The sequence below is a fragment of the Dipodomys merriami genome, unplaced genomic scaffold (genome assembly GCF_024711535.1).
Source record: "Dipodomys merriami isolate MVZ:Mamm:240054 unplaced genomic scaffold, mDipMer1.0.p SCAF_886, whole genome shotgun sequence".
Taxonomy (NCBI): domain Eukaryota; kingdom Metazoa; phylum Chordata; class Mammalia; order Rodentia; family Heteromyidae; genus Dipodomys; species Dipodomys merriami.
This window is the reverse complement of record NW_027206497.1, coordinates 92,015-369,393: the sequence shown is the minus strand read 5'-3', so window position 1 is coordinate 369,393 and position 277,379 is coordinate 92,015. Positions and strand designations below refer to the sequence as shown.

Here is a 277,379-nt window from a genome sequence, read left to right as displayed (position 1 = left end):
GTCCTTCGGATTGCCCCCACTGCCCATGCTGGCCCTTCGAGGGCCTTAAGGTAGAAAATGCACAGAGCTGAGTAAAAGTCCTTATCTCTGAGAACTATGAGCCCCAGAACACAGTTCTAGTCCTGCCGGGGCCTCAGGATGGACCTGGCCAGCTCTCCCGCCTATCGATGCCTCAGGACCCTCCCTCTGCAAAACACTAATCACCAATCCCATCTCAAGAGCCCAGCCGGGATCCTGCCCATTGGACCATGTGACGCCAGGCACATTTGGCCCAGTGCGAGTCCTCAGTACATGGAAGTGTTTATTGTTATTCTGGGAATTGGGGTCTGAGTACACAGGTCCCAGTGGCCTCCAGCAGGCAGGGCCACTTCCCGGGGGGACGGAAGGGCTGGCAGGAGATGACCCCAAGGTTTGACCAGAGGCTGCATGAACTCACCCAACAGCCAGGAACACCTGGCTGAGCCCAGGTGAGTAGAAAGGAGGACTCTCCAGGATATTCCTTGGGCCCAAAGGAGGGGGGGGGGGGAAGGGAGAGAGGGAGGGGAACAGCAGCTGGCACCACTCACATTTGTGAAGCAGCAGCTTCTCCAAGGACTCGCTCCACTTGAGGGCTTCCTCTGAGCTGGGCCTAAGGGGCGAGGACGAGAATATGGTGAGGCTGGGGGCGGGGGGGGGGGCAGGGTGTGGGGGAAGCCGGGCCAGGAGGCTTTTGTTAGTGACACTGGGCCCAGGCTGTCACTGACCGGGGATGGGGTGGGGGGGCGTGGCGGGGGAGATCTACCTCATTTCTTGGAGCTGGAACCACTCTCGGCCCCCCTGCCCCCTGCCTGGCCTTCCTCCCTGTGACTGCTGCTGATTGCTGGGTACCAGGCTCCCCGTCTCCCCCGAATACAACCAAGTGAATACAACCCCTTCTCCTAATCCCACTGTTGAGCCTCACTTCCCCCCGCCCCCCCAGATGCAGTGAGTGGCTAAAGAGTCCCAGGTGGGAGATGGGCAGGGAGGACTTACTTGAATGACTTTATCATCTTGTCTGTCTTGGCTGCTGGCAGGGCTCCGGGGGATTCATTCCGCCGCCTGAAGATCGCCAGCTTGTTCTTCATGTCCTTGGCTCTGGGGACAAAAAGCAGAGAAGGTTGGTCAGGCCTGATGCACACAAGCGACCCTTGCTAGTCTAGGGTGGTGGGAGGGCCAGGGCCAGGCCAGGGGGCACCTACTCCTTCATGGTGTGCCGCCTCTGTAGGTTCCCATTGCGTGTGAGGTACATGCCCCGGAGCATCTCGGAGAGCCCCCGGCTCCCCACCTGCAGGGAACACCCCTTCTGCTCCTGCCTTCCACCCTAGATCCTGGGCCGTGAGGAGCAATGGTGAAGTCCTTGCTTGCTGGAATTCTGGCCAGATGACTGGACTCCCAGGCACTAGCCTGGGCTGGGATTTCAGACAGGAGGAGCCAGGAAATGGGAGGGACCAGGAGGGGGAGGGAAGAGAAAAAAAAAACACCCCCCTCCTCCCGAGCTGTGAAAGGGGCATGTGTCGGCAAGGGACGGCCTCTGGGGCCCGCCCCCCGGCAGGAAGCCAGACCCAGTTATTTGTGACTAGCCTCCCCCGTTGCTATGGCAGCGAGAAGCCCGGTGGGGAGAATCCAAGTCAGCAAATTGCTAGGAGGGACAGAGGGAGGGGGGCCAGGCTCTGCCCACCAGGGTGGCACAGAACTGCTATTTTTAGCTAAAAACCATTTTTAGTCAGGCCACTCCTCCCAGAAGGCAGATTTTGGCAAGGGTGCTGGTGAGAAAGGGGTTAAAGGCCTCCTGCTCCAGTGTGTTTCCTTTGCCCCTGGTCCCCTGGCTGGACACCACCATGACAACAGCCCTGCCAGCCTCCCTCTCTGGGGGTCAGTCTGTCTGTCCATCCACAGAAATATACCAAGACCCCCCCTACCCCCACCCCTGACACACAAGTCTGGGTTGTTCTCAATCGGAATCATTTCAGAAGTGCAAATCTTATAAACAGGCAACACGAAATAAAATGTCCCCACCATCTGCAAGGTAAGTGTTCAATTGTTATGTGTATTTGCTTTAGTGATTTTTTTCAAATAATAAAAAATTTATTATTAATAATAAAAATGTTCAGTTTCAGTCTCTATAGTTCTGAAGATATAAAATGCTGAACTGAACCCCAAGAAGAAAATGCAAAACGTATCATCCAAATCACAAAACTAAATATGTGTAGAAGAAAGCAAAATGACTCAACTTCGGAGAGAGCTTGTAACATTTATACTTCTGGAGTTATTGAAGCTCCAAATGGCACTAGGACTTCTGGGTAAGTCCCCTGTGTGATTAAGGGAACTGTTGCTATACCAGGCCCAGGTGGAGAGCCCAGAACCCGGGTTGAGTCCAGCAGGACTGACCACAGTACCTACCTGAGACTGTTGCTGGTCACAAGGAAGACTTAGCACAAAAGTATACAGGCATGGGACTCTGAGGCCATGTGTGTTCTGGAAGTCTGGGACAGGGTCCCCAATCTAGCAGTTTCCAAGCCAAAGAAGTCCCCAGTTCAACAGCCCTGTAGATGAGGGTAGGGTTCCTCAAATTGCCCAGGGAACACAGAGCAAGAAAGCCACTTGCAAGCCAGGTGCCGGTGCTTCACACCTGTAATCCTGGCTACTCAAGAGCCTGAGATCTGAGGACCCCAGTTTGAAGCCAGTCTGGGCAGCAAAGTTCTTGAAGAAGCATGGCTTCCGTGGTGTGTCAACCTTGAGCCAAATAGCTAATAGACAGAGCTCTGAGTTCAAGACCCAGAACCTGTGCAAAAGAAAAACAGGGAAGCAAGAAAGAACAAAAAGAAGAGAAAGAAGAAGAGAAAAAGCTGCTTCCTGGGGCTTGGTGCTCTGTGCTGAATGACCTAGCCCCCTGGTGGCCGCATGAGACACACGCCCAGGCCTGACCTCCACCCAGGAGGCCACTGCGGTCCCCCTGGAACTCTGTGTTTCTCTGGGGCTGGAGGAGCCTGGGGCTAACTTACTGCCAGCCAAATTGTTCCTTCTAGACCCTCAGGTGTGAAGCTGCAGGCCAGCCCCAAGCCCCTCCTACTCCCTTGTCAAGTAACTAAGCTATTTGTATATTAGCTTCCTCACTTGTAAAATAAAGAGAAGATAATTTTTTAAAAGAGATGCAAACTAAAGATGAAATTAGACCATATGTAGTGCATATGGGGCAGTGCCTGGCATAATGCTTGTTGGCTATCATTATTATTATTAGCATATATTTTGCCAGTCTTGGGGCTTGAACTCTGGGCCTGGGTACTGTCTCTGAGCTTCTTTTGCCTAAGGCTAGCACTCTACTGCTTGAGCCACAGTGCCACTTACGGCTTTTTTGAGTAGTTTAGTGGAGATAAGAGTCTCACAAAGTTTCCTGCTGGGGCTGGCTTTGAACTGGGATCCTCAGATCTCAGCCTCCTGAGTAGCTAGGATTATAGGCTGAGCCACTAGCACCTGGCCTGTTGGTTATTATTTTGATGATTATCTCATGAGTCCATAACTAAGCTTTTAAGAGTGTGAAGCTCACACCTATGATCCTAGCAAGTCAAGAGGCTGAGACCCAGATGATCATGGTTCAAAGCTAGCCAAGGCGGAGAAGTATGCCAGATGCCATCTCTAAAATAACCAACAAAAAGCCAGAGAGCTGAGCAAGCATGCCAAATACTGAGTACTGAGTTCAAACCCCAGTAATAGCAAAGAAGAAAAGAAATGAAGAAAACGGGGGGGGGGGGGAGATGGGAGGGAGGGAAGGAGAGAGAGAGGGAAAGGAAGAAAGGAAGGAAGGAAGGGAGGGAGGGAGGGAAGGAGGGAGGGAGGCTTTAAGCATTTATTGCCCCTGAAAATGCTAGCCATGGTTCCAGACAAGTTGAACACCCTGGACGCCCACCCTCCACTGCCACCTACTCCCCACTGGGGGCGCCATCACAACAGCTCTGGCCCTGAACAGCCCCTCCCTCCTGAAATCAGGAGGTTAAAGGAGATGAGTAAAGAATTGTTGCTCATGCATTTCATCTTCTCTGGAAAGCGCAGCTTTGCTGGCTGCAGTAAGAGAAGCTCACAGCTGCTGCCCAAACCAGGAGAGGGCAGGGGGCTGGCAAAGAAAGGGTGTAATCGCATAAGGTCTAGGCCAGGGAAGAGGCACATAAGAAGCATCTGGAAAGAATTTTTGACCTCTTTCCCTGTGTCTAGTTAATGGGGAGTGCTACTGAGCCTGGAGAGAAGGTGGGCTCCCCCTGAGGTGATCCCTGGGCCCTTTTCCCTGCACCACCTCAGTCTCTATGGTCTTAAGCTTGAGAGTACCAAGAGATTACAAACAAAAACAAAAAACAAGCCAGGCACCGGTGGCTCACGCCTGTAATCCTAGCTACTAGGAGGCTGAGATCTAAGGATCGCAGTTCAAAGCCAGCCTGGGCAGGAAAGTCCGTGAGACTCTTATCTCCAATAAACCATTAGAAAACCAGAAGTGGCGCTGTGGCTGAAGTGGTAGAGCACTCGCCTTGAGCTGAAGAGCACAGGGACAGCGCCCAAGCCCAGAGTTCAAGCCCCACAACCTACCAAAAACAAAAAACAAAAAACTCTCTTACCACACTCCCATACCATCACCACCCCCCCACACACACACCTCTTTAATAAGCACCTCTAATAAACCTCCACAAGTACTGGGTACAGTGGCTCAAGCCTGTAATCCTAGCTACTTAGGAGGCAAAGGACAGGGGGACTGTGTTTTGAGGCCAGCCCTAGCATGCAAGTTCTAAGAACTCAATCTCAATGAATGCCTGGGCTTAGTGGCAGGTACCTGCTATCTCAACCAAGGGGAAGCACAGTGGCCAGGCATGGTGGCATGGGCCTGTCATCCCCAGCCCAGACCCACTCAGGTATAAAGTGAGATCCTGCCTTGAAAATAACCAATGCAAAACAGGGTTGGAGGTGTAGTTCTAGCAGTAGAGTTCCTGTTTAGCAAGTGTGAGGCCCTGAGTTCAAGCAAAACAACCCAGCCATACAAACAAACAAACAACAACAAATCCTCCACAAATATAAAGGGGCCTGAGCATGGCCAAAAAGCTTCAGGAAAGTGGGATAATGTAGTCAGGTCAGCAGCGCCCCCTCCTGGCAATTCCTGAGAACTGCCTCAACCCTTTCTCCCCTCACTCAAGGGCCCAGAAGGAACAAAGGACCAGTCCATGTCATTGCTTAGCCCTGAGTCTGAGCAGGTCCAGGCCACCCTGGTTAGCTGCCTCTGGCTCACCATGGCTGCCGGGTACTCATCATCATCTTGCTTTACTCTGAGGGAATGCTCGGGACCCTGGCGACCCACCCTGAGACCCCTGCAAAGTTACGAGACACCACTGTTCCTTGGTGTCTGTGAGTAGGGGTGGAGGTGGATGCAGGCCCATTCCCAGGCTATATCCCTAGAGGAAAGATGATCCCTCAGACAGAGGAGGAAGAGGGGTACAGGGAGGTTCCCCCCACCCCTACCACACAAGAATGAGTACCATGGATACTCCCAACGTACATATTTTTGCTCTTTCTCTTCCTGGAGGTTTCATCATCATCCCCGATGTCGGCCCCGCTCATCTGCAGAGAGAAGACAGATGTACTGCAGTTTACGTGCCCAGGGACTCCTGACCAAGCCCAGAGGACCAGAGGTTCAGCCTGCCCCAGCACCCCCCCCATCATTTCCACCCTCTGCAGATCAGGTGTGTGTAGGGGTGAGACCAGTGACTGGGAACAGCTGAGTGGAAAGGGGGAAGGGCTGGGAAGAGACCCAGCCTGCTGGGGCCAGGCCAGACAGACAGAAGCATCATGGTAAATCTGCAGGCAAGAGAACTAAGTTTCAGACACGCTTCTGCCATGTGACTTGGCCAAGCTCTGTTTGTTTCTGAGCCTCCATTCCCGTCCTTCGTTTCTCGAATCAAGATTACAGTCATTTAGTCAGGATTCTGAGGGTCAAAGGAGACCAGGCATTGTTGGGCGGGGTGTAATGTGAACCCTTACAGATCTGAGAGCACCTCTCTTGATTTAAAGCTTTCTGAGACTCCCTAGTGCCTTCTGGATAATAACCATTACTGGACAGGGTCTTTTCTTGGTGTGTGTGTGTGTGTGTGTGTGTGTGTGTGTGTGTGTGTGTGTGTGTGTGTGTGTGTGTGTGTGTGTGTGTGTGTGTGTGTGTGTGTGTGTGTGTGTGTGTGTGTGTGTGTGTGTGTGTGTGTGTGTGTGTGTGTGTGTGTGATGCAGAACAATTCTTGGTTGCTAAGATATAGAATCGATCCAGGAGGCTGTCAACAAATAAAAGATTTCTTTTATGTGCTGATCTTGAACTCAGCCCTGAGTGCCATCCCAGCTTTTCTGCCCAAGGCTAGCTCTCTACTGTTTGAGATACAGCTCTACTTCCGGCTCTTTTGGGGGTAGTTTATGGGAGATAAGGGCCTGGGTTGGCTTCAAACCATGATCCTCAGAAAGTTCAGCCTCCTAAGTATCTAGGACTTCAGGTATGAGCCACCAGCACCTGGTGATAAATACATTTTTAAAAGTATATATACACATACAAAGTGGAGTATGGTTCAACCATCAAGAAGAATTCAGTTGTATCATTTGTGGAAAATGGATGAAACTATGAAAATGAAACAGAGAATCTTTCATGTTTTCTCATATTTGGAGAGAGGGGGGAAGAGAGAGAGAGAGAGAGGAGTTGCAGACTCCCACACTCTAGGTGAGGGCCATCTAATCTCATCTCCCTAGACCTGCCTATGCTGTGCGTCCTCTTGGAGACTCCAGGCCCCTCCCATGGCTGCCTCACAGCAGGAATCTAGGCTTAGCTCCGAGGTAGAAGAAGCACTGTCATTGGACGGTATGAATCTGCGTCACAAGACAAGGCCGAGGGCTACTGTGTATGGATCCAAAACAAATTCCTCATGAGATTCAGTCTGGGCCTCAGTTTCAGTATGGGAAGTGGCTAACCTCAGTGGAGTGATGGATGGATGGATGGATGGATGGATGGATGGATGGATGGATGGATGGGTAGGTGGGTGGGTGGGTGGATGGACGGGTGGGAGGATGGATGGACTTTAATGCCTTCATTCATGATGCTCATAGTATCAAGCCATTAGTCACGTGATAAATCCAGCAGGACCTCAGTCACTTGTTCAGAGTCCCAGCATTTCACTGACAGCTGGAATCAGTCTGTCTACAGTCAAGGCCTGTGTTTGTCCAGCAGAGGACGCTCACACGCCAGGGTGGTGGCATTAGCGTTTTCCAGGGAAGACTCAGGGCAAGGCCTCCTTCCTGAGTCTGCAGCTCACTGGGAGAGTAAACACGAGTGTACGTGCACCCAGAGGCCCACACCCACATGGTGCGGAGCCCAGCACGTGTCCTGTTTCCTCTGGCTTGGAGGAAGTTTCCCAGAGACAGCAGAGGCCTGGTGAGGGCTTGCCGATGGGATGGGTGGGTGGCAGATTCACCAGGCTTGCCCTGGTACACACACAGGCTGGAAGCCTGGCCCCACAGTGCTCAGGGCCCCCACCCGTGGAAAAGGGCCCACAGCACCGGGCTTCCTCCCATTCTAACCTCAGCTTCCGCACTTTATCAGCCCCACACAATGGGCCTGGGGACCACTCCCGGCCAGCCACCAACCGGGGGCCTCTGCACGGCTGGGAAATGGGCTCTTCCTTCCACGGCTGGGAGAGATCATCTTCAATAGGGCCAAGCTTAATAGAGGACTGGGCGCTCTGAGCCTGAGAAGTCTGCCCCAGGTAGCCAGGAGAGCTGGGCATCAAGGTTGCCCGGCTGGCTGTGGCCTACAGCTTTAGAAGGAGCCCTGGGGTTCCCCAAGGTCCTCATGCAGCTGCATCATGTAAAGGGCCTCCCCACAGTGTGTCTCCATCTGCCTGTTCCTCACAGTCTCCTACGGGGCTATACCCGGAGAAAAGGCCGATGGAAGTGAGCCCAGACCCTACCCCACCCCCATCCGTGCACTTTGGCAGGAATCCCCAGGGGCTGCCCAGGGACCGGGGGCTCAACACTTCTTGGAATAACAACTGTGACTCTTGGGGTCAGGGTACTATAATTATAACTGTGATTAAGAGTGGAGATTGGAAACTGCTAGGATTTGAATCGTAGCTCAATCACGCATTAAGCTCATAGTCCTTAGTTGAGTTCTGTCCCTGCTTTGTGTCTCCCTTTCTTCATAAACTGGACACACCTCACAGGGCCATTGTAAACATTAAATAAGTTAGCTAGGCACTGGTGGTTCATGCGTGTAATCCTAGCTACTCAGGAGGCTGAGATATGAGGATCATGGTTCAAAGTCAGCCTAGGCAGGGAAACCCATGAGGCTCTTATCTCCAATTTACCACTAAAAAGCCAGAAGTGGAGCTGTGGCTCAAGTGGTAGACCACTAGCCTTGAGCAAAAAAGTGAAGGGACAATTCCCAGTCACTGAGTTCAAGTTCCAGTAGTGGTGTGCACAAATTCACACACACACCTACACACACACACACACACACACACACACACACACACACACACACACACACAATGTGTATATGAGAGAGTGCTCAGCACATGAGAACAAAGAGTTGGTTACCATTAGCTAGTTACCTTTTGCTACCATTTATTGGGCATTTGCAAGTGTTGACTATTGTGCTAAGTGCTTTGATAGTATCTAATTTAATCTTTCAACAATTCTAAGAGCTATTTGCTGATCTTTCTTCCAGTTTAGGAGGGAAGGGGTCTGGGGCCCAGAGCAGTTTGGTGACCCGCCTGGGATCTCTGAGCTGGCAGGAAGCAGAAAATTTGGAGTCTGGCTTCAGAAGCCAGAGGTGACTGAGCAGGGCCGGGCTGGTTTTCTCTCTTGGTCTCACTCTGGGGCCACTGGGCTATGTGTGGTAGCCCCAGATCAGGGCTCCATGGACCCACGGATCTGCCACTAAAGGTATTTGTTTAGATGTGAGGCTTCTTTACATTTTTGGAGAATAGGAACCTTGGACATGCAATCACACGCCGCGGCTGTGCATCTAGGGGTCCTCTTGTCTCACCTCTAACCTAGGCAGCAAGCTTAGTGCAGGGAGGCTGGTGCTGTCTGTTGACAGCTGCTACAGAGCCAGATGCCTGGGAAGGGAGGAAACAAGTGTGGCCAGGGAAGAGTCGCCACCAGTGGCCGTGATGCTGAGCCAAGCCAGACCAGGCTAGGATGCAACTCAGTGACAGCATCTGGGGGCCTAGACACAGAACTCACCCACTGGGGTTTCTCAGGAAGAGGATCCGCTCTGCTGGGCCACTAGGGCCTCATAGTAGGAGACGATCTGAACCAACTCAGCTCCACACAGAAGACCAGACCCCAGTGTGTGATCCTCCCTCTCTCCCTCTCTGGACCTCAGTCGGCCCACCTGTAAGGCCACTATGCCTTTGCTAGGCCATTGCTAAGATCTGTGGTTCTAACGCCCCTATGCGCAGTAGAAATCTCTCAGGGCACACAAGGGCAGGCTGATAGGGGTGGGCCGTGGACAACCCTGGGCCAGAGCACAGCCCATGGCAGGCAGCATGGTTCCAGCTAGACACACAGCAGCCCAGGGCCACACCGGCCCTGCCTGGCCTTCCTAGGCCTTACATCATCACAAGAGCACTGTCCTGTGCTCAGGGCTTTTGGTGGCCCCAGTGCAGCACTTTCCACAGCCCAGGTCAACCCTAGGAAGATTTAGTGTCCTCATGTCATAAAAGAACACTGGAGTTCAGAGGACAAAGCAGCTTGACCAGGCAGAGCTGAGACTTGAACCTGGAGCTACCTGGTTCCACAACTGAAGGCTTTGCCTTCTCCTCTTCACCTCTAGCCTTGGTGCTGAGTCTCAGTGACTTGTCCCTGGCCCTCCTACAACAGCCAGGCTTAAGTCAGGAAGACAGACATCATGGGAGAAAGCTGTTACCTCCCTTCCACCCTCCTACCCCCTCCCCCCATCCCTTATCCACATGAGACACAGAGAATCTGGGGTAGGTGGACAGGATGAGGCCACTGTCCATGACTCATTATGTGCCTGGACACACACGGGGGGGGGGAGGGAGGGGAGCAGCCCCCCTCCCCCCTCCCCCAGTGGAGGGAACACTAACTAGGCTTAGCCAGGCAGCAGCGTTTCCAGGTCATGGAAGAGACACAGCAGAACTCTGTGAATGAGGGCATAATTGTCAGCAGGCTTGCTCCTGCTGCCTTCACTTCCTCCTTCTCTGTTTCCTCTCTCCTCCTCCTCAACGACATGCTGGCCATTTATGGAGCACCGACCAGGTGCTTGGTGCCAAGTGACTGTATGGGATTCCTTCCCCTTCCCAGCCATCCTAGGCAGGAGGTACGATGACCAAACCCATTTCTCCAGGGCAGGGATCTGCCCCAGGGCCCACTCCCAGCGAAGCACAGCGAGGCCCACGCTTGTCCACTCCAGTCTCGTGCCCTCTTACCCAGGACAGCTTCACTGAAGCTAGTGGTCTGGAGAGAACAGGATGAGGATGGTGAGGCGTGAGGACTCACTGACTGACGGTCAGGTGAGTGGGAGCTGTGTGGGAGGCTGCTACAGGGCTGGGGGCAGCCACTGAAGCCCCACTGAAGCTCCCCCGAAGAAGGAAGCAACAAGGAGAAGTAATGGAGGAGAGTAGGGGAAGGAAGAATGTCAGTGGGAACCTTGGGCACCCAAAGGAGGAAGCTGAGGCAGGAGAGAGCTGAGTGGGCCTGCCGGACGCCCACATACAAGTCTCTGTCCCTAGGTAGGAAGTGGGGCCAACAGAGCTGGGGAAGCAGATGGCCGTGCATGCATATAAGGATTTGTATCACCCGTGGCTCACGCCTGTAACCCTAGCTACTCAGGAGGCTGAGATCTGAGGATCAGGGTTCAAAGCCAGCCTGGGCAGGAAAATCCGTGAAACTCTTATCTCCAATAAACCACTATAAAGCCAGAAGTGGTGCTGTGGCTCAAGTGGTAGAGCGCTCGCCTTGAGCCGAAGAGCTGAGGGACAGCGCCCAAGCTAAGTTCAAGCACCACAACCAACAACAACAACAAAAAAGATTTGTGTTGGAGCAAGGGTGGATATAGAGAACACACAGAGGCCAGGAGACTAGAAGTCATCTCCTCTGGTGATTCTAGAGCGCACACGCACGCGTGCGCACAAGCGCGCGCGCGCACACACACACACACACACACACACACACAAATGAGGAAATTGAGAGCTAGTCCCAATCCCTTTAGTAGTTAGTACCAATTTCTGGGCCAAAAGTTTATGTCCTTTCTAGAGGGGCTCAGCCTGATCCTCCAATCTGACTGTATACCAGGTTTTCCTTATTACTAGTAGAAAGCTGACAAGGCTTGGCAACCTTGTCTCAACGTGGTGAAGTGTGTTGGAATCCATTAGTAATGTCTGCCATGGGTTCAGAGGGAGGAATGGTAGTGTGGGTCCTTTAGAAATGCCCTGTTTAGCCAAACAATGTCTGAAACATCCCCTTTTTACTCTAATCCTGGCCTATCTTCCAGAGTAAGCCAGGGGGCATCTTTCTCCAGAAGCTTTCCTGAGGGCCCAGGCCCTGGGGTCTCTCCTTAGCTTCAGGAACTGTGAGAGTCAGTTGCACTTCCTGGGACCTGACCACTGGCCCCTACCTAGCCTCATACAGTTGTCATAGCAACACTTCAAGTTGTCATAGCTGCACTTCAAGAGGAGGAATGCAACCAGCACTCCCCAGGGCCTGAACCAAAGTGTCAATGTCACCCAAGTGGCCAGGCCCCCCAATCCATGGATAGAAGTCCTATTAACCTCTGCATTTTCTAGAAGGAAACCAAGGCTTGGAGGAGCTGGGCTGATGCATGCAGGTCCACACAATAAATCTGGGACAAAGTGTGGAGTCAAACTGGCAGGTGACCTTCAAGGCCACAAGCATAGACAGTTCCCCATGGGGCCATGTTCCTGGCCCACACAGTCAGCTCTTTTCTTAATCCCCAAGCTGTAGCACTGAGCATACATAGGGTCTGGGAGCACACCAGGAAGTTCATGAACATTTATCTATTTATAAATATTTGCACAAAGCAAAATATAGCATGGTTCTAAAGGGCTCTAATCTTGGAGCCAGATCCTAATTCTATTTCAGACACTTAGAAGCTGTGCCGCATAGGGCACATTAGATAACCTCTTGGTGCCTCAGTTTCTTCATCTATAAAATGGGGACAAAGCACTGTCTGCTTTGTGGGAATCAGTGAGTGCTAATGAGCATCCTAGTAAGAATCCTTAGCACAATGCTGGCCCAGAACAAATAGGCATTGGTTTTGTTTTTGCTGCTAGACCTGTAGTGTGGCTAGGCCTTGACCAGATCCAAATATTCACTTTTTATTTTTCCAGTTACTACTCCAGGTCCTTTAAATACACATGGAAAATGCTCTGGGCTAAGTCAAACCTGTTTTGCCTTCCGTGGGGACCAGAGGACCCTAGACCTGTAGGGAAAAAACCTCCAGAGTTCTAAAGATCTGGGTTTGTCCAGGCTCTGTGTTCTTGGTTTTTCCTTGGCCTTGGTTTTTGCCTTCTGTTTGATGGGCAGAAGGTTCATGGGGGGGGGGGGGGGGAGAGGAAGGGGAGGAACAGGGAGACTTACAGAAGGGCTGAGGTGGGACAGGGTCTCTCCCTTCCCACAGGCACTGGGCCACCCCCCCCCCATTTCCTGTATCAGCCCTTCTCCTCAGCCTCGGCCTCCTTACCTTCCTGTGTCCCGTGAAGAAGAGGGAGAGGTGGTGCATGGAGCCACCATTGCGGCCCAGTTCTTTCTTGAGGGTGCGGGGCGAAGGGATGGCCCAGGCGGACGAGGTGCCCTCGCCGTCGGAGCAGTGCAGGGTCGTGTCGGAGGAGAAGCAGGGCCCGCGGGCCTCCTGCAGCAGGCTGCCTTCGCTGTGCGTCCGGCGCCGCAGCGAGTTCTGCACGCGCAGCGAGAGGCCCTCCTCGGCCCCAGGCCCCGTCTCGATCATGCTGCTGCGCTTGGCCTCGCTGCGCTCCCCATAATTGTCATCACTGGTGTCCTCCTCCTCGTCTTCCTCTCCTTCTTCCCCCTCCTCTGCTTCTTCTGCATCCTCCTCCTCTCCAGAGCTGCCCCCCTCCGCCCCTTCCTGCTGGCTGAAGGCGCTATCCAGCCGGACCTCGGGGATCACGAAGCTGGGTCTGGAGGCCACTGCTGATGGCTCCCCGGAGCTTGGGGTCTCCTTGGCCGGGGCCTCCACTGACAGGGAGACCTGGGTGGGAGGCGGATCTTGATGGGGTGGAAGGTCCTGGGAAGGGGGCTCTGGGATGGCAGGGAGGTCTTTGTTGAGCAGAGGGTCCTGGCTAGGAGCAGGCTCTTGATCAGCAGGAGGGTCCTGGCAGGATAGAGGGGCTGGAGCTGGAGGAGAGGAGTCCTTGCTTGGAGGGGCCTCTTGGAGTGGGGGCTCCTGGCAGGTAGCTGAGTCTTCACTGGACAGTGATCCTGGGCCAGGAGCAGGTTCTGGCCCGGAAGCGGAGTCCTTGCTGGGTGGGGCATCATGTCCAGGAGAGGGTTCTTTGCTGGGTGCAGGATCCTCAGTACCTGGCCCCTTTCCCTCTTCCGAGGGCATCTCCCCCTTGTCATCTGCCTCTGTCTCAAGCATCTGGGAAACACAAAGACAACAAGGTAAGCTGGGGAGGAGAGGTGGGGAGGTGCCAGACACAGCGGCTGCGCACGAGGCAGCATCATAGGTGGCAGCTGGCAGCAGGTGAACCCTGCGCCCCAGAATGCAGCAAGGCCCAGTGCCAGACAGAAACTCAGAAATCCCTTGGCTCAGCTCTGTTAGATTCCACCCTGGACGCTTCTCTCCACTTGGAGGGAGAAGAGCCACATGTCTAGATCTTTCCGTGTGCTAGGTACGAGGCCTGCTGGATCTCCCTCTCGCCCATGCCCCGCCCCGCTGCTCTGTAAGGGGTGCGTCACTGTCCTCATTTACAGAAAAGGAAACAGGGGTGATGTTGCCTTTAAAGTGAGTAAAGGAGAAGCCAGGTGCTTCTGCCTCCATGGACCAAAGTCAAAAGATGTCCCTACGCCAGAGCCATCTCCAAGTGATAGAATATTGAACCTAGCTTTTAAAGGGTCTCTCTCCTGGAACCAAGTTTTAAAAAAAACAACCAAAAACCAACTCCAAGTGAGTCACTCAAACAAGAATCTGCTCTAAATGTTAAGTATCTTTTTGAAACCAGTAAACTGGAATGAAACCAGAACTGTAAAATACTGCCCACACCTGCGTTAACCAGATGTCACAGGCACATGGCGTCTCGCCGAGGGATCATCTACCCAGGGATTTTTAAACTGTTTGGAGGAAGCTCAGGGATTCAAAAATAAACCCATTTCCTGCCTTGCATACGACCCAAAGAACCCTTAGGGGTTTGCTGGGTTCCAACAGTAGATCTCATTTGCACAGGAAGAAGTGGCTCTTGGAGTGAGAGTCTGAAAAGCAGTGATGTCACAAGGAGGTTGGGCCCAGGAAATCAGGAGTGCTCCGGGCAGGGGGCCTCAGGCACACAGGGAGAAGAGCTAGCTGGGCTCGGCCTGCGCTGGGCCGCTTGCTGGTCATACTCATGGACTTGGAAGACAGGAACAAGAGCCATTGAAAGGCCACATTGTGTTCTTCAGCCAAGCCAAGTGTCAGCGACTCACATCTGTAATCCTAACTATACTCAGGAGGCTGAGATCTGAGGATTGCAGTTTGAAACCAGTCCAAGACGGAAAGTCCATGAGGCTCATCTCCAATTAACAACCAAAAGGCTGGAAATGGAACTGTGGCTCAAGGGGTAGAGAACTAGCCTTGAGCAAAAAGACCTCGGGGACAGGTCCTGAGTTCACACACACACACACACATGCACACACACACACACACACACACACACACACACACACACACACAAACACAACCACAGGAATGTGTGTGTGCATAAGGCAATGGCAAAAAAAAAACTTCAGCAACAACTGCCCCCAGAATGTGGACTCCAAGCTCTTCCTTGTAGAGCCCATAAATGACCGTTTGACAGGTAAGAAAACTGAGCCCAAGCATGGACTGCTACTTACTGTTATTGTACAGCTGCTCAAAGACCAAGAAGCCCCATGACTGACACAGAAGTCATTGAAACTGTGCTGGCAAAGCCCCATGCCCAGCTGGGAACAAGTGACCCAGCCGTGGCCCTGTCAGCCACAGGTGGTACACACACAGGCCAGGGGTCACCTGTACCTGGGAGCAGTGAGCAGAAGTGAAAGCACAGTACAGGGAAGTGGAGGGAAGAGCCACATGTCTGGGAGCATGAAAGTGAAAGCCCTCCCTCCCACTCCCCCTGTCCTCCTTCCCCCGGCAGGGAGGAAGGGGAGCCTGGGGATTCCAAGTCACTGACCTGGCCGGTGTCAGCCAGGGTGCCCCTGGACCAAAGAAAGGTGCCTCTGAATCCAGGTCCTTTTATCCTGGGAATCCTGCCTGCAGCTGAGAAATGGCCTGTCCCCATTGCCTACGCACAGAGATGGTGGGGAAGGGGGGAGGGCGGAAGGGTTCCTTCCTAGAATGACACCACTGTGGGATGGAGTAGAGCCTGTCATTGGCCTTCTGGGCCTTCAAGTGTCCACCTGTGAAATGCAATAACCACCGTGCCCACGCAACAAACCAGGAGAACATGCTCTAGAAAGCTCCTAAAGGAGATGATGGTGATGGTAGTCATGGTGACTTTAAAGATGGATCTAGAGGGAAATTCTCGATTCAAAGACCTCATACAGAAGCACATCTTTCCTACAAATCCCCTAGAAGTAAACTCTGCTGGCTGTTCAGAAGCAAAGTTGAGCCCTGCTCTAGAATTCCAGGAGACTTCAGGCCTGTGCTTCAGCCTCCTCATCCAATTACCTGGGGGTCGGGGTGGGGACTCTCCACTCAGACAGGGAGCCTCAGGGCCCAGCTTGGTCAGTGCAAAGACACCCTGAGTAATTCAGGGGCTAGGTGGGGACCAGAGCCTAGGCCTTCGGGCTCTGTTATTTCCAAGCCAGTTTCTGAGCAGTCCCTGTCCCCAGCCCATCACTCCACTCACCATGGAGAAACTCCATCAGGAAAAAACAAACCGTCCCATGGCCAGTTCCCACATCCACAATACCTTTCCTCACAGCCACCAGCCCCACCTGCCTCTCCAAGTCCTGGAGAAAGATGGGATGCAGCAGCAGCACGCGGTGACCTCAGGGCCTGGCACAGAATGGCACTAAGACAGGAGCAGGCTAAAATCTCCCCTTTCCTGGGGAGTGGGGCAGGGCACAGGCCCATCCCAGTGGGCCTGTCAGCAGAGCCCGCCCAGTCCCCTGGGGGAAAAGTGCAGCACCAGGCCCCAAACCAGAAATGCGAGTCAGCCTGCCTCTGCCAACCCAGCCCTAGACTGAGGCCAAACCAAACAAAGCCAAGAGGGGAAGTGCCACTCTGGCAGGGGGGCCTGTCCCCAGAGGGCCCTACCCGGATGGATTGGCCAAGAACCACCCAGGACTGAAGAGCTTGCAGAGTGCTCTGCGGATACGTGCTTTGAGTCTCCAATCAGACTCTGATTTTGATCCCAATGGGGCCACTTTCTGGCTGTGCAACTCTCGCCAAGCCTCTTGACCTCTCAGAGCCTCTGTCTCCTCATCTGGAACAGAGCCCAGGGATACCACATTGGACTCACAAACTATGGTTAATCTCCCAACAGTGCCTGGCCCAGGAAAAGCATGTGACACAAAGGTGGTTATTAGTATCTTGCTTTAATGAGCGGAGATGAAGAAACTGAGGCCCCAGGCAATAGGAGAATTCCGAAGACGGCAGAGTCTAGAAAGATGAAGACTCCAGCCTCCTGCCCCAGGTCTCTGACCAGCAAGGATTTGAAGTCCTTTCTCAAGGGGAGGAGGGACCCACAGAGAGGGGATTCAGGCCTTAAGCAAGCACTGCCCATGGTCTCTGGCCTGGGCTTGTCCCACACTGAGCAAAAGCTGCACAGACAAGGCCCAGCACTCTCTGTTCTTTGCTGAGCTCCCAGGCTGGCTGGTAGGTTTGCTCAAGCCGAGATCCTGGGAGAGCTGGGGTGAGAGTAGAATTGAGGGGGATGTTACTGGGGGGAGAGGGGGAGGGAGTAGGTGGGGGCGCAGCTATAGAAGACCTGATAACTTCAGGAGCTGCTGAGGTGACTGACAGGTGCAGGACAGAATTAAGGCAGGTGAGTTAAAGGTGTGGTTGAATAATAAATGGCAGGCATGAATTGTAGTCAGCAAGTTAATGACACACGAGGTGTCTGCATCAAACAGCTCTGGGCGTGTGTGTGTGTGTGTGTGTGTGTGTGTGTGTGCGTGTGCGTGCGTGCGTGTGTGTGTGTGTGTGTGTGTGTGTGTGTGTGTGTGTGTGTGTACTCATTTGTGCACTCATTCATTCTTCAGCCACAGGAGTGGATACAGGAGGGGCAGCAGGGAACAAGTCTGCTGGTGAAGCAGGTAGGAAGTGTAATGTGCTAAGGGAGTATGCATTTAGGAAATGCAACAGCTGGTGACACCCTGCTAGGCAGCTGTTCTAATAGGCCACAGTGACTAGAATCCAGTCAGAATCAGGAGTTGGTGTCTCAGGTCTGTAATCCTAGTTATTTAGGAAGCTGAGATCTGAGGATCAAGGTTTGAAGCCATCCTAGGCAAGAAAGTCTGTGAGACTCTTATCTCCTATTAAACACACACACACACACACACACACACACACACACACACACACACACACACACACACACACACACACACACACACACACACACACACACAAAAGCTGGAAGTAGACCAAGTTGTAGAGCACCAGCCTTGAGCAAAAATGCTAAGGAACAGCACCGAGGCACTAAGTTAAAGCCCCAGTATTTTCTCTCTCTCTCTGTTTCTCTGTCTCTGTCTCTCTGTCTCTCTGTCTCTCTGTCTCTCTCTCTCTCTCTCTCTCTCTCTCTCTCACACACACACACACACACACACACACACACACACACAGTATCCTAGAGAGACCAGTCTGCTTGCCGGACTTTATGTGCAGATTGCTGGCTTGTGCTGCCCTGCTCTCCTTCCCAAGGGGTCTGTATCTCTCCATCCTCCATCGATCACCTCTTCGACCTGACTGGACCATGGTTAATTCTACCCTGGTCCTGTCTGTTAGCACACAGGAAATGGACCAGGCCCTCTAAATGGAGCTACTGTTTAGGGTCTAATCAAATCCTCTTCCAAATGCAATCCAGAGCTCAGAACAGGCTGGGGAAGGGTGGCAGCTATGACGCCCTGATCATCATCGCTCCCGCCAGCTAGGACCACCGGATCCCAGACCCCATCAACTGCTGGGTTCTAGGGGTGGTGGTGGGCTGCTCAAGTGACTTGTCCAGTACCATACAGCCGCCGATGATGGAGCCAGGGTCCCAGAAGCAACCTGTGGCTCTCACAAAGATGATTCATCACATTCACTAGATGCCCCGGGCAACATCTGCCCTCCAAAACCACTTCCTGCTTTGGGAGGGGCAGGGTCTGGGAGGTTTGCCTCCAGGAAACTCTTATCTCCAATTAACTACCAAAAAAAAAAAAAAAAAAGAAGTAGAGCAGCCTGTGTAGTCAGGATTTACCGAAAGAGGATAAAGCCCAAAGACCTGAGCTGGAATCATCTCTCCACCTTCTGCTAGCCCTGAGATCCTAGGTTGACTTCTTTCTTTTTTGGCTTGAAACTGAGTATAGACAAATTTGCCCCTTTTGCTGAGAGCCAGAGAAAAGTCCAGGAAAGTGTTGGGGGGTGGGGGTGGGGTAGACAGAAACTCATCAGAGAAAGGGAGAGTCCTTTAGAACCTCTTCTTAGACTTGGACCTCCATGCATGCTCCAAGTTGTGTCTTCAAGTTTGGCAGACCCTGAACCTCTAGCTTCAGGGCCTCTGGCTCCGTGAACCTCGGCTACTCAGCAGACATGTGACTCCCTCCACCCACCTCAGTCTAGCACCTCCACATCTGGCTTGTTGATACTCCAGAACTTCATATCCCTCCAGAATGGGTGCCCTGTCCCCTTTGTCCCCCAACTTCACAGTTGTTCAGAAGGACAGCAGCAACATCTGGCGGGGGTACCTGCTCTTGTTTTACATTTCCTGGCTGAGGGGCCTTTGGGGCATGGTTTCTCTGTGCCTCAGTTTCTTTAACCATAACATGGGGTTAAGAGCAATTCCTCAAGGTGATTTTAGAGAAATAAGCAAGCTAACATGACTAGCTTGGTCACATGAGCACTCTTTATTCATGGACACAGCTCGGTTTTGACCTCTCCCTCAATGGATTTCCTCTGAGCCTCTCTGCACTCCATTGGGTGCCAGGGCACCATCAGGATCGCTTGGTGTCGCCCCCCCCCCCCTTACTTTCTCCTGTAACCATCTAGTCTCCTGGGGACAATCATGCTGTGAAGCGTCAGGTCAGATGCTGTCCAGGCCATAGGGCTGGTCCAGACCTCTCTCCTGAGGCTATGCAGCATAGGCAGCCTTGGCCAAGCCCCATGGGGGAGAACTCCGCAGCCAGACTTGGTTCTAGGTTCTGTGGATAAGACAGGGAAGCTGTGGTTCTGTCTGCTGGGTGATTACAGTCTAGAAAGGAAGGATGGAGACTAACCAAGGTACTACCCACATAAGCATGGGATACACTGCAACCCCTCATGTCAAGGAGAGGCACGGTGGGGAGGGGGGGGACACCTGTGTCGGAGGTCAGGAACTCATCTCAGTGGAACCACCTGAGACTGAAATCTGCCCTGGCAGCGAGTACCAGAGCGGTGGAGAGGGGACCTGGCATGGAGCCCTCCTTCTAGCTACCCCAGCAGTACTAACTCCCCATGCCCCAGACTTGCATTCACAATCCTCCCCTGAGTTCATTCCTCCCAATGGAGCCCCTATATATAATGTCACCACCTGTCATCCAAACTAGGACCTGAGTGTCATGCTCTCCTCCCTCTCCTTCTTCTCTACCTCTTAAGGACCCTCATGGCTCACAAACTTGTCAGGGGCTCAGGAGGGCAACACACCCCGAAGGGAGCATACCCATTCCACTGAAAGCAATGTGGGGGCCCAGAGCAGAAGCAGCTTGACTCGGGTCAGAAGTTCAGGACAAAGGAGGAAGAGGGAGGAGGATGGAGGCGGTGTTTCTGATCAAGATGTACTGCCTCCATAAATGGACATGTTCAAAGAAAACACTCTTGTATAAACTAATTGATGTTAATAGAAAATAAAGTAATGGAGATTCAGGACAAGGAGGGGGAGAATCTCTCAAGACCGAGAAGACAGGAGCCCCAAATCTCACAGAAACCTTCCCTAATCTTGGCATTGTCCCCTGATCAGCCAGCTAGAGAGTCACTCCCTAGCCCTGCCTCAAGGTGGTCCTGGGTTCGAGGACTGTGCTCTCCCATCACCACCCTATCAGATCTCTAGGAGTCATAGAACTCACCTCAGTGATAGGGACACCCATAATCTCTGCACCCCACCCCCCACCTCACAGTCCCATTTACATCTCCAGCTCTTACATTAGAAAAGTTTAGAGCAGGGCTGCCCAGCTGCTTCCTACAGTGATGAATGCTTAGCCAAAGGAGGGCTCCAGGCCCCGCCCATCCCTGGGCACTCCCCTTGGGGACTAGTTCATTATGGGCTCTACCATCACCCCCTTCCTCTATGGTTTAAAACATCTTCTCTGCTGGCTATGTGTACACACTGTCTTGTTTCTCCAGTATCTCTGCCCTTCCCTGAGAGCCTCAGTCATTCTCTTCCCCATGCCCTGGCTGGAGGGCTCAGGGCTCCCTATCAGTGCCTGGCCTGCCTGGCTCCTATGGCTCAGGGTAGGCCCTGCTTTGGCTCACCAGGATCATGGCCCTGGCTTCCCCCTGCTTCCCAGAATTACTCAGCAAATACCCACAGAGCCCAGATAAGTGCTAAGGCTTGTGCCACACACTGGAGCCAAATGGCAGCAAGGCCCATCTCTGCTGTGAAGGTGCCAGGTCTGTGGGAAAGAGACTGGAGCAGAGGGCTGGGTCAACGCTCACCATGTAGCCCTGCCTACCAGGGCTATGGAAGCACAGAAGCAGCTAGGAAAGGCTAGAATGGCTTAGGGAGGAGGGATGGGACAGGGGCTGCAGCTGGAAACAGGAGGGTCCACTGGGGGAAGTATGGTGGTTCCATGGGGCAGGAGCTGAGGAATTCGGACCCTCCCCTGAAAACAATATTATTATGCTGGGAAGGTGGCTCTGTGGTAGAGCGCTTGTCTTGCAAGCATGAGGCCCTGGGTTCGATTCCTCAGCACCACATAAGCAAAAAGAAAAAAAAACCAACTAAAAACAATATTATTATTCATAGGATTGTGTCTCGGCTTACTCACCCCTCTCCCATCAGTCTCTTCTGTTTATTTGCCTTTTGATCTTGTGCAAGTTACTTAACCTCTCTGAGTTCTAGTTTCCTTATTTGCAAATAGGGCCAATGATGGTAACCCCACAGGCTTGTTGGAAGTGAGTCTATGCAAAGGCCTGCATAGCAGATGCTCAATTAATGGTCCCCACTGCCCTGCCATCTAGCTTGTTGTGGTGTCCACTAGCTGTGGCTCCACCTTCCCTAGCTGTAAGGATGGTGCTGAGCAGATATGCCTTTCAAAGGGGTTGAGCAGATATGCTTTTCAAAGAATTCCTTAGCTTCTGTCTGGAATGCCCTGCCATACTTCCTCCTGTGGTCTGTGCTGTGTCTGGCTGCAGCCCCCATCCCACCTCCCCATTCTCTCCTCCCTGAGCTGTCTCGGTTGCTTCTGTGCCTCTGTAATCGGGACAGGGCTGAGGAGTGAGGGTTGACCTGGCTCCTACCCCAGTCTCTCCCACTGACCCGGCACCTTCAGGGCAGAGAATGGATCTTGTAAGTACTTGGCTCTAGTGCGTGACACAGGCCTTGGCACGTGTCTGGGCTCTATAGGTATTTGCTGAGTAATTCTGGGGAACAAGGAGAAGCCAGGGCCATGTTCCTGAGCATTGGCAGGGAGCCCAAAGCCCTCCAATCAGGGTATGGAAAGGGGCAGTACTGGGGCTGATGGGACAAGCAGAAACTAGACTTGATGAAGTAGAGATTTAAGGTGTGCAAATATGCATGTGCACATGCGCAAACACACATACACACACACACACACACACACACACACACACACACACACACACACACAAATAGGAGCCTGGTCTGCTTGTTCTGTCCTCCTATCCCATGATTGCCTTTCTTGTTCTCATCACTTCTTTTCCCCTCCCTTTCTTCCTCCTTTCCCCAGGACCAAGTACTTAGTCTGGAGACTAGGCTAGGTAGCAGTAAACAATGCCACATGCAGGCCCCTTGTCACTCCTGTGGCTGGAGATGGGAGAATAGAAGTCTGATTCTGCTGGTGAGGGAAGAGTCAGAATTCCACACACCTGACTTCTTTCCAAACAGAGCTTCCCTCTGTCCCCCCGGCAATGTTCTACTCAAAGGTGATGGTGGGAGGGGAGGAGGGGAGAGACTGTGCCATGCCTGGGAAGATCACAAAGCTAAAATTTGGAGCTAGGTCATCTGAGGTTGACTCCCACCTCGAACTATGCGGCCAAGTCTGTGTGATGCCTCCCTCAGCGGGCTTCTGTGGGGTGTGCAGAGGCAGAGCCTGGCACACTGAAGTGTTTAATACACAGCGCGGACCCTTCACTCGTGGATGGGCAGCAGAGGCCAGCCCTAAACTCAGGCGCCACCCTGAGCAGCAGCTCAGCACACCAGACCACTTTGGGAAGTAGAGGCAGAGGGAGGGAGACAGACCATGGTGGTGAAGAACTGGGGTAGGGCCTAGAGATTCACCATCTGGGGCTCAAATCCCGGCTCTACCACCTCCAATCTCAGTGCCTGTATGTAGCCAGCTTAACCTCTAAAGGCTGGACTTTTCGTTAAGATGGCGAGAGAGACATTAAGTGCTCCTCCCACAGCACTTCTGGCAACAATCCACATAAAGAGCAAGGGACACACACACACACACACACACACACACACACACACACACACACACACACACACACACACACACACACACACACACACACACACACACACACACACACACACACACACACACACACACACACACAGAGTAGGTGCTCAGTAAGCACCTGTAATCTTCACAACAATGACTTCTACCATCATTGGCACCCTTGACTCCCTTTCCTGCATTCAATTCTGGGACAGGGCACCTGGCACATTCTGACCTTCACAGCAGCCTACAACAGGAGTCTTATTGGTGCATGCTTTAGGGGAGAAGACTGGGGTCCAGGCCAAAGGCCTTGGAGGCTAGGAGATGGTCAGGCCTGTGCTAAGCTTTCCTAGGGGCTTAGCTTCCTGTGTGGCCTAGGCCTGTCTGCATGTGCATCAGTAGATCTGGGAATCCACAGAGTGTTCTGGAACCAATCCTCCACAGATTACCAAGTGACAATGGTATATTCATAACCTTGTCATAAGCAAAGAAACCAAACTCAGCGCTGCCCCCAGATCATCTCTGCAGCTCAGAGCCTCAGCCAGCCCAGAAGGGTCAGATCTGGGCCCAAAATATAGCCAGATCTTCCTGTCCCAGGGACACAGCAAGTATAGAAATTTCGGGGCAAGCGGCGAGCTCTCCTTTGCAGAGACCCCCTTCCTTGTCTTGTCTTACTCCTTCAAGGCCTGCCGTGCTGGGGGCTCCGTGAGCAGCGTTACAGAGGGAGGCTCTTCCACTCATGGACACAGCACTGGGCATCTGGACACTGGACTCATCCACGATGCTGTGGCTGAAGGTCACCCTCCAATGCCCCCAGGCACACTCCAGCCTTCCTGGCAGATGTGCCCTGTCTCTGCTGGGGAGTGAGGCTGGGGATGGGTTGGACTGAATCTGGTCCAAATTCACCATCCTGACAACCCCCTGTCATGAGACTTTCATGCCCCTCAGTTTCCCTCGGACCTGACTATATTCTGCTCAGTAGCCCTCATTAGCCCTCTAGGATAAAATCCCAGCCCTCACCATGGCTACTCGCCCCCATTTATCTTTTTTTGTTTGTGTGTGCCAGTACCTGGGCATTGCTCAAGGTTAGTAGCACTCTACCACTTGAGCCACTTCTAGCTTTTGGTTGGTTAATTGGAGATTAGGGTTTCATGGACATTCCTACCTGGACTGGCTTCAAAGCGCAATCCTCAGATCTCAGCCTTCGGATTAGCTAGGATGACAGGCACTTGGCTACCCCCCATGTGTCTTCTACTACCCTGTCTCTTTCTCCCCTCTGAACAACCAAATGGAATTGGACCTCAGGTGCCTCTACAGAAAGCCACAGTCATGCAAATACAGCTGCTCTCCCTGCTCCACATACTGGAGACCCTCTACTCATGCTTCAAAAATCCAGCCTACCTGTACATGTATTCTCACCATTTCTGAGAGGATAACAATGTCCCATGGTGAGAAAGGATGGCATTTTTAATAAATCGGATAGACACCCACAGAAAAGGAGTCTTGATTTCTATATCACTCTGTGCAGAAAAAAATATTTTAAATGATAAAACTTCTGGAAGACAAGAGAGTTAAGTTCACCTTCCACATCTGTGGGTTTAAATATCTGCAGATTCAGCTAACCACAGATCGAAAATCTGAAATGAACTTTCTGTAGTGAAAATGTACAGGCTTTGCTCTCTAGTCATTATCCTCTGAATAAGACAGTGTGTAAGGACTGTCCAGACACCTGAATCCGCCAGTGCCCATGTAGACAGGGCACTTGGCACATTCTGACTCTGATGACAGCCTAGAATACCCTGGCATTTGCATTGTATTGGGTATCATCAGTAATCTAGAGATGGTTTATTGTAGACAGGTGCAAGGAAGGATATGCAGTTATTACTACACACAAGGTATCCTGGAACCAACCCCCCACCCATAAAAGGGCAGATGGGATGCCCAAAACCTTTAATGTACAACAAAAACAGACTCAATAAGCACTCTCCATAAAAAAAAAAAAAATAGCAAAGTAGACTGATTAAAATCAAGAACTTCTTTTCTTCAAAGATTCCCAAACAAGAGAGAAGATAAACTCTAGTGTGGGCGAATGCATTTGTAATGTGTTTGTCCAACAAGGAACACATATTTAGAATATTTTTAAATCGCCCACAGATTAGATAAAATCAGACAAGCTGATAGGAAAATGCAGGAAAGACTGGAACAGGCACTTTGCCCTCAAGTGCCTTAATGGCCAACATATGTAAAGGTACACAATCTCATTAGTCATCGAGGAAATGTAAATTAAAACCACAATATGACAGTATCTAATACCTATAGTGTTGGTGAACACAGAAAGCAGTGGACCTATCATACAAGGCTTGATGAAGCGGCACACTTTGGAAAATTATACAATAGTATCTACCAAAGCTAATTACATACACCTCTATGAGTCAGCAACTGAGGTATTTACCCAACACACAGCAAGATAGCGCTTCCAAAGACACATCTGAGCCATCCATAGCAGCCCCAGTCATTACAGCCTGGGACTGGAAACAACTACAATGTTCATGGAAAGTGGAAACATTAGAGTCTATACACACAGTGAAGCCAGAACAGAACAAAATAAAGTACAGTAACATGGATGAATCTCACCATCGAAATGTTAATATAAGCCAGGCACCATCTGTAGTTCATGCCTGTAATTCTAGCTACTCAGGAGGCTGAGATCTAATGATCAGAGTTCAAGGCCATCCTGGGCAGAAAAATCCATGACTCTTATCTCCAATAAATTACCAAACAAACAAACAAACAAAAATCATACCAAAAAAAGTGGAGCTATGGTTCAAGGGATAGAGCACTAGCCTTGAGCAAAAGAAGCTCAGGTACAGAGGCCAGATCCTGAGTTCAAGCCTTAGGATGGACATACACACACACACACACACACACACACACACACACACACACACACACACACACACACACACACATATAATGCTAATGCAAAAAAAGTATCTATCATTGATCCCATTCATACAAAACCAGGCAATACTAATCAATGACAGAAATCAGGATTAGGAATGACCTGTAGTCCATAATGACTGAGGTAGCACACAGGAAGTTTCAGAGTTCTAGAATGTTCTATCTCTTGACCCAGATGGAGGCTACATGGATGTGTTCATTGGGTGAAAATGCATCAGCTACATACTGCTGATCTTTCTCTTACATTAGAATTTTAAAGACAACCCCCACCCACCCGTGTTTCCTCTGTTCTCTAACTGAGAGCTCTGGGTCCTTTGTACACACTCTACTAGCACATTCCAACCATTTCCCCTGCAAAAAGCTGCTGTCTTACTTCCCTGTTCTTTGAATGCCTTTGGAGTTATTGTCCCCCTCCCAACTATCTCACCCACAGGTGTAACACTTAGAGCAGCCACCCATGAGATAAGAGCTCAGCATTCCCAGTGCAAGATGACCCTGAGTCCAGGCGCATGACGAATCTCTATGAGCTGTACAAATTCATTGCATTTGACCAGTGATGCTGGGAGCTCCTCAGGCAGTGTCCCAGGCAGGAGAGGCCCCGGGAAAGTACTGTGAAGCTGAATCTATCCCTCAAGTCCCAAACCCACACAGTGGTCTTTAGGACACAGTAAAATACTACCTAAGATACTGGAAGGCAGCTTCAATACCTTGGCAGAAGCACATCTGCCGGGCAGAGGGGTGGAGTGGGACAGGGACCCATTCTTTCAATAGGCAAGTATCTACCCAGGCAGATTCAACCTCACTTCCTGCAGACTGGATTCTTTTCCAAGGTTCCCACAGGGAACCTAGCAAAGCCATGCTGCTTTTCTCCATTTCCTGCTCATCTTTGACACTAACGATTAAATCTTGCATGTCTACACCTCCTGGACTTGGCAAGTGACACAAAAGGCACTTAACATACATAGACGGGAGATAGAAGGCCAGGACAGGACAGAGCTACTATTTGGACCAGCCAGGAACTCCATTAACAGAGGTCTGAGCAGGGAAGGTTTCATGTCCTGGCTGGACACCACTGGCAACCCGACTCGAGGAGTGGCAGAGTAATGCCACCTTCTGTTTCACGTCCCTTCCCCTGGCTGCTTCCTGCCAGTCATTTGGCCCTCAGAGGCTCTGTCCAATCCTTTCTCTGCCCACTTCCTGTCACCTCACCCTCTGCCCCCTGCCCTGAGTGCCAAAGTTCTATCAACTCAAGGTTAACCCCAATGAGAGGTACCAGGACAGTTTAGGGAGCCTCAGCTCTGTGGTTTAAAAAAAATTAAAAAAAAAAAAAAAGCACCCACTCACTGGTGGCTCTCACCTATAATCCTCACTACTCAGGAGGCTAAGGATCACAGTTCGAAGCCAGCCTGAATAGAAAAGTCCCCGTAAGACTCTTCAATTAACCACTCAAAAGCCAAAAGTGGAGCTGTGGCTTAATATGGTAGAACCTAGAGCAAAAGAGCTCAGAGGCAGCACGTAGGCCCTGTGTTCAAGCCCTGTGACCAACGACAACAAACACGAAAAACAAAAAAGCACCCAATCTTACCACACGCAACTTACTGCATTCTCTGCCTTCCTAGGGTGAAGGCATAGGGAATTCTCTGGCAGCAGCCTGGGTCGTGGTGCCAGGTGCAAGCAAACTGACCCACAGAGGGCAGAGGAGGAGGGAAGCTCTGAGCTGTCCAGAGCAGGGGCACTTCTGGCAGCTCTCCATACATGGGCAGGGACAGACACTCTAGGCCACCATCAGAATGAACAGGCTAGCCTGAGACTTCTCCTTTCTCCTCAGTGCCTGGAAGTTCCCATCTCCCAAGTGGCTCAGGGCCCTGCACCCCTGTGTCCCCATCCCCACTCCTGGATGCCTGGGTGGAGCTTGTGTGCTGCTCCTGGGGCTGAGCCCAGCTGGCCTGCTGTGAGTGGCTCCAGCCTCCCCAGGCTGAGGAGGCTGAGCCATAAGCAGCCTTGTTTATCCCTAGGAGGAATGATGGTTTTCCCTGAGCAATGACATCTTGGAAACGGCCTGGCTCGACAAACAACAACAAACCTCCCAGCTGGGGCCTGGGTTGCAGCTTGCATGAGAAGGCTTCTACCCAGAGGCGCCTGAGGAAAAGGTCAGAGGCTGCTTCCCTGATGAGCCAGACCCTGGCCCTGACCCTGACTCCTGGAACCAGAGAATAGGAGAGAGTGTCCAGAGGATGGGATGACTATAAGGAGCCTAGCAATACCTGATCCAGCTCCTGGTTGGCCCAAGTGGGAAAGTGAATTGGAAAAGTTGGCGTATTCCCCTCAATTGTCTCTTGAACAAGACTTCCAGGAGCCTGGGTCTCCTGGGCTTTTTGTACCACATACGCTGCTTTTCCAAAAACCAGAAGGCTTCATCGGTCAACCCAAGGGTCTAACAAGGGGTGGGTCACTGGAGTGTGTCCAAGACAAAAGCCAGGTATCCTGAGACTGAGGGCTGAGCAATCGCATCCTGCGTTCTGCGTTGCATGTAACCTCAATAAAAAAAAAAACCCTTCCTTTGCAGCCTCAGTTCCCTCTTTGTCCGCCCAGGAGGGAAAACACACTCTGCCATCTCTAGGGTGTTCATTACAAGCCAAATGGGAAGGAGCTCTCAAGGTCCCTAGAGACCCAGCTGAGCAAGGCACTCCCTCCCCAGCACCCTGCTTACCCAGCCAGCCGAGCAGACCCCTGGCTCAGCACCATTCCCCCACAGGCAGCCAGGCTAGCACCATCCCACGGGGGTTCAGGGAGCTGACTGCAAGCACCCATAGTCTATGCAAAGGACCATGAGCTTTGCATTTGATCTAGCCAGAGATGTCAACCTCCCCTTCACCCCCCCGACAACTCTCCACCCCCACCCCTACTCTCCATAGCTCAGACTATGGTATAGACCCCTGAGTAGATTTTTCCTATTGTCTCGCCTTCCACCAAACCCCACAGAGACTTGGGACCCTTCCTATAGGAGCTCCTTGCCAGGCACCCTAATTAACAGTGCTCACTCCCCTGCTAGGCACAATGCTAGGACTGACATTCTGAGCTTCCTTTCCTACAGAAAATCCCACCCTAGCTAACTGGGGCAACTCAACTCTGCCATCCAGCCATGTCCCTTAGGTGACTAAGGTATGAATAGGCCCACAGCCTGTGATCAATGGGACACAGAGCACCTAGCAGGTCCACCAGTAGTGGGACTTCTTCACACCAGCCGTGGCAGTTTGGTCAGTTAAGACCTGGAAGGAAGAAAAGAGAGGAATTCGGGGGCAGATCAAACAGCATGCACAAAAGTTGGGAAAGAAAGACAAGGTAAGATTGGAAGTGTGATGCTCTCATTGATACCAAGTACTGATAATCAGAAGTCAAATTCCTTTGTCCTAGCTGGAAACCCTGAATATTTCCCAGCAGAGCATCTATCTTTCCCAACTGTCTGTTTCTCCATTTCTGGACTGGGCCTGAGTGAGGCTGACTGTGGAACTTGGCTTCCCGGAGGGCCCGCCCTGGACTAAGCCATGCCATGTGCGAGAGCTGGGGAGAAGGGGAGGTGCCCCTGGGCTGGGCACAGAAGACTCAAGGGGCCATGCTGGAAACTTTGACTCTCACTGCAGGGCCCTGGCTGAGATCCCATGGGCATCAGTGGGACAAGCCTCCACAGCTCCTGCCTTTCCGAGATGCACCCACTCCAGCATCCTGAGAAGGAAGCCAGGAGCCCCCACCATGAGTCTTGGGAGTGTGGAAAGTTTCTACAAGTTGATGGGGAGCCTAGTCAGCCTGCACCAAGCTGGCGTCTCAAGTAGAAGTGCCAGGTTCAAAGCCGAATTGCGTAGCATGGATATGGGTAAAGGCTTCCTCTATGTCAGATCCTCGCTGTTCCGGAGGCAGAGGCCCTCCATCCTGGTCCTGGCTCCAGCCAGACAAAGCCTCTCCCCATTCTGAGCCCAGACTCTCCCTCCCATCTCAGGCCCTGGGTTCAAGGGTTCTTCTTAGACACCTGAGACAAAAATAAGAGATGTGGACCTTCTGAGTTGAGAAAAGCATTGGCCTCTGTCTGCTGGCGTACAGTGGCTGGTTCTGTGGAGAGTGAGTGGGTCTCTAACCATCCCCCTTGCCTTCCTGGGTCTCAGTGGGAGGCAGGGCAGCAGGTGCAGGCCTTTCCCCAAGGGAGCGCTGAGCTCACCAGGTATGTATGGTGAGCCTGCTTGGGTTTCCAGGGGACATTTCTGCCAGAGCCAAGTTCCAGGATCAGAGATGAACCCCTGAAGACCAGCCCTGGACCCTACCTCTTTCCCTGCTAGTAGAACTCCACAAGAATTACCATCCCCACTGCCTGGTGTGCGGCCAGCATCCCTGACACAATAGCCCAGGCTGCGGACCTGAGCGTTCCCTCCCGGTGCAGTGTCCCAAACATTCCTTGTCTCTCCCAGAGAGAAAAGCTGGCTGGCTAGCCCAGAAGCGGGAAGCCTTGAACAGTGGACGCTTGTCCCCTGCCCTTAGTAGGGCATCCCCCCCCCCTCCAGAACACACACACACACACACACACACACACACACACACACACACACACACAGAGCTATCTCAGAATACAACAGAACACAACCCTTTTGGCAACAACGTGCCTATCAATGGCTGCCCTGGGGAAGAAACAATAGAAACCGGGGCATGGGTGGCTTGGACACGAGCCCCCCCACCCCACCCCAGCCCATCCTCACAGACCCCTGTCACCAAGGCACCTACCCAGCACACTCCAGCAGGAACCCAGGCGACTCCTGGCAGCACTCCTGCCTGCCCGCCCGCCCGCCTGCCCGGGTCTCCACCCGGCTCCTCCCGCGGGCGGGCGGCTGAGGCTGTAGCTGCTAGGGCGGGCAGCCGGCCGGCAGTGTCAGGGCTGCCTACCCCAGACAGAGCGCCTTTGTGTCAGCAGAGCTATTTATGGACTTACCCAAGTTCCCCAGGGGAGCGGTACCTGCTGGGAAAAGCAGAACCAAATGACCAGGTTCCACCTCCCACATCTAGGTAGCGTTTTCTTTTTTTCTTTTTTTTTTTTTTCTTCTCAAAACCCTTGCATCACCCCGTCCCTCCTCCCCCTCCTCCTCCTCCTCCCCTCCTCCTCCTCTGTCGCCCTCCCTCCTCCTCCTCCTCCTCCTCCAGCGAGTGCCTTCCCAAACACACACCCTGTCCAGCGAGCAGCCACCACTCTTGCAAAGAGGTTGGATTTCTGTCTTCGATCAAATAGAAAACTCTTGTGATTTTTTTTTTCCCAAACCACTTTCATCCAAGGAGGATTCAGGGATGTCTCATAGAAGAGAGTCCTCAGGCAGCCAGTCCTTCCGCAGAAGAGGCTGCGCTGGCTCCTGGCTTACACGCTCAACTCCACCATGCCGGGTCCCCTGCCACCCATCCCCAAGTCCCCAGCTGGCCCCCCAAAGTGCAGCTGTAGAGGGGGAAGCAGCCATCCTGCTCTGTGGCATGCTCCAGCTCTGGGATCCACCCCACATACCTCCCTGGGGCTCCCTGGCTGGAGCCCTGCAAAGCCCGGCTCCCTGGCAGGACCCAGCCAATCACTGAGGCTTCCCTGTCACACCCCCACCCCCATGCAGCAGCTCCGTCCCACTGGGAGGCTGCGATTGAACTCAGGGTCCTGCAGCCAACACAGCTGGCTGGAGAATGCACTGGCCCTCGGGGAGGCCAGGGAGTGGTGGCTTTAGTCACCTCCCAGTGTCCCGGCTGGATACATGGAGGCTTTTTTTTTTAATTTTTGTTTTTTGGGGGTTTTGTTGTGGTTTTGTTTTGTTTTTCTCCAGTACCAGGGTCTGAGCTCAGGGTCTCATGCTCTCACACGGCTTGCTCACTCATGGCTGATGCTCTACCACTAGAGCTGTGTCTCTAGTCTAGAATTCTGCAGGTTATTCAGAGATGGAGTATCCAGAATTTTCCTTTGAACCAAGGTCCTCCAGGTCTCAGTCTCCTGAGTAGCTAGGATTACAGGGGTGAGCCACTGGCACTGGACTAGATACATAGTTATTGGGAACCCTGTGTGCCAGTCTCTGGAGAATGCAAGCTGGACAAAGAACTTGCCCCTCCTCTGCCCAAAAGGGCAGATTGCCTCTGAAGAACGAAGGAGACATTGCTAACCATGGGAGTGTGCTAGGACAGAGGTAAGAGTACTGGACTGGGGAGGTGAGGACCCCGATTCTAGTTTAGCCCCAGCACTGGTTGGCTGGGTCCCACTGAGCAAGCCCCTGCCCTTCTCTGACCTTGCTTTCCTCATCTGTAAAATGGGTCTGATGCCCTTGACCTGCCCACATGTGGAATTAATAGGGAGTTCAGTGAGCTGGTACTTGTTCCTTCACTTAATCTTCACCAACACCTTTTAAAGGGGAGGGCAGGGGACTCTTACTACCCCCTGACAGGTGAAGAGTCTCAGGTACAGAAGAAATCCCAAGTTCAGAGCTGCCCACTGTCACTCAGCTCAGTGGCTGTGAGGACCACGATTAAAGACTACACCTAACTTCACCACTGCAAAAAGCTGCCAGCCAGAGCTGTTCTCTGATGTCATAGCTGTGAGGGGTAGGGGAGTGGGAGGGTGGGGGCTAGGGGTGGACTGGGGCCCAATCCACTGACTCTTCCCATCTTCATCCAAGGACCCTGGATGCCAGTGCATCCTCCCTGTACCCCACCTCAGTCATGCTAGACCAAAGTACTGCACCTCTCAGCCTCTCTCTCTCCTGTGGCAATCTCAGTGTCTCCAAATGTCCCTCTGTCTGTCCCTTGACACTTTCTCTTCTGTCTCTCTCTCCCGGGGCCTCGCACACTCCCGAGCCACACATGTATGCAGTTCTAAGAGAATATCCTTAACCTATCAATCCTACCTATCATTCATCACATCCCTGGGAGCAGAGCCATGGCTGTCCTTACTAGAGCCCTGGAACATTCCAGATTGGGAAATAGCCTACAGGCTCCCGAGAGAAAAAAATCACAAAATCAGGAAACTAAGTCCTAAGAGATGGCCAATTCTACTGGGACTGAGCTATTATTTCCTGATGGGGCTGGTGGGTCCCAGGATGGACTGTCTGGTGCTAGGGGGTAAGATGCTCAGGTGAGGAGCCTGAAGATGTAGGACAGTGTGGCACAAAGATGCCCTGCAGTTTTGTCTTCTTCCAGTCAACACATAACTCCAGCGCATGGACTACATACCAGTCCCTGAGTGAGGCCTGGGGGATGTGGCAGAGAACAGGTGGGCTGGCTCTCCATTCACAAAGCTGCCAGGCAGTGTGGGAGATGGAGGGCAGACACATCGTCTAATGAATGAGACCATAATTAGACATTGGCAGCTCTGCCAAACCAGGACGCTGGGCCCTGAACAGGTCCAGAATGCAATCATCAGGAGGAAGGGACTGAAGGAGCTCAGGATCTGGCCAGGCTAGGAAGCATCTAGTACCCCAGGGAGTCCGTCTCAGCCATAGTCCTCTACCTACCCGGGCCTCCAAATGCCCAGAGTAGAGCCAGCCATCTTCCCGGGCACAGCCTGTGGCAGGATCAGGGGGCTGCTGACAGCCACTAGGGAGGCCCTGGGGATCTTTCACTCTTCTCCACATTTTTAGCCAAGCCAGTGAAACAGAGGTACAGAGAGGGTGAGTGACTAGCCCACAAATACACAGCCATTGGGTAGCCAGGCTAGGAGCCTGGGTAACTAACTCCCCATCTAGTGCTCCATCCATGGCACCGAACCACAGAGTAAATGATGGTGCTGCTCAGCGTGGCTACAATGAGGGCCTGGCAAGTGGTAAGGTCCAGCTTTCTCACAGCCCACAGAGCTCAGCACCTACATATTCAGGGTTTCTCCCATTTGTTGATCCATATCTCCTCCTCCCTTCCCCCTCTCACCAGTCCTATGGCTTGAACTCTGGGCCTGGGCATTGTCCCTGAGTTTCTTTTGCTCAATACTAGCACTTTACCACTTGAGCCACAGCATCACTTCTGGCTCTTTCTTTCTTCCTTCCTTCCTTCCTTTCTTCCTTCCTTCCTTCCTTCCTTTTCATTTACTTTCCTGCCCAGGCTGTCCTCAAACTGTGATCCTCGGATCTCAGCCTCCTGAGTAACTAGGATTACAGGCATGAGCCACGAGTGCCCAGCATGATCCATATATTTTATTTAACAAACACTCATTTGGCATTCCCCGTCCTGCTGTTGTGCACCCTTCTCAGGGTGACAAGTAGCCTGGGTTCCTCAAGTCCTCAGAACTCTATCAGGTAGGATTGCCAAGATCCCCATTGCCAAGAAAGATTATGAAATCTGACAAGGTCACACGCCAGCCATTGCAAAGCTATAGATTGAACCCAGGTGACTTGTCAGTCCCGTGCTATACCTCAGTTGTTCCCCCAAACACTAGGGCCCGTGAGCCCAGTCACACAGGTTTGATGAGCTGGCATCAGTGCCCTCGGCTGGGGCCAGGGAGGCTCAGCAGGGACCCGGAGGGTAGCTAGCACTCTCAGGCAGGACTTCAGGCTTCAGAGAGGCCTTTAGGGAGATATAGCAGCAGCCCAAGGATGCTGACAGGTGCCAAGGACCTGCTCCCCTGTGGCCCACACTTAACCTGTCTCCACTGCCTTAAATTCAATGTTGCCTGATTTACATTCCCAAGACCCTACCCGGAGCCCTGCCCATCACCTTCCCCATGAACAGTGCACCCACCCCAGCCCACCCAGTCTCGCAATGTGCAATCCCACCTAGGGAACGCTGGGCTGTCACTCACGAGGGCTCACAAGCCCTGGTTTGAGGGTTCACAAACTCCATGTAGAAAGGCTTCTACCTCAGGGTCAGCCAAGAAAGTTCACATTTGCTATTTCAATAACAACTGTGTCCCTGATCTGTGCTGGAGCCTATGCCACAAAGGGACAGGTCAGCCTGCTACCAGTATGGCAGACCTGGGCACTGACTACAAGCAGGGACTGTCCGGCCATGTTTGGGCTCCTAGGGTGCTAGCACCTAGGCATGCATACACACTGCTGTTAAAATGCAGCCCTTTCTCTTCTGTGGGGGGCAGGTGACACAGGGAGGGAGTAGAGGAAGACTGAGCAGGTATCCACAGGTTCAAGGTCCCAGGGAGTTTTGGCTTGAAGTCTGAAGGCTCCAAAGTCCTTTGTGCTTCCTGGCCTGTATCCTCCATGTCTAAAATCCCAGCCCCACCTCTCGCCTGCACAGTTAATCCCGCAGCACTGTAGGCTTTCTCACTGAAGGAACTGACTCAGCAAGCGATCAGAGGAAACAGCACAAGTCATTTCAACATCCCTGAGCCTCAGCTGCCTTGTCTGTACAAATGGCGCTGGTTAGCATCTGCCTCCCAGGGGTACGAGTTGAGGTGATGCACGTGGAATGCTTGACACACTTCCTGCTCGCGGTGCTGTGATGTCACTGTGGCCATCAGGTGTAAATGGACAGATTTTTGCCTTGGGAAGGCTGATGTAACTGCTAAGTTCTATGTAGGCTGATGTAACTGCTAAGTTCTATGTAGACCTGTGCATTTGGGGGGGGAGGGGCAAAGGAGGGTCCAACAGGTGCCTGGAATAGACTAATCACCCATAGCCCCCAGCCCGTCACACGAAACAGGAAATGAAGATGCAGAAAGGTGACATGGCAAAGCAGATGCACAACAGTGTCACTCAACACCTGAACTCCTGACCCACCTACTCTGCCTCCAGTCTTGTGCTTCCTCTATGACCCCTCCCTTGCCAGCTGTCCCTTCCTCAGGGATCTCAGGCAGCAAAGGACAATCCCAACCGGTTCATGGAAATGGAGCTCCTAGCAACAGCCAGGAGAAGCCCACATGTAGTGAGCAGGAGGCCAAATGTCACCCTACCAAGCCAGCTCTGAGGATTGCCACCAGCCAGCTTTGGCCTCTGCAGTGTCAGCCTGACCTTGGGTGGCTGTAGCAGCTCAGGATGGCCAGGTGCCATGATCCTCTCCCATCCTGGCTCCCACCCAATGGGCCTCATGCTGCTCTGAGATTTCAAGCTTTGGGAGCAATCCTCGACTTGCTATGCTTGCGCCAACTCCAGGGCCTGGCTGTGTCCTGACAGCCAGAGTTCCTGGGAAGTGTTCAGCCACCAGCTCAGCTAGGGACAAGGCCAGCCCCATGCCCTTGACTGCTAGATACAATCTATCCATTCACTCCCTGGAGTCTAACCTACTGCTTGGACTTAAGCCCAGGTCATGAAAGCAGAAGGTCAGCAGAGAAAAGACTGGGCCAAAATACTTTGTGGCTGCCTTCTGCCAACTCTGGAGCAAAGATAACTCCTTCTCGGTGTCTTAGTTGCCCTGTCTTTAAAATGTGTACAGGGGTTGCAAGAGATCAGTCACTCAAAGGGTGGTCTCCACGTGGAAAATGATAAAGACTTATGATTCTAATTTATGATGGAATCTCATGGTCCTGTGATGTTGCCACATCTAAGTGTGTGACTAAAAAAAAGGGGTCCTACTGAAGAGGGTATAGCTGGCACAGGTGTTATAAAACCAGTAATGAATCACACACAGTCTATGCAAATGCCGGCCCTTTCCCCTGGGATGGTTTAACAGGTCATGATTTACTTTCTATGGCCATGTCCTGAATTCTCCCTGTGACTCTGACACACCGCCTTCATCCACAGTGGACTCATGGGTCCATTTCTTCTCCACCCTCCATTGCTCCCAGCTCAGAGTGTACCACCATTTTCCTGTGCGTCTGAGCCCAGGCTCTTGAGCACTGTCATCCCAAATTCCTTCCTCCCATTCATCACCAAATCTCAAAGCTCTCACCTCCCACATGGGTCTTTCCCCTCTCACAGAGCCTAGCCCCTCCAGCCTCGTCCAGGCCAACATTACCTCTCCTTGGCTGAGGGACAATGCTCCAAGCTGCTCCTGCCTCCACAGGCTGGCCAAGGTGAACTTTCTACACAAACCCAACTGAGCTGCTCCCACCGCCCTCAGAACAACATTCAAAGTCCTTGCCCAGCTTTCCAAGCCCATCATAGTTGGATGAAGTCTGTCTCTCCTCCAGCTGACCTTCCACCACACAGGACTGGGAGATGTGTAGGAGCAGGGACCATATTGGTTGATGAAGTAGAAGTCATATAAGAGTCTGCCTGATCGGCCTCCATTCACCCTTCTTTGGCATCTGAGGAACTATACTTCCTTTCCCCGTGGTCCAATCAGGTGATCGGGTGATTCATATGGACTTGGCCTAGCTCCCACTCCAGACATGAACATATGACAGGACCTTGGACAACTGACATATCTATCCCACTGTCTTCAGTGACCAAGATGGACACATGACCTAATAGGAGCCAATAGAACTCAGGCCCAAGACGACTGGTGAAATGATAGAGGGTGTCGAAATGACCGTGGTACTTCTGGCAGCTTTGCTGCCACTATGCAGGGAGGAAGCCAACACATAAGCAAGTAGAATAAAACTAAGAGGAAATGGAGAAGATGGTGATCTTGGTCAAGGCCTGAACTCAGCTATGCATGAAGTCTACCCTTCCAAAATCCAAGGAATTCCATTTGCTACCTGAAGCTCATGTGAGTTAGGTTGTTGTTGTTGTTTTACCACTTGCAACCTTAATATACCAGCAGCACATTAGGCACTCAAAGTCTAGCTTATTCAAAGTCTGGCTCAGGAAAGTCCTCCAGCACTGAGAAGGTAACTAGGTTTGTGCAATAGGAAGAGTTACGTAGCTGCTATCTAAAGGGAAAGCAGGAGGCAGAGGAACATCTACCCGGAAGCCATGCAAGAGTCCCAGGGACAGAAGAGGCCTGAAGAGGGTCATTCAAACCAAATGAACGGAAAGGAGAGGAAATATCCCAACTCTGATAACCCCTGCCCCTCTCTGAGTCTCATTATCCCAATCTGAGTTGATGCATCATTCCAGAACCTCCAAGTTTCCCCCACTGGTCATACAGGATCTTGCTGTCAACACTCAACATCACTAGTGGGTTGGCTCTGGGGAAGGGAGGGTCCCTGTTTGTTCCTTCATCTATAAGTCAGAGACAAGAACAATATTGTTCAAGCTACATATTATAGCAGAAGGAAAGGAAGTACACTCCATGAATGTTAGGCTCATTATCATTATTTGAGGTAAAACTTCCAGAAAGAAGGAAATAAACATAGAACATAAACAGTTGGGGAAAATAAACAGAAAAATGTCTTTGATTAAGTGAAGATAGACTGGGTGTTCAGACTGAAGGAGCTAACCAGGAAAAATAACCAACATTGTTTTAGTTAGAAACAGAAACAATCTGGTAACATTTATGAATTCTGAAGACTGGAATTGAGAAATCTTGCCTGTTTCCATAAAGAAATCTGAAGGGGACAGGTGAGGGGGAGGGGGTAAGGTAAAAAAAAAAAAAAAGAAATCTGAAGGGATGAAGGAAAGAGAGCCCTCTCTATTACACTAAAGGCAGGACAGCACTCTGCATGCTCTTAAGAGTTCTTGGGGAAAAGATTGTTCACATGGAGTTCTTTATTCATGCAGATTATGACTCAGGCATGAGGGCAAATATTTTCAGACTAAAAGGCTAAGAAAAGCACATTATCTGGAAAAATTACAGACTCTTTCTGGAAAAATTACTCAAGAAAGATCTCTAAACTAAAGTAAATCAAAGCCTAGAATTCAGAATGAGAAGCTGTGGTGTGAAGAAGAGGCAGGCAATGAAGGCAGAAATATAGACTTAACTACTGATGAAATAATGCCATTTTAAATCAATTATTTGAGTGTGCATGTGGACACGCACAATTTCTGGGCTTGAACTCAAGCCTTCAAATTCTTGCTTAGCTTTTTCATTCAAGGCTGATGCTGTATCACTTGAGCCACACCTCCACTTCTAATTTTTTTTGCTTGTTAGTTGGAGGTAAGAGTTTCACAGACTTTCTTGCCCAAGCTGGCTTCAAACCACTGGTTATTCAGATCTCAGCCTCCTGAGTAACTAGGGTTACAGGTAGCCATCCATTCTTGATACCCAATAGCACTAATGTTTTCAAACAAACAATCAGGACCTAAAATTCCAATTCCAGATGATTTTTAATAAGACTTAGAATTACAGAGGAATGCAGAGAAGATGGGCTGGCTGATTAGTATAGGTTATGAGAGTAAGGACAAATTCACCAATTCAGGGTAAGGCTTGATAGTGAAGTGTGTGGACACAAAAGGGAAGGGAAGAGACGGGCACCGATAGCTCACGCCTGTAATCCTAGCTACTCAGGAGGCAGAGATCTGAGCATCTCGGTTCAAAGCCAGCCCGGGCAGGAAAATCCGTGAAACTCTTATCTCCAATAAACCACCAGAAAACCAGAAGTGGTGCTGTAGCTCAAGCGGTAGAGCACTAGCCTTGAGCTGAAGAGCTGAGGGACAGCACTCAGGCCCAGAGTTCAAGCCCCATGACTGACAAAAAAAAAAAAAAGGGAAGGGAAGGGAAGGGAAGGGAGGAGCTACCTGCTAACCAGAGTCAGGTGGGTAACCTCAAGGTTGTGGGGGCTGGCCTTGGATGTGTGAAAGCCCAATGCCTCAACGAGATTCAGGAATAGACAGTTTAAGATGGGTCAAAAGAGTTCCAAACTAACCCACCTCTACGTGGAAACTAGGTCTAAGATAAAGATGAAGAAATGAGGAAAGCATGTACCCATCTCCCAAAAATGGGATTGGAAAAACTAGTCAACTGTTTGGAAGGGGGAAAACCTACATGAGTTTCTACAAATATGGGGTTTTAGTGTATAACTCAGAGATAGTGTTTATCCCAAGGCTCTGAAACCCATCTCCTTCATCAGAGAAAAAAATGTAGTGGGGGCTGGGAAGGTGGCTCAGTGGTAGAGCACTTGCCTTGCATGCTCGAGGCCCTGGGTTCGATTCCTCAGCACCACATAAGAAAAAAGCCGGAAGTGGTGCTGTGGCTCAAGTGGTAGAGCGCTAGCCTTGAGCTGAAGAGCCAAGGGACAGCGCCCAGGCCCAGAGTACAGGTCCCACGACCGGACCAAAAAAAAAAAAAATGTAAAAAGTAAAGCTGGGTGCTGGTGGATCACATCTATAACACTAGCTACTCAGGAGGCTTAGGTCTGAGAATTGTGGTTTGAAGCCAGCCAGGGCAGGAAAGTTTATGATACTTTTACCTCCAATTAGTCATACACACAAAAAAGAAAGCAAGAAGTGGAACTGAGTACCAGACTTCAGCAAAAAATCTCAGGGACAGTGTCCAGGCTCTTGAGTTCAAACCCCAGTACTGGCCAACAGGTGCATGCACATGCCCCTCCCCCACCCCACCCCCTTACACAAAGTAAAAGGTAAGTATCTAAATAAGATAGTTCTTATCATCTCAGGGCAGGAAAAAACCTGACAATGTATAGCTACCTAAAACAGACAAATACAAAAATATCTGATTATCAACAAAAGGATAATATTTGGATGATAAATGATTAGTATAAGTATAGTTATGGGCAAATTCCAATAAGCAAATGGTTAATATCCTAACCAATAAAGAGCTCTTACAAACAAGAAAACTGGACAATAATATAATTGACAAGCCAAAAAAGAAATATAGTTACACTAATAAACATAAAAGTCCAACCTTATTAATAATCAAAGAAATGCAAATTAGGAGAGAGAGTAATTTTCTCTTCTCATACCAACAAAGAATTAAGAGAGCAATATACCTTATGTTAGGCCAGGGAAGGGAAACACTTCTTACTCACTACTAGTAGAATGCGAATCACCTTTAACATCTCTGCTCCCTTGTTTTGTCATCTGTAATAATGGACTGACAATAGCGCCCAGTGGCTCATGTGTAAACAGAGGAAGGCATTTTTAGAATGCTAGCAGTGTGGGTCATACTTCCCAACAGAAAAGTGCAACAAGAAGTTACATGCAAACCAGGTGCTAGTGACTCATGCCTATAATCCTAGCTACTCAGAAGGCTGAGTTCTGGAGGATTATAGTTCAAAGCCAACAAAAAGTCTGTAAGACTCCATCCAGTTTACAGAAAAAAAAAAAAAAAAAAAAACCCTGAGCTATAGGCATGGTTCAAGTGAAAGAATGCCAGCCATAGTATGGGGCCTTGAGTTCAAAGCCTTGGAACAGGAAAGAAAGAGGGGGGGGGAGGGAGGGAGAGGGGGAGGAAGAGGGGGAGGGAGGGAGGAAGGAAGGAAGGAAAGAAGGAGACGGAAGGAGGAAGGGAAAGAAGAAAAGGAAGACGGAAGGAAAGAAGGAAGGAAGGGAGGAAGGAAGGAAAAAAGGAGAAGGAAGGAAGAAGGAAAGAAGGAAGGAAGGGAGGGAGGGAGAGAGGAAGGGAGGAGGGGGAAGGGAAGGAAGGCAAAGGGAGGGAAGGGGACATCCAATCCTGCAAATGACTGGGCAAAATAAAAACCTACACAGATTAAAATGTTAGAAGTTGAAGAATAAAACCCTAAAGTTCAAAGAAAAAAGTAATCCATTGTGTAATCCTGGGGTAAATACTATAACATTCAAGACAAAAATATGTTTTACATTTCATAGCTATGACATTAGTTATAACATGATACAAAATCACAAGGAGATACAGTTTCACAGTTACTAGGTTGGCTGTCATTTTAGAGCAGAAAAGTAATAATTGTCAGGAAGGCTATGGATAAATTAGAACCCTCATTCATCAATGGTAGCAAAGTAAAACTACAGCCAGCAGCCTGATCATTGCTCATCAAGATACCACTGACCCACCAATTCCATGCCTCGGGATTTACCCAAGAGAAGAGCACATGTCCACACAAAAGCTGACAAACAAGTATTTATAGCACCATTATTCATAACAGACCAAAGTACATAAACTCGTGAATGATTAAACAAAACGTGGTATAGCCATATGATGAAATATTATACCGCCATAAAAAGAAACTGGGTACTGATGCATGCTTGCATCTAAACACATTGTGCTAAGGAAACAAAGACAGTCACCAAAATCCAAATAAATGATTTGCTTTTTATGAAATATCCCCTATGGGCAAATTTACAGAGACAAAAACAGATTTTAGGTTTCGTGAGATGAGGTGAGGCTGGTAGGTGGTAGCCAAAGGGTACAATTTCTTTTTTGAGATAATAAAAATCACCTGTGGTGATGGTTACACACATCTGAATATGTGAAAAAAAAATCAATGAATTATACACTTTAGATGCACCCATGTATTTGTATTTGAATTATGTCACAATAATTCAGCGACCAAAGCAATTTATAGATGGCTGCCTATAATTAGAAACAGTTGTTAGTGTTAAAGCAGAAAATAAAAGGCTAGCTCACATATCCTTATTATATAAAAAGCTCCTTATGAATGAATAATTCATCTCTAAAGAGCCCAATAGAAAAACAGACAAAAGACTTGAACAAGCTACTTCCCAAGAGACAATAAATATAAATAAATGTTCAATGGCTCTAATAATCAAAGGAAACCTGTTAAAACACATAACGAGGCTGGAGATGTAGCTCAAGTGGTATAGCATTTGTCTCACTCACACTTTTGCCTGGTTGGCTTCAGACTGCTATTTTCCTGACTCTGCCTTTCAAGTAGCTGGGATTAGAGGCATGTACCACATCAGGTAGAAACAAGCATTCTCTATCACTAAGCATTCTCCTACCAAGACTTCTCTGTTTTACAGAAAGTAGAATTTGTTATGCTAAATAGAGATAATCCTGAGCTAGGATTTTAGATCAGTGGTAGAGTACTTGACAAGCTTGCACAAGATCCTAGTCTCAAATCCCTAGCCCCACAAAGGGATAACCAAAGAAATCAACACTAGAAAAACATAGACAAAGCAGATGAATGGCTCTACAGTAGGATTAGAAATCGGTGCATTTTGCTAGTTGTCGGTGGCTCACACCTGTAATCCTAACTACATAGGAGGCTGAGATCTGAGGATCACAATTTGAAGTCAGTCTAGGCTGACTCTTATCTACAATTAACTACCAAAAAGCCAGATGTGGAGGTATGGCTCAAGTGGTAGAACACTAGCCTTGAATGAAAAATTTAAGGGATTGTTCCCAAGCCTTGAGTTCAAGCCCCAGTACTAGAAAAAGAAAAGAGAAAAGAAAAAAAGAGAAGAAAGGAGGGAGGGAGGAAGGAGGGAAGAGAGAGAGAGGGAAGAAGCAAGCAAGGAAGGAAGCAAAGAAAACTGGTATCATTTAAAGAATGATTCAAAAACAGGATCAAGAGTCTATTTACATATATACACACCTCCACCCAGAAATTCCATGATCAGGAATTTATCCCAACAAAACATTCATTTGCTCAACAAACATTTGTTGAGAGTCAAACATGTACTAGGCACTGCACTGGGTGCTGGGACACGGAGATGTCTACAAGGACTTTTATTTCAGGGTTTTGTAACAAGGAAAAATTGGAGACAATCTAAACACTGGATTATTAGAGATAACTTAAAGTATGTTTCATCTACACAACGAAATACTCTATAGGCGCTAAAAATAAATGTTGTAGAATAATATTTATTTATTTGACAGGGAGACACAGATACATTATCCTGTTAAGAAAATAGAATACAAAAATTGCACGCGTAATCCAGATTTACAAATAAGAATTATCTATGTTTAAACAAGTGCCTGACAGAATATACCCCAATACCCCAATATGTTAACAGTGATTATCTCTGGGTGCTGGGATGAAGGGCAAACCTCATATCCTTCTCCAGATTCATCTGTATGGAATGTTTTCTTCATGATCAACATCGATTACAGCAGTTACTTTTCTAACACTCCCCCCCCCCCTTCAAAAAAAAAAGTCAAGAGCTTTAAAAAAAGAATAATAACGCTGTCATTTCCCCCATGGGAGAGATCTCAGGGGAGAGGATGGAGCGAGCCCTGTTTTGAGAAACCTGCTTTGTACAACCATCCAAGCTGTTCATCAAGAGAATGTGTGGGATAAATGATCTTGCTTTGTTTTACGGCAATCCCAGAGCTAGTAAGCGGTGAGGCTGATTGGATTCCTGGACTGCCCGCCACAGGCCCTTGGCTGTGCCCGCCTATTCCTGAGAAGAGCAGAGAAGGATGGTACACCTGGCAGCTCAGCTGTGTGTGTGCTGCTCCTTGACCTCCCTTCCCTGCAGTGGTGTGGGACTTGACAAGGGGGACAAGTCAGCAAGGGCCAGGCGTGATGCTGGCTGAGGTCAGCTGTAGAATGGGCCAGCCAGGGAACTCCCACCCTGCAGGGTGACTGTCAGGAAGCCACGAGCACATCCCGCCCCAGGGGTTCCCAGGCCCTGTGCCCCAGAAGCAGTGAAGTGAACCTCAAAAGGCCAGAGGAAAACAGCCTGGCTTCTGGGAGTGTGTCCCTAGGTTCTGGGACTACAGGCCAGTCCTCTCCCACCCTTTGGGTTGGCAATAAGGGGAGGGGTGAGGGACGGATGGCTCTAGGAGCCTCCTGGGTCTGCATTCTGGGCCTCTGTGGGACTTCCTTACCTAGGGCCTGGCAGGAAGAGGAAGGGGGCCAGGCGACCCCACCCAGCTCCCTAAGGAGCCCCCTCCTCTTCCCCTCACAGTGTTCCCACTGCTATTTTTAGGCCCGTCCGCAGGGAGTGTCTTCACAGCCCAGCCGCACTCTGAGCTCCAGGTAAAACACAGCAACCCATTCATTCCACTCCAGCAAGAACGCGCCAGGAATTTCTAGACAAGCCAGCCGACCAGACAACCTCTCCCCACGCCATTAGCCTGGCTGGTTCCTCGCTGTTTCCATTACAGCCCAGAGAGGCGACTAGTGTTTCCTAACACCACAGTGGGCCGCTGAGTGGAGGAGAAGAGCTATCAACGACCATCTGTGCCCCTAGGCACCCTCGACCTGTAAGAGTCACCAGCCACAGGCACTTGGCCAAGTTCTTACTCTCTTAATATTGGTTTTTACAAATCGTTTTGTTAGCTGATTACTCTCAGGAGTGATGGGAGGCTAAAGCACCACATTCAAAAAGTGTATGGTTTGGGATTGGAGGCATGGCATCAGATACTGAGTTTACTCCCAGTCTTGGAAAAAAACAAAAAAATAAAATCTCTATGGTAGGACTGGGAAGGTGGCTCAGTGGTAGAGTGCTTGCCTTGCATGCATGAGGCCCTGGGTTTGATTCCTCAGCACTGTATAACCAGAAAAAGCCAGATGTGGTGCTGTGGCTCAAGTGGTAGAGCACTAGCCTTGAGCTGAAGAGCTCAGGGACAGTGCCCAGGCCCAGAGTTCAAGCCCTGGGACTGACAAAAATAAAAACAAAAACAACTCTATGGTTTAAACAAAGTTTGAATCCCTCAACAGAAATATATCCCATGCTTTTAAGCAGGTGTTGAGTTGTGATCCCAAAGTATTGTGAGCATTGATTACAGGTTTCAGAACATATTTTCCATTGAAAACAGTGTCGTGTTTGGCGGTCAGCTTCCTAGGTTAGCCTACTTCACCCACAATGCTGTGCCACCAAGAAGTGGTAGAAAACTGAACTATAATAGTAACTCTATAAGCATACCTATGTGCTCATGGTGGGTACTGAGCAGGTACAACATTTTCATTTAACCACACTCCTGTTTCAATGGGAAGTATTTATCTACTCGCTTGGTTTTGCTTGTTCTAGAGCCCTGAGGTTCCACACCCTGCCCTTCCTCTCTTCTGAAACCCCACAAAGAACTGCTTCTGGGGGTGCTGGGTCAATGTCTGTAGCTGGTGCAATGACAATGATGAACCTGGACCAGTTCCTGCTCTAGATCAGAAATGAACAGTAATTTGCCCAAGGTCACACAGTAAATACCAGCTGAGTCAATATTCAAGCAAAAGCCTTCTGAATCTTACTCTGAGGCATTCCTCAGAGTAAGATTTGAGGAAGCCTCAAACCTGGGGAAGAGAACTACACAGTGGTTCTCCTTAGGTTTGTTTTCCCCTGGGGATGCCCATGTCAGCATGGGAATATGGTGTTATCATGACCTTGATGTGAACCTACAGACTGCTTAACACTGGGGAACCAGGCTCTGCTCTGCTATCTGCAGAGCTGTAGGGCAACAGAAAAGGCCTGAGCCAAAAGTCAGCTGATCTGAGGTCTACTTCTGACTCGGACACCAACTTACCCCTGACCCTAACCAGGTCACTTCCCCTTTCGGATCCTGCTTCCTCATCTAGCTTCTAGGATAGAAGGGGAGTTGAACTGTGCAACCCAATTCAATTCTGCTATGGTTACTGAGCACATGTGATGGGCCATTCTGCAAGAGCAGAATGAAAGACAAGTAAGGCCTGACCCCTGCACCCAAAGAGCTCAGGGGCTTGCAGGGAAGGGCTGCCTGCCTGCCATGGCAAACAAAGGATGAAAGAAATCCTCAAAGTAAGTCCAGGAGAAGCAGCAGCTTCAGGCGAACATCTAAGCAAGGTGTGTAAGAAGAGCTACAGATGCATTCGGCAGGGATGGCAGAGAAGGGCAGGAAACACCAGGCAGGGGCAACAACCCTGAATGGACACAACGACTTTGTGGGAAAGGGAACTAGCCTCTCATGGCCAGGCTTCAGGGGCAAAGAGCGATGACCATGTACCAGGAGAGCCACGTAGAAACCTGGACGGGGCCTTCTATGATGGCCTTTAGCAGGGAAGCAACTGCCCAGCTCCCTGGCTCCTCACTGGGAAATGGTCTGTGGTCCCAAGAAAACTCAACTGCAGAGTGGAATAAATGAAGGTAGATATTCTGGAACTGGGCTGCCAGACTCGCTGTGTGATCCTGGGCTAGTTTCTTAACTTCTCTAAGACAAAGCATCATCTTCATCGACAAACTGGGCATAACAGGAGTCAGTCTGTTACAGGATCACAAACCCAACAGGACATAGCATGGATTAAAAAAGACAATGTGCGTCAAAAGCTGGGCACTGGGCCTGGCTCACAGTATGAGCACTCTTCGGATTACCTAGTCTTTTCATTCTACCTTAAACTAAGGACCTGGGGAGGGTAAAAGGGTGGAGGGCAACCCTCTTCAGAGACAAGTTTGGGGAAATAGAAGGACAAGACAGGATCGAGGGTGAGGTTGTTCTGTTCCTTAAAAGCGAGAAAAAAGGATGAAGAGTAAAATGGCTGAGCCCCAAAAGGAAGGCAGTCTGCCCTCAGCCCAACCAGTAGCAAGGGAAGTTCCAGGAGAGCTGGAAGCCACCTGGAAAACAATTGAGTTTTTTTTGGAGAGAAGAGCTTGCTTGGGAGGGATGAGGTGGGGTGGGGGCACTGAAGTCCAATCCATCTGATTCCTGGACACTAAAAGCCAAGATCTTAAATCAGCCAATTAAGCAAAATCTGGGCACAAATCTTGGTAGAGGGAATCAGCAGGCACAGGCCCTCTTCTGCCCTTAGCTGGGCTCTGGGCAAAGGCGTGGGCCAGAAGCCTGGCCACATTCCAATGCTTCCTAGCCCCACAAGGTTGTGTCTGCTGACCCCCTTGCATGCTGGACTCAAAGTGGGGAGGGGCAGGACCTACCCATTCCAGTACACTCCCTCCTCCCCACCCCTCTTCCCGTCTGTCTTCTCATCAAGCTTTTATCAGCCTTGTGAAAAGAGATTGACCTATTAGGTTTGGGTCACCCTGCCGGGAAGCCTTACCCAGAAGAGAGTAAGCATCTCATTTTATTTGTTCTACATATACCCCTCCCCTGGACAGCTACGAGGGTCACAATTTGAGTCACATTGGTACCTGACTCCCACCTCTTTCTGGAGAACATAAGTCATTCAACTTCTTTTCCTTCCATCTCTCACGCCAACCTTTGCATCTAGAAAGAGCAATGGATTAGGCTGGAAGACCTGAGCTGGAGAGAAATCCATAACTTCTCTGAGCCTTGGTCTCTTTTCATCCAGAAAAAGCTGCTTCCAGTTGACTGTGAGGAGATCAAGGCTAGGGAGCCCCACTGCTTTCTATCTCCAAAGCCCAAGCTCATGGAGTTCTCACTTTAGGGACCCCCTCCCCACCTGGCAAAACTGCCTGCACTTCTTTGTAAGACCCTCTTGGGGCTTAGGGCCATGTGTGACTGACAAATGAGGTCTTTGATGGCAAAATTTAGAGGGAAGGGGAAACTAAAATACAGAATAAATGTCATTATTTGCAAAAAAAAAAAAAAAAAAAAAAAAAGTCCATATGGTCCCAACTCAGAAAGGGCCAAAAGATCCAGGCATAAAAATGTACAGAGGAGATGTGGGTCCCAAAGGCTTCAGAATCTGAGACGTAAGACAACGCGAACAGGGAGCAGAGGTTGTGTGGGGAACTAAAAGGGTCACTTTGTATTCAAATCACACAGATGGCCTTTCAACAATAAATAGTTGTGTGTCTATCCTCCCAGCTCCTAGGCCCGAGACACCACACCAAGACAATTGGCCTATCAGGAAAGAGGCCATTGTGTGCTTCTTAGCATGATTTATGTGTCAGGGAGGGGCGTTGGCCATGTTTCCCGTGATTATGACTCTCAGATGCAATTTCGATAGCTTGTTCATCATCTTGAACAGCTGGGGTGGACTGGGAGGCTGAAGAGCAGTGGTCACCAGGTCATATTTCATCTTCTTGAGCCCATGGAGCCAAATTAATTGTTGCATCGATTCATGAAGCAGAGCAGCAATGGCGCTGTGGCTCACCACAGTGGCTGAACAGGCCAGACCAGGGCCCAGCTGTTCAGGCCCACTTCCCTACCAGGTAGCGGGCCTGGAACGTTGATGGTAGTGTCTGTTCCGGCCAGCAGCTCGTCAGGGCAAACCAGGAGGCGACATCGCCAGGACTGAGTGCTACAGTCACATTCCCTATTGCCCTTGTAGACACAGCTCTTGTCTTCTGTGCCTATCTGCGGGACAGAGGAGAGACAAGCTTGCTGCTTTCCCAGACAAGTGATTTTCCTGCACGCTGCTCTTAATGTCATTGTGTAAGGGAATGAAATGAAATCAAAGTACAGCTTGCTGTCTGTACAGACCTGGCCACTCAGCCGCTTTGATTTGCCCTCCAGGCCGGCCCCTGGCAGGCAGGGAGGCTGGATATCATTTGGGCTTCTTGCCTAAGCCAGGCAGCATCTCCTTCCCTGGGGGGCCCTGGCCTGATCACCAGCAGATCCATTCCATCTCTGTTTGGTGCTAATCTGAGCTTTCTTCCACTTGGATGCATGTTAACTAAGAGACATACTCTCTTCTAGGCTATCATTCTGGGGTTCAGATGACCCCCCCAGCAACTAACAGCCTTTTCTAAAGACACTAAGGACTTACAAAATGACATAGTCTGTCCAAGGTTAGGGGGCTTCTCTGGCCTTGCCATCTCTCCTGCTTCTCCCTTCATTTTTCCTTCCTGGTCCTTCAGAGAGCCTTTTGGTCCGTGAGCCACGGTTCCAGGCCTGGCCTGTGCTTCTCCTCTTCTTCTGGGTCTTGGCAGTTAGAAGTTGGGTGTGGGAGCTTTTCAGTTCTAAGCAGGGGCTATGGAGGGTGGTGAGCGGACTGGCTTTTCACTGCTGTCCCTTGGTAGGGCTTCATGGGGCCTTGGGGCATGATAGGTGTCACGAGCAAACAAAGGCAGATTCCACAGCACTGGGTCCCAGCTTGCTCATCCTCAGCACAGGATGGGGATACAGAGCCCACACACCCCTCCAAAGACCTGAGGGCCAAGAATCTTCCCACCTTGGCTAGGCTGAACCTCTTGTGGCTCCTAGAATTCAACCAGAAGGGGGCTCTGTGAAGAAGGCCCCAAACCCTTTCTCATGTCATGAACAGAGCAAGACTCAGTGGAGGGTGGGGATGAAGGGAAGGGAGAATCATCTCTTCTCATCCCAGAGTCTGGTGGTCTACCCATCACTCCAGTCATTCACCAAGATAATCGCTATCACCCCCTCATCTGAGGGACTTAAGGCAGCCTCGAGCTGACCTTATACATTCCTGGGCTCCTCCCGATGGCAAAATGACCTTATGGACATGTATCTGAGACTCTGTGACTTCCTTCCTCAAAAGCCTTCCCTAGCTGCCACCGTATCTAGAATAAAATCAGTCAGTCAGTCATTCCCTAAGGTCCACACTTGGTCACTCCTTCTCACTGAGCTGAAGCCATGCTGGCCTCTCTCCACAAATCTAACAAACCACACTCCTTCCCAGCTCAAGAGGTCTTTGTGAATTGTTGTGTCTATCTGGACTGCTCTCTCCGGAGTCCTTAGCTAGCTAGCTGTCTTCCTGCCCACCTGCCTCAGTTTATGTCCTTCCCATAGCAATCTAGATATGCTCACTGAAGGCATTTGTGATGCCTTTTCCAGGGTGAGGTCTCCGGTGTGCTGCTGGTGATTTGTTATTTACTGCTCTCCCTCTGCTGGAATCCTCCTGAGGGCAGAAGCCTCGTCCATCTGGCTTTCCATAATGCCCCCAGCTCCTAGCCTGGGGCAAAGGTGACATCCCCAAAGTCCACAGCATACGCGAGGGGATGTGTCCAGATGAAATGAGATCTCTTCTGGCAGCGGCACGCCATGGCGTTGTTCACTATCCGAGTCACCTCTCCTGCTGCCCCTGGGGCAGGAGCCCCGATGCCACGCAGCCTCCCTCTCTGAGAGGAAATGCGCTTTTGAGTCTTCTCCATCGGGGACTGCCTCTCACATCACTGTTCCTCCCGCTGCTAGTCACACAACACCCTCAGCCCACTCCCTTTGGGCCACCCTAGGCCCACCATCTTGGTCCTCCATTTAGGGTCCAGTTGCGGTGAGGTTACTGTGTGGTAGGGGATGCCCCAGAAATGGTTAAGTTGTCAGAAGCAGAGTCCCGCCCTTGGGTTTGCTCAGCCAATCAGAGTCTGTCCTGATGAGGTAAAGCTTCTATCCTGGGTAGCATTGGTGGAGTTGACTGGCCCCATCTCCTGCTGGAGAGAGCTGTAAGGGTGGAGTTTCTGTGGAACCAGACAGAACTGGAATTAGCTCACTGCTCGGGCTGGACTGCCTGACTCCATCCATGATCTGCCTCTGTTCCTTTCTAAAGTACTCAGACAGTTCCTGGCATCTCAAAGGCCTGTCTATTTCTAGCTGTCCCAGAGGAAGTGACAAGGTGGCATACATTTGGCACACAGCATCCACATTTGGAAGTCATATAGCCAGAAAAGACCCCAGAAGGTCTCAGTTTCCCCTGCCTGGGCCCTGGAACCCAGCATGTAGCTACTAGGGAAGTGATAAGGAGTAGTCATCACTCGAACTCAGAACATCACATCAACGTCAGTAAAGGACGCCGGATGAGTCTTCCTCCCCAGACATCATTTACAGAGAGCAAGGACAATGGGCAGCAGGCAGGTCACAGTCTTCTTGTGTGTTCCTTTGCCAAGCACATGGTCAGGTTAGACCTCACAGGAGCCTGAGTGATCCATACCCACTCTGCTGACAAAACACTATCAGCCACAGTTAGGTGGCTTGCCTGAGATGATATTGCTACTGGGTTATTTTGAATTGTTGCTGTATTTGTCTCTGCCACTAGACTGTCATCTCCCAAGAAAAGAGTGTGATGGATTCCTCTGCACATTCCTGCCATAGAGCCCAGGGTGGGGCCCAAGGCCCACCTGAGGATGAGGCCAATCCCAAACATATGTCTCTTACTACTCACTCTTAGCCTTCTGAGGGCTAGAACAAGCCTACTCTGCTCAGAAGGTTCTATATCCCAGCCTGGCACCATGTACATGAGTTACCCAGTAGAAGACCCACTGTATGGACTACAGATAGGCAGCCAGGACCTCTGGGCCACTATCAGACCTTCAGGCTTGGCCTCTACTGCTCACCTCTAATTAGAAGGAGAAGTCCAGAAGGACAGGGATTATGTCCCATTCATCTCTGTGACCCTAAAAGACCTCTAGCAATGGTGAACGCATTCATTATGTGTGTTTGATTGAATAATCAAAATCAAGACGCCCGTCTCACCCCACCAGCTAAGAGCAGAGCTGGCCCCAGGAGGGACCAGGACTGAGCTGATCTAATGAGAAGCATCACAGCAGTGCTGGGAGTTTAGTGCCGAATGTGGGCTGTTATCCAGGCAGAAGAAAGGTGGATGTCCTCCAGGGACTGGTAATGAGGCAAGATGGGCAGAGTTCAGCAAAGGAAGGAGGGTGCTCAGGAGTGGAAAGCTAGGATGGGAGAGGAGGCGGGTCATGTATTGCTACAGTAGAAGAGAGCCTTCGGGCTCACCCAGAGTCCTCTTCAGCCTCCCCACCAATGGTGATCAGCAAACAGTGAGCAGGAGAAAGGCAACAGAGCAGAGATGCAAGCCGGGTCCATCCCCACCAAGTCTTCCCTGCCTCAGCTGGGACCAAGCCATAAACATCTCAGGCACAGCCCAGAAAGCCTGTGTCTGCTCCTTGTCACCCCTAGGAGGAGAGCAGCTCTGGCCAGGGCAGCAGATGCCAAAGGCAGCAAGTTATACAAAAACTTCAGGGCACTGTTCCCTGAGGGAGGCTGGATAGCCCCAAGGCCTCAGCTCTCAGGACCAACAGAAAACCTGAAGAGCCGGAAAGAATGCCTGACCAATGCGCAGGTGGGACCACTAAGGCCCGGGCAGTAAGTGGGTGTCACAGGCTCCACTTGGGGGTGACACACAGACCTCTGTGTTCGTATTTGGAGTCGGCCTTCCACTATCCCCTCCTCTATCCTTCCCAACAAGGCAGGCAGATTGCATTGATCAGTTTTTTTAACCATACTTGAGGACAGTTGAAGAATTGCTCCTATTACAAGGGATCAACAACACTGAGCAAAGGAGCAGGGGGACAGGGGTGTCCAAGGGAAGCATAGGAGTTTGGAGGTTGCCTTATGCAACCTTTTTCCCAGCAGAGCCCTTTGAATAGGGCAGGGGCTTAGGCAACCGTTTACATAGAGAACTCAGGAGGGGGAAGGGCATGCCGCTCAGGCAGAACTCAAGGCATTGGTTAAGCAGGACTTTCCAGCCTGAAATGCAAGAGTCAGTCTCTGAGCCCTGCTTGGCCTTGCCTTTCTCTCTCCTGGAGGACAGTGAGCTGTGGGCCAGCCCTTGAGAAGGAGGTTCATGATCTGAGTACAAGTGGATAACAAGGTGGGTGGGGGGCAGTCACAAAAAGTCCACGAAAGCTTTCCTGGAGAGAATTGTATTTAATGGAACTCTCTCAGGAAGCAATCTCTAAGTGACTAGAGGAAATCAGTGGCTAAGACTCTTTAAGTGGGTATGGAAGGGGTGGAGGTGGAGAGGGCAGAACGGTGAGGCTCCCCAGAGGCCTGCCTCACAAGGAGGGTAGATCCAAGCAGGTGCTCAGAGTCTGGACATGGCCTGGGTCTCAGGTCCATGAGGCAGCTCTAAGGCTGCCCCAGCTACCAGGCCATGCACACGGCCACTCCACTAACTTAGTGTGACAAGGGGTCCAACTGCAGCCCGCCCACATGGATGCCCATGCAGGACCCTTCCAGAGTCAGCCCCCCAAGCCTATCTCAGACATGGCTGCCTTCAGACGCTCACCACCTCAATCCCCACAATGGACAGTCTCTAAGGCAGTAAGGAGCTCTGGCTGACCTAAACCTGAGCCAGCAAATTCTCAAGTCCAAAACACAAAGAATTCCCTCTGCCAGAACAGAGGAAGTGAGCCCACAGAAAAGAAAAGTGAGGGGCCCATCCATATTCAGACATGTAGTGTCCCAGGAGCTGCCCCAGGGAAGGGTCAAGGCAGCTTATAACCACTGGCTGTGGGGACCAGGCAGTGCTGCTGGAGGGAAGAGTACATCCCCACAGCTTTGGTTAGGTGAGCACTTACAACTTACCAGGGACTATACTATCCACTATATATGTGAGCTCTCCTTGAATCCTTACAATAGCCCAGGAAGAATCTGAGGGGGGTCTCAAAGCACAAAGCAGCAGAGTGACCTGTCCAGGGTTACACTGCCAGCCATTAGTGGAGTTTGACTCAGGAATCCCACTGTCTTCTCTCATTCTTGCCCATGGCCAGTATAAAGATAACTTCTGAAGACTAGGGTGATGTAATTCTCAGATTTTCACTCTTTGCCAAGAGCTGGGGAGCTGTCAGCCACTTCTTTACCCCACTACCCCCACTGCCCACTGTCCATCGTATTAAGCCTAGGGCGTGAGGCATGGAGGCCTAAATGCCTGGAAAATCTACAAAACCAGCAGGTTTACCACAACAGCCCTCTCATTTACCTGTTCCTTCAGATCCACCACAACCACCACCTTGGCAACTTTTATAGCCAACCACACTGAATCCAAATGGCCAACACTTAGCAAGAAAAGGGACCATTTGTGAGCGACTCACACATCAGGATGTATGACCCTGCCCTGTGGCTCATATCAAAGGAGAAGGCTGTGGTCCAGCTCCCATCCCATTGCCCTCTGTCACAGACATGGGGCTGTGCCAGCTCAGATCAGTCCCCACTGGCCATCTCTGATCTTCCTGCTGTCCCAGATGGCCAGTTCCCAGTTCCCAGCAGTCCAAACTCAGTTCCATTTGACTCTGGACTGCATCGAACCATGATGGGCTCTGTTGCAAACATGCCCTCAATTATATCTGCCTTGAGCCACTGTTAAAACACCAGTGTGCTGCCCCAGGGCATGGTAGAGGGGCTACCTGCCAGACAGCAGCAGGGAGGCCAGGCCAAATTGAACCTTGCCATAGGCCAACTGGAACTGATGGGAACCGCAGGAAAACCCAGGGGAGCAGCCTTCGAGCACAGGTACCACGCCAAGCTCGCTGCCCAGAGCCAAGGTCTAAGCTCAGTTCACAGGCTTGCGGGCCAGGCTGGCAGAGGGGAAGGAAGCAAAGTAGCCAGAGCTGCAGCCGCTGGCAAAGCCCTTACCTTCCTCTCTGGGGGCGAGGCAGCCAGCTGTTGCTGTTTGGCGATGTTCTCCGACAGGCACCAGCACACTCTCTTCTTCTGCTCCTGCGAGTGTGCCTCCAAAGTGAATAAGCACTCTGCCTTCTGACGTCAGCAAAGACAAAGAGAAAGGGATGACCGCTCAGGACTGCTGCCTGGCTCTGGGGGCTCTCAGCCCCAGCCCATCTCTAGGCTCCGGAGGGCGAGGCTGAAGCAGGGAGGAGAGCAGCCTCTAGCAACTACAAATGAACACTAGTCCCCAGTGACGTGTGGGCAGTTGGAGGGACAGGGAAGCAGGTCCAGGGGCCAGCTGGAAAGCCCTGGGCCTATGGGTTGGGGGGGGGGATGGAGGCAGTGGCTCTCACAACAGTGGAGGTCTGTGGAAAGCTGCGGGACAAAGATGGTGAGGTCACCCACGGGCAGTCAGCACAAGGCCCAGCTGGGGAGCATGTGGGAGAACCCATAGGGCTAAGGCCTCGGGCTGATGCTCTGTGGAACAAGGACCTCCCATCACCCCCACTTAACTCCTAGCTCTACACTTTCTGATTGCAAGGCCAAGGTTAGAAGGATCAAATGGACACAGCTATTCAAATGCCTAGAAGGGCAGTCAGGTGCCATTCTGCAGCCCCCACCCCCTTCCCACTGGCTTGGGCTCATGATGACTGTCCATCCCCATTGAAGATGGCAATATTGGCACACTGTCATATAAACCCCATCAATTAGACTATAAACTTGTAGGGGACCCTGATCACCTGGACCTAGCACAGTGCAGGGCAAGTACTTGCTTAGTAAGCTCTGGCTGTCAAGAGGCGCTTCCAGGATGAGGTCAAACCCAGGCCAGCTATGGCACAGGCTTGGCCCCTGAAGCAAGTCGGGATACACAGGGGATGAGGCCAGGAGCCCAGAGTTCCACCCACCATCAGGCCCTGAGAAGGGGGAGGATGCAGAGGGTGAGCACCTTGATGGGCCTCTGCTGGAAGTTGATTCTAATCCCACAGGACTATGATTAGGTGTACTCAGCCTGGAAGTGAAGAGTATGAGCAGGGTGGGGTGGGACTTAAAACCGACAAAAAGACCATGTTTCTAAAGTCATGCTTTCTTGTTTTGCAACTGAACAGGCCTGGCTTAAATCCCAGCTTGGCCACTTCCTAGCTGTCAACCCTCAAGTCAGGAACTTCCTGGCAAAAGGGCCATCACCTACATCTCAGAGCCATGAAGAATCTCAGGCCTAAAGACACAGTAGCTACTGTTATTTTTCAGTAATTAATTGGACTTGTAAGTGTTTATTGGATGGGTAGACTAAGCCCTTGTCCTTGGGACGGGGGCAGAAACATAAACAAAGAAACAATGCAATTCCAAGTGGGAAAATACCACTGAGGTCTTAAGTGGGGAGGTTTTCTTGAGCTAGAGGTGGTCAGAGAAGGCCTCTAATAAGGGCTAACACTTGAGCTATGACCTGAACAATAAGAAACAGTCCACAAGGAAAGTGCTTGGGAGAAGTTCCTGTGGGCAGAAGGGACAACAGATGCAAAGGCACTGTGCTGGAGTTATCTAACAGCAAACCTGGAGACCTTCACCACCCTGCCTCCAATCTAACCCTCAGGGATGGCACTCTCCAGTGCAGGGCCACCTCCCACGCTGTCCCCAGGGTGCCAGCCATTCCTTTCCTGCAGAAAAGTACTCAGAAGCTATCTTCCTAAAAGCATGGGAGAGAGAGGGAGGAAAGCCTTGTCCTCAGGCCTCAGGGTGGAGAGCTGAGGTTTCTCCACTGCCTACTGCAGGGCACACCCAGCAAAAGGCCCCAAGATTTCCCAGGGGAGAGAAAGCCTAGTGGGGCAGGTGCTGGCTGAGCAGATGACTTCTGCTTCCTGTCTCAAGATGTCCCTTAAGGCCAGGGCTTGTGTCCCTTCCAGCTTGGAAAGGCCTGGCTTGTGCCTCCTAGCCCTGCTTTCACCCACCATGTGGGTTCTGGAAGTCCCTTCGTACACCCGCCCCACCCCCCCTACACCTCAGCATCCTCTTCTCTTTCTATTCAGAAGCAGGAGTTCCACCTCAATTACAATTTCTTCCATCTAATTAGCAATTTTCAGGAACACTTTTCCATCCATGATCTCATTTCGATCTTGGTGGTGCCGTGAGGAAGGTAGAATAGATCCTTTGGTTGTCGTTTGGGGAAATTTTAAAAAATTGTTCCGAGGATCAAACCCAGGGCCTGGTACATACCAGGCAAGTGCTCTACCACGGAGTCCTATCTCCCGTCCTTATTTTTTGAGAGAGGGTCTCACAACATAGTCTACACTTTCCTGGAACTCTCAGAACTTCTGCCTCCACCTCCTAGGTGCTGGTATTACAGGTGTGCACCACGATGCCCAGTTAGCATGGGATGTTGTTTCTACTTAATAGAAGGGAAGAAAGGCCTCAGAGAGGCTAAAGGCCTCTTTAAGTGTAATGGCCAATGAGCCACAAAGAGAAGCTCCAGCCAAGGAGAATCACTTAGTGAGATTTCTTCTCCAAAACTTAGAAGGTATTCTTACCCCTGTCAAAGCTACCATACCCCTGGGCTGGCAGGACCCCTCCCTTACAATCAAATGTAAGTAATCAGGGGGGTCTCCAAGCCTCTGGAGTTCATTGGCAACTTTTTTCTTCTTCTCTTTCCTTCTTCCCTCCCTTCCTTCCTTTCTCCCTTCCTCCCTCCATTCCTTCCTTCCTTCTCTTTTTTCTCTTCCTTCCTTCCTTCCTTCCTTCCTTCCCCCCACTCTCTCTTTCTCTTTCTTTTTTTTTTTTTTGGGTCCGGTCATGGGGCCTGAACTCTGGGCCTGGGCACTGTCCTTCAGCTCTTCAGCTCAAGGCTAGTGCTCTACCACTTGAGCCACAGTGCCACTTCCGGCTTTTTACTTTTTTTTTTTTTGCTTATGTGGTGCTGAGGAATCAAACCCAGGGCCTCATGCATGCAAGGCAAGCGCTCTACCACTGAGCCACCTTCCCAGCCCTCTTTCTCTCTCTTTCTTTCTTTCTCTCTTTCTTTCTCTCTCTCTCTCTCTCTCTTTCTTTTCTTTTGTCCCCCCCCTTTATTTCTTTCATTCTTTCGTTCTTTCGTGCCGGTCCTGGGGCTTGTACTCAGGTCCTAGGTACTGTCCCTGAGTTTGTTTGTTTTTTTTCCTCAAGTTTACCACTCTACCACTTGAGTTATAGTGCCACTTTTGGCTTTTCCTGAGTGTTTATTGGAGATAAGAGTCTCAGGAACTTTCCTGCCTGGGCTGCCTTCGAATCATGATCCTCAGAACCCAGCTTCCTGAGTAGCTAGACTTACAGGTGTGAGCCACCAGTGCCCTGCCACTGGCAGCTTTTTGAGCAACCATTTACTGCTATGTGCCAATATCCTCTCTTTACAGCAGTGCAAGAAAGCCTCCAGAGACTGGGAGGCCCTCTCAGGGTGATGCTAACGCATTAGTGCCCACAGTGGTGGGCACTTTACTACAGTGCCTTGATACTTTTTCCAACCTTGCAAAGGAGCTGCTGTAATCATTCTGACTTTCTGACACCCTCAGAGACTACCCCTTAGGCAAGCACTCTACCCCTTGAGGCCCACTCCCCAACCAAGCACCACCCTTTGAGAAAACCCAGTTGCCACTCCTGAGGTGGCAATCAGATTTTTTTTTTTTTGTCGGTCGTGGGGCTTGAACTCTGGGCTTGGGCGCTGTCCTTGTGCTCTTCAGCTCAAGGCGAGCGCTCTACTGCTTGAGCCACAGCACCACTTCCAGTTTTCTAGCAGTTTATTGGAGATAAGAGTCTCATGAACTTTCCTGCCTGGGCTGGCTTTGAACTGCGATCCTCAGATCTCAGCCTCCTGAGTAGCTAGGATTACAGGCGTGAGCCACCAGCGCCTGGCTGCAATCGGATTTTCTTTCTTTCTTTTTTTTTTTGCCATTTTAAATAGAGTTCAATAAGACTACAGCCTAAGGATTTATCCCAGCGCCTCCTCCGGAGTCTCTTTCAGAAATCCCAGAAGTAACTACATTGCCTGTCTCACTAGCACAGCAGAGGACTCAATTTTGGGTTCTTTGGGCTTATACTGAATACTAGAAGATCCAGAAAGCCTCATAGGCACCCTCTAAAACCAAGCTTAGATTGGGGGTTGGAGTCTTCAATAGGTAAAACATTTTTGGGAGCATGAGCTTTGGAGAATGGCCAGGAGAGCATTGCGCCAGCTTCCTCCAGAAAAACTGGACCCCCGGGTCCCTAAATCTGTCTAAATTGAGGACTCAGCTGCTCCCCCCAAATCCAGTGTATGTTTCAAAATCCAGTGTATGTATGACCAGCTTGGTTTTAATACCGACTCGTGTTATGTCCTAGGATCGACACTGTAAGGGTGTCCTGAACTCACTCACTCAGAAGCGATGCCTTCTGACCAGGTAGTGGTGGGCTCTGCAGAGGCCTCTCACTTCACAAGCCTGGATCCAGCACCAGCCCAGCAAGATCTCCACATTTAAATACAGCCATCTGCAAATCCAACCAGTCTCCCAGCTTCTCTGAGTCTTTTTAAGCCCCCATCTTGCCTCACCTCATTTGCTCCTTTTTCTAATCCAAACCTCTTTTTCATCTGTGACTGAAGCTTATTCATTGGCCAACACAAGCGTGTTCTCATTTACTTCAGTTTTCTTCAGACCCTATCAGGCAGGCAGGGAGGAAAGGCACAGCTGTGCCATTCTGCAGATGAGAAACCCAAGGCTCGAAGGGTTGAGGCCTGAGGAGACTGCTTCCTGCTGCTTTTCAGGACCTATGATCTGACAAATGTGTGGAACTGTATGCACATATTACAAGGATGTTTCCCCTAGCTTTCTTTAAAAAAAAAAATCAATCGTGTGGTATCTCTAACGGAGGGGAATGAATATGAAGAGCCCTTCCTCCTGTTATGAAACCAATAGTAGCTGCCACTTGCTGAGCACTCTGTGGGCCAGGCTCTGTGCTATATATGTTTCAGCTGAAGTGTCTCAGTTAATTGTTAGAATCCTGCAAGGTAGGCCTTACTGCCTGATGTCATCAAGATAACTTGCCCCCAAGATCACTCAGCAAATGGCAGAGCCAAGATTCAAATCCAGGTCCTCTTAATTCCAAAGTTCAGATTCTGAAATGAATAGAACCAGCCTCAGATTCCAGGTGAGAGAGAAAAAGTGATCCTAAACAAGCCCAGTGCCCCCAGTGCTCTGAAGCCAGTCACGGGCATCTGTACCATGGACACACAGGGCACTGAGGGATGCCTGCCCAGGGACCTAATGATAAGGATTATAGACAAGGGTTACTTAGGGCAGGCACCTCCAGGGAATGATCGGTGGTACAGCCCCAGACTATTAGGGCTTTCTCAACATAAAGTGGAAACCCCTCTCCGAACCCTGACTCTTCCCTTGGTTTCTTCTTGAGGTGCAACCTGGATGTGAGGCAAAGAAGAAAATCTAGCTGGTGAAAGTTCCAAGGAAGATGTTTGTTTGGGGTGCTCCCTGGGACCCAACGCCACCTGTGTCGATAAAGTCCCTGGCTGAGAGCAAGCAGGCAGCTTGTCTTGCCTGCATTACAGCCTTGCCTCTCATAAATAGCCCATTAAGAGAAGAGAAGAGCTTCTAACTGCCTGTGAGCTTCCATCTCCCAACCCCTCAGGGTCAGATCACCTGGCACTTTACTGAAATAAAAGGCCCCCAAATCAATATCCCCTCCCTTTAGAAGGCTAGGAGGCTTCAGATTCAATGGAGAAGTGCTTTTCTCTGGGAAAAACAAAACCCAGCCTGGGAGGAAACTCTCTTGGCACTAAGGCACCTGGGACCTCACTCCAGTGACTTCCGGAGAGAATGGGAGTCAGGAAGGATGGAATTGTGGAAAGGAGCCTGGCCCAGCTCATGGGGCCTCCCAGCTGTACTCAACTCACTTGGCTCTGTGGAGCCAGGCTGTCTCCAGTGCTGAAGAGATTCTACCAGCCACTCCCTGTGTTCCAGGGGGATGGGGCTAACCCAGCCTGGCAAGCGAGTTCCCAGCTCAGCTCTGCCCATGTCTACTGCTTCTCTCTGCTCCCCTTGAAGCCAACTTCTCAGCACCTGCCTTCCCCTAGGGGTAGGTCCAAGGACTCTCCCCTCCTCAAGGCTGACACCTCTTATCTTAGTGAGGATCTGGAGAAATTTCTTTCACAGACATGATTTCCTTCTCTTGGCCAGCCTTCCGGGATGGCCTGTGTAGACTCCCTAGGGGTGTTGATGCCCTCAAGACTTCTGGGAGAGGCCAGCTTCAGTGGAGACAGTGGGCAGGAAGGGACTTAATGAATCCTTGCTTGGGACAGACATCACCCTGTCTATACATGAGTAGGCCCAAGATTGGGAATAGAAAATTCATGGGAGAATTAAAAGAATTCATATGGCTTGGCAGCTCTCAAATTTTTCATCATCAACAGCTTCTTCAACTTAAAAAAAAACAACACATTGCATATTTTATCTACCGAATCATATGAAGCAATGAGCTGTTTGCTTGATTTTGCTCCCCAAAGCCTGTCTAAGCTTCCGGCCAGACTGAGATAACCAGGAATATCAATGGCATGAGTGCCATTCCAAATGCAGACATGGGCTGTTTGCTTTTAGCTTGTGTTGTCTGGCCCAGGTAAAGGTATATAATTATCTCCAGGGCCTTTGAAGCACTGACAAGACCTGTAGGAGGGGTGGTGGGTGGTACTTCCTGGAAAAAGAGGACACAAGAGGCCAGCAATTGAGTCAGGACAATCTCTAGAGGAAAGGATGTTAAATAAATAAACAGGGTGATGCACAGCTGTCAGGCCACGCCCTCATCATGATTCTCTTCTCTCTGCAGGTGCTAGGGCAGGGGAGTCCTGAGGAGGGGGAGGGGGATCTCAAGAGGCCCTGGCAGGGCTGTCTATTGCTCTTTCATGCAGAGTAAGATAGTGTGGGTAGGGACCAGTACACAGCCTACAGAGAAAGAAACTGCCCTCCTGGCTGAGCCCCGAGCCAAGGCAGGTTCTCTGGAGAGGTTGATGTCAGAATCCCCATCTAGAATCTGGCCCCACATCTTCCCTCAAGCACCAACCACAGATAACGCTCCTCCAGTTCAGAGACTGGACAGGGGACTCACCTCTGCCAGATACAGCACACAGAATTTCAAGTCTTCTGAAGAACCTTTGAGGGAACAAAGAGAAGAGTTAAGAGTTGGCTAAAGTGTCTCAGAGCTTTACTGGGTACTGAGATGGTCTCCTCCAGAAGGTTTTGTGTGGGCCTTCCTGAAACCACATGGCAGAAGTGGCAGGTGCAGGGGACAGGAATGTCAGTGGAACGGAGCTCACAAACACTAACCAGGAGAAGGCGCCATGGGTCTTTCTGACCTAAGGAATAGGGGAAACATGTGCCCAGGAGAGGCAGCCAGGAGCCTCCAATGGCCCCAAACCAGAGAGCTGCCCTGGTCCTGGGGGGCTTCCCTGTCTCCACATCCATATAATGAGAGCAGAGAGGCAGCTCACCTCCAAGGTGGAGTTCAACACTCCACCATTTTGAAACTCAGCAAGGAGCCATGTGGCAGCACAAGGATCTGAGAGATGACCAGGCTTTGGGGGCAACCTGGTGGAGACACACAACTCTGCTCAAGGGGCAAAGAGTGAAGAGAGCAGAGCAAAAGCCCACTTGTCTCCCCACCCCCACCCCTACTCCCCACCCCAAGGACTCTCATCCTGGCTATTCCTTTGGAACCCAGAAGTACCTCCACTTGTCTGACCAGGCCTGACCAGAGCACTTGTCTTACCCAGGTCTGGAGTGGCCACAAACTCCCAGCACTACAAGCAACCAACTTCACTAGGGAGGCTGACTCCCTGCTCTGCAACTGGGGACTGGATTCAGTGCTTGCAAGGCAAGCACTACCATTTGAGCCATGCCTCCAATTTTTTTGCTTTTTGAAAATTTGCCTTTGAGATGGACTCTCAAACTTTTATCTGTGCTGGGCTTTAACTGCAATCCTCCTGTCTCTACCTCCCAAGTAGCTGGAATTATAGGTGTGAAACATCATACCTGGCCTAGGTTATCTTTCTGTTTTCTTTTTTCTTCTGTGCAGTTACTGGGGCTTGAACTCAGGGACCGAATGGTGTCCCTTAGCTTTTTTTTTTCCTCTCAAAGCTAGTACTCTCTGTGGCTCTGCCACAGTTCCACTTCTAGCTTTTTTTGCTGGTTAATTGGAGATAAAAGTCTCATAACTTTCTTCCCTAGGCTGGCTTTGAACTACAACCCTCAGATCTCAGTCTCCTGAGCCATGGGCACTGGCTGAGGCTGGCATTTTTGAGGGAAGCAACTATCTAGCAGACACTTTTAAATACCACAGAACTTTGGAGTTCAGTTGACACTACACATATCAGCTTGAGGGCAGGAGTGTAGCTCAGTGGCAGAGCACCTACCACTCCTTATAACCTCTCCCAGCATCAGGGCTGTCCATGTACCACAGCTCATGCAAGATCTGAGGCTCAGCTGGAGGAAGCAATTTGCCCAGAGGATAGCCTAGATTTCAATCTGGCATCCTGGTTCCACAGCCTGTACTCCGACCCACTGCACAGCCTACTCTCAAATGCCAGGCCCCTTCAACACATGCTTAAAGCAAGGAAATTCTCAAACCCGTATTTGCCACAGCTAGGAGACAGAAAGTTAACCAGAAGCCATGAGTCAGGCCAGCTCCTTAGAAAAGGCCCTGGTACAAGTGAAGACCAAACCCCTAGAAGTAGCCAAACAGTTTCCAGTACCAACATTTCCCAAGCACCAGTGGCACTAAGCAGAGCCAGATGAAAATACCTCATGAGTAAGTGGGGTCCACTTCAGACTTACAGTAAATGCTTTCTGTGTATGAGCAGAAGTAGAAACAATAGAAGTTTTTACTTCTCCCACCTGGAGATGGGCTGTGGGGTTGAGCCCTGCCTCTAAAATGTCAGGTTGAATGAAACTGCAATCCCAGAGCCTCCTCTGCTGCTGAGGGTGAGACAAAAGGATCTGAGGATCCTGGTCAAAGCCAGCCTAGGCTGAAGAGTATGTGAGACTCTTATCCCAATAACCAGCAAAAAGCTGGGAGTAGAGGGTATGGCTCAAGTGGTAGATCACTAGCCTTGAGCCAAAAAACTGAGAGCATAAGGCCCAGAACTGACACAAAAAAGAAAAGGGAAAGGGAAAGGGGAAGGGGAAGGGATAGGGGAAGGGAAAGAGGAAGAAGAAGGAAGGAAGGAAGGAAGGAAGGAAGGAAGGAAGGAAGGAAGGAAGGAAGGAAGGAAGGAAGAAAGGAAGGAAGGAAGGAAGGAAGGGAAGGAAGGAAGGAAGGAAGGAAGGAAGGAAGGAAAGAAGGAAGGAAGAAAGGAAGAAAGGAAGAAAGGAAGGAAGGAAGGAAGGAAACAAACACACTGAGATGTTCTGTTGAGTTGGTAGATCCTAATGCCAAAGAGATGTATATAAGAAAATGACAGAAATGTCAGTTGTGGAAGCTTGTAAAGAGAACAGAGGAAGGTCTAGAAGGGAGGGGAAGGCCAGGGGATAAGAGGCTCACAGAAACAGGAGCTGATTTCCTCATCAGGGGACAACTGATGGATCACCTTGACAACTTCTCAGCATGGTGACGTGCCCCCCCCCCCCCCGCCCTATCTGCCCTGACCTCACTTCATGTGACTGCAAACTTCGGGTGGAATCTGCTCCACATCATAGCTTTGAGCTGGCAGCCCTGTGACAGGAGGCTGGAATGGGGGCCCGTGCTCAGCATGATTCAGAGGCTCACAAAAGAACAACAAGTCAAGGAAGGAGCCAAGAGTGCCAGCAAGGAGCTGCTGTGGCTGGGGAAAAAATAGGAGGCAAGAGGGCTCCTTTCTGGTTTTAGATCCCAATTCAACTATGCACCAAATCCTCTCCACTGGCTATGGCAGCGCAGAAGGGCTCTTGTTCTTCTTCTCCCCTTACAAAGACTGAAGCCAGGGAAGCAAAATAACTTGCTGGGCACTGGTGGCTCATGCCTGTAATCTTAGCTACTCAGAAGGCTGAAAACTGAGGATTGCAGTTCAAAGCATCCTGGGCAGGAAATTCCATGTGATTCTTATCTCCAGTTAGCCACCAAACAATAGTGCTGTGGTTCAAGTGGTAGAGTACTAGCCTTGACTGAACAAAACGAAAGGACAGCACCCAGGCCCTGAGTTCAAGCCCTAGTACCAGTATACACATGCGCATACACAAGCACTTGTATCAGGCATACAGTAAGTGGCAGAGCTAATGGCTTCCTCCAAAGGCTATGTTCCTAACCACTGTGTCACACTTTTGTCCTGATGCAGGTTCACTTTCCTCCAGATTACGAGCTCCAGAAGTAGAGAATTCTCTTCTTCAGTAACCACCCCAGTGGCTTCCATGGAGGAAGGCTCTGAAGATGCCTCAGAAAACATCCACCAAGTAAGACTTAAGCCCAAGCACTCCAGCCGCTTGGGACCAGGCAGCTGAGAAGGGAGCCTGGAAGAAGGGAAGCCCCAGAGTCAGCTAGATATTTCTAGGCCACGTCTGAGACCATGGCAAGCCAAAAAGACACACTGAGGGTGTGATGCTGGCCGCCCGGGAGACAGAAACACAAAGGTAGCAAAGCCAGCGGGCGGTAGAGGCAGGAAGAGACCACACTGAGCTCTGGCTCACCGGAGATGCCCTGAAGGTGACACCAGCCCTCCACCGGTCCTCATTACACGGTCATTCAGTCCTGCTGAAGCTCGGAGGAGGCTAGGCAGAGGAGGCAGGCCAAGCTGAAGTGGCTACGCCCGCTGAGCACAGGGCGGGGGGAGGGGACAGGGCACCCTAGCTCCCAAGATGATACAGTGTTTAGGCTCTCCTGTTCACTCACCCACTCATTAGCTCAATGAACATGCTCTAGGTGCCCACAATGTTCCACATCCCATGCTAAGTCCTGGGAGTATGGTTGGTTAGTGGAGCTGGGGTCCCTTGCACCAATCACAAAGCATGATAGAGTGGACTGTCCCCTGCCGGGGAGAAGCCTTGCCAGCCCCAGGCTTCTGGAAATGCTAGGTCCATTCCTTCTTTACCATCTTCTTTGCCTCCATATATGTTGATACAAAGGAGACAGAAACAAAAACAAAAACAAAAAAAAAAACACAGGAAAGGTGGAATGATGGTGGCTCACACCTATAATCCTAGCTCCTCAGGAGGCTGAGATCTGAGGATTCCAATTTGAAGTCAGCCTGGGTAGAAAAATCCACGAGACTCTAATCTCCAATTAGCCAGCAAGAAGCTAGAAACAAAAGCAGAGCTGTAGCTCAAGTGCCAGTCTTGACAAGAAAAAGCTAAGGGACAGCACCCAGGCCCTGAGCTCAAGCCTTAGTACCAGCACACATACAGAGGAATCTAAGAATTTTGCATCATAAACAATGGTCATCACACTGTCCTGCAATCAGAGGCTCCAGCTAAGGACCCAAATGCATCCTTTAAAATGCAGTCCACACTTGGGCTCCTGCAGCAGCAGCAAGTGTCCTGGGAGCTGAGGGGGGAAGGGCAGGAAACCTGGTGCCAGCCCCAGAAGAAGGGGTTCTGAGGCTCCAACACTTAACTGTGGCAGAAAGGAACAATCCAGGACTTTGGTGAACCTCAAGACTATCGCAGAGAAATGGGGGCAAAGGCTCCATTGGTGCCTGGCAAGACATCTAAACACAGGTCTGTGTGCCCTGAGTGCCGACTCAGGTGTCACCAAGCCATTTCCTTTGCTCATGGTAGTTTCAGGCACTCCCTCCCTAGAAGCCTGCCACTAAACCATCTTAGACCTATGGTCTATCCCAAACTGTCTTCCCAACAAATCCAGGGTAGGCACACACCCTCTCTCACAACAAAATCCATCAGGCTCTGAATCCATGCTCATCTCTCCTCCCAAGACCTTGGCCACCCTCAGCCTTGTCTAGCTGGACCAGCATTTGCAGGCAGATACACTCCAGTCCAAAGAAGCCAGGCATGTTCAAGGCTGGGGCTTATGTGCAGCCCCACATCTGGAGGCCCCCCCCACCCCGTAGCACATGTGGGATGGGATCATAACCACCCACTGTAACCCTCACTGCTCAGTAGAGGATGGCTCTCACCCTTCAAGTCTTGGGACTACAGGAGGGGAAAACCCAACCCACACCCAGTCTAGTGGTGCCCTCCCCTCCCACCTCTTCAAGGCTGGAAGAGAGGCAGTATGGGTACTATTCAGCTTCTCCCCACAGCCATAAAGCTTCTGTCTGGGGGCATATTAGTGATAAAGACTAGCCCAGGCCCCCAAACCTCCAGCTACTGCCCTGCCCTTACAGCTCTCACTTCTACCGCCTTCCCTCCTGACCCCAACCTCCACCCAAAGCCCAGGCAGCTGTAGACACTCTTTCTTTTCCCTCCCTCCATTTAACAGGAAGCTGAGGCCGAGAGAGTCCTGGATTTGAGGCCTGGACCTGCAATATGCACAGCAAAGCTAGTGCTTCATTCCAGTCATGGCAATTGTCCTGTCCTGCCCAGTGTTCCTCTGATGGGCTGGGTCCTAGAGCCCGCAGTGCTGTAAGGGTCCATGTGTGCACAGTGGCAGACAGGAAGCTGGGTATGCAGGTAGGGGAGGACAAAGCAACAGCATGGAGCCTAGGGCAGAGTCCAGGATGGCCCAGAGGACCCACCTGGCAGGCTGCTGCCTATAAAAGCGGCTCAGAGGACAGCTCCTCCCACTGCCCCTTGGTCAAAGGCTGAGCCACTTGCCTGGAGAGCAGGGCTGGCCCCCTAAGTGGCCATCCTGGTCAGTGGGCCGGACAGAGTCAGAGTGGGAGTCTAGTAAGTGACTTCCTGTGGGGAGTGGAGACTGGAGGTGCTCTCACGGCCGGGTTCCCAAGGAGGGAGAGCAGCCAGGGCATCAAGCACACAGGATGGCTTTGCAAGCAATCAGGAAGTGTTCCTGGAGCAAAACCCGCCAAAACAGAATTCTTTTGCCGTTCATATTTTCCTCCCTGCCCCTACTGCCTATGCTTACCCAGGTCTGTTGTTGTTTGCATAATCTGGGAGAGGAAACCGAGCCCCTTTCAGCGGAGACCTCAGGCGCCAAAGCAACTCTGTTGGACAGATACTCACAGCTGGCTTCCCGTCTCTGTTCCCCGGTGGGCCCAGTGTGCGATGGAAAGTTTTGGGCTAGGGATTCACTGAACCCTCCTGCATGATTTGCTCACAACCCACCCCCTCTCCGCCCCCCCACCAGCCACATGGCCTGGAAGCTTCCTGGGGCTCTAGCCAGGGCCAGGCTGCTGGCTGAGAAGGGCCACTGGTCTCTGTCTATGAATATGTATACGTGTGGTTTAGTGGGGTGGCAAAGAGCATTTACTGAGTTCCTCTTTGGGGCCCGATGCTTTGCATGAATGACCTAACTTCATCCAACAGCCTTCTGAAGTACTGTTAGTATTTTTATTTTTATTTTTTTTTTTTTTTTGGTGCCTCCTGCAGTTTGAACTCAGGGTCTGGGCCCTGTCCCTGAGCTTTTCTGCTCAAGGCTAGTGCTCCACCTCTAGAGCCACATTTCTACTTCCTTCTTTTTGGGTAGTTAATTGGAGATAAGAGTCTCACAGGCTTTCCTGCCCAGGTTGGCCTTGAACTGCAATCAACAGATCTCAACCTCCTGAAAAACTAGGATTACAGGTGTGAACTGCCACCACCCAACCCCGGGGGTACTGTAAATATTGCCTCTCTGTATTCACATGAGAAAACAGGCTCAGACAGGTTGAATAACTTGCCCAGGTTCACACTGGCAGTGAAGAGCAGAGGCAGGATTTGAACATAGGTCTAACTGAGTCCAAAGTTCTTTCCACCCAGTCCAGTAGCCTCTCTTGAAGATCTCTAGACTGGTAACATCCTAGGAAAGGTCATGGTATATCAGAAGGCTTGCCAGCCTAGAATAAAGTGCCAGCATCTGCAAGCCTGCCAGGGCTGGGGCAGAGTCCCGCAGTGGCTACCCAGATGCCTCAGCGAGGTTGGCTCAGGCTTGCAGAGGGTCTGCTTGGACTGGACGTCTGGGCACCTCTTACCTTCCTGCAGCTTCACGCTCTGGAGGTAGAGGGGGTTCCTCAGGACGTTGCAGCGGCCTGGCTCATCCTCCTTGGTGAAGAGCAGCAGATCCGAGTAGGCAAACAGTGTTACCTGTGCAGAGAGACAGCAAACAGGAACTTGCTGCTCTGCAGTCCTTTGGCCACAGGGAAAACAGAAGCTTGGGGGACGCATGCAGGTCAGACAGAATCAGGGATAACTCCCAAGTGTGGACCTGCCACTCACACAGAGACCCTCCCTGCAATCAGGACAGCCCTTGTTCCCCGTTGTCTATTTCCCCCCCCCTCCTCAAAACTGAAGATCTAAACAAGAAGAAATGCTGGTAGATGGCATTCTCCATAGCAGATGGCTCTACAGGCCTCCTTACAGCCTGGTAGCCCTGATGTGCCCTTGAGCCCTTAGTCCCCAGCCCTGGATGTTTGGGGAATGAAGTGAAGCCTCATGGGTATAAAGCAATATCACCAAATTCCTTGCAGATCACTGTTAACCACATTAATAAGAAATTGGTTCAGGGAAAAGCCGGTTTACTCACATACTAATACAGATTTGTGCATAACTTTTATCTCCTTTACGTACTAACTGCTCAAAAAAAAAAAGACAAAGGAAAAAAGCTATTTTTAGACGTGATAGGGAAACCATAGGCATGCTTAGCATATTTTTAAGTGAAGAAAAATCCTCTTGATCCTCTACTGCCACTGAAGTTTATACTGCTCTTTGTTTTGCAAATCCTGCAGTGGCCTTAAGAGCAATAAAATCCCATTTTAGATTCTCAGAAAAACCAAGTATTATTAATTATGGAAACTTCCCTTTTGAGGTGTCACACCTGACACCTCATCTCTTCTACAGCAAGAAAAATTAGCCGGAAGGGCTTACACATATTGTGGGGTACAGCAAGGGTGTGCTGTGTTGTTACCCAAGTGGACCACGTGCTGACACTAAGCTGGCAAACTGTTAAGGCGGCTCACACAACTCCGCTCCTAAGACTCTCTCCTACAGAAATACTTAACAAAGCTTTATTAATATGCACATATAAGGATGTCCTCAGGAGCACTTTTGTAGTTGTTTTTTTTTAAGCCAGGTGCAGTGGTGCATGACTGTAATCCTAGCACTCAGGTGGCAGAGATAGGAGGATCATGAATTAGAGGCAAGCCTGAACTACATCGTGAGACTTTGTCTCAATAATACGGGGCAGACCCTACAGTAATAACAATAACAACAACAATATAAATGTCCATCAAGAGAGGATATATACAACAAAGTATGCTATCTTCCTCTGGTAGCATGTTATGCAGCTATTAAAAAGAATCAAGTGGAGCTAGGTGCGAAGAAATAGAAATCTGTCTATCATAAGGCAAAACAGTGAGCATGCCATGCAAAAATACCCAGAGAATAATGATATTTTATGAAACAAACACCTCTATATGTGAGTGGGTGTATATATATATATATATATATATATATATATGCATAGATAGATAGATAGATATCTGGATAGATAAAGAGAGAATCTAACATACTCACTATTGTCCCCATTCTGGGCAATGGGATTTTACTTTGCACATTTCTCTTAAATTTGCACTATTTAGCAATAGTTCAAACATTGCACAAACATAAGATGGAGGGCATTGGGACAGAGGAATGATTTGGGGACATCTTAGAACAAAGCTATCAGGGCTCTGGCCTCTCACGGGACCCAAACATAGTGACTCCAGAATTCTGAGCAAAAGGGATCTTAATGGTAATCCCATGCAGCCCTTTCAGCAAGGCCCTGCTTCAACCTTACCCAACAGAAGTCCCCAGTTGCTGAGCTTTTACTTTCTGCCTCATGGCCCCTCATTTAAATAACATTATTGCCCTGACCAAAGAGGACCTTATAGCTCAAAGAGGTTAAGTGAACCAGCAATGTGTCTGCAGCTTTTCTGTCCCTGAAGGTGAAAACACCCAAACAGAAACCAATTAAGAAGAGCAAAAGAAATTAAGTAAATAAATAAAACCAAAGAAAATGATGGAGAAGTCCAGAAATATTCCATGAATTGGATGTCTAAGGAGGGAGCTGCAAAGTCTAAACAATGAATGAAGGTGGTAGGTACACTAGCTGAAAACACGAGGCAAACCTTCTTGTTCCTGCATCCACTCAAGGGAAATCTGGCCTTACCTCCAGACCCACAAGGAAGCTGGCACGGAAAAAGTTGGAGGAGACAATTCACCAGGAGCCTCAAAAGTTAAAAAAAAAAAAAGGCCAAGGCCCAGAGAGGGCTGGATGGAAGGCTAGTGGGAGGAGCCATGGGCAAGGTGAAAAAAGGCCTAAGCCACTGCCCTATCCTCAATTCCCAGAGCTGAGAATATGGTCTAGACAGGAAGTGATTAAGGCATGAGTGAAGAATTTCCCCCAAAGGTTAGGTCAGGGAAAGGACAGAGCTGGCACACAGCTGGAGTCAAGACAGAGGCCAAAGCAGGACAAGGACCAAGTGCCAAGGCAGGGCATGTGTATGAACCCCTTCCCAAGCCCTTGCTCCAATAGAATTCCCGGCAGCCCACAGAAGAATGATGCCAGGCCCATCACCCAGTTACCTGCTGCCTTCCACCCCTGGCCACAGGAGCCTCCCGGTGTCTTCCCCACACCTCCTCCCAGCTTACATCTGATGTTCCAGAGTCAAAGACTGAGTGAAGGTCTACGTAGAGGAGCTAGCCTTACAACATGGCGGGTACTTTCTCAAGTGGTCCTAACCTAGCTTCTCCTGGGAATCAGAGTTTGCAGACAAGACCTAAGTGCACCTTAGTTAATGGTAAACTGGTGAGTCAGTGTGTAAAGTGAGGGTGTGTCTGTCTTGTGCTTCACAGTATTCCAGGAACCTAGCGCAGGGCCTGGCTACAGTGCAAATGCTGAGGAACTATTGTTTGAATGTACAAATGGGCTGCTCCAAAATGCTGATTGGATCTCGGTACACATTGGGCAAGTGTGTGACTTTTAGGTGGGGAGGGGAGTGCGGTGAGAGCAGTTTATGAAGTGGCACTGGATCAGCTCGTAGGCATTAACAAATCTGAGCATGCCCAGAGAAGAGAGGAGCCCACAACACAAGCGGGAATACTCCAGAAATGCAGATTTCTGTCAATCACACAACAGCACTTGCTGCAAATGAAGGCTCTCAAGCCACAAATCCACTGCTCATAGGGGCTGCCCTTTCTGGTTCTGAAAAGCATTTGCTGGAAAGCCGCAGGGAAGCAACGAGAACAGATGATTCCTAAGAACCCACGATGCTAAGGTTCTCTAAAGTTACCTAACACCCTCTGGAATTGTTTTCTGCTTTTAGCTTGAGAGACCTGAAAATCTACCCAGAGCCTCCTATTGCTATTGTACTTCAAGAGAAAGGGCTATGTTTATTAGATAGGTCCTCACATTATACCCTTCAGTCTTCAAGAGGGAAATCTGTCCGTCCTAAGCCATGAAGCAAAGACATGGAGGATGAATTTGAACTACGGTGATGGCTTGGCTGGTGTGTGTTTGTTTTTTTAACAAATACCAGAGGCAACAGGGATCCTAGAAAGCAATGCTGAGCTAGAGAGCTGAGGATTCAATTTGGTTCCACTCCTTACCCACCCTGAAACCCCCAGGCCCCCGGTCACCTCAGGTGCAGCCTGAGTTTCCTCATCTAGAAAGTGGGGGGAAATAATTGATTGTCTCCTGGGAGAACTACAGAGCTTATCCACATCAAGTATGCAAACTGCATATGCAGGCTACACAGTACAGGCCTCCCTGTTTGCAGGATGAATGATGAATGAATGTCCACACAGGTGTGGGCTGCAGGGTGACTGCCATCCTCACTGCCTTCTTCTTGGTCTGTTGGCTATCTGGCCACACTTTACCTGCTGGGCCTGCACACTGGATTCCCCTTCACCACATATAGCACCAGCAGCATCACACTCCAGAAGCCCAAATCCCCTCACCCAGTGGGGTTTTACTGCCACTGAGGCGGGTCAGAGGACACGCTGAGATTCTGAAGGAAGTTCCTAAATGTGATGCAGATATGACCTCAGCATCCCACTGCAGTGGAACAAGCATGCTGTCTTCCCAGGGATCATTCTTGAAAAAAGACAATCATCATCTGGAGCATGCTCTCTTAAAAACTAAATAGAACAAAGCAAAAGCCAACCTGTGCTTCAGCCATGGTCACTGGCATACCGGAGCCCTTCGAGACCAGCCAGTCTCAGGCTCCACTCAGCTCCCTCATATACATACGCACATACCCACTGTGCAGATGGGGAAAGTGAAGCCAGAAACAGGATGGGAGATATCTGGAGGAGAGGCTTCCTGCCTCCAAGTTCCTGCCCCAACTTCCTACTGTGCCAAGCGACTATTTACCTGGGAAGAACTATGTTTGCATCAGGACTGACCTGCAGCGAACCTTCTGTTTATGCCTGTGAGCCAGGCCAGATTCCAAGGCTCCACCTTCTGCTCCCAAGGAGGGGGGGGGGAGAGAGACAGAGAGACAGAGAGAGACAGAGACAGAGACAGAGAGAAAGAGGGAGAGAGAGAGAGAGAGAGAGAGAGAGAGAGAGAGAGAGAGAGAGAGAGAGAGAGAGAGAGAGAGAGAAAGAGAGAGAGAGAGAGAGAGAGAGAGAGCCCGTACTGCTGTTTGAACTCAGAATCTCATGCTCTCACTTGGCTTTTTTGCTGAAGGCTGGTGCTTTACCACTTGAGCCATACCTTCACTTTTAGCTTTTGGTTAGTTAATGGGAGATAAAAGTCTTAGAGACCTTTCTTCCTGGGTTGCCTTGAAACCTTGATCCTCAGATCTCAGCCTCCTGAGTAGCTAGAACTACATGTGTGAGTCATCAGCATCTGGCTCCCAAGTAAATTTAAGCTCAAGGACAGGGCCTGGGCTAGGTCCTGGTGTGAGTAAGGTCTTTCCCATGAGAGATGAGGAGGCAGCTCCCAGAAACATTGGCATGGCCCCACCCCCTCAGCCCCCCTCCTCTTGGTGATAAAGCAAGAGCCCAGGAAAAGTCACAGGAGTGGTCTTTCTGAAGGGGCTAATACACTCAGGAGACTCAAGTAATAGATATTCCTCTAAAGCTTTTCTGCTAACAGCTTTAATCTCCCCACAAAGTCACTATCAAAGTCCAGATGTGTCATCTCTTCTCCAAAAAGGGAGTCAAGAAAACAATGGGATGTCTTAGGGGGCTGGGGGAAAGTTGGAACCATTGAAGATGGACTAAATGGCTTTGAGAGGCGGTGAGTTCCCCACCGCCAGGTAGCTATTTAAGAAGAGGAAATGAGACTAGGCTTTGGGTCTCCCCCCACATCCTTAAATTGTACAATTCTAAGACTAGAAAGAGAGGAGAAGGGTGAGAGGCCTGGAGGCTGGCCAGGGAAGCCTAGTGAGAGCCAGCCTGGCAGTGCCCACATCCTACCTGAGAAGCCTTGTTCCTCCCTTCGTACAGCAGCAGCTCCTCAGACAGCAGGAGGGTCCGGGCAGGGTTACAGAGATCTAGGGGCTGAAAAATAAAAAGCAAGGCTCTGAGTGGGCAGTTCAGAGAGGCCCCAGAGGGGAGCAGCTCGCCAAAGCCAGCCGCTGGGAACCCTCTCCCCTCCCCTGAGAACCCCCAAGCCCTTCACACACAAGATGGAACAGAAAGACACTGACTCCTGTCCTGTGCGGGGCTGCGGCCGCCACCTTCCCCAGCAGTCTTTACCCCCAGAGCTGTGCTCTCTGGCAGGAAATCCAACCACATGTTTGGGCCCTCTGCGGCCCTCCCCTCTCTGCTCGCCCCCACACTGAGCTCAGGGGCCCTCCAACCCCCCATCTGTCCTGCTCACCCCTCACAGGAAGGTCCCTGCTGTCAGGCCCTGCAGGCTTCCTGACATCCACATGTCCAGAGATTTGTCTATTCCAGTCCCTTTTTAGGACCAGGCCTTTCCTTGCTCCGTATTCAAAATGCACTTGAGCTGACTGACTCTTTCTTACTCATAAGTTCCCCAAGAACTAATTCTCCCTAAACTTCTCACCCAGTCATCCCATCCCATCCAGCCTGGAGAGAGTTCCTTAAATTCTAGGTCATTCGTCAGGACTTGTCCTTGTGAACGTATATTTAGAACATGGCTTCTATGTACCTGGCCTCCAGGGAACTACTGAAGAAAAATAATAAAACAAATTTCAGTTACATACAACAAGCTGATGGAGCTTGAAATAACAGGCGGCCAAAGAAGCAGGACTCTAATAAATATGTCCAGTAGGATTTCATTAAATATCATTCAAAAGGAGGCAAAAGGGAGCATGTTATTTAGGGAAACATACTCAGATGGTAAAATGAAAGAGAAGGACTGCTCATCACCAAGCTAGGTGTAGGGGGCTGGGTTCCTCTGGTCAGGGGCGGGTACCATGATCGGGAAGATACGTGGGGCTTCCATCCTGCCCACAGGGTCTATTCCTTCATCTCCAGTGAATTCTTAAAGGGAATTCACTTTCCAGTCACTTGTTAAATTGAACAGTTAAGTGTTATGCCATTTTTTAGTTTATGTATTTTACACTTTTTTTCAAGGAATTCTCATCATGCTTCAAAAACGTTTTAAAACAACAAAAATAAAAACAATAAGCAGCCACAATGTTATGTACCTATTATCTCAACGTTCAGGAGGATTATGAGAGGGAAGATTGTGAGTTCAAGGGTAGCCTGGGCTACATAGAAAGAGCCTATTTCAGTTAAAAACAAAACAAAACTAAAATAAGTAAACAAAAGAGAAAGACATTAGAGTCTCTGTCTCAAGGAAGAGACGAGATCCACAAAAAATGGCAGAGGGCAGACCTTGCCAGCACAGCTGTTAAGGAAGTGGGGCATTACCTGTCACAGACATGTTAAATCCTGGCCAAGTGGAGGTTCTAAAATCCACCGGACAGTGACAGGCACACTGGGAGGTCACGGTCAGAAGTAAAGGCCATGGGACCGTAACATCCCCATGCTGCTAAGGACAGCAGTTTGTTAGTACGTATAAAGTATCTTAAAGACATTCATGACCCATGGTCAAGTCATTTCACATCCAGGAAATTTTTCCCAAGAAAAATAACCAGCAACAATTCATGTACAAAGATGGGCATTGCAAAGTTATTTACAATAGCAGAAGAGTAAACATGCCGAGCTAGTTAAATAAACAAGGTATATCCATATGATAGAAGACTGGGAACCACTACAGAATCCAGCCTTGAAGGACATGGAATAAGGAGAGAAATGTGCATGCTACAATTTTTGTCTAAAAAAGGCAACAAACAGAGTGTGGTGGCATATGCCCGCAATCCCAACAAGGAGTCTGAAGCTGGAGGATCATGAGGATTATGTAGCCATCCTGGGCTGCATAGAAAAACTATCTCAGGAAAACAGTTACTGGGGAATCTAGCTCAGTGGAAGAGCACTTAAGTAGTATGTACAGACCATGGGTTTGATTCCCAGCACTGCAAAAAAAAACCTAAAAAGGCAGCAGAGTATAGAATGAGATCTATTTTTTAATATGCAGATAGATACATACATATATGCATACATATATACAGAAAAGTCACTTAAATGTTCATACAGGGTGATAAATGGAGATTAATTTTTTTTCAGTGGTGGGGTTTGAACTCAGGGCCTGAGTGCTGTCCCTGACCTTTTGGCTCAAGGTTAGCACCCTACCACTTTGAGCCACAGTGCCACTCCTGGTTTTCTGGGGTTAATTGGAGATAAGAGTTTCCTGGACTCCTGCCTGTGCTGGGCTTTGAACTATGATCCTCAGATCTCAGCCTCCTGAGTAGCTAGGAATACAGATGTGAGCCACTGGCACCTGGCTGAGATTGATTTTTAAAAAGAGAGGAAAAATGGGGACGAAGAGAGAAAAGTAGAGGCTGTAGGAGGAGGGAACTGTATATGAATCTTGGGCCACCAGTATTCATTGGTCCCTCAGTCCAAACAATAACTGCTGGACGAGGCAGGGAGGGGAGCCTTAGCAAGCCAGCCTTGTGATGTGACAAGCAGTTGGGGTCAACCTGTGCAGCATGGCTCCACACCTTCCTATGTGGAGCTTCTGTGCTTCTCCATATCACCCCCAGAACCCTGAGCATCTGGAACCATTTGTCCCCAGAGGGGTCCTGGAGGAGACACCGCCCTGAGACCTGGGATGGTGCTCCCTCCCTGGGAGCTAAGCTCACCTGAACAAAAACAGGGAACACCAGGACTTTGGGGGCCAGGGTGACGTAGGTGCCATAGCTCGAGTGCGGGACGTGCGGCCTGAGGACTGAGCAGTCTTGGTAGTTCCCGTGGCCCTTCATTGTCTGCACTGTCTTCATCAGCCGGGACTTCTTCCCCAGGCCCGTGTAGGACTTCCCTTTACTGGGGCTCCCTGCCTCTGTGGAACAGAAAGGGGGCAGTGAGGCATTTCTACTACCACTGACAAGGGCCTCCCTGGAAACACTGGGAGCACAGACCCAATTAGTCTACACCACCAACTACTAATTAGCTTGGGCTAGGCCCAAAGAGCATATGCAAAGAGCATAAGTACACAGGGAGCCTCCAGCCACGTTGTGGGCCTGTCTCCCATTCTTATGAGCAGTAAAGACATGTAAACAAGGAATGTTCAGGGTTCAGACAGAACTGGGAGCCAACAATGATGACACTCTTGATACAGTGTCCCAGATCCCAAATCAGACCTCTCCATTTATTGACCAACAAGTCGCTTATATCTAAAGTCCTGGCATAATGGCACATGCCTCCAATCTCAGCTACTTGGAAGGCAGAAGTCGGAGGATCACTTTCCAAGGCCAGTCTGGGTAAAATATTAGGTTCTATCTGAAATCAAACCACAGCCCAAAAGACTAGGAGTATGGCTCAAGTGGTAGAGCCTTTGCCTAGCAAGTATGAGGCCCTGACTTCAATCCCTAGTACCATTAAAAAAATAAATTAGAAATGAGAAGTTGCTCATATCTAAAAAATCAGCAGATCTGACCTCACTGAGCCTTGAGTCCCACATGGAACAATGAGTTGGATCAGAAGGAACTTCCTGTATGACAGTGTGTGTCTTCATCCCTCTGTTACCAGCCCAGCCCCACTAGCCCATCTGTCACACAGATAGCATCCTCTAGAGTGGGGACAGAGACAATGGCTTTGCAGGGTCTATGGGGGTCTGTCCTTCACATGACAAGGGAACAGGAGCCCCCTTCCTGTGCTCTTTCTAGACACAAGCATGAGGAGAGAGGGAAGGCAGAATGACTGTGCTCAGCACACACCTGATCCCTTCCAAGGGTTCTTGCAGCCAGAGAAAGCCAGCCATGTCCTCCCTGGATATCCAGTCTGGATCTGAGTGCCCAGGCTTCTCTCTGTCCCCAGCCCTGGCAGCCAGGGTAACCCAGCCCAAATACACTTCAGGGAAGCTCCCCACCAACGCAAGGCCATGGTTTAGAGGAAATGGCCCAGAAGGTTTCACACTTCCTTCTTCCTCCCACCCTTCTCTCTGAGAGGTGAGAAAAACAAGTCTGCCCCCACAAGTGACCACCAATAGTCAAATCTGGGGGCGGCACTCAAGCCACAATAACTAACCCACTTCCTGCCTTTCTTCTGAGTGCCTTAGGGGAACTGGGGAGCCCAAGACTGAGGGCAGGAGGTGCAGGTGCCTGGAAGAAGTCACATGCTCCTCATCCAGCATGGCCCCTGTGAATAGGGGAGCTGAGGGGTATCTGCCTGCCAGGCCCTGGCCCCTTGGCAGGAAGAGCCCATTCTGCCACTCAAAGTCTGTAATGGATTTCCTTGAACTAGAGCACCAACTTCTCAAATTGGAGACTAGCTGTACAACCCTGAATGAGTGTTTTCTCCCCCTGAGTCAGTTTCTTTCCCCGCTGAGTCAGTTTTCTCCCCCTGCAAAATGGAGATCTTACAGGTGGCTATATTATCTGTCTTATACAAATCTGCTATATTTGTATGAGCTCCTGCCTAGCCCAAACAGTTTTTCAGCCCACACAAAGCACCAGTACCAGTGTGGCTCAGATTCCCTCAAGCCCTAAACTGCTGAACAAGACACACATCAAGGCCATGGATGGGCAGATGTGGGCATTGGTCTCAAGCCACCTGAGATGGGAGGCAACTGGACTCATTTGGAACTGGACAGGACAGTTGGCATGGCCAAGCCTAAAGCAGAGAAGGTAAAATAAGATAGGACTAATTCAAGCCAATTAGACCAAAATTAAAGAATGGTACCATCTGCACATGGCAAAATATGGGCCACAGACCTAAGTCTCAGGTTTTGTGTATGTTTGTGTCAGTCTTGGGTCTTGAACTCAGGGCCTGGTCCCTATCCCTGAGCTTTTTTGGCTCAAGGCTAGTGCTCTGCCACTTCAGCCACAGCTCCGCTTTCAGCTTTTTACCCCCAGTTGTTAATTGGATAGGAGTCTCACAAACTTTCCTGCCCAGGTTGGCTTTGAACTGAGATCCTCAGATCTTAGCCTTCGGAGTAGGTAGGATTACAGGCATGACCACCAGGGTCCAACTTTTCTCAGATTCCAAAAAAAGCCATTTCTTCCTTCCTCTGGCTCAGGGCTTTCAAAGAATCTTCACCTTGGGTCTTGAGAGTCACATATCAAACACCTGGCCTATCATTCTGCCTTCAGGGAGGAGAGGCTTGCATCATACTATATTACAGACAAGAAACTAAGGTGCAGAGCGTTTGGGCAATTTTCCCAAGGTCATATGACTGGTAAATGCAACATAGGCAGTGGCCAGTCTCAGAAGCCCCATGGCCACATCCCTTGTGACATGGAGCAAGGGACTTGGCTGGAGGTAAGTGTCTTTTTTTTTTTTTTTAGGGCAGCTAAAACTGCAAGCTAGTCACTGAGTCTGTGAAGGCAAACCCATTGCTTCCCACCTGCTACTAACTCCAAAGGCCCCGGGGTCCATATTCTTGTCTCATCTCTTTACCTCTAACACCTGCTTCACTCTCCAAACACAGTAATTACAGAGCTTTGCTCTCAGCTTCTGACGGGAGCCCTGGCAGCCACCCGACCCTTGGCAATGGTGAATCTGAAGCGAGGCTGCCTTCACAGGGAAGGGGACAATGCCTAGGGTACAGCAGGCCCAGGCACATGCCAACTACCGCAAAAACAGGCACTCCAGGCTCTGGAAGGGCACCAGACTCTATTCAACTCAGGACAGCTCAGTCCAAACTCTGAAAGGCTACCTCCTGGCAGGCTAGCCAGAGGACCAGAAGTCGGCACCCTGGTGATAGCTTTAACCTCTGGACAACCCTTAGTATGTTAAAGGAAGCTTTGTGCTCTGAATTTTCACCCTTCCGCTGAGCCCCAGGACTAGGCACTAAAAAGATTTAATCCTTGGGAAAAGGCAAAGATGTCCTTGGATACCAAATGATTATTATTACGAAGAATAAATGAAGCAAAGCCAAGACCTTGATACAATGCATTCAAAAAGTTACCGTGGTTATTAACAACACCATCGTTTCCTTACTTGTCCCTTTCCCATGGCTTAGATGGCTGTGCCCTTCTGGGTATTATATTCTCAGAGAATGAAAAATACAGACATAGGTTAGGAGTAACCACAGGGGTGTCTCTCAGGCTGAGAAAGAATCCACCCTGGACTTCCCAGACCATGTCCAGGTGACCACAGCAGGTGGCACACCTCTTAGAACTTCCGTATTCTGTGATCAGGCTTCAAAACCACCACCAAGGCAATGGAGTCATTCTCCTTGGTCACTCACTCAACCAAAATTCTACTGAATTTCTACTGCCTGCAAGGCACTGATACTGGACCCAATGATATGCCCTGCTCAGCCCTGGCCTTACTGAAGTCACCATTTTGCAGCAACATCATCATTCCAATCTAATGAGCTGACTAAAAGCTTTTTAGACACTTGCTGTTGGATCCCATCAGACTCCTCCCCCAGAGAGAACTGGCCAGGCCCAGTTCTTTGAGGCCCAAGAGGGGAGAGAAAAAAAGATAGCTTCTGTCAGAGACCCTGAGCCTGTGGGAGCCCTTTTCCCCTCAAAAGACATAAGCATTCTTCCTAGTACCCACTATAAAAATTGTCTTTCTATCGCTGAAACAGCAAGGAGGCCTGGAAATAGCAACTCTCAGGACGAGGTCAAGGGCATTCTGCAGGTATCAGCTTAAGGGCTCATGTACATACTAGATGAGTATTGCAGGCTGCCGGGCAAAGCTGTCCCAACCATGCAGATACAGAGCTCTTGACAGGTGTATAAGGGCCTTAAGGAATGCTCAGCCAACTCTAGTATCAAGACTTACATACTACTGGCCATTGGTGGTTTATGCCTGTAATCCTAATTGCTCAGGAGGTTAAGATCCAAGGATCACAATTTAAAGCTATCTTGGGCAGGAAAGTCTGTGAGACTCTCGTCTCCAATTAGCCACCAAAGAGCCAGAAGTAGAGCTACAGCTCAAGAAGTAGAGTTCCAGCCATAAGCAGAAGAAAAAAAAAAGGAAGTGCTCCATCCTTGAATTTAAGCCTCAGTCCCAATACACACACACACACACACACACACACACACACACACACACACACACACACACACACACACACACACACACACACACACACACACACACACACACACACACACACACACACACACACACACAGAGGGGGAGAGAGAGAGACTGGTATCTTAGGCCTTCCTGGAGGAGTTGGCCAGATTCTATTCCTGGCCAAGATTTGAAGTCCAAAGAAGAATCCATCAAACAGTAAGAGACATTGATGCACTTCAGAGACCTCCACCTTCTGTCACATCAATCAACATCCAGGCTTACTGCTCACAACCAACTCTCTGAACAAGAATTACTACTGGCCTCATTTTATAGCTGTGCAGTGAAGAAAGGGAATTTGCTTAAAGCCATATAACTAGAGCTCCAAACTGAGACCTCCCAGCTCTACACTCCATGGCTGCCCCCACAAAGGCCCGACAGTGCTGTTCAGTAACACTGGATGATGCTCAGCTGAATGCTGGAGTCCTGAGTATTCTGTCCCTTTGATGGCTCAAGGAGAAACACACTCTTTCATTGGGGTGGGTGGTAGCGGGAGGGAAGAGACTATGAGAAGAAAGAAACTGCAAGAAGAAAGGGACCATGTGTTTACATGCTAAGCTATCTTGACTCCACTAGAAAGGCCTCTGAACTCAGAGCAGAAGGCTGGGCCAGGCCTCGGCTGCCCTCTGCCACCTCTCCAAGCCAAGAGGGCACAATAGTAGTGGACAACTCACCTTCAGGGATAGGGTCCTCCTGGTACACTGGCCGCAGTAGCTACAAGGGAAAAACAGGAGACCCAGCTCAGCCCCAGGAATAAATTTGAATAGCTCAGTAAACTACTGGACACTGAGCCTCAGAGATCAGAAGTAGAATATCTCAGGACACAAGGACCAAACAGCAGTTCTGAGAGATGAGGCTTGGAGGGAACCCAGGGTTGAAAGAGGCTTTGTGTGCCATAAAGCTGGACACCTTGGAGAGGTCTCAGCTTCTTTGTTAGTGCTAGTTCCAACCAAAGTGCTTTCCAAGGCTCACTGGAATGGTGGGACCCCAAAACTGCCATAAAGGGTGCTACCATCCAGGAAGTGTTGGAAAGGTCAGGTTATACAAGGTTAGATGGCCTGCTTCACTGCAGGATGACCTCTGAACTTCAAGCAGGCTAATGCCATTGGGGATCTTCCAAAAGGGAAGAGAGTACAGGACATTTTCCAAACTCATATGCCCTCAGAACACTATTTACCCAGAGTGTCTCATAGGACTGATGCTATGGGGGCCCCGGTCCACATCCCAACATATGACCATGGAGAATGCAGAATCTGGGGGATCACCACCTAGCAGGGCAGCCCATTCCCCTGGAGAGGCACCGGCTTCGGGCAAGCTAACACCCTCTAGCCTGCGTGTGTCTGGCCCTGGATATGTGTCCTGAGGCCAAAATACCCATCTCTACCCTCTACCCAGTCTTGCAGAGGCCAGAGCTGGCATAACCCTATCTCTTTGCCCAACACTCCCAGCACCACCACCCCCAAAGCGGGCTGCTCACAACCAAATTCTGAATCCCTGAGACCTTCCAGCCTCCCACAGGGACCCAGTGCCCTTTCCCTTCCCCATACCAGCTGTCTATACCTGGCTCCCAGGGTTCAGCGGGGCCAGGATGATATAGTTGGGGTCGGTGGGGGCACTGGCTCGAGACAGCGCAGGCAGCGTGTGCTGGCCCCCACGCTTGCCCACCTCGGTGTAGCGCTCCCAGCCGCCCAGCAGCAGCCCATCTGAGCTGTCACACACCAGGTGGCAGCTATGGCGTTGCTCAGGCCGGGCCTGAACCCCATGGGTACAGTTCTTCTCCCTCTTGTTGGGGGGTGCCTGGAAGTCATGTGCTGACTTGCAGGAGGCCCGCCGCAGGACCCCTCCATCTGGCCCCGGCTTGACCTGGGGAACCATGCGCCACACGAGCAGGATGATTTCGCTGGGGCAGCTCCTGGAAGTTAGGGAATCATAGAGAGGATTTGAGTCTGGGGAAGATCATAGTCAGCCTGGGTGAGGGCCTGCAGAGTGGAAAGAAAGAGGAAGCAATCACGGGGGAACCGATGCCCAGGTCAGAGCAGGAAAGGATGGAAGAGGCTATGGAACACAGAGACTGCTAGCAAAGAGGGTAGAGGTGTCTCTCAGCAGTGGCTGAGTAGGATCCAATAGGAGAGATCACCATATTCAACTTTGTGGGCAAGGTACAAGCAAGTTGGAGCATGCAAAATACCTAAATGCAACCTCCTCCAGACATTCTAATTTCTATGTTTGCTTTTGTTATGAAAGGTCTCACTGTGTAGCCCTAGCTGGCCTCGAACTCACAATCCTCCTGCCTCTCTCTTCTTGCCTCATGCTGGGATGACAGTCACACACCACCACACCTGGCTTCATCTAGTCACTTTAGATGCTATAAATGGAAACCTAAATGAAGCCATTAGAGTCTTACCCTAGGGGGTCAAATTTAAAGGGACTAAATATTTTAAAGAATAATTTTTTTAACGGTGTAATTAAGGATTTGCAATACCTATACCTTTAAACAAAGAGCTTAGCTGGTAGGTAGCAGAAATAATTAGCTAAAGTGGAAAGCGAGCCCCCGGAGCCACATCATGAACCACGGAGACTGTTTGAGAGCTTCTTCCCTGCTGTTTGCTGTGGGGATCCAAAATTGCTCTGATCCTGAACCTTCCATTTTCAGGCCAAGAAATGGATTCCCTGAGGAGCAACGTGAATTGCTCACAGCTGGGCAAAGGAAGCACTGGCAAGAGTAAGGTAGGGCAAAGCAGCATGCCCACAGCCGGGGGTGGGGAAGATGTGCCACCATCCTGGGGCCCCAGTCACCCGCTGCCCCTGTCACCGGATCTCGTGTGCCAGCTCCACACATTTCCAGTGCTCCACCGGCCTCTCGTTCAGTTGTAGCACTGTGTCCAGCTGCTGCAGCCCTGCCCGCTCTGCTGGGCCCCCTGCAGGGACAAAGAAAAGTCATACAGGGCTTCCTGCAAGCCCAAGACCCCCTCTAAGGGCCTGGAGTCCTTTGCTTCCACATTAGGACCTCAAGCAAAGACCACCCTTTTTCTGTTTCTCCATCTGGAAAATGAAGGTTTGAACTGGGTGGCTCTGGAGGGTGCACCCTCTGCCAGCACCTCCCCTCTGCCTATCACCTTGGTTCTGGCCAGCTATGCTTTCTACTCTCCACCCAGGGCCTCCTAGCCCACTGAGAGCCCATCTCTGTGCCAGCCTCACACACTTGATGCATTCCTCCTCCCCCGTTCATTGACCTCCAGCCCCTGCCCATCCCTGATGGGCACAGAGACCATCCTGATCACTGAGCCTGGCTTCTGCCTGAAAGATGCGCCTCTTCACTCATGAAAGGAACAAGGAATGGCTACTTCTAATTAGGCTTGCCCCTGGATAAAATATCCATTTCAAATGGAACTCACAAATAACTCATTTCTTTCCAGCAGTCATTACAGAAATTTGGGTTTCGTTTCTGTTCAACACCAACTGGGAATCAAAATGTAAGAGCCTATTTTCATTTTGATAAAAAACATAAAAAGGAGTGAGTATATCTTCATAAACCTCAGTTTCATCTGTGGTTATTTAAAAAAATAATATTATTCTTTGTCTTTTGAAAACCCAAGAGGACTCTTTGCTCCAGAGTGGGGCTCTCTTTCAGCTCTATCCTGTGCTATCAAGGCCAGGTGCTGGTGGGGGAGTGGGGCTGACACTTACCAGAATCCACAGCTTGTACTCGGACCGGAGAATCACAGCAGATAGTGAAGCCAAAGCCATCCTTGCCCCTCGGGATGGTGATCTAGGACACAGCCCTGCCCAGTCACTCCCAGGAGCCACAAGGCTGGGAAGCCCACAAGCCCCACCCAGAGCCACCCTCCTTTCCACAAGAACCAGAGCCAAGAGGAGCTGGCCAGCTCCTCCCTGTCCCTATCTGGAACGAAGCATCTTGACACCAGATTGTGGACCTAGCAGGGAGGCTGAGAGCTCAGGAGGTAATCCTGGCTGCCATAGGAGAGGCCCTGGGAAGGGTTATTTGCCCTGGAAGCTACAGCACTCTAAGGAGCTACAGCTCACCCTCCATTTCCCCCCACCATCCACTGCCTGCCTCACACTCCCTTCTTCCTTTCTCACATTGGTCTCAGGCCACTGGCCCAGGGTTGGCTCTATACTGAAGGCCCAAAGATAAAGCCATCTGCTGGCTGCCATCCTAGAACACTGGGGAGGCAAAACTTCGATGTACTCATTTAGCCTCAGGCCAAGGGTCAGAGGAGGAGTGCTAGGGTTCAAAGGCAGTGTTGGCCAAGGCCACAGGCAACTGGTGGAAAGCTCCCAGATGAGGAGACTGGGGAAGAGCACAGCCAAGTCTCCTGCTAAACCTGCACTAGCCAGACTTCACACTGCCCTCAAGGGCAGGGTGCATGGTGGGACCACAGCCCTGACTTTCAGAAGACTAATGAAAAGGACTTAACGTTTGGGATAGTCTTTTCAAACCATCACACAAGTATTGAGCTCCTACTGTATGCCAGGCTCTGCCAAGGTACCAAGTCCAGCCAGAGGACAAGACGGTGCACAAGTCTCTTCAAAGCAAAGCAGGGTTGATAACAGTAGAGCAAAACTGGAGGACTTTGCTGTGACAGCACAAACTGTCCTTTGTGCTCTGACTCTAGGTAACAGGCTAGTGTTTGCTAGAGACTCAGTGAAAAGAATCCTGAAGTGAGCTCGGGCAACAGTGTTCCTCCAGGAGGATGTGATGTAGAACATACTACATGAATAGAGCCGGGCTCAAGAGGCACAGGGAAGGTATCCTGGGCAGGTGGAAGAAGAAGCCAATTCAACAGGCCTGGAAAAGGTCAAGGACTTTGGCCTTGTCTTGGGACTACTGTCTCCTTCCTAAAGAGTTGTCTCATAGGGCTGGGCACCTAATTCACCTGTCACCTGTCCCGAGGGCAGACATGAGAAATAGGAGGGGGCAGAGAGCTAGGGAGACTCAGGGCCTTGGAAGCTGCTGGGGCCCCTGAGGCTCTGCTTCCCACAAGCCCTGGGCCCAGATTCAAAGCAAGTTTGTAAAACAGGAAATCTGACAGACAAGGGGAAGGGGGAGGGGGGGCAGGAAAATACCCTGTTCCCATAAGAATTCTGGGAAAACACACAGCTAAGACAGGAAGAAGAAAAAAAAATGGAAAGAAAGAAAAACAAACTGAGGAGTGAGTGTGGAAAACTAGAGGACAGGAGTGGCCACTTGATCGCCAGCCCGCCTGAGGCCTAGAGAAGATGCCGGGAACCTCAGCCACTCCGTGGGACCAGCAGGGACTTTTCGGGGGACCCCCAGGCCACACAGAAGTCTTCCTACCATTTTTTTTTAGTCCTACCTCGCAACAATGCCATGACCTCTCCTGCCTGGAGGTCGGGCCCCAACCCCCTCCCCCCCCAGGTTCTGGACATGGGTTTTAAGAGGTGGCGCCAGGTGTGAGCCTCAGAGTGAGCTTCGAGGACCTGGTCCAGGCAGGGCCAGGAAACCTCCCCACTCCCACCCAACTTCTAAGAAGCAGCCTAGAGAACAGCCTAAGCAGCAGGTGGACAGAGGGGTGGTAGGAGACAGGCATCATGAAGCAAGCAGATCTCCTGGCTCTGCAAGAGGGTTGGACTGTGACAAGGAAGCAGAGCAGAGCCCTAGTGGTCAGGCTCACAGACTGCACTGAGGGCAATATCCTAAGCACCTGTCCATCACTGCGCCTGAAGGGAAAGGCAGCTTTAGCACGCTCACTTTTCAGAGAAGGAAACCGAGGCCTGGGACTTCTGGCATTGCATATATGGGGGCAAGGAGGCAGCCCTGCCCTACTCTGGCTCCTTTACAAGGGGTAGTGCTTGCTCTTTCCAGTCCAGGAAAAGCAATGCTACTCCTCCCAGGCCTGCGCCATATCAACTCCTCTCTTCTGCCCTCCTGCCTGCTCTCCAACGCTCTGTCATGGCTACACTTCTGTTGCCAGATGCCACAACTTACTGGACACACCCTAGATGCAAACACTGGGCCCTATGCTTCATAGGCATCATCCTCATTTTAGTATACCTATTCTAGGAAGAGGAAGACTGAGGCTTCGATGGGTAAAGTGACATGTTCAGGGCCACAGCTCAGGAGTAGAGTTGGATTTAAACCCTGATCCCACTTAAAATTTGGCACTCTCGATCTGCATTAGTGTCTAACAGAAAAGCCATCTTGAACCTCTGAGTCTGAAATCCTAAGTCCAGTCCACCTTAGTGCCTGGCCCCACTCTGACCACACTCTGGCCTTCTGATCCCTGGGGAGCAAAGAGACCCTGGACCTGTCAACTTCTCACCCATGTCCTCCCTGCCTCGCCACTCTGGTGTCACCAGGGATTTTCTATCTAGCTGCAGGAGGACAGGGAGCAGAGTGGGGCTGTAGGACAGGACCTGAGAATTGAGGAGAACTGGAGGGGAAACACTTGGGTCCCCTAGCAGCAGACACTGGCTCAGGGAGCACCTCTGGATGTATCCCAGGAACCTATACGCTGCCTATAAGGGGAGTGAGAGCCTAGCTCCCAGTGTGATCATGGAAAGAAGCAGAGGGACCTCAATTTTTTTTTAAATCAGAACAATTTTTGTGCTCTTTTCCAGCTTGGACATTTCCAGAATCTGTACAAGAAATGTCTACATTCATCCTCCTTTGGCCCCTTGTAGGAGAAGGAAAGAAAGAGAGGGAGAGAGAAAGAGAGAGAGGGAGAAAGAGGGAAAAAGAGGGAGAAAGAGGGGGGGAGGGAGAGAGAAGAGAGAAGACTCCTTCTTGGGCTGGGATGTATCTCAATGGTAGAGTGCTTGCCTAGCACATTTGAGGCCCTGGGTTCAAGCTGAAGAAGAGAAGAGAAAAGAGAAAAGCCTCCACATTGTTCATGAAAAGAAAGGCCCAGGGATTCGCAGTACTGTTACTCTCCACCCTGCCCCAACTTCCAAGACTGGGTCTGAGAAGTCAGACCCTTTCAATGAAGTTCAACTCCAAAGCCACTGGAGTCCTGACCCATCTTGAGGTGACCAAGCTGGAGGAAGAAAACCACGCATGGGTGTACAGAACTACCTGCTCTCACTCCAAGCACATTGCAATACACACAGAGGGTGAGCAGGCACTGCTGTCCCATCAGAAGTTGGGAAAGTTGGCGGAAACACTCAGCTGCTTAGCCACCAAGCCATCTGCAGTCCCAGACCCGAGATGCCTTTTTACATGGACACTCCCTCCCCAGAGAAAAATAGCAGAAAATTAGCTGGATCATCAAAGAGGCAGCCTGAGCTGCCCTAACACAAGGTAGCAGGTAACAGTCTACACCTTGGGCCCAGCCCGTGCCTCTACAGAAATGTGCTTACAGACAGCTGGAGGAGGCATAAAGGGTCTTGTAGAGAGAAAGAGAGAGCGACCTTGCTGGGGCAAGCCCCCCCCATCCTCAACACCCCATAGGTCCCCCCCCAAGGGGGCCATACACCCACCTGGCGGTAGCGGCGCTCGGAGCACACCTTGCAGAGCCCATTGAAGCGGTTCATGGCTGCAGGTCTTGCCTGGGCTGCCGCCCCATGAAAACCCCAGCTCTCCCCCCCAGCAGCGGGAGCCCACACTGCGCCGTCAGCCTGGCATGACCGCCCTGGGAAGCCCGCCCCGCAGAAGAATGGCAGGAAATCACCTCTCACCTCCCCAAGCCCTGTCTGCACTGTGTGCCTCTGCAGATAAGCCCGAAGGCTTCCTGAAACCTCAGAATGACAAGGAAGAGGGAGAGTTTTATATTAAAATTCCTGTCAACTAGTTAGTATTCCCCAGGCCTGGCGGGGAGAGGGCGCCTTTGTTCTGGCTGCATTCTCCGCCATGGGCCACTTTGTGAGCCCAGTGTTCTCACAAACACCCCACACTGCCTGCTGGAGAGGAACCCAGGCAGAAAACACGCCCTGCTCCGCAATGGCACCGCCTCCCCTGCATGTCCCAGGGTCCCTAAGTACAAATCCGAGAAGGGGGGGGAGGGGAACACAGCCTGGAGATCCGGCTATGCCTACACACACCCCATCTTAAGCCAGGAACACAAAACACTTGGAGGCTGAGACCCCCGTGCCACTCACTTCCTTGCAAGGGGGCTGCAGGAAAGGTCTGATGGCTTGTGGACCATGAAGTCAATGTGGAAGGGGATCTAGCATCCTCATCTTGCCAATGAAACACCAAGGCCTACAGAGGTTAAGGTCAGATGCTAGGACATTCTCCAGGCCCTGTTTCCTGCCTTGCAGCCCTAGGATTGCATCCTTCAAATAGCACAGGGTGAGAGCCCAGACTCCTTGCCTACCTAGGAAGCCCTTGAAAATCCCAGCCACCCACTCATGTCCTTATGACAGAGGCTGTCCCCTGGTTTGGTTGCAGTGTGACTGTGGGCAAGTAACTCAGGGGGTTTGTTTGTTATGGCATTACTGATGGTGGTGTCCCTTAACTTTTTTTTGCTCGAGGGTAATGCTCTGCCACTTGAATCACAGCTCCACTTTTGGCTTTTTTTTTTTTAAGCCGGGGGGGGGGGGGTCAGTTGTGGAGCTTGAACTCAGGGCCTGGGCACTGTCCCTGAGCTCTTTTGCTTAAGGCTAGTGTTCTACCACTTTGAGCCACAGCTCCACTTTTGGTTTTCTGGGAAGAAGGTAAGAGTCTCACGGACTTTCCTTCCTGGGCTGGCTTCAAACTGTGATCCTCAGATCTCAGTCTCCTGAGTATCTAGGATTACAGGCATGAGCCACCAGAATCTGGCCACTTCTGGCTTTTTACTAGTTAATTGGAGATAAAAATCTCACAGACATTCCTGCCCATTCTCACTTCAGATCCCCAGATCTCAGCCTCTTGAGGAGCTAGGATTACAGGTATAAACCACCAGTGCCCAGCCTAATCCTGCCCTCTGGGAACTGGGGCTGTGTGCAGAACCATACATGAAGTAGGATGTTCCCAAGGCCACGAGAGCCCTGCCATGTCCATGTGACTCCCACACCTCACCATGAAACTCCCAGCTCACTGTCATTTCTGTGCTCAGCACACACAGAGAAAAGGAGGAAGAGCTTCTTTGTGCCTCTCTGAAGCTTTTCAACCTCCATTGAAGCAAGTTGCTCTAATACTATGTTGTCCAATACAATGGCAACTGACTAGACAGGTGAAAATTAAAATTAGTTACAATGAAATAAAAAGCTGACATTCAGTTCCTGGGTTCCTCGAGCCAGCTACAATGGAGTGTTCAATAGCTACAGGCAGCAAGCAGCTACTGCACTAGACAGAACAGCTCTGGACTGGACACTTCACATGAGCCAGACCTTGGACAGACTCACAACTCTGTCCAGTACCCAATGCCAGATGAGTCCACACAGGTGTGAATGCTTTGTGAATAACAGGGGAGCACTTAAATGGAGCCAATGAGATAAATACATTTTCTTTTCTTTTTCTTTTTCTTTTTCTTTTTTAGTCAGTCATGGGGCTTGAACTCTGGGTCTGGGTGCTGTCCCTGAGCTCTTCAGCTCAAGGCAAGTGCTCTACCATTTGCGCCACAGTGGCACTTCCGGTTTTCTGGTGGTTAATTGGAGATAAGAGTTTCACGGACTTTCCTGCCCAGGCTGGATTTGAACCACGATTCTCAGATCTCAGCTTCCTGAGTAGCTAGGATTACAAACATCAACCCCTGGCACCTGGTTGAATACATTTTCTTGACTGCAATACCCTTATAGGTAAGATGTCATGAAATACGGGGATATAGTATCTTCCCAGCCGGACCATACACAGGAGACAGCATGGCACAGTGTTCTCAGGAGATGGCTACATCTACCTCATTCCAGGCCACTACCTCTTATTGGCTCTGTGATTACAAACAGTGACCTAATGCCTCTGACCCCATGCATCCCCTCATCTGTAAAATGGAGCAGTGACAACCACCACTGGGGTAGCAGCCGGGATGAGGTCAAAATAGCACTTCAGAGGCTAATCAATAGCTAGGAGTTGATATTTCCTTCTCTAAATTGTTAGAGAAGATCATGGATCATCTGCTCTGCAATGAAATCTTCCCCCCATAGGAAGTTTCTGTCCAGATTTAAAGCCCTTGTGGAGGAGCATCGACCAGGCTCAGATTCAGCCTTTCCCTGACCTCAGCAGGCCTAACCTGAGAGGCTGACTCAGCCATGGCACCATGAGGAATAGTGGCCTTCAGACCTAAGGGAAGGAGAGGATGAAGCATCTAGAGGCCAAAAGTCAGTAAGATCTAGTTGCCTCCATTTTCTGGCTCTCTCCACACTCCATCTACAACCCAAGAAAAGCTTCTCTTTCACTATGAAATCTCTTAGCAAAGTCAAAAATGCTCCCGTCAGAATGCAGAAGTTCAAACACCAAGGGCAACACACAGATCAGAACCCTGGAGTGAGCCTCAGGTGCTACCTACCAGCCCCGGACAAGTTTATCCCCAACCTACCTGGAGTTTCTCCCCATTCTCTGTGTCTTCACTTCCTGGCATTTGTAGCAGTGCATCTACAAAGTGACAGAGCACAGTCAGAAAAATTTCTGTTAGCCAGGTATGGGTGGCTCACAACTGTAATCCTAGCTACTCAGGAGGCTGAGCCCTAAGGATCATAGTTCGAAGCCAGTCCAGGCAGGAAAGTCCATAAGATTCTTTTTTTTTTTTTTTTTTTTTCCGGTTGGTCGTGGGGCTTGAACTCTGGGCTTGGACGCTGTCCTTGTGCTCTTCAGCTCAAGGCGAGTGCTCTACTGCTTGAGCCACAGCGCCACTTCTGGTTTTCTAGTGGCTTACTGGAGATAAGAGTCTCACGGACTTTCCTGCCCAGGCTGGCTTTGAACCGCGATCTCAGATCTCAGCCTCCTCAGTAGCTAGGATTACAGGTGTGAGCCACCAGCGCCCGGCTATAAGATTCTTATCTCTAATTAACTTCCTAAAAAGCTGGGAGTAGAGCTGTAACTCAAGTGGTAGAGTGCTAGCCTTAAGCAAATAAAGCCCAGGGATAACACTCAGGTCCTGAGTTCAAACCCCAGGACTGGCAAAAGAAAGAAAGAGCCAGGTGTTAGGAACAGAAATTTGTTCAATTTAATGACCAATTTTCCATGTCTATGAATGCCTGATGAATAGTTATTTTGTTTGCTTTGATAACCCTGTTCTTACAACCCTCTAAGACTGAAAAAAAAAAGCCCCCTATAAGTAAGAATTTTATATAGATATAGTTAACCCATTAAAGAAGATCATACTTGGCTGGTCTGAGACAAAGCTTGTCTTTTCCAAATGACTTTACATGATCATCGACTTTTGGGTTAATTCACTAGATGTTGATATTAAATTCTAAGATACAAACTTATTTCCTTCACTACATCCTTAAAAATACTAAATTCTAAGCACACTTATCAGTAACCTATTTCTTTAAAATTCTTTGTAAAATTGTGGCATTGAAAAGAAATATTTAATAGGTAGTGATCAGAAAATTTTTTAGCTGTTTGAAAACAAATAATCATTAAAGATATTTCCAAGTAGATTAGAGATAAACATAAACAACAGCAAAAAAACATGTAACCTCATTTTGTCTCCATTATACAAGTCAACAATAAAATAAAAGTACTTATTGGAGCCTGGCACCAGTGGTTCATGCTGTAATCCTAGATAAATGGGAGGCTGAGATCTGAGGATCAGGTTCAAAGCCAGCCAGTAAAAAAGTCTATGAAACGCTTTACTTAGTCATCAAAATGACAGAAATAGAACTGTGGCTCAAACAGTAGAGCATCAACTTTCAAAGGAAAACAGAGACAGTACTTATATCCTAAGTATAAGTTCCAATACTGGCACAGACACACATGTGGCATGTGTACACATGCACACACACATACACGCAGTGCTCATTGTTTATTTTCAAATTTGAAGATAAAGTAGATCACTAAGATCTTACATGAGGATGGAAGTAGGAAAGTTACAGGGATCTATCTCACTTATAAACTCAAAAATGGGAACAACACTACAACAAATCAGTGGTCTCTCCTCTCCTTTTCCCATATCCTGCTCAAGAATCACATTCCTTAGAAAAATAACACAGCATGTTTGATTATTCAGAACCCTCTCCAAAGAGCCAGTACATTAACTGGATAAATGCATTCTTTGCTTCTCCACATTTCACAATATTTGATTTAGGTATAAACTAAGATTATACCTAAACTGAAGGCTTAAGAGGTTAAGAGTAATGTTTAAAGCAGAGAGTGACTGGGCACTGGTGGTCACATCTATAATCCTGGCTACTTAGGAGACTGAGATCTGAGGATTGAAGTTCAAAGCCAACCTGGGCAAGGACGTCCATGAGACTCTTATCTCCCACTAACCACCAGAAAACTGGAAGTGGAGTTGTAGCTTAAAGTTGTAGAGCGCTAGCCTTGAGTGAAAGAGCTCAGGGACAGTGTTCAAGTCCTACCACCAACAGAAAAAGGAAGGAAGGAAGGAAGGAAGGGAGGACAGAAGGAAGGAAGGAAGGGAGGACAGAAGGAAGGAAGGAAGGAAGGGAGGACAGAAGGAAGGAAGGAAGGAAGGGAGGACAGAAGGAAGGAAGGAAGGGAGGGAGGACAGAAGGAAGGAAGGAAGGAAGGGAGGACAGAAGGAAGGAAGGAAGGGAGGGAGGGAGGAAGGAAGGAAGGAAGGGAGGGAGGGAGGGAGGACAGAAGGAAGGAAGGGAGGGAGGACAGAAGGAAGGAAGGAAGGAAGGAAGGAAGGAAGAAAGGAAGGAAGGAAGGAAGGAAAACTAGTTTCTATTGTCATGTGAAAACCAAGTACAGCTAACCCATGGACAAGGCTTGGTGATGGGTCATATGGCTACCTGGGCCACTCCTAACCTCCAAGATACAGTGATGCCCAAGGCTTGGGCCAGGAAGGCAATTAGAAGCTAAAGCTGGACTATGTATAGGGAGGGTAGAACTGAAAGGGACTGAAGACAGGTCCCAGGGGTTCATGCCCATAATAGTAGTTATTCAGGAAGCTGAGATCTTAGGATTACAGTTCAAAGCCAGCATGGACAGGAAAGTCTATGAGACACTTATTTCTGGTTAACAAGAGAAAAGCCAGAAATGGAGGTATGGTTCAAATGACTGAGCATCAGCCTTGAGTAGAAAAAGAAGAGATAGCATCCAGGCCCTGAGTTCAAGACCCAATACCAGCACACACAGAAATAAATGGTACGGAGGGTAGGGGTGGGAATGAAATCCAAGTCCTGAGCTTTAGGGCTCTTGGAAGGGCTTAAACTCCCTGCCCGCAGAGGTGGACAGTCCAGTGTCCCCAAAGCAGTCCAGAAGGGCTCCCTGAGGGTGGTGGGCTATACATGCAGGGTCAGGTCCATGTCCTCTCCAAGGAAAAGTCAATCAGATAGAATGTCATGGCTAAGTGTAGCCTGCAGCTTGCATGCTAACAGGTACTTATGAACAGTCCCTAGGCCCAGTAGCCTCACAGGACCTGGGAGGCAAGCACTACAGAACAGGGACCAACACTACCACATAGGAAGGGGAGGGGGGCAGCGAAGGTGGGCTCTGAAAAGGTGCTCACACACCTCTTACTGGCCGGAGCCGCCGTCTGGCCACCTTCAGATGCTTGGTCCGGCCCAGGTCCTCCCCCAGCAAGTAGTACCAGCCATTGATCTCCTGTCATGAGAAGAATTGATGCATTCAGACAAAGGAGGCAGAGGAAAGGGCACAAGAAGGCATCCACCAACATCCCCCCCACACACACACACTCACACACTCACACACAAGTAGTAAGTAGTGCACCCAAAGACACAGAGCAGCCCTCCCTTGCCTCTCCAAGGCTGCTGTGACTGCCCCTTTAGACACCTTCTTGACCTCCAGGCAGAGGTCATTTCCGCCACCAAATCTCCACAGTCTCTCATCCAAGAGGCTCACTGAGACTTGCCTGCCTGCTCTTTCCCACAGCAGATTGTATACCAGCTCTTGGACATGCCTGACAATGAGCCTGGTACACACAGTAAGAGCTCAATAAATGTTTGTTTGTTTACAACAAAGGGGAAATGGGTGAAAGACCGATGGAAACTGGGCCCTGGTTGTTCATGCCTGAAATCCCAGCTACTCAGGAGGCTGACGTCTGGGGATCATGGTTTAAAGCCAGTCTGGGCAGAAAAGTTGAAGAGACTCCAGCAAGATGCTGGACTAGCAATGTGGCTCAAATGGTAGAGCATCAGCCATGAGCAAGCAAACAGAGCACAAGGCTCCTAGTTCAAGCCCTGGCACCAACACTAAAAGAAAAAAATTAATGATGGAAAGGCCAAAATGCAGGCATCCTGAGGCCCTTTTCCCAGGGGAATGAAGCAGAGGCCACAGTGAAGAGATCATGAGGACAGATACACAGCCATCCTTCCCCTCTTCCCGCACTTCACCATAGCAGAGCCATGCAAAAGGCTACCAGGGCATTTCTAAGGATGCTCAAATGGCATGCATAGCTCCCTTGCTCCCATCTTCCAGTTGGGGTACAAGACTGAATAGACGTAAAAAAGGGCTGGAGAGCATGTGGGAGGCTCTCCAGATTCTAAGTCCTCCCCTAGCCTGAGGACAATGCTGTTCCCTTGGCCTCCCATACCTGGACCTTCATCCAGGGGAGGTCAGGAGCTCTGTGCTCACATGTATGTGTGCGTGCACACGCATGTACACACACACACACACACACACACACACACACACACACACACGGACTTTTCAACATCCTTAACAACAGATATTACAACTCAGTACCTCCTGGGAGGCCTTGGGGCTGTCTGTTGAAGGCGACCTAAACCCTCAGCCAACAAATCTTGGTGGGAGACCAAGCTTTGGTGGGGTACCGTGTCACAGATAGGAATTCCATTCAAGGATTTTCAGGGGAGGCCTGCCAACAGCAGCCCAGGCCTGGGGGAAATGGCACTCCAGAAGATTCCCACGGACCCACCTTGTCTGGAGTCAGGAGAGACTTCACCCCAAAGCTCATACAGCCAATGAGTGCACGTTGCCTGGGGGAAGAATACAAAGTCAGTACCATGCCTGGCCAATCCAGTGATTCTGCCATAAAGTGTCCCACGTGGCTTAGAGCACTTCCACCACATCGGCTCACTTGTCCTCCCTTTTCAAGGCGGACACTGAGGAGTCCTCGCGCGTTTACAGAGGAAACAGTCTTAAAGCTAGATCCCTTCCAAGGTCACAAGACTAGCCAGTAGTCTGGTCTGGAGGAAACCTGAGCTTTCTAGGCCTTGGTACAGTACTCTCTCTACCACCACAAAAACTTAGAACTAGCCAGGCACTGGTAGCTTACATCTATAATCCTTGCTACTCAGGAGGATGAGATCTTAGGGTCTCAGTTCAAAGCTTTGAGACTCTGATCTCCAATTAACCACCTAAAAGGCTGGGAGTGGGAGTGTGGCTCAAGATGTAGAATACTAGTCTTGAGTGAAAAAGCCAAGTGAGAGTACAAGGCCCTGAGTTAAAGCCCCAGTACTGCCACAGACACACAGACACAGACACAGACACAGACACAAACACACACACACACACACACACACACACACACACACACATACACACACACACACACACACACAGAGAGAAACTCAAAACCACCTTATGGCATTTTTCACTGTCTCGGTGCTGGGAGAATGGGAGAGTTGGTCCTCACAGGGAATCTCAGCCCCTACCTGAGCTGAGGATGCTCAAGCAAGAGGGAAGGGAGAGGACCATGGTTCAAGAAGCTCTGTTTCTGGTCCAGAAAGGGCCCAGGCAGTTCTTAGATGGCTTATTGGCAAAGTTCCAAGCACACCCTGACACACAAAAGTCTCCATGACCCATCTGACCTGGCTGCAGGCAGGGGAGACAGGCGTGAACCAAGCTCAGACTCACAGAATGTCAGACTGTGGCAAGAAATAGAATTCGAGCTTGGCCTTTATTAACAGGAATCCAAAATTCCTGAAGAATCACCACCAATCCAGGACTGATTAACACCTGACAGCTTGTAATAATGATGACAGCGATTAATAGTAATAGCATGCAAAAAACTTGCCATGCTGAAGAAAGTTTATAAGACTGTAATTAATAAGGAAGAGTTTTACATGCACGCACACAGGGGGGATCATTAAGGGTTTTTCTTTCCTTTGATTTTACACTGTCTTTGCAGTTTTGAAAGAAATAAGCACAACTTTTTTAATAAAAAAAAAAAGCAATAGAAATGTTTCTTTAAGTACTTCTATTGCACCACACCCTGCTTTATCTTCACATTAGAATTCTTTGTGAGTTATTTTAGAATTTGCTTTTTTTTTTTATTTCCCCTGTTCTCTCTCTTACTGCTTCTCCCAGGTCACTCTCCTTGATACACAGGTTTAGTAACTACTAATGAAGAGACATCATAGATATTTAGTTGAATTTGACATCAGAAAAGCTCCCATAGGCAAGGGGTTTGCTCTGTCCTGTGAAACAAACATCAATGCCCACACTGGAATAATTGCCTAGTTAGGTAGTAAATGCCCTCAGGTGTGCTCCCCACCACTGCCCAGGGGGTCGCTTGTTCTATGGTTGCAGGGCCCCAAGCAGCTCTGGTCAGCCATCACTAAAGAGCCTGCCTGACATCTGGACTCCAAGGCTTGAACCTGGGGATCCCAACTCAGTTAGTCCAAGAAGGAGTCTGGAGAAAGTTCTCCAGAGATCCTGCAGGCCCCTCACCCACGCCTGCCCCAGGCAGCGACCAGGGATCTAGAAGGTCTCTATTGTTTGGATTTTCCAGAAAGGTTGGCAACTTACCACCTGACAATCCCAAGGAAGACATAACTAGCTTTCCCAGATGGCTGAGTCAGGGGCAGGGATGAAGGATGCTAAAGGGCTGGTCCTCAATAGAGAACCACCACCTCCCTATCAGTCCATGCTCTTAACCACGGCCATGAGGCAGAGGCCTCTGTATCCATCTGCTGTTTCTCACCAGCTGCCTTCCAGCTGTGCCTCCATCTGCTCCCCCTCTGCCTAGCCCCCTCCCATCACACAAGGCCATATTAACACCTACTGCACAAGAACCAATACAGTCACCTCAACAAAGCAGCATCTCCTCAGCCACCTTCCCTAGCCCCGTTGCCCTAAAGAAGCATTCTTCCCTCTTGGGAAAAGGAGAAAGCATCCCTAGTGGGTGGCAGCTGCGGCAGCAGCTGCAGCCAGCACACAAGCAACAGACACTCCTAGAAGGGCCACTGGGGCCAGGACTTCTGGAGAGTTTGCCAAGGTCCTCCTGCAATGTCCTGTTTGTCAGCACATTCAGGAGGCCTTTTGGATGGTGTCTAGATGCTATAGGCTCTGCTCTTGTGCTGGCTGTGGCAAGTTTTTATATCCTCAGGCTAGTGCATTAAGCTGTAATAAATGCTGCCTCTCCCCACTCTTCAGTAAGTGGAGTTTTTATTCCCTGGTGCTGTTGTTACAGAGTGCTAAATGGTTAATAGCATCCCTTGAGCTTTGCTTCCTGCTAAGGGGCCTCCAATGATTTCATGATCATTCAGGCAGAGTAAATTGTCACAATTAATGTCCACAAGCAGGACCCTCTCTCTGAGTGTTCTGCAATTAGCTCCTTCTGAAGGCTGCTTCTGAGGACCCTATGGAGGAAGAAGACCGCTTTTGCAAGCAGCCCGGACATAGAGCATATGGCAATCGACCCTCCAGTTTATCAACTGGAGGGGCCTGCGATTTCCCTAAGTGCTGAGTCTCTGAAACCACGCCTCAATCACTGCTGACTGCCAAGGCCTAAGCTTCAGGCTTGGTGTGCTTAGCGAAGGCTTGACAAATGAGGGAATTCATCAAGCCCATGGCTGGCAGCTTTGGGCAAGGAGCTTGCAGTGTTAAGGAAACAAGACAAACAGGCAGGAATTTAAATAGCGGTTCAAGTCATCAATACAGGACCTGCCACCAAAAAAGGGTGAGATTGACAGATGAACACAGGCAACAAATTCCAAAGGCTCAGGAGGCAAGAGGTCATTTAGGATAGAGATGCCTGCAGGAAGCCCCAGAAGCTGAGCCAGAAAGAATGAGAAGAAGATCATTTTGGACAAACACTGTGTGTGTCTAATCTCAATTAAATTTTAATTTGATGGCTTAATTTTGAGTATCTATTTTTCCATTTATTTTTTTCCCCTTAGACTCTGTATCTGTCATGAGCTTTCTGACACAAAGCCACTGTCCGTTCCTAACATGCCTACGGAACTCAGAACAGGACTCAGCACATAGCAGACCCTCTGTAAATGTAGATTATGTATTGTATAATAGATTGTACATTATATTATAGATTATGCATTATTTTATATATGTGCATATCTACATAATACACATTTTTAATTTGGTATATGTCACTATAATTCCTACAAGATTGTTTTCTGGCTACAAGTTCTCCCCTGCCCCACCGCCATAGTACTAGGGATTGAACTCAAAGCTTCATGCTTGCTAAACAAGTGCTCTCTACCATTTAAGCCATGCCTCCAGTCATTGCTTTGCTTTTTGGATAGGGTCTTGTGATTTCACCCAGGCTGGTAGACCATAAGTCTTCTACCTCTATCTCCTTAGTTAGCTGGGATTACAGGCATGAACTACCACATCTGGCCAGTCACAAATTCTAGCAGATGTTATAATTAGTACTAGAAACTTCAGTTTGCCTTTCAGCATATCATTGAACGGAACCTCCAGATAGCTTAGTTACATATTCAAAGCTATTAAGGGGTTTCTATTGCTTTCTGAGTGTGATGATACTGTTGTGGTTTCTTTAGAAGCCATTCATACATACATACATATATACTTTTATACACACACACACACATATGCAGAGAGAGAGAGGTGAGATATGAGATAAGGAGATGTCTGGGATTTGCTCTCAAATAATCTACTGATGGTGGGTGGGGACACAGGGAGATTGGCCATATATTGATAACTGATCGAACAAGGGCTCTGCATACATATAGTCTTCTATGATACTTTCTACGTCTACATACACTTTAAAATATATATAATTTTTAAAATTCATCATATGAAAATATCTATCATTTTAAAAGACCCACAGAACCTTGAAGCTGAAATAAACCTTACAGGGCACTGAATTTTGTAGACAGAGAAACCAAGGCCTGGAGCTGGGAAGAGTCTGGCCCCTGGCCCCAGAGCCATCAGAGTAAAGCTGGATCTATGGCTCCGAGTCTGGGTTCTCCTCCGCCCTGCGGCCATCGCCAGGTCACGCTGATATCATACCACCCTCCACCAGAACTTTCTGCACATCCTCTTATCTCTCTCCTGTGATTTTATGGCCATCACTGAAGGATCTGAGGATTCTCTCTTATCTCCTACCAGTTTCAAAATGTACACCACAAGTCAGGTATCAGTGGCTCATGCCTGTAATCCTAGCTACTCAGGAAGCTAAGATCTTAGGCTAGAAGACATCCAGGACAGAAAAATTCCATGAGACTCTTATCTCCAATAAACTACAAAAAAAAAAAAAGGCCAGAAATGGAGCTGTGGTTGAGCACTATCATTGAGCAAAAGAAGCTCAGGGTCAGTGCCTAAACCCTGCTGAGTTCAAGCCCCAGAACCAGCACACACTCACCATACATTTGACTAAAACTGCCCTATGTAAGCTCAAAAATGCAGCCTAGGACCTGGAAAGCAAGCTACTGACACAGAAAGAGCATAGCTTCCAAGTCATTTATAGCCTGTGTGCGGCCTGAGAACACACTGTGATGTGTTTGCAAGTACACAGCCTTGCTGCTAGACTGCCTGCATTTGCAGCTTGCTTTCTCTGCATCCCAGCTGTGCTACTTTGGGAAAATTACATAACCTTTCTGTGTCTGTTTCCTCACCTGTGAAAGAGCAACGGTGATACACCCTTCCAATGGTGTTGTGAGGATGAGCAAGTGCATAGTCTGTGCTTGGTGTCCACACATAGTAGTGCTTAGGTGCACACTTTTTATCACGCTGAGCCAGTCCTTTAGAGGAACAACAACAACTCACATCCCTCAGGGTAGTTCTGAGGATTAAATGAAGCAGGATATAGAAAGTGCTTGGCGCAGAGATGAGCTAGTGAATGCTTGCTTCCTTTCTTCTGCAATTGTCTTTCATGTTGCTAAGTTCAACGTCTGTCTTTCCGAGAACACAATTTGATTTGGGAGTGTTCAGCATTGCTCAAGTTCCCTGTGAGTCCTCTCTGTCCATCTCCATCTGACCTTCTTGCTCAAGTGAGTCCAAGAAGGAGAACCCACTGAGGAGCCTGGAGGGAGGCTGGGCCGCCCCTCATGCTGACAGCTCTGGCCCGTCTGAGCCTGCCCTGTCCCGCTGGAGTTCTGGGCTGGGACTGTGACCACGAGTCTGGCTATGTTTTATTTAATAAGGAATCTCACTTTCCCAAAATAGGCAACAAGTGGAGACACTGCCCTAGTCACGCCGCCTCCCTGGGGGCTGACTCATTTTCCCCAGGCCTCACTTTCCCTTCCAGAAACGTGACCTGCATGACAGATGCCTTCAGCAGCTCGAGCAGCTCACTCTGCTCCTGCACGGGGAAGGACTCCTGGGCAGCATGGTCTTCACCAGCAGCTTGCTGGGCATCCAGCCGACTCTGCAGAGACCTCCACTGCCCCATCAGGGTTCCCCCCCCCCGCCCCGCTTCATTTCCCAGCTCTTCCAAGCCAGGTCCTGACCCCTCTGTCTGCCACTCATGCTCTCCCATCTGACCAGAATCTCACCTGCTTCTTTGTGGTCATGGCTCCATATTGGTCTCACAAGCACAGAACAATCTCTTTCTCTCTCCCTCCCTCTCCTTTCCCCCCTTCCTTATCTCTTTTTTTTCTCTCTCCCTTACCCTCTCCCTCTCCTTGTCTCTTTCCCTTCCTCTCTCCTCTCTTCCTCTCTTCCTCTCCTTCTCTCCATCTCCCTCTCTGTCTTTCCCCACACACACTCTCACCTGGCATCTCTCCTGGTACCTGCATGTCACTATATCCAAAACCCACTAACCTTCCTCTCTACACTATGTCTGGCTTAGGTGTTACCACCAGCTACTCAAGACTATCTTTAACTTCTCAACTTGCTCTCATAGTAAATAACCAGTAAGTACTATTTGGGCAGTACTGAGATTTGAACTCAGGGCCTCCTCCTTCTCATACTTGCTTCACTTGCTTGCTAGCTCTGCTGGCACTGTACCACTTGAGCCATGCCACTAGCCTGATTTTTTGGTTTAAGGAGAGTCCTGTGGCTTAAACTGAAGGCCTGAGCTTGATCCATGAGCTTTTGTGCCCAAAGCTAGTGCTCTACCACTTGGTCCACAGCTCCATTTTCAGCTTTTTGCTGGTTAAGTGGAGATAAGAGTCTCTCAGACTTTTCTTGCCCAGACTGGCTTCAAACCTCAATCCTCAGATCTCAGCCTCTTGAGCAGCTAGGATAACAGGCATGAGCCACCTGTGCCCAGCTTCTAGCCTGCTTTATGCTGGTTATTTTACAGATGTAGTCTCATGGACTTTTCTGCCTAGGCTGGCTTTGAACTGTGATCCTTGAAGGACTTAACCTCCTGAGTAGCTAGGATTACAGGTGTGAGCCAGCAGTGCCTGACCAGTAAGTACTATTCAGCATTGAGAAGTATCTTCCAAATAGATCCTGGTTCCCTATTCCACTCTCCTCTATCCCAAAGCATCTCTCTCACCCAAAGACCTATCACAACCATAGACGTAGATTGTACATCATCATTGCCTTGCTCAATGCCCTCCAGTGCCTCCCAGTGGACAAATAACTTGTTTAAACGCAGGTTCCTGCACCCTGCCCACAAAGATTTGGAGTTCATTCATCTGATGCAGCACCTTGGAGCCTGCACTCCTCACAAGGGCCCTCATGAGATTTGAACACAGGACTGTGAACCACTGGCCCTGAGGAGGAAACCCTTCTCCAAAGATAACTACAGAGCCGCTTGATGTGCTTTTCACTTGACCTCCACAACCAACCAAAACCACTGCAAGTAACTCCTCACTCCTCCCCTCTATTCATACCCCCTCTGCTCTGATTGGGTTCTCTTCTGCCCTTTCACTGGTGCACAAGGCACAAGAGTAAAGGGCTGAATCCAACTGCCTGGACTTCCATTCGGGTTCCACTATTCACTGCCTGTGTGACTTGGAACAAGAGACTAAGCTTTTTTACTTTAAGTTTAATGTTCAGGAAACTTAGGACAAAACTGCATACATGAGCTGAGTATGGTGGTGCATGCCTATAATTCAGTAGGTTGAGAGTTTTAGGCCAGCCTGGGCTATAAAGAGAGGCTTTATCTCACAAACAAAAAACAAACAGGCACCTCATGCCTGTAATCCTAGTGACTCATGAGACTGAGATTTGAAGATCGAGGTTTGAAGCCAGCAGGACAAGAAAATCCGTGAGACTCTTATCTCTAATAAACTACTCCAAAAAAAGGCTTTAAGTGGAGCTGTGGCTCAAATGGTAGAGCGCTAGCTTTGAGGGAAAAAAAAAAAAAGCTCAGGGACAGCACCTAGGCCTGACACAAAAAAAAACAAAACCAAAACCTTATCTAAGTAATACATTGTTAAGCTCTGACTCAAGATCAGACCCACAAATGCTTGCTCTTTCTCAACCATATTCTCAAGTCTCTATCAGGAACCCTCCAAACAGGACCCACTGAGTCCTCAGCACCTAGAATGTTGGTGGTAGAAAATCACAGTTGAATGGATGGATAGATGGATGGATGAATGAATGGATGGATGGATGGATGGATGAATGTGTAGAGAGCTGCGAGAGGCCGCACCTGGAAGATGGCGCCGGCTTCCGCCCTCCGCCTTCCCGATGGCGAGTGCTCTCGTGGTAAACAACTCCTGATATGGCTAAGGCAAAGAATCTGGCTTGCTTCTGTGCACCTGAACCTATTGGCGGTTCCCACGTGGCGTATCAGGGTTGGCTACCCAGCGGGTATTTAAGGCTGTGGGGAATTCTCCCCGGGGTTGGGGTCAGAAGATTACTAAAAGGTCCTGAATAAACCGCGGAGAGAAGAGTCCGGTGTCGCGTCGTCATTACCGGCCGAGGCGGTAGCGACATGAATGGACAATGTCTACATTATTATGAATATCACTCTATCACACCTGAAAAGCAGGTGCTCAATCGAAATAAATATACTTTCTTCTGAAGGTTCAATGGGGCCGAACTTTTAAAAGTATACTAGCTAATAAAATTTAGGACTCTAAAAAGCATTCAGGGATTAGGGATATAGTTCATCAGGAGAGTGCTTCCCTAGCTTGCAAAAAGGTTCTAGCTCTAACACACACACACACACACACACAGGCATCCAACAGTTTCCAAGTCTACACTGATGAGTTGAACGCCTTTTATTCATATAAGCTCCTTTTCAGTCTCATTCAGCTCTGTAATTGCTTGACAAATTACTGCCCCCTCCCAATTCATCCAGCTTCCTTAGGCTATCTCTGCTCACTGCGCCCCTGCTGCTCACAGTGGGCCTCCCAGTTAATTGCTCCCACTCCTCTTTCTTTAGCAGCCAGTCCTCTCGCTCTCACTCGCCTCCCGATTACTCCTTCCCTGCTCTGTACTGTCATTACTGTCCTCATCTCTTCTCCTATATCCTACCCAGCCCACAGGATCAACCTGTTTGGATTCTTCTGTCCCCTAAAACCATCCCCTCATGGGTAGCATGGGCCTATCCTACATATTCCTACATATTCCTGCCTCCTTGACTTCTCCCATGCTGAACACCTCCTGATCTTCTCTTCTGGTCCCTCTGCCCAGGTTTAAAATCTCACTTTCCCCACAACGCCCTCCTGGCACAGCTCGGCCGGCAGCGTGCTCCCCTTCTCCCCTCTCCTCCCTGTCCTCCCTGCCCTTGTGACTCATTTCCTCCTTTTATTCCCATATGCAGTTCTGTTAAGACAGTGGTGACTAAAAGGGATACAGGCCTCCTAGTTTTCACAAGGTGCACAGTCCTGTGGAGCTGATTATGTGCATGTTGGTACTAGAATTTATCTCGGTACAGCACCTGAACAGTAAGGCCCCTTGAGAACAGAGCTCAGGTGTAGGCTGGGTGGCGCCCCTGCTGTACAACACAATGCCTTGCTGATGCCCACTGATGACAAGGTTGTAGTGATGAGGACTGGGGGGTGGGGGTGGGTGGGGGGGGGAAGGCAGTGAGCAGCCTCTGCAGTTTAGTGTGGTCTCAACCACTTATTTATCCAGAATGCACTAATTGAGCACCTTCGGTGTGCCAGCCACCTGACTGTCACAGCCCAGAGCTGGGTCTCAGTCCAGCTTAGGACATCTCCTCACCTGGTTGTACTGGCCTGGTTCCATACAGTAACTAGAAGACGCTTCTGATGGTCCTCCTCTGGGACAGGACTAGGAAGCAAATGAGATGATCAGCATGTTAGGAGGGCCAAACTCCAGGCCAGGCCAGACCCACGGGGCAGGTCATGATTGCAAAAATTTGGAAAGATCCTGAACAGCTGGTTTTTTTAAAAACAATATATACTACAAATTGTGTGGGGGATGAGTACTTACGTGCAGAATACAGTTTACATTACATTGTTAAAGGACAAAGAAGAGGTTACACGACACCATTATAAAACAATCCCATTCTGTAAACATGCCCAGAAATCCACACCCACACAAATGAAAGGAGCCCACGAGAAATGCATTTGCAGAGCTGAGTGGTGCAACTGACAGGTGTTTTCTTTGTTTTGATCATTTACATTTTCTAATTTTTTTTATAATATGTGAAGTTACCTTGTGAAGTGAAGAATAATCCAAAACATTATTATTAATTTTCACTAATAGGAAAAGGCCCAGTGACCACGACCTTCCCCTTGGCCCCAGGGTCCAGAAATGGGAGAAATAAATAATAACAGCATCTCCCACACTGCTAGGCATTTTCATATTTATAGCTCCCAGCTCCCGAGATAGGTCTATTATTAGCCTCACTTTATAAATGAGGAAGTTCAGGCTCAAAGAGATTACAGATTTAAATAAAAAGGAGGATAAGGAGGCTAAATGTCCTTCTGTCCACTTGGAAAACCCCCTCTGATGAAAGCGAAGGCCTGATCAGAGGCACAGTGGGAAATTGTGCACATTTTTTAGGGGCTGGCTGCCCCTGACTGGGCATGTCATTATGAGACCCAGCCAAGTGATATCTTCTCACTGTGGACCTTACCCTGGGCCCCCAGCCAGGGGATGAAGGACACAAGGAGGGAGAAAACAAAGACATCCTTTAGAAGTCACTATTTTTCTGCTTAGATCTAGACCTAGATCTGGCAACCCGTTTCCAGATAAACACTCCCTCCCTGTCCTCTCAAGGGCTGGCCCAGCTGCCCCAGACACTTACAAAAAGAAGTGCTCGTGGAAAGCAGGGTCTCTGCTGTCTGGAACAGTCTGCGTCTTCTGACATCGTCGTCCATTGTCATCAGGGATCAAAGAGATCTTCAATTGGAAAAAAAAAAAAAACATTAGTTAACCTCCTAGACATGTAATTACCTAAGCTGCAAACTTCCAGTGTCCTTCACACCAGCCTCTACAGAGAACAGAATGGAGTCCCGCCAGATACTAGAAAGAACCGTGGTACCCAGAACCAGTAGTGCTGGAGTTGTGGTACCACATCCAAGATGGCAGCCACAAGCCTAGTCAGAACTATTATCAGTCCTTCCCCCAAACCGGGAAGTTTCCACCCTTGATCTTAGCTAAAAGGCCACGATGAGCATTTTCTAGCCAGGTGTCGGTGGCTTATGCCTATAATCCTAGCTACTCAAGAGGCTGAGATCTGAGGATCATAGCTCAAAGCCATTCCAGGTAGAATTAGCAGTGAGACTTATATTTACACTTAACCACAAAAAGCCAAAAGTGGAGCTGTTGTTCAAGTGTGGTAGGGCTCTAGCCTTGAAATGAAAAAGCCAAGGGAAAGCGTAAAGACAAAGAAACACACACACACACACACACACACACACACACACACACACACACACACACACACACACACACACACACACACACACACACACACACACACACACACACACACACACACACACACACACACACAAAATAAGGATTTCTCCTAAAAATCAAAGGGATCCTCTCTTCTAAATCCCAGTAATCCCCAAGTACTTTCTAAGTTTAGGTCATGCTGCAAGTCACTAAACTTATATCCATCATCCCCTTCCCAGTGCTGTTCTCCCCCGACCCCCAATGTCCAGGCTACTCCTGTCCAAGCCCCTCTCCAGACTCTTGGCAGAGAAGGGCTTCAGAACAATGCAGAGGTGAGAGCCAGGATCTGCACCTGGCAACAGTGGACACCTTTTATGAGGCTCCTGGCCTTTAGCACCTGCTGGAAGCAGACCCTCCCTTCTGCCTGGTCTCTGACTTCATCACAAACACACCCTTATTTGTGCAGGGTCTCTTAATTTCGTGAGGGTTCAACCCTTGAGACACTCTCTCCATTCTGCTGTCCAAACCTGGCCATCCTGCCTCTAGTTTGGGGAGCAAAGGTAGAGACATTGCTTTTCACCAGAGAGCTTATATTTCAGCCATCCACATGTTCACAGTGCTACTTGTGTGGATGACCAAGATCACCCTGAGCAAGATCACCCTGATACTTCTTTGTCAGATACCTGTGGCTCACTCCTGTAATCTTAGCTACTTAGGAGACTGAGCTCTGCAGGATCATATGGTTCAAAGCTAGCCCAGGCAGAAAAAAACTTCCTATCTCCAATGAACTGGCATAAAGCCAGAACAGGAGGTGTGGCTTGAGTGGCAGAGCTCCAGCTATGAGAAAAACAAGGTGAGAGCACAAGGCCCTGAGTTCAAGCCCCAGAACTGCCAAAAATAAAAAGGAAAAGGATGGACGAAAGAAGAGGAGAAAAGGGGAAGAATGCAGTCAAGAATCCAATGTAGGGCTGGGATGCAGACCTAGCAAGTGCAACCTCCTGGGTTTGAGCCCCAGTACCAAAAAAGAAAAGACAAAAAAAAATGCAATGTAGTCTGTAATCCTAGCTACTCAGGAGGCTGAGATCTAAGGATTGCAGTTTGAAGCCAGCTTGGGCAGGAGAATCCGTGAGATTCCTCTTATCCCCAGTTAACCACCAGAAAACTGGAAGTGGTGCTGTGGCTCAAAGTGGTAGAGTGCTAGCCTTGAAAAAGCTCAGGACGGGCTGGGAAGGTGGCTCAGTGGTAGAGTGCTTGCCTTGCATGCATGAGGCCCTGGGTTCGATTCCTCAGCACCACATAAGCAGAAAAAGCCGGAAGTGGTGCTGTGGTTCAGATGGTAGAGCACTAGCCTTGAGCTGAAGAGCTGAGGGACAGCACCCAAGCCCAGTTCAGGCCCCACGACCAACAAAAAAAGAAAAAAAAGAAAAAAAAAAAGCTCAGGAACAGCATGAAGGCCCTTAGTTCAAGCCCCATGACTGCCCCCCCCCACTGCAAAAAAAAAAATCTGATGTATACCTTACAAAATTAACAAGAGTAAGGGTAGGGGAGGAGTGCATGAGAATATTGAAAGGGGCAGCATTGATCAAAATATATTGTATTCATAAACTGCTTTGTTAAATAGCAACTCCCTAGTACAACTACTTCAAGGTAATAAAAAAAAAATCTTCTTTTAAAAAGGCTTAGTGGCTCAAGTGATAGGGCACTAGCCTTGAGGTGAAGAGCTGAGGGATAGTGCCTAGGCTGAGTTCAGGCCCCACAACCAACAACAACAACAAAAAAAACTGAAACCTCTGTGCTAGGAAGGTGGCTCAGTGGTAGAGTGCGTGTCTTGCGTGCATGAGCCCCCGGGTTCAATTCCTCAGTACCACATAAGCAGGAAAAGCTGGAAGTGGTGCTGTAGCTCAAGTGGTAGAGCGCTAGTGTTGAGCTGAAGAGCTGAGGGACAACGCCCAGACCCAGACTTTAGACCCTACGACCGACAAAAAAAAAAAAAAAAAGGCCAATAAGTTGGAAATTTAAAAAACAATAAAAGTTTCAGCTCTTGCCCAAGGGTAAAAGGAAGGAATCTATCCTAGCACAGGGCCTAGAGTAAATCTGACACGATGAATGAGGTGGCAGGACCCAAATGCTCACGACGTCAAATCCACAGTTGTGCTGGGATTTTGGGGCTCTAATTCAGTGACATGCTTGTTGATACCCTCCCCTCCCACACACACACACACATACATGTCACACCTCCAGCCCCATCACATACCTTTACATAGGAATCACAGACGCCAGGCTCTCTGCTCATCAGGCCTTTGCCTTCTATGACTAAAAGAGAATTGGAAGTTGGAGTCAATGCATGGTGGGTGTGTGCATGTACACAGTAAAAGGTCTGAAAATTAATATACAATATGCCTGTAATAACGGTTATGGAATTACAGAATGCATTCCACTACCAGATTCTTACAGCTGGAAGAGAATTTTAAATGTATTGAGTCCGGCTCATCTTTGAACAGAAAAGGCAGCTACAAGTGGGCCCAAAGGACTAAGAAATGTCCCAAATCTCAGAACACTGGGAATGGCAGTTGGATTTAGAACCCATGTCTCCTGGCTCTTGGTACCATCCAAGAGTGCCTTCCAGAATGAGAGAGCCATGCTGGAGAACTCCCTTGCCCTGTGAGCTGTGCTGGATGATCGGGCAAAGTAGGTCACAAACTCAGGCTCTAGAGAGATCACCGTGAATCCCACCACTTACTAAGCGTGTGTTCAAGTGAACTTTCCTTGCCTCTATGAGGCTGGATTTGCCCATCTTCCCTAGATAGTAGTGATGCTAACATGAACTTCATAGGATTGTCCTGCCCAGTAAATGAGATCATGCATCTAGTGTTGGGTAGAATAGCTGACAAATGAAAGAAGAAATAAAGGGAGAGATGAGAGTGGGGTGGGGGCAGGTCTGGTCATGAAAGGCAAGGGCAACCTGTATGCCTGAGAACCATAGAAATCAGCCCATGGGCCTGGTAGAGCCTGGGCCTGTGTGTGCTTTTGTGTTTGGCTTAGATGAAACCCTGGAGTTTGGCTCACACGGAGCCCCCAGTAGTCTGAGGCCTGAGGCCTGGGATAGGCTGGACGGATGGAGGGCCTGCCACTGGGGACAAGCCAAAGCAAACTGTGAAGGACAAATGGAGCCGTGGCAGCCAAGATGCATTTTGCAAAAACTGTTTGCACAGCTGGAGTCGGACCTGCAAGCAAAGACACCCCCCTCCTTCCTGGTCCTTGGGAACTTCACCTCGGGAGGGCCCCTTCAGGCCAGGAGAAGAGGACCCCGGGCGCCTGTAGGTCTGTCCTGTATCCTAGTTACAGTTCCTGCCTATACCCACCCCCCTCGCAAGGGCAGGAGCCAGGCCTGGTGACCTCCTGGGTCTCCAAGCCAGCAGAGCAGGGAGGCCAACCTGGCCCCACCCTCGGGACCCTCCCATCCCAATGCAGAGGCCAGCCCCCAGGTGGCACTGTGCCGCCAGGCTGTAAGAACATAACAGAGGAAGCCACAAATAGCCCAGGCAGGTTGGGGGTGGGAGGGGGTGGTCCTAGAAGGAAAAAATAAGCAAAAGTGAGCCTTCCTTCCTGAGGCTTAATAATGTTGGAGGAAGCCATATTTCTGCAAAAGCAGAGGAAAGGAGTATTATTCCTCCTCCTCCTCCTCCTCCTCCTCCTCCTCCTCCTCCTCCTCCTCCTCCTCCTCCTCCTTCTCCTCCTCCCCCCCCTCCTCCTCCTCCCCCTCCTCCCCCTCCTCCTCCTCCTCCTCCTCCTCCTCCTCCTCTTCTTCTTCTTCTTTCGAGGAAGATTATTACAGGGATTGTTGTGGGATAGTATGATCCTTGAGCAAAGGCACAGAGGCACAGTCAAGTAGGATACATTTATGGAGGTATCAGTAACTGGCTAGAACAGGAAAGTAGAGGCAAGAGCTAAGGAAGTGGCAGAGACAGTCAGGGCCTCCTGAGCTAAGGACAAGGGTCCAGACAGAGGAGGCCACTGTAGAAATTTGGTAACTATTTATGTGCTGGTCAGAAGGAAGACAAAATGGATAAATGGACAGATTAAATATAAAATCCCCTCTGTGCTATGCCCCAGTCATGCTCTACAACTCTTCCAATACATCGTGACCTCTCAGACCCCGGGGCCTTCGCATTTGCTGCTCCACCTGAATGAATTCTCCCCCTGTCCTCAACTTCTTCCTCTGGCTTAAGCCTGTCCCACATTTAGAATGGAGTGTGGAGCCCACCAGCACCACCTAGACACAGGTAGGGGCTTTTCCTCCAAATCCCCAGCCCCTAGCACATAGCCAGCTCTAGTTTTGAAAGAGATAGTTTTTTTTTTTTTGGTCCATCGTGGGGCTTGAACTCTGGACCTGGGCGCTGTCCTTTGTGCTCTTCAGCTCAAGGTGAGCGCTCTACCGCTTGAGCCAAAGAGCCACTTCTGGTTTTCTAGTGGTTTATTGGAGATAGGAGTCTCACGGACTTTCCTGCTCGGGATTGTTTTGAACCGTGATCCTCAGATCTCAGCCTCCTGAGTAGCTAGGATTACAGGCGTGAGCCACCAGCACCCAGCTTGGTTTTCTGTTTTCTTTAACAGAGTTAACTATATCGTTTACTAGATGCTGAGCATTTTACCAATATGAATTCACATAATGCTTATAATAACCCTGTCTCATGCTTCCTGTTACCACCACCATTTGACAAAGGAGAAACCTGGGCTTATGCAAGGTCACTTAGCAAAGTATCAGAGCCAGGGCACATATCCTAGCGGGCTGGCTCTGAAGACTGCATCCTAACCACGACTCTGCTGCCCATTGATGCACAGAGAAATGAGATAGTGAGAAATGAGACAGAGGAAAGGAAGCAAGGCGGGGTTGGGGGTGGGGGAGGAGGGGAGGCAGGGAAGCCCTCTGTGGTGCTGCTGCCACCTGCTGAGGACAGAGGCGCCTGAGGTGGAACACACACACACACACACACACACACACACACACACACACACACACGCATGCACACCAGGGACAGGACAGGAGCTGGCCTATGGAGACAGCCCCGGCAGATGTCCATTGTCACGCCCCCCACCCCCAACTCCAGGTAGGAAGGAGCGGCCTTCCCCATTCCCACCTGTGCCCTACTCACTGTGGAGCAGCAGAACGCGGTCCTGGGCGTCGATACACAGCTTCAGCTGACCTAAGGAAACAACACAAACAAGCTCGCTTTGGCTCCTGGCGAGGGAAACGGAGTAATAAGGGGCAGGTGTGTCTTGTTCAGCTGAAGCCAGTGGAATATGCCGGTGGGCTGCTTGGAAGGTACCTCAGCAGCCCCCCGGCTCCTCCTCTCCTCCCTGCAGGGTCTCCAGCTCTGGGTCTCCAGCAAGATGGGTCTCTCTGGTGACAGGGTGTTCGCTTCTGCACAAGGCAGCCCAGGAAGCCAGAGCTCACTTGCCAGTGGCAGCAGTGTTGGCAGAGGTGGAGGACCACACGAGGGAAGGGGGATCTCTGGAGAGGGACGGATCTCTGGCAATATCAGCTGCAGTTGAAATGTGCACATCCTCCAGGCTAGCAACCTTCATCCCAGCTCCCTATTGGACATAAACTGCACACCACACATGCCTAGAAATCCAGAAACATGGCAAAGACTTGATAAATCTGTTTCTTGATATAAAAGAGCTACCAGACATAGTAGTGCACACCTGTAATTCCAGCACTTGGCAAGAAGCAGCAGGAGGATGAGCTTGAGGCCAGCCTGGGTTTCAAATTAAGACCTTGTCTCAGAAAAAAAAAAGTGATATAAACCAGTTATAGCTGTATTATGGAATGGAATGGGCTGGAAATGTTGTTTAGAAGCTTTTTAAGAGAGACACGTGGCAGAACAAAACATATGTTCTCTCTCACTCTCAATTTCTGTCTTTCTGTGTGTGCATGTGTGTATGTGTGTGTGTGAATGAATGAATGATGATGAATGAATGAATGGGAGAGGAAGAGATGAAAATTATGGACCAGGGCTAAAAGAGGTGAAACATGAGGAGCTAGGTGAGATTCTTTTTCTCTTGGCATATCTTGATTTTATTTAAATAAAAGGAAAACAAAACAACATGACAGCTGGGCACAGGTGGCTCATACCTGTAATGCTATAGTTATACAGGAGGCTGAGATATAAGGATTGTTCAAAGCTAACCCAGGTGGGAAAGGAAAGGGAAAAGGGAAGGGATGTACCAGCTCCATCTGTAGCAACCTGCCTAGCAGTCACCTCCCTTACCTCCAGCCCTGCGTGTAAAAAGAGCTCCCTCCCTGCAACCAGAGTCAAAAAATGGCCTCCTGTGATGGATGTATTCTGCCAGCTCTAAGTTCTTTTCCCTGGAGTCCAAAGTCTTTTCTTAGCATAGGGACCTCCCCTCAGTGTTCTCTGGAGACGCCTCCCAGCTGGTGGCTACAGCTTGCGCTCTGCTGCTGGTTGGAGGAAGGGCAGGCGAGGTTTGGAGAAGAAAAAGGAGGAAAGCTCTGTGTCTCATAACTCTGCATGAGTCACCCAGCCATGGTGACCTGGCAGTGCCTGGATCCTCATTCTGTGGGGATCAGCTAGTCAGATGCAATTCAGATGCCAGCAAACCCTGCTCCAGCCCTCCCACCCACCAGAGTCCCCACTGTGCTCCAGCCCAGTACACAGGGCTCAGAAGCCCAGAAGGCTCATTCCAGTTCCAGCCTGACTAGCCTCCCTGCTTCTCTCCATTTCCCAGGGTCCATGGCTGGGAGGTGGAACCTAATGACAGAGGAGCCTGCATCCTCAATCTGTGATGGGGTAATGCCATAGGGTGAGGTAGTCCTTGGATGACAGCCTCCATGAGAAACCAATGTATGATTATCTCAAGACTTGAGCAGTTACCACTTTGGGGTTCCACAGAGCTGAGAAACTTCCAGGAGAAGATGGAAGAGAGAGGTTTGGAAACAGACAAGGCCAGCAGGAATGATCAGAGTTCATCAACCCTATATCTACGATTAGAATGAAACATACTTTGCAAAGCCAGCTGGGGCCCAAACACGTTCGGATTTCCAAAGCCCTGGGAACCAAGGAATAGTGCACAACACCAATGACCTAATAATGGCCTTCTCCTAGAAATCAAGACGTCTCCCAGGCCAGGTGTGGTGACACATGACTGTAATGGAGGAGGGAAAGGTAGGAGGATCACAATCTGAGACCAGCCCCAGGCAAAAGTGAGATCTTACTTGAAAATAATAACAATCATCATCATCATCATCAAAACATAAAAGGGCCATGGAGATGGCTCAAGTGGTAGGGTACTTGCCTAGCAATCTTGAGACCCTGTGTTCAAACCTGGTATTTCCAAAGGAGAAGGAAAAAAAAGTCTTCCAACATAAATGGCCAGTAATCCTATTGGAAACACTTGCTGCCCCCTACATGTGGCCCTGAGTGAGAGAAGGCAGATCTGAAATGCTCAGAGGGCCCTTGGAGAACTCCCAGCCCAGTGGTTTGACAGGGATGTGAACGAGAGAGAGGCTAGAGTTGGAGGAGGAGGACAGGCCTGGGGTGAAGACAGAGTCAGAATGCAGAGGAGTCTGCGAACTCACAGAAGCTGCCTTTGTAGGCCCTGAGCAATAGGCTTTCCTGGGGAGGGACCGCAAGCTCCTCCCCGCTTTTATAATAGAAACCAAGCTGGCAGACCAGGCTCCAGGTTCCCTAGTCAGTTCTCAGGCCTGCAGATGAGGCTAGATAAAGAATGGGACCTTCTTATGGGCCACATCTGTCCCCTCTGTTCTCCTCCTACCATTCTCCTCCATCAAATGTCCAAGGCCTCTGAAGCCATCTAGCCCCAGATCCTCACGGGAGCTAGAACAGCCATACTGGAGGTGGAAGATACCTCGCTTTGAGTTCCATGTCCAGGGTAAGCCCAGAGCCTGTTCTGGAAGCCAGAACTCTGCCTGACTTCTTCCCAGGCCCCAGTCTTCTAGAATCCACAGGTCTCTAAAAGGCCCCTCCTCTAATGAGAGTGGCTACTCATGCAACCCTTCATGGCTTGCCTTACCAACAGGACGGCTCCCAAGAAATGACTCTAAGTCTAGAGAGAGGAACCACTGAGACATGAGGCTGGGTCCTGGAGTCTTCAGCTGAGCTAGACAATACCAACTCGGGATGTGGCCCTTGATCTCTCTGGCCTTTTCATCCATCCAATTTCTTCTCCACACTTGGAATGTGGCCCATGGGAGCCCCCAGAAGTGTTCAGGCTAAAGTGCCTAAAGCCATCCTCTGTGGGGGTGTGCAGAGACCCTAAAGAGGCCAGTTCCCTTGGGATTGTAGTTGGCCAACCCGGTCTACAAAGGGTCACAGCCATCAGTGCCAACACAAGCTGCAAGAGTATACCAGGGAACAGGGGTCCAAGGGAAAACCAAGTCAGAACAGACAGGGTCTCCTAGGGCTGAGAAAATGTCAGAAGAGGGTAAGTTTCAGAACGCATGAAAAAGCAACAAGCCCAGATTCTTCTGGGCCCAGGACTGAGAGCTGCACATTCACAAGGCACCATGCAAAGGATATGGGAGTTAGCAAAATAAATTAAATCCAGGGGGTGAGGGGTGACTGGTGGGATAAAAGCTATGCTGGGTCTACCACCTCCTTGATTGACACGGCCTCCTATGAAATACGATGTCAACATGACTTCCCAACCTAGTTTTCCTTCCAGAAACAGTGCTCTGGGCAACAGAAGTCTTCCAGTCCACTCAGCACAAACTAACCAATTAATATGCAGGTCACTCAATGAATTAGATTGCTCTGGAGTGTTCATAAGAAATTATAGGGCCTGGGGAAGCCAGTAAATTAAAATTTCTAAATCTAACACCGTCAGCATCTGACATTGGCTGAACCATAACACCAACCAAGTTCCTCTGGGGCTCAGCCTCAAACATGTCATATTCCCCAACCCTTACCCTCTTCCCTACCCTAGGTAGTGCCACAGTAAACCAGACCCCCCAGGCCAGAGCCCAGCTTCGGGGAAGGCAGGCCATATTTATCACTGTTTACTAAGGACTCAGAGCTCTACTGCATGCCTTTTGTTTTATTCCTTACAAGTTCATGAAATAATTGCTATTTCAATCCTCATTTGCAAGCAAGGAAACAAAGGCTAAGAGTAAAACTGGTAGCACGGTCTAGAAGAGCTGATATTTGAATGAATGTAAGTAGCCAGGCACAGGGCCTATATCAGCTGGTTGGTCCCTGTGGTAGATTTAAAATTTGCCCACAAGATCTTTGATGATCTTCAAGAAGTAGAGGCTAGTCCCTCCCTTCCAGCATGGACGTTAGCCATGTGCTTCCTGGTTGGGGGGGTAGGTAGTAGAGGAGAGACACATGTCAATAAGTGACTTCCAAGGACAGTATATAATAAGCTTTAAAAGTTCCTTTAAAAAAATCCTACTGGTTTAATTTCACCCATTTAAAGTATGTTATTTGTTTTCCTTACATATTCATGGGATTGTGCAGTCACTATTAATTTTAGAACATTTCCATCCTCTCTGGAAATCTCTTATTTGCATTATTCCCAATGCCTTTCTCTCCCCTACCCCCACAAGACCCTGTCAACCACCCATCTACTCATTTCTCCATGGATTTGCCTATTCGAGACATTTTGGGTAAATGGAATCATAAACATATGGGCTTTTGTGATTCATTTTATTTGGTGTAATATCACAAGATTTACTGTACTGCAGCATGCACTGATAACTTCATCCCTTCTTCTTGTGCTGTTGTTGTGGGGCTTGAACTCAGGGCCTGGGCACTGTCCCTGAGCCTCTTTGTACTCAAGGCTAGTGCTCTACCACTTGAGTTACCAGCTCTACTTCTGACTTTGCTTTTTGTTTTGTTTTGTTTGGGGGGGGGGGGGTTGGTAGTTAATTGGAGATCAGAGTCTCAGACTTTCTTGCTCAGGCTGGCTTACAGCTGCAATCCTCAGATCTTAACATCCTGAAGAGCTAGTATTACAGGTGTGAGCCAATAGCCTTTCCCCAATTTTTTTAACAGGTTTTTGGGGGCTGGGAGGAGGGGATTGGGAGAGATTTTTTTGTTTTTGTGCATTCATATTTGTATCACTTGTTCAGAGTGAAGCTAATACTCACCATGAGGCAACTTGAAGGGTCAGCTTGGAGCTCCACCTCTTTTTTTTTTTTTTTTTTTCCGGTCATGGGGCCTGACCTCTGGGCCTGGGCGCTGTCCCTCAGCTCTTCAGCTCAAGGCTAGCACTCTACCTCTTGAACCACAGTGACACTTCCGGCTTTTTATGCTTATGTGGTCCTGAGGAATTGAACCCAGGGCCTCATGCATGCAAAGCATGCCAGCTTCCCAGCACCGAAACGCCACCACTTGCCAAGCATCATGTGAATAAGCAAGCCATCTTACAAAGGACCCCCCCCCCCCAGTTCCAGAAACTCCTTCAGAGAACCAGGCCCTAGCTGACACCCTGGCTGTGACTCCAGAAGAATCCCTAAACAAAAAACCTCACTCTATGCTCCTCTCCAGCTCTGGACACAAAACAGTGCAATAATAAATGTTTGGTCTTTTAAGCCAATAAATACTGGGACAGATTGCCTCCATAATTAGGTCACTTAAATTGGATCTCAATTCTGAGGCAACTTTTCAACTTTAAAAGCTGAAACGACAAAATACAATTTGTTCTGTGGTTTTGTTTTGATTTTTGTGCACTTCTGGGCCTTGAACTCGGGACCTCTCACTCTTACTTGGCTTTTTCACTCAAGGCTGGCACTACCACTTGAGTCATACCTCCATTTCCAGCTTTTTTGCTGGTAATTTGGAGATAAAGAGTCTCAGCGACTTTTCAGCCTAACCTGGCTTCGAACAAGGATCTTCATTTCTCAACCTCTTGAACATCTAGGATTACAGGTATGAGCTACCATTGTCTAACAAAATAGTTTTAGGATACACCCGAATTAAGAAACTTCTGTTTTTGAAGTTTTTTATTAGCTTAATAGAGAATGTTAATAGATGTAAACCACACCATTGCCACTAAATTGCAATATGTAAAACTGAAACATGTTCACCAAAAGGTATCCCAGGACCTTCACACTACTTCATCTGAAGAACAAACATTTTTGTTTTTAATACATTTGTATACATTATATAAATTTTGTATATGTCTATTTGTATGCAATGCTACTATATGTAGAAAAGTTATATCATTCTGTTTTTTGTGATGTTCCCTTACATTTTACTATGTTTTAAAATCACAACTATAAGTCAATTTTTTTTTCTTGTCAGTTGTAGGACTTGAACTCTGGGCCTGGGGACTGTCCTCAGCTCTTCAGCTCAAGGCTAGCACTCTACCACTTGAGCTACAGTGCCACTTCCAGTTTTCTGGTGGTTTATTGGAGATAAGAGTTTCTGTCCAGGCTGGCTTTGAATCACAATCCTCAGATCTCAGCCTCCTGAGTAGCTAGGATTACAAGCGCCTGGCTATAAGTCAAATTTTAAGTCCAACATTGTTAGTTTTGTAAACTAGCATCCTCATCTACTTATTATTAAAGTTTGTTCTCCATAATTAATTAAATATGTGGCCTTTTATTATGACAAGCATCTGTTAGATACTTGCTTATAGCCATCAGCCATATAAGAGAATCCTTAATTGGGGCTGGGAAGTTGGCTCAGTGGTAGAGCGCTTGCCTTGCATGCCTGAGGCCCTGGGTTCGATTCCTCAGCACCACATAAGCAAAAAGAAAAAAGCCAGAAGTGGTGCTGTGGCTCAAGTGGTAGAGCACTGGCCTTGAGCTGAAGAGCTGAGGGACAGTGCTCAGGCCCAGAGTTCAGGCCCCACAACCGGACCAAAAAAAAAAAAAGAGAATCCTTAATTTATTTTCATTGTGTTTTTCATTTGTGTTATGTCTCAAACTACCAAATAAGATTTTCCACAATACAACACTGGAGAAGAACCTGAGGAAGATGGGAAAACTTTCCATGTTAATGGATCAGATAAATTAAGATTGCAGAAATATCTATACTCCAGAAAGCAATCCATAGATGCAATGCCATCCCCACCAAAATAGAAACAAATTTCAATCTTACAAATTCATATCGAAGCGTACGAAATTCAGAGGGACCAAAGCAATTCTGAACAAAAAAGAGCAATGCTGGGACTACTACAACATATTGACATCAAAACTACAGGCTGATAGTAACAAAACCAGCATGGTACTAGCACAAAAACCAATATGTAGATCAATACAATAGGCTGAGCAAATAACATGCTTTTCATATCAGGAAACATAGATTTTATCTCTACTAGAAATGAAGCAGAGAATTCATAACTACAAAAGATTTCATTTAAAAAAGTTTCTAGCTGGTGAGCTGGTGGCTCACGTCTATAATCCTATCTACTCAGGATGCTGAGATCTGAGGATCAACATTCAAAGCCAACCTGGGCAGGAAAGTCCATGATACCCTTATCTCCAATTAACCACAAGAAAAACTGGACATGGAGCTTTGGCTCAAATGGTAGAGCACTAGCCTTGAGCAAAAAGAGCTCAGAGACAGTGCCCAGGCCCCAAGTTCAAGCCCCACAACCAGAAGAAAAAAGAACATTTCTAGCTATGCACCTGTGGCTCACACCTGTAATCTAGCTATGAAAGAGACAAGATCTGAGGATCCTAGTTCAAAGGCAGCCCACTCAAGAAAGTGTGTGAGTCAGGTGCCGGTGGCTCATACCTGTAATTCTAGCTACTCAGGAGGCTGAGATCTGAGGATCGTGGTTCAAAAATAGCTTGAGCAGGAAAGTTCTTGAGATTCTTATCTCCAATAAGCCACCAGAAAACCAAAAGTGGCATTGTAGCTCAAGTGGTAGAGCACTACCCTTGAGCTGAAGAGCTCAGGGACAGTACCCAGGCCCAGAGTTCAAGCCCAAGGACCGACCCAAAAAAAAAAAAAAAAAGGAAGTCTGTGAGACTCTTATCTCCAATAAACTATATATGTAATTTATGTGCATATGAATTAATAATAATAAACAAATAACATTAAATGAATAAAAATAAAAATTTAAAGCTAGAGTAGATTTGTGGCTCAACTGGTAGTATGCTAGCCTTAAGCAAAAGAAGCTCAGGGATAGCACCCAGGCCCTGAGTTCAAACCACAGGACTAGTTAAAAAAAAAAAAGATGTTTCTATTCACCAGAAGAATGATAATTATAAATTTGTATGTCCTTAACATCGCTTCAAATTACATAAAAGGAAAACTGACAGTTACAACACCAAGTACAAGTATACAGTTACAGTAGAATTCTCTTCTACTTTTTGTCAGTATTAGAGATTGAATATAAAGCACATGTTACCCAAGAGCTCTACCACTTATGCCATACTTGAACCCTTTCATTTGTATTTTGTTTTTGAAATAGGACTTCACTAAATATCCCAAGCTGGCCTCAAACTGTTGATCCTCCTGCCTCTACCTCCCAAGTATCTTGGATTATAGCCATGTGTCACCATAGCAAGAATTTTTTTTTTTTGTCTGTCATGGGGCATGAACTCTGGGCACTGTCCCTCAGCTCTTCAGCTCAAGGCTAGCACTTTACCACATGAGCCACAATGCCACTTCCAGCTTTTTCTGCTTATGTGGTGCTGAGGAATCAAACCCAGGGCCTCACGCATGCAAGGTAAGCACTATACCACTGAGCCACCTTCCCAGCCCCTGTAGTAGGAATTTTAACACACCTATATCAGTAACTGATATAATTGTGTGGGAAAATCAGCAAAGAAACAGATTATTAGAACAACATAATTAGCAAGCTACTTTTTTTTTTCTACCTGCCATGAGGCTTGAACTCCAAGCCTGAGCACTGTCCCTGAACTTTTTCACTCACTGGCTAGTGCTCTACCACTTTGAGCCATAGCACCACTTCCAGTTTTCTGGTGATTAACTGGAGATAAGAATCTCATGGACTTTTCTTCCTGAGCTGGCTTCAAACCTTGATCCTCTGATCTCAGCCGCCTTCCTAGCTAGGATTATAAGCAGGAGCCACCAGTGTTCAGCAGCAAGCTACATTTGACACATCCTACCACTGTAAAATTCTTTGCAAATATGCAGGGATTTTATAAAAACTGGCTATCAAGCTGGGCACCAGCGGCTCATACCTGTAATCCTAACTACTCAGGAAGCTGAGATCTAAGGATTATCATTCAAAGCCAGCCTGACAGGAAAGTCTTTGAGGCTCATATTCAATTAACTAGCAAAAAAAGCCAGAACTGTAGTTGAATTTATTTGTTGAAGTTCTCATACATAATACCTTTAAGTCAGAGGGAAGAAGTTAGGAAGAAACAACTTTTGAGGAGGAATATATTTCCTGTTTACTGAATGTGTATGTGGGACAGAAACAGAGACAGACAGAGAGACAGAGACAGAGAGGGTCAGAAAAACAGAGAGAAGGGAGAGAAAGAGATAGAGGAATGGACAGAGGGAGAAAGGGAAGGAAAAAGAGAGGAGAGAGAGAAAAAGAGAGAGCAAGAGAGAGAGAGCATTTCCTGTTTATGTCCTTTATCTATTTTTTTCTGATGAGGTAGGTCTATTTTTTCCTTATCAGTCCCAACATACACCTATTAAACACTAGCTGTAAAATGTAATGGACCACTTCCTTGCTTTCGTGGTCATAAGCACACAGAAATACACTGACACACAGCTGTTCTCTGACTTTTGCTTTGCCCTATCATTTGGTAAATAGTGCTTAAACTGTTTGAATAAGGAACCCCTGATATTAAATTTTTTAAAAAGCCAGAACTAGAGTGGTAGATTGTCAACCTTTTGCAAAGAAGCTAAGGGACAGCACCCAGAACCTGAGCTCTGGGATTGGGGGAGGGAGGAGAAGACAAGGAATTATCAACAAGCCTGAAATGTTGAATTTCTGAAAACTCCCAAGCAGATGGACTCAGAATGACAGAAAAACCCAGAGAGGACTCTGACCAACAACTGATGAGTTCCTCAGAAATGGATGGGTGTTCCAAGCCAGGCCTGGCAAGCCTGCCAGGCTCAGAGCGGCAGGGCTGGAGACAAGGATTAATGGGCAGCTGGCAGAGACACGCTGCAGGCCATCACAGGGAACAGCTGGTGGGCATCTGTGCCCAAGCTTTATTCGTACTACAGAAAACAGATTGTTCATTTCTGTGGCTTCCAAAGAGAAGCAGAAAGGGAAGAAGGCCCCAGTAAACACTGTTGTGCCACAATAAACATGGAAAAAGGAAAACCTTGCTTAGCCAATCTGTGCCATTCACAGATACAATCCACCTTCACAGCTAAATCTCTTGGTGACACAGGAACTCCAGACACGCCTCTAGATGCTGTATTTAAGCTGTCTCCTATGGTTTCCATCCTGCTGGTTCACTGTGGGCACACATTTCTCAAGAGAAGTGGGTGTGCCATCCATGCCCATGGCTACCTGCAGCCTGTCCATCATCTCTTGGCCCACACACTCTGTTCTCTCCCCTGGCCCTTCCCTACTTCTGGTCTACTCCACCTCAGGTAGGTTCACAATTCGGTTCATAGACCCCCCCCCCAAGTAGGTTAATAACTTGGCTTATCAGGTAAGCCAATGAGTTTGAATCCTTTCAAGAAGATATTCTATAAATATTGATCCAACATTTTTGTGAACTATATAAAATATGCCTAAAATTTATAGGGAAAATTAAGGGATGCAGAAAAGCCAAAATAACTTTGACAAACAATAACAACATTGAAAGATTTATGCTTCCTGAATACAAAGCAACAGTAATCAAGACAGTGTGGTTCTGGCATAAGGACAAGCAAAACAAATCAATGGAATAGAATTGAGAGTCCAGAAATAAACCCATGAGTCTATTATCAATTACTTGTTAATAAAGGTACTAAGATCATCCAATGGGAACATAACAGTGTTTTCAATAAATGGTGCTGGAACAACTAGTATTTATAATTAGGGGAATGAAACTGGAGTACTGGAGATGTAGCCAAGTGGTACAGCATTTGCCTAGTTTTTGCAAGGCCCTGGGTTCAATGCCTAACACCACACACATACACACACACAGAGAGAGAGAGAGAGAGAGAGAGGAAAAAGAAAAAGAAAAAGAAAAATGAACTGAACTATTACACAAAAATTAACTCCAAATAGATCAAAGACTCAAATATTTAAGAGTAGGAATGTAAACTGGGCGCCGGTGGCTCATGCCTGTAATCCTAGCTACTCAGGAGGCTGAGATCTGAGGATCATGGTCCAAAGCCAGCCCAGGTAGGAAAGTCCATGAGACTCTTATCTCCAATAAACCACTAGAAAACTGGAAGTGTTGCTGTTGCTCAAGCAGTAGAGCACTCGCCTTGAGCTGAAGAACACAATGACAGTGCCCAAGCCCAGAGTTCAAGCAGTAGAGCACTCGCCTTGAGCTGAAGAACACAATGACAATGCCCAAGCCCAGAGTTCAAAAAAAAAAAAAAAAAAAAAAAAAAGAGTAGGAATGTTGCTGTGGCTATGGCTCAAAGTGGTAGAGTACTAGCTTTGAGCAAAAAACTCAGGGACAGTGCACATGCCCTGAAGTCAAGCCCCACAACAACAGCAATGTGTGTGTGTGTGTGTGTGTGTGTGTGTGTGTGTGTGTGTGTGTGTGTGTGTATACATCTATATTAGGGACTAAAATATTTTTGAAAAAAACAACAGTTCTATGATTTAGATCTGACATAGATTGACATTAAATGACATTAAATATACAAGCAACAAAAGAAAAAAAAGCCAGGTGCAGGTGGTTCATGCTTGTAATCCTAGCTGCTCAGGAGGCTGAAATGTGAGGATTCCACTGGCAATCTGTGTGGTTTAATGGACTAGTGTCCTCAGAAAGACTGGAGGGGAAACCATGTAAGAACAGGACAGTCCCCACTCCTGCCCACTCTTGCCTGCCTTTACATTTGCCCCATAGCTGCCCATTCAAGCAGCTAGAAAGAAAAAGGAGTGGGTTATAAACCTATATAGCATTTGATCTCAATTGTGTTAAGATGAGAGAATAACACATAATAATAATTATTATACATATATAGTAAAGGAATGAACATTACTGACATTATTTACTTTGGGGAGGGGGGAATATGACATTTGAACTCAGGGCCTTGTGCTTGCTAGGCAGACACTGTACACTTTGAGTTACACCCCAGCCTTACCTTATTTACTTTGTAATCAGGACACAGCTAAAGTAACAAGGCTTCACTGCTCACTGTTTCCTGATCATTCCCAGATTCTGGACAACTCCCTTGTCTCTCAGAGCCCCACATCTCACTGGGGTTAACAGAACTGCCCTGTAGGAGCAAGAGCACTAATCATGGCACCTGGTGAGAATGCCACAAATCAGTAGTTCATTGTTCTACTTATTCTCCTCCACCAGCCAGACCAGTGAATGCCAGGATGCCAGATCACGGCCCATCTCCAGGAGCTAACCCACTGCTTTTCCAACACTCCTTCTGCCCCTGCAGAAAACAGCAGGTTGTAAAAAGCCATGTGTGTTGAGCAGAAGTGAGCTGGAGAGGAGGGAGGCCAAGAACCCCAGCAATGGCCTCACTCCTTGGGTGCTCAGCCTTTGAAAGCTGGGCAAAGTCCAGTTGTGTTGCACTAACTGTCTGGAACTTCAGAAGGAAATTGCATGCAATTAAAACAAAACTCTGCTGGTCAGGTCATCTGGGAAGGCTGGAGCTAGGGTCCCAAGACTGCTACTAGCCCATGGGAGATCTTCCTCCCTACAGGGAGTTGCAGGACCCATGAGGAAATGGCGGGCTGTGCAGGGCTGCCCTCTGGAGAAGAGGTGTCACCTGTGGCTACTTGAAGCCAGCTTTGCTCAGGCCTTTGGGGGAGCCCACTATCTAGAGGCTTTTTACTATTCAGCTTTAGTGGGAAGACAGTCCTGAAACTCTCCTAAGGTCTATCTGTGTGGAGAGAATCCTCCCCACCCCCTAATCTGTTGGTCAGATGCCTGATGGAGAAGCAGGGTTACAGCCTCCAAGGTGAGCTATGAGGAGGTGAAGCCACCAGAACCAAAGGAAAGCGAGTGAACGTTATCTCTAGAGGCTGCAACTAGTGAGCCAGTGGGGAACTTGGTGGTCTCTGAACGATTAACTGGGGTGTGATTATTTCAGCCAAGTGAGGCAGAACCAAGTGCATCTGGCACCAGGGGCGGGCGACAGGTGGTGTCCGATGGCTGGCTCGCCGGGGGGGGGGGGGGGGGGGGGGAGGGCGGGGAGGGGGGGAGCAGGGCGTCCTTCCGGATCGCAGGAGGAAGGGTCCAGAGAAGTGTCCCAAGTAGAAAAGGCACCTGCTCCCTGCCTGCCGCCTGTCACTATGGGGGCTGGCCGATCTGGGCCCCGAGGGAGGCGGCCCCGCGCCCCCACCCCGGCAGCCGGCCCCCCAGACACTTACCAAAGGTGGAGAGGTAGAAGGACAGGTTGGGGTGGGCGCGCTGGCTGCCGAGGGAGACCCGGTGCAGGGAGCGCTGCATGCTTGACCACCTGTAACCCGAGATCTTGGCGGTGTTGCTGCCCGTCACCGGGGCAGCGGGCTCTCCTACCCCCAGCGCCAGCGTCCCGGCGGCGGCGGCGGGCGCAGCGGAGCGGGAGGCCCGCCCGGCCGGCCCGGGCGTTGGAAGGGCCCGGGCGCGCCTGCCGCTGATTGGCCCGCGCTGGTTTGAATGGGGAGATTTCCACCTGCTGGAGCCGGAGCCGGAGCCGGAGCCGGCGCGCTTAGACCGGCCGCTGGCCACCGGGCTCATCACTACACACGGGGACCCCCTGGCTCGGACATCTCACTTTAGGCTGGAAGTGCCAGCCCTACGGGGGCCTGGGCGGGCTTGGCCTGCTTGCCCTGCTCCCCTAGACCGCAATTAGCCTGTTTTGTAACCCAGCTTTGAACTCAGACCTGTAATCACCAGGCACCAAGCAAGGGCAAAGGAACAACCTCCTGGCCCAGGGCAGTAGAGTTTGGCAAAGAACAGGACATCCCCATACTCTGCAGCCCCCTTCTCTGCCAGCCTGGATTGCTCTCTGTGTCTCTGTCTCCTCTCCTGTCTCCTCTCTCCTCTCTCTCTCCTCTCTTCTCTCTCCGATTTCCCTCCCTCCTTCCCTCTCTCCCTCTCCTTCTCCCTCTCCCTCTTGTTCTCACTCTGTGTGTGTGTGTGTGTGTGTGTACCAGTACTGGGGCTTGACCTCTGGGACTGGGTGCTGCCCCTTAGCTTTTTTGGTCAAGGCCGGGGCTCTACACTTGAGCCATACCTCTACTTCCTGCTTTCTGCTGGTTAATTGGAAATAAGAGTCTCATGGACTTTTCTGCCCTGGCTGGCTTCAATCACAATCCTCAGATGGCGGCTGCTTGAATAGCTAGGATTACAGACATGAGCCACCAGCACATGGCCTGGATTGCTCTCTTGAGCCTCCTCTTAGACTAAGAGCAGCCTGGCACAGGTCCAGATGGGAGCAGCTTGCTCTAGCCAGCCTCACGCTTCCCTCTGCAGCCTGGTATCATCAGCCAGCAAGGCAGGACCCCTTCATCTAAGCAGGAGCAGTCTGAAATCTCCCCAGCCTGGTATAGGGAGGCAGAACTGAAGGGTAGGTCAGTCCATGGATTTGTCAGCAAACATTCATGAGACACCTCCAGGAAGTGGTTTCACACCAAGACATCTGCTCTGCAAATCTCTGACTGCTGTCACTGTGGGAGGGAAAGCTGCTGGTCCCATGTAAAATCTAAAAATGGGAAGTGTTGGAGTTTATCCCTCGTCCCTGACTCCATTGCCAAGTGTGTATTTGTGGCTCAGTGATCTATGCACTAAAGACAAGATTGGGGGATGCAAGAGAGAAGATAAACATGAGAGGAGAGGGTGGGGGGGCAGGGGGAGAGAGAATATGAACCATTTGCCAGGAGCTGAGCTGAGTAATCTAATGCCAGGAGCTGAGCTGAGCAATCTTCACATATCATCTCAGATTTAGCTTTCACAGTCAGACTAGGAAGTATTAGCTGTAATCAACCGGGGAGAAATCTGAACCTCAGCCAGGTACTCGTGGCTCCCTCCTGTAATCCCACTTAGAAGTCTGAGACCTGGAAGATTGCAGTTCAAAACCAGACTAGGCAGAGAAGTCTGAGAGACTCCCACCTCCAATTAACTAGCAAGATGCTGGACTGGAGACATGGCTCAAGTGGTAGAGTACCATCTGTGAGCAAGTAAATCAAGCAAGAGCTCAAGGCCCTAACTTCAAACCCCAGTACCAGCATAATGGAAAGGAAGGAAAAGGAGGATGGAAGGAAGGAGGAAAAGAAAGAAGGAAGGAGAAGGAAAGGAAAGAAAAGGAAGGTCCTTTGTTTCTCCTCAACCTCCATATATGCCCCATGGCCAACAGCAAATGGAAGTAGCAGAATTGCCTTCCTTTTTTTTTTTTTTTTTTTTTTTGTTAGTTATAGGGCTTGAACTCAGGGCCTAGGTGCGATCCCTGAACTTCTTTTGCTCAAGTCTTGAGCTCTACCACTTTTTGAGCCACAGAGCCACTTCTGGTTTTCTGGTGGTTAAGTGGAGATAAGAGTCTCAAGGACTTTCCTGCCTAGGCTGGCTTTGAACCACAATCCTCAGAGCTCAGCTTCTTGAGGGGCTAACATTACAGGGATGAGCCACCAGTGCCAGGCTCAGACCAATCTTCTTGAGTTAACTATGAAAACTAGATACCACAGGTTCCAAGGGCCACCAGCAGGGTACAGAAACTAGAGAAGGATACTTGTAGGTAATAGCAAACTAGGGGTCCGGCACAAATGAGTCATATATAAACTGTCAGATTATTTGAATCCTGGCACCTTGTACAACCCTGTCCTGCTCTCTCTCCCCTGAATCTTACACCAGAAGCTGCAGGAACAACAGCTCCTTCTCCAGGCCCCAACCTATTGACAGATGTACTTACCTGAACCCTGAACCTGGGAACGCCTGATTCTCTTCCTAACTGGAGGAATCTGAGTCCAGGCATCCTTTTTGTGCAGGGAAGTGGCTGGGGCCAGCTGCTCCATCTCATCGGGGACAGTTACAGTCTCAGGCACAAGTCACAGGAAGTGGGCAGCATCCTGTGTCCTAAGGTGCTATACACCTGCAGGAGTAAGATCAGAGCATGAGGTAGGCACCACCAGAAGAGCAAAAAATGTTTGCTCCCAGCCAGAACTAGAATGCATGGCCTTCCCCGCATGCCCAGGGAAGAGGAGGGTGATACATTCTCCTCATGGCTCCACAGGGATCACTGTGGACAGAGCCTAGGACCACAGGGGACTTCCTTGCCCTCAGAAGGTTGTGAACAACCTGCAAATGCAACACTCAAAAGGATGAGACCTGGGGCTGGGAATGTAGCTTTGTGGTAGGAGTGCTTGCCTAACATGCATGAAGCCCTGGGTTCGATTCCCCAGTAGCACATAAACACAAAAAGCCAGAAGTGGCACTGTGGCTCAAGTGGTAGAGTGCTAAGCTTCAGCAAAAGAAGTTCAGGGACAGTTCCCAAGTCCCTGAGTTCAAGCCCCAGGACTGGTCAAAAAGAAAAAAGAGGATGTGACCTGGCAGGAGAATGGTAGAGTTTTACTGTCTGCACATGGCCTGGAATACACTCTCCAAGACCCACACTGGGCACTTGGCCCCTACTCAGGACAAAGATTCACTGCCTTGAGCTTCCCTCTGGCCTTCTTCTGCAGCTGACCAGTGAATGCTGGGAAGGTCTCAAGGCTGCCTAATCCTCAGCAGACCCTTCTGGATGGTACCACCTTCACCACCTGCAATACTTTTACATCTACCAAAAAGCTGGGTTTTGTTTGTTTGTTATTTTGGTGTGGGTTTTTTTTTTTTTTTTGGTGTGTTTTGTTTTGTAGAGCCTGGAGCCTTCCTTTGCTTAAAAGCCCAGGTTGCCTATTTCTCAGCAGCTATAGGTCAGAAGTGTATGGGAGCCTGGACAGTGAACTTGGAAAGAGACTTGCCCTATGTACCTACATTGCCATACACAGTTGGCATCCAGAAAGTTTGGAGATCCTGGTTCTCTCTTCCTCAAAAAGGCAGGGGAGTTTGAAGTGCAAGCCTGGCTGTCTCTGACCTGCCCTGAACACTCCAGCACCCCCTAGGGGCCTCCGCAGGTATCTGTCACTTCACCCACACCCACACACTTTCCACATGTGTAGAAACATATCACACACCACTATACACACATATGCACTCCACACAGAGACACATCTCATGTACATATATATAGCACACATACACATCTGAATAAATACTCCAGATATACCTATTATATGTATTCAAGCTAATCCACACATTGTGTGTGTCACATACACAAGAATACAGGCATACACAAAATGTATTTAAATCCAGGCATTGGTGGCTTGTGTCTGTAATCCTAGCTACTCAGGAACATGAGGATCACTGTTCAAAGCCAGCCCAGGTAGGAAAGCCCACGAGACTCTTATCCCCCAATATACTACCTAAAAAGCCAGAATTAGAGCTGTGACTCAAGCAGTAGAGCACTAGCCTTGAGGAAAAGAAGTTCAGGGACAGCTCCCAGCCTTGAGTTCACACCCCAGGCCCTGAGTTCAAGCCCCAAAGGAAAAGGCACAAAGGAAAAGAAGCACTTAAATACATTACATACACATACATGTAATGTATAATGCCCTGTCTCTGCTACTGCGCTAGTTTGATGACTCTTCAACTGAAAAGTAAGGATACATGTAATGTATAATGTATGTAATGTATATCTATAATGTGTGCATAGACGTATGTATTTGTAATATATGTATAATATATACATGTGATATATAATGTATAAAAGATACTACATTCATATACACGGAATGGTTATAGATATTTTTTACAGACTAACTTTAGAAGAAATATTTGGATTTGAAAAGGAAGGATGGATTTTTGTTATTGACTACAAAACAACCTAGTGGTTTAAATCTAATAAAAAATAAAAATTTTTCTAAATAATAATAAATTAGACTACTAGATATTAAATATTATTTTAGTAGTATACTAGAAATAAAAGAAAAAATCAATGGAATAGAGTAGGAAGTCTGAGGTTAAAAAAAATTATTTAGGGACTGGGAATGTAGCTTAGTGGTAAAGTACTTGCCTAGCATACATGAAGCCCTGGGTTAATTCCTCAGCACCACATAAACAGAAAAAGGCAGAAGTGGCACTGTGGCTCAGGTGGTGGAGTGCTAGCCTTGAGCAAAAGAAGCTCAGGGATAGTCCCCAGGCCCTGAGTTCAAGTCCCCAGAACTGGGCGTGGGGAGGGGAAGAAAGAAAAATACGTTGATTTCAAAAAGTGAGAAGAACCAGGGGCCTATAGCTCACAGCTGTGATCCTAGCTACTTAAGAGGCCGAAATCTGAGGATCACAACTTGAAGCCAGCCTTGGCAAGAAAAGTCCATGAGACTTTTATCTCCAACAAAAAGCCAGAAATAGAGCTGTGGCTCAAGTGACAGTGATAGAGCGTTACACTTGAGTCAAATAGGTGAGGGACAGCACCCAGGCCCCGAGTTAAAGTCCCAGGACCAGCATACACACACACACAAATAATAAAAATAAAAAACTACAAAGGCATGGGGCTCACTGGGTGCTGGTGTCTCATGCCTGGAATCCTAGCTACTCAGGAGGTAGAGATCTGAGGATCATAATTTGAAGCCATGATTTGAAGGCAGGAAAGTCCATGAGCCTCTGACTCCCGTGATCCACCAAAAAGTAAGAAGTAGAACTGTAGCTCAAGTGGCAGAGCACCAGCCCTGTCCCTGCTACTACACCAGTTCGATGACTCTTCATCCGAAAAGTAAGGATAGAATGAGATCAGGACCAGGTGACTAGAAGGAAGATTGAATACATAGAATTCTGACTTTAGAAAGGAAACTGCAGAGGGTACCCCTTACAGAGACACAAGACCTGGGAAAGAAAGCGGGTCTGGGGGTAAAGTTCCACTGGTAGTTTGTTATGTGCCAGCTAAGTGCAGTTACGGTACATGAATAACAATATGCTGGACTGGAGTTCAGAAAAAAATTCTTATAGCAACTCCCAGGGAAGCCACAGGCATGGATGAGAGAGCCCAAGCAGGATATTTCACATGAGAAGAAGGCACAGGATAGAACCAAAATGAGTACCCGCTGCAATAACAGACAAAAGCCAGAAGAGAGAAGAAAAGCTGGGGAACACACTGAGGAGCAGATAATCGTCAACAAGGTCAAATACTGTCGGAGGTCAAGTGGGTTAATAGCTACGAAGTGTCTATTGAATTTAGCAACAAGGCAGCCATTGTTGACCTTCCATCCCAGAACAAAATGCTAGAAGGCAAGCGCTCCACATGAATGAAAATGTACCAAATTTACTCTAAAAGGAAAATAAAATACCCTGGGCTTGAAGCCAGAGAATATTCTTAGGTCAGGATTGTTTTTTATTGTTTTTTTTTCCTTGTCCTAAATTTGACCAGCTGGAATGCTTTGTTAAGTGGGACTTTATTCACCCTGGAAATGGAGGATTTGCCTTTTAAGAGTATGCTGCCTCTTCATCTTCAAGGCAAAACCAGTGTCCTTTGAGTTCTTGGCTCTCTACGGGAGCAGATGCTACAGAAATCATTGGCAAACTTTAACTCACCTCTGACCAAAATACACAAATGGTCTAAGTGGGAACCAAGTAAAAACTGAAGATTCCACTGTGAGCTGACTGACCTTGCTTCAAAGTGAAGGAGGCCAGGGCATCTTTGGCTCACGGATCAGGGATCAGGATACCAAAGAGGAGAGAGCCACACAAGAAGTTCCAGAGATTTATTTACACACACACACACACACACACACACTCCCTCCAATCTTCTGCAAAGTGTTGGGGAGCTCATGAGTATGAAGAAAGTACCCAGGTCTGGGAAAGAACTACCTAAAAGATCCCCTAGTGTAGGAGACAGTAAGTGGAATTTTCAGAAGACTCTTATCTCTAGTATTAGATTCAATACTGTTCTAATTCTACAAATAAAATGTTAAAAGCAGAAAAAACAACTTGGAAGACCCCAAAAGAATCAAACTGATCCTAGTAACTTGATTGCATTCTAGAACAAACTTGAGAATATTTATAGGAATACAAATATATCCAGCACCCAACAAAGTAAATTTCTTCATTTCTGGTATGTAATAAAAAGTTATTAGGCATTCAAAACAGGAAAATACAACCATAATGAGGAAAAAAATGTAATTGATAGAAATGAACCCAGAAATCAAAACAAATGATAGAATTAGTAGACAAGGTCATTCTGTAATTCTAGCTACTCAGGAGGGTGTGAGATCAGAGGCTTGGAGTTCCAAGCCAGGCAGGCAGGGAAGTCCAAGAGACTCTTATTTCTAATTAAGCACCAAAAAGAAAAAAAAAAATCCAGAAGTACAGCTATGGCTCAAGGGGTAGAGTGCTAGCCTTGAACTTTTACAAAAGCTCAGGGACAGCACTCAAGCACCAAGTTCAAGCCTTAGGACTGGAACACAAAAAAAGTTATTATAACTCTAGCCGGGAGCCTGTGGCTCATGCCTGCAATCCTAGCTTCTCAGGAGGCTAAAATCTGAGGATTGCAGTTCAAAGCCAGCCAGGGCAGGAACATCTGTGACTCTTTTCTCCAATTAACCACCAGAAAACCAGAAGTGGCTCTGTGGCTCAATTGGTAGAATGCTAGCCTTGAGCTAAAGAGCTCAGGGACAGTGCCCAGGCCAGAGTTCAAGCCCCACAACCGACAAAAAAAAGAAAGTTATTGTATATTGTATATGTTCAAGAAGTACTTTAAGAATGTTGTTATGGGGCTAGAAAATATCTTTCCAAAATGAAGGAAAATCAAGATTTTGATTGAATGTAACATCTACAAACATGTACTATGGCAAATGATCTTTCAAACCAGAAAAAATGATACCATCTTGTAGCATGGATCTACACAAGGAATAAAAAGAATGCTAGAAAAGGTAACTATGTGGGCACATATAAAGAGGCTTTTTATCTGGGCACCGGTGGCTCACACCCATAATCCTAACTACTCAGGAGAATCAGATCTGAGGATTACAGTGAGAAGTCAGTTTGGGCAGGAAAGCCTGTGAGACTCATCTCCAATTAACTACCAGAAAGCCAGAAGTGGAGCTGTGGCTCAAATGGTAGAGTGTTAGCCTTGAGCACTCGGGGACAGGGCCCAGGCCCTGCGTTCCAGCCCCCAAACTGGTACACACACAAAAAGAGAAGCTTTTAAAAATCATTTAAATTTCTTTAAAAAACCAATATAACTGGAGGGAATGGGTGACATTGTCCAAAAAGAAATGTACTTTTGTCAACCCAGGCAGGAAAGTCATAAGACACTTATCTCCAATTAAACAGCACAAAACCAGTAGTGGAGCTGTGGCTCAAAGTGACAGAGCACTAACCTTGCACAAAAGAGCTCAGAGACAGAGCCCAGGCCCTGAGTTCAAGCCCCACCACTGACAAGAAAAAAAAAAAATATATATATATATATATATATATATATATCTTTACCTGATTTATGTAACTGTAATCCCTCTGTTTATCACCTTTATAATAACAAATTTTTAAAGTTACCTAAAATAGGATAATATGCATGGGATGAGATAACATTGACTAAAAAACATCCAGAGCTCCCTACATCCTGGAATAAACTGTTGTATGCTGCCTTGTTTACATTCTGCTGTGGTCATTGCAAAAAGCAAGTTTCAGGGAAGCTCTTAGCAAGTTAGCATTGGTGGTCATGTGGGACTGTGGATTCTACTTATGGAAAGAAAAATAACAATAATGTGCAGATGTTTAGTATAAAATGCACCCACCACAGCTGTGGCTCAGTTGGACTGCATTCACAGAGACCATTCTCCAGGGAAAAATTCACTGACCACCAAGGAACACATGTAGGTTTCTTTAGTGGAGTGTAAAAGAGAAATGGTATGTAATCATTTCCTTTGTTTCAAAATTCTTTCCAATCTTGCCCCCACCACTCTGCAAACTAGTTCATTTAGTTAGCAGTCTATTGACTTGTGATAGTTTGGGGGCCTTAAAGGGTCTAGGTGCTGTCCCTTAGTGTTTCTTTGCTCAAGGCTGGCACTGTACCACTTCAACTACACCTCCACTTCCAACTTTTTGTTGGTTAATTGAAAATAAGAGTTTCATAGCAAGGCACTAGTGGCTCACACCTATAATTGTAGCTACTCAGGAGGCTAAGAGCTGAGGAGCACAGTTCAAAGCTAAGCCAGGCAGAAAAGTCTGTGAGACTCTTATCTCAAATTAAACCACCAGAAAACCAGAAGTGAAGTAATGATTCAAAGTGGTAGAGCAGGGGCTGGGAAGGTGGCTCAGTGGTAGAGCGCTTGCCTTGCATGCATGAGGCCCTAGGTTCGATTCCTCAGCACCACATAAGCAAAAAAGAAAAAAGCTGGAAGTAGTGCTGTGGCTCAAGTGGTAGAGCGCTAGCCTTGAGCTGAAGAGCTGAGGGACAGAGCCCAAGCCCAGAGTTCAGGACCCCTCAAAGTGGTAGAGCACTAGTCTTGAGCACTAAAGGTCAGGAACAGTGCCTAGGCCCCTGACTTCAAGCCATACCTGACCAAAAAAAAAAAAAAAGTCTCATAAAACTTTCTTGCTTGGGCTGGCTTCGAACTGTGATCCTCCTCAGATCTCAGCCTCCAGAGTAGCATGGATTACAGGCATGAGCCACCGGTTCCATTACCAGGGAATTATTCTTTTTTTTTTTTTTGGTGGTCATGGGGCTTAAACTCTGGGCCTGGGCGCTGTCCCTCAGCTCTTCAGCTCAAGGCTAGCACTCTACCACAGCGCCACTTCCCATTTTCTGGTGGTTTATTGGAGAAAAAGAGTCTCATGGTCTTTCCTGCCCGGGCTGGCTTGGAACTGCCATCCTCAGATCTTAGCCTCCTGAATAGCTAGGATTACAGGGGTGAGCCACCAGCACCTAGTTCAGGGAATTATTCTTAATTATAACAATCACCTGCCTATTCTTGGTGCTCATCCACCTTGCCTTAGTTTTCCTTGCACTTCCCTGACAATTCTTCTGCTTTATGGCTTTTCCTGCCTTCTAATGAATGTGTACACCATGCTGTCCCCTGAGCCCCTCCCTTGCTCAGTATTTTCTCCCTCTGAGGTCTCATGCATCCCTACTGCTACTCTCACTGGTTCTGAGTGATGACCCACAGATTGTCTTTTCTTTCTTTTTTTCTTTTTTCTTTGTTTGCTAGTCCTGGGGCTTGAACTCTGGGCCTGGGCGCTGTCCCTCAGCTCTTCAGCTCAAGGCTAGCACTCTACCACTTGAGCCACAACACCACTTCCTGCTTTTTCTGCTTATATGGTGCTGAGGAATTGAACCCAGAGCCTCATGCATGCAAGGCAAGCACTCTACCACTGAGCCACCTTCCCAGCCCCGTAGATCATTTTTGAAATGCTTGGTTTGTGCTGGTCACTGGTGGTTTGAAGCTATAATGCTAGCTATTTAGGAGTCTGAGAACTGAGGATTAGGTTCAAAGCCAGCCTTGGCAGAAAGGTTTGTGAGTCTGTTTTCTCCAATTAACCACCAAAAAGCTAAGGGACAGCACCCAGGCCCTGAGTACTGGCACACATGCACCCACAAAAATGCACTTGGTTTCATCCATAAAAAGGAGTGTAGGGATGGTAAGGGGAAACAAAGGAGGAGGCAACAATGCTTGATAAGAAATGTACTCACAGTGGCGCTGTGGCTCAAGTGGTAGAGCGCTAGCCTTGAGCTGAAGAGCTGAGGGACAGCGCCCAGGCCCAGAGTTCAGGCCCCACGACCGGACCCAAAAAAAAAAAAAAAAAAAGAAATGTACTCATTACCTTGCCCATGTAATTGTAACCCCTCTGTACAGTAGTTTCACAAAAAAAAGGGGGGGGAGTGTACCCAGGTACCAGTGGTTCATGCCTATAATCCCAGCTACTCAGGAGAATGAGATCTGAGGATCAAGGTTCAGAGCCAGCCTGGGCAGGAAAGTCCATGAGACTCTTATATCCAGAAAACCAGAAGTGGCACTGTGGCTGGATGTGGTAGAGCGCTCACCTTGAGCTGAAGAGCTCAGGGACAGCGCCCAGGCCCACAGTACAAGCCCTAGAACTGATTAAAAAAAAAAAAAAAAAAGTGGAGGGAGCCCTAAATTCCCCTTCCCCATCTTGCCCTCCCACAGGGAGGTTTTTCACTGAGTGGGGGAGCTGGAGCAGCCCCCCCCCCTTGACTGTGGGACATTATCTCTATCACTCTCTTCTACTTGTGTTTTCTTTAACCCCACACACTGGTAAAGTTTTCCTAAGTGCAATGTCTATGTGGCCATACCTCCACTGTGAACGTTTGGCTCTTTTTTTCTTTCCCTAAACTGGTTCTTTCCCTTGAGGTCCCCTTTCTGAGAGTAACAGCACCTCACTAAAGCAGGCTGGAAACTCCTTCCTCTCCCTCACCCTTTCTTTGTCAACTCTTCCTTCCTTGGCACAATGTCCTTTTGTCTCTATTTTTAACTGCTACCCGCCAATCCAGGCACTAGCCACTGCCTCCAGGCCTTACCCATCTTGCTGCTTTCTCTCCCATTCATGTCTCACATTGTCATTGCATCAATAGTACTTTTTTCTTCTCTTTAATTTTGCTGTTGCTTTGTTTTTGTTTCCTGTGCCCATGTAGTGGGGCTTGAACTCGGGATCTCAGTGCTGTCCCTTAGCTTTTTCACTCAAGGCTGGAGCTCTACCACTTGAGCCAGCATTCTGCTTTCAGATTTTGCTGGCTAATTGGAGATAAAGAGTCTCACAGACTTCCCTGCCCAGGCTGGGTTTGAATCCTGATCCTTAGGTCTCAGCCTCCTGAATAGCTAAGGATTACAGGCCTGAGCCACCAGCACCTGGTGGAACATTTTCTGAGCAGTAACGTAGTGCTATTGCTGCCTCCACTGAAGGGTCATCACTGGCCCCCACTGGCATAACCAGAGTCCAGGTCCTGCATCTAGTCCCAAGCTGTCTCCAGTCCCATCTTCTCCTAGACAGCCACACTTTATTCCCTTATTTATCTCCCAAATTTGCCTCACCCATGTCACTTCTTCCCACCTCCGTGCCCCCTCCCCAAATATGTATCTTGCCAAATAAACCCAGCCCCGCCTCAGTGGTCACACTCCGGTGACCCCTCCCTTTCTCCTCATCACTCTCCCTACCACTGACTTCAGGCGGCTAGATCAGAGTCCCTGAAGAAAGGAGACATGTTGCTGGGTGTTTCATTCATTCACCACTTCAGGATATATTATGCAGCATGGACACTGTGGCAGGCACTCAGCTAGGTGTGGAGCTCTGCGGTGCAGGCAGACAGCACGCTGGTACTCTCACAACTCACAGCCTGGCAGCAGCAGCTAGCAAAGGGTAAGCTGTGAAACCCTATAGAAACAATGAGAGGAAAAGTAAAAAGAGTTGTTCTCTGGCTGAGGTCTTGGCTCAAGTAGAGTACCAGCCCAGCAAGTGCAAGGCCCTAAGTTCAAACTAGAACCTCCAAAGAAAAGAAGAGAAAAGGGAAGGGAAGGGGAAGGGAAAGAGGAGGGAAAGAGGAGGGAAAGTGGAAGGAAGGGAAGGGAAGGGGAAGGGAGGAGAGGGGAAGGAAGAAAGAAAAGGGAAGGGAAGGGGAAGGGGAAGAAAAGGGAAAGTGAAGAGAAGGGGAGGGGAAGGGAGGGGAGGGGATGGAAGGGAAGGGTCTTCATCTTGACAGTGGTCAGAAATAAGTTTATTTCCAAATTAAGTGATATGCAAGCTGAGACCTAAAAAAAATGAGTGGAAAGTATCCAGGCAGAGAGAAGGAAAAAGGAATGTTCCATGGTGAAGGTAAGGCAGAAGACAAAATGGGGAGGAAGAGGAAAGGAGAGGAGGGAGAAAGGGAGGGAGAGAGGGAAGAGAAAAATGGTTCTCTTCTCGTTTTGCTCATTGGAAGAACTAAAAGAAAGAAGAGACACGCATTAGTGGCTCACTCCTCTAATCCTAGCTACTAAGGATCAGGGTTCAAAGCCAGCCCAGGCAGGAAAGTCCATGAGACTTTTATTTCCAATTAACCACCTAAAAAACTAGAAGTGGAGCTGTGGCTCCAAGTGGTAGAGTGCTAGCCCTGAGCAGAAAGCTTAAAGACAGCACCCAGGCTCTGCATTCAAGCCACATGACCAACACAAAAGAAAGAAGGAAATAAGGAAAGGAAGGAAGGAAGGAAGGAAGGAAGGAAGGAAGGAAGGAAGGAAGGAAGGAAGGAAGGAAGGAAGGAAGGAAGGAAGGAAGGAAGGAAGGAAGGAAATAGGTAGAGAGACAGAGACAGAGAGAGAGCACTAGACACCAGTAGTTCACACCTCTAATCCTAGCTGCTCAGAAGGCTGAGCACTGAGGACCTCATTTCTTAGCCAGCCCATGCAGGAAAGTCTCTGAAACTTATCTCCAAGTAAGTAACCAAAAAGCCTGAACTTGAGGCATGGCTCAAGTAGTAAAACACTAGCCATAAATGAATAAAAGTGAGCAAAAGTGCTAGGCCTGGAGTTCAAGGCCCAATACCACCTCCTTATACAGAAAGGAAGAAAGAAAGAAAAAGTGAGGCTTCTAAACAAGGGAAAGAGGTTGCATTGGGTCCTGAGGGTAAGGAAGAATTTCACCATGCGTTGCAAGTTGGAAAGATGGGACTGAATGTGGGTAGCTCAGATCAGGAGCTGCCATGGGAACCAGGTGTCAGAAGACAGAAAGAAGCAGGAGGGACAGTTAGTAAAGTGAATGAATTCAAATGCTACAACTAATATGCCTTAGTGACTAAATGGACCCTGAGACCATAAGAAGAAAAGACCAAAGGGCATCACACCGCCTCCACCAGTGCTGTGCACATAACAGCTGTTTAAAAGGTACTTGTGGCATAAATGAATTTACACCAAATATAAACAAATGAGTGGCCGAGAAATGACTTATAGAAACTCTTTGTAAAGCAGAGCAGCCTTATACATGTGAGTCAAGAAAATCAAAAATAAAATTTATTATTCATACCCTCCCTGAAATTTTTTGTCATTGTTACTGTTTTTGAGAAAGGATCTGGCTTTATATCCCTGGCTGGCCGCAATTCAAGATTCTCCTGACTCAGCCTCCAGATTACAGCTAGGAATACAAGTATGCACTACCACACCCACCCCTATGTTTATCTTAACCAGATTTCATCTGTTTAAAAACACAAGGAGGGCTGGGAAGGTGGCTCATTGGTAGATTTCTTGCCTTGCATGCATGAGGCCCTGGGTTCAAATCCTCAGCACTACATAAGTAGAGCTGTGGCCCAAGTGATAGAGCACTAGCCTTGAGCTGAAGAGCTGAGGGACAACGCCAAGGCCCCACGACAAACATACACACACACACACACACACACACACACACACACATGGAGACATGTGTATAAATATTACAATAAAATACCTTTGTGCTTATAAAAAATACACACAAAAATACAGGGAGGTAGTTGGGCTGGAGGTACATGTCTATAATTCCAGAATTCTAGAGTCTAAAGCAGGAAGCTGATGAGTTCTAAGCCAGTGTGGGCAACATCTATGCCTCAGATTGGTTTCAGTATATATATATATATATATTTTTAATTATTATTATTTTTTGCCAGACCTGGGGCTTAAACACATGGCCTGAATGCTATCCCTGAGCCTCACTACGCTCAAGACTAGTGCTCTACTACTTGAGCCACAGTCCCACGTCCTGCTTTTTCTGAGTAGTTTATTGGAGATAAGAGTCTCTCAAACTTTTCTGCCCCGACTAGCTTATAACCATGATCCTCAGATCTCAGCCCCCCGAGTAGAAGGATTATAGTGTGAGCAACTGGCACTTGGCTGCTTTCAGAATTTCTGCCTTCCCAAATGCTACCTCCTTGAGTCTTGGCCCAACTAATAATCTGTCAAGGTCGGCATTATCTCCCAACTTCCCCTAGTCCTAGGCCTCTGAATTCCAGGATTTACCACACTTTCTAAATGGTTCTTCAATGACAATCTACAATTGTTCAGAGATCAACTCATTCAGCAGTATTTATGGATCATACAACCTGAGGTTGTAACAATGGCAGTAGACACAGCTCTTCCTCCTTCAAGGGGTCACCCAACCCCTCCTGCTGAAATTGGACTACCTATGCAAATTATAGAATGTTTCATTTCCTCTTTACTCACAAACAAGTGGCTTGTGTAGATGCTGACATCAGAAATAACCAGATGCCTTCAATCTTTGAAGGATCCGAGATGGGCTACTTATTTTCATAGTACAATACCTCCATCTAGTGGTAGTAGACAGCAGTACCAACTGATCCACAAAAGCCCTGCAAACTCTATTTCTAGAAATGACTTTCCAACATTTTTCCAGAACTTTCTCTATCAAGATAACAGATACTTAATAAATACTTGTTAAATAAATGCATAAAATGATAAATTAATTTCATACTTTGGTACCTTTTTACAAGCGAAAGAGACCATTTAAAAATTCTGCTATGGGCTGGGAAGGTGGCTCAGTGGTAGAGCGCTTGCCTTGCATGCATGAGGCCCTGGGTTCCATTCCTCAGCCCCACATAAGCAAAAAGAAAAAAGCCGGAAGTGGCGCTGTGGCTCAAGTGGTAGAGCACTAGCCTTGAGCTGAAGAGCTGAGGGACAGTGCCCAGGCCCAGAATTCAGGCCCTACAACCAGATCCAAAAATTAAAAATAAATAAAAATTCTGCTAGATTTCACTGGTCTCCAGAGAACTTCTACTCATTTCCATTTAAAGGTGAGAAATATTTCTGTCCTTAATCTAGAGAGCAATTCCTTTAAATAAACTAATTTTTAAGGGTAACTTCACTATGGATGAAACCCAGTGACTGTCTTCCCAGCAAACTCAAGGAGCTTTCTACATTAAAAAAAAAAAAAAAAAGCATTGATTGCAAAGATCAATACCAAAACAAGAGGACAGTTAGATCTAGGACATCTGAAGCTTCCAGGTTAAATTGGGTCATGTGTCAGCAAGTAGTGTGTTCCAAAAAATCATGGCGATCCAAATCAAGTGTCCAGTTGTTAGCAAGGATCCTAAGAAAGTAGCAAAGAGCTTATGAAACTAAAGGTTATTTTGGGGAAAATATTAGCCTCTTAGAACAATATTTAAATAGACTGAACTTTAAGTACTCTTGTCAGATTACATTTATAAAGCAAATTTCCAAGCAGTTCTGGCTGAGTCTTACTTCTCCTGATTCCTAAGGCCTTGGATGGCAAATGGCAGTTAGTAACCGTTATCTTTCTCCTCCTCTCTCAGAACACTGAACACCGAACACCGGTGGGATGGGCAAAGGATCCCTGAGGGCTCCTCCCCCAAAGTCAGTGCTTTTCTACATGATGTCACACTTCCTCAGAAAGGAAGGATAAAGGGCAGGGCGTCTAGTCTAAGCTTACATTACAGAGAAGGAGTTAAAGGGGGATCTAGCTATACAGGACCAGAAGAAAAAGAGACTCTACTAAGCCCAATCCTCTTCCTTTTTTTGCTGGCCTTTGAACACTCCTCTCATATTCTCCTCTCTCTTCTCTCTCCTCTTCCCACCCTTCCCCTCTTTCTCCCTCTCTCTCCTGTCTCTCTTTTTACACTGGTCCTGGGGCCTGGGTGCTGTCCCTGAGTTTTTGTGCTTAAGGTTAGGTCTACCACTTAAGCAGCAACTCCACTTCCCCACTTCCAGCTTTTTTGGTGGTTAAGTGGAGAAAGAGTCTTAACAGACGTTCCTGCCTGGGCTGGCTTTGAACCATGACCCTCAGATCTCTGTTGCAGGGCTACTAATACACTGTAAAAGTTATAGACCAACTTGAGGGGTTACTGCTCATATTGAAATCATAGATTTGTAAATACATTAAGATAACTTTGTAGAGCTGAAGTGTGGCTCAAGTGGTAGAGTGGTTGTCTAGCATGGACCCAATGGGGAATAAATCCCCAGCACTGGGAGGAGGGAGAGGGAGGGAAGGAAGGAGGGAAGGAGGGATCCAAGTATTTTAAGGAAGAACTTTTTCCTTAAAAGCCTTCATTATCTAAAATGACCCTATATTCTAAGCCTAATCTGTAACATGGAGATGACCCATATCTATCTATAGAGCTAGCCAGTAAAACCACATACTATCTATCCAATGTAGGTTATAGTTCCCAAAGTGCTATTTGTGATTACCCAACTTTAAGGAACTGGTATGGGAAGAGCATCCAGCCTTCAAATGTCACTGCTCCTATCCTCAAAAATGGAAACAAAGGCTCAAGTTCACAGAGCAAACTGCCTTCTTATTTAAAATACTTCGATTCCATTATTCAAATGGTAACTCTGAACTCATCAGTAGGACTTAAAAGAACATTTTAGCTCCTGAAAGTTGCAACGTAAAATATAAAACAGGTAAGACTTCTTCTGTGCCTGAATCTTCAGGTAAAACTAGCAAATAAAAAATAAGCCCCTTCCTATTCTCATCCCCACTGCTCTCCACCAGAAATTGGGTTTGTGGTTATGGACAGGTCTGAGGTAGGCTAAGAAAAACTGAAAGACGTAAATTTTAAAATCAGTCATAGAAATCATTCTACAGTGTACACTTGAGAAATAATTATTTTCAGGAAAACAGCTCACATAACTTCTTTGATTCCTCTCACTCTGCAGATTCAGCTAAGTATAGATCCATTTAGTAACACAAAATGATGTCATATACTTTTGATTTGGCTTAGAAAAGATGAATGAGGAGGCAGCCGATTTGACTTTCTAATTTGGTCTGTTATAAAACAATGTTCAATCTGCTATGCCTATACAACCTGTACTTAGGGTGACCAAATAATAGATTAGGAAAAGTTTCTCTTGAGAGAAATATTTCAGGCCCAGGTCAGAGCTCTACTTGTGGCCTGACCATGTGAGCAGAGCTCCACAGTGCTCCTATTGAAAGGGTAAATTAGGATTTTAGGAGCCCTGGACAGCATTTGGGCCTGGTAAGCCAAAACCAGATGCAAAAGAGACAATGTCTTTGTCTTTCCTTTGCCCCTTCTGGTTTCAATAACTTTTCTATGATCCTGAGGACGTACAGAAGGAACCTGGTTAGGAATTAACGACCAATCAGAATGTTATGGGATCTGACTAATGAAAGTGTGGCCTTCCAAAATAATTATAGTAAAGGCAACTAATCAGAGCAAACTCAGGGCATAAAAAACCCAGACTCAGCTGGGAGTCAGTGGCTCATGCCTGTAATCCTATTTACTAAGGAGGCTAAGATCCAAGGATGATGGTTCAAAGCCAGCCCAGGCAGGAAAGTCTTATCTCCAATTAACCACCAGAAAACCAGAAATAGAACTGTGGCTCAAGTGATAGAGCACTAGCTTTGAGCTGAAGAGCTGAGGGACAGCGCCCAGGCCCAGAGTTCAAGCCCCACAACTGACACACGCACACATACACATACACACACACACATAACCAGACTCAGAGACACATGGACAGAGCAGAAGCCTTTCTCTTCTGAATAAAAATTTGTATACTGTTCCTCTATGGTCCTCAATTTCATTCCAATTCCTAAAACAAGAACGTAAAAGGCTATAGCAGTAGTGGCTGGCAGTAGGGCTGTAACATTAGTAGGCACTGCATGCAGCTAATCTGTAACACTAAACAGACATTGCCTGCTACAGGACTGCAGCCCTAGTAGTCTAGACCAACTACAGCGACACAAGAGCTATGACACCAGGAGGGCCATCTGGGCTCTGCCACTGCAGGCAACAGCAGGAAAAAAAATCCAAATCACTACTTCAATGTAGAGAGATTTTAAACTCTCCAGTGGAAATTCTCCAGTGAAACTGATGAAAATTACTTAAAACAATAAAATATTTAATGCCAGGCACCGGGTGGCTCATGTTTAATCCTAGCTACTTAGAAAGCTGAGATCTGAGGACCCAGCCCGGTAGGAAAGTCTGTGAGACTTATCTCCAATAAACTACTTAGAAAAAGCTGGAAGTGGGCTGGGAAGGTGGCTCAGTGGTAGAACGCTTGCCTTGCATGCATGAGGCCCTGGGTTCCATTCCTCAGCCCCACATAAGCAAAAAGAAAAAAGCCGGAAGTGGCGCTGTGGCTCAAGTGGTAGAGCGCTAGCCTTGAGCTGAAGAGCTGAAGGATAGCGCCCAGGCCCAGAGTTCAGGCCCCACGACCGGACTCAAAAAAAAAAAGAAAAGAAAAGAAAAGAAAAAGAAAAAGCTGGAAGTGGCAGGATGGCTCAAGTCTGTAGAGTGCTAGCCTTGAGCAAAAAGAAGCTCAGGGACAGTGCCTAGGCCCAGAATTCAAGACCCGGGACCAGCAAAGAAAGAATACAAAACCAGGCCTACTCACCATGTTAAAAGATTGCAAATCAAGCCGAGAAATTGTTAAAGAAAACATATTCTATCTTACCTTGACCAATATACTTTCATGACTCAGAAGGCCAGGTTCATTCGGAATTCATAGGTTCCTTGAGGTCTCCCTCCACCTGATGTACAGCAGAATGGGGAAGCAGCCACCATCCGTGATGCCTACCCTTACCATCCCAGTTTCCACTCTTACCAGGAAAGGTTGCATATGCAGATATCCCAGTCCCCATGCCCAAGCTCTGGACACATCTCCCTCTACATAGTACAAGGGCTGATGAGGCAGTCCACTCTTGGGTCTCAGGAAAGAGTCTTACACGGGCCATGGAAGCAGGTAGAAGGCCATTGGTCTGGAAACTCCAGGGTTCCAGGTGTCCGGTGGAAAAAAATGCAGGCTCTAGGGAGGCATACATGCTCTCATTCCTGCACATTTTTCTCCCCATGAAGAGAACAAAATCTCAGAAGAAAGTCAACACAGTTCTTTCAAAGGCAGGGGCCCCACTGGGTGCTGGTGGCTCATACCTATAATCCCAGCTACTCAGGATGCTAAGATCTGAGGAACACTGTTTGAAGCCAGCCACGGCAGAAAAGTCCATGAGATTCTTATTGTCAATTAACCACCAAAAATCCAGAAGAGGAGCTGTGGCTCAAGTGGTAGAGCAGCCTTGAGCAAAAAAAAAAAAAAGCTAAGGAACAGTGCATGCGCACAGACACACACAGACACACAGACACACAGACACACACACACACAGACACACACACACACACAGAGCACAGGACCCAAGTCAAAGAATTTTTTTTTTATTTTTTTTATTTATTTATTTTTGGGTTCAGTCGTGGGGCCTGAACTCTGGGCCTGGGCACTGTCCCTCAGCTCTTCAGCTCAAGGCTAGTGCTCTACCACTTGAGCCACAGCGCTACTTCCGGCTTTTTTCTTTTTGCTTATGTGGTGCTGAGGAATCGAACCCAGGGCCTCAGGCATGCAAGGCAAGCACTCTACCACTGAGCCACCTTCCCAGCCCCAAAGAATTTTTTAAATTAATTTATAAGTTCTAATGTTTCTCCTACTCTGTCTTATAGTATTTTCAAAGAATTTCTTGGCCCCAGGTATGAGGAACATGAATGTTCCATCATTCTTTATACTTTTATGCCACTTTGAAATTGTACTATATTAAAAGGCTTTTTGTGTGGTTTTTTCTTCCCATTGTTGTTAGGGTGATGTCTTGCTCTTGGTTGGCACATCTCTAGCTCAGCATTTTGCTAGTTCATTGGAGAGGGAGTTCTGTACTTTTCTGCCAAGGTTTGAACCATGGTGGTCTAGGTTTCAGCCCTTTGAGTAGCTAAGATGATAGATATGAGCAATTGGAGGCTGACATTACTTTAAAAGTGTTTAAGAATGAAAATATTTTTTAAATCCTGCCCCCCCCAAAAATAACAAGGGCTCCAGATGCTCTAGAATTCTGAGTCTATATAAGCATCGTTGAGACTTCCTGCAAACCCAGCTCCCTAGAAAATGGAGCATTAAGCGCTTCCAGGTTAACATGAGTCCAGTACCATATATGTGGAATGCAATGAATATTACTTAATGGTGATATGGACCCCATCTCAAAAGAAATCATTTCAGGAAACGAGATGGAAATCTAGAAATACAATAAGGGGGAGGCAGTATCCCCTATCAGCTTCAGAAAAAGAGCTAAAAAGTGACCCAGACAATAGATACTAAAAACAGAGAATGAATGAGTCTTTTGATTGTGCAGTAGTTGTGTTTAATGACTGAAATTATTATGACCCTAATAAAGAAATCTACGTTTACAAGGGGCTGGATACTTGCTTGCTTAGAAGCAAGTAGTACAAATAAATAATGCAGTATCTCTAAACTCAGACCCTAGAAAAAGCTCCAGAGAGTGGAAGTCCCTCTCAATCTTCCTGCCAGGACAAGGCTGCCCCCCACCCCCTGTGGGGCCTTTGCCTATGCTTCCAGAGACTCCTCACTCTGCAGCAAGAATTGGTTCTCCTCTTCCTCCTCAGCAGTAGCCTGAATTATCTTCAGTAGTTTGAGCTCAGGGTTCCAGAAATATTCAGAACGATTCTCTGGAAAGTTGGTAAAGACGGTCTCTTGGCTGGCAACTGGAATTTCCAATATATCCTGCTCCTTAGGACTAGCTTCTATGTAAGAGTAGTCTGACTCCTGCTTAGTGGGACTAGAGTCTTTCCGAAAGTGTTCTGTATCAGACACATCAATACCTGAAAGAAGAGCCATCCATTAAGTATACCGTTAGCCTGCTCCCAAATAACTGGCAAGTAGAATACAGTAAGGCCTTTACAGACTCTAGGATGTCTGTGAGGCTTAGAACTGTGTCTTCCAGGGAGGTAAGCCATCCAAGCCAACAGAGGCTCAGCTCTCCCTCCCCTCAGGCATTAATGAATTTTCCCCCATCCTAATGACTTACTTTCCAGACTGGGGAAGCAAGCCAAGTAGTTCTCAAAGTAATCCATCATTGAATTTGCCATAGAACCCTAAAAGTCATTGGAATATAATAAGGAAAGGTGAGTTGAGACCTTAGGACACTAAAAGGATTTTCCTAAAAGACTTGAAGAAATTAACATCTAAGACAGTAAAAACCCAGCCCCCAGTACTGAAGGCACATACACTTCACCTTCCCGGCTGTCCAGATCAAGCCAGAACCCACTTCTCCTGTTTCCTGTCAGTCACCTAAGGGTGGACCATCTCCAGAGAGACTGACAACAGTTACTCTGCTCCTCTCTTGAAGAGATGCAATTTCTATACTTGTGAATCTGGACTCGACTATGACTCCTTTGACCAACATAGGGTGGTAGAAGTGACACTGTTTTAGTTCCAGGCCTACCACTTAAGAAAGTGTCTCCTAGGCAATCACTAAGCTTAAACAAACCATATGGAAACATGTCATAGAAGAGAACCAAGGGCTCCACATTGCTATAGTGACTGAGTAACTTCAGGCAAGAGTAGAATGACGGTCCACTCAACCCACAAGTTCATTAGAAATAAAGAATCCCACAGAGCACCAGCAGCTCATGCCTGTAATCCCAGTGATTCAGGAGGCTGAGATCTGAGTGTCACAGCTTAAAGCCACCAGGTAGTAATGTCCACGAGACTCTAATCTCCAATAAACCACTAAAAAGCCAGAAGTGAAAGCGTGGCTCAAGTGGTAGAGTGCTAGCCTTGAGGGAAAAAATTGCCCAGGGACAGCATGCAGATCCTGAGTTCAAGCCAAGGACCAGCATGAAAGAAAGAAGAAAGAGACAAAGAGAGAAGGAAAGAGAGAAAGAGAGGGGGGAGGGAGAGATGGAGGGAGGGAGGGAGGGAGGGAAGGAAGGAAGAAAGGAAGGAAGGAAGGAAGGAAGGAAGGAAGGAAGGAAGGAAGGAAGGAAGGAAGGAAGAAGGAAAGAAGAGGGGGAGGGAGGGAGGGAGACAGAAGAAAAAAAAGAATGAATGGCATGGCTTGCACTGTGAGTGACTTGTTACTTAGTGGGAAGTAACTGAAAGTGGCCCCTGGCAGAAGTCCTCACACATGCTCACCAGTCTCATAGCTTCTGCTTTCTCCATTTGCTCCAGCTTCAGGGCACTTTCCTGACTTGGAGGAGTTGTATCACCTAATAATCACAAAAGAATTACCTTTTCATTGATGCTTCATATCCCATTATTAGACTTCTAATTGATCCCTAGTCACTTGTAGAGCTGGGGACTTGTGGCTCATACCTAAGAATCCTCACTACTCAGGAGGCTAAGACTGGAGGATCACAGTTTGAAGCCATCCTAGACAGAAAAGTCTTTATCTCCAATTAACCAGCAAAATACCAGACTGTAGGCATGGCTTAAGTAGAAGACTGCTAGCTGTGAGCAAGAAAGTTGAACAAAGCTGGAGGCCCTGGTATGGCACAAATAAACAAAAACAGACCAGAATTGCATGGCAGACGAAAAGGACTTAATCATTCTAAATTCCTTTTTTGTTTTATTGTTTCAATTTACACACACAAAAAATGTTATATCTATTTATGGGACGCCATGTGATATTTGAATATACATGCACACTATGTCAGGTCTTCTGAGTTCTATTTGTAATCATATTTACCAGGGCTATAATCACATCTGCTATCGAATTAGAGATGATGGCAACGTGTATGTTCATATACCCAGGAGTTCTCCATAGAGCATGTTGCAAGAGAAACTAGAACTCTGCTTCCATTCATGACTACTCTTGCCAGCTTGAATGGCCAGAAAATATCAGCTTCCTGTGCCATCTCTAATATACGCATATTAGCTTTCTGAAAAGAAGGCTCTAGTCTTACATTCCTTTTGCACCAGCTGTGTCCCTAACTGGTCCCTGAATGCACTCTTCATTTCCTTTCTCAAACTCCCTTTCTGTAAATAAACTTTTTCCAAGCTATCACCAGAGATATCATGCTAAAAGACAGTTGGACCCTAAGTACTGGTTCTCAGTTAGATGCATACTGAGAGGACTAGAAAGCTTTAAAAGAGAACTGAGCTGGGCACCAGGGGCTCACAGGTATAATCCTAAGCTTCTTAAAAAGGTGAAGTCTGAGGATCATGGTTTGAAGCCAGCCAAGGCAGGAAAGCCCATGAGACTCTTATCTCCAATTAATCACCAAAAATCCAGGGGGGTAGCCATGGCTCATGTGGTAGAGCATCATCAGCCTTGAACAAAAAAGCTAAGGGACATTGCACAGGCTCTGAATTCAAGTCCCAGTCCTGGCATGAATAGAACAGAATAAAAAAAGATAACTGAAGCTTGGTTCCCTGTACCAGGAATTTTTATCTAATTGCTCCGGGGTACAGCCTAGTTATTGAGTATTAACAGCTTCTCAAGGACAAAGTTCAAATGCATGTTCAATCTCTGACAAGTCTCTACCTACCTTGATTGGCCAGTGAAATACCCACAACAAGGGGCTGAGAAGGTGGCTCAGTGGTAGAGTGCTTGCCTTGCATGTATGAGGCCCTAGGTTCGATTCCTCAGCACCACATAAGCAGAAAAACCAGAAGAGGCATTGTGGCTCAAGTGGTAGAGTGCTAGCCTAGAGCTGAAGAGCTGAGGGACAGCACCCAGGCTCAGAGTTCAGTCCCCACAACCGACAAAAAAAAAAAAAAAAGAAAAGAAAAAAAAGAAAGAAAGAAAGAAAGAAGGAAATGCCCACAGTCAGGCTGAAATGATGCATGCTTACTGAGCAGCCATGCTCCTGCAAGATGACTTTGCACAGGCTATTCCCACTCCCAGGAATCCTTTTCCATGTCAGGAAAACTAAGACATATTCAGGATCCAATTCAAAAGCCATCTCTTCTGTGAATCCCTCAACTCAGTAAGGACAGGACACTTCTCTAAGAACATGACTCAAAGTGCACCCCAGTTACTAAGCAAAACAGCTCCTGTTAGAGACATCTAGAAGAGATGCAAAAGGCACCCAATTGAAATTTGGGAGCAGTAGTGGTCACTTTGGATAGAGTGCTATTGGACAAGTCACCACCCACCCTGGACCCCCGCCCTGGTTCTTCTACACCCACAAGAAAGTCAGAACCCTGGGCTGGGAAGGTGGCTCAGTGGTAGAGCGCTTGCCTTGCATGCATGAGGCCCTGGGTTCCATTCCTCAGCACCACATAAGCAAAAAGAAAAAAGCCGGAAGTGGCACTGTGGCTCAAGTGGTAGAGCACTAGCCTTGAGCTGAAGAGCTGAGGGACAGCACCCAGGCCCAGAGTTCAGGCCCCATGACCGGACCAAAAAAAAAAAAAAAAAGAAAGTCAGAACCCTTCTCACATCTTCAGGTTACAAGACAGTAGGAGTAGCAAAGAGCACAGTGAGGTGGGAAGAAAAACGAGAGGGAGCCAGGCACCATAGTTTATGCCTATAATCCTAGCTACTCAGGAGGCTGAGATTTGAGGATTGCAATTTGAAACCAGCTGGAGCAGACAAATTCAACCAGCAAAAGAAAGGCAGTAGAGGTGTGAGAGAGCACTAGCTTTGAGCAAAAACAGCCAGGCAAGATCCTGAAATTCTGAGTTAAAGCCCTAGAACTAGTGTAAAACAGAAGAAAAGGAAAAAGGAAAGGGATATGAGAAAGGAAGGAGAAGGGGAAAGGGAAGTCCTCAGGAACCTCTCACTTGAACCCTGCAAGAGTTCTTTCTCCTCTGAACTCAAACTGAGAAATGGCAGGGAAACATGGCTAAGCTCAACCCTCTGCTCACACAAGATCAGTCCTGTGAAAGGAGATCCTTCTGGTCTCCAGCATGAACACTGAAGAAAAAGGAAGAGCTGACTGCAGTGAACTGGCAACTGCCTTCTGTGTGTGCTGATTCCCAACCATGTTCTGAACTCTGCAGCTAGTGGTGGGAAGCCAGAGGGCCCTGCAGCTCTGCTTCCTGGGACCCTTCTGGGACTCCAGTGAAGAGCACCAGAAATTCCCTGCCTTGTTGGCACATGGGCCTCCAGAATTATTCTCTCCCCAAACCTGGGTTTGTTCCTACTCTGAGTCCTCAAATCATTTGGCCTTCTTTGCTTTGCTTTCAGCTCTTCCCTTGAGATAACGTGTCACTGTATAGTGCAGGCTGGCCCCAAACTCAAGATCCTCCTGCCTCAGTCTCCTGAGAACTGAGATTACAAGTATGTGCTACAGCACCTGGATCTCACTCTCTTTTCTAAGGTAGGACCTGGGGACACCTGCCTATGATTCACACTCACAGTCATCTCTCAGATCCCCATGGGAAGTGACATCTGGCCCACTTCCTTCCTTAGTAAGCAGTAGGGAGATGGTACTTGGTAGGCCAGACAGACTGACTTGAACATTTCCGGAAGAGTTCTGAGAGCCGGACAAAGGCAGAGCTCAAAATGACAAAAGCATGTATGTCTTTTCCTGCCTTCCCATACATCTTAACAAAGCACATACTCCTTACACATCTCCTTACCATAGACAGGCTAGTGAATAAATGGCAATTGCACCAGGTACAGGTGGCTCATGCCTATAATTCTAGCTACTCAGAAGGCTAAGATCTGAGGATCACAGTTCAAAGCCAATCCAGACAGAAAAGTCCCTGAGATTCATTTCTAATTGACCACCAAAAAGCTACAAATGGATCTATGGCTCAAGTGGTAGAATGCCAGCCTTGAACAAAAAACTAAGGGACAGTACCCAGGTCCTGAATCCAAGCACTAGTACTGGCACCAAGAAGGGGGACGGGAGGTGGGGGGAGAAGCAAGAATGTCAATCAAATGTTTACCTGGAATTTTCTCTTTCTCTGAGACAATCTTGACTTCCTTGTCAGTTTCCTAAAACCCATGAGGACAAACAACATTAGCATTTTGGAAGTAAAATTTTTGCAAAGCACTTGGAAATACAGAACTTAACAGTTATATCCATGAGCAGAGAGAAGACACGGAAAACCCCATCTCTCAAGAATTTCTTCCCATGGAGGGCTGCACTCACTTTTAGCAAGTCCTTGGACATTGCTGACTTCTGTCTACTCTGTTTTTTAGCTGAGATCTTTGCCTTCCTCTTCTGAAGCTGTTGCTGGTGCCACAGCACCGATGGGAGCTGCTTGTTCAGGGAACCTGGTGAGCAGAGGGCCAGATCAATTGTCCTCTCTGTGAGGGCCCACAGCCCCCTCCAAGGCCACCTTGTATGGCCTGCCCTGCTCCATGACTCTTCCTCACTGGTCAGGACCAAAGCTGGGGGCACTGCTTCCTAACTGGAATTTCCTGAGTTCGACATATGGCCTTGAAGCACTGTGGCCAGAAACATAACTAAATAGGGACCAAGTTAAAAAGAGAGATGGGGGCTAGGGAGCAGTGTGAGGGGAGGTGCCTAGAATTCCTCCAGCACCAGCACCTCTACCTTCTTTCTTCTGTGATTTCATCAAATATTCAGGTTGTTGCCATGAACGCCTCTGAAGGAAAAGAAGTATAGTTATTCAAAACAAGCATGTTTTGGAAACCCCACATTTTGCAGCACCATCGCAGAGGCTATAGAGGAAGGAAGAGATATGGGAAAAGAAGAGCAGAAGACATCGAGATATTGTCCTTATCATCCCTTCCCCCTCCATTGGCTTTCACCGACATACAAGCCCAGCCTTCTGTGGGACCTGGATCCAGAGTGGCAGGATAGAGAAAGAGGGATTGTAAGCCCAGCTCTTCCTTCTCTGGAGAGCTGGGTTTGGATTTGTATGTGGGCCTCTCCCCCTGGTGCACCCTGGCTCTTACGTGCAGCGTGAGGCCGTGTATAGTTAGAAACATCTTAGAAGAAATCGCACTACCGGGTCTAGCCTTTTTCAAGGGCAGATTATCTTTCATCATGGCTAACTGTATCTTCATCTCTGAACAAGGAACATCTCTATCCACATCTGGCAAAAGGCTAAAGAGGACAAGCAGATGACTATTAGTAACATCTCTTCCCAGAGAGTATGGCTAAAGAGAGATATATAGACAGAACCAGACAGAGAGACAGAGACAGAGACAGAGGCAAAGACAGAAAAGGTCTCTAAATCTGAGGTGGATCTGCAAAGGTGCCCACAGGTGTTCATCCAGCAACACCTTTGTAATCAGCTTTCATAATCAGAGCTGTGTTCACCAACAACACAGGGGAATACAGCACCCTTTTGCCACTAAAGAAAATAAAGTTGAAAGAAGCTAAATAACTCATTGGCGTTCACAAAGCCAGTTAAGATTCAAAATGAAACCCAAAGGCTATCACACTCCAAATTATATAGACCATTCTGCCTCCCCCTTATCCATAATTCATCTATGAATAGTGCCTACATCTGGGTAGGGGTTAAATGACAGTACACAGATATGCTTAGCCCAGGACCTAGCAGATGGGAAGTGTTCACTAATGGTTTAGCAAGAATTGTCATCCCTGCCTAAGACTTCAGTAAGCAAGTGGGGCGACAGCTTGCTTGCCCTGCTCAGGGAGAACACACTGCTTAGATGCCCTTCAGCTTTACGGAAGAGCTGGATTCCAGCTCCCCAAAGCTCTGCGACACTCACCTCTCCTTCAGCAGATCCTGAGATAACCCATCAAGTTGGGCCGAGTCAGATGTGGTTTCTGATATCAATTTCTCAAGCATGTGTACTGAGGAAGATGGAGGCACCATCGCCCCCGGAACTTTTGAGCCTGTTGAGGTATACTGACTTCCAGAGAGATGCCGGGGTGGCCGGCTTTCCTGGAAGAGAAACATTGGAAAAGAACTCTCTGAAGGGGGCTGGGAAGGTGGCTCAGTGGTAGAGCGTTTGCCTTGCATGCATGAGGCCCTGGGTTCCATTCCTTAGTACCACATAAGCAAAAAGAAAAAAAAAAGCCAGAAGTGGCTCTGTGGCTCAAGTGGTAGAGGGCTAGTCTTGAGCTGAAGAGCTGAGGGACAGTGCCCAGGCCCAGATTTCAGGCCCCACGACCAGACCCTCCCTCCCCACCCCCCAAAAAAAAACTCTCTGAAGTACTCTCTTTAAGCCTGTTTCTTTCCACCAACATCTCACCCTGACATGTGAATCTCCTTGTTTTCCAAGACCCACTCCAGCCAATCCCACTTCCTCTCCAACATGAGAACCACCTATAGTGTTATATATGAAACCTATGGAGATTAATTGTTTCATTTTTTTCTGGAGAAGTCATTCATTTATTCACTCAACAAACTAATAAGCTTGCCTATGTGCCAAGTGCAAGGCTGGAGAGGGGGCAGATTCAACCAATGAAGTGGAACAAGACACTGTTATCATTGATATAAGTCTCCGGTGGCTCTGTGATTTATCCCAGGTGATAGTTACCCAGAAATGGCAGGATTAGAGCTGGAAGCCCAAGTCTTACAAGTCCTGGTCCACTGGAATTATATCCTATCACTTGGATAATTGTTTGGTTTGAGGGTTTGAGGTCTTTTATTACATTTTTTTTCTTTAAGTAGTTGTACAAAAAAGTTAACATTCAACAAATCAGTTTATAAGTACAATGCATTTTGATCAGGGTCACCTCTTTTCATCATTCTCTCCCATTTCTCCCAACTCAAACCCTCTCCTCAGTTTTCTTAGTTTCATAAGATATGCATTGATATTATGACTGCTTTTTTGGGGACAATGTGTCTGTGTGTGTGTGTATCTGTGTGTCTGTGTATCTGTGTCTGCATGTATGTCTGTGTGTACATATGTCTATATCTATGTCTGTATTTGTGTGTCTGTATGTGCCAGTACTAGGACTTGAACTCAGGGCCTCGGTGCTATCCTTGAGCTTTTTTTTTTTTTGCTGGTCGTGGGGCCCGAACTCTGGGCCTGGGCGCTGTCGCTCAGCTCTTCAGCTCAAGGCTAGCACCCTTCCACTTCTGGCTTTTTCTGCTTATGTGGTGCTAAGGAATTGAACCCAGGGCCTCATGCATGCAAGGCAAGTGCTCTACCACTGAGCCACCTTCCCAGCCCTATCTTTGAGCTTTTTGCTCAAGACTAGCACTCTACCACTTGAGACAGAAGCTCCACTTCCAGAATTTTGGTGGTTAATTGGAGATAAGAGTCTCAAGGACTTTCCTGCCTGGGCTGGCTTTGAACCGTGATCCTTAGATCTCAGCCTCCTGAGCAGCTAGGATGACAGGCGTGAGCCACCAGCACCTGGTGAGGAAGTGTGTAACAGACCAGAAGCCCCCAGAGTACCCATCAGTTCCTTCTCTCACCTCTTCAAGGTGCCCTTCGCCTTCCTCCAGGAAACAGATAGGGAAAAGGAGACTGAAGTTGCATGGTAATTATTCCTGAGAAAGGAATTTCTTGGGCAGATTTGTTTATTTAGAGAGGAATCAGGGCTAGAGTAGAATGGGGGAGACTTTAAAGGAGAACAAAAACAAGCCCAGTAAAGTAATATCATAAAGGATTAGACAAGACATCAAACTTACCTTTGGTGATTTCTTTTTTGCTTTCATCCTCTGCCAAAAAGCCTTTTCATCTGAGCTTAAAATGAGAATAGACACAAATTATTTCTCAGACATCTTAAAGAGAGGCACCAAGGATATTTGTGAAAAATGACCATGAAGATTCCTTAGTATTCAAAAATGGCTGGTTGGAAGCCAGCAGTTCCAGCTACCCAGACACCAGCTATTAAATAGATCCCTCATCCTCACATCAAAATTCCTTTCCCAATATTTTTTTTTCTGACAATCTAGTAATTGGTGCTGACACCAGGGCTCAAACTCAGGGCCCCATGCTCTCATTCCTCTCTCTTGCTCACAGATGGTGCTCTACCACTTGAGCCATACCTCCATTCTAGCATTTTGCTAGTTAACTGAAGTTAAGAGTCTCGCAGCCTTTTCAGACCAGCCCACTTCAAACCATAATCTGCCAGATCTCAGCTTCCTGAGTAGCTAGGATTATAGGCATGAGCCACTGGCAACAAGATTAGTAACTCATTTTCATGGCATGAATTTAAATTTATATTATATACCTGACATGATTGTGTTTGCAATGTCTTCTCTCTCCCTGTATATACATCTAGGAGAACAGGATTCCTCACCAGACCCTTGATTCTTATTCCAAAGGAGGTAGTTATAAGTCAGGACATCCAGACTATAGCTCCTGAGTAGATCATAGGCATGAGCCATGGTGTCTAGCTTACAAGATTTTTTTTAAGAAGAAAAGGGAAATGAAAAAGAAAGAAACTGACTGACAAAGATGGACACTGATGGCTCATGTCTATTATCCTATTTACTCAGGAAGCTGAGATCTAAGGAACACAGTTCAAAGCCAGCTCAGGTAAGAAAGTCTGTGAGACTCTTATCTCTAATAAACTACTCAGAAAAACTCAGAAGTGGAGTTGCAGCTCAAGTGGTAGGGCATTAATCTTGAGCAAAAGAGCTCAGGGACAGTGCCTATGCCCTGAGTTCAAAAAGAAAAGAAAAAAAAAAGACTGACTAAAAAGAAATTCCATCACTTAACAAGAATAGGAAAGCCTCAGTGGTCATTAAGCACCAGCTAAACACTTTTCCCATAGCTGTCAATCCTAGCAAGCCTTTGGGGTTTTGCCTAACGATCTCTGTCATGCTCTACTGTATACACAAGCCCTACAAGCTGTTCATTTTGTACCACTGTCTTAAGCCTTGGGGTTGAGAGCAGAGGTTCAAATGCTTCACTGAAAGCTCTTTCATTGGATGCCCTGGATTACTTTAAAAGAAAAACTGCACAGCACTGGTGGCTCACACCTGCAATCCTAGCTACTAATGAGGAGACTGAGATCTGGAGATCCCAGGCAGATAAGTCTAGAGAGAATATTTCAAATTAACCAGTGAAATGCCAAACTGAAGGTATGGTTCAAATGGTAGCGCATCAGCCATAAACAAGACAACAAAGAAAGAACAAGGCTCCAAGTTCAAAAACCCAGTATTGCCAAAAACAAAAGATAAACTAGTAGAAAGAGAATGTATTTCTTAATCTAATTTCACAAATAAATTGAGTCCTGGTTTATATGCTATTTGCCTCTTGCTATGTAGAATCTGATATGAAGAAGTCTCATAGCATGATCTCAAAATGAATTAAAACAGAATGTCAGGGTGGTAAAATGCAGAAGCTTGGCCTCTGGCTGAAAGGGAGATCACAAAATGGAGAACTGAAGAGGACTAAGAGGAAGTACAGAACACAAGGTGTTCTGTACACATGGTACTCACCTCTCTTTCTTCTCTACATCTTTTGGGATCCAGACTACAACCATGTTTCTGGCAGTTTCAGAGTAAGGTAGTTCTGTCCCATTGAAATTCAATATTGAAAGCTAAGAGAAAGATAGAACGGCTGGAAATGTTAGGCTTTTGCTGGTACTATATCAGGCTACAATATTATGTTAACCAAAAAGATTATGGCTCAGTAGTTGACCTAAAAGCATATGTGGGGGTAGTGAATATGATCAAAGTACTTCTTGGGCATAAATAAAAATAGAATAATAAAACCTGTTTAAAAAAAGTTTTTCAAAAGAGGAAAGGAACTGGATGCCAGTGGTTCACACCTGTAATCCTAGCTACTCAAGAGGCTGAGATCTGAGGATCATAGTTTGAAGCCAGACCAGGAAGGAAAGTCCCTGAGACTCTTATCTCTAATAAACTACTCAGAAAAACCCAGATGTGGATCTGTAGCTCAAGTGGTGGAGCACTAGCCTTGAGCAAAAGGAAGCTCAGGAACAGTACTCATGCCCTGAGTTCAGCAAACACACACACACACACACACACACACACACACACACACACACACACACACACACACACACACACACACACACACACACACACACACACACACACACACACACACACACACACACACACACACACGGGAGAAGGCAAGGCACTAGTGTCTCAAGACTACATTCCTAGCTATTCAAGAGGCCGATACCTGAGGATTGAGGTTTAAGGCCAGTCCAGGCAGAAAAGTCCATGAGACTTTTAACCAGCAAAAGGCAAGAAGTGGAGCTGTGGCTCAAGTGATAGACTGCCAGTCTTGAGCAGAAAACAACTAAGCAAGAATGAGAATGCCAGGACCTGAGTTCAAGCCCCACTACTGACACCAAAAAAATAAATTAAAAATAAAAACAAGTAAATAAGTAAAAGTGAAATACTAGAATAAACCAAAGTAGAAAAAGATTAGATTACCTCCCCCTTAAACACTATATAGATTATCTCATGTTTTTGTTATTAAATCTATTTCTTTTTTTGGGGGGGGTGGAGCCCAGTCATGGGGCCTGAACTCTGGGCCTGGGCGCTGTCCTCAGCTCTTCAGCTCAAGGCTAGCACTCTACCACTTGAGCCACAGTGCCACTTCCAGCTTTTTTTTTTTCTTTTTGCTTATGTGGTGCTGAGGACTTGAACCCAGGGTCTCATGCATGCAAGGCAAACACTCTACCACTGAGCCACCTTCCCAGCCCATACAGCTATTTCTTAACCATAAATACTTTTAAAAGTTTGAAAATCAGCTGGGAGCTGAGAGCTCAGGCCTGTAATCCTAGCTACTCAGAAGACTGAGATCTGAGGATCTCGGATCAAAAACCAGCCCAGGTAGGAAAATCCCTGAGACTCTTATCTCCAATTAACCACCAGAAAACCAGAAATGGACCTGTGGCTCAAAGCCATAGAGTGCTAGCTTTGAGCAGAAAAGTTCAGGGACAGCATCCAGGCCTGGAGTTCAAGCCTATGATTGATAAGTAAGTAAGTAAATATATATATATATATAAATAAACAAATGTATGTTTGAAAGTCATCAGAGTAGATGACCTTAAGGTTCACTTTAGGTTTGATATTACAGCATTTTAATTTTCTGACTATGAGACAACTATTTGCTTTGCCCCTAAGCAGGAAACTTATACCAAACCTTCACAAACCAATCTATCTTGTGCCTGTGATTCTGAAAATTAACCTATAAAGCTGTTATTATAGAGCCTTACACACATTAAGTCACAATACTAGACAGTGCCATCATTATTCCAGCTATAGTGATTCTGAAAAACAATGTTAAAAGCAAACTATTTTTTTCCATAAATAAGGAGAAAGTGTAGAAGAGTTACCTTTTTATTTCACAACTTACTTTTGGAAACTTAATTTGATTCATCTCATTTTTGTTAGGTAACCTCTGAGGCCTAAAGAAATGAGAATTTTACTGATTTAAAATGTAATGGAATTCTGATACATAACTACTACATAGATGAATCTAGAAAACACTATAGCAAGTGATACAAGCCAGATATAATAAGACAGATTCCCATGATTTCACTTATATTAGGTACTCAGACTAGATACCTGTCTCAAAGAGATAGGAAATAGAGTAGGGATTACTAAGGGTTCAATAGAGAGAATGAAGGGTTATGGTTTAATGGATATAGTTTGAGATGATAAGAATCCTGGAGGTGGATAGTGGTAATGGTTGTATAACATGGTGAATATACTTACTACCAATTAGTTATATTTAAAAATAGTGAAAACTGCAAAGTGCTGGTGGCTCACACCTGTAATCCTAGCTACTCCAAAGCATAAGATCTGAGAAATGCAGTTCAAAGCCAATCTGGACAGAAAATTCAGTGAGACTCTAATCTCCAATTAACCAGCAAAAATCCTGAAGTAGAAGTGTGGCTCCAATGGTAGAGCCCTAGCCTTGAGAAAACAACAACAACAAGCAATAGCTCTGAATGTTCACGTATGCGCACACACACACACACACACACACATGCACACACATGCACACACACGTGTGAAAATTGTACCCAAGCCTGGAAATGTATGGCTATAATCCCAGCACTGAGGAAGCTGAAGTAGAATTGTGAGTTCAAAGCCAACCTGTATTATAGTAGAGCATATATATTTAGAGCACTGGGCTACATGACAAGCCCATGTCTAAAAAACAAAAAAATTATCAACTACGCCTCCTACAATAATAAAGATAGTATCGTTTCCCTTACTTTATAGACATCTTAAATTTATAAATGAAAGAATAATGTAGAAGCATAAAGTAAATTTCCAACTTTTAGCTTGTTTTGTAAAGCCCCTCTTTCATTACTGCTGGATGGGCCAGATACATAGTTCAATAGTACTTAAAAGATGTCTTCTGTCAGGCGCTGGTAACTCACACCTGTAATCCTAGCTACTCAGGAGGCTAAGATCCAAGGATCATGGTTCAAAGCCAGCCAGGGCAGGAAAGTCCATGAGATGCTTATTTCCAATTAGCAGCTATAACATGGAAAGTGGCACTGTTACTCAAAGTGCTAGTGCACTAGCCTTGAGTAAAATTGCTCAGGGACAGTGTATAGGCCCCGAGTTCAAGCCCCACCACCACCACCAAAAAAAAAAAAAGATTTCTTCTGTCCTTCATGCTTTTACATATGCTATTCTTATTGTTTAGAACTCTCTTCCAGTTCACCTCCTGCACACAATCCCCACTTTCAGCAGTCAGCTCAAACTTCAGATGTTGGGATCAATGCCACTTGTATAGATGAAAGTGCCCTGAGTTAGGAACTACTAGGCAGAAGTATTTCCTGGCACTCAAAAAAAAATGAACTTCCTGGGAGATAGTGAGGGAAGGGATGACATTCTTCCAAAAAAGTTATTACTTGACTTATGTAATTGTAGCCCCTCTGTATAACACCTTTATAATAACAATAAAAGCAAAAATAATAATAAAAGAAAAAGCTCTGATACCAGTACTAAACATATGAATAAATATATGTAAGGCTAATCCAAAGAAATGAATTTCATTCTTTAAACCACCCAGTCTAAGTCCCAAACGGTCCAAATCCCAAAACATAAGCAGGTATGTCTTCTGTTTGTTTCTCCCTGCTTAGTCACTACTTCTTTAACTGAATGACTATTTCCTTTTTCATTCAGATTTCTCAAAGCCTACTGTGAGGGTAAGGGAAAATCATAAACTACAATTTGGAGACAGCAGTCTACTAAGGAGATTCCGTGATAATTTACCTGCTGGAACGTTTATATTTAAGCTTTGAACCCGGAGACAATGAAGTCTTTCTATAGGGGAAGTGTGATAACTGTTGGTTAGCAAGTCGCTTGGTCTGCAAGCTGGAATCTGACATGTTCATAATAGTGAGCACTGGGAGTTTTTCTGAGAAAGCAGACCAGAAGAAAGAATGGGCGATATTACATGGAGAAAGGGAGCCAAACAGAAACATTTTAAGGATCTTATGACAAAGAAGGAAGAACTAGCTTATTCACCTCTAGCTTCCAGGGGGGATTTGCCAGGTGCTCCCATGATTCGAGGATGGCCCCTCTCAACGCGGCGAATAGATGCCCAGCATTGCGGATGCTGACAGACAGCCTGGTCACAGGTGGTTTCATCCCACTGGCTCTCATCCGGCAAGTTCATAACCATCAGTGATTTAGGAGGAAGGCCAATCCTGTACTTTTCTAGTCTCTGGAGAGTCAAGAATTGCATAAATGCGGAGTAATATTATACAGTAGCTAGATAGTCTAGGTCCTAACTGGGATTCAAATAATAAAATACTTCTATGAAACCCATTTAGGTATATGATGGTCACAGAATAATTCAGGACAGGTAACAAATATATGTGAAAATATCTCAGGGCAAGGTCCAATAGGAAGTATGGAGAGCAAAAGATCTCCTGGTAGACCATTTAACAGCCAACTGTCTAGACTTAAGCAATCTGAGCTTCATTTTCCTCATCTGTAAAACGAGGAAAAGTCTGTCCTAATCATTACAATTAGTTGTAGGCATTAAAAAGCTTGTCATACAGGGCTGGGAAGTTGGCTCAGTGTTAGAGTGTTTGCCTGGCATGCATGAGACCCTGGGTTCAATTCCTCAGCACCACATAAGCAGAAAAAAATCTGGAAGTGGTGCTGTGGCTCAAGTGGTAGGTTGCTAGCCTTGAGCTGAAGAGCTGAGGGACAGTGCTCAGGCCCAGAGTTCAGCCTCCATGACCACAAAAACAAAACAAAAAGCTTGCCATACAATTAGTTCAGAATAAATGTTGGCACCCTTTCATTTTTCTCATTAATCATCAGTGAAAAGAGGTCACCGTTTTTGAAGGGCCTTCTGATATTACAATCAATGAAGTCATGTAAGTGTTTTTAATGGCTCAAACTTTTGGAAGATGTGGTTCCATTTTCAATACACTCTAATTCCCATGAAGCAGGTAAGACATCTACCAATCGTGAATAGGCTTGTTCAAATTGCAAATAAGTGGATTTGCCATTGCTTCTCAGGTCACTGTCTTTCTATGGACTGGATATATGGCCTTAGCCAAGTAACTTCATCCCTCCCAGCCTGTTTTCCTCAGGAACAGACGTCTTAAAGAAGATTATAGAAGTGTTAAATGAGATATTACACTGTTGTGTATCATATATAATAGGTGCTTGATAAATATTATCTTCCTTTCTCTAAGATGTTTTAGGCAACCATTACTACCTTATCCTCAAGAACTATTTTCTGTGCTTTAACTCAGGGCCTAGGCACCATCCCTTTACTTTTTTCACTCAAACCTAGTACCATACTACTGAGCCACAGCTCCACTTCCAGCTTTTTGATGAGGTAATGGATTTTGGTGCCTAACATGACTTTGAACATTGATTCTCAGATCTCTGCTTTCTAAGTAACTAGGACTACAGATGTGAGCCAGTTTACTTTATAAGGACATTGCCCATTTCACATTTGTTGAGTACAAAATGCATAGGAGGACCTTGTTTGGGGCATGGAAAACAGTAACAAACAAACTCCTTATTCTAAACAACTTGTAACAATTTAGATCAGAGATAACCAACTATTGGCCTGGGATTACACTTGACCTATGACTTGTTTGATAGGCACTTTGAGCCAGTATTTTAAAACTGGAATCGTCCATAATGTCCAGATTTCTGGCTCCTCTTAGAGATCAAAACATCTGACAACATAGGGCCAAGTAAAGAGCAAGCGACTGGAACAGAACAGCTACTGAAGTCTTTAAGCCAGGTCTGTTCTGTCCAAGTGCAGAGTTCTCCACACCAGACCAACAGTCTAACTGAAGCAGTTTCAGTGGGAATTTATCACTGAAATGCTCTGTTGTTTCTCCAAATAGGGAAACACATCTCTATAATCATGGCTCCACAGAAGGCAGGAAAACAAGAGCCTTAAGACTGTGTATTTCAAGGAGGAGAAAAGCTGCACTATAATGTTCTCAATAGGAGAGTTTCCATGCAATTAAATATGGGGGAAAAAATACAAACTAGGGGTATGTGTCAAGGGCTAGAGCGCTTGCCTAGCTAGTGAAAGGCCCTGAGTTCAATCCCCAGAATGGGGATAGATGGGGAGGGGTTGGGCCTGACATATTAATATAACTTAAAACGCCAATGCGACACGTGGGTAATGATTCTGACGGGAAATGATGCACGGTGGACCATTTCATGAACTTAAAAAGCAAATGCAGTGTTGACAGGGGTCATCTGTGAATGTCTAGGAGCGGCTGCATGACTCGTTGAAGCTGCCGCTTCTCGCCCCTCGGTTACCTGTCTGGACTGCATGGCACTCCGCGATCTCATCAGGTTCATCTTGTCCGCGTTGTTAGTTCACGTTAAAAACAAAAGCAACAAAACTGCGTAACACTTAATGCGATCATTACTAAGTCTCGAGGCAAGCAGAATGGACAACTGCTCCAGAGGATTTGAAAGGGGAAAAGAACCCAAGAAGGTCCCGTTTCATTCCAAACGAGAAAAAAATAATGGGGACTCCTGTTGGGGGACCAAAGCAGATAACGGAGTCTTGTGGAGACCGTGCTGCCAGCTCCCGCGGAGCAGAGAAGTCTCCGGCTGGGCAGCCGCTCCCGCCTCTTTCAAGAGGCCCCGCCTACCACACCCGAAACCCCACCCCCGCCCCGGCCGGTAAATGTCCCGCCCACAACGCCTGTGTCCCCAGGAAAGGCCCCGCCTATCACCCGCCTCCTTCAGGAAAGGCTCCGCCTATCAACCCGCCTCCTGTAGGAAAGATCCCGCCCAGCGGGCTCCAGACACGCCTTCGCCGCTCACGCTAGAGCTTCCTGGACCTGTAGTCGCCAAGTAGCCGCGCAAAGCACGGTGGGGAATGAACGGAAGCCTCATGAGGCATACTTCATTTGACGCGAAAGCTCCTGACGTGGTGATAATGTGAATCACAAAAAAAAGAGACAGACTGGGGAGAAAGTGAACGCCACGTTGGCTTGGACGGAAACCCTAATGGGCCAAAAACGCGGCTATCTGGAGAGTTCAGATGCTCCGACTACTTAAAGCGAGGGCGGGCTTACGGCAGGAAGGAAGGTGTGGCGCGCGGGGCACTGTGGGACACTGTGAGCAACGTGGGGTGGGACGGAAGCGTCCGAGGGCCAAACCTCAGCGACGCGGGAAGTCCGGACGCTGTGGTACCCTGAAGAAGGAGGCCTGGGGCGAAGAAAGCTCGGGCCCCGGCGGTGGCAATGGCAGAGAGGCCCGAGGACCTAAATCTGCCCAACGCTGTCATCACTAGAATTATCAAGGAGGCGGTGAGCTGCTGGGGCTGGCGGATAGGTCAGGGCGGACGGGCGGGAAGCAGGTCCTGGGCTGGTATTGGTGCTCACCTCCGCTCTCCGTACAGCTCCCGGACGGAGTCAACATCTCCAAGGAGGCCCGGAGCGCCATCTCCCGCGCCGCCAGCGTCTTCGTGCTGTATGCCACGTCCTGGTGAGTGCGGCGGAGCTACCCAGGGCACTGCTGGAGCGCAGAGAGCACCTGCCTCCAGTTGGTGGCCTGGCACACACAGACCCCAGTAATGAATCCGTGGAGGAGAGAGAGCCTCCTGCAGTTTCTACAAGTTCTGGAGCAAAGTAAACGTAATTTCGGCCTTCGCCCTTTGTGCAGGGAAAGGAAGGAGTAACTCTTAAGTCACACAAAAGCCCATACATCTAGGATGTACACGACCTCCCGCCCCCGCCCCCGTCCCCACTCTGCGTGTACTGGTTCCCATCACTCCACACCTGGCAGGAGAGAGTCTGCCAGCCTCTGATCCCTGATGGCCTTTCTCTTCTCTTTCTTCCAGTGCCAATAACTTCGCAATGAAAGGGAAGCGCAAGACACTCAATGCCAGTGATGTACTCTCCGCCATGGAAGAGATGGAGTTCCAGCGATTCATTACCCCCTTAAAAGAAGCTCTAGAAGGTATCCCTTCTGTTTTCTGAATCATGAAGATGTTCATCCTCTGTGCTTTGATCCCCCAGTCTTGAGGCTTTCAGTATACTTCCCTTGAGGTCCAATGTCAGTACTGGGGTTGACGCCACACAGATTAGTTGGTACCATCTCAGCTGTTTGGGAGGCTGAGCTCTTTATTGATCCTCTGTGTCTCCATTTTTCTTACTATATGATGGCTACATGGTCCACCTCATGCTTCCAGTTCTGCCTTCTAACCCCACTTCTCCCTATAACAAGCGCCCGGCTTGTTATAGGTATTTATAAAACAAAGAAATATAGCAAAGGTCACTAGAAAACCCCATTTCTCCTTCCTAACAGCATATAGGCGGGAGCAGAAAGGCAAGAAGGAAGCCTCAGAGCAAAAGAAGAAGGACAAAGACAAAAAAACAGATTCAGAAGAGCCAGACAAGAGCAGGGATGAGGACAATGATGAAGATGAAGAAAGACTGGAAGAAGATGAGCCAAATGAAGAGGAGGAAGTAGACAACTGAATAGGGTGGGCAGGATGGCATTGTAGAAGATACCACCTAGAAATATCTTGTGTTTATATGAAGCTTTTCCCTGCTGGGTAAGTGGTCTTAGGCACAAGTGCCTGAGATCAAAATAAAAACTGAATAGAATTATCCAAACCAGCTCTCCCAGCCTCAGAACATCTGAATAGCAGAATCCTGATTTGCTTGATTGGTCTGAAAGTTATGACTTTTTAGTAAGGAGGATTCTGAAAGCTGATTAAATTGGCCAGTTGAAATCTTCTGTTTACTTAGGTGTAGGTTTAGGTAGTGTTTTGATCCCTGTCTCCCTGTCCCTCTATAAAAGTAATAATAATTTCCATGCTGCTGGCTGTGTTTCAGATCACAGGGGCAGTGAAGGCTCAGGACGAATTGGGGCTTTGATCATGGTCAGCCTACATTTGATTGTACAGTATTTGGCAATAGTAGCTTATTAAGAATGGCCAGGTGGCTGGGGATATAATTGAGTAATAGAGCACTTGCTTAGCATGTGCCGCTATGGAGGGCCCTAGGTTCCATCCCTAGCACCAAAGAATAGTAGTCTGAATGTTTCAGCTTTAGGAAACTACTGGAAAGCTGGGTGAATAATGAAATCCAATCTGCCATCTCTTTATTTGACACAATAACATTTTTTTTTCACTAGGCCCACTTTGCTGCAGCTCTTCTTTATTACCTGTCCATTTAACTTGGTGGGGTAGCTGAACTCTGGGCACTTATGGGCTTAAAATAGCAATGGAGATTAAAGTTGGTCATGCAAAGGTGCCACTGAGGTCTTACAAAGCACATGACTTAGTGCTACATGTACCTCACTGCCTACCACTGTAAAGCTTTAGGATGATCACCTGGAAGGTGTAAAATCCCAGGCTTTTTCTTTCCCATTTCCCAAACTGGGTGTGGCTTTGCATTCTCTTAATTTGTGACAAGCGCTAGACTTTATTTCTCCTAAACACAACTTTCTCCCTCTATGCTTCTCTTTGTTTCTTTTTACCTTTCTGCTTTCTAGTCCCACTTTCTTTTACTCACTTTGTTGGCCAGTCTAGGAACTTTGAATACCTGCTTGTATCCCAAGGTTCAGATTCTTCTGGTTCCTTAGTGTCGTGTCTTAAAAATGGTTTTATAAAACTCCTCAACCTTAAGGGAAATATGATGGTGCTCTGGAATCACATGCATGTGTGTGTGTGTGTGTGTGTGCGCGTGAGCACACACACACACACAAATCCTTCTCCTTTAACTGTCTCTAAAGTATCCTCGTTGGCTTTTCTTAGTCTTATCTTCCATTCAGTACTCCAAGCACATTCTTGTCTTACTTGAGCACTTGGGGTTGGCAGGTAGTGTAATATAGTTGGATGCTTTTTGTTAAGTGAATACAGTGAAAAGTTTGTTGATAAGTGACTGAAGACTTGAGAAGATTGTAATGCTTTGTATAAATAAAGAACATTCTTGTTTAAAGTGATGACTCAGAGTTTGGTTTTGGAGAGGACCTACTGATCATGACTCAGTACAGTATGTGGAATGTGAACTGGGCCAGCCCTTTGTAACAAACATTGGGTCTTATATCACCTTGGATGACCAGTAGGTGTTGCTCTTCTAATACCAGAACAAATGTTTTCGTGACTTCTTGAATAGTTGTGTCTGGGACTGCTTTAAATGCCTTCAGGAATTAAATCTTAAACCCTATATAGTAGCATTACTGTTACCTCCTTTTTAAACTTCTTTTTCTCCTTTTTTTTTGGTGCTGGTCCTAGGGCTTGAACTCATGCCCTGGGCACTGTTCTTGAGCTTTTGTGCTCAAGGCTAACACTACCACTTGGAGCCACAGCTCCATTTCCAGCTTTTTTGGTAGTTAATTGGAGATAAGCATCTCAGAGTTTCCTGCCCCAGCTGGCTTTGAACTGCAGTCTCAGAGCTCAGCTTCCTGAGTGGCTGAGATTATGGGTGTGGGCCACCAGTGCCCAGCTTTAACCTCTGCTATTTCTTAATCACAACTCTACTACCTATCCAATCTACATAGCTATCAGATCTCAAGTCAAATTGTAAAAGTTACATTGGGCATGATGGCACATGGCAGTAATCCTAGCACTTGAGGATCATTGAAAGTTGTATGACAGCCTGTGTCACATGTTAAGACCCTTTCTCAAGAAAGTTTCACAAAGATTCAACTCAGTGGTCACTTAGGTGATTTTTCCCCTCATTTTCATCATCAGAAACATCCTTTCTTAACCCCTACAAGCACCACTCTAGGCTAATCCCTAGTCTCATCTGGATGTTGATTTTCTTTGAGCTCAGTGTCTAATTTCATCTCTGCATCCCCTAGTTTCCCCTTGGTATTAGTTAACAACTGGATCCTTTCTGAAACATGACGACTACAATCCCTACCTGCTTCCTATGAAATTAAATCTATACTTAAGACTGAGTAAGGCAGGCTCACTACCATCTATTCTAACCTTCTACCCTCCTATATAAAGCTGTTTGTGTTCTAGTCAAGAATGAGTCAGAAAACAATTTCATGAATTCTGCTCTATCCCTTAGCAAACTTACTAAGAAAAACATGTTGCTGATTTAAAGGTACAGAATTTACCAACTGAGAAAAATCTTAGGACAGCCATCAGTTTTTCCCAAACACACCTCCATCATTCCTATAGTAGTATTGGGATTAGGGAGGTGGGAGGGGGTCATACTGGGATTTGAACTTAAGCTCTTGTGCAAGCTGGGCAGGTACACAAGCCACACCTCCAGCCCTTATTACTAAGGTAATGTTACACCTTTAGCAAGGCCATACATGCCCAAAGATTGTAATCTATATTTGGATGTTAAAAGGATTTCTATCCTAACCCATTCAAAACTACTTGTATACCCTAGTCCTGTGTTTTTACCAATGGGAAGTTGAGGCTTTTTAGAGAGAATTGATTTAAGATCTTACTATTAATTTATGAAAATTGGGATTATGTCTCAGTGGTCTTTGGCCCGGCTCCTGGCTTTTGTTTTAATAAACATTTTGTCTTGGAATAATTTTAGATTTACAAAAAAAACTACAAAGACTTTTTAAGTTACAAAGTAGAATTATATACTCATCCAACTTTCTCCTCATGTTAACATCTTTTAGAACTATGGTACACTTGGTCAAAATTGACAAAGATTAATCTCACTATTCTGGTATTTAACCAGTCTTTCATATCCTTTTTCTCTTAACAAGTTGTAGAATATCAGATTGCATTTAGTGGGTTTTTCTTCAAGAGTTGAAAAAAATTACAAAACATAAAATGAAACATGTTTAAGTGAACAATTTGGTGTTAAACAACCACTACCTTTAGCTTCAAGACATTTCCCAGGCCTTCATAACCACCAAACCGCTTTTTGCTGCCCCTGCACATACTCTGCTCCAAAACCACTACCCACAGACCTCCGGTCAGATTTTAATGTACCCATTATTGTCCTGTCTGAAGCCCCTGTCAGACTTGGAAGGTTTTTTTTGGTTTGCTTTTTTAATTCTCCTGTCTATTCATATCCCATCTCCCAACCCATGGCACAGATTAGGTTCTGAGTAAATTAGTTACACTGGATTAAATTCTCACTGAAATGAGAAAACAGTCTGATGCTGAACTCAACAACTCTAAAGTGCTCAGTCTGCGAAAGTGGACTTAAGTTATTGTGTTAGGCCATTGTGGTGGTGTTTTCCTTGATGCTCATTGTTCTTTCATCAATAAACCAGTGCCAAGTTTGCCCGGGGAGGGTAACAGAACTGCAAAGTGAACTCGGGTGAAAGCTGGGGTGAAGGTAGGGTTAAGCCCGCCTCACACTCCCGCAGAGATCCAACGGGCCCACGTGGTAGCTCTGTGGTCCAGCCAGCGCCAGAGAAGTCCTAGCACCCGGAGGGGTGGCTCTGAAGCCCGAGGGCATATCCGATTGGCCGGGGAGGGGGAGGGGCCTCGCGGGAACTGGCCAATTGTCCCTTGAATGCCCATGCAGGGCGTGGTTTCACGCTATGAGGGGCGGGCGGGAGGGGGGGGAGAGCTGCTTCCGGGTGAGCCGCCCCGCCCCCACGTGGGACCCGGAGCCTGGAGTCGGGAGACCGCGGTGGCTGCGCCAGCGGTTCGGAGCTCTGGCGAGTCAGGTAAGCGGGAACCGGCGTTCCAGGAGGTGGCGGGCTTGAGAGAGCAGCTCCAGAGCGAGACAAGTGCTGTTGCACCGAGAATCTCGCATCCCAAGATTGTGTTGTGCCCCGAGGATTGTGTTGTGCTGCTGGGGGTGAACCTCCCTCCCCCCCACCCCAGTTGCCCCGGCGCTTTAGGCTTAGACGGCCCGGCAACACCTAGGGTCGAGGCCTGAATGCAGGCCCCGTTTCTCATCTCTGGAGGCTGCCAGGCAGTCTCCATCAGAGCGGGGTCAGAGGTATCTAGCGGGCTGGAGGAAGGAGCTGGAAACAATAAGAGCCGCTTGTGCTAGGAGTCCCATCGCTTTGTCCCATTCAGTCCTTACAACAACTCATTGAGGTCGGGTTAGGTCCCCACTTAGCAGATGAGAAAACTGAGGTCACATAGCTGGAAATAGAATTTGTCCCCACATCTCAGACTCCAGAGCCCACACACCCTGCTACCAGCAGCAGCCAGATTCAGAATTACCATGACGCCCCCTTTCTTCCTTGATCCATAAACACAGCTCTGCTGGGAAGAAAATTTGAAATCTACCTTATAGTTGTGGTGGGAACTGAGGACTAGGCTGCCGAACACCCGAATTCTAGTCCAGATCTGCAGCTGACCTGCTGCATGAACTTCGGTGTTTCTCCTACTCCGGAGCCCAGTTTCAGCCTTGTTTGAATGACGTAAATTCTAAGCCAAGATATTCTAGGAGGCTGTGGAAACAGCAGCTTCTCCTTCCAACTCCAGATGTCTATCTAACCCCAAGATTATCAAAGCCCTAGGGCCAGGTGAGAGTCACCCTCTTCCTTTTATACCTAAATTAAGCTCTGGTCCAGCGGGCACAAAGTATTCAGAAAATGCAAATAGACCACTAGTCTGTCCCTTTGCAGAAACTGCCAGACAGCTGCTATTCTGAGTCTTTGTGGGACTTTGGATTTCTCAGGCTGGGCCCTTCTACCTAGCTGGCCCTCTTAACTGCCTCCTCCTCAGCTGGTACAGAGCCTACCAGATCTGGCAGGAGGTCCATACTCTCTGTGCCAAGAGCACAGCCTCTGGAATCCTCTGGAGCACAACCTGGGGCTCCTTCACAGCCACTCCCATAACTCAAATTAAGTTACACCAGGTGGAGGGGTTTGTTGCCAAATCAAAAGGAGATTTCACAGTTATTGTGAAGAGCTGGGCTTCGGTGTCCTTGAAGCTGTGACTCCAGAGACACAAGCCCTGGGCAGCCTTCTGCTTAGGATCTGTGTGGTGGTTATTTTATTTCTCTCCCACCAAAGCTGCCTGGTGGACAGGGACCTCACCTCAGGTATCGCGAAACATCTATGGCCTGCATGGCTTGAACAAATGCCTTCCCTTCTATGTGGCACAGGAGTACCAGCAACAAATAGTAATCAAATGAACCACATATTTACTGTGAAGACCCTTGGTGCCAGATACATACCTCACTTCTAATTTTCTGCATAGCCCTGAAAGTTTTGGAATATTAGCCCATTTCATGCATTATCAAAGGAAGGTTCTGAAAGGCTACCAGCTTTGAGCTGAGCCAAAATCAGACCTGGGCACTATTTGACTCTGAAACCTGTTTTTTTAATTCTCTCTTTCCCTTTCCTTTGTGTGTGGAGTGGAGTGGGATGGTGTACGTGTGTGTGTTGATGTGTTGATCCTGGGGCTTGAACACAGGTCTTAGATGCTGTTCCTAATCTTTTTTGCTTAAGGTTAGCACTCTACCACTTGAGCCACAGCTCCATTAGAGATACATGGATTTTCCTGCCCTGGCTGGCTTTGAACTGAGATTCTCAGATCTCATCCTCCTGAGTAGCAAGAACTACAGGCAGGAGCTTGAAACGTGGTTCTTTCTAAGCCACCCTATACTGCTTGCCAGCAAAGCTAACCTGTAATGACATGAGTGAGTGGATATGCTAGACCTCATGGTAGCATATTCCTGTGAATGATGTGACATAGGACTTAAGCTGAAAGGTGCAAGTTTCCTTAATTTGGGGGGAGAGAGTCCCTCCCCCCAGTGGGAAAATGTTCCAAATTTTGAGGGTTTTTCACAAGGCACACCTTGGCCTTGTGTACAAGGTTTGTTCAGGACATTTTGCAAAGATGTTTACTAAGTACTGTTTGTAACTGACTGCATCTGTGGTAGAGGTCACAGTGCACTAGAAGCCAAGAAGAGCCTCAAGGTCAATTCCTTCCTCTGTGCCTCACTCACTGCCATCTCAAGACCATCTTCCACATTAAAATGGAAGGAATTAAGTGGGATCGCTAATTTTCAGTCTTTAAATTCTTTCAGCACTGAGATCTGTTTCTCAGTCTATTGTCTTTCTGACCATCCCTCACCCCCAATGAAAGTTCAGTTTGCAATGAACCTGCTCTAGCTTCTCTTCCCTTCCCTACCTCTCCCAGGATCCTCAGGGTGAAACTTGGACAGCCCAGCTCCTAGCAACCCTGCGTCTGATAAGCCTGGAGCCTGTGTCTGTTGTTCCCTTAGGCTTCTAAAGGACAGTGGAATACAGGTTTGAATTCCAGAATCTAGGGTGTGCTGCAAAAGTTATGTACAAGAGAATAAGTCAGAGCATAGACGTGGTTGTAAAGTTTGATTTAGCCAGGTGCCTCATACCTGTATTCCTAGCTACTTAGCTACTCAGGAAGCTTAGATATGAAGATTACGGTTCAAAGCCACCCTAGGCAGGAAAATCTGTGAGACTTGTATCTCCATTAAACTACCAGAAAAAGCTGAAGTAGAACTGTGTTTCAAGTGGCTGAATGCTAGCCTCGAGGAAAAGAAGCCCAAGGACAGCACCTAGGCCATGAGTTCAAGGTCCCCAGGACTGGCGCACGAGCGCATGCGCACACACACACTCTCTCTCTTTTTTCAGAATGACTTTGAACAAGTCACGTAACTCCTTTGAACCTTTGTTTCCTTATCACTAAAAGTCAGGACAGTTCTTGCCCTTGAACAAGATAATAGAAATATAAAGTTCCAACTCCAGGGCCCAGCACATTACTGATACATGAAGTATAGTTTCTGTTATTTTTTCCCCAGCTCTCCAGCATACAAAGCAGAAACAGTATGGTGAGAAGAGATACCTACCTACTGAATCAAATGTTTACTAGTAATATGGAGGTGTAGTATGTACAATCTTGTACTTGGGGTCTAGACCAAAGTCAAACCCTAGCTGCTAGTACACACTAGCTGTGTATTCTTGGGGAAGTAACTTAACCTCTCTAAGCCTGCTCCTAGCAGACTTGAACGAAGTCTTACAGAAAATAGACAAACTGGACCTCCTATCTGCTGAATGATTGTTGAGACAGCCCTGGGACTCTGGCCTGCCTGCATCCAGTGATGAGGCTGGCCCACCCAGGGGTGTGGTAGCTGAGTGAGACCATGTGTAGCTCCTGATAATTCCTACCCCAGCAAGGAGGAAGATAGGATAAGAGGAGCCCCTGGGCTGATTGTAGGGAAACTGAAGGGGCCCAGGGGACAGGCAGAAAGACTGCACCAGCACACTGACCACCAGTGTTCTAGTCCTGTTTTAGCCTCTTAACTTGCTGAGTGACGTTAGGTAAGTCCTTGCCCTCTCTGTAGCTTGAGCATCCATTTGTACAAGGAGCAGTTGGACTAGGGCCTACCAGACCCTGCATCTCTAATTTTCTCCCTTTGCTTGGCTATTCATTGTTCCTCCAGGCACCTCTAAAAGGAAATGTCTAAAATGGAACTCTTCCCAGTCATCTCCCACTCTAGTTTCCCATCATCTTCTGGCCCTGGCCCTGGCCCTGCTGCCCTCCAGGTCAGGCGAATTTGGAGCATTTGCCCTAAGAGACTGACTCTTGGCTGACTCAAGATGGCCCTTCCTTCCTGCCTCCTGGCTCCTCAGAGCCTCTGTGCTCCTCTGCTTCCTGTCTGCTCTGTGCAGCCACAAGATTTATCTTCACGGTGGCTTTGACCACAGCTTTACTCCCTGCTCAGAACTTTTTCCTGGCTTATTCTGGCCCCTCTTGTCCCCTCTTCTTCTGCCTATCTTCGGGACAGTGAGCAGCCATCTCCCACCCCCTTACCTGAAGGCACACTGTCCTCCCTTCCCCAGCCTGGCTGAACGCATACACCTGCAGAACAGAATGCAAACCCTCCCAACTCACATGGGACCCAAGGCCCTAGTGTGTCATGTGCCAGGCTCCTCACTCTGCAGTGCACTTTTAGTCAGCTTGTGAACTTGGGAGGAAGTCACCTGTGAATATGCCGGCTCCACCTGGCACATCATAGGGGCTCAAGGCACAAAAGTGATGCTCTGCTTCTTTCTGTCTTCTGTCCCTCCCTTGCTTGGCATGGTACTCATACTGTCTTCTACTTCATAGTAATCAGTGTTTACTAGCAGAGTCCTTGGGAGGGAGAGGTGAAATGAACTCATCCTGGGCCCTGCCCTGCAGAAATTCCTTCTACTGGCATGAGATAAGCTGGGCCACAAGGGCTGTTTCATAAGACACACTGCAAAGCAGGAAATATCAGCCCAAGAGGAGGAGAAGCTAGAGGCTTTGGGTGTGGGAGGTTGTGGGGAGAGCTCAGTACTTCCAGGTAAAGGGGACAAGGTGCCGCTCGGTGGGGAGGGCAGCTGGGTGTCTGGCCCTCTATTGGCCTTACAGGTACTATTTGGTGGCTTTGTATATGTTGTGCCTAGTTCAAAGACCATACACCAAGGAGTTAGCAGCACTTTTTTTGATGAAGGTAGAATTACAGGATATTTTTCTCTTTTTGCTTACCTGTATCTTTCTAAGATTTCTGCTGGGATCATAGGGATATGCAAAGTTAAAATCTTGGCTGGACCAGTGCTTTTTGAAGTATGAGTAAGCAAGGATGCATTCTGGTTTTCTTTCTTTTTTATTTCCAATCCTTTGGTTAAATAACTAGTAACTTTTTACATTTTGTGTGTGTGTGTGTGTGTGTGTGTGTGTGTGTGTGTGTGTGTGTGTGTGTGTTGTACCAGTCTTGTGGTACTTGAACTCAGGGCCTGGGAGCTGTCTCTCAGCTTCTTTTGCTCAAGGATAGCACTGTACCACTGTGTGTGTGTGTGTGTGTGTGTGTGTGTGTGTGTGTGTGTGTGTGTGTGTGTGTGTGTGTGTGTGTGTGTGTGTGTGTGTGTGTGTGTGTGTGTGTGTGTGTGTGTGTGTGTGTGTGTGTGTGTGTGTGTGTGTGTGTGTGTGTGTGTGTGTGTGTGGTACCAGTCTTGTGGTTCTTGAACTCAGGGCCTGGGAGCTGTCTCTCAGCTTCTTTTGCTCAAGGATAGCACTGTACCACTTGAGCCACAGCTCCATTTCAGGCTTTTTGTAGTTTATTAAAAATAAAAGAGTCTCAGGCTCAGGAGTCTAGCTCATGCCTGTATACCTACCTACTCAGGAGACTGAAATCTAAGGGTTAAGGTTCAAAGCAAGCCTGGGGAGGAAAGTCCATGAGACTTATCTCCAGTTAAATTTAAAAAGTTGGAAGTAGAGCTGTGGTTCAAGTGGTAGAGCTCTAGTCTTGAGCTCAAAAGCTCAGGGACAAGCACCCAGGCCCAGACTTCAAGTACTAGGACCAGCAAAAAAAAAAAAAGTCTCAACAACTTTCATTCCCTAGGCTGACTTCAAACCCTGATCCTCAGATCTCAGGCTTCTGCATAACTAGGATTGCAGGTGTGAGCCACCAATGCCCAGTGTAAGTTGTTACTTTTGTGTGTCAGGGCTTGAATTCAGGGCCTAGGCACTGTCCCTGAGCTTTTTTCTTAAGGCCAGCATCTACACTTATGCCATAGCCTCCATTTCCAGATTTTTTTGTTTTATTTCTGATTTTTATGATTTCTTACCCTTAATTGGAGATAAGAGTCTCACAAACTTTCTTGTTTGGGCTGGCTTCTAAGCATGAGCCTCAGATCTCAGCTTCCAAAGTAGCTAGGATTACAGGTGTGAGCCATTGGCACCCAGTTTTCCTAGATTTTTTTTTTTTTAATCAAGACTAGCACTCTACCACTTGAGCTATGGGTCCACTTCCACCTTTTTTGGGTGGTTAAATGGAGATAAGAGTCTCATGAGCTTTCCTGCCCAGAGTGGCTTCAAACTACAGTTCTTAGATCTCAGCCTCCTGAGTAGCTAGGATTTCAAGTGTGAGCCACCAGTGCCCAGCTTAGTTGTTACTTAAAAAAAAAAAATGCTGGGAATGTGGCTCAGTTGGAAGAGTGCTTGCCTTGCATGCATGAGGCCCTGGGTTCAATTTCAGCCCCACATACACAGAAAAAGCCGGAAGTGGCACTGTGGCTCAAGTGGCAGAGTGCTAACTTTGAGCAAAGAGCAGCTCAAGGACAGTGACCAGGCCTTGAGTTCAAGCCCCAGGACTGGCAAAAAAAGGGGGGGCGGGGCTGGGAAGGTGGCTCAGTGGTAGAGTGCTTGTCTTGCATGCATGAGGCCCTGGGTTCAATTCTCAGCACCACATAATCAGAAAAGCCAGAAGTGGTGCTGTGACTCAAGTGGTAGAGCACTAGCCTTGAGTTGAAGAGCTGAGGAATAGTGCTAAGGCCCAGAGTTCAGGCCCCAGAACCAACCCAAAAAAAAAAATGCTGGGTGCTGGTGACTCCCACCTGTAATCCTAGCTACTCAGGAGGCTGAGATCTAAGATTGGTGGTTCAAAGCCAGCCCAGGCAGGAAACTCCATGAGACTCTTATCTCCAATTAACCACCAGAAAATGGAAGTGGCACTGTGTGGCTCAAGGGGTAGAGCACTCACCTTGAACTGAAGAGCTCAGGAACAGCACCCAGAACCAGAATTCAAGCCCCACGAACAACAGCTATATATACAGACAGACAGACAGACAGATAGATAGATGCCAGACAGTGTTCTGTCTTTAGATTGATTCCTCTGAAGCTTTTGAAGGGTTCCTTTCACTCTTCCTACCTTGTGGACCAGCAGGGATGTGGAAGAGCCATCTTCTAGATGTGACCGTCTCTTGAACATAGGATTCATGTCTCATGGTCTCCTGTTGCCCCCACAGAGCTGAGTCCCAGCACAGAATCCAGGAGCCTTGATTACATCCAGCTGACACCCTCACCATGCAGCCCCAGTCGGTTCTGCACAGTGGGTACTTCCACCCACTGCTTCGGTTCTGGCAGGGAGCCAACACCACCCTCAGTGCCTCCAACCTCATCTACCCCATCTTTGTCACGTGAGTCCCCAGGAATGGGCCTGGTCTGATCTGCCCAGGGTGGGGGGCAGTGTGTGACTGAAGCAGACATCAGTCTGATGATCAGGGGTTAAAGTGGGCTGACAGAATCAGAAGTGTTAGAAGTGGCCTAAAGGTTAAGAATAGCAGTCTTAGGGATGACACAGCCTGGAAATGAGCTCACCCCATTTGTAAAAGAAGTACCTTTGCCAGTTACCCTGAGCTTCTGCAATAGGTTCTCTCAGTGGCATAGTACTATGTATGTTAGACATGATTGTTAATAATCATGCAATCGTGATTATTAATGATAGTAACAAACATTTGCTGAATACTTACTGTGTACCAGGTACTGTGCTAAGCACTTTATTCAATCTTTTTTTTTTTTTTGGTGCTTGAACTCAGGGCCTGGGGCTAGCACTCTACCATTTGAGCCACAGTCCACTTCCAGCTTTTTTTGTAGTTTAGTGGACGTAAGAGTCTCACAGACTTACCAGCCCAAGCTGGCTTCGAACCAAAGTCCTCAGATCTCAGCCTCTTTAGTAACTAGAATTATAGGCATGAGCCGCTGGGCCTAGCTCAATCTCTTTTTCTTTCTCTTCTTTTTTCTTCATTCCTTTCAGCATCCACATGAGGGATAAATAGATATGTCAATTCATGGCAAGGACTTTTGTCTATTTGTTCACTTTTATATTATCAACACTTACAATAGTACCCAGTAGATAATAAGTACTTAATACAGCCAGGTGCTGGTGGCTCACACCTATAAGCCTAGCTGCTGTGAAGTCTAATATCTGAGAAAGTCTGTGAGATTCTTACCACCATTTGATCACCAAAAAGCTAGAAGTAGAGCTATGGCTCAAGTGGTAAAGTGCCAGTCTTGAGTGGAAAAAGCTAAGGGATAGCTCCTACACAGATCCTGAGTTCAAGCCCCCAATTCTGGCACGCGCCCATGCACACACACACACACAAAATACTCAGTATATTTTTGTTGAAGGGACTAAGGTTCAAGTTGGCCAAAGTTGCCCAGTAATCAGAATGCATGGGATAGGAAGCCAGTACCTTCTAGCTTCAAAGTCCAAGTTCTTAAGCACTGATTCTTTCCTGTGGTTACTGTTCTTTGAGTACAGCTGCTCTCACTGCCACTGTTATTCTTGTTGTTCCTATTATTCTTATTTCAGGCCCTGGGCTTGGCTAGGCAAGGGCACCAGAACCTGAATCCCACCCCCGTCCTTCCATCTCCACTCCTGCTTCCCTTCCCAGCTTCCTGGCCACCCCTCCCACTCACCCTACCACCAATGGCCCTTCCCACTGCCCCCACTCCATAGCCCGCCTCTCGCTCTTGTAGGGATGTTCCTGACGACATCCAGCCCATCACCAGCCTCCCAGGAGTGGCCAGGTAAGAGATGGGCGGGGAGGGTAAAAGGATGGTGTGGGAAGAGATTTCATGGTTGAGGGTACCAGAAGGAAGCATCAGACCCAGAAGGTGGCAGATCCAGACAGGTAAACTGAGGACAAGGGTTTTCTGGGGACTGAAGCTATAGCCCAGTGTAGGAGATAGCCTGATAAGATAATGCATACTCGCTCCATCACCTTGGTCACCATAGCAAAGGCTGTTGCAGAGAGAAGCTGAGCTAGAGGGAGAGTTCAGCAAGAGAACCTTGGAGGTTCACCCACAACTAATTCCATAACCCTGCTGCTTTGGTGCCTGGCTTTGGGTGGGTGCATTCCCCCCTGCGCTATTTGTGGGATTTTATGCCCTCCTGCTGCTGTGTGTAACTTGGCTTCTATCAAAAGTGCAGTGGGGAGGGAGGGATTAGAGGAACCTGCTTACTTCAGTCCCTCTCCCTTCCTTCCCCTCAGGTATGGAGTGAACCGGCTGGAAGAGATGCTGAAGCCACTGGTGGAAGATGGCCTACGCTGTGTGCTGATCTTTGGTGTCCCCAGCAGAGTTCCCAAGGTGAAGAATCAGAGGAAGGAGGGAGGCTGGGCCAGAGTGGGCTGAGGTTACACACTGGCCTAGTCTTCCCCTCCTACTTTGTGCTAACATGGGTGTCATTGGTCGATGACCATCATGACTGCTCTTAAATAACACTTGTGTAGGGCCAGGAAGTTAAGTAGGGCTGTAATACCCTAGCTAAATAAGTCAAGCCCCCTCTCTGCATCTTTGCTGTCCTCTCTGCAAATGGGCTGGTCCCCCATGCAGTGGCTATGATGTAATTACAAGAAAGGGCCTGGCTGTGCTCTACCAAATGTGGCTCCCAGATCTTCATATGTCACACATACCATGTTCTTCTAGGATGAGCGGGGCTCCTCAGCAGACTCCGAGGAATCCCCAACTATAGAGGCAATCCGGCTGTTGAGGAAGACCTTCCCCAGCCTCCTGGTGGCCTGTGATGTCTGCCTGTGTCCCTACACCTCCCATGGTCACTGTGGTTAGTTCCTCCCCTCCCTTCCCACCAGCCCTGCAGGCATATACCTCCACTTGCCCAGCTCTCCCCAAAGCTGGGCCCAAAGTGCTCTGGAAACCCAGCCATCTTGTCCCACAGGGCTTCTGAGTGAGAAGGGAGCTTTCCAGGCTGAGGAGAGCCGCCAACGGCTGGCTGAGGTGGCACTTGCCTATGCCAAGGCTGGTGAGTAAAGTTCCCAGCAGGGACTGGGAGGTGGCAGAGTGGGTAGGAGGGGTTGGGAGTTCTGAAGGCCACCCTCTGCTCTCCAGGATGTCAGGTAGTAGCCCCGTCGGACATGATGGATGGGCGCGTGGAAGCTATCAAGGAGGCCCTGATGGCACACGGACTTGGCAACAGGGTACTGGCAAGGCGTGCAGGGAGGGACATGGGCAGGGAGGAAAACACCAGGACAAATCCTGCCCCCAAGTACCAAGAATCAGACAGCACCAGATGAGGGCTTTAAGAGCTGTCTAGACTTTTCCTCAAATTGGGAAACCAAGGCTGTGAGTCTGCAGTGAGTCTGGGCTATGGGCACTGCTTCCTAGCTGAGATCCTGTATCCTCGTCTTTTCACCCTGAGGCATGTAGAAAGGATTGGCTGGGCCTATACCCCCACTGTCTCTCCGTACAGGTATCAGTGATGAGCTACAGTGCCAAATTTGCTTCCTTTTTCTATGGACCTTTCCGGTAAGTGGGGCAGGCAGGGGTCTGTTACTTTATATGCCACTTGGGGGCAAAGCTGGAGTTCATCCTGGTGACTTTGCTTTGCAGGGATGCAGCCCAGTCAAGCCCAGCTTTTGGAGACCGCCGCTGCTACCAGCTGCCCCCCGGAGCCCGGGGTCTGGCCCTCCGTGCAGTGGTGAGTGACCAGAGCTTGGGTCTCTCCAACCCTAACCCCAGCCTGTCCCCTTCCCAGCATTGTCATCCCCTCCCCCCTTTTTTCTGCATCCTTCAGGACCGTGATGTTCGGGAAGGAGCCGACATGCTTATGGTAAAGCCAGGAATGCCTTACCTGGACATTGTACGGGAAGTGAAGGACAAGGTGAGTACGAGGCAAAGGGAGCAGCTCAGGGGGCTCAGAGCCTTCACCTGTGGATACAAGGACTTGGAGGGAGGGGCTCTGAACTCTTGAGTTGGAAGCCCTCTTCCCCAAGCAGTCCTTCCCACTCACTCCTCCCAGCTAACAATCTAGCTGCTACACCTGAGTTTGCAGGGGCCTTTCAACAGCTCTGATTGAACAACCCTAGAACAGGCTGGGCTGCCAGCAGCCATGATTCAGAATAGGGATCAAGACCATCACAGCATGGGCAGGGAGGGAGGGACACTCCTAGAGCACATGCACCCTCCACTTTAACCTACATACCCATGACTGCTTTCCTTTAGCACCCTGAGCTCCCGCTTGCTGTGTACCACGTGTCTGGAGAGTTTGCCATGTTGTGGCATGGAGCCCGGGCTGGGGCCTTTGATCTCAAGGCTGCCGTGTTGGAGGCCATGACCGCCTTCCGCAGAGCAGGTAAACAGGCAGGGTGGGGTTTGTGACCTGCCATGGGGACTGATGGGCACTTTGCCCAGATAGGAAAACAAAATCATTTGAAGCCTGCACTCTTTGCCTGAAAGTTCTGATTTCTTCAGCCTCCTGAGTAGCTAGGATGGACAGGCATGAGCCACCAGCACCCAGCACGTGAACTCCATTTATTATTTATTTATTTATTTATTTAGGTGCCAGTTCTGGGGCTTGAACTCAGGGCCTGGGCACTGTCCCTGAGCTTTTATGCTTAAGGCTTTTTTTGTAGTTTATTGGAAATAAGGGACTCACAGACTTTACTACCTGGGCTGGCTTCAAACCACAATCCTCAGATCTCAGCCTCCTGAAGTAGCAAGAAGTATAGATGTGAGACACCAGTGCCTAGTTTCTACTTCTTTTTTGCTTTGAGAACTTAAGCCATTTCTGTCCACTTTCAGGCCTCTATCTGTAAACTAGGGTACATGGTTATCCTGAGGATTCAGTGATACTGTGGGTATTTGACATATACTTACTGCTCCATATACAGGAGCACGTTTTGTTACTGTTGCATAGCATCCTGGTCATTGGGATGGATTCCAGCTTCAGCTCCAGCTTTGGGTGCAGGGGCAGCCAGAGATTTAACACTAGACCCTGACCTACCCCATTCACTGGAAAGGTGCATAGAAACAGGAAGCAAAGGGGCTGGGAAGGTGGCTCATTGGTAGAGTGCTGCCTTGCATGCATGAGGTCCTGGGTTCAATTCCTCAGTACCATATAAGCAGAAAAAAAGCTGAAAGTGGCGCTGTGGCTCAAGTGGTAGAGCATTAGCCTTGAGCTGAAGAGCTAAGGATCAGTGCCCAGGCCCAGAGTTCAGCCCCCATGACCAACAACAACAACAAAAAAGAAACAGGAAGCAAACTGGGTACTATAGCTGACCACTGATCCCTGAAGGGAGACAGTATGGCCTAGGATCAGCCAGTTTTCCTAGATGCCATAAGGTGACCTCATGGCAAGGAGAGAGGTTTGTACAGCAAGAAAACAGAGATACCACATTTTAAGAGGAGTCTTTATTAAAAGGCCAGTGACTGCATGGTAGACTCCTGTCTCAAAGAGCAGCAGCCCCCCCAGAACAGAGCTAGTACTAGCTTTTAAAGACAAAAACCACATGCTTGGAGTAGTGACTAAGCCTTAACAGCCTTATCAGAGGTGTTATACATAAAACAAAGCAAACTAGATAAGGATACTTATGTCTAATAAGCGTGTTATACATAGGCAAAACCAGCTATCCTGGGGAATAATCAGGGCCATCAGGACCCCAGTTATCTAGGGGAAGCATGGCTTTCCTGGAGCTCAACAATTCATGATACATCTGTAATCCAAAGAATGTCCTCTGTCACCTCTAGAGTTCGCAGAAAGTCCCCATCTTCTATTAACTTTATTTATTTATTTATTTGCTGTTCCTGGGGCTTGAACTCAGGGCCTGGGGACTATCCTTAAGCTTCTCTGTGCTCAAGGCAAGTGCTCTACCACTTGAACCACAGTGCCACTTCTGGCCTTTTCTGTTTATGTGGTACTGAGGAATCAAACCCAGGGCTTCGTGCATGCTAGGCCAGCACTCTACCACTAAGCCACATTCCCAGCCCCGATTCTATTAACTTTTATTAAGATGTCCTTATTTCTAGAGGAGGTCCCAGCAGTGTCTATAGCTCAGTTTCATTGCAGTGCCGGGCCTTGACTTCCACATACCAGCATAGGAAAGGAACTTGAAGTCACCTGTCTCACCCCCTGCATTTCATGCATTGGCAAACTGAGGCCCAGAAAGAGAAAATGCCTAACCCAAGGTCTGGAGATGACTGAAACCAGGCTCAGACTTAGACTGTGTCCTTACAGGCTGCAACCTTCATGGTGGCCTCCTTGCCTGAGCCTTGTTCCTCTCCCAGGTCTGCTCAGAACTGACACTTTGTTTCCTCCCCTGCTTCCCCACACAGGTGCTGATATCATCATCACCTACTACACACCTCAGCTATTGCAGTGGCTGAAGGAGGAGTGACAGAGAGGACAGGACTCAAGAGCCAGACTTTGAGAAGGTTCCCAGAGCCATGGAGATGTGAAAACCAAAGTAAATGCTGCTGTTTGAACTGTGCCCTGTGCCCGATTCCTGCCCACATGCTGGCAGAGGCCCAGCACCCTGAGTGGTTTATGCCGCACACCAAACCTTAGCAGTCACAGCTGCAGCCTCACAGGCTCTTCCTTGCTTGCTCAGGCTCAGGCCTGAGTCTCGTCTCCCCACCTCCCACACTTTTCAGTTGTGGCTTTAGCAAACTGCAACCTAGAGTCCCAGACATAAGCCTAGGGCCTAGCAGAGGGGCTTGGATCATTGAGCCAGAGGAAAGCAGTTGGCTCAGGAAAGCCTAAGTCCTCTGGCAGTAAAGCAGGAGTGAGGCCTAGCTTGACAACTTAGTTTAGAGTTGAGCTGTGTTGTGATTCCAGAGAAAAGCATTTCCCACATAGACCAGTGATCACCAGGCAGCCTGAAATCTGTTCCACTCAGAGCCATAGACCGGGGAGAAGACTTACTAACAAGGATCGAAATCCAGAAGCAAGAAGGAGTTCCTGACTGCTGGAGATACAACCACTAGCAAGGCTTTTATTCATGCGAGAAGTTTTGAGAATCTCAGCTCTGCCCCGGCACAGTGCAGGGTGCTGTGAATGTGACAACAAAGAAAACCAGCTTGTGTCTTCATGGAGTTTATGCAGAGAGAAAGGGGGAGATAAGAAAACAGACTAATAAAGCAGTTATAAATAATGATAAGTATTTTAAAGGAAGAAAAGGGTTTGAAAATCAAAGGGGAGAACCCTCTGTTTTTTGTTTCATTTTGGTTTTTTGGTGGCACTGAAGATCAAACCCAGACCCTGTATATACTAAGCAAGTACTCTACCTCCAAGTAATATCTGAAATGTTGGTATTTGGAGAAAGGGTCTTGGTATATAGATAGCCCAGATTGGTCTCCAACACTCATATCCTCTAACTTCTCTGGATTCCTACTAGAATTATAGGCATTTACCACACCCAGTGTCAGGTTCCCTCTTGAGAATGTTTGGAAAGTCCTCCCTGGGGTTGAGACTAGAGAGGGACAAAGAAAGATCCTAACAGAGGGCTGGGAAAGTGGCTCAGGGGTAGAGCGCTTGCCTTGCATGCCTGAGGCCCTGGGTTCGCCTGAGGCCCTGGGTTCGATTCCTCAGCACCACATAAACAAAAAGGAAAAAAAGCCGGAAGTGATGCTGTGGCTCAAGTGGCAGAGCACTAGCCTTGAGCTGAAGAGCTGAGGGACAGCGCCCAGGTCCAGAGTTCAGGCCCCATGACCAGCCCCCAAAAAAAGACAAAAGAGGAAGTCATAAGAGCCATAAGACAACAAATATAAGCCAAAATACAAACAAAAGAGCCAGCAGAGTAGCTGAAGAGGTAGAGTGCTTGCCAGGCATGCTGGAGGCCCTGGGTTCAATCCTCACTACCCCTAGCCCCAAAAAAGAGCAAAGACCCTGTGATGGGAGGAGCTTAGCAGGGCAGTGGGGACAGGGGAGGAACAGGAAGGTGAATAACGGCAGAGGTAGAATAGGCCAGCTTTCAGACTTTAGGTTTTGTTTTTGGTAAGTGGAGAATTGGAGCTGCTGCAGTAAGCCCAATTCTTTTTTATTCTTAGAGGCTGTTAGGTTTATAAAAAGAGGTAGCGGAGTAAGAACAGCACCATGCACATGGCATTCAGGTAAGGGGTAGGTTTATTCAGTAGACCTGCTGGGACCAGGCCAGGTTGGCACTCCACGAGGCTGGCAAAGAGGGGGACTGGGCCCTAGGTTAGGCCTTATCTAGGGTAGGGGCGGGGAAAGGTGTGTCCAGGTAAAGGGAGGTGGGACCAGGTAGGAGAAAGGTGTGGCCACATCAGATCCACATGTGACCTCAGCGGATGCAGATGCGGGGTCTGCTCACCATCCAGGAATGGACCTTACAGAGGCCTTTGTGGCCTGATGTCACCTGTTCTCTGCCTTCCAGACAGTGTCAGGCCAAGATCAGGTTTTTAAAGAGCCTCAAACACTGGACACTGGTGGATCACACCTGTAATCCTAGCTGCTCAGGAGGCTGAAATCTGAGGATCATGGTTCAAAGCCAGCCTGGGCAGGAAAGCTATGATATAGTGCTAACCTTGAGTAAAAGAGCTCAGGGATAGCATCCAGGCCCCGAGTTCAAGCCCATGACTGACAAGTAAATAAAGGGCCTCAATCCTTGACCTCTGGAAGCATTAGCCAGGATGTACTACCTAGGGCCCAAACCACTAATCACAGACAAGCCTTGGTGAGCCAGGCATGGAGCTAACCAGAAACCATCCCTTCTAGACCTCTGGTCACCTAACCTCAGGCTCTTTTTTCCTGGTTGAGAGGATCAATGCAGAAGCAAAAGACTATTTCCTTGACTATCCCGGACCCATCATTGCTGAGCAAGTAACTTCAGGCATAGGGCGATGCCACCATTATATAGAACTGTGTATGTACAAACCAGACCCATCAGGGAGCACTTGGTGAATAAATGCTGAGCAGCCTAAGGAGTCCCTGAGAACCAGGAGGCAGACACAGTGACTAGGGGTGGGAATGAGGCCACCAGGCCCTGACCTGATTCGAAGGATCAGAAAATGCTTCCCTGAAGCAATAACATTTGGATGAGAGTCCAGGCTAAGACATGACTGAGCAAGAACATTCCAAACTGAAGGAATGGTTATGCAACAGCTAGAGGAGCTAGATGGAGCTGGAGGAAACAAGGCTGGTGTCGCTGGGGCATCAGAAAGGACTGAGGAAGAGGAGGCCAGAAGAGAGTGAGACAGCCCCAGGCCCACCGTGCAGGGGCCCAAAGGCCACATCAACCCTTTCAGACTTGGATCTTCCAAGATCTAAGGGAGACATTTGATGGGTGTTAGCAGGAGAACGACCCCATTAATGGACATTTTTATCAAACCATTTTGATTGCACCATGCAAAATGCAGATGAGAAATTCGGAGGGACTCAACTGGCATGGAGATGAGATGGAAAGCAATAAACAGATTCAGGAAGTGTTTAGGACATAAATTGGAGATGAGCAATGAGCTTAATCTGAGTGCTGATTGAGACAGCAACACATGAAACAGGTGGACACAGAAGAAATCCTAAATTGAGCGTGGGATGGTGTGCAGTGACAAAGACAACAGGGTTTTATGTCACTCACCAATGGCAACTCAGTAAGTTTGTGGCAGAACTGAGCTGAAATCTTAGTTATGCAAAAAGCCAGGGTGAGGATCCAAACCCATATAGTCCCAACTCTAAGGCCGCTGCCCTTAGCAAAACAATGGATCTAATGTGAGAGTTGGCTCATATTGAGGGAAGACCCCAGGGACATTTGCCTTCAGCCCCACAGTATTTTGTCTACAAATCTAGTAACAGGCATCAGAAATGAACTGGGCATCAGGAATGAACTGGAAGGGTTGGGTCCTGCTCTGTGCCCTGCCCTACCTTGTGGTTAAGTTTATCCCAGGACTGAAGCTCAGGCTTTCACAATCTCTCAAAGCATCTTATTAGTCTTGCAGGCATCTCAGCAGGTGATGAGCATCAGGAGCCTCTCACAGACCCGATTTTCTTGTTTCCCTTTCAGAGGTGCCTGCTTAGACTTTAGCTTATCCTTTCAGCAGGCATTTTAATTGTCCGCATTCCTGACAGCAAAAATCACCAGTTTTCCAATTAGGGAAAGGGCAGTCCTGACCGGTTCCCAGCCCGATGAGGACTCTGCCAGTAGCATAAATTAGAGCCAAGTAGTAAGAAGTGAACTGGCTAGATTTCATAGCTGGATCTAAATATAGCCAGCTGTGGGTGGGTCTCAGTCAAAGGCTTTCATGGAGGACTCTTGTCTCTTTGTTTTTGTTTTGGTCCAAGACTAGGACTTAACATTGGGTAGTTGATGATTTCACTCATTGGCTAGTGCTCTACCAGCTGAACCATACTTCCAACCCACTCTGTAAGTGCCACATCTGTAAGTGCCTCCACTTGGCTTTATTCTCAGGTGAATCTTAGCCACTTGGCAGCAACATGATTCCTACTACAGGTTTAAGTGGTCCTTAAGGTTTATGAAATCCCAGAGAAAGCTCCCTTCTGCCCTACCATAGTGCAAGTCTCTCTAGAAGTCTCTGATTGGCTCCTTGGATCACATGATCACCTGGCTCAGTAACAGCAAACAGGGAAAAGAGATAGCGCCCCAAGGTTAAAGTGTCTACTCATTACAGTAAGGCTGGTAGGGACTCAGTTAAGACTGGATCTAGCTTAGAACCCACTATGTAGGCCATCATCCTGCCTCTGCCTCCTGAGTGCCACCACCATGCCCAGTTTAGACCAATGATCAGTCCTCTTTACAGGGAACACTTTCCCGATTCCTTTTATGATGTTATGATCTCAGTTTACCTGTCACTTCCTCAAGCCTGACTCAACACCTGGTCTAAAGTCATCCTCTGTATTAGGATTCAGGATCTGTGGATATAACAAAAGCCAACATATAACAGTATCTTAAGATAAAAAAAATTTACTTCTCTAGTAAATGTGTCTAGTCCTACACACACCCACATACCCTCACTTAGCATATTGAGAAGCTAAGACCCCAAGGGGGAAAAAACGAAAAAGGGTGAACCAGTTGGAACCAGGTTTAGGATTAGATCTCTAAGATCACTTCCTGTCAGGACAGCCAGAACCTGGGCTTAGGTTTTAGTAGATCTTGAAAAATGGTGACCCCAAGAATCTCTGGATTGGACCTCTGCACTCTCAGTCACCCTCCCCATCCCCACTCTGGATATTATGCTAGTGACACAAAGCCAGTTTCCCAGGTGAGTCCCAGAATCAAGTTCTTCCTCCCAGAGGCTCCTGCTCTGTGCTTTTGCACTTTGTTCTCCCCTGAGCCCCAGCTCAGGGAGGTGCTGTTAGTTCTTAGTGGAAGCAACCGACAGCCAAGGAATACAGGAAGCAGTTTAAGAGGGTGGAGCATAAGAAGAATGCCAGGTGGGGTGAGGAAGCTGCGTCTTTCCTCCCATGTCTCCCCTTGCTGTGCGACCTCAGCACTCTGAAACCAAACTGGTTATTTACTTGATTTTTTCCTGTCCCAGCCCCTCTTCCATTCAAGCAGGAAGCAGCTGGCTTCTCTCACAAAGTCTCTGGGAAGACCAAGGTCAGACACTGAACACAGATACTTATTTAGCAGCTGGTAAATAAATGAGGCTGGGAAACAACTTTCACTTTTTACTTTGATCATACTGATATTTTTAGTTTTTGTTTTTTGGGGTGTTTTTTTGCAAGTACTGGAGTTTGCTCAAGGTTAGCACTGTACCACTTTACCACTTTGAGCCCCAGCACCACTTCCAGCTTTTTCTGTGGTTAACTGGAGATAAGAGTCTAAGTGGACTTTCCTGCCCAGGCTGGCTTTGAACTGCAATCCTCAGATCTCAGCCTCCTTAGTAGCTAGGATTATAGGCATAAGCCACCAGACCAGTTAAGTATTTAGATGAATACATATTACTTTTGCAGGCCTAGTCTTTTTCTTTTTTTTTTTTTTTTTTTTTTTTGTGCTGGTCCTGGCACTTGAACTCAGGGTCTGGACATTGTCTCTGAACCTCTTTGTACTCAAGGTTAGTGCTCTACCATTTAAGCCAAAGTGCCATTTCCAGCCTTTCCTTTTCCCCCCCAATATCCCCCTGTCGGTTATGGGGCTTAAACTCAGAGCCTAGGTGCTGTCTCTGAAGTTTTTTCACTCTACTACTTTGAGCCACAGCTCCATTTCCAGTTTTCTGATGGTTAATTGTGGAGATAAGAGTCTTAAGGACTTTCCTGCCTGGGCTGGCTTTGAATCTGATCCTCAGATCTCAGCCTCCTGAGTAGGATTACAGGCTTGAGCCACCAGCACCCAGCTTTTCTTTTTTAAGAATTTTTTTTTTAAGGGCAGCTTGTTTATTACATAGAACCATATCCGCCATCAGCAAGTTGTCTTGGGTGAGACAGACAAGCCTTCAACCAAAAGTAGTTCCCTCCTAGTATGGGTTGAGGACTAATCATCGCTAGGGAGGAGGCCTGCTACTTGGCTCCTGGTGTCTAGTTTGTGATGTTGCAAAAAAACTTTAAAACTCATCAAAGTAGAAGCCAACAAAGTGTATTAGTAAAACAAAGCGAAGGGAAGACAGTACACACCCAAACACCAGTGGGAGCACTTCTGGGCATTTCTCAAAACCCATACAAAGGAGGGTTCTGGCATCTCAAGTATTTACAGTGAAAAAGTACAGTCGGAGGTTTGGCTCAAATTTACCCTAGGTTGAGTGTTTCTCTTTGATCTGAAGTCTAGAACATTTTGTTGTTCTTGATGGTTACACTGTCTTGTCTCCAGAGACTGGAGTTAAGTCTCTTCATTAACTTTGGGTTACTGCGACAAAAAATGGTTCAACATCCCTTTAAACCAAGGGTGTATTCTACCAGATATTCTCTTCAAGGCAGGCATCTATCCTTGAGATAAATGTTTTTCTTTATAAACTCATTTGGTATCCAGAGGAGTCATTTACCATATGGCTTGTTTTTCCAGCATAAGTTTAAGATACTGTATTCTTGTTCAGTTCCCATAGCACACAGACATGGTATATGTGTGTGTATATATATGTATGTGTATATGTGTGATACACATATGCATTATACATAAATGTGTGTGTGAATAGCTTTTAATCAAGCTATTCATTAATCTAGCATTTCTCTCTGAATTCGTGGCTGCCTCATTGTCCTTGATCGGTCCTGCCTCATACCACCGTGCACAAGGAGAGGCTCTGAAGGCATCTCCCAGCTCCAGGCTCCTTAAATCACTCATCCAAGGCTCCTCCCCAGATTGACCAGCCAGGCCGGCCTTCCTCCCTCCTCCGCCCCGCCTTGTGTGCCCAGGCTGCACTCTGGCCCACGGGTCGGGGACAAACCTCCCTCTGAGGGCTCCGCTTTGACTGGGGAGAGAAGCGGCTTGCGGTCTCAGGGATCCGGGCGGAGGACGGAGGACGGCTTTCCGGTGCACCGGGTCAGTGATCCCCCGTGGGCTGGCCCGCCAGGCCGGTGTTTAGTCTCCCAGGCAAGGATGAAAAGCCGGGGCTCCGCTTCGGCCCGGTGCCTCTCCGGACGTCCTGACGCCAGGGAGATCTGGGGGTGCTGGGTGGTGAGGTCTGGCCCGGTGGGGAGAGGGCCCACGGGGGCGGGATGGGGGCGGGGCCGGGAGCCTGGACGGTGCGGGGTAACGGAAGGGAGCGACGGGGACGCGGGACCCGGGCACGGAGGCGCCGGGGACCGGGCCTCGAGGGCCGGAGGCGGGGCGGGAGGCGGAGCCGAGCGGGGACGGCGGTTCCGGAGCCCGCGGCCCCCATCCTGGCCCGCGTCGGTCGTGGGAGCTCGCAGGACCCGAGGCCCCTCCCGGACCACGCGGCCTGGGTCAGCCGGAGGCAGGTTGGGTTTTACCCCCGGGCTCCCCGGACCTGGCTCCGCCGGGCCCCGGAGGAGGGGGAAGGGGAGCCATCGGACGTGCAGTCCGAACCTCCAGCCCCACCTCCCGCACCTGGACGAGGGCGGTGGTCGGGAGCCTGAGCCAGAGACCCCTGTGGGAGCCGGGACGAGTGTGGCCCTCGCTGGGGCTCCACATCCACCCGCCTGCACGGAGGCTCCAAGTGGATCGCCCTGCTCCAGGAAGCCCTAAGTCCATCTGCCCGCCCCCCCTTTCTACCTTCCCCCCCCCCCCAAAAGCAGCCTCTGCACTCTGGCACATCCGGGTCAGGGGACAGCCATCATCTCTGTCTGGAGAGAAACAAAAACAAAACAGCTGCGTTCAGCCCCTGGCTGAGAACTGCTTTCCTGTGCATCCATCGGGTCAGGGATTATTCCTTGGGCTGGCTTGCCAGACAGGTGTTGTTGATTCCCGGGAAGGATGGAGAAGATGGGGCTCAGCTTCAGGGAAGGTTAGGGACAGACTGTGCTGTGTTGTATAGGTTTGCCAGAGTCCATGTTGATCACACGTGGAGACCACTACCTGCCTCTAATCCCCCTGTGGTACCCCCTCAGGGTGGCCTCAGCCCTCCCTCAACACCTACCTGCCAGGTGCAAAGTCTGCCTGTAGATAACTGCTCAACAATAGGGTCCACAATCCGGGCCCCTCGTTTACCTGTATGGGCCCCTACTTTACATGGTATTATGTCTAAGCATGGCAAAGTGAAAGGGAACACAGCCAGAATAGGAAGTTCAAGTTCTAGGCCTGCCTGGCTGTTTTGCTGGCTCACTGTGACCTTAGGCACAAAAGCTCCTCTGTCTGCCTCATTGTCTTCACTGCTCAGCAACCAGGGTGCTGGCCATGTGGTCTGTAAAGGACTTTCAGCCTTTTGACATTGCTAGTAATAGCAATAGCAGTCATATTCCTTATCTCCACCTATAAGGCCTCCTGAGCTGGAATCTGTCTACCCAAAGCACAAGACTGCTTTGCCCAAAGGACCTTTGCACTTAGTCTTTTCACTGCCAGGACCAAGTTAACCACTTCTACAACTTGCCCCTGTTTGTTCTTCAGATCTCTATTTGATTTCCAAGATCAGACTGGGCCCCTGGATTTTATATCCTCCTGATACATACTGACTTCACAAACTAATGGTGTATAGTTCTTCCTCTAATATCTATCTCCTGTATTCTTTAATGTCTATAAATGCCAGGAGAGCTGGAAATGTGTCTTGTTCCCCAGCATCTAGCTCCTTCTTTGCTGTGGGATGTACGATCACATTTAAGCCATAGTCATATGAGGTCAGTATCATTGTGCTACTCTTACACATGAGACAGTTCACAAAATGACTTCTGAAGATGCTGCATTTCACAGTACTAGGGTTTGGACCCCGTCTCTGGGACCTCAGGACCTCAGCATCCTCCTCACCTGCTGTTTCTCCTTCCAGGAAGGAGAAGATTGTGAAGATCTTGTGGCCAACAAGGCCTTGTAGAGGGGAGGACTTATCCAGCCCAGCATCTCCTTGAACTGAGAGGGACCTGAGGCAGACTTGGCCTCTTCCATGGCACACCGGCTGCAGATTCGCCTACTGACGTGGGATGTGAAGGACACACTGGTCCGGCTCCGCCGCCCTGTGGGGGAGGAGTATGCCACCAAAGCCCGGGCCCATGGCCTGGCGGTGGAGCCCACAGCCCTGGGACGAGCCTTTGGACAGGCATACAAGGCTCAGAGTCACAATCTCCCCAACTATGGCCTGAGCCAGGGCCTCACCTCCCGCCAATGGTGGCTGGATGTGGTCCTACAGACCTTCCACCTGGCAGGGGTGCAGGATGCCCAGGCTGTGGCCCCCATTGCCACACAACTGTATGAAGACTTCAGCAGCCCCAGCACCTGGCAGGTGTTGGAGGGAGCTGAGACCACCCTGAAGGGGTGCCGCAAGCGAGGTCTGAAGCTAGCAGTGGTCTCCAACTTTGATAGACGGCTTGAAGATATCCTGGTGGGCCTTGGCCTGCGGGAACACTTTGACTTTGTGTTGACTTCTGAGGCTACCGGATGGCCCAAACCAGACCCCCGAATTTTCCATGAAGCTTTGCGGCTTGCTCAAATGGAACCCGCAGTGGCAGCCCATATTGGGGACAATTACCACTGTGATTACCAGGGGGCTCGGGCTGCAGGCATGCACAGCTTCCTGATAACTGGTCCAGCACCTCTAGACCCTGTGATCAGGAACTCTGTGCCTGAAGAACATCTTCTTCCCTCACTGTCCCATCTCCTACCTGCCCTTGGCCGCCTGGAGGGTGTGTGTCAATGAACAGTTGAGGCAGGGAGCCCCTCCTTTTCCTCAGCTCTGGACTGGGATCTTCCTTCTGCAGCCTCCATCCTCTATTTTGACCATAAAACTGGGCTTTAGCCTTGTCCTATTAACCAGCTCCTGGTCTCAGAGCCCTCATTCATCTCCTTCTTCCCCCCCCCCCACTCGCTCTGTGTGGTGATACTAAAGATTGAATTCAGAGTCTTAGCTCACTAGGTAAATACTCTACCATTGGACATTGGATCCATGCCCTCCGTAATTCCTCCCTCAACCCCCATCCCCCCCACCCCCACCCTGTACTTTTGCCAGTTGGCCTTGGACTTCCATCCCCAAGTAGATGGGATTGTAGACATGCACCACATGCAACTTTTTATTTTTATTTATTTTTGGTTGTGGGACTTAAACTCAGGGCCTGGGCACTGTCCCTGAGCTTTTTTACTCAAGGGTAGTGCTCTACCACTTTGAGCCACAGCATGCCACTTCTGGTTTTCTGGTGGCTTATTAGGGATGTCTCACAGCTTTACCTGCCCAGGCTGGCTTTGAACTGTGATCCTCAGATCTCAGTCTCCTGAGAAGCTAGGATTATAGGCGTGAGCCACTGGCACCCAGCTACAACTTGTTTTTGAGATGAGGCCTTGCTTTTTTGGTATGTTTCGGTCATGGGGCTTGAACGCTGGGCCTGGGCACTGTCCCTGAGCTCTTCAACTCAAGGCTAGCTCTCTACCACTTGATCCACAGCGCCACTTCCAGGTTTTTGGTGGGTAATTGGAAGAGTCTCACGGACTTTCTTTCCTGGGCTGGCTTTGAACCTCGATCCTCAGATCTCTGCCTCCTGAGTAGCTAAGATTATAGGTGTGAGCCATCAGTGCCTGGCTTACACCAGGTACTTTCAAACTTCAGTTTGTGAGGTCCTTTTGTAACTAGAGATCTGAAAGTCACTAATGCAAAACAAATTAAAAAAAAAAAAAGCTGAGCAGAAGTCCTAAGGCTTCTCATTATGCCTCAGAGACCTCCCCCATTCCCGCCCTTGGAATCCTAAGGTCAGATTAGTTTGAAAGTCAGAGTGGTAAGCTATGCTGTAGGGACACTGTCCACTAACACTCATAGTTTGGAGAACAGATTCAAAACAAAGAATGTCATAATTGTAAGATATAATGTCATAATTATAAGACATGCCAGTAGCTCCTGTCTATAAACCTAGCTACACAGGAAGCTGAGATCTGAGGATCCCTATTTAAATCCAGCCCAGGCAGACAAATCTGAAACACTAATTTCCAATTAATGAGCAAAAGGTCAGAAGTGGTAGAGTGCCATCCTCAGTGGGAATTAAAGCCAACTGAGAGTTGGCTTGGGATCAATTCCCAGTATCTGAGCATGTGCACACAGGCACACAAGGAACACTGCTAACTTACATCTGTCCTTACATCTCAGTTCTTCATCTGTATATACAGCTCTCCAAATTTTATAGTGGGCACAAGTGGTAGACCCTCACCACAAATGAACTAGATGTGGGAATAAGTAAGGTGGCACCACTGAGTTTGGCCATTAGGTTACAAACAGGAGCCATATCACAGAGACAGTGAAGTGTTGTTGATCCAGGGAGAGGAGGAGAGGTACCTGATTAGACCTATAGGTTCAGCACAGGGTAAGATACCTCAGGGAGCCACTGCTGGTTTCAGGGATGAGAGGGGAACCATAGGACATTTAAAAATTCCCTGTCCTGTCCTGGGGTTTGAACTCTGGGCCTGGGAATGGTCCCTGAGCTTCTTTTGCTCGTTAGCACTTTACCACTTGAGCCACAGTGTACTTCTGGTGTTTTTTGTTTTGTTTTGTAATTTATTGGAGATAAGGCTCATGGGCTTTCCTGACCAGGTTGACTTCAAACCACCATCCTCAGATCACAACCTCCTAAGTAGCTGGGATTATAGGCGTGAGCCATTATCACCTGGTTAAAATTCCCTTTCTTCCTGCCTTGTCTACACTGGTCATCTCTGTGCTTTGCCTAGTGTGATAGGCAGGTGTGAGTGTAGCAAAAGCAGGTACCAAAAGCAGGGAGGGCTCTGGTACTTGAACTGGCTTGGAGTTGGGGTGGTACTTGGACAGGATGACGGGTAGTGTCTGAAGCAGGCTATGAAGCTTCTTTTGGGAGCCGGGTTGGTAGAAGTTACATGCTATGGCCTGCAAATGCCAAGTAGATATTGGCTTTGACAAAGGTGTTTTTGTTTTTGGTGCCAATACTGCAGGCTTGAATTCAGGGCCTTGAGCTCTTGCTTGGCTTTCTTCACTTAAGGCTGGTGCTTTACCACTTAAGCCATGCCCCTAACAGGCAAAAAGCTAGTTCAAACTTTAATCCTCAGATTTCAGCCTCCTGAGTAGCTGGAATTACAGGAATGAGCCACCAGTATCTGATTTGACTCAGATTTCTAAAAAAGGGCTGTGTCCAGGCAGAGGCAGAAAACTGGGTTTACCAAAGCCTCTAGGTCTGTCTTCATTGGACCTGACACCAGGCCAGGTAGTTAAGCAGTCATTTCCCCAAGAATCAGGCAGGGAGGACACAGGTCAGGAACTATGGTCTCACTATTGCAAGGCCTCAGAGATCATCTCAATCAAGAGTTGAGCCGAAGGCCTGTGGGTTGATCTGCCCAGTGCTGGGAGTAAACTATGGAGATTTCATCTAAAACTATTCTAGGAGAACTGGCCTAGTATGGGCAAGTTCCAGATCCATCGCCAGAACTAAGAAAAAAAGATTTCACATAAACATTGAGCTCTTTCAGCTTTTATTCAAAGGTGTCTTCTCCCAGCCAATCTGTACCACATTTTAGCATTTTACAAATAGCTTAGCAGAGTAGCACTTATCTGGAATCTTGGGTTATTTCAGTTTATTGCCCACTGATACCAGCCAGCCTTACTTTTTGTCATCTCCCCCAATGAAGCAGTGATTTTTCAAACGGCTCTGCGGCTCCCAAAGAAAGTAGAGAAAGCTCTGATCACATTGGTCTGGACCCAGAAACAAAGTCAGTGAAGGTTTTATTTGCAATGCTTTCTGCAAACAATCCAGGGCCTTCAGCAGGTAAACATGCACTCTATCATTAAGTCATATCCCCAGTCCTGCTTTTAAAGGTTGTTCCTGGCTGAGTGCAGTAGCTCACACCTGTAAGCCCAACTACTCAGAAGGGCAAGAGCAGGAAGATCCTAGTTTGAAGTCAGTCCAGGCAAAAAAAGTAAAGCCCTACCTGAAAAGTAAGAAACAAAAAAAGGCTGGAGGTATGGCTCAAGTGGTAGAGTGCCTGACTAGCTGGCATGAAACCATGGGTTCAAATCTAAGTACCCACACCCACCACCAAAAAAAAGTGTTTTTAGACAAAAGTTTGAGGGCTGGGCACAAGCAGCTCACCCCTATAATCTTAGCTACTCAGGAGGCTAAGGTCTGAGGATTGTGGTTCAAAGCCAGCCTAGGCAGGAAAGTCTGTGAGACTCTTACCTCCAATTAACCACCAGAAAAAAAACGAAGTGGCGCTGTGGCTCAAGTAGTAGAGTGCTTGCCTTGAGCTGAAGAGCTCAGGAACAGTGAGTGCCCAGGCCCAGAGTTCAAGCCCCATGAACCAAAAAAAAAAATTGATGATCATTATTCCTGGCTGAAATCCATGTGGAGAACACAAGTGAAGTATTTTCCCTTGGGCCTAGTGACATCACCTCAGTACAGGCCTAAGGGTACGGAAGACTAGGGCATGTAGTATGTAAGCAATCACCCACAGAGATCAAGGGAGACATCTTTTAGTCTTTGAAAACCTTTAATAACGTTCATGTCCTTAGGGCCAGCCCTCTTTCCTCCTCAGCTCTCTCAGTCTTGAAGCTCTCAGTCCAGGCTCTGCTTTAAGGAAGAAGACCCTTAGGTGGGACACCCATCAGCCATAGTTAAGAGGGAATTTTACTCCATTATCACAGGCAGGCTGGTGGCAGTTTCCAGGGCTGGGGGAATACAGCATTCTCAGGCTGCTCTTCTGTCACTAGAAAAATATCTTCTATATGGGCTATGTCATAAAGAAGATGGAGAGGCACAGGATGGGGAAGATAAAGAAGCTTTGCCACAGGTTTCTTTGTAGAAAATTATTTCCACCACCCAAAGCTTGGGGGTTCTCCAGGAAATACCTCATCCAGTCACCTGTCCATCCATCCACACATCCATCCACTCACCAAATAATTACTACACACTCATTTTGCATCAGGCACTCGATATGCTGGAAGCTAGACCTAGTCTGTTGAACAAGAGGTCCTCGCAAGGGCACACATATGATGGTTGGAGACACTGATGCTGGGACATCCACTCCCTGCAGACACCCAACATTTAAAGGGTGTGCCAGATCCAAGACAGATTCCCCCTGCTCCTACAGCTGCCCACTAAGCAGGGGCCATTTCCCTTAAGAAGCCCCCCTATACATCAACTGAGAAAAAGGACTCCAGGGAGAAACGTGATTTCATCTTCCAGGGTGGTGCGGAAGTGAAGCTGGCCCCCCTGTGATCAGAGGTCAGTGGATGATGGAGATGGTCTGGTTGGCCACAGCGAAGACTGGGAAGAGGGGTGTAGGGAAGGATGTATGGAAGGTGAATAACACGGTCCCTGATGTCGGCTCATAGAAGAGCAGTTCTCCTGCTTGGAGGTCCAGCAGCACACCCAACTGGGCTGGGCACTGCAGCAGCCCCAGGGGCTCATGCTGCCCATTGTGCAAGAAACGGAACTCTTGGTCGTAGCGTGAGAAAACCCATGAGAACTCATTGTGGCCCAGGCGGCAGTCATTGCCAGAACCCTTGCGGGGCAGCTGACCCGAGGCCACGCCCACTTTATAGGCACAACTGTTCTGGACCTTTACCACCCAGGCATGGAGCCCCTCCTGGAAAGAAGTGGCTGCCAGGGCGTTGGGCCAGTGGTCAAAGCGCTCTGGGCCATCCACACAGGCCTTAGGCTTCTTGCCACTGAAGGTCAGGGTCCTTCGGTCGTCTGACAGTTGTAATAAGGGGCTGACAGTCTTCTCATCGATACGCACATCCTCCATGCCTGCCAGAAAAAATTCCCAAGAGTTGCCCACATGCTCATATCTAAAGACCTAATCTGGTACCACTAGGTAGGAAGGGGCTTCCTTGCCCACACTGAAGTAAGACCTCAGTCCTCACACAAGCCATTTATTCTCTTTGAGCCTCAGTTTTCCCATCAGTAAAGTAAGGACCCAATTGGACTTATCAGAGAATGTTTATGAGAATCAGGTGAAATATATGTAAAATTCTAGCATAAAATAAGTTCCTAGTAAGCACAAGTAACAAAAATGGTAGTTACTATTACTCCAGGATTTTTATCTGTAAACTCTGATAGAAATAAGGCCCAAGAGCCGGGCACAGTGGCTGCTTAGAAGGCTGAGATGGGGAGGACTGTGGCTCAGGAATGACCCAAGCAAAAAGTTCATGGGACCCCCGTTCTCAACCAATAAAAGCTAGCTGGGCACCATACCTGTAATCCTAGCTATTCAGGAGGCTGAGATCTGAGGATTGCGGTTCGAAGCCAGCCTGGTCAGGAAAGTCTGTGAGATTTTTATCACCAACAAACTGCTCAGAAAACCAGAAGTGGCACTGTGGCTCAAGTGGTAGAGCGCTAGCCTTGAGCTGAGGGACAGCGCCCAGGCCCAGAGTTCAAGCCCCATGACCAACCAAAAAAAAGGCTGCTATGGTGGTATATGCCTCTGATAGAAGGACTGTGGTTCAGGCCAGCCTAGACATTAAAAAGCATAAGACTCTATTCAAAAAGATAAAGAGGGAAAATCTGGGAGAGAGCAAAGGAAGGGGTGACACTATCCAAAAAGAAACCATTCTCATTACCTAACTTATAAAACAGTAACCCCTCTGAATATCACCTCTCTTTCTCTTTCTCTCCCTCCTTCCCCCCCCCTCTTATCCTGGGGTCCTTGAACTCAGGGCCTTGGCATCACTTTACCACTTGAGCCACAGTGCCACTTTCAGCTTTTTCTGTTGAGCTTTTTCTGTTCAAGCACAAAGTTCAAGCCCCATGACTGACAAAAAAAAAAAAAAACCAAAAAACCCCACAAAACAACAACGAAAGAGAGAGAGATTTAAAAATAACTAAAGCTCATGTGGTAGAATGTCTGTCTAACAAGCATGAGGCCTTGAGTTCAAACCCCAGTACCACAAAAAAAAGAAGAAGAGGAAGGAAAAAGAGAAGGGGAGGAGGCAGAGGAGAAGAAAGTAAGGCCAGCTTCCATACACAGTTGGTTGCAGGCTAAATGTTTCCATATCTAGCCAAGCCATCCTGCTTGTATGCTAGTCCTATCTATGGCTTCCAGACCTGGAGAGAGAGGCCTTGAAGCTAGGAAACATGAGATACACGGTTTTGAACAGATAACTAAAAGGACTGCTAGGAAATCAGGCACCATCAGATACTGGAATCTAGTCTAGACAAGATGCAGCTGCACTACAATTTTAAGGCCAGTATGTAGGGAGCGTTTAGATTCAAGCTAAACCTTATCCCTTCCTCAAACTGTACAGACGAGCCTAGGAACATGACACCTTCATCCAGCCTAGGCCACATCTGCTCTGAGAACCCTCAGGCTATATAATGTTGACCCAGGAGACTCAGCATGCAGTGGGGCCATGCCCACCGGCTGCCTCAGTCAACTGTTCAGTGAATAAGTGAAGTGAATCTAAGCAGCTTTATACCTGGCCTAGATGCCCTCATGTACCATGTACCTCATGTACCATTGGGTTGAACTAGGGATCTTGTGCTTGCTAGGCAGGTGCTCTACCAGTTGAGCCATGCCCCTATCTCTTTTTGCTTTAGTTATTTTAGGGATGGGTTTTGAGTTTTTGCTCAGAACAATCTGGACTATGATTTTCCTACTTATGCCTCCTGCATAGCTGGGTGACCAGCAGGCCCAGCTATTAGTTCAGATGGAATCTTTTTTTCCCTTCCTGTGTGTGCTAGGCAGGTACTCTTCCACTGAGCCATGCCTCCAGCCCATTTTATTTTTTTTCTTGAATTTAAGACTTCATCCTCTTGCTTGGCTTTCTTGCTCACTGCTGGCTCTTTACTACTTCTCTACTGCTTGAGCTGTACCTCCAGTTGATTAGAGGCAAAGTCTCTTTTTTCTTGGTTAATAGGAGATAGTCTCTCAAACTTTTTCCCCAGGCTGGCTTCAAACCACAATCCTCTCCTATCTCAGCCTCCTGAATAGCTAGGACTACAGGTATGAGCCATTGGCACCCAGATCCACTATTAAGTTTTGCCCAGGCTGGTCTCAAACCACTGTCCTCCTAATCTCTACCTCCTATATAGTTGGGATTACAGGCATAAGCTACTGCATCCAGATTTTTGTTGTTGTTGTTGTTTGTCAGTCCTGGGGCTTGAACTCAGGGCCTGGGCACTGACCCTGAGCTTTTCTGCTCAAGGCTAGAGCTCTACCACTTTTGAGTCACAGCTCCACTTCTGGTTTGGGGGTAGTTAATTGGAGATAAGAATATTACAGACTTTCCTACCTAGGCTGGCTCTGATCTTCACCTCCTGAGTAGCTAGCATTACAGGCATGAACCACCAGTGCCCAGCCCAACCTTTTTAATTTTTTTTTTCACCTTTATGTGTGTGTGCTGGTTCTGGGGCTTGATTCTGGGTCTGGTTGCTGTCCTTGAGTTTCTTTGACTCAAGGCTAGCACTCTACCATGTGAGCCACAGATCCACTTCCAGCTAGTTAACTGGACCTAACAGTCTCACAGACATTCCTGATCAGGATAGCTTTGAACAGCAATCCCCAGATCTCAGCCTCCTGAGTAGTTAAAATTATTAGATTATTAGAAATATAGGATTTCTAATAAGTCATAACAGGCAGCAGCAGAAAAAGCAGGAGATAAAGAGGATGTGATTTCTAGTAATAAGATTCATCTTAGACCCAGCACAAAGCATGCTGGTGTGGAAATGGGAGGGACCTGGCCTAGCTGCTCAGCCCCATCTACTGCCTTGACCCCACTGAGCAGCCTGCCACCAGCACCACCCGCTACCTAGCTACCATCCTAGAAGTCTTGGTGCGAAGGTAACCAATTAGCAAAGCCTGACAAACAGGCCCGCAGGCAGACAGACAGACAGAAGTGGGGCCACTCCAGCTGGGCTGGGGCTCTGGCAGCTTCTCACCTGAGAGGGACCCAAGCACGGCTGTTGCCCAGAGCTGGGTCAGTAGTGGACTCCGAGTACATTTCTCATTAAAGTTCAACTTTTCCGACTCCTGGGGATCCAAAATGCCCTCTGCTTCCTCAGTCCTTAAGCAAGAAAAGAGATTAAGAGATTCAGGAAGGCTCTGGAAAATGAATCTGGATCAACATGGGGTAAGAGGACAGAAGTAAATCCTCCTAGTATAGGGCCTTTAACTGACAAGCAGGCCCCACCCAGGGGCTGCTAAAGGGGACTAGAACCAGAAGAGGAGGTGGGCATTTCCTCCACCACCCCAAGAAGTTGCACTCCAGCAGAGCAAATAAGTGTACAGCAGGTGCCTACTCAGGGCCAGTTTGAAAAACTGGAAGCAACGTGCTCTGGGGGCTAGGGGAGCAAGTGACTACAAAGCTGTTCCTCAATAAGCTGGCAGCAGAGCTAGGGCTCAGACATGGGCTGCTGGAATTCCTAGGTGATAGTGTTGCCATGCCAACATTCTATCCAGAAAACCCCACCCCCGCAACAGTAATCTTTGCTTTGCTTTGATCGTAAGTTATAGCCATGCCTCTGCTCTTAAAATGTAAGCCTCAGCCGGGTACTGGTGGCTCACGCCTGTAATCCTAGCTACTCAGGAGGCTGAGTTCAGAAGGGTCGCAGTTTGAAACTGGCCAGGGCAGAAAAGTCCACACAACTACATCTCCAAAAATAACTAGTAAAAAAGCCAGGCTGAGGGTATGGCTCAAGTGGTAGAGGGCCAGCTCAGCAAATAAGCTGAGCTGACACAAGGTCTGAGTTCCAACACTGGTACTACTAGTAGTAATAATAATAAAGCCACACAAATAAAGACCATCAATCATCCAGAGAGAATTTGAGAACATAACACACTTAGATGGAGTGTGACATTCACTCAGATTCTGAGTTCTGGGCTTACTCTTTTCTTTCCTTTTTTTGTGGGTCCTGGGGCTTGAAATATGGGCCTGGATGCTGTCCCTCAGCTCTTCAGTTCAAGGTGAGCACTGTACCACTTGAGCCACAGCACCACTTCTGGTTTTCTGAGTGGTTTATTGGGGATAAGAGTCTCACAGTTTCCTGCTCTGGCTGGCTTTGAACGGCGATCCTCAGATCTCAGCCTAGGATTACAGGCATGAGCCACTGGCACCTGGCTATTTTCCTCCTTTCCCAATCCTTCCCATCCTTCCCTCTTTCCCTCCCTCTCTATCTTTTTTTTTTTTTTTTTTTTTTTTGCCAGTACTGGGGCTTGAACTCGAGGCCTAAGCACTGTCCCTGAGCTGCTTTTTGTTCAAGGATGGACTCTACCATTTGAGCCATAGCACCACTTCTGGCCTTTTCTGTTTATGTGGTGCTGAGGAATCAAACATAGAGTTTCGTGCATGCTAGGCAAGCACTCTATTACTAAGCCACATTCTCAGCCCATAGGCTTACTGTTTTCTATGCAGATTCAAAACTCTTCCAGAATTACCAGGAGGTAGACCGTTATTCAAACTGACAAGAGGGAACAGATTCAGAGAAAGATGCTCAGCCAAAAAAGGGAGCTGGATTCAAGTCTTCCCTCCTTGCAAAAATAGAGCAAACTCAGAATGGAGCCCAGGCACCATTCAATGTACATTTTTCCTTGAGCTAAAATGAAATCTCAAAGGGATTTGAGAAATCCACTCTGAGATTTCAGACTTCTGAAGTCTCAGAATGAAGTCAGGATTTATCACAGAGTTTTGCAGCCCTCTGACCTGGCTCCCCAGAAAGAACTTACCACTTCTAACCCTGAAGGTGGCTTGAGGTCACTCAGCAGTGACCAGAGGACGCCTTCTTCCCCCTGGTGCACACAAGCTCGTTGCAAGGCTGTCCCTGACTATCCCAGCAGAGAGAACTGAGATGAATAGAGTCTTAGAAATGCTCTGGGAGGGCATTGCTAACAAAGGCTCTTTGTGGTGAGGACAAGAAAGGGTGTGTTGGCACCTTCTCAAAGCTCCAAACAACAGGCAGGGAAGGAAGGAGGAGCCAGGGTCAGCAGTGCCAAGCTATCTTCCTAGGACAAACTGGGACCAAATATGGACAGGAGAATCAACAGGGAAACACCTGGGCCCACTACATTTAATACCCAGGGCTGGCTTCTAAATTCCTTTCCCCACTAAAGTTAACTAAGATCTCTGAAAAAAAAATGAAATTGAGACAGCTTTTTGTGCCAGAAAGCTAGAAAGTGCTCAAAGATGATGAGGATGGCTGAGCTCCGGTGGCTCATGCCTGCAACCCTAGCCACTTAGGAGGCTCAGTCAGATCTGAGGATCAAGATATGGAGCCAGCCTGAGCATGGAAAGTCTGTGAGACTCTTATCTCCAATGAACTACCAGAAAGCAAAAAGTGGGACTGCGGCTCAAGTGGTAGAGCACCAACCTTGAGCAAAAAAGCTAAGGGAAAGTGGCTAGGCCCTGAGTTCAAGCCTCAGTATCAGCACACACACAAAAGATGAGAGCCGGGGCCCAGTGGCTCACACCTGTAATCCTAGCTATGCAGAAAGCTGAGATCTGAGGATCACGGTTCAAAGCCAGCCCGGGCAGAAAAATCCGTGAGACTCTTATGTCCAATTAACCACCAAAAAAGAAAAAAGGAAGTGGAGCTTGTGGCTCTAAGTGGTAAAGCACTAGGCCTTGAGTTCAAGCCCCATCACTGGCAAAAACAAACAAAAAACTCTTCATAGCTTGCTCACTAACTATAAAAAGGAACTAGAACTTTATAATGTGGTGGAAAGCACCTTAGATACCACCATTCCAGGCATCAAGTGGGTCCAAGCCTGCAATAGGAAGTTCCCTGTCCATCAAGCTAGGCTCTAGGGTAGTCACTTAGCCCTGTGACCCTGAATGCAACTGACTAGAGGAGGTCTGAGGGTCTCTGGGATGGTCCAAGCAAATCACAGGGCCACACTTACCTCTCAAAAATCTCCTGCTCTTTCTGCTACAAGAAAAAGCAAAAACAAAGTCAGGCTGGCAGCAGAACCCCAGCAGGTGGTCACAATGAATGCCCCCAACATCCTGGGGTTCCTCCTCTCCACTTTAGGGCCATCCCACACCCCCAGGAAGACTGTCTGCTCCTGTATAGCTGTGACTTTCTTCTGCTGTGATTGTCCCAGTGTCTAGGACAAAATGTGCTACATTCTGGAAGCTGATGGCTGAAGGCCTGATCTAGGGCAGCTGTGACACTGCCCTACTTGAAAAGCCAGGCAGGCCATTCAGTTGTGCCACAATCCTTTTCCTCTGCATGACAGATGTCACACTGTCTTCTCAAAACTGCAGTTGGCTATATAGCTCCAAAACCCTTTGCCTATGGACCAATATTAACCATGCTAATTTGTGGATAACCATGAAAGAATAAAATTGCATGATTTCCCTACCCTCCCACCCCTTCTGTTGCTAGTACTGGGGTTTGAACTCAGGATCTCATGCTGTCACTTGGCTTTTTCCACTCAATGGTGGTGTTTTACCACTTGAACCACAGCTCCACTCCTGGAGGGTTTTTTTATTGTTATTATAAAGATGATCTACAGAGGGGTTATAGTCACCTAAGTCAGGTCAAGAGTACATTTCTTACTAGGCCCTGGTGGCTCACACCTATACTCCTAGCTACTCAGGAGGCTGAGATCTGAGGATTGCGGTTCGAAGCCAGCCCAAACAAGAAAGTCCATTTTTTTGTTGGTTGTGGGGCCTGAACTCAGAGCCTGGGTGCTATATTTGAGCTCTTTCACTCCAGGCTAGGTAGGGGTCTACCACTTTGAGCCACAGCTCCACTTTTAGTTTTCTGGTGATTAACTGGAGGTAAGAGTCTCACAGAATTTCCTGTCTAGGCTAGCTTCAAACAACGATCCTCAGATCTCAGCCTCCTGAGTAGTTAGGATTACAGGCATAAGCAATCGGCACCCAACCCATGAGATTCTTATCTTCAACTAACCACCAGAAAACCAGAGGCAGCACTGTAGCTCAAAGTGGTAGAGTACTAGCCTTGAGCTAAAAAGCTCAGGGATAGTACCAAGGTCCTGAGTTCAAGCCCTATAACTGACAGAAGAAGAAAAAAAAACAAAGACAGGAGTACACTTGTTTTTGGACAATCTTACCCCTTCCCTTGCTCTCTCCTAACTTTCCCCTCCCATTCCCATCCCACTCCTGAAGTTTTAGTAGTTAATTGGAGATGAGTCTCTCAGATTTGTCTGCCCAAGCTGGCTTCAAACTGTGATCCTCAGATCTCAGCTTCCTGAGTAACTAGGATTACAGACACGAGCCACCAGTGCCCGGCATAAAATTATTGTAAGATTATAAGAAGAATCTCTGTATTGTCATAGTGGAGCCTTTGCTTAGGTATGTAGTAATTCTGAACTCTCCACCTCCTCAGTTCCTTGAAGACAGGCACTCTTCTTACCACTTCATCCAGGAAGCCTTCCCTGACCATCCTCTGCCTGGACTGTGAGGTTCCAAGTACAGCATGATGTCCTTCACCAAAGCACCTATCCTTCCATGTTCTGTCAGTTTAAGGGCTGGGCACAGCTGAGAACTCGCGTATCTCGTATCTCGTATCTCGTAACTCTCATCCCTACCCCCCACAGCATAATGCTTAGCATGTAACAGGCACTCAGTATTCCCTCAGTGTTGAAAGAATATTGTCATTGGATGCCAAAAGATTCATGTAATTTTATTCTTCTGCCTCATGTTAAATCATTCAATATTTGCTAAAGCACAATAAGGAAGATAAGAATAGGGACTTCTGCTGTAGGGCCTTACAAGGAGGGAGAAAAACTAGGTTCAGCTTTGCATATAGCCTAGGCAAGAAGGAATTCATCACTAAGGTAGGTTAGGTCAGTGGATGGAAAATTCCAGAAGGAACATTAAAGGTAAGTGGGATTCCAGTTAAACTGACCTAACAAGATTCTTGCTGAAGACAGGTTGGGGTATCAGACATCACCCTGAGGGAGGGAGGGAAAATGAGGAACCTGATAACAAGAGTGATATCAAGAATGAGAGTGTTCTAGCCAACCTGACTTAGTAGGGTTCTGAGTTTTAAAGGCAGTGCCTAGATGGGCCTGGAAGGAGCTTTAGAAGCAGAAGTCTGTCCAGACACAGAATTCTCTTTGCCATTCACCCCCTAGCAAGAAACCACCTCAGGGTTTTCAGACTTACAATCAGCTGGATGTCATCCAGATGGGTGAGCAAGCCTACCAGACTGGTGCGGATGGTGTCAAGCTTCTGCAGTGCCTCAGCCCAGTGTACTCGCTGGGTCAGGATGCTCTGGTGAGTCCGCTCCTCTTCACCATGCACCTGTTCCAGTAACCGCTGCTCCTCACTTTCACACAGACTCCGCACCAGACTCAACCGCTGGATAACCAGTTCCCGTGCTGCGCTGGCCCTACTCTAACAGGGGATAAAATGAGAGTCAGGATTAGTAGGGTTTGAGTCCACTGAGAATGAATGCTGGGATTGATTGGTAATGTCTGCCATGGCATAAGAATGGGAACAATAAAACTTAAGCTACTTACTTTGACATCCCAGACTTAAGACTCCCTAAATGTGGTTTAGGGTAAACAAATTTGAGATCGAGACATTTGGCTCATATCTCATGAGGCCATGACCACAGAATAGAATTGCTAAGCAGGGCTTAGACATCAATTCCTTGGTATTTTCACAGGCACAAATACCAAGGCCAAGAGACCATGATGAGAAGAAATATCAGACATGGTGAAGGACCTAAAGTTATCCCCATCAGATGGAACCCTAACAACTGTAATTTCCAGTTGATATTTCATGATATCAGAGGACAAAAATATTCTTCCTAAAGCTGTTCCATTCCAACTGGTTCATTAATAAAATCTCTCTCTTTCTCTCTTTCTGAGTATGTGTGTGTGTGTGTGTGTGTGTGTGTGTGTGTGTGTACCATACTGGGGCTTAAATTCAGAGCCTCATGCTCTTTTTTTACTTTTTCACTCAAGGCTGTCCTCTACCACTGGCTTTTGGCTGGTTAATTGGAAATAAGAGACTTGGATTCGTCTCCCTGGATTGGCTTCTAAGTTCAGTTCTCAGATCTCAGGCTTTTGAGAGGCTAGGATTATAAATGTGAGCCCCTGTACTCAGTCATTAATGGAATTTTCATCTGCCATAGAGAAGAGATGAAGTTTCAGTCAATGAGGTTAATGAATGTCTGGCACTTAGTAAGTATTCCCAGTATTCACTGAATCAATGAATGGGACTTTTTTCTGATATAGTAAAAAATACCTTGGAGAGCCAGATGTGGTAGTGTACCTTTGTGCCAACTAGGCATGAGCAGGAGGATTGCAATCCAGGCCCAATAAGGCAAAGTGAGACTCTATCTGAAGAATAAACAAAAGCAAAAAAGGGCTGGAGGCGTGGCTCAAGTGGCAGTACTGCCTGCTTAAACAACTGTGGGACCCTGGGTTCAAACACACACACACACACAGAGGGGGAGAAGGAGGGAGAAAAGGAGGGAGAAAGGGAGGGGGGAGGGAAGGAGGGAGGGAGGGAGGGAGGGAGGGAGGGAGGGAGGGAGGGAGGGAGGGAAAGAGAGTAAATCAGTGGCAAAACTGAAACAAGAATCCTTGTCTGAAAGCTACAACCATTTTCCTCTCAGCTCACTATTATTCCCATATTGGTACCAGTCCTCCCCAGTGGCATCTGATGTACAATGCCTCCACACCTGTACTACACCTGTACTCTTACTATCCAGGTAGCGCTTCCTCCTTTCTGTCAGAGTACAGGGTAGTCATCCCTGAGGCCCTTTCCCCAAAGACCTGCTCTGTGAAGTGCAGTGTAGTTAGTTGCAAGCTCTGTCCTCAATAAGTGTTATTCCAGCTTCTGTTTTACCCTTCTCCACACCACCACCTTCTTACAAAGCACATATTTTTATTTTCTATTTGCTGTTACTAGGGTTTGAACTCAGGGCCTTGTACTTGCTATGCAAGTACTCTCACTTAAGCCATCCTGTAGTCTATCATATTATGTTATTTTTTTATTGTCTCTCCCTCGTGACAAGAATATAGACCTCAGGAAAAGCAGAATTTTCATGTTTTGTTCACTGCAAAGCACATGTTCAGGGACTGGCACATATTAGATGCTCAGTGAGAATTTGTTAAATAAATAAATGGGAGCTGAATGCCAGTGGACCACGCCTGTAATCCTAGCTACACAGGCAGCTGAGGTCTAAAAACCACAGTTTGAAGCCAGCCTGGGCAGGAAAGTCCCTGTGACTCTTACCTCCAATTAACCACCTAAAAGCCTGAAGTAGAGGTGTGGCTCAAGTGGTAGAATGCCAGCCTTGAGAAAACAAAAAAACAAAAAAACTAAGGAACCAGGCCCCGAATTCAAGCTCTGGTACCAGCATAACAACAACAACAAAAATTGAATAAAGGAAAATGTTTTGAAGTTTTTCCCTTAAAGTCATGATCAGCTACTGTAGTCAACATTGTACTGAGGTTATAGGCAGTGAAAGAAGACAATAAAATAAAAGATGATGATGATGATGATGATGATCATGATGATGATCATGATGATGATGGTGATAGTGAGAAAGAGATCACTGAGCAAACTGACACAGAAATAAATGTAGAACAGTTGTCCTTGAACTGGCCTTGCACTTGTAAGGCAAGCACTCTATTCCTGAGCTATGCTTCCAGCAATTTCTTGCAGTTTTCCTGTTTCTGATTCTAGTCACCTTTAAGGAAATCTGAGTGAGTCTATGAGTTGGGAAAGGACCCCCAGATTGTCCAAGTCCCTGGGCCAGGGCTTTATCCTGGAAGAGAATACAGCACAGACAGGAAAGGGCAGAATTACCACTGCTCTCTGGTTCTTCCCTGGCAGGACCTCAGCCACATACTTGCTGATGCCGGCACTCTGTAACTGCAGTCTCTCACATTGGTCCACAATCTTGTTCTGTAACATAAACAATGCTCATGGTGTCTCCATCCACACATTCAAGCTGTTCTGTTATTCCGGTAATTTTCCCCCTTTACACCTCCCCTCAGCTACCTCACTCCCTTGGTCATATCCCAGACCTCATTGTTATTAAAAAACAAAAAACACCAACTAGGCTATTAAGGAGGCTGAGAGCTGAGGACTGCAGCTCAAAGCCATTCTGAATAGGAAAGTCCCTGAGACTCTTTTTTTTTTTTAAATATTTTTGTTTTTTTGTTGGTCTTGGGCTTGAACCCTGGGCTTGGGCACTGTCCCTGCGCTCTTCAGCTCAAGCCGAGCACTCTACCACTTGAGCCACAGCACCATTTCCGGTTTTCTAGTGGTTTATGGGAGATAAGAGTCTCATGGACTTTGTGCCTGGCTTAATATATTTTTTTGTTGTAAAGATAATGTACAGAGGGGTTACAGTTACATGAGTAAGGTAATAAGTACATTTCCTATTGAGCATTGTTACCCCCTCCTTTGTTTTTCCCCTACCATCCCTCCCTGAGACTCTTATCTCTAGAAGTAGAGCTGTGGCTCAAGAGGCAGAGAGCCATCCTTGAGTAAAAAGCTAAGGGACAAGCGCAAGGGTCTGAGTTCAAGCCCCAGAACTGGTGTGTACATACACACAAAATACCACTTTCCAGTCCTTACTATCAAGAATCACACATCTTGTCCACCATTATCTTATCCTTTTAGCTCACCAATGCTCCATTTTAACAACTCAAGTGAGGCCACGAATGCACTCATCTCCCTTTCACTGTCCCTCATCCCCTCCTGCAGCCTCATTTTCTTCTTTATTCCCAAGGCCCATGACCTGTCATTATGATCACTTCCTGCATATGCTCTAAACCCTCCTTATGCAGGGCCCCTGCCCCTCTACACCTGCTTGTGTCCTGTACAGAACATGGCTTCTAAAGTGCTCTTGCTGAAGGTATTCTCACAGCCACTAACTTGTCACCCAGACCAAAAAATCCAGAATTTTCTCTAACTCCCTATTTAAATGGCTAGTGAGCCCTATCAGCCCCATCTCCAAAGTGTCTGTCTCTTTCCTGGCACTTCTACTTCTGTTGTTCTGTTCAACTGGCCATTGCCTCTTAAAGAAATCCTGTTAGAAACTCCTCCAAACTGAGCTTTCATTCTCACCACCCACCTCCTATTAACCACAGCCACTTTCTTTTTCTTAAGGAAATCAGAGCAGGCTGTGTGCTGCTCCAAGCCTTCAAACGCCTTTCTGATTCACTCACAGTGAGATCAAGCATCTTACCTAAGCAAACAGGCCCTAGCTGACATGACTCAGCCATGTCTTTAGTGTCACCTCCTACTACACTCCATACTGACCTCCTTTCTGTTCCTTAAAGACATTGAACTTATCCTGGCCTTTGTACCTGTTTTGCCTTTCCTTCTACTCTCCCTGTGTGTCTTGCTCCTTTATTCCATCTAGATGTTGCCTCTTTTTTTTTTTGTTTTGTTTTTTGTTGGTCGTGGGGCTTGAACTCTGGGCCTGAGCGCTATCCCTCAGCTCTTCAGCTCAAGGCGAGGGCTCTACCACTTGAGCTACAGCGCCACTTACAGTTTTCTGGTGGTTTTTGGAGATAAGAGTTTCATGGACTTTCCTGCCCAGGCTGGCTTTGAACCGTGATCCTTAGATCTCAGCCTCCTGAGTAGCTAGGATTACAGGCATGAGCCACCGGCACCCGGCTAGATGTTGCCTCTTTAGAGAGGCCTCCCACCAACACATTCCTGCCTTTACTCTGCTTTAGTTTTCTTCCTAGTACCATATATATATAGTATATATATATATATATATATGCATATATATATGCATATATATATACACAGTATATCTGGTAGGTGTGTATGTATCTGTCTCCTCTGTATTGAAGCACAAGCATCATAACTTCACCTGTTCTCTATATTCTACAACTTAAAAGGGAGTTCCTGAACATAAAGGGTCCTAAATAAGTATTTGTTGAATGAATGAATGAACAAACATCCGCTATCTTGACCATAAGAGGGTCAGGTCAGCAGTCCACAGCTCCCAGAGCCACTAACATCAGCCATGGGGACAGGGAGAGTTCTAGATAAGAGAGTGTAGCTCATGGATAAGTGGCTCACCCCAGGAAATACAGCTAGGTCCCAGCTTCTCTACTTCATTTCTCACATTTTTGTGGTACTTAATTGGAGATGTGTCTCACAGGCTTTCCTGCCCGGGCTGACTTTGAACCATGAGACTCAGAGCTCGGCCTTCTAAGTAGCTAGGATTATAGGTGTGAGTCACCGTGCCCAACCATTGTGATTTTTTTTAATACATGCATAAACGTACTTTAATTGTGTCTGACTTTCCAATATTGCCCCTTATTCTTCCTTATCCCTTCCTATATCTCTTTCCTCTCTCTAATAATCTCTATTCCATTTTCTTTTTGTGCTAGTCTGGGGTTTAAACTCAGGGCTTTAGACTCTTGCTCACCTTTTTGCTTCTAGCTGGAGCTCTATCACTTGAACCATGCCTCTGGTCTGGCTTGTTAATTGGCGATAGAGTCTTGAGGATTTGTCTGGCACAGCTGGCTTCAAACCTCGATCCTCAGATCTCAGCCTTCTGAGAAGCTAGTATTACAGGCATGAGCTACCAGAGTCCAGCTTCCTTCCTAATTTCATGTCATTGTTTGTTTGCTTCTATAGTACACATATGAGAAAAACTATGCAATATCTATCTGAGTCTGGCTTACTTCACTTAACATGATCTTAGTTTCATCCATTTTCCTGCAGATGACATAATTTTGCTCTTCTTTAAGGTTGACTAATACTCCATTGTGTACATATACCACATTTCTCTTTTCCAATTATCCATTGATAGGCACCTATGCAGATTCCCTAACTTGAGCCTAGCTTCTGAAAAGCTACAGGGTAGGAATCATTTCTCCACAATATATGAGATCAACTGAACTGGCACTGTTTTCCCCTAGTTCATAACAATCTTGCCGTGGGGAACAATTTCTTTGCTGACAACAGGGATAAAGGAAAGATGGTATGAAAGACTTTACCTATTCTAGGGTTAGGGGTGCACCTCAGTGGTAGAGTACTTGCTTAGCATGTCAAAAAAGAAAAGAAAAACCATCTATTCTAAATCACAAGAACAGCAAGAGCAAAACTCACCTCCCTTTAGGTTAAAGCAGATGTGGGCCAGAGAAGGAACCAGGGGCAGAGTACACTCCAAAACAAGCACCAGGCCTACCATTGTGGCCAGGCTTCACCTGGCCAGGCTCCACCCTCAGGCCCAGATGGTCACTTTTTGTAAGGGTTTCTATTAAATTTTGTCACTTCCTCCATCATAACCACTGAAGCAAAGGAGTGGTTTCCTCTGGCCTAACCAATGAATCCCCCCCACCCCCAACCCTTCAGCCCCTGCATACTAGCAACCTGGGAGGAGGAGTTCCGGCCTTGCTCTGGGCCTCAGATTCCTCATCTTGTTTTTAAAAAACTCCTCAATGGCTTGGTCTGCTTGGGATAAGATGACAGGTATTTAAGTGCTTTGGAATTTGCAAAGTTCTAACCATTAGGCCAGCTGATTGTATCACCTTATCCAAGATTAGTTTTAGCATCACTATTGTTGGACAGATAGAACCAACCAGGAGCCTCCTGTGTATCATCTCCTGGATCCAGCACCTTCTGCACCTTGTAGTTAGCTTCCTTCCCCCCCCCCCCCCCCAGTTCTATCTAAGGAGGTGAAGTTCCCTGCAACCGATGCACAGTCAGGCTGAAGTCTACCGTAGGGCTGGAAATATTATGCTATTTAATCAAATTGCTAGGAACCCCCCAGAGGCAGCAGTTTGGGTGGAAGGGGAGAGGAGCACCAGGGTGACCAGGTTGTCCCCTCCAAGGAGGGGAGGGTGAATTGCCTGGAGCCAAGCTGAAAGTGGAAGTAAGCTGAAAGCTTAGGTTGAGACAGAACATCCTCACCTCCTGCCAGCCGGCTGCGTTTACCCAGGTGAAACCAGCTTCAAGTACAATCAAGGCCATTCCAAGAAGAGAACTAGATCACCCCACCAGGAAATCCCAGGGCAAGTAAGGGTAGTGGCTTCTAAGGCAAGGGACTTATCTTTTCCTAGATCGGCCGTAATAAATGTGCTGGTAAGGCTGCCCACCAAACTACACATTCAGTCACGGAGGCTCTGGATGTACACGATTCGAGGGCCTGAGGGCATGGGATTCGAACTCGGGTCGATCAGACTCCCATTGGCCACACCTTTAACCGTCTGGTTCAACAGAGGAACCGGGCCCAGGTTTCCCGGTCACTGCGGGTCGGGCCTGGCGCGTCCCCTGGGCCCGGGCCACCCCCCCCGTCCATCCCCCCCCTCCCGCTCATCCCCCCCACCCCGCTCACTCCTCCACCCGCTCACTCCCCCCCCTCCCCGATCCCCGGGTCACCCGGCTCACCCGCAGCTCCTCCGCGCGCTCCTCCGTCCGGCAGAGGCGGTGTCCCCGGCAGCGGCCGCCCGGCCCCGTGCAGGCGTCGCACACGGGCCGCCGGTCGGAGCCGCAGAACCAGCTTAGAGGCCGGCCGTGCTCGGAGCACAGCGGATCCGGCTCGGACCCCGGCTCAGGTTCGAGCCCCACGCTCTCCGCGGCCATGGCCGAGCGCTGCGAGCCGCTCTCAGGGCGCTCCACCTGTCGCAGGTGCGGATGGGCGTGGTCTTTTCTGGCCCCGCCCCCGGGCCGGGCCCCGCCGGTGCGCGCCAGAGCCTCCTCCACACTAGCCATGCCTTCCACTGCGTCTCACCCACGTCCCTCCAACTTCTCGGCTCAATTAGCGTCCCGTGCGATTTTAAATGAACGTAGGATACCAAATACGGACGCGGCCATAGGAAACTTTATTATGCACTTTTTAATTGTCAAGTTTTTGCTAGGGTTTGTTTTCATGCACATATTGAGGTTTGAACTCAGGGCCGGGGCACTCTTACTTAGCTTCTTTTGCTTATGGTTGACTCTCTACCAACTTGATCTATACCTCCACCTCTGGCTCTTTGCTGGTTAATTGGAAATAAGAGGCTCACAGACTTTTCTGCCCTGACTAACTGAACCATGATCCTCAGATCTCAGTCTCCTGAGTAGCTAGGATTACAGGCATGAGCCACTGGTACAAGTGCAGCCCTTTTGAGAGGAAGCTTCAGACCAGGGGCTCAAAAAGAGGGTCTAGTGTTAGGCTCTTCAGCTCTTAGAAGATCTCTCTTAGAGGATTGTTGTCCTTGGCTATAAAATGTGGATGAGGAATAAAAATCACAAAGCCTCATCTGGCATACCATGGCTGCACTGGTTAAGTAAGCATCTGGTAGTAGGTGGGGAATACTATTATGATTCCTATTTTTATAACAGGATTGCAGTTAGTGGTGGGTGGCAATGAGACAGAAACTCAGGCGGTTAGACTTAAGGTTACTATGATGATGAGCACTCTTTCTCTTTCTCCCCCTCTCCCTTTCTTTCTCTCCCCCTTTCGTGCCAGTCCTGGGGCTTGAAATCAGCCTTGAGCTTTTGTGCTCAAGGCTGGTGCTATATCACTTTGACCCATAGGGCCATTTCCAGATTTTTAATAATTAATTAGAGATTAGAGTCTCATGGATTTTCCTGCAGGAGCTGGCTTTGAACCAAGATTTTTGGGCTTTTCTTTTTTAGTTTGCATCAAGAAAAGGTAATATATGTTTATTTTGAAGAATATGCATATAAACAGATCACCCACTCCTTTATGATCAACTTCCAGTATGTATCTGAGTTGTTTCAGCTCCCCCCCCTCCCTACCCCAACCCCACATCTGAAATACCAGTCTGAGTCTGAAGGGGCTCCCTGGCAGGAATCTTGTCCAGTCTGAGCATAAGAGGGAGACACTGCTCCCCAAACCCATACTTAGCCTTAGGAGGTCTTGGCAGAGAGCTGATCAGACAGCCTGGCCAAAGGTAGAAGTGCCCAGTTCCTGGTGGTGGAGAGTTTTAAGTTCATCACAATTAGATGCAGGTAGAAGCAAAATCTACAAGAGGAACCCTACATCCTGAGACTGGTAGGTGCTTAAACACTTCTACCCCGAGAGCCCTCTAAGCCACCACTACACAGAGGTAGATAAAACTCTAGGCTTCAATCCCCACGGGGTAAGAGTGCTAACAGCCCTGGAACCACTGAGACTTGAGTGGAGTTATCTTACAGTATGGACACAGTCACCCTCAAAATACAAACATTACACCATGTGACTAGAGAGAGAACAGAGAGTGAATATAGGTCACTGGCTCCATTCCAGCTATACCACATGCAGCTATGGGACCTTGGTCAAGTTACTTGTCCTGCTGACCTGTCTCTTGCCTCATGTCTATAACGGCGATAATAATAGTAGCTAGCTAATGCCCTAATCAGGGACAGTGAAGAGGGCTGCTTCCAGAATTACCTGTGATCTTGTTGTCTGTGAAGTACTTAGCCTGGGTGTTCACTGTATACTATGGAATAATACCTGTTTGGTTATACCTATGAGGATCTGTAAATAAACATGTTAAAAGTTTCAGAATGCAAGCTGTGGAACATTCTTTGGAGTATCAGGTGCAGTGGTCCTGCCCTCTAGAGAAATGACCAGTGCATCCCAGGATGGGAGTAGGGTCATGACCTCATAACAGTGTCCACACTCCCCTGGCATGAGGATAGAAGTGGGCCATGGTAATTAAAGACTGGTTAGAATTGCTGTTGTTATTTTGGAGATGAAGGGGGCAGGGAGAGAAAGATATGCCATGTGGCACTTGGGGAAAACTGGGCCATTGGACTAGCCCAGGAAGCAGTTAGTGGCTCTCAGGTCCAGAAAGGTCCAGCAACATCCAGGAAGGTCCAGAAAGCTGCAGCAAGATCACCAGTCATGCTTCCAGGACAGGGGCTAGTCAATATAAAGAGTGAAGATGGAAGTGAATTTTGTTCAGGAAGGTGGCTGTGTCTGTTCTATGGCTCATAGGATGGGCAGAAATGGTACCAGACAACGGGTCTCTGTCTGAAAAGTGTAGCCAGCACTGCAGGATGCTGTGCCCACATGGCCAAGGGCACTTATTAACCCCTAGAGACTGTGACTACCAAACTTGATTGGGCTTAAGAGGGGTGTGTGTGTGTGTGTGTGTGTGTGTGTGTGTGTGTGTGTGTGTGTGTGTGTGTGTAAGATTTCTTAGTAAGATTATCATTCACTAGGTCTAAGGTGGAGTGATGAATCTGCATATATAGCAGCCACTTCATGACTAGGATGTAAATGAGCTTTCTGAACTAAACAATGCCCTAAGCAGTAACAGTCCCCTATTAATAAAGTAAGGATATCAAGTAAGGAAAAGAGGGGGGGAAGGAGAGAGGAGGGAGGGAGGGGGAGAGGGAGAGGGAGGGAAGAAGGGAAGAGGAAGAAGAAGGAGGAGAAGGAGGGGAGGGGGGAGGCAGAGAGGGATTATATATATATATACATACATATGTATGTATATATATATATGTAATATTTATGGGCAGTGCTATTCTGGACTAAGCCCCTGCACTAGAACTCAGACTAGACCAGACCAAATGTAGTCATAGATGGTCATGCTAAATTTCTGCATGACAAAATTTAAGTTATCACAAATTTGTCTTATTCTATCTTTCAGAATGTGGGGAGGAGAGGAGACATATTATTGTCTGAAATAGGAAATTGAAGAGAGAGAGCGATTATTACCAAACAGGTCAGATTCAAATCAGGAAAGCTTCTCTGCTTTGTGCCAGAGGAAAGAAATTTGAGACGACCTGATTTCTGCTTATTTCAGTCCTTTTCTGCCCTCCTCTGCTCAGCCACCTATTTCACAGAATAAGATATTGCCCAGTTCTAGAATCTAAAAGCCAACTAGACTACCTAACTGTATTCTAATTTGGTCTTTTGAATATATGTCTGAGTGTGTATATATTGTATACATGCATGGATATAATAGGCACTGAGGACTAAAATGGATTGAATATGTTTTGTGTTTTTGGTTTTGTTTTGTTTTGTTTTGTTTTTGGCTGGTCCTAAGGCTTGAACTCTGGGCCTGGGTGCTATCCCTGAGTTTTTGTGCTCAAGGCTAGTGCTCTACCACTTGAGCCACAGCTCCTCCACTTCTGGCTTTTTTTTCTTTTGGTAGTTTAGTGGAGATAAGAGTCTTGCAGACTTTCCGGTTGGGGCTGGCTTTGAACCACAGTCCTCTGGTCTCAGCCTCCGGATGAAGTAAGGAGACTAGGTCTTGGCATTGGGCCTTGATGGTAGAGGACATTCATTGATTTGCAGATGTGTTTTAAGTTGGTGGGTTCCAGAAAAGTCTTACCCTCCTTAGATGATTGGTTCTTGATTTCCCTTGATTGTGACCACATTTGATTTGTTTTGGTTTATATTTAACACCTTTGTTAGATTTTGAATGTTCACTTGTTTTTATTTACTTTGTGTTTACATCTGATTTGCTTTCTACTTTATTAAGATGAATTCCACGCACCTTGTATGGTTTTCGGGTGTATAAGCCATGTGTTAGTTGTATTCAGGGTGGTAGGGCTTTGTGACAAGAGTCCCCCCTCCACCTGCTAGCACTCCAATAAAGACTCCAAATTCAGCCTTTTAAGTGGTGGCTTCTCTGTTCTCAGAATTGGATCTACCATACAACACTACCATAGAACAGCAAGGATTACAGGCATGAATCATCTGTTCCTGGCCCCTGATATGTTTCTTACTGGAGGTCATGGTCAAAAAAGCTTCAAAGACGCATTGAGTTCTGCCAGACTTCTGGAGCCTTGGAGGGTGTGGAGAGGGCTGTATATGAACTTCAAGGCTGGTATAAGCAGGACAGCCTGAGCTGGAGATGGAGAAGAATAGACCTCTTTGTTATGTTCCAGTCATTCAACAAATTTATTGGGCACCCACCTATGTATCTGGCCTTAAGACACGGAGATCCAACCGTCAAGTAGAACAAATTTACTACCAGGGACAAATGAAAGAGATGGATATGTAATATAACATATAACATCACTTGTGATAAGAACGATAAAAAAGATTCAAATGTATGATAAGAGAAAATTCCCCTCTCTGTCTGTCTGTCTGTCTCTCTTTTTGGTGTCAGTAGTGGAGCTTGAACTCAGAGCCTGGCACTGTTTCTTAACTTTTTCACTCAAGCACCCCTTCCAGTTTTTTTGATGGTTAATTGAAGATGAGTATCATGAACTTTCTTGCCTGGACTGGCTTCAAACCACTATTCTCAGATCTGGTTTTTTTTTTTATTTTTTATTTTTTGGTCAGTCGTGGGCCTTGAACTCTGGGCTTGGGTGTTGTCCCTGCACTCTTCAGCTCAAAGCAAGCACTCTACCACTTGAGCCACAGTGCCACTTCTGCTTTTCTAGTGGTTTATTGAAAAGTCTCACAGACTTTCCTGCTCTGGCTGGCTTTGAACCGTGTTCCTCTGATCACCGCCTCCTGAGTAGCTAGGATTACAGGCCTGAGCCAGTGGCGCCTGGCAGATCTGTTTTTTGAGTAGCTAGGATTACAGGTGTGAACCACCTTTACCTAGCTGAGAAAGTTTCCAAGATGTCCTAATTTTAATCACAAGGGTGTGAGAATGGAGGGGCACTAAATGGGACTTGTTGATCAGTTAACAAACTATAGGCCAAGAACAAAAGATTTTTATAGTTCTGAATATGTTCCACATCTTTTATGGACAGCCAATGTAGGTTCAATGTAAACAACTTCTACCTTCTTCCTCTAAATTTTCAATATGAAAAAAATGCTGCATTTTCAACAATGAAATCTAATAAGCTCGAGGTTCATAAAATAGCTGGAGGAATGCCATGCATGCATGCGAGCAAAACTCAATTTAGACATGAAAGTGTAGGGGCTCTGCACACTTTGTATACTGTCTAAAACAAAAAAAAAGGATCATAGTCATTATCATAAGATTTAACTCATAAAATGCTACCGTTTTATTTCTGCAAACAGTCATTTCATCCCTTTTCATCCATGCATTTTATGGCCTGGGGTACATTTATGGTAATATATATGCATTTTTAAAGATTTGCTATTTGTCTTTTTATTGAAAATATCACATCTCACCATCCTCATTTTAAAAAAATGCTCTTAGCTCTGGTCCAACTGTTACCTAGTTCAGCTGCTGGTAATTGTGGCATCTGTAACTGCTCAGTGAACCTTTTATTTCAAAAATCCATCTCCCTCTCTCCCTCCTTTCCTCATTCCCTTCTGCCTCATTCTCCCTTACCCTCTTTCTTCTCTTTTCTTTCTTCAGTGCTGGGGATTGTTTATAGGGCCTCAGAATGCTGGCAAGTACTCTACCACTGAGCTACATCCCCAGCCACTTTTGACAATATTGTATCTAGAAACAATGTCATTCTGTGCAGCCCAGACAGGATTCAAAATTGTGATCCTATTGTCTGAGCTTCCCAAGTAGCTGGGGTTGGTGTTAGTGTCACTCATCCAGTGCAAAATTATTTTCTTTCTCCTTCCTTCCATGCTTGTGAAGCAGGCATTCTACCACGGAACCCTCATCTCCAGCCTTCCTTTGCACTGATTATTATTTTTTGAGATCAGTCTTGATTTTTACCTGGACTCACACCTGAACCACGATCCTCCTATTTCACCCTTTGCAACACAGCTGGAATGACAGGTAAACATGGTGGAGTGATAGGTAAACACCACTACATCCAGCTTCTTCCATGAAGATGGAGTCTCAGAAACTTTTTTGGTTCATGTTGGCCCAGAACTACCTTCCTCCCAATCTCAGCCTCCCTGATAGCTGGAATGACAGGCATATGTCCTCTACACCTAACTACTGATTGAAATGTTACAAACTCCATTTAGGCTGCCCTCTAATTTTGATCCTCCAAGTCTCAGCCTCCTAAGTAGCTATGATTACTGGCAGGAGCCACAATACCTGGCCTACAAGATTTCTTTTTATGTTATAACTTGTGCTGCCCTTCAACAATGACTCTCACAGCTTACGTGGTATGAAAATCTGGAACAAATGTATACACATACACACACATATATTCACATGGGAGATATATATATATAAAGTCCTGGGGCTCTTACTGAGGGCCTGGGGACTGTCCCTGAGCTGCTTTTGCTTAAGGCTAGCACTCTACACTGGAGCCACAGTGCCACTTCCAGCTTTTTCTGTTTATGTAGTTCTGAGGAATTAAACCCAGGGGTTCATGCATGTTAGGCAAACACTCTACCACTAAGCCATATCCCTAGCCCTGGAACAGGTATATTTTCAAATCAAGTATGACAAAGCATTTCTTCACCCCCACTGTATGATACAAGTAGAAGTATTTATTCTTATAAACGTGTGCCCACCTGCTCAATATCCTGCATTTTCGTTTACTTTTTGATTATATGTGATTTGGGTCTTTTTTTTTCAGTGTTGGGGATTAAATCCAGGGGCTAGCACATGAAGGCAAGCATTTTCCACTGAGCTACATTCCCAGCTGTTTGTTTTTCATGAGCATTCTAGAAAGTATTTTTTAAAAGGATAACCCTCTCTGGGTGCTGGTGGCTGACCCCTGTAATCCTAGCTATTCAGGAAGCTGAGATCTGAGGGTTGAAGCCAGCCTGGGCAGGAAAATTCATGAAACTTATCTCCAGTTAACCTGAAAAAAAAAAAAGCCAGAAGTGGAGGCGTGGCTTGAGCAATGAAGTGCCAACCTTGAGTGAAAAGGCTAAGAGACAGCATCAAGACCCTGGGATTAAGCCTCAGTACCAGAAAAAAAAAGGAAAATGAGAAAATGAAGCTAAAGAGAAATAGAACAAGTCTTATAGACCTGATAAATATATTTAGACTTCACCCTGGGCATCAGTTATCTATTCAACATAACACACTATCCATAGTTTAGTGGCATAAAATGAAAACTCTGTATTTGCTCTTCATTCTGGGGTTTTAACAAATTGGGCTGGGTTTAGCTGGGCTGTTCTGCCAGTGGTTATTCTTAGTTACATCATTTATTGTTCAACAAGGGGTGGATAATATAAAACAGTATCATTTGGTGCTAGCTGTTAGATGGGCCATGCCTTTCAAACAGACTTGGGCAAAATCAAGTTACAAGGCAGTACTGATGGGCAGATGCTGCAAAGATTGGTGGTAATTTTTCACCTCTCTTAGATGATGTTGGCTTGAAACCCAGATGATGACTTGGGAGTAATGGGTAGATTTTTATTTTTAAAAGAGAGATGTTAAAAATAACTCCTAGATCCTTAGTGTGGGTGATTGATAGGTGATAGCAGCCAGCAGCTAGAGAAAAAAAGAGGAGGAACAGGTTTGGGGGGGAATGATGTTTCTCCTGTGAGTCATGAGAAGGATGATGAGTCTTTTAGGCGGGTGGGCAGGGTAAAAGTGGATATACAGGTGTGGCTCAGAGACAGAGACCTCTCCCAGAGGTCTGCACAATCAGGTTGGGAATAAGTATCAGATGTTGTAATCCTTAAGTACCTCCCAAAAGGGCTTCACCCCCTAGCCAGCAGCATATTGAGGGTGGGAATCTAGCAACTCAACTTGTAGCTGCACCTGAGCCAAGCCCAGTTGCCCTAGCACACAGCATAAATCCTAGCACAAAGCAATAAGAAGAGGGACAAAACTTGTAGGAAGAGTCTTCAATCTGAAATAAGATCAGTGTTTTAAGTGGCATAAGGGTATAGCCTAGTACCTGCCAGGGGTGTGGGGGTGGGGAGTCTCCCAATAACAGTCTACTAACTTAGAATGTAATGAATGCATCATCAAGGAAGGAGCATCAGGAGCTAGAAAGGCTCCTGAGTTGCTTCAAAGGAGATTCCCTCCCTGGGTTGGAAGATAGACCCAGTGGCCAGAATTGATATTTTGTAAAGACAAAACTTCTCTGGTCAAACCCACTGCCCATAGTCACCCAACTGTCAGAGATTTTACAAATCCCTTCTACTGGGAGATCTACCTATTGAAGGGGGGCCCTCTATCATAGTGTGAAAGAAATGTTGGTTAGGAACCTATTCATTCACTCATTCAATTTCCTTTTTATGTATGTGCCAACATGGGGCTTGAACTCAGGGCCTGGTCACTGTGCCTTAGCTTTTTTTTGCCCAAGGCTGGTCCTTTACCACTTGAGCCACAGCACCATTTCTAGCTTTTTTTTTTTTTTTTCTGGTTAATTGGAGACAAGAATTTCTTGGACTTTTCCTGCTTGGGCTGGCTTCGAACTGAGATTCTCAGATCTCAGCCTTCTGAGTAGTTACGAGGACAGGTGTGAGCTACCTGTCCTTAGCTATTGAAAAAAAAAACACAACTTTTTTTCAATAAGCCCCTATTAAATGATCAGACCCCCAACCAGCCTCATGCTGTGTGCATCAGAGTCGAGAGGAGTAGACTCTAGTCTGGAAGCGATGCAACTGGAGTTGCCCAAACTTATAGTTACTGTTAGTTTATCTTCCCACTTGGATGAGCTCAAAAGATGCGCACAATTTCTTGCCACAACACCAGGCTGTCACAGTTTGTTGGAAAAAAGAAAAAATAGGAGAGTGGGGTGCTGAGGAAGTGTCCAAGAGAAAGATCTGGGGCAAATAAGGCAACACCTTCTTTTGGTAAGTGATGAGTTCAAAGTTGGGGCTTGTTACGCGCTTTGTCAGTGGCTCTTTCAGAGGCCCTGCTTTGCTCGGGTTATGTAAATTAGCCGGAGGCACAATCCTGCGCACTGCCACTTTTACAGTAAGAACGGGTCGCCAGGTGCTTTCGGTTCCCGGTCCTTGGGAGACTTCCGGGAAGCGGTCCGGAACCTAAGTTCTGAGCCCTTGGGAGGCGCCCGGAGCCTTTTTGCGGGGACTCCCGCCCTAGCAACGCGCGCCTGGTTGCTGGGGGGCGGGAGGTTGGGCCGGCCGTGGAGGCTGCGGATGCCAGCTTCGCGTCCCCGCGGGCCTCGGCATCATCCCTGCCAGCCCACCGGTGGGTACGGAGCCGGAGGTGGCAGAAAGGGGAGCGACGGGGAGTTGGGGGCTCACCTAGTCGCGGCAGGGGGGGGTTCCGAGCGTGTCGCCGGGCTGGGGGCTGCTGGCGGGGCGCGGGGCGCGGGCCGGGGCGAGGCCGGCCCCCCCCCCCCCCCCCCCCGTGCTTGCACACAGCGGCTGCAGGGCGAATCGCGGACGGGGCGGGACGCGGTTCAGATCTGAAGAGCCACAAGGGGACACCTGCACACAGGCGGCCCCCAGCTCCGGGGACCGTGCGTGACTGCGGGCTTCGGCTCTCCCGTCCTCCGGGCCGGGGTCCCTCTTAACCCCATGTGGGCCCCGACGGCCTCCCGCGTGCGTCTCTCTGCCCGCGCGGTTGTGTCTGTCTGAGCATGGGCTTGGTTGTCTTGATCTCCGAGACGGTAGGCTAGAGGGGTGCAGAGAATGACTTGGGAAGAGAGGATGGGAAACGAGCGCTGGCAGGAAAAGGACCCGGGAAATAACGTTCCTGTCCACCCAGCTCTGCTTCTGTCACAACCCTTAACACAAGTCACGACTCTTTGGGTTCCATTTTTTTTTTTTTTTTTTTTGTCACGGAACATGAAGGTTGGATATGTGTATCAAGGAATATCACTGTGGAAGGTTCAAAGAGTTCTCTGAGCTTATGTACAGAGTAACTCGTCGTAACCCGTGGTGTTACGTCAGGGTCTTTGGAAAGCAAATTTTGACAGAAATAGGTGCTGGGGTTCATCTAGAACAAACATGGACATCCTGAAAGGAAGTCTCTCAAGCCTTTCAGGGCTGAACTCTGAAATGAGATAGGGTGACTGAGCCCGCAGGAATGTTGTTGGATAGTTTCAAAAGGCCGTTGTAAAGTGGGACACCTGTGATTCTAGTTACTCAGGAGCTTAAGATCCGAGGATCATAGTTCAGAGCCACCTTTGGCAGGAAAAGTCTGTGAGACTCATTTTCAATTAGCCAGCAAAAAGCTGGAGTGAATCCGTGTCTCAAGTGGTAGAGCACCAGCTTTGAGCAAAAAAAAAAAAAAAAAAAAAGCTCAGATTACAGTGCTCAGGTCACAAATTCAAGACCCAGGACTACCCCCCCCCCCCAAGAAAAATAAACCAAGACCATTGTAGTTGAGTGTTGTGGTACATACCTGTAGTCCCAGCACTCAGAAGACTAAGGTAGGAGGATTGCCATTTTGAGGCTCTCTGTTTCTATCTCTGTTTTTTTTGTTTTTTTTTTTTTGCCAGTCCTGCGGCTTGAACTCAGGGCCTGGGCACTCTTTTGCTCAAGGCTAGCACTCAACCACTTTGAGCCACAGCACCACTTTCAGTTTTTCTGGTGGTTAATTGGAGATACAAGTCTCACAGACTTTCCTGCCGGGGCTAGGTTTGAACAGCGTTCCTCAGATCTCAGCCTCCTGAGTAGCTAGGATTACAGGCGTGAGCCACCAGCATCCGTCTTTGAGGCCATCTTGAACAACACAGTGAAATTCTGTCTCAAAACAGCAAAAAGAAAAATAAAAGAAACAAAAAGACCATTATGTCTGGTCCTTAAAAAGCTTTCTACTAATTCTTCATTTTTAGAATGCTGTTCATCCATTCAACAGCTAGTTGTCCCCTATCCATTCTTCCAGGCTATGCTCAGAACACTGACACAAAAGTGAATAAGACATTATCCTTCCTCTCAAGCACAGTCATAATATAAACAATGAAAAATAATGAAATACTGTTTTCATTTTTTAGTCTACTCATAATAAGAGCAGAGACATTAACCAGATTTTAAATTGCCTTGCTGTATAACATAATGAATTCTTAGCCTTAGTGTGATTCACCACTCTAAGAATATAAGGAGCTTCATTTTAACATCCTCTAGACTTGTGTATTCATTTGTACATGCTCTCTGTATATATTGTATGTTTATATATATATATATATATGTAGTAAGACAGTATTAATACGCATGAATTTGCTGTATTGTGTTATTACTGTTAGTCTTGTAATTACACTAATAAACAATGTCAGTGTGTGTGTGTGAGTGTGTGTGTGTGTGTGTGTGTGTGTGTGTGTGTGTGTGTGTGTATGTGCCAGTCCTGGAGTTTGAATTCAAGGCCTTCGTATTGTTCCTGAGCTTTTTCTGCTCAAGGATAGCACTCTACCCCTTCAGCCACAGCTCTACCACTCCCGCCTCTCTCTTTTGGTGGTTGATTGGAGATAAGCATCTTAACAGACTTTCTTGTCCAGGCTGGCTTTGAATCCTCAGATCTCAGCCTCTTGAGTAGCTAGGATTACAGGTGTGAGCCACCAGTAACCAGCATGTTTTGTTTTTGAGCTACTATGTAGCTCAGACTGGCTTGAAACGTGCTATGTAGCCCAAGCTGGGCTTGAACTCTTGATTCTTTAGGCTCAGCCTCCCCTGTGCTGGTGATAACAGTAATGTATCACCATAGTGGACTCATAACTATCATAGATTATCAACAGTTTGTAGGTTGAACTTTTATCACTAGCTTTTGTAGAGGTTCAATGCCTTATGGCCAAGAGTAGGATTTGGAGTAATGGTGGGATTCAAGTTTCAGCTCTATGGCTTATTCTCAGTGTGACTTACATAAGGGAGTTATTTCATCTCTGTGCTTTACTGTTTTCATCTACTAAATGGTTATGGTGATTGTTTTAGAGGCTTAGGAAGATTAAATGAATAAATACAAAGCACTTAGAGGAGTTTCTGACTTAAGTGTTTTTTGTTTTTGATTTTGGTTGTGAGGTTTGAACGGCTGAGCCTGAATGCTGTTCCTCAGCTCTTTAGCTCAAGGCAAGCGCTCTACTACTTGATCCACAGTGTCACTTCTGATTTTCTGGTAGCTTATTGGAGATAAGAGTCTCACAGATTTTCCTTCCCTAGCTGGCTTTGAACTGTGATTCTCAGATCTCAGCCTCCTGAATAGCTAGGATTATAGGCATGTGCCACCAGCACCCAGCAAGTGCTTTTTTTTTTTTTTTTTTTTTTTTTTTTTTTTTTTTTGACAGCACTGGATTTTGAACTTAGGGCTTTGAGTTTACTAGGCAGGTATTCCACCACCTCAGACACTCCGTCAGTCCTTTTTGAGTTTAACATCTATGTGGGGGTGAGGAAGGGAGTCATGGGGCCTGAACTCTGGGCCTAGGCACTGTCCTTCAGCTCTTCAGCTCAAGGCTAGTGCTCTACCACTTGAGCCACAGCACCACTTCTGGTTTTTTCTGCTTATGTGGTGAAGAATCGAACCCAGGGTCTCATGCATGCAAGACAAATACTCTACCACTGAGCCACCTTCCCAGCCTGAGTTTAGCATCTTTGAGATAGAATTTCACCCCATGCTCAGGGCAGCCTGGACCAAGATCCTCCCATTTGTGTTTTCCATGTAGTGACAGGCATACACCACCATGCCCAACCATTGGTTGGAATGCACTCTTGTCCATTTTTGCCCAGTCTTTACTCAAATAATGACCCTCAAATAAGGATCTCTATCTCCCAAGTAGCTAGGATTATAAGTTTGAACCCATACTTTAAGTACTATTTTTAACGTTCACAGAGCTAGCAACAGAGTTATCACATTTTGCACTTATGAAGCTGAAAATTTAAAAGGCTCAGCAACTTGCCAAAGGCCACAGGAAAACTGTAATTTAGACTTAGCCCAAATTCAGATAATAATGCACTTTGGCAAATGTTATTCTCCCTCTCTGTTTTTTATTTCGGCTTGAGTCTGGGACTTGAACTCAATCCCTTATGCTTTCATTCATTGGCTAGTGCTCTATCAACTGAACCGTGCCTCCAATCCTAAGGGTTGGTTATTTCTCTTTTATTCAAATGTTATTCTCATTAATCTGTGCTACTTTTGATTTTCAAAATAAACTGTACAGGCAATCAATTATTAGAATTAATTGGACCCTAAGAGATGTTAAAAATGGAATAAAATTGTTGTGTTTAGATGTTTATAATGGGAGACTCTGTGCTAGAAATCAAGAGATCTACCTAGTTCTAATTTTGATCAAATAATGTTCGTGTGTTCTCCACACCTTTAAATGAAGAGTTTATATGTGATAATATGGAAAAAAAATTTCCACCTCAAGTTCTGTGATTCATACTTATTTAAGACAGAAGCAAGCCGGTGCTGGTGGTTCATGCCTGTAATCCTATCTACACAGGAGGCTGAGATCTGAAGATTGCGCTTCAAAGCCAGCCCAGGCAAGAAAGTCTGTGAGACTCTTATTTCCAATAACCTACTCAGAAAACCGGAAGTGCTGCTGTGGCTCAAGTGGTAGATCGCTAGCCGTGAGCTGAAGAGCTGAGGGACAGTGCCCACACCCAGAGTTCAAGCCCCATAACTGACAACCAACAACAACAAAAGACAAAAGCAGTAAACTCTGAAGTAAGCAGCTAACACTGCAGATTGTTGTTAGTAGTGGTCATGGGGCCTGAACTTAGCCTGGGAACTGTTCCTGAGTTTTTTTCCACTCAGCTAGTGCTCAACCACTTTGAGCCATAGCTCTTTCTGTTTTCTGGTGATTATTTGGAGATAAGAATCTCCAATTGTCAGAACTACAGTCCTCAGATCTCAGCCTCCTGAGTAGCTAAGATTACAGGTGTGAGCCACTGGCACCTGCCTAGATTCTTTTTTATTTTTTTTAATCATACCTTTGTTTTATGAGTGGTAGAGGGGCACTTATTGTGACATTCTGATACATCTCTACAATGTTTTACACCTCCATCTCACCTCCTAACACAGCAGATTCTTGATGAACAGAAGTACTATAATTTGAGCAAGATCAAGGTGTTTAATTTGCAAGAGCTCCTATTTTGTATATTTAACAAACAGCCAGGAGCACTGACTGCCTCACAACTGTAATCCTTGCTACTTGAAAATCTGAGATTGGGAGGATTGTGGTTCAAAGTCAACCTGGGAGGAAAGTTTGAAGTCTCTCAACTCAACTAATAAAAAGCTGTGTTAAAAGCAAAAATAGGATTGTGGTCTAATCTAGCCTAAAAGTAAGACTCTATTAGAAACTAATGAAAGCAAAAACAGGCTGGGGGAATGACTCACACGGTAGATGGCCTACATAAGACCCTAAGTTCAAACCCTAGTATCACAAAAGAAAGATGTATAATGAACACTATTTTTACTAGTAGAAATATGAAAATTACAATCTAGGAATGTTGTAAATTTTTTCTATCTTTGAGTGGGAAAACCATCTTTTCAGTTAAACACAGACTGGGTATATAAAAACAAAGATTTATCTCTTGAATCTCTTCAGGGCACACACGTGCTTAACCAGGGAAGAGATTAATGTAAACATCTTTTCACTAATTACAGAGATTAGGAAGTGGCTGCCTGAACTATTTTCCAAAGGATAAACATTACAGATTGAACACAGCAGCTCACTAAGAAGATCGTACTAACTTGGGGGTAAGTAGTTCTAAAGTTTCCTTTTCCTTAAACTCTCCCATGAGTACCCTTAACCTGGGCAATATAGCTTTCTGAAGATAGCAGCTAAGAATACAATCAGTCGTAAGCCCAGCCAATCCACTTATGGAGCAGTTGCCAGTGACCTAGATTCATGGACAGCCTCTGTCTTGAGTCTGTTTGGTGTGACAATTTTGATGGATTAAGCTGGCAGAAACTCTCTGTCTAGCTACAAACAACACTCACCCCAAGCTTTCTGGAAGTAACCCTGAAATTTGAGCATATCTGACAAAGACTCCTGGAACATCTGGACTAGAAGGCTTTGAGATTCTCTTCTTCTGAGAGCCACTTGAGGTACAAAGATAAATAATGACAGAATCTACTAAAAATCATGTTAGTGTCTTGCTGTGTTAGACAGGAAGGCTGAGGCCCAGGGTGGGGACTGGAGCCGCTCAAGGATGAGACAAAAATGAGGCAGTGCTGGGCCCAGAGCTCCGGCTGTTGTGCCACAGCCTGTATCCTTGCCCACCGCATTGTGTTTTTGTTCAGGTCCCCTACCCCTGTCAAGGATGTCAGTCCTGGCAAGTTCTCAAAATGTAAGCTGCACTTCTGGGAAACCCCATTTTTCAATGGTAGTGGTGTGAATGATATGTCTGCGTGATGAGTTTTCCCTGTGTTCTCATAGTAGACAGTTCTTGGAGCCAGGCTGGTCAAAACTCAAAGACATTTATCTCTCTGAGCTTCTTTAAGCAGACCTCCAGAAGTAGTGGCTGGGCATTCCACTTGTCTCCTCAGTCCTTCTGGATAACACAGGACCTTCAGTAGCTAAGATTTTCCCTAAACAGATTCTTCAGTGCCAGCAAATGTCTCTTCTTGGTGTATCACCATTCTTAGTGAACCAACAACTTGTTACATGCTTAGAAGGTGTTTCCTGAGTTAATGGAGAATATCTCAGAATCATTCTTTCTTCCTTTTAGTTCTAGCCTTGTTTGTTGATGGAGCCAATATAAGTAAATTGGAAGACAATTTGTATTTAGATATGTATCACCAAGTTATTAATTGCTAGATCAGTTAGAAAGAATGGTATTATGTTTTTGCAAATCCCTTTCATGTTTGGCTGAAATGGAACACAAGTTTTTTTCTTATCTGCTTCTACATTCCGTCTACTACCATATGTTGCTTGTGTTGAAGTATAAAAGAAAGTAAGAGTGAGGTGCCCATGGCTCATGCCTATAATCCTAGCTACTCAGGAGGCTGAGATCCTTGGATCATGGTTCAACGTCATCCCGGGTAGGAGAGTCTGTGAGACTCTCATCTCCTAAATTAAGCACCAAAAAAAGACAGAAGTAGAGTTATAGCTCAAGTGGTCTAGTACTAGCCTTGAGCAACAAAACTCAGAAGCAGTGCCCAGGACCTGAGTTCAAGCCCCAGGTCTAGCACAAAAAAAAGAAAAAGAAAAAAGAGATCTTGCAGACTCTCTAAAAGTCTCAGGAACCCTTACCCCTCTTTCTTTTCTTTCTTTCTTATTTTTGTATTGCAAGATCCTACCTGAGGGCTGGGAAGGTGGCTCAGTGGTAGAGCGCTTGCCTTGCATGCATGAGGCCCTGGGTTCGATTCCTCAGCACCACATAAGCAAAAAGGAAAAAGCCGGAAGTGGCGCTGTGGCTCAAGTGGTAGAGTGCTAGCCTTGAGCTGAAGAGCTGAGGGACAGTGCCCAGGCCCAGAGTTCAGGCCCCACAACCGGACCCAAAAAAAAAAAAAAAAAAAAAAAGATCCTACCTGAAAAAAATAACTGAAACAAACAAAAAAAAGGGTCTGGGGGCATTTCTCAAGTGAAACTTAACAAGTAAGAACCTAGTTGCTTTTTCGGGTAGGATTTTGCAATTTTGCCTGGAGATCAATACTGGATTGTGATTCTCCTATCCGTGGCCTGTCCAAGGTCTGGCCTTGACAAAAAGCATGAGACCCTATCTGAAAAATAGCTAAAGTAAGAAAGGACCGGAGCCTTGGCTCAATTGAAAGAGGTCTTGCCTAGCAAGCACAAGCACTGTCAATTGACAGTGCTGCCAGAAATAATTTTTTTTTAAAGATTTAACCTAACCATACTACCATGCTGTGCCTAATAAATTTTACAATATGCTTTCTTCTCTTTACTAAACAGGGAACAGAAATTCTGGCAACTACAAGGAATGCTGCTACTCAGATGCCAACTGAAACAAGCTCCTCAGAAGGTTCCGGGTACACTCGGTGTTGTGATGGGGAAACTGCAGAGCAAACTCAAACACAGCACTTACAAGTACAGGTACAGCAATGCTGCCTGGGCAACTAACTCTTACCAAGCCCCATTCACATTCTCTTACATAATGAGTTTGTATAATGTAGCCTAGACCTCGTAGGGAGATCCTGTCTCAACAAGCAAACAAAGAAACAAACAAAACAAAAACCCTCTACTAAAGGAAGAGAATGTGCAGAGCCACTGTTAATGACCTTCCCTTCCCCCAGTAGCTTGGTCTGCTTCCCTTGTGCATAGGAAATAGTGTCTGCTTCTTAGCTAGTGTCTACCCAGCACATGCAGGGGCCCTGCAGCTTTGGGATTTGTTTCTAGAATGAGTAAAGACTCTTGGGGAGTTCTCTCTTCCTTTTTTTCTTTTTTAATTTTTTTTATAGTATGAGGATTTGGATTCAGGGCTTTGGTCTTGGTAGGTAGGCACTATCACACTCTCTCCACACTTCTAGCCATTTTTATTTTGAATAGGGTCTTGTGCTTTTGCCTGGACCATTCTGGACTGTGATTTTTCTGTTTACACTTCCCAGATAGCTAAGGTGACAAGTATGTACACTGGGCTTTATTGGTTAAGGAGGAGTCTCAATGACTTTTTTGCCTGGGCTGACCTGAACTGTGATCCTTCCAAGTAGCTGGGACTGTAGGTGTGAGCCACTGTACCTGATCCAGGATTCCCTTTGATCAGATTTTAGTTACTCACTGGCCATTTTCAGAATGAATAATATGACAAAGTTGTCATGTCTCTTTACTCTTTTTCCTCTCCACCCCTCCCCCTTCCCCAGACTTCCCTGAATTGCTACCACCACCACCCTCCTCTGTCCCTTGTTGCTGTGTCCACTTTCAGACCTTGGGCTTCTCATTTTCTGTCCTCTCTGCAGCAGGTCTGATGGGATTATAGAAGAGAGAATACAAAGTAGAACTTTTCAAGAGTATAGCCCTGCTCATATGGATGCTGTCTCTGTGGTCGCTGCTCTGAACTCAGACCTTTGTGTCTCTGGGGGAAAAGATAAGGTGAGCTTTGCTGTGTCCCCAAGAAGCCAACTCACTACAGGAAGGAAAGATGCTTTGAGAGGAAAGCCTTTTCTGTTTACGTGGTACTGAGAAATCGAACCCAGGGCTTCATGTACACTAGGCAAGCACACTACCACTCCCAGCCTCAACTTTACATTTTTTAAATTTATTTTTTTTAATTTATTTTTTGTCAATTGTGGGGCTTGAACTCTGGGCCTGGGCACTGTCCCTCAGCTCTTCAGCTCAAGGCTAGAGCTCTACCACTTGAGCCACAGTGCCACTTCTGGCTTTTTCTGTGGTACTAAGGAATTGAACCCAGGGCCTCATGCATTCAAGGCAAGCACTCTACTACTGAGCCACTTTCCCAGCCTCTAAACTTCACATTTTTTGAACTTTAGTTTCAGTGTCTGTTCCATGAGGATCATAACCCCAATCTCTTATGGCCCCTGTAAGGATTAATTAAATGAGAGAACATACATAAGAGCCTTAACTCTTGGGGGGAGGGGGAAGGCTGGGAAGGGATGTGAAGGGTAAACCAAAGGAGGAGGGTGCAATGCTTGGTAAGAAATGTACGCATTATCCTGCCCATGTAATTGTAACCCCTCTGTATAGTATGTTCACAAATTAAATTAAATTAAATTAAAAAAAGAGCCTTAACTCTGTTCCAGGCCACCTGTATGCTTTTTATAACCACAGGCATTATTCCAACTAAGCTATTTTTATGACAACATGCAGACATATGAGTTGTTGGCAAAAGGCACTTTCTAGTCTCTTCTCTTTTGCCAGCGTCTACATTGGTGTTATACCATGATTCTTCCCTTGTAGGTTTTGGACTTGCCTCCCAGGGTCATTTTGAATCTGATCACTTTCACCCCTTCATATTAGGATCTAGCCAGTGCTTGCTGCTAGGATATTGGTAACAGATATGCTCATTGCTTTTGAAGTGAATCATACATTTCAGTAGTGTTTTAGAAATCTATAGCTTGCGTACTGTATTTTGCTTGTTCTAACTTTCAAACTCTGAACACATCAAATCAGGATACATTTATGTATTATAACTTAGTTGATACAGTTTGTCTTAACATTTATATCATCTAAGTCATAAGAAACTGATATTATGTCAAGTGCAACAGGACACTGTGGACACTGCAGAAAATGCTTTAAAATCAGAGAAATGCTTACAGTAAAATATTAAAGTACACCACTAGAAAAAGAATGGAGAGAGAAATTTTGACAGTGATTCTCTTTGGTAGATGAGATTATGTTGAAGTTTTTCAAATTAAAGAGATAATTTGTTCCATAGTCATGTGAATATTCTTGACAGTATTGAACTGTACGTTTAAAAATAGTTTAAATAGGGCTGGGAAGGTGGCTCAGTAGTAGAGTGTTTGCCTCGCATGCATGAGGCCCTGGGTTTGATTCCTCAGCACCACATAAGCAGAAAAAACCGGAAGTGGCACTGTGGCTCAAGTGATAGAGTGCTAGCCTTGAGTTGAAGAGCTGAGGGACAGTGCCCAGGCCCAGAGTTCAGGCTCCATGACCGACAAAAAAAAAAAAGTTTAAATAGTAAGCTGGTTACCAGTGGCTCATGCTTGTAATCCTAGCTACTCAGGAGGCTGAGATCTAAGGATCACAGTTTAAAGTCCCCATGAGACTCTTATCTCCAATTAGCCACCTGAAAACAGGGAGTGGAGGTGTGGCTCAAAGTGGTAGAATGGTAGCCTTGAAGAAAAGAGCTCATCAACAGCAAACCAGGTCCTGAGTTCAAGCCCCATGATTGGCCAAAAACAACAACTAAAAAAACTAAAAGAAAGTGCAGTATAGTAGCCTTAATAGAAAATGGAGGACTAAACCGTTTTCCTGACTCCTGCAGACTGTTGTGGCCTATAATTGGAAAACGGGAAATGTGGTGAAGAGGTTCAAAGGACATGAACGCGATGTCACCAAGGTAATTGTCAAACGACTATTCTGATGGGATCTGGAACTGAATAGAGATAGATAGCAGATACAAGAATGACTAAACACTCAGTGTCGAGGCAAACTGTGAAACTTTCTGCCTGACTCCAGAAAGAGTGGAGCATGGCATCAAACAAAAATGAAGTGTGGAAATCTATGCACACAGTGGAATATTATTCCGCCTCAGAAAAGCAATGACACTCTGGGTGTAGAATGAAATTGAGGTATCTCAGTGGTAGAATGCCTGCTAGCATGTGTGAGACTCTAGCCTCAGTCCCTAGCACTGCAAATGAATAAATGAATAAAACAAAAAGGAAGGGAGGAGAATAAAAGCAAGCAAGAAATGAAGAGAGGGAGGGGGACGGAAAGGAAGAGAGGGAGGGAGGGAAGAAGGAAGGAAGGAAGGAAGGAGGGAGGGAAGGAAGGAGGGAGGGAAGGAAAGTAGGAAAGGAGGGAGGGAGGGAGGGAAATTTCAGTACCTATTACTATGTGGTAAGTGCAGAGAGCACTATGCTTAGTGAGTGAAGCCAGGCAGGAGAGGACAAATACTGTATCACCCCTTTCCTGAGGTGCTAATAGCCCAGCTGAGAGAGAAAATAGAATGAAGTAGTAGTAACAGGCCAGGAAGAGGAGGATATAAGAGAGTTCTGGCTATAGTGAGAAAGGTGTAGAAATGTGTGATGGTGATAGTTGTATAACACTGAGAATGCACTTAATAGCCCTGAATTGTAACTTAGAATGCTTAAAATGGTAACTTTCATTACACACACACACACACACACACACACACACACACACACACACACACACACACACACACACACACACACACACACACACACACGCACACACGTATAAATAGAAACTGCCTCTTTGAAAACCAGGTGCAATGAAAGTGATTGCGACATAAAGTAATTGATGAGAGGAATACAGCAGAGCCGTGTGCTCCGTGTGCCACACTGTGCTCCACTTAGAACACAGAGAAGGAGAGAGCCTGGTGTGGAGGCAGTCTGAGGAGGTGGTAGAGGACATGGAGGGATGGGAGGGGTCTATAACACAGAATGGTGCACTTTCCATTCCTATTGCAAATTTAGGTATTATACTTAAAAAAATGGGAGGGATAGTAGTGATGTGATTTCACAGAACCGTGAGCACCCAGGCTATTTCCATTTTTACTTGTCTCCTGAGCAGGTAGCCATCATTCCCAAATCCACCCAGTTCTTCAGCGCCTCTCGAGACAGGATGGTCATGATGTGGGACCTGCATGGCACCTCACAGCCAACGCAGCAACTAAGTGGCCATGCCATGGTGGTCACCGGATTGGCTGTGAGCCCAGGTAAACAAAACATCTCTCTTCCTACTACTCCGGTACACCCCGAGCTCCCCAGCTAGTACCCTCTCACGGGCCGTCTTCTCACCTTTGCTCCCAAAGACTCATCACAGCTGTGTACTGGCTCACGAGACAACACCTTGCTGCTGTGGGACGTGGGGACCGGACAGTGTGTGGAGAGGGCATCTGTCTCCAGGAACCTGGTACGTGTTCAGGCCCTGGCTTCTGTGGTTAGCAGCGTGGGGTGGGGGTCCTGGCCTGGGAAATAGGTCAAGGGATGTTCAGTCAGGCTTCAGACTCACGTCCCAGTTTTAGTCCCATGAACTTCCTGTGAGGCCCTGGCCTCTCAGTATTGTTGGCTTAGATGGGCTCTTGAGTCTTCTGCTCTAGAGAATGATCTCATTGGATGATACTGGAATCTGAAATGCTATGCATTCATTCTGTTTTGTTTGTTTGTTTGTTTAAACTCAGGGCCTGGGCACTGTCCCTTAGCTTTTACTCAAGGCTTGTGCTCTGTCACTTGAGCCATAGTCTACTTCTGGCTTTGGTGATTAATTGGAGATAAGAGTCTCACAGATTTTCCTACCTGAGCTGGCTTTGAACGTTGATCCTCAGATCCTCAGCCTTCTAAGTAGCTAGGATTACAGGCATGAGCCACTGGTGGCCCATTCTTTATTCATCCTTGAAATACAAGTATTCCATTCTTGCTGTGGAATCCTTTCTAGGGGCTAGCTAGCTAGGGATGTTGTACTAGGAACCAAGATTAGTGATGAAGGACAGCTCCTTGTCTTTCAGGAGCTCCCAGATGACATGTACAGGGTAGCATATAAGGTGGCCCCTCTCCATGGAACATCATGTGGAAATGAGCATTACTTTTGCTGGGTGTATAAGTGGCTCTGGTTTTGAAGGCCAGTTGTTTTCTGGCAACAGACTAGTATAAATTGCACAGCCAGATCAGTCAGAGCTGACATCAAATCATGTGTTTGTATCGTTTTTTCGTTTTTTCTTTTGTGGTGCTGGGGACAAGGGTCAGAGCCTGGCACATAGTAGGCAAGCACTGAACATCTGATCTCACCACCAGCCCTAGTTTCAGACAGAATCTGTCACCAGCCACTCGCCACTTCCTGGGGTCACACACCAAAAGGCCAACCTTGAAGGCTCACATGCCTTTAAGAGCATAGAGCTGGCCCAGCTGCTACTACTGCTGCTGCTAACTAGCAAGACACCAGGAAGTTAAATTTACTGGTTTAGAATCTGTGAGGAAGGGGGAAGAGATGATGCTTAGTGCCGTTCACCAGATGATGCAGAGGACAAATTGGTGTGGAGAGGTGCTAAAGGTCTGGCTTTTTCCAGGTCACCCATTTGTGCTGGGTCCCCAGCGAGCCCTACATACTTCAGAGCTCCGAAGACAAAACCCTCAGGTGGGCTACTGAGCAGCAGTAGAGATGTTTCTGGTGAAGGTTTGTGGCTCCCATGCTCTCATGACTGCATGCACTCTGCTTCTCCTTGTGCCATGGACTTTCCAGAGCCTCCCACCCCCTAACCCTCACTAGTGCTTGGCCTCTGGTTTAGCCCCATGGTCTTCTGGGTCCATACTAGATGCCAGGAAAGTAGGTTAGAAAAAGGCCCACGTTCTGGATTGTTTTGAGATAGTTCCCATCGTGTTATGTGTCCACATTGATCTCAGGATCGATCAGTTGTCTGCACATCTCTCCTCTAAGGCTGCCTGACTACCTTTATTATGCCTGCATGGCTCCTGCATTTCTCAGCCATCCAGCCTCAGCCTCCATCCTCAAGAATCAGGGTTCATATCCACAACAGGGGTCAGTAATTCTTAGTGTGGAGAGTATGACTAAAAATCAGCATTTGGAACAGCTTCTATAAAAGTGTAAGAATGAGACAAGAGGCAAATCCCTCTTCTGTGGGCTCCATGGTCAAAGCAGGCCAAGGCCCATATCTGATTTTGGACTGATGATGCTATCTCACAATGAGTATATTTTTACACGTTCAATCACACAAAGAGCCTCTTGGACACTGAAGGCAACATCCCAAAGGACCACATTAACTTGTAAAATCAAACCCATGGTCCAAATTTCTATGAAGTGATCTCAAAGTTGAAAGAACTCAGATGTCATTCATTTGTTATTTACTGTCAGCCTCGGAGTTGTAGTGTTCAATCTGGTTTGTGCTGCTGTGTTCAGGTAGATCCAGACATTCCATTCTGACTTTCATGTTAGCAGGATATTACTGGTGAGTCTCAGTCAGGCTTACTAAAAAGCCATTTCCTGCCCTCATTTATTTCAGATTGTGGGACAGTCGGGGCCTGCAGGTAGCTCATATGTTTCCCACAAAGCAGCACATTCAGACCCACTGTGAAGTCAGCATGGATGGATACAAATGCATCTCCTGCAGCAACGGCTTTGGGGGTGAAGGCTGTGAAGCCACAGTAAGACATCATATGGGGTCACTGGGCCAATGAACAGGTGATATGCTAGCCAAAGGTAGAGAGTTTGCATAGCTGTCTGAGTAGGCAGCTGGAGAAACAGGTGGGCTGTGGGAGGATGCATGTTGCTGGATAAAGCAGGTATGAAATAGAGGAGCATGTGTGCATGAACTGCTTAACGTCATTACTTTTGCATGAGCTGGTCAATGTCATTTCTTTGCAGCTGTGGGACTTGAGGCAGACAAGAAACAGAATATGCGAGTATAAAGGGCATTTCCAGACAGTTGCATCCTGCGTCTTTCTACCAAGAAAATCGACCCTGATGCCCGTAGTTGCTACCTCATCCCATGACTCCAAGGTGAAGATTTGGAACCAAGATACCGGAGGTAAGGAGTCTGCTGTCATTGCTTCTCAAAAGACAGGAAGTAGCTGGGTGCTCATGCCTACAATTCTAGCTACTCTGGAGGCTGAGGATTATGGTTCAAAGCCAGCCAGGGCACAAAAGACTCTTATCTCTAATAAACTCAGAAAAACCAGGAAGTGATGCTGTGATCAAGTGGTAGATTGTGAGCCTTGAGCAAAAGAAGCTCAGGGACAATGCCCAGTCCCTGAATTCAACCCCAGAACCATCATTTCCCCCCCCACCAAAATAGAAAAGGGTACAAGAATTGCCACTTTCTTTTTTGGTGGTATTGGGGTTTGAACTTAGGGCTTTGCACCTGCTAGACAGGCTCTCTACCACTTGAGCTCTTTTTGAATTCTACCCCCAGCTTCTTTTGCTTTTCAGGTAGGGTTTTTGTTTTTTTGTTTTTGTTTTTGTCTAGGGCTGAACTGTAGTCCTCCTGTTTATGCTTCTCATGGGCATACAATTTTGCGTCTAGCTTATTGATTGAGATTGAGTCTCACTAACTTTTTGCCTGGGTTGCCCTTGGACTTCTGTACTCTTGTACAGAACTTCTGGCCCCAGTTATGCAAGAACATACTTCTTGGTGGCAAAGATCCTGTTTAGCTTGATGCCATTCTCTACAAGTTAGATTTCTCCATTGTGTGGAAGCAGTGGGGCTTTCTCCTGGCTGAGATAGCCATAGCACATGCTCTATTCCTGCAGTGCTCGTGAGGACATCATGTCTCATGTATAGTCGCATGCTGCATGGCATTTCAGCCACTGCCAGGCCACATGTACAATGATCAGGTGTATAGTGGCCTGGCCTGTCTAGGCATGTGTAAGTGTATGCTATGATGTTGTCCATTGATACAGTTCCCTGATGATGCTGTTCCTTTGGGAATGGTTAAACATTACGTGACTGGATGGTGCTCTTGGCCTAACCTGCTGGTGCCCCTTACTCCCTCAGCATGCCTTTTCACCTTGTCTCTGGATGGATCGGGACCTCTGACCTCCATGGCTGTTGGTGATACCAGCTTCTTGTTATGTGCAAGCTTCCACAGAGGAATTCACCTACTCAAAATGAGCCATGGCCAGGCACTTGAACTGCAGGATGTGGCAGCATTCTAAAGCCAAGAGACACTCACTGGACAATAGCAAACTGTGGCCCTCTTTCCTCTGTGTGGCTTTTGTTTCCCACATTATCTCAGGGGAGTGGAATGAAGGGCTTGGGCTCTTTCTTAGGTCACTGAGAAGGTAGATCAGTGGGCTGGGAATGTGGCTTAGTGGTAGAGTGCTTGCCTAGCATGCATGAAGCCCTGAGTTCAATTCCTTAGTACTGTGTAAACAGAAAAAGCCAGAAGTGGTACTGTGGCTCAAGTGGTAGGGTGCTAGCCTTGAGCAAAAGAAGCTCAGGGACAGTGCCTAGGCCCTAAGTTAAAGTTCCAGAACTGGCAAAAAAAAAAAAAGAAAAAAGAAAAGAAAAGAAAAAAAGAAGGTGGATCCCTGTTCAGAGTCAATTTAAGTCCCATGGTTCAAAATCAGATTTAGAAAAAGGGACGAAAATAATTTCTCTGAGTTAAATCCAGTGAGCTTTTGGGACTCGTCTTCAACTGAGTATCCCATTATGATGAGCTGGAAGTATGGTTGTGGTAGGCCTCTGTCTGTGAGAATAAAATATGAGTTGTCAGTGAGCTGGCCTCTCCCTGGCTTCACCAAAGGGAAAGCCAGCAGGGACAGAAAGTATGCTTCCAATGCCTGAGAAGTGATGGAGATAAAACAGGACAGTGCTGCTCCAGAGAGAAAGTACACATGGACACAGACACAGGAGCTCCAGCCATTGCTGCTCAGCTACATTAGGAAGGGAGGGAGAAGGGAAAACCCCGCCTGTCTCCCCACTCCCTGGGTGCTTGCAAAGGAGCCCTGAGCTCCACGGCCAGCTCTGGGACACTGCCCAGAGCCCTAAGTTGTCACACCTGTTCCATGAATAAGAGACCAGAGACCCAGAGGTTCAGAAATGAGGCTGAGAAACTTTAACTTTCAATTTGAATATTTTTATGTGGTTTTACATCAAATATATGTATAGGTATGTGTATAAATATACACACAAAAATATAAATTCTTGGGAGTGGCCAGCCTGAGGCAAAGGCAGCATCTCTGCAATGCAGGACATAGAGGAGAATTTGGAGGATCAAGTGCCCTTCAGTGAGGAGGCCAGGGTCCTTAGGTCTCAGAACCCTGTTTCTTTTTCCCTTTTCTTTCTCTTGTTCTCTCTCTCTCTCTCTCTCTCTCTCTCTCTCCCTCCCTCCCTCCCTCCCTCCCTCCCTCCCCCCCCTTCTTTTTTTTCATGGGGCCTGAACTCTGGGCCTGGACACTACACTGTCCCTTAGCTCTTCAGCTCAAGGCCAGTGCTCTACCACTTGAGCCACAGTGCTACTTCTGGCTTTTTCTGCTTATGTGATGTTGAGGAATCGAACCCAGGGCCTCATGCATGCAAGGCAAGCACACTACAACGGAGCCACCTTCCCAGCCCCTGTCCTCTCTCTTCTCTCTCTTCTCATTACCCCCCCTTCCTACCCCCCCTCTACCAGGGTTAACTCAGGGCCTTAAATTCTCACTAGGATTTTTCTGCTCAAAGCCCATTTTCTTCTAGGGAAAATGGAGTTGTTCCTGCATTCAGATGAGACCCACAATAAAGACAAGAGTCCTGTGCTCTTCCCTTCTTGATGAATACCAGCCAAAGAGTTTGCCTTTGTCTTTTCTGGCCATGCCTGTCCCTGATAGCAGTGGCTGACAGCCGTGGCCCTGTCCCTTCACCCCTCCCCAGGCTGCCTCCCATACTGGGAATAAAATCTGTGCTTAAGCTAGTGCTGTGTCTGGCCCGAGTTCGAAGCTCCACAGTTCTATGTAGCTGAGTGACTCGGGAAAATTATGCAATATTATTTCCTCAGTGTAGCTCACTGCCTGTGGCCTGCTGTGAGGACCAGACAGACTGAATCAAATATTGGGCAAGCAAGTAGGTGCTGACGTGAATGAGTAGGTGCTGACAGGTGTCACTGGTAGCTGTCATCATTTATTTTCTCTTGTCCAGACTCGATGCTCTTTTCCACAATAAATGTATATAATCCTTTTTCCATTCCTCTTACATCCTGTGTTCTAACCCACTAGTCATTTGATTCTGTAAGTTATGATATTCATGAGATGGGAGAGAAAGTTATTTCCTTGAACACCTACAGAGAGCCAAACATGATCCTCCTGACAATCTCCAGTTATTTCATAGACAAGGTAGTTGAGGCCCAGAGACCTACACTCTTCCTTATCACCCACGTAGAAAGAGAAGAGGTAAAGAGGGAGAGGAAGAACTGAGATTTAAATCTGATTCAGATCTGGAACATTTCCTCTACCCCTTTGTGCCTGATGTCACACAGCTTTTATATTTGTCTTAGAATTCCATACACTAGCCGGGCGCTGGTGGCTCAAGCCTGTAATCCTAGCTACTCAGGAGGCTGAGATCTGAGGATCGAGGTTCAAAGCCAGCCCAGGCAGGAAAGACCGTGAGACTCCTATCTCCAGTAACCCACCAGAAAACCAGAAGTGGCGCTGTAGCTCAAGTGGTAGAGCTCTTGCCTTGAGCTGAAGAGCTGAGAGACAGCGCCCAGGCCCAGAGTTTAAGCCCCACGACTGACAAAAAAAAAAAAAAAAAAAAAAAAAGAATTCCATACACCATGACATTGTTTTTGGATCTTGGAGACTAATTCCTTTTTTCTTTTTGTTTTCTATTTTGGTGCCAATACTGAGGCTTGAACCCAGGACCTCGCACTCACACTTGGCTTTTTTTTCCCCTCAAGACTGGCACTCTACCATTTGAGCTCCTTTCAGCTTTTTAGTGGCTAATTGGAAATAAGAGCCTCATGAACTGTCCTGCCTGGCTAGCTTCGACCCACATGATCCTCAAATCTCAGCCTCTGAGAAACTAAGATTACAAGTGTGAGCCTGTAATCTTCCCTAGTCTTTGCCTCATCCACAGCGTCTGCCACTGCACTCAACTTAAGCTGCTCTTTAATAACTATCTCCAAGGTGAACAAGTGGCACACTACTTTGGAGACAGGTAGATTATGAGTTAAAGGCCTGTCCAGGCAGTTACAGAGCCCTATCTCAACATCACTCTTACCTAAAAAACAAGACACAGGGGGATGGGTATTGGGGTCTGGCTCAAGAGCACTTGCCTGTGTAAAGCACTAGGTTCCATCTCCCTGCATCAAAACAACATTGTCTTCAAAAGAACACTCATTGCAGCTGAGCATGGTGACATAAACTTGTAATCCCAGCACTTGGGGAACTGAGACAAGAGGTTCTCTAGTTCCAGGTCAGCCTGATCTATAAGACCTCATTTAAAAAAAATACTAGGCTAGCAGTGACACTGGTAATCCTAGCTATTGAGGTTGCAGAGATCAGAGGAACCCAGATCAAAACCAGCCTAGGCAAAATGTTCGAGACTCCATGGATAAATATAAAGCTAGGCAGTTGGCACCTGCGTATCATCTCAGCTATGTGAGAAATAAAAATAGGATCTGGGTCCATGCTGGCTTGGACATAAATGAAAAACCCTTTTAAAAAGTAATGAATGTGAAAAGGACTGGAGATGTCCTAAAGTAGTAGAGTTCCTGCCCAACAAGTACAAGGCCCTGATTTCAAATCGCAGCTATTTTTGTTGTTGTTGGTGGTGGTGGTGGTAGTGTGTGTGTGTGTGTGTGTGTGTGTGTGTGTGTGTGTGTGTGTGTGTGTGTGTGTGTGTGTGTGTGTGTGTAAAAGATAGGATGGTATCCAAACTTGGCCTCAAATTTTCAATCCTCCTGCTTCAGCCTCCTGAGTATAGATAGGAATTATAGGCATGTGCCACCACAGCTGGGCATGCAGATTTTTGAAACGAAGCTATATGATATGTTATCTACTACTCTCTACAACTGCAAAGCACAGGTAACAAAACATACAGCATTGTCACATTGTTGCTAAAAATGCATCCATCCAGTCAGGCACTGGTGGCTCACACCTGTAATCGTATCTACCCAGGAGGCTAAGATCTGAGGATTGTGGTTTGAAACCAGCCCAAGCTAAAAAGACCATGAGATTCTTAGCTCCATTAACCACCAAAAGGCCAGAAGTAGAGAATGTGGCTCAGCTGGTAGAGTGCCAGCCTTGAGCAAAATAGCTAAGGGACAGTGCCTAGGTCCTAGTTCAAGGCCTTGCACGCGCGCGCGCGCGCGCACACACACACCATCAATTCATGGATTTATGCACTTAGAAATAAGAAAGGCCTCAAAAATATTGAGGAAGCTAGATAGGAGGTTCAGTTGAGCACAGGAGTTCAAGGCAACATAAATTGTTTCTAAAGAAAAGAAAATTTAAGCTGGTCATAATGGTTCATGCCTGTAATCCTAGTTATTCAGGAGGCTGCAATCAGGACAATCTCAGTTCTAGGCAAGACTGGGTAGAATTCATGAGACCTCATCTAAGTAGAAAATCTGGGTGTGGTGGCATGTACCTGTTAACCCAACTACAAAAGGAAGTGCAAATAGGAAGACCATGGTCTAGGCTGGCCCAGTCAAAAAGTGAGACCTTAAAACTAACCACAGCAAAAAGGACTAGATACGTGACAGAGCACCTGCCTAGCAAGTGCAAAGCCCTGAGTTCAAACCCTAGTACCACACACACAGAGACAAAAATAATCAGGTTCCACCTTCTACAAGCTTCCAGGGCATGGAAAAATGCAGTGAAGTTCCTTGTGAGTGTTCAGGAAGTATGACTTTATGGATGGGAAGCATGTGGTTGGCTTTATGTTTGAAAGGAGATCTAGATCTTATGGCTCCTGCAAATCTGAGGTTAATAAGGGCTGGAAAGAAGACTACATCAGGGTTTCTAACTTTATTCAAATAATATAACTTTAAGGAAAGTCAAATAACAAAAATAAACCCAGATCCACAATTTCCAAATTCCCACTCTGAAAAATTTGTATTCAATTTGGTGCCAAAACTTACCCCGATCTTTGGGACCTTTATTCTTTTTGGTGTCAACATTTATAATAAACTTCAGAATATTATCTGGGGGAATTGCATTGAGGGAAGTTACTTAATATAAGGTAAGCACATATGAACATTCTAGAATAGGAAAACACCTGAAGCACTTTGGCCATCCAGATTTTGCATAGGAGTTTGTGGTTTACAATGCAAATTCTCATGATGCATATGGCCAGGCAGGGCTACCCATTCTCACGCTGGGAGTCCCCTGAACCCCTCCAGGGTAAGGAATACAGGCCAGGAACACCTGTAAAATACCTACCTGTACAAGTAGTTTCTTGAGAAATGCCTGTGGACCTAGAGATGAACCTAATCAGTTTGAGTCACAGAGAATAGATTATAGATCTTTCTCTTAAATCAGTGCTCCTCATACCTCAGTGTGTCTGCCATTACCCAGGGACATTGTAAAATACAAATTCTGCTGTAGTGGGTCTGAGATGGATAATTATTTCCAGGTAATGCCAGTCCCCTGGGCTGTGGTAGTGGAGGGTAGCCCCTGCCCTTGGCTAGGACCCGCTCACATGGAACATCAGCTAACCAGAACTGTCTCCTTCATGTGTTTCCTCCCCAGCCTCCATTGCCCATCCCCCTGCCCACTTCTGCCTCTTCTTCCCGGATGGCCAGTGCCACCCAATCTCCACCTCCGCTGGTCTCATGACTCACTGCTTCCAGGGACTGCTTAGTGGAGCACTTTTCCAGCTGACTACCTTACCCCCCAAGCATAAACTGAATTAACTCTCAAATTCCTGAGATGCCTCCGCAGCTCTCCTGGTTATCTCTCCCAGGGAAAAAAAATTCCACTGTTTGCAAAGCACTTATTAGCCCTGATCACTCACAGGTCCCTGGATGATGCTATTCCTGCTAGACAATTAGTGACCCGGGAAGGGCTCAGGCTTATTTTAAGTCTGTTTTCCTGCTTGCACTGCCCCAGCTGCTTTCTGGATTTGGGTTCTGGATTCTTTGGTTGCTGACTTAACTTCCTTTCGAAGGGAATTTTCATACGACAAAAGCAATACATCACAGGTTCATATACTACTTTAAAAAAAAGGAATACATATTAATTTGAAGTTGTAGAAAATACAGATAAGAAAGCAATGAAAATAGGAGTGGAGCCGGGCGCTGGTGGCTCACGCCTGTAATCCTAGCTACTCAGGAGGCTGAGATCTGAGGATCGCAGTTCAAAGCCAGCCCGGGCAGGAGAGACTGTGAGACTCCTATCTCCAATAAACCACCAGAAAAACGGAAGTGGCACTGTAGCTCAAGTGGTAGAGCGCTTGCCTTGAGCTGAAGAGCTGAGGGACAACGCCCAGGCCCAGAGTTCAAGCCCCACAACCGACACACAAAAAAAAAAAAAAGAAAGAAAAAAAGAAAATAGGAGTGGACATTCCCCCATAGGTAACCATAACTAATACCTTGTCTCATGGATTTTCGATCTTTATACATCAATTTTGCCTTGTCAAACCTGGTTAATATTATGTACACCAATTTGTGAACTGCTTCTCACTCACCCCCAATGTGTAGAAGTATATTTTGACTATTATTATGTCAATAAAAATTCTAGCAAATGAAGGCGGCATTAAGGTCCACCTTACCCCAGTCGGAATGGCTAGCATAGAGAAAACAACAAATGCTGGTGAGGAACAGGAAAAGAAAAGAAAGGAAGCCTTATACACTGTTGACAGGAATGTAAATTAGTGTAGCCACTATGGAAATTAATATGGAGTTTCCTCAGAAAATAGAACTGCCATATGATCATTCTATACCACTCACGGGTAGATGTCAGAAGGAACATAAGTCAACACACAATAGGGATTCCTGTACATCCATGTTCATAGCAGCCCTGAGCATAATAGCCAAGCTGTGGAATCAGCCTAGATGCACTACAACTTATGAAGTGTGGTAGGGATAATGAGAATGCAACAGAGGGGTGAACTTGCTCAAAGAACACTTGCACCTTTGGGGCCATCACAAGGGAACTCCCTCATACTATTAACATATACTATTTCAAAAATATATAAAAAGCCAGGTACCAGTGGTTCACACCTGCAATCCTAGCTATTAGGAGGCTGAGATCTGAGGATTGCAGTTTGCAGTTAGCCTAGGCAGGAAAGTCTGTGAGATTCTTATCTCCAATTAATGAGCAAAAAGTCAAAAGTGGAGCTATGGCTCACGCAGTAGAACACAAAAATTCAGGTATAGCTCTCAGGCCCTGAGTTCAAGACCCACAACCAGCACAAACATAAGTAGATAAATAAATTTTTTAATGTGACATATGTACACCATGGAATATTATTCACAATAAAGCAAACTGAAATTATATTATTCACAGGAAAATAGATGTAACTGGAGACCATCATGTTGAGTGACATAAGCCAAGCTCAGAAAGACATGTAACACATATTTTTACATACATACAAAATCTAGACCTTAAAAACTACATGATTTTAAGTTGAGGTCTAGTAGAAAGAACCAGTGAAAGGAGGGAGGGGGGAAGGAGAGAGTGGGGGAATGGATTTGATTGAAGTTATAATGAAACCCTCTATAACTTTTAAAGGGGAAGCAGGAAAGAGGGTTAAAAATGACTAAGATAGGGGCTCTGGAATGGCCCAAGTGGTAGAGCACTTGTCTTGAAAGCTATAGCCGGATGCCAATGGCTCATACCTGCAATCCTAAAGACTACAGACATGAGCCACAGTGCCTGACTCTATGCTAATACATTTTTTGAAAAATCTTTCACAACATCACTTGAAATGATTGTCTAGCTTTCTACTTAATTGATGGGCTTTCAGGTTGTTTTCCACCTGTGTGGTTAAAATAAAACTACAATGAACATCTTCACTCAGCCAAAAGATACCTTTTGTATACTTGTGGGGGGATTTAATTATTAAGCCAAAGTATATGAACTTCTTCATGGTTTTGCATGACTGTTGCTAAATCAGAAAGCATGACTTCCAGACTCTCAAATACAAACCAGCTCTTGGAACTGAAATGGTATTCCAAATCCCTGCTCACCTCAGTTAACTGGAGAACAGAGAATTCCAGACAGAGAGAAAACTGCAGACTACCCACCATCACCTCTGCCATCTGCTCAGAAAGAGCATAAAGAAAGAATTAAAAGTTTTTTTTTCTTAGATTAAAAAAAATTAACATCAATTAGATGTACAGAGGGGTTTCATTGTAGTATATCCATACACACATGAAGTACCTCACCAAACTCACCCCTGCCATCACTACCTCATCCCCCCCCCCTTCCTAAAACAACTTCATCAGCTGGGCGATGGTGGCTCACATCTATAATTCTAATTACTCAGGAAGCTGAGATCTGAGGATCGTGGTTGGAAGTCAGCCTGGGTGGGAAATCCATGTGATTCTTATCTCCAATTAACCACCTAAAAGCCAGAAGTGGCGCTGTGGCTCAAAGTGGTAGAGCACTAGCCTTGAACAAAAAAGCTCAGGGACAGCACCCAGGCCCTCAGTTCAAGCCTCACAACCAACAAAAACAAAACAAAACCCCCATCAGGTTTCATTATTCTATTTTCATACATGCATTTAAAGTTCTTCAGCCATACTTCCCCTCATTTACCCTCTCCATTGGCCCTTCCCCTCTCCTACTGATACCTGATTCCCAACAGAACGTCTTTTGTTTTCTTGTCATTTTTAATGTATATCAATCAATTGTACAAAGGAGTTTCACCCGTGACATTTTATATGTCATATGTTATAACTTAGCCAGATTAACTTCTTTTATGGCCCAACAAATGATGAAGGAAATATAGTCTGTGCATACTATGGAATATTACTCAATCATAAAGAAATATAAGATCATGTCACTTGCAGGAGAATGGGTGAAACCGGAGATTATCATGTTGAGTGAGAAAAGCCAAGCTCAGAAAGCCAGATCTCAAATGTTCTCATTCGTGTGGAATTTAGATTATAGAGGATTGTAACTGAGGGAGACAGGGAAGGAGAAGGATGGAGGAGGAGTGATTCTGGAATATAGTGTGTCTATGTATGTAGATGGAACTGTTGTATCATAGGAGTAAAGCAGATGGGAAAGAAAAGCAATAGAAATTTGCTTTATTCATCTAAAATGTCCCAACATCCACAATTTTACTTCACACAACTTGGCTAAACTGAGGTAAAAATGATTACTAAGGCTAGTCACCCATGGCTCATGCCTGAGTCATCTTAACTACTGAGGAGGCTGAGATCTGAGGATCTGGATTCAAAGCCAACCCAGGCAGAAAAATCTTCTGATCTCCAATGAACCAGCAAAAACCAGAAGCAGAGGTGTAGCTCGAGTGGTAGAGCTAAAAAGCTAAGGACAGTGACCTGGCCTCTGAGTTGAAGCTCCAATACCAGTTTGCATGCACACCTCCACCCCCACCCCCACCACAATTAATAAATGTAACAACTGCTGCATTCTTCCATTTAACATTTATATATTTAAAAATAAAGGATTAGATCATTAAGGGATTGGTTTAGTAATTTATGGTGCCGCCATTGAATGAAAGACAACCATTCCAAAACTGAGTAAACTAGGTGCTAGTACAGAATGCCAACTCTGCTACTTTACTGCTGGGAAGAACGAAAGGAGCAGAACTATCTGCATGAAGCACGTCTGGGGAAATGTGTGTGGATTTGGGTGTGCAGAAGACATCTCTGGAAAGGCAAAAACAAAACAAAACAAAAAACCTTAACTGAGTGGCTGGAAGAGTCTACTACAGAACCAAGCCTTTCATCAGCGTCATCTGGATAGCACATTACCTATTCAAAAATAAGGTAAAACTAAAACTTCAAATGGGTAACTAGGTCAGTTGGATTCACCGACCATCAGATACCTTAATTTATTTCTGTTCATTCAAATGTTGTAGATCAGTGAAGGAGTAAGAGGAATGTAAGTATAAGACGGATGCTGAGAGAGTAAATGGTTAAGCAATAAACTTAGGTAAAAAGATTCTTTCTAAATGTGAGTGGGAACAAAAAAATAGGTCACATGAACACACTTTTGGAAGATAGTGAGGCCAAGAACAATTGCAAGAACTATGCCGGTTCTCCTCTCTCTCTCTCTCTCTCTCTCTCTCTCTCTCTCTCTCTCTCTCTCTCTCTCTCTCTCTCTCTCTCTTTCTCTCCCTCCTCCTCCTTCTCCTCCTCCTCCTCCTCCTCCTTCTCCTCCTCCTCCCCCTCCCCCTCCACTTCCTCCTCCTCTTTTTTGAAACAGGTTTGCAGTATGCAGCCCAGCCTGGAACGTGCGGTCTTCTTCCCTCAGCCCTGCTTCCACCGAGTGCCAGGATTACAAGTGTGTGCCACTATGCCCAGCTGATCTTCTGCAGCTCCTTCTCTATTTTCTTGGAGCTGCCTCAACTTCTTCCTCCTCCCCAAGTGTACCTCTCAGGCATGCCAGTGGGGCTTTAGATCTCTCTCTCTCTCTCTCTCTCTCTCTCTCTCTCTCTCTCTCTCTCTCTCTCTCTCTCTCCCTCTCTCTCTTCTCTCCCTCTCCCTCTCCCCCCTCCCCCTTCTCCCTCCCTCTCTCTCTCTCTCTCTCTCTCTCTCTCTCTGACTCCCTCCTGCCTCTTTCCCCCTCCCTCCTTTCTGCCAGCCAGCCTGCCTATCTGTCTGTCTGACTTGATCTCTTCTGTCTCTAGTAGTACTGGAACTCAAACTCAGATCCTTGGGCTTGCTAGGTAGACATGCTACCACTCAACCCACACCCCCAGACCACATCTCATGTACGTGTATGTATACCCTTGTTATTGTTAGCAAGGAGACACAATGAAGAAACAGGATGCATAGAGTTCTGTACTATACTGTAGATGCTTGTGTCATTTCCCCATAATGGCTGCCCAGCCTCTGCTAAAGACAGTGCCTTTCAGCACATATACACAAAAATACATATGTCTTTTCAACAAACCTCAAAATTTCACCTTATCACATAAATACCTTCACTTTCACCTGGGTCAATGGGTTTCATTTTTTTGGTGCAGGAGGAGGGGGAGGGCGATGTATTTTCACAAAGTTAAGGACAGGGACACATGGATTCAAACACAATGGACCACATATGCCACTATAAGCTTCTCCGAACCAATGGAACTACGTATTGCACACATGGGAATTTAAATTCTTTTTGAAATTTCTTTGGATTAAAAAAATTTTTTTTTACCCTGCCTGGTCAAAATAACATGTAATAAATTTACAAGTAAGGTGAGACTATTGTGAGTACAGGTGCATTTCTTTTTTCATCTGGCTGATTGTGTTATAATAATAACAACTAGGTAACACTGTTTCTGCGTGGCATTCTCTGCCTTGCGATCTCTCTGTGTATTATCTCATTTATTCTATAGACTGAGTTGGTAAATCGTCCGCGATTTCATGTGGGGAAACTGAGGATGTGGAGAAGTGATGAAGTGGCTTATCTTGGTGGCTAGCAAGTAGCGTCTGATTCTTAGCAGTGTCTTGATCCTGACCTAGACTTCTGGCTTTGGTGGCCAATGTGTGTGTGTGTGGGGGAGGGTTCTCCCCGTTTCTCTTGTTTATGCCTACTTCACTGTCTGCTGTTACATTCTGTCTTCACTGTTAGATTCTTTGCATTTTGCCAGAACTCTGTGTTTGCACATCGGGGCCTCAGGACAGGAGAGCATCTGTGTTGACCTCAGCTTCCTGGGGTATCCGGGAGGCTATCCTGCCTTCCAGTCAAAGCCAGGCTGCCTTCTAGTCAAAGTCCAGGTGGTTGGCCTGGAACAGGTGAGGGATGTCCAGTGGACAGCCCCCCTGGAGCAGAGGCCAGCATGGCTGAATGAACTTCCTTCAGAGCAAAAGTGACTCACAGGTAAGACAAGAGACCAAAGAAAGCTTCCAGAGTTCCAGGTAGGCGCTGACAGTCCAAAAAAAAAAACAAAAAAAAAAAAACCGAGAAGGAAGAGGGCAAGCTGCCAGGACTAGAGCGGGGAGCTCTATGCAAATGAAGTCCATCCCCAGGGGAGGGGCCAGTCCCCAGGGGTGGCTAAGGAGTCTGCACCAGCACTTGCTTGTGGGCTGTACTTGAGAAACTCGAGGAGGCCAAGAGGAGCCTCTGAGGAAGCAGGTAAGGAGCTGCAGAGGGTCATGGAGCCTGGGACCACAGGTCCTGAGCCCTGCGATGCACCATCACCCAGAGAGTGAACTCCAGGCTGTGAGGAAGCCTCCTGGGTCACTTTATTTTGGGGGGTGATCCTGGGGGTTGAACTCAGGGTCTTGTGTTTGCTAGGCAGGCACCTTACTGCTGAACCACAGCTCTGCCCCATTTGTGCATTAGTTATTTTGGAGCAAGGTGTCACTTTTTGCCTGGCCTAGCCTGGAACTTTGGTTCTCCTGATCGTAGCCTCCTATGTAGTGGGGTCACAGCTGCATCCCACTGTGCCTGCTTTTCATTGGTTGAGATGAGAGTCCTGCAAACTTTTTGTCTGTGCTGGCCTTGAACTAGAAAACTCTCTCAATCTCAACATCCTGAGTAGCTAGGATCACAGGCACAAGTCATAGTACTGGTTTCTTGGATCTGCTTTGAAGCCCTGCCACTCTTCAGCCCTGAGCCTTGGCTTCCCCATCTATCAACTGGTTGTAAAACACCATACACGTATTGTGTGTGTTCTGCTGGCTCATAAAAGAAGCAGACCTATGAAGTGAATCACCAGACTCTTTCACACAGAAAGTAAAAGTTTAGGCAAGTCAAGCCATTTGTTCAGATCGGTGGGAAAAAGAATCTGGGTTTGAAGCTTGCATGTTTTTACTCCCATTCTGCCCCTTTTCATGGGGGGGGAGGTGGGGATTGGAGCAAATCACATGACTTTATGCAAATGAAAAACAAATTGTCCAAGTCAATTGTGCACTACGGAGGGGTATTGTCATACAGATCCAAGCAAGGATGGGTCCCATTTGTGATCTGTGAAGTGTTGTCTGTGTGTCTCCTCCCCAGCCCTGCCATCTTGGGGTTGAAAACATTGGGGGGAGAGGGGAGGAATGTGAGGGGCATACAATTTGATGATGATTTGTTCTTAAACAAGGTGGTGATTGTGGGGTGATATTCAGGACTTACGGAAACTGAACTGTCCCATAAGGACTTGGGGGAGAGGAATCTGGGGTCATCCACAGTCAAGTGTCTCCTGAAGAAATACGCTAGTCTCTGACCAGCTGACCTGGAATAGCTGAGGGAACATAGCTGCTAGGACTCAGGCCCTGGCCACCTTCCTGACTCTTCAACAACCTTCTACAGTTTGGCCACAGAGCTCCGGAGAATGGAGGTCTGGCCTGCTGTCAAAAAGTTCTTTAAGGGCAGAAAGACAAACTTAACTGGAGTAAAGTTAGAATTCAAGCCAAGCCCCCAGCCACAAACACTGTTGAAATTCTGTTATCTTTGCAGACCTTTTTCCATTGTGCATCTATTTATTTGTGTGTGTGTGTGAGTGTGTGCACACGTGCATGCAGGCATTAAAGTATGTGTGTGAGAGGGAGTATATTGGGACTTGACTTCTGAGCCTGGGTGTTGTCTCTTAGATTTTTCACACAGGGCTGTTTGCTCTACTACTTGAGCCACAGCCCCACTTCTGGCTTTTTGCTGGTTACTTGGAGATAATAGTCTCATGGACTTTCCTGTCCAGCTTGGCTTCAAATCATGTTCCTCAGATTTCAGTCTCCCAATAAGCTAGATTGCAGGCATGAGCCATTGGCACTTGACCTGTGCACATATTCTTGAAAGAAGGATTATGTTGCAATATGGTTTAGTACTGTTTTTTTCCATTTCATGACATTATATCACAGACATATTTCCACAGTAATAATTAGTTTAAAGGCTGCACAATCTTTCACTCATACATCCGTTTGCAATAATGCCACCAACTGCCTTTTAGACCAAATCCTCTTCACCTGGGCTCTAAGGCTTCACTACATCTAGTCGTCTTTTCACTGAGGCACAGGGAAGTTAAGTAATTCAACTGGAATCCTTGTCCTCACAGGCACCTTCACATGAACCTATGACCAATTTTCCAAGATGTCTGCTCCTGCACCGCCAGCTGGTGGACTAATGCTCTGCCTTCGTGACTGTAGTGTGGAAGTAAACTGGGAACCCAAAGACGTAGAACCCAATGTGCCCAGGACTAGCTGACTCTGGCTAAATCTCCTCCTGTCTTTGCAAAAGGCAAAGATGGAGAAATAAGTTTTCATTTTTTTTCCTCCCCAGCAACTGAACTCTGCAAATAGTTTAGATGACCAATCAGAGCAACAGATAAAAGCCCATTGTTTTGGGTTGAAATGGGGAACCAACTGGACAGCTTTCCCTTCCCTCCCTCCTACCCATCCATTCACCTGTCCTCTTTAAGTTCCTAAGGTTGGCAGGATACTAGCTCTGGAACTGTAAGATCCCCGCCATTGGCCATCTGTGTTCTAAGAACAGAGCAGAAGGCAGCAAAGTTTGCTCATTCTGGAGGGAGCTACTTAGGAGCATCCAAAGATCAGCAGGAAGCTGAGCACTGATGGTTCATGTCTGTAATCCTAGCTATTCAGGAGGTTGAGATCTGAGGACTGAGGTTCAAAGCCAGCGCTGGCAGATGACTCATCTCCACTTAACCAGAAAAATGCTGGAAGAGGTGTGGCTCAAATGGTACAGTGACAGCTTTGATGAAAAAACTGAGCAAGAGCATACGGTCCTGAGTTCAAGCTCCAGCATGGAGCTGGCGTGCACATGCGCATGCACACACCACTAAAGCAAGGGGACCAAGGGGCCTTGCTGACCCAGCTAGTAAGAGCGTTCAGATTGTGAAGCAGGTGAATCTCTTCAGATTGTGAAGCAGGTGAATTTCAGCAAGAGAAGTGCAGGACAAGTAGCCCCTTGGTACAAGAAGCAGGTTCCAGCCAAGTTTAGGAAAGAAATGAGGGTCTAGGAAAGAGAAGCCCAGAAGATGCACCTCCTTGATAAGCTGCAAAGAAGAAATTGCCGGCTCTACTTTTCCACGGTTGGGGATTTTAGGTTTGGAAAGAACTGCTCACAGACTTGGTTGCCCAACCTTGGTGTGTGTTTTGGGGAAACCCAGGTCCCCTATCTCCCAGCCAAACCTGGCCAACTTCCTTGGCCTTGGCTCCTACCAGGTGCGCTCTAGAGGCTTGCAGCCTGGGCCACCTGGCAGCTCCAGGTGCTGTGAGTGCGCTGCCATGGAGACAGCCCAGGGGCTGGTGGAGAGAAAGCCGTTTCCCAGAGCGTTGGGGATTCTGGAGAGGAAGAAAACAGAGCCTCAGGACCCGCAGGGTGCTCCAACAGCCCTACTCCAGCCACTGGAGCGCAGGTGGGGGTCCTGAAGCTTCCCCTCGACAAAGCAGCAGCGGGGAGGAGGAGCCAGCCAGGCGGACGACAGGCAAGAGGCACAGAGAGGCTGATCTGGGGACTTGGGCTGGGGAGTCTTGCTGAGGATTTCTGGACAAGGAGAAAGGCCAGTCAGTAGACCTGAGCATAAGGAAAGGGCTTGCCATTTGTCCTTAGAAGAGGAACACATCAGGCAGTTCACAAAGACCATCTCCGCCCTAGACAAGGGTTGAAAATGACAGGAGTTATCTTGTTTTCCAAACAAGACCTGAGTATGCCTTGTCCTCCTCTTCCTCCCTGGAGTCAGAGCCTTCCAGAGAAAACACTGGGAAACACAGGGAACATTTTTATCAGCCCCAAGCCTGGGGGCAGTTCCTTGCAATCTGATCTCCTTCCAGTGCTGCTGGAGGGGACACGCAGGCCCTTGCCGTGGGAGAGCTGTGGAACATCCAACCGAACTTGATGGTTGAGGAACTAAGCAATCCAGAAAAAAGAAAAAAAAGTAGTTATTTTGTGCTGATCCTGGGGCTTAAGCTCAGCCTCTGGGTGCTGTCCCTGAGCTTTTGTGCTCAAGGCTCTACCACTTGAGCCACAGCTCCACTTGTGGCTGTGTGTGTGTGTGTGTGTGTGTGTGTGTGTGTGTGTGTGTGTGTGTGTGTGTGTGTGTGTGTGTGTGTGTGTGTGTGTGTGTGTGTGTGTGTGTGTGTGTGTGTGGTTAATTGGAGATAAGATTTTTATGGACTTTCCTGCCCAGGCTGGCTTCAAACTGCAAGCTTCAAACCTCAGCCTCCAGAGTAGCTAAGATTACAGGCATGAGCCACTGGTGCCCAGCTAGGTACAAAATGCGTTTACCGATGTCTCTTCGCCTGTAAAATGAATAACATCCCTGGCACTGTGAAGGGACGGAGCATGACGGGTGTGTCTTTGCTTCTTTTTCCTGTGCCAGGCCGTCCCCTGTGAGGCCACCGGGTGTGTTGTCTGAGGATGGCTGAACCACAGGGCCAGGAGCTGGCAGCCGAGTGCCCTGTCTGCTGGAATCCTTTCAACAACACGTTCCACACCCCCAAAGTGCTGGACTGCTGCCACTCTTTCTGCATTGAATGCCTGGCCCACCTCAGCCTGGTGACTCCTGCCCGACGCCGCTTGCTGTGTCCACTCTGTCGTCAGCCCACTGTGCTGGCCTTAGGACAGCCCGTCACCGACCTGCCCACGGACACGGCTATGTTGACCCTTCTCCACCTGGAGCCCCACCACATCATCCTGGAAGGCCGTCAGCTTTGTCTCAAGGACCAGCCCAAGAATCGCTACTTCCTGCGCCAGCCTCGGGTCTACACACTGGACTTAGGCCCTGAGCCTGGGAGCCAGATGGGGCCTCTCCAGGACATGGGCCCTGCCACCAGGCCTAGACCCCTCCCTCTGCCCCTCCCCAGTCATTACTCTCTGAGAGAGTGTTTCCGAAACCCTCAGTTCCGGATCTTCGCCTACCTGATGGCTGTCATCCTCAGTGTCACACTCTTGCTGATCTTCTCCATCTTTTGGAGCAAGCAGTTCCTTTGGGGTGTGGGGTGAGTGTGGTAGTCTCAGACAAAGAACCCCACCTTTCTCGGTTGCTGCTGGGGGGTAGGGGACTGCCGAGTCTCACTGGGCATTGTCATCCTTGTAGGATTGCTCATTTCACAACCCAGGGATCAGCGAGGCCCTACCATGAGAGGGGGAGCCCTCCAAGAGGGGTCATGGAGGGCAGAGAAGGGGTTCTATGGTGGCAAAGCCATACAACAAGTTGTGCCAAACGCTGGACAGTAGGACTCAGGAGCTCTGACTTGTCCCCATCACAAGTGGAATTTCTCAGTGGAGTGGCTTTGGACTTAGTTCATGTTGTGTGGTGTTGCTCATTGCATTAAAAACTGGCTAAAAAGATATTTGGAAAGAGAATGTTGATTCTGTGGTGCTTGTCTCGTTTTTCCAGCTTGCTTTTAGATATCTTTCCATCAGCCTCTGTTGAAATGGCCTGCATTAATGTATTGATTCTATACCCACTTATCGGGCAGATATAGAAGAGAGGAGACGGGCAGACGCAGGAGCTGCAGATGGCTATACATAGGGCAGGGAGAGTCTGCTCTTTCAGCAGGTTCTCTGACAAGATAACACCTTATCAACAGTGCTTGGAGTGTTAGTTCAGTCCTGGCAAAGGAAGCCAGGATTGATGGACTAGGAATCTGGGACTTGAGAATGAAGGTCTTTCTTCCTGGTAGGTACTGAGGCCTTGCTTAGACCCTGTACAGTAAAGGCAGTTCCCTTCCTACAAGTACTATATGTAACTCTGGGCTCAAGAGTAACAGAAATCCTGGCAGAGGCAAAGCTTTGGCTTTCATCCTAGCCATAGTGAGTGGGGACACCCTGGTTTTCATTTCACTGGCAATCCGGGAACTAAGCTCCTAGAGTTTAATGGATGGACTGTCTGCTGCTGGTGATAGCTTGCCACCATGCAGTGTTTATAACCCTGACTTCTGCATCTCTCATTTTAACTTTGCCTGGACTCTGAAAGAATCCCAAAGTAGTTAAAATACTATCACAATTAGGAAATGGCTTTTAAAATTTAGCCAATCAGCTGCCAGAGACCAGAACTTGAGTCAGTTTGCTCTAAGTAATGTTTTTAGTGGAACTACCTGGGAGTTCCTTAGAGGTCTTGTATGTATGCGTATGTTGATACTGATGCTTGAACTCAGTCAGGGCCAGGGCACTATTCCTTAGCTTTTTCTGCTGAAGGCTGCACTCTACAACTTGAGCCATAGCTCTTCTTCTGGTGGTTAATTGAAGAGCCTCAGGCCAACTTTGAATCATAATCCTCAGGCCTCAGCCCCCTGAGTTATGGGTGCCTAGCTTCCTCAGAGGTCTTATATTCATCCCAAACCAAGATGTATACTCTGACTTGGCAAAACCCAATTTTCTCCACTCCAATGTGAAGAAAAATTCTCCATTACGAAACTGGAAAGCGACCTATAAATCCTCCCAGGGACAGTACCTGTCTCCATTGGCACCATCAAAGCTAATTGTACTGAAGCTGGGCCTGGCTCCCCACTGAGTTCATTTCTCTCCGTCTTTGTGACAAGCCAGGAAATGACCTCACCATGTTTTCTGCACTCAAAGGGACGAGTGAAAGATGGAGAAGCGGGGGTGAGCCTGGGAAGGAGCGTTTGCTCCTGCAGTCAGGCCTACTACTCCAAGTAGGCATCACCTCCATTTTGAAGAAACCAGAGCCCCCCAAGTTCAACAACCAGGCCCAAGGATAGCAGCTAGGAAGTGGGAGAATCCTTTCTGTGAACCTAGATGGAGCTTATGTTTTTTTGTCTGTCGTGGGGCTTGTACTCAGCCTGGGTGCTGTCCCTCAGCTCTTCAGCTCAAGGCAAGTGCTTTATCACTTGAACCACAGCGTCATTTCCAGTTTTCTGGTGGTTTATTGGAGATGAGTCTCACGGACTTTCCTGTCTGGGCTGGCTTTGAGCCACGATCCTCAGATCTCAGCCTCCTAAGTAGCTAAGATTATAGGCATGAGCAACTAGAGCCCAGCAAAGCTTATGTTCTTGCCGTGGTCAATAGGCTACCCAAATGAGACAGGTTTGAGTCATTTGGGATGGGGTTTAAGGACATATGTAGCATTAGTCTTTTATATTAGGTAGTCGTGACCTGTGAACAGTCCAGTCCTCTTGTGGAGCATTTGGAAATGAGCAAGGACCCTGGTACTCAGTGGAGGGGTGGGCATGTCTCTGTACGGTGTACAGGTCACAAGGTGTTATTTCATTCATGTGATTGATTCTTCATAGGGCTGCAAATACCTTGCATGATAGTTTTTCTAATGTTGTTTTGTTGGTTGGGAGGATTTGAATGCAGGGCCTGGGTGTTGTCCTTGAGCTTCTTTTGCTCAAGGCTAGTGCTCTACCACTTAAGACACAGCAACACTTCCAGCTTTTTCTTATTGGTAGGTCGTGGGGCTTGAACTTTGGGCCTGAGCGCTGTCCCTGAGCTCTTCAGCTCAAGGATAGCTCTCTACCACTTGAGCCATAGTGCCACTTCTGGTTTTCTGGTGGTTTATTGGAGACAAGAGTTTCATGGCTTTTCCTGCTTGGGCTGGCTTTGAACCACGATCTTCAGATCTCAGCCTCCTGAGTAGCTAGGATTACAGGAGTGAGCCAACGGTGCCTGGCTACTTCCAGCTTTTTGAGTAGTTTATTGGCAGTAAGTGTCTCAGACTTTTCTGCACACCTGGCTTCAAACTTCAGTCCTCAGATCTCAGCCTCCTGAGTAGCTAGGATTTATTTACAGGTATGAGCCACCAGTGCCTGGCTTTTTATGTATTAAATAATGAACATTTTTATCACTTCTAAGTTCATGAGGTAAAAGTTGGGAAATGAACTCATCAACAGGAAATCACAAAGTGACTTAGCAGGACAACATATAAGGTAGAGGGCTTCTTTGTATAGGAAACAGGCCCTAATGGCTAAATTTGATAGTCAAGTTCAGGTTCCATCACTTCCTTGAACTTGGGGCAAGCTGTTGCCTAGAAAGGAATAAACCAATAGAACTGTGAAGATGAGATGTCTCAATGTACTTTGTACATTAGCAGAGAGTTGTGTTAGGGGTAGCCATGATGTCTACCTCACCATTACCCAATGCCACATTTGGATTTGTGCTTCTTAGCTCTGTCCAAGGATTAGATAAAATGTTCTCAGCCCAACTACTATCTCTAAGACAAGTCTAAGGGAACTCATAGAAAAATTTAAATGTGAGGAGCTGACAACCTTTGTTAGCAAACTATATTCAAGGCACAAGGCAAATGCTACATTTTACACTCACTGTAAAAGTGGTAATGAGTGTTGTTTTTGATGGCAAACCACAAAGGAAATAGAACCAGTTAACAGTGAAGTGGCCGAAACTGGATAGATTTGAGTTCAGAGGTTCACCTACATAGGAGATGCAACTATTTGCTTGACTGAAACCAGATTAAAGGACAGGTTTCGCTACATATCATATACTCCTAATTTTCAGTATAGAACTAGACATGGCCATTCTCAACCTCTCTGGCATAGCAAGTGAAAAGGGGTTTGAACATTCAAGGGGAAGGTATTATCGAAACCCCTCATTCGTTTACATCCTTTCTTCCAAATTCCATTTTTGTGTTAATTTGCTGTATAACCCTAGCTACTGAGGAGGCTGAGATCTGAGGACTGAGTTTCAAAGCCAGCCTGGGCAGACTCTTATCTCCAATTAACCAGAAACAGTGAAGTGATGGCTCAAGTGGTAGAATGTCAGCCTTCAGCACAAGGCCTTGAGTTCAAGTCCCAGTTATCAGTATCAGCATGTGTGCACACATGCATGCATATGCACACATACTTAAATATTAAAAGTAATTCATTAAAAGGTAGTTTTTATAGTAGGATTTTACTCTTAGCAAGTGTATAATAAAGAAAAAGGGTTTACATTTAGGAATGCCCAATAAGGAATTTTTTCCCCAGTTATTTTGACATGAAGTATCCTTTGATACATGAAGTACATCCTTTTAAAAGCCAACAGGAAGGAGGGTGTACAGTAGACATGTCGGCATGCTGACACATGGCCCTTGTTTTAGGGTAACACAAAGAATGCCAAACTTTAAAGCAAAAAGGAAGTCATTTTCTGATAAGGCGAGTGTTCAGTTCTGAATTTCCTGATGCAGTTAGCACTCCCAGTGAACTCCACAGGAAGCAGGCGAATCTTCTTTACTGTGTATCTGTCAGCAGAGGTGTGGTCTAGAGCTTCCTCTCATTCTCAGTGGGAAGGAGAGGCTCCACGTCCAGCTTTGTTCAACCAGTGCGTGGTGAGCTGCCCTCCCACCCCGAGGGCTTCCGGAATCTTGGCCTGCTACCTTACTTGCTCAATCACAGGCAGTCCTGAAGCACGTATCACGTTGGGGAATGCCAAGTTTCAAGAATTAAAAATGCAAACAGCAGTTGCAATTCCAGGTGGGAGAGGAGGTAGGGTATTCAAACAAAAGATTAATAAAATACAGTTCACAGCAAGTCTGAAGATGAGACTCCAGGTTTCAACCGTGAGGGGTTTGTCATCACCTAGGGACTGGACTGCCTACTTGGGAGTGGGGCTGACACGAACATCTCATTTTTTCTTTTGTTATTTTGCTTTTTGATACAGGATCTCACAATGTAGCTCATGCTGGTCTTGAACTTAGGATCTTCCTGTCTCAGCCCCGTAACTGCTAGGATTACAGGAGTGCATCACCATGCCAGGATATAAAAATCCAATTATAATGTGGGTCTATACATGGTAATTAATAGAAAACATGATAGAACAAAACACACCAATGCTTTTCTTTTGAGGAAAATGGCTCCTGAGGGAGCTTGAGGTTACAGTTCTTCTTCCATGGTTTTGCCTACTCAGCCATCCAGAGTTTGAAGGTCCTGTCATAAGAGCAAGTGGCTATGAGCTGCCCATCAGAAGAAATGTCTAGACCCATCACCTTGCCTTCGTGGCCAGCCAGAGTCTTCAGGGGGGACCAGCCTGGGTGGGTCCAGATCTTGGCTGTGTTATCATAGGCACCAGTGAGCAGGAAGTTTCCATGGATAGCTTTAGGAGACAAGAAGAAAAGACTTGAAGAATTCACATATTCCAAAGAGCTTAAGAAAACAAAAGCATAAAAAAACCTGCCCAAACCTTCTACATTGAAAAAAAAAGATTATTTCCACATTTAGAAAAGCCTATCACAGGGGCTGGGAAGGTGGCTCAGTGGTAGAGTGCTTGCCTTGCATGCATGAGGCCCTGGGTTCGATCCCTCAGCACCACATAAGCAAAAAGAAAAAAGCCGGAAGTGGCGCTGTGGCTTACATGGTAAAGTGCTAGCCTTGAGCTGAAGAGCTGAGGGACAGCGCCCAGGCCCAGAGTTCAGGCCCCACGACTGGACCAAAAAAAAAAAAGCCTACCATACTGGGCTGACATTCTTGAGCTTGTAAGAAAAGGGATCAACCATAGGCAGACTGAGAACAAGGAACACTATGAGGGTCTAATGGCGCTCTTCCTTTAGACAATCTGTTCAGAGTAACAATGGGAATTCAATGGTAGAATGTGCATGGAGAAAGGGAAACAAGCAAGCACTCATGGAAGTTCTTCCTTCCTGGCTGCAGGAAGTATGCTCTACTATAGCTCTGTTTGGAGATATGACAGAGGGAAGGAAGTTAGAATTTCGTGCTTTAGCAGAGGTCAGCTGCATGTCTAGAAGGTGAAGCCTGGCCTGCAGGTCCTGTCTGGTGCTGAGGCTGAGATCGGAAGGACAGCTTACGTTCAAACTTGACACCGGTCACTAGGTTCTGATGGGCAGGGATGGTGTAGACACAGCGCCGCTGTCGAAGGTCCCACACTTTGCACGTGTTGTCACCACTGCCAGTTGCAATGTGGTAGCTGCAGAGCAGAGGCAGTTGTCAAAGTTAGGAACAAAAAGTGCTGCTTCAACAAGAACCCTTCCCATGGCCATTCAGTGAGTTACCCATTGGGGGAGAAATTTATCCCATAGATTTCCTTCAGGTGGCCTTCCAGGAACATGATACAACGTCCTGTGCGTAGGTCCCAAACTCGACCAAATGCATCCAGTCCCCTGATAAGATAGTAAACAAATGAACACTGAATCCCGTTCTTTGTGGAAGCAGGCATATATGTAAGAGCCAGACTACTGAGCTGCCTGGCTTTATAGAAGATGCTTACCCAGTGCCAGCCAAAGAGCCGTCTTGATGGAAGGCAATGTCATACACACCCATGCTGTGGCCTTCCTGGTGCAGGATCTCCTCTTGAGCTTCCAAATCCCATAAGCGCCACGAACGGTCATAGCTTTTAAAAAGAAAACAAAAACAAAAATATGACACTACCAACCAACCAGAAGACCCATTCTACTTGAACAATGCACGATAAATAACTGCAGCTCAGCTTACGCTTCTGTAACTCCACTACATCACATTAACAAGAAATGTCTTTCTAGCACAAACAATGCCTCGCTAAAAGGAGATGATCAGTGTGCGAGCAAGTACTTACTACCAATCATGGTAATACAAATTAAAATTAGAACCAAGCATTTGGTGCGAGGCCATGAAGCAAAGCAGAACTCTTGGGATGTAATTTGGTACCAGCCCTTTGGAAGTGCTTTAAAAAAAGGACTACTTTATTTTTATTTATATAGAAGCTTTGTTGTGATATTTGCAAACATGAATATAATGGAATTACTTTGATAATTCATACCTTCTATTATTCTCATTTCCATTTCCCATGTAAAACCATTTTTAAGAGATTTCATTATTCCATTTTCATGCAAGGTTTTTGTTTTTTTTGAGAAACAGTCTGGCCTCCTGGTCTTGATTCTCCTCCACTTGATTCTCAAGTGCTGGATAACAGGGATGGTGTACTACCATGCCTGTCTAGCCTGGAAGTTCTAGAAAAGTTAAAAATACATCTGCCCTATCAACTAGTAATTGTATTTGTAGGAACTCAAGAGAAAGAAAAGACAAGTATGTCTGAAAAAACCTGTGTAAGAGTATTTATAGCAGCTTTATTCTGCCCAGTATAAATCTAGAAGCAGAAAAACAGATGAACCATGGCACAGACACAGACTATTTCTCAGGAGTAAGAAGGGACTACTGACACGTGTAAGCCCACAAATGAATGCTAGCAATGTTTTACTAAGTGTAAGAAGCCAGACACAAATGAGATCATGAAGCATGAATGGATGGAATTCATAATGATAGAAACCAGGTCAAAGTTTGCTTTAGTTAAATTAGGAGGGCCTGAGAACTTACTTGAATGACAGACCTTGTTCCATATTGACAGCTATATACTTACATAGAGTTCATGCTTACATGAACTTATCAAGACTGAATTGTACACTTCAAAAATAAACTCATGGCCCCATGCTGGTGGCTCACGCCTGTAATCCTAGTTACTAAGGAAGCTAAGATCTGAGGATCACGGTTCAAAGCCAGCCCGGCAGGAAGGTCCGTGATACTCTTATCTCCAGTAAAACACCAGAAAACCAGAAGTGGCCCTGTGGCTCAACTGGTAGAGCGCTCGCCTTGAGCTGAAGAGCTCAGGGACAGTGCCCAGGCCCAGAGTTCAAGGCCCACGATTGACAAACAAAAAAATAAAGCCATGCTATTGTACCTCAAAGTAAAAGCTCTTTAGCAGATCCTTGCCTAGCTGAACTTACAGAACCAGAAAAGGCAAGTAATTTGTTGGCAGACACACAGAGAGGGAGTGGGAGTGGGGAGGGAGAGGTTGATTTTATTTTCCTTTAATTGAGGTAAAGTCTCAATATTTAGCCTGGGTTGGCCTTGAACATGTGATCCTCCTTGCCTCAGTCTCCTGAGTACTGGGATTAGAGGTATATACCATCAAAGTACCTGAGAGATTTGAACATCATCTGCAGCAACACCAAAACCACATCACTTCTAAATCACTCACTGAGACTTAACAAACTACCTAGCTCTGACTACATTAGATACTCTTCTAACTCTGATTGACTGAAGCCCAAGAAATCCCTGCTTGAGGATCTCTGTTCTAAAATTTACCTTGTACATAACCGAAAGGGTTAACAAAATGTCAGGAGCCTGGATGAAACTGGACAGTTTGGCTTACCAGGTGGTGCCCAGGAAACGTCCAGATGGATGCCACATTACCCGGGCCACACGTACTGTATGCCCTTCAATATCTGCCACAGGTTCATCACTGAAAGCATACATATTCAGGATTCAAACACTTTAGTAGAAATGTAAATAAATATTCATGGATTCATTGTTGTGCACATATACCTATTCTGTACAGTTTGAGAAGCTAAATTGTAATTGCACAAATAAGTTGTTGAAATATTAGGGCTAACAATAGGCCACTTCTACAAATTTTAAAAAGATTGGCTATTATCTGAGTGATATATACCATGTGGGATTAGAGAAAAATAGCATCCAAATAGTGCTTAGGTTCTAGAAAGAAAACATACTCTGGTAAACATGTGAGGATACAGGAAGTCAAACAGTTTTGATACACGTGATTATAGGTAAGCCTCAAATCTTAGCCCGTTAGACTCCAAATGGGAAAAGGAACTCCTGAGAAGCTTAGTCTCCTTATGATGGTCATTAAATTCTGCTCCCCAGCAACAACAGAAAAGATCTCAAAACATCAAACGGGAAGTAAACATGAGCCCTAAAGAGGCAATTAAGAAGGAAACTCTGTCAATGTGCACACACAGAACCAACTCAAGCCTCAGGGGAAATAAACACTGCTAAGTATTACCAAAGCCAATTACTAAAGCTTGGAGCAAGACCCTCTCTGGTGGAGTTGAAACTAATTAGTATTTCCAAAAATCCTGAAATAAAAACCTTCCTGTACTTTTCCTAAGAAAGAAAACTAAGCAGTTGGATTCAGATGTCTTTTGGTTAACCAGGTACTTCCAAAAAAAAATTTTTTTTTTTGGGGGGGGAAGGAACTAGAAAAAGTAACCACATTAAGAAACAAAACCCTATTGTAGTTGGCAAATCCACCCTGGGTAAAAAGATGGCTCTGGTGTGAAGAGCCACCACTTTGTGGGCAATGCTGCCACATCACCTCTTCTCTCCGGGGGTGGTGTGTTAAGACTCAACAGGCTTCCAGAGAGAGGATTATTTTTCGTCCATCTTCCAAACAAGCATCTCTCCAACATTAATCTATTTTGTAGGAGGTAAGTTGGCTCTTTACAGAACAACTGGGGCCAGGAAATATTAACAATGGTGCCAGAGGCAAAAACTGAGGTCCAAGTTAACAAGAAAAATCTGGTGAATTCCTCTGCTTCCCACCTCCACTCCCCCAGTAAGAACAGAACAAAGAAAGAAATCCTTCATTTTGTTTTCATATTAAGAGCAGGTCTGGGGTTAAAGGCTAGCTTTTTTTCCACCTTGAGGTCCTGAGGGCCACACTCACCTCTCGAGGCTCCAAAGCTTCACCGAACCATCAGCAGCACAAGAGGCCAGGTTGACATCCTTTTGGTCCAAGGAGACTGTGGACTTGGGATGGAATACAATTGCTCCTACATTTGTATTATGGCCTGAAGAATTCCAAGACATGAAGACATGAAAGTTAAAGGGTTCTTTCCTCTTTATAACGTATTTGCAAAATCCAGACTACTATGAATGACATGGATAAATATATTAGGGAACACATATGGGCAGAGTATTAAAATGACTACTCAAGTATAAAGAACTATTGTAAAAAAAAAATTAATGGATATTTAAATCATAAGCTGGGTGTAATGGTGTATGAATGCAATCTTAGTACTTGGGAGGCTAAGGCAGGAGGTTCAAGATTTTAGGACATCCTAGAAAACAGAGTAAAACCTTAAAAACTAAAATAAAATAGCCAGGTATCCGTGGCTCATGCCTGTAATCCTAGGTACTCTGGAGGCTAAGGTCTAAGAATCTGTGGTTCAAAGCCAGACTGGGCAGCAAAGTCCATGAGACTCTTATCTCCAATTAACCAGCAAAAACCTAGACGTGAAGCTGTGGCTCAGTGGTAAACTCTAGCCTTGAGGAAAAAAAAAAAAAAAGCCCAGGGACAGCAACCAGGCCCTGAGTTTAAGCCCCACTTCAAGCCCAGAACCAAAAAGAGATGCCAGAGTGTGGCTGGAACTTAGAACAAAACTGAATGGGTATTGAAGTAAATCTAAGTTAACTGTTTGGTGAGAGAGACCAATCCATATCAAATCAAGTCAAGAATCAATGCTGTATGGACTGAGTCCTGAATATCAGGCACTTTTACTGCTTAATAGAGTTCATACTGGGGACAAGACTGAGATCTAAATAAGATTTTAACTCACCTCGGAGAGTATGAAGGAGGTTGCAATCAGGAACAGACCAGAGCTTGCAAAGCCCACTCCTATCAAATACAAAGGAAAGCATCTCAGCCAGGGGTGGTCTGGGAAGGAAAAGGTACCTTGGTAATATTACTAAAGGACAATCTCTTCTCACCCCCAATACTTAATAGTTGCAAATAGAAAAAAGAAAAAGCTGATCATTTGAAGTAATAGATACACAAGCCAGGTATTAAGTAACCAGTGACCTCTACTGGACTATAATAAAGGGAAAGCTGCTGCTCTCCTTACTTTGGGATCAATTTGTGAGGGAAGGTAGGCCAATCAAACTACTATTTTCTATTAATAATGACAGTATTAGCTGGGCGCTGGTAGCAAGCTACTCAGTAGGCTGTGATCTGAGAATCATGATTTGAACTGGGCAGGAAAGTCTGTGGGATTCTATCTCTAATTAACCACCAAAGAGCTACAAGTGGAGCTATAGCTCACATGGTACACACACACACAGACACACAGACACACAGACACACACACACACATGCTCCTGAGTTCAAGTCTCAGTCTCCTGAGTTCAAGTCTCAGTACGTAAGTGCGCGCACACACACACACACACACACATACACACACGTGCGCGCGCGATGGGCACAGTGCCACACTTTTGTAATCTCAGCACTTGAGAGGCAGAGGCAAGAGGATTACAGGTTTCTAGGCCAGCCTGACCTGCAATGTGGATACCCTGTCTCAAAAAAAACAAACAAGTAGGGCTGGGAAGGTGGCTCAGTGGTAGAGCGCTTGCCTTGCATGCATGAGGCCCTGGGTTTGATTCCTCAGTACCACATTAGCAGAAAAAGCCCTACAGCTCAAGTGGTAAAACATTAGCCTTGAACTGAATAGTTGAGGGACAGCGCCCAGAGTTCAGGCCCATGATCAACAACAACAAAAACAAACAAACAAACCCAAAACAAATAATACATGAAAAAAAAATACTGTCATAAATTTGAATAGCAATATGCTATTTTTTTTAAAAAAGACTACTTTGGAACTTTTCTATGAAATTTCCTTTCTGTCTATTGTCTCAAAGGACCACTATAACAAAGCTGCTTCACAGACAGGAACTGTAGCTAAGAAAACTGAGGCTTGGCGAGGTGAAGGACTCTAATTCTCTCACTTTCTCCTGAAACAGTCTGTTTCCACCTAGCCAAGCAGTTTCTGTGCATTACTAGACAGCCATGCTCCACAAAAAGCACTGAAGAGTTGCAAGAGTTTTCTGCACACATGATATTAAGCAGAAAACCAAGATAAAAACTAATTATTAATGCTAAGTTCTGACCACCTACCAGGCACCAAGGCAAAAATACTCCACAAAGCTACCATATCCCAGTTTACACATAACGGCACTGAGGAATGGAAGTGTTATATATCTTAAGTATGGTAACAGAACAAAACAAGAAAAGCTGTTCTGAAGTGCATATACTACTTGCTGTATGGCCTGCTCCAATGTACCAATGTGAAGAACATGACAGAGGGTTACATGTAACAGATCTGTGGGCCCTGGGGAGCAGGAAAAGTACTAAGAAAAGTTGTGCTCTATCACATGGCAGACAGAAACCTACCATCTACTTTGTGAGCAGAAGGACTGAAGTAAAAACAGACATCTAAGACAAATGCTGAATTTCCCCCCAAACTATCCACTATTTAGGGAATAAAATGGAACTTACCAACAGGCGGTGGCCAGCATTTTGGAATTGGGACTAAAGTGACAGTAGGAGATAGGTCGATCATCCCCAATCTGACTGCAGAAATTATTCAAAGACTTAAAAAAAAGAGAAATATGATCATTAGTAGGTGGATCCAAGAATGTATTTAGAAAGGAAAAAAAAAAGGCATCCTTCAGTTTGAATGCATTCCAAGACTCATATATAATTCTGTAGCTGTAGGAAGAACTACTGTCGATAGATGAATGGAATCAGGGCTCATTTTGGAACTCTAGCTGCTTCCCACAGTCTTCTTATCACTAGCTGCTTTTTTTTTTTTTTTTTGGCCTGGTGTTCTTGCTTGGCTTTTTCACTCAAGATGTGCACTACCACCTGAATCACACCTCTAACTTCCAGCTTTTGGCTAGATTATTTGTGATAAGACTCTCATAAACTTTTCTGCCTGGGCTGGCTTCAAACCCTCTTCAGATTTCAGCCTCCTGAATAGCTAGGATTACAGGCTGAGCCATCGACACCCAGCTTATTACCAGTTTATCAGCTAAACAGAAACAGCCCCAGAGAAACCTACTGCACAGTTCTATTAAAAGTCAAAGTCAAGCCTCTGCCCAGTCTAAAGCATAGGAGGTTCCTGCCACTGTTACAGACGGTGCCTCCCCTATTACAATAGTCCAGTGGGGATAGGTAATGCGGCTGCCAAACCTTCCTTTGGCTGGGCTGAAATAGAGCACATCTACTAAACCACCACCAAGAGCATCTTACCCGGAGAGACTTATGCAGCTCCTGCATCTGTGAGGTCCTGGTTGTCTCCGGAATCTCTTTATGGAGCCGGGCTTCTTCCAAGCGTTTCATTGCCCTGGGACACAGAAAGAGCATCATCACAAGAGTAAAGGAGTTGTCAACAAACTTCTGCATAAGTCTCTACCAATCAATCCCATGTAACCACCACCACCACCACCATCATAAAGTCCATCCATCCTGAAAAGGAAACAATAAAAATCAGGATTCTTTCTTCTTCTGGATGCCCTACGTACCTAGGTAATGAGTAGTTAGCAATCCAGAGTCTGGCTACTTTCAGGCTGTTTGGTCCTTCATGGTACCAGGTTTGCTGATACTGAAAGGCAAATGAACAACAGTACTGTTTAAGCCAGAAGCATGCCTGTTCCTTCCACAACTGTTCATTTTCTACTGTAATTACCCACAAGAAACTCTGGTAATTAACTTGGGTGAAATCAGGCATATGTACTTTCTATTGTATTTTTTCTATGATGTTTTATTAGGCTTTTTTTTTTTGTTTCTTAAGTTATTCTAACAATGCTACTGTTCTTTTCTGAATGGAAAATTCACTGAGCTCCATTCACATTCTAATCTAATACTACTGACAATCTGTTGCCAACAACCATTGCTGGATGGCAAAGAACACAAAGGTATTCTCTCCACCACCATGCTAGCAGAGCAAACAACTGAAAACAAAGTGGGAGAACTATTTCACCACTTCTTTTATGGTTACACTGTGAAGCCAAAAGCATATTTTACCTCTTCTTTGGACTTCTTAGATTTCTCATCATCTTTTTTAGTCTTTTTTAATGCATCAGTACCGACTACTGAGAGAATATTCCTTAACCTGTAACAAAAGACATAGTTGACATAAGACTGTGACAAGTACATCCTGCCATCTTCAGGGGCAGATCCCCAGTGAAGGACTGGAGTTCAGGGGACCCTGAAACCCTAGGGTTTCCTCCTATTCATGCATACATATGATAAAGCTTACTTTATAAATTAGGCACAGCAAGACACTTAATAGAGTATCTATAATAACATGTGTGAATGTGGGTTGTTCTCTTTCAGGGAAGTGGGGAGACTAAGGGAAGAAGGTTGATTTGGTCTTAGAGGGAGTAAAGGAAAGGAAGGAGGTCAAGGATGCAGTGGCTGGCCAGGGACAAGGGCTGACTTAGCTAAAATGGACTAGAGACCTTAACACAAAATAAGTTCCAGGTGGTTGAGGGGTAATCAATAGTTGAGGACTAAAGAGTAAGGAATTTAAGAGAGTAAATATAAACCATCTTTCCCAGAAGCTAGAAAACAAAGGGGAGAGACTGTATGATCTGGACACAAAGACAAGAGGTAATCCTCATAACTGCCAAAGACACTGAGCCTGCCCATCTAAGATACTGTGCAAAACACAGGAGTACCAATGAGGACAGTGTCCCTCTTCAGTTATAGCTACAAAGTATTTATCTTTTTTTTTTTTTCTGTCGGTCGTGGGACTTGAACTGTGGGCCTGGGCGCTTTCCCTGCACTCTTTAACTCAAGGTGAGCACTCTACCACTCTAGCACTTCTAGTTTTCCTAGTGGTTTCTTGGAGATAAGAGTCTCACAGAGTTTCTTGCCCGGGCTGGGTTTGAACCATGATCCTCAGATCTCAGCCTCCTGAGTACCTAGGATTACCGGCAGGAGCCACTAACACCTGGCTATCATAGATTTTTTGTTTTTTTTTTTTGATATTGAACTCAAATGTTTTGCACTAAGCAAGTGCTCTACTACTTGAATCATGCCCTTGGTCCTATTGCTGTTTAGTTTATTTGAGATAGTTTTGCTGACTTTTGCCTACCTGGACTCCAACTGCAATCCTACTTTGCCTCCCAAGGAGCTGGAGTTACAGGTATACACCACTGTGCCTAACCTACTTATCATGTTTTAAGTCACTAACAAGGAATGTACTTAAAGTTTACATTCTCAAACTCAACGTCCAACTCAAAGTTCACATTGGGGTGGAGAAGGCATATGCTGGCACCCTCTTCACATACCATACACTGTAACAATAAAATTTGTATTACTGTTACTACTCTCTGAGGCATTTAAAAGTTTCAGCTACAAGATCAACTGGATTTGGGACTAGAACCTTGTTAATAAAGAAAAGAGTAAACATTTAGAAAGGGCACCTCTCTCTCCTTTCAGCAGGTCCCTCTCCAAAAAGTGTGATGGGTTCCCCCAAGGCTCTAAGGCAAGCTTTGACCTCCGAGTCATCTGTGGACACATTGATTTGCCGGGCACGCTTCCTTCTCTCAAACTCAGCCAATACTTCTGCCTGCCGCTCACTGATGTGCTCTTCAATTTCAAATACTTCTCCTACAAAAAGAACAGGCAACATCAGCACCATTACCAGATCTTCAAATAGGAGCAACAAAATTTCTAACAGTAACCTGTGTATGAGCTTAGAGCAAGGTAATTGCCTAATCCACTACACATTTTAAAGATATAGTGCATTCTTTACAACTTATTAAATTATGCCAAATTTATTTAACCTAAATGACTGTTAGAGGCAGGAAAAAGGTATAAGTCATCCTTTGCTTCATTTGGCAATCTCAAACTTACAGAAGAGATCAGAAAGAGTACAGAGCATCAGTTGACCAGCCTTTCTATTTAGAAAGTCTTTGGCAGTACAAGGGAAGGAACTCAGGACCTCATGCTCGCTAACTAGGCACTCTACCCCTTGAACCACACTTCCAGCCCCTTTTCCATTGGTTATTTCACGGTTAGGGTCTTGCTTTATGCATAGACTTCAATCCTTCTTGTTATGCTTTCCTATGTCAATGGGGATAACAGATGCCACTGTACCAAGCCCACAAACCATTTTAATGATCTCCAAAGCTACTTACTAAAATTGTCCTAATGGTTAAATAAATAGGAATGGCTAAAAACACTAACTAGTAAACTCAGAGTAGTTACCAGGAAAAGAAATTTCCACAACTGGAAAGCTGTTTGGATTATCCAGCAATCTGGTTTAAACGCCACACCATATACCCAAACTTGGATGAATATCAAGGGTTAAAAAATCAGGATGTGAGCCAGGTGGCCTGTAATCCTAGCTACTCAGGAGGCTGAGATCTGAGGATCACAGTTCAAAGTCAGCCTGGGTAGGAAATTCAATGAGACTCTTATCTCCAGTTAACCATCAGAAAACAGGAAGTGGTGCTGTGGCTCAAGTAGTATAGTGCTAGCCTTGACCTAAAGTGTCAAGGCCCAGAGTTCAAGCCTCAAGACCTAGAAGAAAAAAAAAAGGGGGGGGGGGAATTCTAGATATTAAGAGGGGCATACAAAGTTCAAATTGGAGCATAAAAGGTGAGAAAAGATGGACAGGTGATATTGGTGCTGTCTGTAACCAGTCTGGCCAGTAGAGCCAGGAGGATAGCTAATTTAAGGTCAGGAGGGACTACATTTCAAGTTCAAGGCCAGGCTGAATTACATAGTACAATACTGCTAAAAACAAAACAAAAAACAAAACAACAAAAAACAACCCTAGGGGCTGGGGATGTGGCTCAAAGGTAAAGACCTTGCCTAGCATGAACAAGGCCCTAGGTTCTATCCTCAGTAGAGAGAAAAAAGGTAGAGAAACTTGTTATTTGCATCTTACCAGAGGTTATATTAATATTTCCTGCTTCAATTCCTGCTTTAAGTCCTTCTTTCCCCAAAATCCCAGACTCTCCTTTGGCCAGACGTTCCCTTTCCTTCTCTTCCAAACTTCCATAATAGATATGTGGTTTCTTCACAACAGGAGCAACTAAGTCATCAGGTGCTTTAGTTTTGGTTGCCTGTTAAATCAAAGAACCCAAATTAACCTAAATATCAATTTTAGTAATCTACTGAGCTTCCAAGGTTGGAGCTCATCCTGAGTTTCAATCACACTTTTCCACATTAAAAAATAAAAATAAAAAAGTCAAGCTGATCACTAGTTAAGACTAGTCCTCACTGGGTGGGGTGTTTGCCAAACAGAAAACGAGAGGTTGATAAAACTAGTGAAATTCTCGAGTGATTTTTTTTTTCCATCACGGATTTTGTTTGGAACATGTTTATTAATTCCTTCTGCTGGAACTGCCATATCTTCGAAGGGATTTGTGACACTCAGGGTTTTATTTCTCATCTGTGGGGAAATACTAAGGACAATTGAAATACACCCAAGAGAGGTGAGGAGGGTTGGAACAAGTTCGAATGTTACAGGCCTCTCCACTGCGGAGGTGAGTCGCAGATGTGTTGGGAGAGGCCTGGTCACAATTCTAATGGACTAGAATCTGGGTTAAGACCCCTCCCCATTCCAAAGCGCTGTAACTCTGGAGCAGTCGGGAGAATCATCCAATGAGAGAAACTGCAAAAGGCAGCAGCACAGAGGCACGCGGGGAACAGGCGGGTGCTGCGGGGCTTTCTAGGACACCCGTGTCCGGCCGACTTCCTCCCGGCCCCGCACCGCCTTAGCCCGCGGTAACGGCCCCTCCACTCGGGCCCCCAACCCTCTCTGCGCTGCTGCCCGCGCAGGCTGAGACCCTGGACTCTGTACCGTGGAGGAGGCCCGTGAGGAGGCCATGCCGGGCTCCGGAGCCACCAGGCCCCAGCTGAAAACCGCGCTCTGGGATCCAGACCGTCCACTGCGCGCCCAGCAAAGCGGAAATGCGTCACAGGCAGGAAGTGGGTCGCGAGCGGGCGCGGGGCACGTTGGGAATCGTAGTAGCCAAGATTCGGCCAGGCGTCGAGGGGCGTGGCTCGTAGGACAGCTGCCTCCCCACTCCCTTTCCAAAATGTATCGCGGGAAATGAGATTTTGCGGGAAGTGATGTGCAGAGCATTCTGGGAACTGTAGTTTAGCTAGTCTGGCCATCGCTTCTTTGGTGGGCGGTGGCGCTGAGGTTCCGCGAAAGGACTGAGGCTTGGAAGGAGGTATGTGTTGTGGGGTCGGGCGGCTCCGCAGTGATTCGAGGGTCCGGGCCTACTGGAGGCCTCAGTCGTCCCAAAGCACAGGGCCACGTTGCTATGGCAGCCTTTGCCCCAGATCTTGAGTGCAGCCCCCGAGTGGCGGGAGGAGGCCTGCTGTCAGCCGGGTGGGGTCGCGGTGGAGGTGGGCCGCGGCCAAGCTCTAGGCCCGGGGGCCCTCTAGCGCCGAAAGAGGGGGGAAGAGCTGGCAGAGGCGCCTAGGCCTGATGTTGTTGATCCTCTTGGTAGAAGGCGATGCGTTGGAGGCGTCAAGCAAACGACCTGCGAGCAGCGCTGCAGGCCCCGCTGCAGGCCCCGTGCTTCGCTGGTCACGGGCAGGACAAGAGTTGTTGTGTCCTATGTGCTGGTCCTGGGGCTTTAACTCAGTGCCTGGGCGCTGGCCCCAAGCTTTTATGCTCCAGGCTGGCACTCTACCACTTGAGCCACAATACAGTTCCAGCTTTTTTTTGGTGGATAATTGGAGATGAATTGGAGTCTCACGGCCTTTCCTGCCCAGGCTCGCTTTGATCCTCAAATCTCAGCCTTTTGAGTAGCCACCAACGCACAGCAATGACAAAGTTTTTGTCCTATGTGGAAGGGATTTTCAAAATACGCTTGCTGCGGGCTGGGAAGGTGGCTCAGTAGTAGAGCGCTTGCCTTGCATGAATGAGGCCCTGGGTTCGATTCCTCAGCATCACATAAGCCGAAAAAGCTGCTGTGGGCTCAAGTGGTAGAGCTCTAGCCTTGAGCTGAGGGACAATGCCCAGGCCCAGAGTTCAGGCCCCACTACCGGCAAGCATATATATGCTTGCTGGGCTGAACAGAATCCCTAACTCTCTAACCTTCCCCTTCCCCTCAACGATTATAATACTTATTTGCACACTTAACTACATGGAAAATCATATTTCAGGATGTAACTCTGAGTTACTTCATTCAAGTCATACAACAAAAGTTCAAACACAGAAACTAAGTTCTGGTGACAGAGGATGCTAATAGTTCAAATTTCAGAGGGGAGTGGGATTAGAACCTCTGATTTTTGCCAGAGCCAGGGCGTTTAGCCATTACTCTATATTGCCACCTAGTGGCAGGCATTCACAGTTGGCAGAAAAGTTAAACTAATTGTTCTTTTTCTGCAACTTTGGCTTCCTGTACCATTTCTCTGATTAGTACCAAGCAACATGAAATCTTATGTGTCAAGGTTATATTGACACATAACACCTGTACCCTTATGAAAACAGAAAATATTTCCTTTCAATCATGCTTCTCGCAGTATATACAGAACATTCATTTATATCACTATCGTTTTAGTCATCATATTGACCTAAGTGTAATTTTTATGGGTGGTTGACATTGTTAACCAAATAGGACAGCTTGCTTCAAGTCTTTAATCTGCAAAATAGGGATAATTTTGCCAGACATTGAGGCTTTGTGCGGCCCAGACTGAATTGGGTGCCCATGTGATGTCTTTGAATTACACTCATTAGAGTTCTTACCACTTTGTATTGGAATCTTCTCCATACTTGTCTATTTCCTCTACAGATTGTTATTGTGCATTTTAACTTTGTAGCTGGAGCACAGGAAGAGTTCATTAATGAGTGAATTACCTGTTAGATCCTGAGGAAAATCCAGTGAGTCAGTAAATTCAGAGTTTTCATGTGATTTAGCAACTGGTTTTAGCCTCAAGAAACCCTGGTGTAGACTAAATTTCATGCTTGGTTTAGCTTCCTCTTAAGTAAACTGAAGTACAATGTCATGATTAATTTATTTTTGAAGCAGAATCTCACTGTGTTTGCTAGCCTCAAGTACTAAAGTCACATATCACCATGCCCAGTTAACTTTATCCTTTTTATTTTACTTTATTTTTTTGTTTCTGTCAGTTGCGGGGCTTGAACTCAGAGCCTGAGTGCTGTCCCTGAGTGCTCAAGGCTAGTGCTCTACCACTTGAACTGCAGTGCCACTTCTGGTATTTGAGTGGTTGGTTGGAGATTTCTGTCCAGTCTGGCTTTGAACCACGATCCTCAGATCTCAGCCTTCTGAGTAGCTAGGATTATAGGCATGAGCCACTGGCACCTGACCACTTTATTCTTTTTAGCTAGCACATTTCATTTTCTTTTTTTTTTTTTTTTTTGTCGGTCGTGGGGCTTGAACTCTGGGCCTGGGCGTTGTCCCTCAGCTCTTCAGCTCAAGGCGAGCGCTCTACCACTTGAGCTACAGCGCCACTTCCGGTTTTCTGGTGGTTTATTGGAGATAGGAGTCTCACGGTCTCTCCTGCCCGGGCTGGCTTTGAACCGCGATCCTCAGATCTCAGCCTCCTGGGTAGCTAGGATTACAGGTGTGAGCCACCAGCGCCCAGCTTCATTTTCTTTTTAAAATTAGTTGTTGCTATGGTTTGAACCTAGGGTCTTGTGCTTGTTAAGCAGGTACTCTATCACCTGAACCACTTTGCCAGTCCTTTTTTGAATTGGTTATTTTCAAGGTAGAGTTTCACTTTGTGTGTGTGGATTGAACTCTGGGCCTGGGCTCTGTCCCTCGGCTCTTCAGCTCAAGGCAAACACTCTACCACTTGAGCCACAGCACCACTTGTAGTTTTCTGGTGGTTAACTGGAGATAAGAGTCTTAGGGACATTCCTGCCTGGGCTGGCTTTGAACCAAGATCCTCAGATCTCAGTGTCCTGAGTAGTTAGGATTACAGGTATGAACTACCAGCACCTGGTTAGAGTTTCACTTTTTTATGCCTGGATCACCCTGAACTGTGATCCTCTTATTTGTGCTTCCTTTTTGTCACTGGTATGACAGATGTACACCATTGTACCCACCTATTATACTTCTCCCATGGCTTGGTATGATAGGCTTGTACCACTGTGCCCAGCCACTGATTGAGAAGAAGTCTCATGAACTTTTATACCTTGAACTGCAATCCCCCCAATCTTCACTTTCAGATGGCTAGGATTACAGGCTTGGGCCAATGCAACTACCCAGCATATTTCTTTGAATAAATATGACTGAGCACAAAACTAAAGTGTAGCTGCCTAGAATTTTCTTTTATAGGCAATATTCTATTTTAAGTTCTTTTTTTTTTGGTTGGTCATGGGGCCTGAACTCTGGGCCTGGGCACTGTCCCTGAGCTCTTCAGTTCAAGGCTAGCACTCTACCACTTGAGCCATAGCACCACTTCCAGCTTTTTCTGCTTATGTGGTGATCAGGAATCGAACCCAGGGCTTCATGCATGCAGGGCAAGCACTCTATCACTCCTATTTTAAGTTCTTTAGAAAGGAGATTAGAGGGTTGTAGATCTCCATAATGTAATAAAAATATAATAATCCTATACCCAAAGACTTTGAAAGTCTATACCTGAGTTTAAATTAGGTGGGTGTTTTTGTTTGTTTTTGCTTTCTGGTACTAGGGATTAAACTCAGAGCCTTTGATCTTGCCAGGCAAGTTCTTCACTTAGGCCACAGCTCCTGCCGTATATGAATGTTTTGAATACCTCATTCACTTTAGTGTGCATGCTTACAAATCGATCTTCCATTTGTAGC

General features: G+C 47.3%; 11 protein-coding genes across 25 annotated transcripts in view; 6 read left to right on the top strand and 5 right to left on the bottom strand.

The window, feature by feature from the left end:
- Positions 1 to 566: 566 nt before the first annotated feature.
- On the bottom strand, positions 567 to 30,885 carry LOC138820439 (regulator of G-protein signaling 3-like; the record flags this gene model as incomplete). The annotated part of the gene is made up of 5 exons (XM_070012068.1): positions 30,790 to 30,885; positions 12,749 to 13,663; positions 5,549 to 5,610; positions 1,012 to 1,113; positions 567 to 628 (listed from the first exon to the last, which is right to left on the bottom strand). Coding segments are annotated over exons 2-5 (1,141 nt in total), but the record flags the coding sequence as incomplete, so codon positions are not given.
- A 12,279-nt stretch (positions 30,886 to 43,164) lies between these two features.
- LOC138820447 (regulator of G-protein signaling 3-like) lies at positions 43,165 to 141,743 on the bottom strand. Of its 3 annotated transcripts, XM_070012085.1 has the most exons (20): positions 141,673 to 141,743; positions 137,674 to 137,890; positions 128,391 to 128,570; positions 112,599 to 112,649; positions 109,700 to 109,758; positions 106,850 to 106,944; positions 105,799 to 105,867; positions 96,437 to 96,497; positions 95,052 to 95,142; positions 91,943 to 91,998; positions 85,194 to 85,275; positions 84,319 to 84,424; positions 83,067 to 83,418; positions 82,181 to 82,220; positions 77,117 to 77,313; positions 74,355 to 74,438; positions 68,924 to 69,035; positions 61,984 to 62,027; positions 54,844 to 54,966; positions 43,166 to 50,927 (listed from the first exon to the last, which is right to left on the bottom strand). In XM_070012085.1, the coding sequence occupies exons 3-20, from the start codon at positions 128,491 to 128,493 to the stop codon at positions 50,820 to 50,822; spliced, it is 1,833 nt and encodes a 610-aa protein (XP_069868186.1). In that variant the 5' UTR covers positions 128,494 to 128,570; positions 137,674 to 137,890; positions 141,673 to 141,743; the 3' UTR covers positions 43,166 to 50,819. The 3 variants fall into 3 exon arrangements, with proteins under 3 accessions (XP_069868188.1, XP_069868186.1, XP_069868187.1); XM_070012086.1 differs by lacking the exons at positions 128,391 to 128,570; positions 137,674 to 137,890; positions 141,673 to 141,743 and adding an exon at positions 125,875 to 126,031; XM_070012087.1 differs by lacking the exons at positions 91,943 to 91,998; positions 95,052 to 95,142; positions 96,437 to 96,497; ... (5 more) ...; positions 137,674 to 137,890; positions 141,673 to 141,743 and adding an exon at positions 88,968 to 89,106 and having other exon boundaries at positions 43,165 to 50,927.
- Positions 141,744 to 146,620: 4,877 nt separating this feature from the next.
- Positions 146,621 to 171,012, bottom strand: LOC138820450 (uncharacterized protein C9orf43-like). 4 transcript variants are annotated; one of them, XM_070012093.1, is made up of 14 exons: positions 170,723 to 171,012; positions 161,560 to 161,758; positions 161,305 to 161,449; positions 159,425 to 159,476; positions 157,525 to 157,625; positions 155,764 to 155,818; positions 153,887 to 154,062; positions 153,104 to 153,254; positions 152,739 to 152,790; positions 152,331 to 152,455; positions 152,125 to 152,173; positions 148,420 to 148,493; positions 147,311 to 147,377; positions 146,621 to 147,104 (listed from the first exon to the last, which is right to left on the bottom strand). In XM_070012093.1, the coding sequence occupies exons 2-14, from the start codon at positions 161,714 to 161,716 to the stop codon at positions 146,830 to 146,832; spliced, it is 1,479 nt and encodes a 492-aa protein (XP_069868194.1). In that variant the 5' UTR covers positions 161,717 to 161,758; positions 170,723 to 171,012; the 3' UTR covers positions 146,621 to 146,829. The 4 variants fall into 4 exon arrangements, with proteins under 4 accessions (XP_069868194.1, XP_069868193.1, XP_069868196.1 ...); XM_070012092.1 differs by lacking the exon at positions 170,723 to 171,012 and adding an exon at positions 163,843 to 164,094; XM_070012094.1 differs by lacking the exons at positions 147,311 to 147,377; positions 170,723 to 171,012 and adding an exon at positions 163,843 to 164,094 and having other exon boundaries at positions 146,948 to 147,104.
- On the top strand, positions 164,390 to 166,680 carry LOC138820442 (DNA polymerase epsilon subunit 3). The gene is made up of 4 exons (XM_070012076.1): positions 164,390 to 164,846; positions 164,939 to 165,024; positions 165,380 to 165,498; positions 165,847 to 166,680. Exons 1-4 carry the CDS (start codon positions 164,781 to 164,783, stop codon positions 166,017 to 166,019), a joined length of 444 nt encoding a protein of 147 aa, XP_069868177.1. The 5' UTR covers positions 164,390 to 164,780; the 3' UTR covers positions 166,020 to 166,680.
- LOC138820451 (delta-aminolevulinic acid dehydratase) lies at positions 170,062 to 183,451 on the top strand. 4 transcript variants are annotated; one of them, XM_070012096.1, is made up of 12 exons: positions 170,062 to 170,148; positions 177,196 to 177,366; positions 178,709 to 178,759; positions 179,224 to 179,320; positions 179,660 to 179,795; positions 179,910 to 179,993; positions 180,080 to 180,168; positions 180,441 to 180,496; positions 180,581 to 180,668; positions 180,765 to 180,851; positions 181,193 to 181,322; positions 183,302 to 183,451. In XM_070012096.1, the coding sequence occupies exons 2-12, from the start codon at positions 177,254 to 177,256 to the stop codon at positions 183,361 to 183,363; spliced, it is 993 nt and encodes a 330-aa protein (XP_069868197.1). In that variant the 5' UTR covers positions 170,062 to 170,148; positions 177,196 to 177,253; the 3' UTR covers positions 183,364 to 183,451. The 4 variants fall into 4 exon arrangements, with proteins under 4 accessions (XP_069868197.1, XP_069868199.1, XP_069868200.1 ...); XM_070012098.1 differs by lacking the exon at positions 170,062 to 170,148 and adding an exon at positions 173,677 to 173,745; XM_070012099.1 differs by lacking the exon at positions 170,062 to 170,148 and adding an exon at positions 174,712 to 174,752.
- Positions 183,452 to 190,276: 6,825 nt separating this feature from the next.
- Positions 190,277 to 193,287, top strand: LOC138820445 (haloacid dehalogenase-like hydrolase domain-containing protein 3). Of its 2 annotated transcripts, none has more exons than XM_070012082.1 (2): positions 190,277 to 190,410; positions 192,308 to 193,287. In XM_070012082.1, exon 2 carries the CDS (start codon positions 192,422 to 192,424, stop codon positions 193,169 to 193,171), a length of 750 nt encoding a protein of 249 aa, XP_069868183.1. In that variant the 5' UTR covers positions 190,277 to 190,410; positions 192,308 to 192,421; the 3' UTR covers positions 193,172 to 193,287. The 2 variants fall into 2 exon arrangements, with proteins under 2 accessions (XP_069868183.1, XP_069868184.1); XM_070012083.1 differs by lacking the exon at positions 190,277 to 190,410 and adding an exon at positions 190,720 to 190,829 and having other exon boundaries at positions 192,312 to 193,287.
- Positions 193,288 to 195,999: 2,712 nt separating this feature from the next.
- On the bottom strand, positions 196,000 to 213,961 carry LOC138820444 (B box and SPRY domain-containing protein-like). Of its 2 annotated transcripts, none has more exons than XM_070012080.1 (6): positions 213,767 to 213,961; positions 209,207 to 209,305; positions 206,546 to 206,776; positions 204,310 to 204,335; positions 201,354 to 201,478; positions 196,000 to 198,224 (listed from the first exon to the last, which is right to left on the bottom strand). In XM_070012080.1, exons 1-6 carry the CDS (start codon positions 213,959 to 213,961, stop codon positions 197,698 to 197,700), a joined length of 1,203 nt encoding a protein of 400 aa, XP_069868181.1. In that variant the 3' UTR covers positions 196,000 to 197,697. The 2 variants fall into 2 exon arrangements, with proteins under 2 accessions (XP_069868181.1, XP_069868182.1); XM_070012081.1 differs by having other exon boundaries at positions 204,310 to 204,332.
- A 9,240-nt stretch (positions 213,962 to 223,201) lies between these two features.
- LOC138820440 (WD repeat-containing protein 31) lies at positions 223,202 to 241,262 on the top strand. Of its 4 annotated transcripts, none has more exons than XM_070012071.1 (11): positions 223,202 to 223,284; positions 228,637 to 228,729; positions 230,888 to 231,028; positions 231,892 to 232,021; positions 233,895 to 233,969; positions 235,169 to 235,313; positions 235,410 to 235,510; positions 236,661 to 236,728; positions 237,612 to 237,753; positions 237,974 to 238,136; positions 239,103 to 241,262. In XM_070012071.1, exons 3-11 carry the CDS (start codon positions 230,916 to 230,918, stop codon positions 239,261 to 239,263), a joined length of 1,098 nt encoding a protein of 365 aa, XP_069868172.1. In that variant the 5' UTR covers positions 223,202 to 223,284; positions 228,637 to 228,729; positions 230,888 to 230,915; the 3' UTR covers positions 239,264 to 241,262. The 4 variants fall into 4 exon arrangements, with proteins under 4 accessions (XP_069868172.1, XP_069868170.1, XP_069868173.1 ...); XM_070012069.1 differs by having other exon boundaries at positions 231,889 to 232,021; XM_070012070.1 differs by lacking the exon at positions 223,202 to 223,284 and adding an exon at positions 227,612 to 227,694 and having other exon boundaries at positions 231,889 to 232,021.
- A 9,849-nt stretch (positions 241,263 to 251,111) lies between these two features.
- LOC138820441 (E3 ubiquitin-protein ligase RNF183) lies at positions 251,112 to 256,441 on the top strand. Of its 2 annotated transcripts, none has more exons than XM_070012073.1 (2): positions 251,112 to 251,287; positions 255,477 to 256,441. In XM_070012073.1, exon 2 carries the CDS (start codon positions 255,515 to 255,517, stop codon positions 256,097 to 256,099), a length of 585 nt encoding a protein of 194 aa, XP_069868174.1. In that variant the 5' UTR covers positions 251,112 to 251,287; positions 255,477 to 255,514; the 3' UTR covers positions 256,100 to 256,441. The 2 variants fall into 2 exon arrangements, with proteins under 2 accessions (XP_069868174.1, XP_069868175.1); XM_070012074.1 differs by lacking the exon at positions 251,112 to 251,287 and adding an exon at positions 254,401 to 254,513.
- Positions 256,442 to 259,947: 3,506 nt separating this feature from the next.
- LOC138820438 (U4/U6 small nuclear ribonucleoprotein Prp4) lies at positions 259,948 to 273,541 on the bottom strand. The gene is made up of 14 exons (XM_070012067.1): positions 273,435 to 273,541; positions 272,517 to 272,694; positions 271,045 to 271,231; positions 269,639 to 269,726; positions 269,137 to 269,216; positions 268,865 to 268,958; positions 268,109 to 268,203; positions 266,397 to 266,455; positions 265,505 to 265,628; positions 264,191 to 264,280; positions 262,274 to 262,396; positions 262,059 to 262,166; positions 261,855 to 261,973; positions 259,948 to 261,145 (listed from the first exon to the last, which is right to left on the bottom strand). The coding sequence occupies exons 1-14, from the start codon at positions 273,459 to 273,461 to the stop codon at positions 260,952 to 260,954; spliced, it is 1,566 nt and encodes a 521-aa protein (XP_069868168.1). The 5' UTR covers positions 273,462 to 273,541; the 3' UTR covers positions 259,948 to 260,951.
- Positions 273,542 to 273,699: 158 nt separating this feature from the next.
- Positions 273,700 to 277,379, top strand: part of LOC138820449 (anaphase-promoting complex subunit CDC26) — a 12,286-nt gene continuing 8,606 nt past the window's right edge. Inside the window, exon 1 of the mRNA XM_070012090.1 lies at positions 273,700 to 273,810. The gene's annotated coding sequence lies outside the window, so the exon portion shown is untranslated. The remainder of the gene's footprint in view (positions 273,811 to 277,379) is intronic.

Coding starts and splice junctions, on each gene's coding strand:
- LOC138820450 (XM_070012092.1), bottom strand. CDS start 163,884: ATGAACCTGATGAGATCGCGGAGTGCCATGCAGTCCAGACAG. Junction 152,174..152,330: donor TGTCCAAGGACTTGCTAAAA/GTGAGTGCAGCC, acceptor CATGGGTTTTAG/GAAACTGACAAGGAAGTCAA. Junction 148,494..152,124: donor AGAGAAAGAGAAAATTCCAG/GTAAACATTTGA, acceptor TGTGATTATTAG/GTGATACAACTCCTCCAAGT.
- LOC138820438 (XM_070012067.1), bottom strand. CDS start 273,461: ATGGCCTCCTCACGGGCCTCCTCCACG. Junction 271,232..272,516: donor AAATATTAATATAACCTCTG/GTAAGATGCAAA, acceptor TTCTTTTTGTAG/GAGAAGTATTTGAAATTGAA. Junction 268,204..268,864: donor AGCTGCATAAGTCTCTCCGG/GTAAGATGCTCT, acceptor CTTTTTTTTAAG/TCTTTGAATAATTTCTGCAG.
- LOC138820440 (XM_070012069.1), top strand. CDS start 230,916: ATGCTGCTACTCAGATGCCAACTGAAACAAGCTCCTCAGAAGGTTCCG. Junction 231,029..231,888: donor CACAGCACTTACAAGTACAG/GTACAGCAATGC, acceptor TCCTCTCTGCAG/CAGGTCTGATGGGATTATAG. Junction 232,022..233,894: donor TCTCTGGGGGAAAAGATAAG/GTGAGCTTTGCT, acceptor TGACTCCTGCAG/ACTGTTGTGGCCTATAATTG.
- LOC138820444 (XM_070012080.1), bottom strand. CDS start 213,961: ATGGCCGCGGAGAGCGTGGGGCTCGAACCTGAGCCGGGGTCCGAGCCG. Junction 206,777..209,206: donor GGAAGAACCAGAGAGCAGTG/GTAATTCTGCCC, acceptor ATCCCCTGTTAG/AGTAGGGCCAGCGCAGCACG. Junction 201,479..204,309: donor GAGCAGGAGATTTTTGAGAG/GTAAGTGTGGCC, acceptor TTCTTGCTTAAG/GACTGAGGAAGCAGAGGGCA.
- LOC138820447 (XM_070012085.1), bottom strand. CDS start 128,493: ATGGAGCAGCTGGCCCCAGCCACTTCCCTGCACAAAAAGGATGCCTGG. Junction 109,759..112,598: donor CCGCGTTCTGCTGCTCCACA/GTGAGTAGGGCA, acceptor ATTCTCTTTTAG/TCATAGAAGGCAAAGGCCTG. Junction 91,999..95,051: donor GCGGCTCCGGCCAGTAAGAG/GTGTGTGAGCAC, acceptor GTCACTTTGTAG/ATGCACTGCTACAAATGCCA.
- LOC138820441 (XM_070012073.1), top strand. CDS start 255,515: ATGGCTGAACCACAGGGCCAGGAGCTGGCAGCCGAGTGCCCTGTCTGC.
- LOC138820451 (XM_070012096.1), top strand. CDS start 177,254: ATGCAGCCCCAGTCGGTTCTGCACAGTGGGTACTTCCACCCACTGCTT. Junction 179,796..179,909: donor CACCTCCCATGGTCACTGTG/GTTAGTTCCTCC, acceptor CTTGTCCCACAG/GGCTTCTGAGTGAGAAGGGA. Junction 180,169..180,440: donor CACACGGACTTGGCAACAGG/GTACTGGCAAGG, acceptor CTCTCCGTACAG/GTATCAGTGATGAGCTACAG.
- LOC138820442 (XM_070012076.1), top strand. CDS start 164,781: ATGGCAGAGAGGCCCGAGGACCTAAATCTGCCCAACGCTGTCATCACT. Junction 164,847..164,938: donor CTAGAATTATCAAGGAGGCG/GTGAGCTGCTGG, acceptor CTCTCCGTACAG/CTCCCGGACGGAGTCAACAT. Junction 165,025..165,379: donor GTGCTGTATGCCACGTCCTG/GTGAGTGCGGCG, acceptor TCTTTCTTCCAG/TGCCAATAACTTCGCAATGA.
- LOC138820445 (XM_070012082.1), top strand. CDS start 192,422: ATGGCACACCGGCTGCAGATTCGCCTACTGACGTGGGATGTGAAGGAC.